A 223,560-nucleotide genomic window follows, 5' to 3' on the forward strand; every position below is an offset into this window, starting at 1 on the left:
GGTGCCCGCCGCAGCCCGAGCCCCCCCGCGGGAACGGCTCTGCCTCCCCACGGCATCACTAGCTCGGCCCTCCTCGGCGGCACGGCGAACCGGCGGGACGGTCAGGGCCGATTTATTCCCGGGGAGAGGGATAAGCAGCTAATTAATTAATGTCGCGGGACAAAAAGCAGCGCTGCAGGGGTTGGGGTGTGCTGGCTCCCGAGGGAGCCCCCTCGGCTCCCCGGCAGGGCGGCGGGGGGTCCGTGTCCGTGTCCGTGCCCGTGTCCGTGGGGGGATGCGGAGCCCCCGGCGCTCCCCCTGCGGGGTGCGGGCGGGCGCGCAGCCTTTCCCCGCGCCTTGCCCCAAGCGGTCCGGGGCGCGGGGCACACCTGAGGCTTTAGCAGAAAACAACAACAAGATAATGGCCCCTAATGCGCACCCTGGGCACGGATCACACGCCGGCCGCTCCCTTCCTGTGCGACCGGCGGGCAGCCTGCCGCGCCGCGGCAACCTCCGCGGGGAGGGACCGACGCGGCCGGCGGTGGGCAGGCGGGGAGGGAGCGGAGGGAGGGAATCGCCTTATTAAACGCATACGGCGGGGCGGGCGGCTGCCACCGCCGCTCCGTCCATGCCCGCGGAGAGCCCGAAAGCGCCGGGGTCCCCCCGCCGCCGCTCCTGCCCCGGCTGCCGGCGGGAGGGCACCGGCACCGCCGCCGCCGCCTCGCACAGCCCCGCCGCCCGCCGGCGCGGCGCGGAGCCCGGCATGGCGCGGCGCGGCCGCTTCCAGCGCCTCTTCGGCCGCAGCGAGTCGGAGGACTCGGAGCCCGAGGGGGCGGCCGCTCCCCCCCGCCACCGCTCCTCCGCCGCCGCCGCGCCGAAGCGGCGCCCCGCGTTCCCCCACTGGCGCCCGAAGAAGAAGGAGCAGCGCCCCCGGGGGGGCGGCGGGGCCGCTCCCCCCGCCTGGACCCCGCCGCCCGCTTCCCCCCTCGGCTCCACGGCCCCGCGGTAAGCGCGACCCCCGCGACCCGTCCCCGCCGGCGGGGGCGGCAGAGCGGGCGGGGGGAGCCGCGGTGCGGGGCAGGGCTGGAGGCCAGGGGGTTTGGTTTGGGTTTTTCTTCCTTCCCTGCCGAGGAGGGGAGCGGGTGTCCCGCCGCCGCCTTCACGTCCCGCATGTGCCCCAGCCGTCCGGCGGAGCGGCTGGCGGGCGTGGGTTGCTTCCACTCTTCGGCAGCAGCGGGCTTGCTCTGCGCTCGCTTTTCCTGGGCGTAGTAAAGGAGGGAGAGAAGAGAGCGAAGGGCTCCACGCCGCTTTTCGACGGTACTCCTTCCCCATAGCCGCTGCCTCCCGGTGCGGTTCGAAGTCTCCCGCGAGTAATGAGCATCTAATGGACGCTGGCTTCTCAGTTCTTGAGGACACGGGCATTCCCCGGGCGCTGGTTACAGCCTCCGGTTGCAGAGCGGTAGGGCCTTTCGACGTGAAGGTGTTTCGCAGCAGGGTACGGTGAACTGGGGGTTATGTCAGGCATCGGTTTGGTTAATGCTGCTCAGGTTTGAACAGCAAGGCTCGGGCAGCGAGAAGATGTCAGTGCTACCTGGATTTAAAAAAAAAAAAAAAAAGTTGTAGATTAGCGGCCTCTCAGGTGTTTGGTTCAGACTGAGAAATCTGTAAGTTACAGAAGGTGGTTCTGTGTGTTTATATATATTAGTTATACAGAAAATGCTAGTTCTTGCCTAAAAATAGACATCATGTGGATGTGTGGACTTGACTCAAGTGTAGTCTAATGATGTTTGTGTTTGGTATTGAAATGTATTATTGAAAACTTTAAACACCGATATCTTTTATAAAAGAAAAAAAAAAGCCTATGTTTACATATTTATGGGAAAAAAGAGAATGAAGCCTGCTCTTCCGAATTGCTAAACCCAGAAATGATGTATTTCACAATGCTGTTGAGCGGCCAAGCTCAGGGTGATGCTGCAGGTGACCTCAACCAGAACAGACCCCTACTTCTGCCTTCCAAAAGCCAGGTAAAACAGAAGGGGATCACAGTGTAGCTCAGGTTGGAAGGGAGCCCCAGGCATGGTCGGCTCTGAGTTCAGACCCTGGTTGCTCAGGACCCTGTCCAGTTGAGTTTTGAAATCTTCCCAGAACAGAGAGTGCACAACAACTCTGGGCAAGCCGCGTCACTGCCTACGCGTGAGAAAGTTTCTCCTGGTACAAGGTTGGAACATCTTGTCTTTCAGTTTATGGCCTCTGCTGCTCCTGCCGTGCACTACCGAAGAGCCTCTTGGCTCTTGGTGACCCTCGCATGCACATTGGCAGGCAGGTGATGGGTCCTCTCCGAGGTCACCTCTTCCCTGGGCTTCACTTCTTCACCCCAGCCCCGCTCCCCCAGCCTCTCTTCTTGGGGCAAGAGCAGCAGCCCCCGAGCATCTTGAGGCCCTATGCTCAACTTGTCCCCGTTTATCAACATCTGCTTTGTGTTGAGGGGGCCCAAAACTGAACAGAGTATCTAGATGTGGCCAGATGAATGGCAAGAAAAGTGGGATAAGTCTTTAATCTAGGTGTGAGTTCCTTTTTTCTTCCACGTGCCTTGCTAGGTGTACACTGCCAAACCAAAACAGAAGTGCTGCATGGGATTTGGCGTTCAGTTCTTCGACCTGAAAAAATTGGAGGATGTTTTTACTGCATAAATTTGTTACCAAGTTCTGTGCCTAAAATACAAATGAAGTCTAATAATTGCAAGGCTTCTAAAATAATAGGGTTGTAACTCCCGTTACAAAACACTGGGTTTTTGCTTTTTGGTCAGGGAACCAATCCTTCTACTGTTGATAACAGGTTGGTCTTGTGCTTCAGCACATGGAAATGCACATATATGTCACCATCATTAACTGCAGTCGGTCATCTTCAGAGAGCACAAACTTCTCTTCTTTGTGTAGCTTTCTACCACCCTCGGTTTTTAAAAAATGGAATAAACAAAGCCTTTAATACACAGCCAAAAATACTCAATGCCTTCTTTTAAATCTGTTGAAGATTATGGTAGCATTTCTCTAAAGACATTGTTTGAAGTATTTTATTTTTATTACATGAATGGTAGGCTGTAATGCATGGTTGCAAGAATACTGTATGGGCCAAATGAAAGTATACTTTTAACAGTGATGATTTTGAAAATTTGAGATTCTTAATAAATGGCCATGGCCTTTGCTATGGGAGAGACATGGTTTGGCACATAACTAGCATGACAGCTGGCAGTTTGAAGTCACTATTTATACAATACTCCAGTACAAAAATTATCTCATGAGCTGTTTTGCTGTTCTCATGTTATTTTTTCAGGTAGCTAATCCTTTTCCTTGCTGTTAGTTACTTATCTTGAAGAGCAGTAGCCAATATGGCATAAAAAAATCTTACCATAAAAACCAAACAAGCAGCCCAACTCCTTTAGACTTGAGGCTACAAGTGTGCATTCTCCTGCCTCAGTGAAGTTTGTGTTGTACTGCCTCTGTTCATGGGTGTCTGGGGTTAAATCAGGGAAGCCAGATGAACTCCTTTGGTCGCTTTTTCCAGGAAAAGCTTGTAGAATCTCTTTCCCAGAGATAATAGCTACAAATTGGAGCCTCTATGCAGAAGAAGGTGCAGTGAAAGAGAAGAATGAAAAAGAATGATAGTTGTCACCACGCTGTAGAAGACTGCACAATATTAAGAAACCAATTTTTACTTGATCCCTTGGAAGTCATGTCCCTACAAAGTTGTCATGTCTTGGACGTTGAATGATCTCTACCCAAGGGCAACTTTAAAAATGAAGATGATGACTTGGATTTGAACTTTGAAGCAGGAAGTTGACTACAGGAGGACAAAGAGAATTGTGTATCTTTGGGGTGTGATTCTTTAGCAGTCTTTCTGACAATGTGTGCTACTCTATGAATCTGGAGCTTTTGGAATTTGGTGGTCAAGTCCAGACAAGTTACTTCAGTCCAGTTCTGAGTTGGCTAATGCATAAATGACAGTAGCTGGATTCTTACCCAAAATGTGTCAATGTAATCACCATGAAAAAAAAAGACATTTTTGCTGCTTATTACTTCCTCAGTTTCAAGAAACACTGATAATTTGGTGTTGGCCTTGGTATTGAGCATGCTAGGACTGCTACCATCAGCAACACCCCTTGTTTTTACTACTTTCCTCTCTCCTGATTACATTCAGCTCAGCTTGTCTTCATCAACATACTAAAAAGGTGAAGGCAAAAAACCCCTATGTGACTCTTATTCTACCATTTGGCAGGGAAACAAAAATGAATTAGGGTTCAGTAATAGCATAAAAATAAGCAAAGGGAAACAGCATTAGGCTACATCCAAGGAAAGTTAGACTCTGGAATAATTATACCTTATCTCGGAGAGGAACACATGTTCAGGAGATATACTGAATGTGAAGAAGTGTTGGGTTGCGAGTGGAGAGAGTGGTGGTGAGGCCAAGATCTGATATCTCTTCCCTACTTTCATATTCTTTGAGTTACTCTTCTGTGACTTCTGTGTTAGAAGAGGTGAAGGAACTGTGCTTCACAGCCTGCATGTAACATCACATTTTGCAAAAAGATGAAGAACAAGCGTTTCGCCCTGTGAAAAACAAAGCTTATAATAATACAGGACATTAGTAGCTTGATTGGTTGACAAGAACAAAATGTAGAAAAGTGTCACACAGTCAGCTGTGTTAAATAGTAAAATACGAACCCTCAATTCAATGTACTTTATGTGTGTAACTTTACATTTTTGCAGCATCTAGTTGAGAGAAAAAATAGAATCATTCACCTGTGTTATTTGCAAGATTGAATGCAGATGTCTGCAAGTGTTCTGGTTGCACTCATTTTATAGGAGGTGGAAATGGAAAAGGGTAATTATGTTTGCAGTATAATTCTTCGTACTCTGTAATGTAAGCGTAATGCCTTAGGAATAAAGATTTATTAGTTTAATTTTTTTTTTATAGAGGAAAGAAGTTCTCTTAAACTATCATGATCAAATAATTAAATGCAGAACATTTTTTTCTCAAATTTTATCTATACTGTGACCTAATGAGGAAATCAGTGCTTATTAAAAAAATGTGTTTCTAGAAAGATACTAAGATAACAGGGATGGCATGCTAAAACATTCACTTACTTTGTTTGCGTTCTTAAGAGATAAAAAATACTGTCCTGTGAAAACCGCCATAATGACATCTGTGCCATTAAAGTAGTAGTCTGCTTCTCCTGCATGAGTTTAATGTCAGCTGCTGTTTCTGAGTTGCTGATTTTGCAGGTTTGGCAGCTGTGAAAATGCCAGTGTGAAGAGCGCTGTACTTTTCATTTTGTGCTTTTAAAAATCAAATGACAGTCTAAAAAAATCTAAACCAATAAGACTGCTGATGCCTTTGTGATCAGCCTGCTTGGATGTCAGTGGAAGGGTAAATCCTGGTAGAGATTCTGTGGTGCAGAAGAATTGCTGACTTTATTCATGTTTTTTCCCTTAAATTAGGAAAAATTATCTTAAAAAATGAAGTGAGTCAATGGACTCATGCCATTGACAGTCAAGGTTATTTTTTGGGGGTGCTTCTACCTTTGTTGCATGTTTATTTTGGAGAGATGGCATACCCTACTTTATTCAGGTGAATCTGATCCACAGTAGTGCTGAGTACCACTGAGGTGATAGGAGATCTGTGCTGAATAGTTAAATGTCTATTAAAACAAGGACTGTTGTGAAAAAGCAGGTTCTAGCCTACTCAAACTAGGTGCCAGTCTCGACACCTTTGGGTTTAGTGTGTCAGATACACACTTTGAATGGTGACAAGTAAAAATATAAAGGTGTTTTGAGAAATTATTATAAAACACCATTGTGGAAACCACCCAGGAAGGTGCACAAACAAAAAGTTCATGTTGAATGCAGGTACATAGAGTTGGCCCTTAATAATGCATGGAGTGCTAAAACCAGTATTAAATATTGAATGCCTACCAATTCAGTGAGTACCAATTGTCTAAAAGTGAAAACAGCAGTTTTCACTCTCTACTCTTTCTTAACACTGCTATCTCTTGTCTCTTCCTTTTCTCCTTGTCACGTTCCCTTGTTCCTACCACTCTCTGTCCCATCTTTCCCTCCCTTTTCATCCTCTGAAGATTTGCATCAAGCAGTTCACCCTTCATTCTCTAGTGGGTTCCTCCGTGCCTGGAGCAAACAGAAGAGCGATGTGTTATTGTACCTGTGATGGCCTCAGGGCATAGGCAGGACAACATTTATAGATAGAAATTAATATCTGTTATTGAAACAGTGAATATAATTAGTTTGACTTACTTCATATACAAGTACAAGATAGGTCCCGTATCCTCTAATTTCAGGTATCTACATCTGAACTAGCTATTCCCTTTATAATCAAGGAGGGCAAATAGGCACGTCTGGTGTGCAATTCATCTCACCCTCAGGTGAGTGTCTAAAACAGGCTAAATGAATTGCATCTCAGAAGTGCAAGTTTTTCCTCAATGACTTTAAAAGCTGCCTAAAGGTGATGCCTCCAACATTTGAATTTAGGCAGCTGAATTCCGTCTGTGTTACCTGATAAGGGGGAGTCCACAGGCTGATACTTCTATGCAGGAGATGCTACAGTGCAAAGTCAAACAGTCATGAGCTTCAAAAATTATGTTCTGATTTTTTGTGTGCAACTTTAAGGCACCTTCTTTGTTCACAAGCAATCTGCTTTTAAAGACTAATTTTCTGCAGAATTTCTGTGTTACTCAGTTGATTGTGGTTAGGAGTTTTCAAGTTTCTTTAGGGAACTGGGGTTGATCCCTACTTCTGCTGTGTTTCCTAGGGAAAGCTGGGCAAGTCACGGAAAAGTTGTGGAGAAAAAACTTTTCACAGATGATTACAGAGAGAGAACAGGGGAAGCAGGAGAAAGGGAAGAGGAGACTACTTGACCTAGGGTCTGATTTGCAGAATTTTGGCCAAAATGGCAATGCTTAGGAAAGCTAAAGGCTGCTGGAAATGGAATCTTGTAATGGGAAAGGTGGGGAACTCTTAACACTAGGCAGTTCTTCCTTTAGCAGCTTGCTTTTTAAAATAGAACAAAAACATGAGGACCTGTTTTATGATCAGAGGTTCCTGTGCAAGGGAAAAAATCCCTTCTTCGGCTTTCAAAACAGACAGAAAAAAGTCATCAATGATTTGCGTGCATGTAATGTATCTGATAGTGGTGTATCTTTGTATATACTATTCTTATATTAGTCACTTCTTAAATGTAGCAAACTTTCTGCTGTACAGTTTAACTTCTCATGCGTGTTTGTTCATCTGGCCATACTGTGAGCTAACACAATCTATCATCAAATATTTCATCATTCAGTGCTCCTTCAAGACAAGAAGGGAAAGATAGGCAAAGACTGATCAATATACGGGATTAATCATCTCCTTTGGTGACCTCTGCAAAAAAAAAAAAAGCATAGTATTAATTTAAAGAAAATGAATTATCATCTTCCATGTTATCAACCATATCCTTCATTCCCAAGTGTGCAAAAGTACTGTCATTTTTCATTAGCCTCATTGTGGAACTGTACTTGGAAATTCTGAAATGAAAATGAAAGAATATTAGTTGGATAAAATAGTACTTTTTGCTCCATGAATCTTTCATTCATCTAGAATTTACCGTTATGAAGTCAACCAAACCAAATTTTAAAAGAACATCCTGAGCTCTGAAAATCTGTAAAACAGACATGTTTGATGCATTCCCCAAGTCCCGTGTTTCACGTGGAGCCCGACACCAGAAGCACAACTGCTAGCTTGACAAAAAAAAATCTGTTTTTCCTCAGTAAGGACACCTTATGTTGATTACAGTGCTCCTTTTACTGTTAGGGTCACTCCATAAGTACTTTCAGAACTGTAGGCAGACAGAGCGGCCCCAGTACATCCTTCAACCAACTTCTTTATAGTTGCTATTTCATCTTTGTAAGCTATTGTTATATCGTCTCTAGAGTATTTTGAACTGTCATCATTGCCACAGCTGTGGTGCTGCTGTTGAGGCAAGGCTGTAGGTCAGGAATGCTGTCCGATGCCATTCAAGTCAGTGAGGATCAGCCCAAGCTCGCAGAGCTTGATCAGGCGACAAACAGCTGAGCAGAAAATATTTAAGTTGCATGGCCTGGTGGAAACCATCATTTTCCATTTGTCCCTTCTTCTGCGGCCAGGAGCAGGTGCCACAACACAGTCTCTCAGGGCTCATGTAGAGTCACAGATGACTTTTAATTAATGCTAAGAAAGCCAGAGAGAACCTTTCATATCGGTGGACTTCTGAGGAGAGGCTGCTTTTTAGGAAGTGGGGAGGTTGTGTGTTTTTTCCTGGCAGGAAACTAGCAGAATGCTCTCCTTATTACACCAGAGATACAAAATAGGTTGATTTAGGTTGGAAGAAACCTCTGGAGCTCATTTCAGCCAACTCCCCACTGAAAGCAGAGCCAACTGTGATGTTAGATACCGCTCCGAGGTTAGATTGGGTTGCTCAGGTCTTTGTCTAGTCAAGTGTTTCATATCTGCATGGACAGAGACTCCACAACTTCTCTGTGAAGGCTGTGAAAATTTGTCCTCAGGTCTAATCAGAATTTCTCACGCTGCAACTTGTATCCCTCTCCTCTTGGTCCGTCCCTGTGCACCTCCGAGGAGAGGTTGGCTCCTGGTAGGTAGCCAGTTTCTACTCTTCCAGGTGCTTCTTGTACCTCATACCCCAGCACCTAAGCATCTTGGTGGCCCTCCTCTGTATTCACACCATTTTGTTCACTTTTCTTGCACTGGAGATGTACAGGTAGCCTTCATTGTCACAAGGGCACACTGCTGATAATGTCTGATAGTAGAATAGTGTGAAAACTAAACTCTTTGATTTGGTTTCCATAGTTTTAATTCCTTGAAACCACCAGTTGGGATTTCACGGTGGACATTCCACAACAGCCGGGGAGGGAGGCACTCTGTGATTAGCAGTGCTGACACGTTTTCCTACCCTTGGCTAGCAGTCCTGTGCCATTTATGAATCATTTAGTGAGTAACCAGTAATTCTTGTGACAGAACATATATTTAGAATTTTGGGACAGTATAAGCACGTTTGGCATAAAACCAAGCCATATGATTACTAGTAAGAGTCTATAACATTGTAGTGCCATCTCTGTCTTCAAGGAGATGTTTTGATGATTCACCCATGATTACCAATTTGCAGATAAAGTACCAATTTGCAGATAAAGTACAAATAATTCATACTCCATGGTGAAGGGAGGACATCTGTAAATACATGCTGAAACTTACCTGTTGACCCCTGTTGAAGCATCTTTGTGACCTCCCTTAGCTATGTGCAAAAGCTGACACAGTAGGGGCGAAAATAGGAATGGAAATGAAAGGATATCTACCTTATGCTCTTTCTATTTGGAGAATATTTGTGTACTTGGTGAAGAGGAAGAAATTGTTGAGGTTTTTTTTTTCTAAATATGTTTGACAGTAACACTGTAGATTTAGTGGAACTGCTTAAATTGCAGCCTTCGTGTTACCTTTGGTGTTAGCTCTGTATTCTTACCTGTGCAGACTAGGTCACAAGAAGAGGTATAGATTTATGCATGTTCAGTCTCCCTGGGTTAGGAGTTGTCTAGGAGTAAGGTACCTTCTGTATGGAAGCAACATAGATGGGCTAGTATAGCTACCGTAGACACAGATAGTTTACACTTTCACAGCCTGTAGGGAGGGAGATTGATCAGCTGGGCTGATTGATTGGTTTTTTAGAGCACTGAGAGTAAGATCACATATTCAGCCTAAAAGGACAAACGTGTAGACGCAGCACTTAACTAACATAGTGACATGGCTTGTAAACTAGAACTGCTTTTTACCTGGCTGATTTAAACTTGGACACATTGAACACACATCTGCCTCACCCCGCTGTGTAGACATATTCTGAGTTAACCTTGTGGAATTCTTCTGATTTGAGGCTGGATTTCTTAACTTACTCAATGGGAGGCAACCTTGTCTGTCTTCAGTTTAGGCAATAAGAAATCTTTTTCTCACACCTTTTGTCTGTGTCATTAGTTTACTGAGTAATCTCTCCCAGGCTGTGGTGGCTTGGGTTGTGTGTTTATCAAATGTCTAGAATAATGGAGTCTGATTTTGACTGTGACTTCTATATGCAAATAGTAAGTAACAGCACAAAAGACCAAAAAAAAATTGGCACCTTTCAAAAGCTGTGAATGAATACATATAATTTGCAATTTCAGAGTGGAACTCATCAGGCTTTATAGTCCTTGTATAATTTGAAGGGCGTGTATGAGGTGAAGAATTAAAAAAGAGGCTGAGACCTATAAACATTCCACAGGGGCATATTTTAAATACAATATAGGTGACAGTCCTGCAGGTGATAAGTCTGTTTGTGTGAAATTGACTGCCTGGTTCCTGATGAACAGCTCTGTACCCCTTCCTGTCACATTTGTTGGCAATTGAGTGTAGCCAGGGCTTCAGGGAGGCTCTTCTGTATTTGGGATGAAACCTGCTGATGTTTTCAGGAAAATGCTCGTCTTTAGAGTTCTAACAAATCTGAATTATGGGGGTTTCTGTCCTCTCTATTGGTAGAGTAGAAACCCAAAGGCAGCCAGAGTTGTACTATTTATTCATGTGAGTCTGTCTCATTGTTAACACTATCTTAGGCCATGTATCTGTGGCTTGGAGCGACTGATAATTGAACTAACCAGTTCTTTAATAAGACCTAGATGATATCTTCCTTGCTTGGGACAAATAGAAATCTTCACTATATACAGCCTTTGGGGTAAAGTAGAGCTGATAGTTTTAACATGGGATTTTTAGTGTTTTATATGAGAGAAATTTATGAATAAGCTGAATTCTGTGGGAGAGATTTCATGTTTTCACTATAATTCACTATGAAAGGAAAAAAACAGGTAGAGATACAGCAGTAGTCTGCTGGCTTGTTACACTTAAATGAACAAAAAAAAATCTGAAGCTGTGCTGATTTTGGCTGGGATAGAGTTAATTTTTTCCACAGTAGCTGGTATGGGGCTGTGTTTTGGATTTGTGCTGAAAACAGCTTTGATAACACAGGGCTGTTTTCGTTGCTGCCAAGCAGTGCTTATCCAGAGCCAAGGGCTTTGCTGCTTCTCCCCCCACCCCACCAGCGAGGAGTCTGGGGGGGCACAAGGAGCTGGGAGGGGACACAGCCGGGACAGCTGACCCCGACTGACCCAAGGGATATCCCAGACCATAGGACGTCACGCTCAGCATATAGAGCTGGGCGAAGAAGAAGGAAGAGGGGGACGTTCGGAGTGATGGAGTTTGTCTTCCCAAGTCCCTGTTAGGTGTGATGGAGCCCTGCTGTCCTGGAGATGGCTGAACACCTGCCTGCCCAGGGGAAGTGGGGAATGGATTCCTTGTTTTGCTTTGCTTGTGCATGTGGCTTTTGCTTCATCTGTTAAGCGTCTTTATCTCAGTCCACGAGTTTTCTCACTTTCACTTTTCCAATTCTCTCCCCCATCCCACTGAACAGCGAGTGAGAGAGCAGCTGCGGGGGGCTGAGTTGCCGGCTGGGGTTAAACCACGACAGAAGCCTAAATGCAGTTTTTTCTGTCAAGATACCTGACTTCTCATCTTGACTTTCAAGAAGTATTTGTTAGTGCAAGCATACTATGTTTGGATCAAAGCATAGTTTAGAAAATGTTTCAATTTTATAAACTTAAGTTCAAAACAAGTAAAGGTCTTCTCTCAAAGCACTTTTACATGTGTGCCAATGTGCTAAGAATTTCTTATAAATAAAAAAAAAAGTAGAAAATCAGCACAGACTTCATAATGTAACTTTTTGGCAGAAGTAAATCTAGTCAGATGACAAACTCTAGTCTTTTTTGTTACGCGAAAAGTCCCTTTCTTTCTGTAATGACTAAATACAATGTGATAGTAAGACTTCTAATTTGAAAACATAAGCAAAAAGTGACCTCAATTATAAATGTTAGTATGTGGACCTGCATAGTAATTTAGACCTGAGTATTTTTACGAATGCTTTGCATCCTAAATGAACCTAGTTTTAATGGGCTATATCACTTTTCTTCCCGCTTCAGAGTACAGTGCTGAGGAGCTGTGCGTGAGCGGGTCAGGAGCCGGCAGGCTGCTGGCACTGGAAGAATGTCCCACTAGCTGCTAAACCAGTGGGGCAGCATTGGAGGGAATAATAATAGTTCAGGGCTTACACGGAGGTATTCGAGTGATGATTACACCTTACAGGGGTGCTCGCTGTGACTGCTGAGGAGGAACTGAACAGGAAGTATCCGGCAAAAACTTGGCAACTTTAAATTCTCAAATTCTGTGTCTAAATGAGCTCTAGCAAGTTCGAATACTAAGCAAAACAGTGTTTTTTATGACATTGTAGTTTTGCCTGATGTAATCAGATTTTCTTGATGGGTATTTATGTTTTAATATTCTGGCAAGTTTCGTTTAAAATGATGAAATACAATTAGTCCATGAGGGGTGTTTTATTACTGTTAAAAAGGTATCTGAATCGCTTCTCACTGCTGGCTACCTGTTTTCTTTGTCTAGTTTGTCTTACTAGGTTTATTTAGCAGTTGTTTTCTTTGGAATTGGGTTTTTTTTGTGTGATTTTACTAAATATGATCAGGGTGATTCCTTAATATCACTACAGTTGTGACTAACCTGCCGTACTCTACAGTTTAGTTTTGCTTGGTTTTGTTTGGTTTTAAAAGAAAAAGAAACCTCTGTATACCTGTTTGGACATGTCTAATCTCTTCTAAGTTAGATAAGAGTTATTTGCCAACCTTTGGCCTATTTCCTTTGTGTAGCTCTGTTAAACAGTGTTTTCCTACCCCATGTTGTTTTCTGCAGTAGTGCTTTTTCTGCATCCACCTTAAAGCAAGTCCTTTATGCTCTGAAGGCTCCACATTTTGATAATTCATTTCTTTGTGGTTCATAACATGTATCAAAGTTGAGAAATTCTCTGTTCCCACTGTTCTTTATTATGGTCCATAGACTTCCTTTTCTTCCAGTGATGGATTGGATATGCTTTTCCAGTTGAAGTTGAACCCTCCGGTCATTACCGTGGCACAGCTGCCAAAATAATGAGCTATTATCATGTATTCATTTCTTCCCACAGTGATGGATTTCTCTCTCATCAGTAATACTGCTTATTTTTTACCAACATACAATTCCTTCAATTCTTCTTCTGGACATAATATTCCCCAGGCCGTCGACCATTTGATCTGTTTCTCTCATAATTCTGAAATATATTTTTATCTACTCCCAGAGGTCTCACTGATTTACAGCCTGTATTGTACCATAGGTGTGTGGAGTAGATTTATTGCATATACATGAATAATATAAAAACTAATTTTATATACAACACATAATACTTGTTTTCATTCTAACATAAACATTTTGGTTTACTGACTGCATTTCCTTACTAGCAGGATGTCCATTACACTTGAAGATGATTATAAATAAATTTTGCTGCTGATGACAAACTAGCTGTTCATGTCATCTAATGAAGCAGGTGTGACCAGCCACGTGTTGGCAGTAGCAGGCCATGGTGTGTGTAAGATACATGTGCTTGCTTTTTACTTTCAAAAGCAATCGGGGTGCTTCTCCAAGGGTAGATTTTGTTATCTGGTGCTTTTTGGTGCTTTTTTTTTTTGGGGGGGGGGTAATATTCCATCTAGTAGTTGAGTCATTTCTACCTTTGAAAAGAGTTTTGAACCCTCTTCCAAGTAGCATCTTACTCAGTTTGTGGGAAGAGCACATGCAGTTGCCTTTACCTCTCCAATCATGTTTTCCATATTTCTGAGGCAGCACAACACCCAGCGCTCCTTTTGAACTCTCTGTGGGCATATTCATCTCTCTCAGTAAATTGTAGTATTTTTGGTAGTGTTAGTGTATCACTTTGCTTTAAAAAACCCCTCACTTTATATGATGGTCTGGATGCCACTCATAAAACTAAAAAATTCCCACACTGAATTACTCCTTAATACTAAACTCTATTTTATAATGTAAAGAGTGTCAGGGGAAACAGCTGTGAAATAAAGGATATTGACTGTCATGAAATTAAATACTATCTAAGTGGATGCTGAAATGTGGAGAGACTCACTTGATTTAGCGTTTCTTATATCTTCCCCGGGTTGCCCTCGCTTGCCTCTCCTTTCCTTGTAATTTTAGTCTGTGAGCACTGAAACTTTGGAGAGTCCTTTGATTATGCTGTTTTCTGAACTTTAGGGTCAGGTTTTTACAGGAGACGTTAGAAGTTGGTTGAAAAGAGAGAAACGATCTCCATGAACATCTCCTCAGAAATAGACTGTTCTGCTTTCGAGCGGTAGTCCTCATTTGTGTTCAGGTGTGGCTGTGTGTGTGTTTACTGTGCTCAAACATAAGGACTCTCTAATCTAGCAATATCTACAGGTATCCATAGACCTGCTGCTGCCACTTGCACTTCATATCAGAGGAACAAAGGGCGAAATGTCTTCATGTGTTTCAATCACTCCTCAGCCTTAGTGCAAGTTTCTTGTTCTTGGGGAGCTTTAACTTCAGTTTTCAATAGTTTTTATAAGCCTGGGTCCTTTAGTTTAGGGCCTTTGTCACAGATCTCACAGAGCTGAAGAAGGACACAGGAAGAAACAAGGCAGTGATCAGGGGCATCTGGAGGAGTAGTGAGCACCTCCTGAAATTGTAAGCGTGAATATTTTCCAGTGGTGCTCATGCAGCTTCTGATGCTGGTGACCTGCTCCCAAAGTGCCTGGGTGAGGAACAGGTGCTGTGGCACGGCCGGTGCCTTCTGCTTCTCTCCCAGGGCTGAATCACAAGCGAATGACAATAAAGAAACAGTTTGGGCACTGATCCTCCCTATGGCATCTTGTTAGCTGATCCTTGTGGCATTCAGTACCGGTGCTGGCACAACCCAGGGAGCCAGGTTATATTTGACAGAGAACCCAGGGTATGTCAGGGCGTCTGAGCAGCAGGTAACACTGACTCATGCTCCAGGACTTGAAACTGCGTTGCTGACGGCATTCAGTTCCCGTGATGGCCCTGCTGCCTTTGGCACAAGGGTACCGCGGTGGAGGAAGGGTGTTGCCTTTCTCTATGACTCCTTGCCGTTTGCGGGACTCTAGGAGGATGTGATGGATGTAAATGTTCTCTGTCTTTGCCAATTTGAGTGGGTCCTGGGAAGAAAAGATGGTTTCTGAGACTGCCTAGGGATGCAAGGCGTTTGTGGTGGACAGGGTGACCCAATGGGAGACGTCTTAAGGTCTAAGATGTGATGGAGTGGCAACATATCACCACATCAAAGAGCCAGCCAGTATTGTTGGAAGTTCAGCAAACAGCCTTGGGAACAGTGTCTGTGCATAAACACAAGTGACCTCTGGATAATGGATTTGCCGAACTGACCAAGGCTGCCAGGGCTCTGGAAGTAGCGCTTCCAGCATGATCAGAAACTGTGTTTATCTGATTTCCAAAGGACAGTTTTGCAGTTTCACGTTCATAAAATGCTACACGGTTTCCGAGGGCATCCAAATTTGATGGTATATTCTGCAAAACCGTCCTTGAAGTCTCCTTTCTACTTCCCACTTCTGAGTTGACTGATTATTCCTTTGTAATTATTCACGTGTGTGCCTGTGGACAACCACAAATGGAAGAAAGGAATTTTTTTAACGTGTTATTTAGCTTTCCTGAAGATACGCTGTCCATAGGCACCATCTGCAACTCCTCTCTCTACAGATAAGGCAACCTGGGATCACATGCTCATGAGGAAACTGAAATTTTGGCCATGCTTTGCCCTTTATGACATTGGTGCAAAGAACTTTAAGCTATGTACAAAGAACATCAAATGCATAGGTACTGCTACAAAAAGGTTATCTGAGTATTTATGGTGTGTGCACTTCTCTTGGAGCATACATATGCCCAGTACTGATGTAACTCTGGTAGCTTCTTTTTTTTCTGTTTGGAAGAGTCACACAGGATTGAATGAAAACAATCTTTTTGCTTTAAGTGAAAGAAATAGTGTAACATGATGGCATAGTAAAATGGATCAATGTACGTTTATGAATGATAACCAAAAAATAGTATGCATTTCACAAGTAGGCCTCTGAACATATGTAATCTCCTCAGGACAGGTTATTGGGAAGGAATCCTAATCCCAGTCCCACAACAAGGATTTCACTCTGTGATGGCTTGACCCTGGCCAGCAATTAAGCACCCACCTGCCCCTCGCTCACTCTCCCCGCTGCCAGTGAGATGGGGGAGAGAACTGGAAGAGCAAAAGCAAGAAAAAACTCAGGGGTCAAGGTAAGAGTAGTTAATAAGCAAAGAAGAAGAAATAAAATCCCAAGTGATGTGCAATCAATCACTCACCGACTCCCACCAGCAGACCAATGCCCACCCAGTCTCTGAGCGGCAGCTACTTTGGAAAGACACCCTCCATCACCAAACCAGAGTTTGTATTGCTGAGCATGACGTTACATGGTATGGAATATCCTTTTGATGACTTTGGATCAGCTGTTCCCTCCCAGCCTACTTGCTGGGGGGGCAGCATGAGGAATGGATAAAGCCTTGGCCTTGTGCAAGTGCTGTTCAGCAATAGCTGCAACGTACCATACAGGATGCTATGAAGAAAATTAACTCCATTCCAGCCAGATCCAGTACATGCTCTTAGGTGCTTATCCGTAGTGATTTGTTGTCTGCTGAAGTATTTATTGTATCAGTTTGTGGATTGTCTTACTAAAGGCATGACTGGACTGAAAGGTCAGTGGAAGAACGATGATAGATGTGTGGTGAGTTTTACGCACATACATACTCTGGAAGACTGAGAAAAATAAAATAGCTGTGACTTGAAGATCAGAAAGGTCACTATGAAATAACCCAAGTTACCAAAAAAAGTTGAAAACATATTATTCTCTTCTTTATAAATATGATAAACAATATTGTTTTATATATGTTTAAAACCCACACAGAATCTTTAATGAAGGAATCACCAAATTATTAAAGGAAATTTAAGGCTGACTTTTTTTTTTTAAAGGAAGAAAAAATGCCATTGCATTTTGAAAGCTCTTGAAATGAACTGCCTGAGGTGCACATGAGGTCAAATGCTGCAGCTTAGTTTTAGAAAAGTTCTGGATAATTTTTACAAATTAGAACATTTGTAATTAGTAAGCTTACAGTCAGAAAAAGTACGTCCTAGACTTCAGAGCTGAATAAGACTGCCTAGGCAGGACAGGAAAGACAATTTTTGCCCAGTATTTACTCTGTTACATCATTAGAGAAAAATTTTCCCCACTTTATTTACAAAATAAATTATATACGGTCTTTTTAACGCTTTAATGAAATGCAGGTTTGCACATCTAACATTATTTCACTCTCTAACTTTTTATTGTGTAATTTTTCTGTAGACTTTTTTTTTTGAAGACTTGTTGTTGACTTAACCTGTTTGTGTTTGTTAATGCATGTAAGCATGAATTTGAACACAATTCCATGTCCAAGCAAAGAATTGAACATACCTTACCATAATGTGACATTCCCTGCTGTCCTGCATCGTTACTTAGCTAGTAATGAAGTGCTATCATTGATACATCTGTTATCCTGGAGGTTACTAGAAATGCCATCAAGTTTGGGTGACTGTCACTATTGTCTCGTGATCTTGATTTGGAAGACCATAGAGGTACATATGTTGTGTGTATCTTGGATGACTCCCAGGAGCTTGCTCATATCCTATCAGTTGGCTTTGATGTTCACACCGGCTGTTACCTGGTGTTGATGCCTCCTGCCGCAAGTCTTCCCTGTCAGGTGATGAGTCTTGGTGGTGATAAGTCGGATGAAGCAGCTGCTGTTCTGAAACTGTTATGATAATTGCAGATGTTTCAGCATAATTGTGTCTCCTCCCTTCCCACTTACTGGACATACCCACTTTTGGGGACAGGACCTACCACAGTGAGACTCTGAAGACTATCAGCATAATTGCAGTGCAAATACTACTGGATTTTACCTCTTACACTCTCCTTTTAATACAGTTTTAAATGGTTTACCTGTTGATTGCATTGTATTGCTTAGTGTTTGGGTCTGAGTTTTTACATGGCACCTACATAGCACGTATGCAACAGAAAATAAATTGCAAAAGCTTGAATCAGTACAGACAATTTTTTAATGTTTATACAAATTTATTTTTCCTAAAATTACTTTCCATTTCCTCCAAGAGTAAGAAATACATCGTTAAAAAAATGGCTTGAGGAGACCTTCTTCTTAAGAAGTTCTCGCCCTCCTTTCTTTTTCCTTTCTTAAAGTACCTTTCTCATCTCTTGTACTTTCAGAAGTGTTTTACTTCTTCCACTGATTTCTGTATGTCTCATATGCCTGGAACAGTCTCATTATTTTAATCTGCCCAATAATCTTTAGTCTTGCTAAGTCCTTTTACAAATGTGCTTATTTTGGTTAGCTTTCCACCCTTCCTTTTATGCTGCTCCACTGTCCTTTAATCTAGCCCAAATTACAATTTAATAATGAAGGTGAAGGTTGAGGAGGAGAGGCAGTTCTGGTTTCAAAAGTTAGCTGTAAAACAAAACCCTTCAGTCATCTTGCATCTTCTGTTATTGCGGTTTAGGGTTCGGTCTGCTCAGGCTTTTCGAGGCGCTTGTTTGTTTTCTTGTGCTCGTGTACAGAGTGAGGTGCAGAAATACCGCTGCATACAGCTTACAAAAACAAAGGGAAACTGAAGCTTTTCTTTAATGAAAACTGTGTGCCTTTTTACTAGGAACGAGCGGAGACTTTTAACAGAAATAGTTTTCCAAGTGCCTGCCGAGGTTTCTATAGCAAAACTATTTTTTGAGCCAAGTCTTGAATATTTGCCTAGTAGAGCATTAAAAAAGAATGACTAAGGACATAGAATTAAGCTAAAACCAGCACAGCGTGTAACATAATCAGTTTGGTTTGCCCCTTCCTGTATTTATCTACTAGTTGAGGGCTTCCGCCTGTCTTCTGCATCACTGACACTGACAAACACATAGACAGGTGTTTGGCTATACTGGCTATACCTTGGCTGTACCTTTTATTTTAGGAGACTGACATTGCATTTTAACATATTTTGTGACTTTTGATCAAGCATCACTACTGGGAGGATAAAAAGGGATTTGGGGTAATAGTTAGATTATACAGACTTATGTGGTAGAAAATAAACTTCTAATGAACGAGCTGGTTTGATAGTGAGATAGGTATGTAAAATGGAAGTTGTTAATTCTAGATTTTTGTACTGAAATTTATAAAGCTTGATTAGTGTTTATTGCCTGCATTTTCATTGGTCTTGTGATGCATCTTTAAGGGAAGAGAGTATTCGGCATGCTTGTGTAAGTTATTTTGTACAGCTGGACTTACCCCAGAGATCATTGCCTGGGAATGATAGGGTCTTGTTTACAGGTCCAGCCGCTGTTGTTCTGAAGTTCCTAAAAATGTTATTGCATGTGTTAATGAGGGAGACCTGAGTTAACTAAAATGATGTTGAACTAGCTTTAATTAGGGAAACCAAGACCTCAGTGTCCTCTTGTTTCTGTAGCTCCTGTTTTTTTTCCCATTAATTAATGGAAACATTAATAGAAAATGATATGTTTCATTTATTTTTTTATGTGAAAGATTTGTAATTAACAGACTTACAGACCAGGTACAGTGCTGCCTTCTGATGGAAACATAGTTCAGATCAAGTCTTTTAGTAAGGTCATTCTTTATGATGCTTCAGCAAAATCATGCCATTGTATTTTTACATCTATAATTTAGCAATTTACAACATCTAAACTAATAAAATTATCTATCTTGAAAATAAACTTCAAAAATTTAGGAATTATTTGTCATCCTTAGTTGCCTCTTCCTGATCCTTGGCTTCTTTGAAGTGAATGTTATCTCATACGAAGACAGAAAAAAATACAGTTCTGCATTATTGATAATGAATATCTCTTGACAGAGATTTCAGAGTCTGTATCTTTGCAGGAAATAATTTGGCAGCCCTAAAGGTCTGCTGCCAGGTTAACTGTATTTTCAAATCTGCATTTACTGCACACAGCAGCCTAGAGGAGGCTTTTAGAATGCTTGAAGGTCTGGATTTGGAGACCAAGTCCAAAGATTTTGAAATTGTCACTTGTTTCACTGTGTATGTACTACAATGAAAACACGACCGCTTTATTTCTTTTCCTTTGCATAACTGATTCTAGTCACAGAGCATTGATTACTTTAGTTGTTTACACTTGCTCTTTTTTGGAGATTACTTAGAGTTTTGAAATGGAATCTGTGGCTCCTTTAGCTGGGAGAAGGTTTGTTAAGAAAGGAGGGGTTTATGTTATACTTTGAAAAATCATCCAAACAAAACGCTCTGCTGTCTAAAACCGAGTACCAAAAATGTTTTGCCCCCAAATCCTGAGAATTTATCTGTGGGAGATTCTGATTTCTTTGTCCCTTATGAAGGAGTTGTCCCATCTGGGTCACAAATGACAAGATAAATGTCTTGTTAAACTGGTTCTAGCCCTTAGAGGGTTGAAAGTAGGCAAATGCAGAAATTAAAATAGAAGGTTTTAGCAGGTAACTACAGAGTTGCTGGCAGATGACTCTGTAGTAAGCTATTGTAAGTAGGACATCCTAGATGACTTAAGTCAGTCTTTGAACTGGCTCCAGAATGACTTACATTTCATGTGTAAAGTTCAAGACTCATAATACATTTGTAGCAGATGATGCTTTAGGATAAAGTTTAATGTGTGAACTATTTTAAAATTAAAATGCGATTGAAATTGTGGTAGAATTATTTTGTGTGATTCGAGATATTTACTTAATTACTCTTTGTACTCACCTGTCAATTAGACGTCTTGCGTAAGACCCAGGTCCAACTGAGCTACCTAACCTACTGAGATAGTAGGATGGTATAAACTCCTTTGGCTCCAAAGGAACATCAGAAAACTTTGTATGTGGTGCTTTCGTGTCTTCATTTGTTTTTAAGTGGTCACGTGATCTTTTTAAGACTAGAAGCTTTCAGGAGCTTACACACTGAAAGTACACAAAGCATCAGAATCACTGAGATAGTATGCATGCACACTTGAACAATATCGTTTGTCACTTAGTGCCATACCAAAATAATTCATTTCTTGATGACAAGGAACTGAAGCATGACACTTAACTGAGACAAAAATTACTTCCTTCAGCAAATGCTGTGGAGGTTACTCCTGCTAGGTACAGACAGGTCAGGTAGATGTGATAAGAATATGTGATGCTATAGCTGTAGGCTAGTAAGAGCAAGTTCACTCCCTTAAGTTTTTCTTCTTAATTCAGCTTCAAACAGAACTGTAGTAATCTTACAATTTTACAGATGACTTCTTTAACCAAAGATAAGGACGACTATATCTAAATTTGCTTGTCACGTGAAGAGGGAGCTTTCATTAATAGTAGACTTGACCCAATCAGAAGAGTAGGTGTGGCTGAAAGTTAACGCTTATGGTGGAGAATTATTTTCACTCAGAAGTGCATGTGCATTGAGATTAGCCACCTCTGCTCTGGCTGTTTGTTAAATCTAAGAGGCAAGATAAATGTATTTCTTTTATAGAGGTGTGGCTGCAGATCAGCACAAGAGATAGAAACAAAGAGCTTGTCTTAACCAGCTTCCTCAAAGTTAAAAACTTACTTTGTTTTTTCTTAGGATTTTTCTTTTGCTATAATGATTACAGGAGCACATTGGTTTTACTTATTACAAAGACTCTCTGCCTGCTTTCCTGTGTTCAGAACCGCTTGGCAGGCTCCATCCCAGACATTTAATATAATTAACTTGAAGGTGTTTCCTGCTCAGGAGGTATTTAGGCATCCTAGGATGAACAAGCATTGAGACTGGAAGATGAGTTGTTCATAACCACCAGCTGAAGGCCTTGTAGTTTAGTAATCCAGAAGAGAGCTGTTAATGAGCAAAGTGGAAGCACATTAAGTAAGTGTACTGAATTGTAACAAAATGCTTATAATTTTAAATAACAAAGCCTTACACAAAATTAACTGGGCTGTCAGTGTCCCAGTTAAAAAAAAATTCTCTTTAGTTTGTCTGCACCTCCTTTCCCAGGAGCCTCTCATTTTCATTTTTCATTTCCCCCTCTCTTCTGTTTTCTACATCCTTACTTTTATCTTCTCTCACTGCCTGCAAGATCACTTTTGATAACTGGGGAAAAGAGAAGGAGGTGAAAGAGGGGAGTGATAAACGGGTTCAACAAGAGGCAAAAATACTGTCAGGAGACAACTTCTCATTCCTCAAAAGGTGAAGCGGAACAAACTCTGAAAGTGATTTTCTGGCTCTGTAGAGTTAAGATGCAGAGATGCAGGGGGGCTGCCTTGCAGTGAGCTCGTATCCAGGGGGAATCCTGAAGGCTGCTGGTACTTGCTCTGTAAGCTAGTCCTTCCTAAGAAGCCGGCATGACTTCAAAGCAGCACTTCGTAGTGTAAATCGATGTTATGATGTCTGTTTTGAGCTGGCAGAAAGCCTGACCTCTGTGGAGGTATGCAGAAAGCCCATCCACATCCATGTGTTTATTTTGATGTGTAACTTTTGACAATTTAAATATCTGTATTAATTGCTCTTAAAAGAATGTAAGAATGAAGAGTGCTGATGATAATCTGTAGGGCTACAGGATGTGCTGTGAAGTGGTATCTCATGTTGGTGCTGTGATGGAGTTTGTGACAAAAACACTTTTTATGCGGCAGCTGTGACTGCCATTGTTTTTGAGTCGCCTTTTCACCTTCTCCATTGATCTCCTGTTGAAAGGCTTAATAATTTCCAAGACTTCCTCAAACTACTTTTTCTGCTGGACTTGTGACTTGGAAAGCCATAGGAAGTATGAAAATAGATTTTTAAAAGTAGTATCTTTAAAATATGTCTGTGTTAAAGCATTTTTAAAGTGTTTACATAAATATAACTGTAAATACATATATAAGATGAAGATTGATTGTTCTAAGGCATGAGACTCATGGACCTGGCCTGTTGAACACATTCATAAATTGTGGTCGAGTATTGTCATCCTCTAAGACACAATTCAAACTTCACTCAGATGTTCCATATAGAAATATGCAGATAATTTGAATGAGAGTAATTAGTTGTTTCTTAAACCAAAATAGTAAAATGTTAGGATTTATGTTAAAATCTCTGCAGGTGCATGTTTTTAGGCAAATGAGAAAATCCATATTAATATTTTTGCAATAAAGTTATCATTATTTGAAACCTGAAATTATACAGTCCATTATTAAGTCTGGAAGCAACAAAACATCTCACATTACCTGAGCTGGCTTATCTAAGTATAACTTCATATTTTCCTGTTACTTATTACTGAATATATAATTTTAGTTCAATTTTCCATTCCTGGCATCATAAAACAGTTGCTCAATCATTGTAATAAATTGTTCTTCCTTTCTACTTAAAGCTCAGTAAAATTTTAATAGCCACTTTTCAAAGCTAAATTTCCAAGCCTACATTCTTAACTGGTGCCTCTATACTGCCACTTTAAAAAAAAATTATTTTCTTTTTTCTGCAGCATGTTTATAACTGCTTTATAGGTTTCCTAGGTATTTAGATTGTTGATACTCAGAAATGACATAATAAACTTATATTAATGCAATTTGTAATCACAAATCTCCATTGAATATAAGCTACTGTGTTATTTTCTGAGCAAAAGTTGGCTCAGTGCTTTGTTGCCAAAAGCCTCAAGTTTCAATTAGGCTCAGCGTAATTGATGCGAATGTAAAATGGCTGGTACCACACTCGATGGTTGTCTTTGTTCTAGACAGTGGGCTAATTTAGCTCATGAAATCAAGTCATTTTAGGCGAGTTCCTTTGCTGTAATTGCAGGGTGTGGTTTATGAAGATTTTGATGAATAGATAAATTGATGAGTTATGCACACCAGGTAAACCTCACAAGTCCTGCGTGCATCTCATTCATTTGGCCCTTTCCTCCCTCTCTCGGGCCGTGCTGCTGGGGGTTCACCCCACTGCCTGCCGCTGCCTCACGGGACCTGCGTGGGGGGCTCCTCACCCGCCCGCTGGGTGCAGGGGTGGGCTGGAGCAGGGGGAAGCTGGAGCATTAGGCTGCTGAAAGGCTGTGTAATCTTCAGGGATCTCATGCTGGAAGGGACCTTCCTGTAAACTGTGGTCCCCAGCCGCAGACTGGTGCTGGAGTCATTGATTTCTGTATGACAAGATGTGCCCCCCCCCCAAGACCTAGTGTTCGGGTGTGTTTAGCGAGTGCATCCTCCCTGCTGCCTCTGTACCCATCCCGGCACGGGCTTTCCCGCATTTGGCCAGTGGGAACTTTGCGAGGCCTGTTTTGGTGTACGCAAACCTGTTTCATCCCTTCTTGTGGGCAGAAGCTTTTTTCTAAGAATTAAAGACTTTCCTACTCGCAGCTGGAATTGCACTGCGTTTAGAGATGGCCAGATGAATTGGACATTTTCAAAATGGAATTTTATTCCAAGGCAGATTTCTAGACGCTCACAACAAACTTTAGAGAGCAAAGAGCACAGACTTTGCTAAATTTTTCCCAACTATCACTTTGAACCAAATGCCAATACTCACATAAAAGAGGAGGGGGGAAAATGTTGCAAGTGTGAGTCTGTATGTTCGGAAGTATTTTCATATCCCTGAATTTGTAAACACCTTTCTGTATCTCTCAATGCTACAGAAAGTAGCAAAATTATGCGGTAACATGATATTTCTGTTCATCAAGTCATGGTGAGTCAATATGAACAAAGGAAGAAAAGCATCATGTGTTTAAAGAAATGAGTGATGCTGGCTTTCCGTCTCCTCAGTCAAACAGCTTCGTCTGGTTCTTTGAGCTTCTTACTGTATAAAATGAGATACTACCTTTGTTAGGTTAAGTCAATGTGGTGATTACTGTTTATACAATGCTTTAAATAAAGCTAGGCCAGAATATAAATGTCAAGATTAGCTCTACACTCGGTGAGATACTCCAGTGCAGCGTAGTTACAAATGATCTGTGGGGGTGAGATTGTTAGCGGTGTGTATTTGTTCATTGTCCACCAAAACTGGAATTTGACTTTGCTTGGGCTTGCTGGGTGCTACTGCGATGTCAGATGTGATTTGTTTTATATTAATACAAAGCAACAAAGATTGTTGTTTATCTTGTCTGTCACATCTCTCAAAAGTTGTCAATACTTACACGTATTGAAAGAATCGGGTTTCCACTGACAGGTTATTTTATACAGCTTCATTTTTCCAAAAAATTAGGAACAGAAAAATTACAATGGAAAATTTCGGGAATATTTTGCAAAGTCAATTTTTAGTAATAAACTTTGGCTGTCTCCCAAATATGGCTGCAGACGCGGAGCTTATGTAATGTCAACACTTGGCTGTGGGAGGAATGGAGTGGTTATCACAGGCAACATGGGTTTGTTGGGGCACATCTGGCATCTATGTAGAAGTGCCACCCAGTGGCCGGATGGTGATAATGAGTTTTTCTGACTAATAAAAAAAAAAGAAAAAGAAGCACACTCAAAGCAGGACATCTTACAATAATATTTTAATAATATTTTTTTCTAGACTTCATGATCAGCACATGGGGTTCAGTTTCTCGAAAAGTAGTAACTGATAAAGTTTGTCAATGGTCTTCAAACCACACAATAAAAAAAGCTTCAGTTAATTCAAATAGTCTCCAGGTAATCAAATGACAAAATGTGTTCCTCCTTTGAAACTAGGTTTTAGAAGTGTATCAGTATATCCTCAAGTGGTTTTGTACCAAACCAAAGTGCTATTTTTTTTGGTTTTTTTAGACTGTGTTTTTTTCCTGTGCAAACAAGAGCTAGAAGTACAATTAAAGAGAAGTGATTGTGGTAGGTGTTAACTGAAATTTATGATGCATCTCCTCATAGCAGCATTAATATAGAATGATAATAATCTGGTTCATAGATATAAAAAGGAAAAAAGTGGAGTTGCTGCAAAGATATTCATGATGCCAGCAAGATACAAAATTAAATCTATTACAGTGATTAAATTCCTTAGCTGAGATCATCAGGAGGCAAGGAGTGAAATGGTGACAAACATCTGCTACAGGCCTGGTGTAGATCAAGCTCTATACTACTGTTCATGAAGAACAGTACAAGGTTGTCATGAGGTTATGCATGGAGAAAATCAGAAGGGCCAAAGTCCAAACAAAACATAATCTGGCTACTGCTGTAAAAGGCAATTTAAAAATGTATCTAAAAATACATTAGCAATGAAAGCAGGACTAAGGAGAATCTCCATCATTTATTGGATGTGGGGTGAAGCGTAGTGACACAGGATGAGGAGATGGGTGAAGTACTTAATGCCTTCTTTGCCTCAGTCTTTAATAGTAAGGCCAGTTGTTCTCTGGGTGCCCAGCCCCTTGAGCTGGAAGACAGGGACAGGGAGCAGAACGAAGCCTCCATAATCCAAGGGGAAATGGTTAGCAACCTGCTACACCACTTGGACACACACAGGTCTATGGGGCTGGATGAGACGCACACAAGGGTTCTGAGGGAGCTGGCAGAAGTGCTCACCAAGCCACCTTCCATCATTTATCAGCAGTCCTGGCTAACTGGGGAGGTCCCAGTTGACTGGAAGTTAGCAAATGTGACGCCCATCTGCAAGAAGGGCTGGAATGAGGATCCAGGGAACTACAGGCCTGTCAGTCTGACAGGGAAGGTCATGGAGTAGATCATCCTGAGTGCCATCATGGGGCACGTACAGGACAACCGGGTGATCAGGCCCAGTCGGCATGGGTTTATGAAAGGCAGGTCCTGCTTGACTAACCTGATCTCCTTCTGCGACAAGGTGATCCGCTTAGTGGGTGAGGGAAAGGCTGTGGATGTTGTCTACCTAGACTTTAGTAAAGCCTCTGACACCGTTTCCCACAGCATTCTCCTGGAGAAACTGGCTGCTCATGGCATGGGTGGGCTTAGTCTTCGCTGGGTAAAAAACTGTCTGGATGGGCGGGCCCAAAGAGTTGTGGTGAAGGGAGTTAAATCCAGTTGGTGGCTGGTCACAAGTGGTGTTCCCCAGGGCTCAGTACTGGGGCCAGTTCTGTTTAACACCTTTATCAATGACCTGGATGAGGGGATCGAGTGCACCCTCAGTAAGTTTGCAGGTGACACCAGGTTGAGCGGGAGTGTTGATCTGCTTGAGGGTAGGAAGGCTCTACAGAGGGATCTGGACAGGTTGGATCGATGGGCCAAGGCCAACTATATGAAGTTCAACAAGGCCAAGTGCCAGGTCCTGCACTTGGGTCACAACAACCCCATGCAGCGCTACAGGCTTGGGGAAGAGTGGCTGGAAAGCTGCCTGGCAGAAAAGGACCTGGGGGTGTTGGTTGACAGCCACCTGAATATGAGCCAGCAGTGTGCCCAGGTGGCCAAGAAGGCCAACGGCATCCTGGCCTGTATCAGAAATAGTGTGGCCAGCAGGAGCAGGGAAGGGATTGTCCCCCTGTACTTGGTACTGGTGAGGCCGCACCTGGAATGCTGTGTTCAGTTTTGGACCCCTCGCTACAAGAAAGACATGGAGGTGCTGGAGTGTGTCCAGAGAAGGGCAACCAAGCTGGTGAAGGGTCTAGGGAACAAGTCTTCTGAGGAGCGGCTGAGGGAACTGGGGTTGTTCAGCCTGGAGAAAAGGAGGCTGAGGGGAGACCTTACCGCTCTCTACAACTACCTGCAAGGAGGTTGTAGTGAGGTGGGGGTCGGTCTCTTCTCCCAAGTAACAAGCGGTAGGATGAGAGGAAATGGCCTCAAGTTGCACCAGGGGAGGTTTGGATTGGATATTAGGAAAAATTTCTTCACTGAAAGGGTTGTCAAACATTGGAACAGGCTGCCCAGGGAAGTGGTGGAGTCCCCACCCCTGGAGGTATTTAAAAGACGTGCAGATGTGGCACTTAGGGACAGGGTTTAGTGGTGGACTTTGTAGTGTTAGGTTAATGGTTGGACTCGATGATCTTAAAGGTCTTTTCCAACCTAAATGATTCTATGATTCTAAGATTTTAACTAGTTATATAATGGCTGGGTTTCTGGTGCAGCTAAAACCATTATTCACTACGGATCCTGATTATCTACGAGATAACCTCGTAATTCAAATACAGCTATTCTCAGTGTGAAGTGTCCGTATTGAGTTTATTTCCCAATTAATAGACGTGCTAAAGAAGTTAACTTTAAACATAATGAATAACTGCAATAATTTCTATGACAGCGGGGCTTTTTGATTTTGTAAAGCAGAAAAGGGTCACTTTGAATAAGAAACCAGAAGCTGCTTAGATTCACTTTATTAAAGATTTGGCTACAGAGCATCATTGTGTATCTGTGTTAAGACTCAGGAAAACATGTTTTGAAGGACTAATGACTGTAGTATTTTCAATTGCATGCTGTTTGAAGCACAAGACAGCCAGAAGCTTGAAACCATTTCATCTCATGAGCAGTTGCTCAGAGCTTCAACAAACTGCCAAATGCAAACAAATACATTTAATAACCTGAAATTAATAAATTGTACCGGGAAGGCAGTAGGGCTGAAAAAACAAATACATGTAGGTATGGCAGTGGACAACGAGTATGACAAGTTTGCGGTGTTAAGGTAGCTCAGAAAAAGCTCTGTGCAGTCTTTGTGTGTGCAAATGTATCGTGGAACAAAGCGATGAGGCAGCAGACCTGCTCTTCATGATTTTTGGTGTGACTAGAATGGGAACATTGTGTCCAGCTCTGGACGCGTCTTTGCTGGAGAGACGTTGTCAGTAGGAAACAGAGAGGAGAACATGGGAATTCATTTACAAAAGGGAATATTATGCTAAATAATGGCTGAGTGAGAGATACAGCTGAAGCCTGCAAATATTTAAATGGTGTGAATTTGCCAAACAAAGAAATTATTTAGGCTGACATAGTAAGGCAGAGTGGAGTTAACTATAACAAAGGGTACTTTTAGGTGAGGTATTAACCCTGTTATTAAGTTGTATGACAAAACACTTCGAAGTAATCCAGTAGGAATACATATGCCCTGACAAGATGTGACCTAAGGTAGTTTAAACAGACTTTTCTATCTCTACGATCTAGAAAGGTGGAGGCAGAAAGGTAAAACTTGATTCACCTGTGAATCTGAAGCCTGGCCATTAGAGGGCAGGGCGCTGGCATAAGAGGGTGCATGCTTCCCTGCCACTTCTTAATGCCATGCCCCGGGATGAGCTCAGAGCCACTCGTCAGTCCCAGGGCCTGGGAGAAGTTTGAGATGCTCAGTTTTCCTATAAAAATTACACGCACGCCCTGTATCACTTCCATGGCAGAAAGTCATACAGCAGCTGTGTCCCAAGCACATGCCCCTTCAAGGATGCATGCGTCTGCTCTGGTTTTTCACTTCTGGAAACCTTCTTTAGGTAGGTAGGTACAAGAGGTGTTTAGTTAACCCAGTGTAACAAGCCACTTTGTAGTCAGTTTGGGTCTGAACAATGCTGTAATGGAGGGAAGACAAGAAGCTCTTCTCTTCTATAACCGAGGATGCAGTAAAGGCACTGCTGAGGCAGTGGGAAGAGGTGGTGTAAATGTGGTACGTAGGTTGCTGCAGACTGTTCAGGAAGTCCACATGCTGGTTTTGTGGAAGAGATGACAGAAGGAATAACAAACAGTAGCTTTGTATGGAAGGAAAACTTCAGCCCAGAGCAGGCTGTTTGAAATGCTCAAAATATATTAAGACTGTAACTACAGCAACTCAAATAATGCACAATAAAAAAACCACCCTTGTTTAAAATAGAGGCTACACTGCTGAAGGATCTGCCCCAGGGAGCGATCCCCGTGTATGCATCCACACCTCTCAAGATTACACGCCTCTAGAGTGAACTGGCTGTGTTTGTGCTGCCTAACACTTGACCTGGGTCCGATGCCCCCATGGCTCCAAGACCATAATTATATTTTTGTGGCTTCAGTTCAAAGTGTCTGAGGTAACGTGAGGGCTGCTTTGCTGCCTGCAAGACTGGTGTTTTTATAGCATTATGCCAAAGGTATGCTGCATGCTGTGGGGTGTGGAGCATACAGGGGGTGTCTGAGGGCAGGAGGCTAGCTGGGATAGAGTAGGGCAGGAGGAGCCAAAGCTGGTAGAGTCCCATCCTTGCTTGGCCATCCGTAGGGCAGTCCATCCACAAAGCTGTGCCTCGGCTTTTCCTCGGAGGGAAGTACTTGGTTTCCTCCAGAGGAGAGTACAAGCACAAAGTGATGCATGTGCAGTATGGCTGACAAGGGGACCAGGACCAGGGAATGTACCAGGGAGGTAAATTATTTGACAGCGTAGGTGCACCCATCATAGTCATGAGCACCTAGGTGGTGGGTGAGCTGGGGAAAAGCCCTTTCCTGCTCTTAATGTTCTACGTTTCACAGTAAATCTTTAGCACAGACACTTTGCTGATCAAATTGTTATTTGCTGGTCCCAGGGAAAAATTTAAGTGCTGATATGGCATGGGAGAGAGGAGACCGGGCAGAGGATCTGAGTAAACAAACAAAATGTCTTTCCATTTTAATCAAGTTGCTCTTGCTCATACATGCTCTCTCTTTTTAAAAACATGATCTCATCCTATGTAAAAGTGTTGATTGAAAATGGGACTTAACATGCAAGAACCATCTACCTGGTACAGACTGAAGATTGTTCTAAAAATTAGCAGACTGTAGATGGATATCAGGGCTGAATATGATGGATTATGAGGGAAGCCGTGGCTGTAAAATTATAAGGATGCCAGTTTAGTAAGCATCATTAGTTTAAAATATATGGCAATCTCCTCTTTTCTTCTTTTTCTTTGTGAGTTGTTTGCTTAGTCATCCTATCTTAGTGTTTTCATATATTTTTGTCTTGAGATTAATTCCCTTCAAAATGATTTATAATTGTCATGATATTTTAAGATAATTAATATCTTAAGACATCTTAAGACAGTTAATAGGATAACATTGTGTCATTACTAAGTACTTAGGCACAGACAGGTACGAGTGATGGGGACAAGGTGTGTGGTCTGCAGCGTAAAGAGAGCACTCCCCAGTTTAATTTCTATCTCACGGTTTCCTTTTCCAGTCAGTAGTTCTGCTGTGAACCAGTATCCCTGTACTGGTAAAGAGAACGTGTAGGTACCTACAGAGCTTCTCCTTCCTCCTTTTAGTGCCTCATGCTCTCTTCAAAAGCTTGGTAATTTCTAAGTCTTCCTACCTGCTCTTCCTTTGCTTCACTGTAAAATTAGTTATTATTTTCATTAGCTGTATGAAAACATGCCAGACACACATTACTGTAGACCAGGTAAACATACTCTGAGCATTTTTGACATAATTAGTTGTACTATTTAGTAGCCAAACATGTAACAAACAATAAACTACTCAGTCTATCGTAAATATTCACACCAACATTTTTCCTGATTTAAAAATTCTTACCTCCACAGACAAGGCTCCTTTCCAAGTGCCTCCGACAATTGATGGGCCTTGCAAAACGTCTGGGAGGGTTTCATAACATGCCTAGCGTGTTGCAAGCACCCTTTTCCCCCCGGGCCCTCGGGGCTTTGAGCGAGTGGGTATGGTTACACAAACAAGCCTGGGTGAGGAAAGCAAGGGTGTGGGTTGACAATGCGTCAGCTCCTCTACGGTAACTGTCCACCCGCCTGCCCTTGCCCTACGGTGAGTTTCTCTGCAGTGAGTTGGGGCGAGCTGCTCCACATTTGGGCTGGAAGGAGAGAATTTGGCTGGGCAGTTAGGGCAGAGGAGGTGCAGCGCTGTGCCTTCACACCCCGGCTTGCCCCCGGGACGTTGCATGCGTGCCCGTGCCTTCAGGCGGGAAGCGTACCACAGCGTTTCCCTGGAAAACTGCCCGATGCCATAAAGTAAAGCTTTTGGGAGGCTCTGGTGAGCTCAGCACATCAGCAGATTGTTGGGAGGATAGACCTTAAACTGCGAAGAAATTCAAAGACTGCCTCTTCTCGCTCGTTTGGAAGTCTGGAGTTGGCCGTTTTTCAGCACGCCGTCTTCGGGTTGAAACTTTTCATGCTGCTTCTGTCAGCTCCAGCTATTGGCGTGAAATTGTGTCCTTTAAAAAAGGGTGTCTGAAAGGAACTGCTACTTCACCATGCTCTGAAAGCAATGGCTTCCTGGCTACCGCGCCATGGGCCTGCCAGCACACTGAAGTCCAACGGTGTCTCAGGGACTGGTGGCCCATCAGGAGTGGGCCTGTGGGGGCGAGGTGTGAGGGTGCCTGGGGAGGGTCCTGCCTCCATCGCTGGAGGGGAGCCAGCAGGTGCCTCCCAAGTGGACGTTGCTGGCTCACCTGGGGACCACCATAGCCCCCTTCTGCAGCAGGACACGGGGGATGCCGAGGAAACGTCATGACTTCCCACCTAGGAAGTGCTTGCTCCCAGAGCTTCCTCCTTTTGGCATTTTGATGTGTGGGACCGGTGGCATGTTGTTTTCTGACATACGTTCATTACATAGCACTTGGGGTGCAGACAGTTGGCACCAGCCCAGCAGCGCCATTGCAAATGGTGGCCTCTCGCAGAGTGTTGATGTCACCTCAACATTTGACAGCAATTCCATCCGCTTCCCAAGGTGTGCTGTTATTTTCCTCCTCCTTACCTAGACTTCTTACCCGGACTGCAGCCAAGCACCTTCCCGGTCTCCTGCCCATACTATGTCGCTTGTTCCACTGCTCTGAGTCACTGAGTTGATAGTCCTTGGTCTACTGTTTCTCCCTAGAGCAGTCTTACAGAGGCCTCTAATATATACATTAGGCAGGGTAGGGTGCAACAGGATCTCTCAGCGCTAGTTGAGCAGCTGGTTAACATGACTTTTGAATTCTCTCGTGTACAATGTGTGTGGAACCACCCCAAAAGCAGCCTCCATTGGTGGAGGCAGAAAATGAAAATGAAGATGGACAGCTCAAAGTCAGCTATGGCTTGGAGAAGGTAACCAGCTATTAAGAGCGATGCAGTTTCTTCCTTAGAAATAGGTAAATAAACAAAATAATTGCACATGTTTATTGGGATATGTGTTGAAATGTCAAAACATTTTCACCACAATTATGCAATAAACTGAACACCTCTATAAATATGCCTAAGGCTTTTCTGCCTCCTTATTTACTCTTTGGAAACTCTATATGGCAGTCAGTTATAAAACTAAATTTGCAACTAAAGCTGTACAAACGGAGCTAGATTTGGGACTTTGTGATGAGTCTGGAAAAGAAGCCTGTGGGAAAGGAAGTGTTGATCCAACTGAAATGGAAAATATGCATATTTTAAGGACAAAACAAAACCAAAACTTTTTGAGATTTTTTCTTTGCTGAAAGCAAAGTATTTGGTGAGGGTATTTTCTGCCTAAAGCTCTCTCAGTGTTTCAAACTGGGGTGAGTTCATCAGATGGCCACCAGCACAGTCAGGGGTCGCCTGTGAGGCTGCACTTGCCCTGTGAGGAGAGGATGGAGAATTGGAGCTTGTTCAGTCTGGGGGAAGAGGCAGCTTTGGGGGGTGATGAGGGGCCTGGAGGCCCCCCAGTACATTTGTGGTGGTCAGGACAACCAAGAAGACAGACCCAGACTCTTCACAGTGGTGCGTGGCAGGAGGACAAGAGACAACAGGCAAGAACTGAGAAGGAAGGGATTCAGACTGGATGTAAGGGAAGTCATTTTCACCATTGCCCAGAGAGGTTGTGATGTCTCCGTCCTTGCGCGTTTTCAAGAGTTGACTGGTTAAAGCCCCGAGCATCCTGATGTGGTTCCATAGCTGACCCTGCTTCGGGCAGGACATTGGACCAGAGATCTCCTGGGGTCCCTTCCAACCAGAATTGTCCTATGATCCTATGAAAAATACAGTCCAATTCTGAAATAAAAATATCAAAATACATATTTTTTTTTAAAAGCTGGATTTTAACTAATTGCTGAATCATCTAAAGGACTAAATATATAAAATGTCATTTTAATCAACCTTTTTAATGATACCATATCTTCAGAGAATTCTATATTCTTGCTACTTTGATTTTTCAGACAGTGAAATGAAAGAGATGGTATAAGTTGGTCAGTTTTTACTATTTTATTTCTGTCTTTGGAGGAGACTAGGTAAACTTTTCCATGTTCTTTGGATTCAGAATTTCAAAGTTGACCCTGCAGAATAAACATAAGCAAAATTAGGTCTGTTAAGCTTTAGGACTGACTTGCTAAAAATTAATGTGTCATTTTAAAGATTGTATACGCTTTCATTGTGGCAGCATCTTCCCAATAAACGTCCTTCTGTTTTGAGAATTCATCTGTTTCTTTACTGAGACAGCTTCCAGAAGGAAGGTGAACAGAACATGTGATGTAATGTGGAACTATAAACCCCAAGTGTTGTAATCTGCAGTGTCTGTAGTGGTAGAGTGCCGTAAGATAACTAATTTTTCTGCCTTGTGGCTCTGATATGGTTATCCTGCTGAATATTGTATTCAGTTTTCGGTTGTTCTGTTATCAGGAAAAAGCTGTCAAATTAGAGTTTCAGGTAGCTAAAGCAGGTGGGATGAATTAATGTCTAATAAGAGGAGCAAGTAGTTTGGCTAAAATAAAGCTGTAAACTTTAGAAGTACTGGAGGCCCGGAACCACTACAACAGGAGAAAACGGCTTAGTGTGTTTTGTCGAGAAATACAGCAGATAGTAGATTAGACTTTATTTCACTAGGATATAGTAATTGAACAATGTTTACTCTCCTTTCAGGTACTATGATATATCAGGCAGACGCTATACTGTTCAAGAAGACCAAATACCATCAGTAATCTGTCCACACTCCTATGTTCTTCCAGCAATATCAATGTCTACTGCCTCATTACCAGCAGCACTTAGAAAGGTAAGAGAAAACTAAGTATGTGTGTTTACATAAAATATATATATACATATATACACACACACTTACATATATCATACAGAAGATGACTATTCTGAAAACAGAATTTAATACTAGGTATAATTGTAATCTTCCTTTAAAAGACCTGTGTTTGAAGTACTGGAAAATTTTCAAATTAATATCTTATACGGAAATAAGGAAGGTACATAATGACTCTAGCTGGCATGAAGAGCCAACAAAGGAAATGGCTTGAGGAGATCTTCCACATGCTCTCACAAACCATATGTCTTTTTCCTTTTGTTCATAAAATATATATCAGCCAAAATAATAAAGGAACAGCACCTACTCTTTTACAGTTTCTCACTTAACCTGTACTGTTTTCTACGTTAAGTTTTATTCCAGAGAAGGAGAAATGTCTATGCATTTGTTTTCTAGTGTTCATTTAGCTCATGTAGTGTTACTCATTTGCTTGGCAGCAGTACTACTGCATGGAAGCAAGCTAGGGAAAATGCTAATTACTTCTGTTATAATGTGAGAACTTAATTTAAGATTGCAGACAAGGTTGTGCAATGCCAGTCTTGTCTCTACTGTAATCTTTCCATGGAGAGAGAAATACTTTTTTTTCCACATTAACAAAAGTACACAGCAGGCCAGTAATTGAAAAAGCTGCTTTTTTCTTCGTTGTGGAACTAATATTCATCTGAATATATTTGATGAGGGCTTAAAATATTCTGTCTTTAAAACAAATTTATTGTCTAGTCATCTCAAACCAGCAAATCTCATCTACTAATTTCTATATGGAACCTTTGGAAAAGACTCATTGGTCTTTAGTTGAATACACAAATAATATAAACCCCAAACATCCCTTCTGGTCTCACTCAGCATCTTAGTTCTGTTGATACTGTAGAAACATGCCTACAGAAAGAGCTCAGTTCTTCACAGCTATGAAACAGCAAAATGGTGCAGTACTGTGGTGGGGTGAGATTTCTGTTGCAGTAAAGCTAGCTGGGGAATTAGCTTTCCAAAAGAAAAAATTGCTGTTCGCCCTATTGCTCTCTTGGATGGACTTGTGTATTAACTCCTTGCAAGGACTTCTCCTAGAAAAGCAAGTAGATGTTTGATTTTTTTCAGTGGAAATTTAAGAATGGCAGAATTCAGCTGTTATTTAGTGAGCTCTCAGTTGGCATTTTGTTCTTCTTTTGGAATAAATTGTTCATACTTAAAGCTAAGTTAAACTGTTGGGGTGTTATTCCTCTAACTTGGAACCAATCAAACCATTTGTACTAAGAACATTTAAAAGCCTTTAAATGAAGCATCTAAAAGAGTATCAGAGCAGGCCACATCATTTTATACTTTGATGCATGACACAAAGGTCTGATTGTTAGATAAATCATAAAAATCACGGAAATTGTGTGGGGGGTGGGTATTGGGGGGTGTGGGTGTTAGGAGGTGTGGGTGTGAATTTGGCAGTTTCTTCTGTATTGGGATAATCTGCTATTGTGTGTAATAATATAGAGTCACCTGCTGATGATAGATGGTTTATGGGGATTGGGATTTAATGAAGCCCTGCCTTCCCTCAGCATTTCTTGCGGGAGAGCAGTAGAAAACGGTGCATGAAACAGAACATAAGATGTTTGCACCAGGCTCCGTTGCTGTTCTCGCTATGGAAATCTGTTCATAAGCCTTTCAAAGGTGAATGTACTAAGTAGAGTCTTGCAGACCAGTTTACACAGCCTAATTTGTATTATCCTCTGTTTTTGCCTAATTTAGGTTATTCCCTTTACTTTGGATAATTAAGAGCTGACTCCAACAATGACTAAAACAGACAAGCTCTTCTGCATTCTTTTATTAATTAAACAGTCTTCTAAGAAACCTTGCTTATCAGTCTCTGGAGCTTGTTAACATTTGGTTTTGTTTTCTGGAAAAAAAAAAAAGTAGTTTTATTTTGCTGCTTTCCCTTTCCTTTTTGTAGTAGTGATCATTAAATGATGGAGTTCACTTTCACCTAAATTCCCTTCCACTCTCAGCCAGTTTGTGCCTACTAGTCAGCAGAAGATCTAAAATAGCCACTCCCTTAATGGCTTTCTTCACCTTCTGAAGAAAAAGCTGTCCCCAGCATATTCCAAGAACTTGTTGGACTGTCTCTGTCTTGTATTTCTTTTCCAGCAGAAAAAAAAAATTAATTCCAAGAAGTAATTAAAGCCGTCAGGTTCTGTCCTTTTGGATGCTTCCCTTGCTTGATCAAAAAACAGTCTTCTCTCCACCCAATTAACTAGTGTATAATAAACTTGTATCATATTATACCCTGTTTTTCCCCTTTCATCTTCTTCCAGGATTGTTTAACAAATCTTCATCTTAACCCATTTCTGTACTTCACAGCAACTGTTCTTGATACACATTGCAACTTTGTTTCTCTTTCTTTTTGTTTGACTTTCATAAATAGTGGTGGTAAAACAGCAGGAAATTAAAAAATGTTTAAAATCATTTGTCTGAGAGTGTTGCTCAGTGAGTAAATGTTGCGTTGCCCAAATTATAAGGCAAAAATATTTCCTCTCACTACATCATTTTAGGAAAAAAGCAACATCCTTCTATATCAATATTGCTTTCTCACCAAATATCTCTGATGCTGATTCAGATGTACTTCTAGTTCTGTACAAAGATTTCCACTTTTTTCCCCTTTGCAAGGCCGTCTGGCATTTATCACTGTTTTATTGTAAGCTTCTGATTTGAACAAATGAAAATGTCAGGTACATAACAATGAAAGAGAGATTTTAAAGTGCTCTTATCAAGTATATAAATAGCATATGTTTATTAAACCACTGGAGATAACTAGATTTATGAGAAATTAATAAATCATACAAATTTAAATTTACATTTAATTTTCTTAACTCTTCTAGTCCTGTACTATTTAATGTGCAAAACATTGTTTTATGAAAATGAAGGTTAGCAGTTTCTCTTTTTGTATTTTGGCAAATAGAAGTTTGGTAACACACTATTAAATAATAAAAAAACCCAGAAGTAATTTCTAGATGTCAGTTCTGCAAAATGCTCTGTTTCTGGGTTTCTAAAACTCAGCTTATTCCTTTTCCTTTTCTCAAATAATGCATTGCATTCCTGATTACATTTACACAATCCAGTTTTGCTCAGTGGAGCTAAATAGGAGTAGTATTTGGTGTCTTTGAGTTTGTTTGCAAATGAAGGCGAAATAGCTTGATTAGATTCCTGTTTATATTTAGAATGTCTATGAAGATCCACATTGAAGATTATTTGACCTGTCATATAACCTGTACTACATAAAGTAGATAGCTGTGGTCATAATTTTATGACTGGTTTTTTAGTATCTTTAAGACTGTTTAATTAATAAAACAATGTGGCCAGTGTTCTCACTATGAATGAAGAAACAACTTCCTGAATGTTTGATTCATTCCATTCTCTTTGAATAAATAATAATTCCATTTGAGGACCAAATCACAGATTAATGTATATTTTGGAGTCACGCAGCTTGAATAGTGACAAAATACTAATACCAATTGAGAAGGAGTCCTCACTGTGATATGGTAAACTCAAATGACCTTAAATTATGTAGTTAAAGACAAATAGGCTTTAAGGTGATAGGTTTCCATGTAGTTAAGCTGAAAGGCATTTATTCCTGTAGAGAACAATTTCAAATTTAAATTGGCTTCTGCTAATATTAAAATGAGTGAATGAAAAGAAAGTTCTTAATCCTTCATTATTTATACATTTCCTGTGCACTAGGAATAATGATCAGAAAAAATCTAGACTTTAAAATTCCATGTGACATAGGTCTAAAGAGGTTTTTTTCTAAGTCACGTCTATGTGCTCTAATGCTGTCACTCCTCTTATATTCAGGTGTTGATTAGTCATATTTTCAGACCTATAACCAGGTACCTGTCTAAAGGTTTCTCAGGATTCTCCATCTAGATAAGAGTTCTCACACCTACTTGCTACCTGAACACAGCCACTGCCTTTCACACAAAGATTCAGTCCTATGACATGAATATTTAATGAAGGAAACTGGGTGGAGTACTTCTTACACCCAGGTGTGGCTGTGGAAGCCCATTTTGATTCTCTGTCAAATTACTGGATTAAATGATTTTATTCTATCACTGCCTTTGCCATATTCCTGAGACAGCAGATATGCAGATCCCTAATTCCTCCTGCTCTTTTAACTCATCTTTCAAGATGATAGCTCATCAAGGTCTAGGGTATTTTCAGCTTAGGATTCCTCATCTGCTTCTTTAATTTCATTTCTGCCTTGCTCAGAGAAGTGTTAGCAAGACATTCAGCCCAGGTCCTCATACTGCTTCTCCTTACAGTGCTGTATTTTCTCAAGAAATAACAAAATGTAAAGTCTATTAGGGATCCCATGGGCTTACAAAATCACCTCCCAGAATGATTTAAATGGTAGAAACAAAGCATTTTATACTGCCATTTGATAAAGTTGCAATACCAAATGAACGAGAAAGCAGGTGAGCCACTTTCCAAAGTAACAGACAACAAAAGTATCAGTTTGTGGATAGGTGAGAGGAGCCTGCCCTGGGGAGAACAAGTCTTTGCCTAAAGGTTCACCACAATTTTTAAGAGATAAGGCCTTCCAGTGGTTAACCAATCTCCTCCCAAAACTTGAGACCGAAAGAAGAGAAGGCATCATTCTCCAGCTTGGAATCAGAAAGCTAAACAAAACCTTGTAGCCAAAGCCCTGCGAAGTGAGTCATGCAGGGGCCGAGAACATTTGCTGGTGTAGGTTTTCTCAAAGGAGGAAAAAACCCAACCAATTTCAGGAGAGCACTAACCTGCCTTGTGCGAAGACTGAAGGAGAAAAAGGAAGGGGAAATTACATGATGCTATAAGATTTTTTTCTTTTGAGGTGAAGGGCAGGTGTAGCAAGGTAGTCATCTAAGAGGGGCCTAGGTAGGGCAGGGGGGTGGGCTTGTTCTTGGTTTTGTTTTGTTTTGTTTTGTTTTAAAATCTGGATGGGTCCTCAACTGTTTGGAAGAGGTTATACCTTTCCAGCTAATTAAATGTTGCAGTGGGACAAAGTTTTATTGTATTACCTGAAAAAAAACCCAGGAGAAAAGCTTGCACAGTGCTGTGCTGGACATCTGAATTCTTGCCAGAGTTTCCCTCTGCTTAACTACACTTACGCTCAACTTCTGTATAAAATAACGCCCTTTGATCTGTTGGGGGTTGGTTCTCTTCTTCAGTGTAACTATTGTGTTCTTTACGTGGTAAAATCACTGTCATTCCTCGTGTGGGAAATCCAGCAAGGTTCACTTGAGTTGGGTTTTGGCCTCACTGATGGCACGTGTTCAGCGCAAACAGATCATTGCTACTGTCACCCTCCTCCCCCAAGTGTGACTTGTTTCCCCTGAAGTAAAGGTCGCACTTTGTACCTCCCTCCCAGGCTTAGCAAGCTGAATCATTTTCCTTTCCTTTTTTCTTTCTTTTCTTCCTTTTTTTTTCCCACCAGGAATTCCTCCCTTGTTACTAGACAGAGAGATTCAAAATCTCTTGATAATCCCCACAAAAAGCTGCCATTCACTTCCTCCCTTTTCGGTTAGTCATGCTTGTGCTCAATCTGGTAGGGCTACTTTTTAATCACGTTGCTCCCCATTGTCATTCCTGCAGAGGACAGAGTAGCCTCCCATGTTTTAAATTTTAAAGCATAACTTTTAACCTCTTTAAATAGCCAGGTCTGCTTATGAGAGTCACCTACATGTCATATGCGTCTAGTGCACTAATTTATGGGAAATCTGGAGAAATAAATTTCTTCAGTTTAGATCAATCAAAAAATACAGCAATAGAGATTTTTATAGGGTGGAATATACATCTGAATTTTATTTACATTTATATAGATGTATACAGATATATTTGTGTAGATAATGTATGTATGGATAAAGTATGTATGAATGGAAGGAAGTTTGGGGGATGTTATCTGCAAGCCATGGATTTGGGATTGCTGTCCTGATGTATTTGTGTGAATTGAAGAGAACAATATATAGAGAGAATGGAAAAAGATAAACATGATGAAGCATGGAACACGAGAGCTCTTTGCCAACATTCAGAATAGCTACATTATTCATTGTCTATATGGCTTCTAATAAGGATTTTAATAAGAAATTATTGTGTTGGCCAACACAGTAATTCCTTCTTGCGGTTTAAAATGTCTAGGAAAATATGAGAATGTTGTAATAGTTTATCTAAGTTGCTTTTTTTCTTTTATCCTATCTACGCTATTTGTTCCTATTCTTGGGCTGCAACCATGCTGTGGTTTGGGCAAGAAAGTGATGTTAATAGGAAAAGAACACTGAAATCTTTACTTTGAAATTCATGGCGGGGGGTGGGGGTGGCAAGTAATCAAATTTTCAAACCAAACCAGTTGAGTAGGGTGGAGAGATGTGGGAAGGGAAAAAGAATGCCTCATTTTGTCCTGGCCATGCCAGCATTTCTTACATGGTTGACAAAGGATTTAGACACTCTGTCCTTGAAAGTTTTAAAGTTTTTATAGGTTGTTTAGCTCTGAGTCATGCTATGTTTTGCAATAGTTTGAGATGATTAATACTGAAATATTCTTTCAGAATTATTTAGTTGATAAATATGCAATTCATAATTAAAAACACAACACCACCACAACCAATTAGAAGCAAACAGAATTTAAATAGTACTGAAATCATCATGGAGGCCAGAAAATACAGAACTGGGACAGAATTTAAATGCTGACCACTTAAGTCACAGTGATGACTCCCACAAACACTTGTGCTCCAAGAAGCCACTGTATCTTAAATTACTTGTCTGCACATTTGGTGAGTAGTGTCATAAACCAGTAACATGAAATGATATGGTAAAATGTTAAAACCCACAAAGTACAGGGGGAATAACTGGAAGATAGCTTCAATTACAGTGCTTTCCATTGAGAGAATATTTAAGAGCATGGTCTACAGAGACATAATGACAGTGTAGACCACCATAAGTATGTTTGACAGAAAGGGATGCTCAGAATCACGGAAAGAAAGCAAAACTGGCCCCAGCATGTACAGATGGTCTTTGTGTAATACCACCTGCTATCAAGAACCCACATGTAGGCCAGCTCTTCCTACAGAACAGTACTAAATAACAGCGGAGGACTGAACTATGTTTTTGTTATTCTTTCAGTTTTAATAACTTAAGGTGCTATCTTTTAATATAAATATTTATCAACATTGACACTAAAAACTGTAGAAGTAGCAGAGCCCAATAGCGCATGGGTACTGTTGGACCTGTAGGAATGCTGAATGAGAACACTGGGACAGCCATCCATAGTTGTAAGTCACTATTGACGATGCTTCTCAGGCTGACAGAACTTAGATATCAAGTCTGCTTTAAAGAAAAAAAATATCTGATATGAATTTGTGTTACATCAAGCACTTTAGCTTTTGGGCTGTGATATTGCACGTCCATTGCTTTATCTGTATCTGTTCTTTGTCAAGGCCTCGATAGGAGGAGAGAGAGGGGACGAGGGATGCTGAAGAAGAGAGACTGAAAAGATTGCACCAAAGCAAGCCAAAACACCAAAGCAAGAACAATTAATTGTTTATAGATTAAATTCACAGCATGTAGGAAAGAAAGCAGACCCAAAAATGTAAGTAGGAGTATTCAGAAGACAGAATAAGCTGTTTCTGTCATTTAAGTTATTTCAGTTACCTGATACCAGGTTTATGCTTTTCTAGGATTCTACTGTAAGTCTGGTTTATTTTATGTCACTGGTTGAAGAACTACAATTCTGGTAACTGCATCCCCAGAAGAATGTGCCATTCATCATAGAATTTTCTTTCTAACATGATCGATCCGTCTACCTTTGGTTAAGCATCATTCTGCCCAGATTTCCCAGGACACAGCAAACATCTGTAGCATTGCAGTAGAGATACTCTGGATACAAAACTGTGATTCTTTCATAGAAGAAAATGCCAGGTGCCCTCAATTCAACCACATTTGTTAATAACAAAGACAGAAGAATCCAGCGGCTGGTTATACATGCACAGTTGTACTTACTGTGTAGGCAGAGACCAAAATTCTGAGAAGTCCCAATGTCAAAAAGCTTGGACATCAGGTCCGCTATAAAACTATTTGGTTATTATGATTTGGCTTTGTAATGCAGCTCACTGAAGACCTGCTCATCCTTTTATCTTCCAAAAAGTCTGCAAATTTATGGCTAATTACAGCACAAGAGAGGTTCTCAGCTATCCATGACAGAACCTCTCTGAGTATTGCTCAAGAAAATTACTTCTCTTAATAAAATACCATTCTGCTGACTAGACTGATGGCATCATTGCTATTTCCTTGTCAGTCTACTTTTTACCATAGTCCCAGCTCATTATTCTTCTTATCCCCATTTGAACCAGTTTCATTTCAGTATTAACTTAAAAAGGGTTTCATTTTGCTATCTCCAACCTGGCTTAAGACACCAACTCTCTTATTTCCTAAAAATAACATTTAGGTTATGTCCAGTTCTTATGGCTGATTCAGAGAGCCCTTGAAAGCATCTTTCTCTCTTGTATTTCTGCTGCTTTTTGGTGAGGGGTTTAGCACGACAGTGTTTAAGCTGTAGGTGTACAGGACTACAGCTGACAGCTAACATGGGCCTTGGAGAAGTACAAAAGACAGGAGGGAAGATGGCATGGAGTTACTTAGCATTTTCATAGAAGGAACATAGCTCCAGGAATATTGGTGCAAGAGATACCTGTCTTGTAGTCTTAACACATTGGCATTCAAGATGGCAATGGATGTACTGAGTCAAGAAGGTTCCCTCCACCCCTTTAGAATATAAATAATTTTGAGGCAGAGTGGGAATATGGGAATACCAGTAAATTCTTATTCTGATAGACATCTTTCAAGTACTCACAAAGCTTATTGAGGAGATCGTTGGGATTTTTTACATGCAGTTTAAAAAGAACCCAAACTGTAACATGTATCAGACAGCTTAACATTTATTTGCTCTTGGCTGGCAGCTCAAGACAGATGTCACTTGGAGAACTCTCCTTTCAAGCAGTTCAACACATCCACCTTGATGCAGGAGATTTATAAAAATGCTATATCCAACTTTACATTGGACTTGCATGCTGCATAGTCTTCATGTTGAGCTATGTTTGGAATTGAATTTCGTCTTAAGTTTTTGCATGCTCCATGTAACACTGTGAACAAATTTAGAGGATGCAATGGCTGAAAATATGTTTCTGTTTGACAGGGTTAGTGATGGCTTAAAGTACAGTCACAAGAGCAATGGTCCAGGAATGTGATAGTGCTGAGGTCTTCAGGGCTGGATTGCTGAATAATCTACAGTCCCCCAAGCAGTGACAAAATAAAAGGTCTATCAAACTGGCACAACACTGCACTTTGCACGAGTGAGATAATGTGGATAGCCATATACTCAGCGTGGCATTGCTCGGGGAAGGCAATGGACCATTCATGCATTGCAAAGCGTTAGGGAGGTCTGTCGTCAATGATCCAGCATGGACAGTATGTAGTGAGTCTGGTAATGGTGACATGGGAGTGTGCGCCAGGCAGTCCAATATTATCAGTGGCCATCCTTTATCTGCCCCACCTTTGTGTATCATCATGCCAAACACCTAGCTACATAGCATTTCAGCATTTCTCTGGTGTTGCTCATGCTAGTATGTCACTATTTCTTAGGATGACACCAGGCACTATGCTGCCTTCTTCCCAAAGGGCATACTCCTCCCTTCTCTTTCCCTTGGTGAGTACAGTCCTGTGAAGTTGCTCTTTGAATCACCAGGGGTTTGCTTCTGGCCTCCACGGTAGGCTACTGTGCAGTGATCTGTGTGGAGAGCTGTAGACTCTTTTGCATCATTCTTTTCTTGTACCACTTCCACACTTGTGCAATGCGTTGGAATGGTTTTCAGGACCTTGGCAGCTAGCTGTGCTTTCTCCTTGGGTGTGACCCTATTTCCATTTTGCCATGCTACGTGACCAGGTGGCTCAGCATATGCACAGTACACCTGTGCACCCTCAGATCTGAGAAGGTTGCGACACAAAGCTTTTAGTAATAGTTCATTCCTCCTGACCAGGCTTTTGCCACTTTATACGCTATATAATGCATATGACAATTAAGAATGTGTATATATATATATACATATGTGTGTAATTTATTGCTCTGTAGTTCCAGCTGCAGTGTAATAATGGGTTTGCAAAGCGTAGTCATGAAAAACTTCATCTTTCTAGTTTTGTTCTCTTGAGAACTGAATTACAGTGAATAAGCTGGAATGCTCCTTCACTCATCCCTTTAAAACAAGCACTCAATCTGCCATGGCTCAAGATCTACAAAAGCAAAGCATGATCCACTTTAATAAAGAATTGCCTAAACTACTGTTTGAGTAAGATTTAGAGATTCTAAAAGAAATCTGCCATTCCTACAAACTAGCATTGTTCATACAATTTTCAAAATCACAGTGGGTAACATTTCAACAGGTAAGTTTTGAGTTTGTTGTGGTTGCAAACAATAGCTAAAGATTTAAATAGAATATAATGTTTTGTTCTACAAACATTGCTTTTTTATAATGGGACTTGACATCGTAATTTCCTCTAAATTATACTTTATGACGTGCAAATAAAAATACAGCCTCTTTTCCTCTCCCATCTTTACAATTCCCCTCCTCTTTTTTTTTTTTTCTTTTCATTTTACCAATTTGATTTCTAGAGTATATTTGCTGGAAAAGCAAGTAATTGTCTAGAAGGAAAATAGGGACTGAAAAGTGTAGCTTTTGAAAAGTCTGAAAAATCTGAACAAACTACACTGTAAAAGTTTAGCAACCAGGATTTAGATAAAAAGAACATCAAGATCTGTTTACTTTTTTGTATTTCATCTAGAGAAACTTGTGATTTTAGAAGGCTTATCAGTGGTAATTCTGGATATTCCCCTTCCCTCTTCTCCAGGGGAGTTTTGATTGTTTTGCTTCTGGGAATGCTGAAGGTATATTTTTTCTTTGGCATGTAAGACTTAATTTTTATCAGATCAATTTCTGACTCTTGGACCTGAAAAAGAAAACCACTTTCCAAACATGCAAAAGGTATAGACAGTTTGTGAGGTTTTTTTTCTAAGCGGCCGCCCAGTGAAACAGAAGCTCACCCTGCTTCTTGCTGGCTGCTGTTCAGAGCCTTGTGCGCAGCTGGGAAACTGAAGAGACTTGTCAGGTTGATCATGCGGCTGGCTTGGAAAGCCTGAGTTGCAGCAGAGACAAAAGAAGAGTCACTTCTAGACGAAAGGGTTAGGTAGCTAGAGGAAAACCATAGAGTGGCAGAGATTTGTCTTCCCACCCCCTTCCCACCAGGTGCCAAGGCGGCGTGGGAGGGAAGTGGTAGAGTAGGAACGCGAGAGGAGACACACGCCTGCCTTCTATGTGCAGGAAGCAGCTGTCATCTACCAGGTTTTAATGGTAGACAACCAGCTCCGTCCTATATTCTGAAGCACTGACAAATAATGCAGTACACTTATGCAAAGTGAGTTGCTAATGGAGTGTTTTTAACATATTTTATTTAGAAAGGATTTCAAATAGTTTGAGCCCAACACTAGAACTGTTGTAGTTGAAACTGTGCTTGGTTAATCATGATGCTTTTAAGGGTTAGCTTTAAAAGTACCTTTGTAATGTCTCTTGTTCTAAGCCACAGACACCAAAGCCAATCCTAGAGTATGTTGGATTGGCCTTTGCCCAAAGTAAAGTCTTATTCAGAAATTCAAGTGCAGAATCAATAATCCTGTGTATTTCTTGACATTTCCTGGAAATGCTGATATTTCTGAACAGTATAGCTTCATCCAGTTTGATCCAATTCCCTGTTGCATTATTGTTAATCAACAAAATACGTGTTTAGAAGTAAGACCTGATTTTTTTTTTTAAGAATACCAGGTAGGAATTTGAACTTTCATCCAATTATCCACCAGTAACAGCAGTGAGATTTAAATGCTGTTGTAGTTATATCTCTTTAGCAGCTAACATTTGGTAGTTGGGGTGCACAGTAGGATAATGCAACATGTCTGTAATAATGTATCTGTAATAGCAGGAAAACCTACATCTCCCTTTTTCTTCAGAAGTAATAATGTATCTGTTCTCTAGACAGACATGTATTGTTTATTTTAATGTTTTATATGCTAACTAGCTCTGTTCCGAGCATAAAATAAACACACCTAAGAATATAAATGCATTTCATTAAAACATTTTCTCTTAGAAGTTTCTCTTGCTTAATGGTAAATATTAGGCGATACTGATGTAATCATGGGATTAAGAGCAAAGAGTTTGCAAGACTATTCCACTTGATTTAATTTTTGCCCACTGCACTGCAGGGAACCAATGGGTCTTGAGTCATTCCTATCTTCTCTGTTCTGGTTTTACAAAGTTTATTCTAATTAATAACAAGGCAATTCTCCGTAATAATTATTATAATAAGCCTTAGGTGAACACTGTTATTTAGAATAAATGCTAAATTATAACATTGTAATTCAAATGTAAAATGAGATGTCCAGCCATTTTTATAAAGTCAGGATAAGGTATTTTAGTAATAATAGTTCCTTGTGCTTAATACTCTTCATCTGTACATGATGAAAAATCCGTACATCAAAGAAGTTATCAAGGGGTATAAACACTTCATTATACATTTTACAGAAGGGCTCTTTGAAGCTCTTTGGACTATCAAGCCCAAATTTTCCAAAGCAGCTGATATGTTGGCTGCCTTCATGTTGGGGGGTTGACTTGAGACACATTTCAGTTGAAAGGTTCTGTTTGTTTAAAGGTACCAAATGGTACCTTGGCATAATGTGTAATAGAAGTTACATTGCGTGATTTTCATCTATTTAATGAGAATTTCTGTGGAGAAGAGAGATTCTATTAATTTCATATTTAAATACACTTTGATTAAATATTGTCATTTTTCATCCTACTAAGTGGTTTTCAGAGTCATAAACATACAGTAATTTTTTCCTGTTTCAGGACCATCACATCAACTTCCCAAAGCAAGCATGTCAAACATGCAGTTCACTTTGTTGTTTATGAAATTTGGCTTTGGTCAGATTAGCAGTCTAATTTGCAGCCTGCTTACTGTCTTTATTCTTTTGCAGTTTTACAGTCTCATATTAACAACACAGTGCTCACAAGGATGGCTTTCTGCCTCTTGCCCTGTATGCCTGTGACAGCCTATCTTCTACTGTGCCTGACCTGGGGAAAGTCCTCGTGTTGCCAGCAAAAGGCTTTTAGTTTTTCCATTTATAGTTTCAGACTATCTGCTTTACCCAATGGAAAGAATCCTAGTTTTCTAAATTTCAAATTACATTAAGAAGTTACTTTTAGGTATCTAGAACTAGAGCTGCTGAAGGACTAAAACACTTAGGTGCTTTAGTTAGTTAAACTAACTCCTAGGCATATTTTCCCTAGACTGAATTAAAACTGCAGGTAAGGACCGAGGTTTCCTACCTAGTGCAAGCAGAGAGTGAGGCAATCTACATCCTTCATCTGCTGAGCACTTACAGCTAGCTAACAAGAAAGACTGGGCACAGGAGCGTATTGAAAATCCTGCCTTGCTCTTGAGCTACATGCAGAATCATGTAGAGATGCCCAAGCTAGCCCAGGAGGAGCCAGCTCAGTTAGCCAGCACAGAGTAGCCACATCAGTGCCGTGTTTGGCAAAGACTAATAATATATGTGGCTCCTTAGGATTATTTCCTCTTTGTCCCATAATCGTTTAATGTAAAAATGTATAAATAGTCTTGAGGAGACGGATTACAGTATCTGGAATGAGATCCAAGCATTACAATGAGTCTGACAGTTTTAATACAATTTCCACAGTCTGATTTCAAAGGTGTTTTCAGTGTGCATAATTTCTCTTCTGGGAATATATATCAGTTTTACTGTATCTAAGTGCTTAGCAAAGAAGTAAATCCAGATTGCTACTTAAAATGTTTTTTTCTTAGATGAGAACAATGCAGAATGGAAAACACAATGAGTTGTCACTTGTGCATTTTTAGCTGACCCAACCAGCAGTTTGTGTTTGACTGTAAGCTCAGTAGTATTAGTGAAAACTATCAGTCTTTGTCATACTACCTGATTTTCGGTTGCTCTGGGAATTTACTGATGCTTTTATGAAATTCTTGTATGTGCTCTGAAATGCTGCAAGACTTTTTCAAATGTCATATATTTTGAAGACTGTGGAGCTCCTATTGACAGCAACAGTTTTGCATGAAAGCAAGGGGAAGAGATCACGATTGATGGTGCCTAAGAAAGAGCTGATTTCCAGAGATTCATAGCTTAGTCTGTCATACAGACACTTTTAGATGTGCAGCAAAAGAATCCTATTTCTTATCTCCAGTAATTATACATAAATACTTAAACTAAAAGGAATTGGGAAGTGTTACAGTGAGCTATAGACCTCAGTTAGACAACTTATGTTAAATCTATACTTCCAATATACACCGTTTAGAGTTAGTGACAGGACACTGTACACTCTCACAAAACAGAAGAGACCTACAAACCTAGAAGAAAGAGAACTAGTAAATGCAAACCCACTTATGTAACAGATTCTTTATCATTCTGAATTGTGTTCAGAATTGGAAAAAGGAAAGGTGTTATATTTATTAGTTGTGGCTTCTGGTTAGGTAGACCTAAAAGACTTCCAAGCCCCTCTATTTCCCTCCAAAATGGTTTTGTCATTTATCCTCTATTGCTCAACACAAACAGTACTTTCAAGTTCCTATCTCTTAGAACAAAACACAGATAATATATGTTTATTTTTGCTCTTTGCTTCAAAAGAGGTGATGTCTCTCTGAATCTTTACACGGAGTAGATTACCTAGTGATACAGCTCTGACCCAGCAAGACTCGAAATCCCAAAGGCAAAGATGTGAGGCTAACTCATATCAAACTTTCTCACTTTCTCTTACACTGAAACACAAAGAGTTACAAGTGCAATAATATATGTTAATGCTATTTTTTGCATACAATTTTATTTCTGGAAGTCTTCCAAGTTCAGGAGAGTTTAAATATTCTCTCAGTTCTTCAGTGTTGAACGATCCCTGTTCCTACTTTTGGTGCTGCTTGTGTTCTGCTTTTTCAAATTGCTTTTTAGTATCCTTTTTCCACAACTTGCTAGAAAAATACAGATTTAATATACCAACTCAGGAAGCCAAAGAACCAAGGATGCCTGCATAAATCAATCTCTTGCTGAATAAAGGCACGAGGATTTTTTTTTCTTTAGCCATCTTAAACGTGGATCAGAAAACAGTAATCAAGTTTGTGAGAACCAACGTGTGTGGTGTATTTTTTCCTACTGTTGCATATCTATGTTCTAGTATTGCATGTTAATTAATGCACGTAAGGCATTTGCCCAACGCTAACTTCAGAGTTCTTTGCAACAGGTTCTCTGCTTCTGTAGAGGTGCTTACTGAAGGACTTGCTGCCACCCTTCTGCAGCCCTTTCTCCTATCCTCTAATTGAGTCCCTTTCATAGTTATAATTTGTGTGCCAAATGACTTATCAGTTGGAAAGGCTCAAGTCAGATACTACTTCCTTTTTTGCTTGTTTTTAACTGAGTGCTGCCAGAAGAAAGAAGGGGTTAAAGCGTGGGAGGATTGCTAAGAAAAAGGGTTTGGTTAATGACACACAGGACTGCATCTCACACACCATAGTTTGTTTATTCTTCTGTAAACAGCAAAAAGAATTATCATCATCATGGTAAGGCAAACATTAGTATCTTTTTTTTTTCCCTCTTTAAACCCCACCAGAAATCTTTGGGTTAATACACGATTAATATTTTAAAATGATAAAATCAACAGATCTCCATTAGTTTTATAGAGCGTCTCTTTAACTGACAGGTGCTGCTGTTGACAGAAGGGGAGGGGGTAAAGATTTTAGTATATGGAAATAACTTGCTCTGGGGAAGCGGAGATGGGAGCAGGCATGCCTTTTCTGACATGCCTGTTCTTTTTTATCAACCTCCTTTCCTAAATACTCATGTAAGGATCTGTTCAATTTTTATTTATGCTTCTTTGTCTTTCCTAAGCTTTTTTGAAAGATTTCTATTTATTTGATTTTGCATGATTTGCTTCTTTCAGTTTTGCTGGGGTTTTTTGATACATCCAATATCTAAATCTCTGTGTTTGGCACCTAAGAAATAATGGGATTTACACTTATATCTGTGATTTACACTTATATCTGTGCTTCTTGAACTGATTATTTCTTTTCAAAAATTCAGTGAAACATGCAGGCTCAGTATTCTCATTAGTCTATATGCTGTTGCAAAATGGTCAATTTTCGGTGTACATTTGAACTAAAAATTTAGTTTTACAGTGAAAAAATAAATTGGAAGCAGATAGGTCCTGTTCTCTTGAAGACATGAACTGCTTTGCTAAAATATTCTTAGTAGAAAATAGAAAATACAGACAGTGTGTGGAAAAATATAAGTTTTCTTAACTTATGATTGTTTCACTTCACTCTGCTCAACAGTCTTACATTTATTGCTCCTTGGTTATTCAGGTAAATTCCCCAATCTAGAAAGCTACATTCCCTTTATACAGAGCTCAGGTAAAGCTGAGGTTTTTTTAAAATCCAGCCTTTGCTGTTTATATCCTCTGTAAGTGTAGCAGGCAAAGGGCTGGAAGAAGCAGGGAGTAAATTCCGTGCTCAAGTGGACCTGTTAAAGTGTATTTCTTTCTCTGCCTCTGAAGAGGACACTGTCAACCTGGAATCTGAGATATTTAAAAGAAATGCTAAAAAAGTTTAATGTGCATATGCCAAACCCTTGGTATTCCGAAGGCGGCAGTGTGTGGGTTAATGTAACATCAGTCATATTTTTCATAATAGTAACCCCTCTTTTGTGGCTTTGTGAAGGGTCAGCATAAACAAGGAAAAATTATTATAGTGAATTGAAGTAATTCAAATCTAGTTGACTGATGGCAAGGTAACTGGTTAAGTTTAGAAATTATTTAGGTTAACTTGAAATATAATTGGTTTTTTTTCCCCTCAGTGAATCACAAAATACCCTGTTTCAGGTCAAATGCTTTGTATAATTTTTCCCATGCTTTTTAAATAAAAACAGAAGCAAAAGCAGCAAGCCTTTATTTCTGTCTACAACTCCCCCCCTCTCTCTCTGCCAGTAGTTAGGGCACTCACCTGTAGGAGAAGCAGTATGAAATCTTCTCTCTCTAGGACTTGAAACAGGGTCTTGATTGGGTCTTGTGCTTCTCAGACTTTCCTCTCTTAGCTTTGATTTGTACATCCTTCCTTCTAGTTTTCCTACTAATAATTTTACAGCACATTGTGCCAGCAATACTCCAGATGAATTTTCAGCTTAACAAAGCCTGGCACTGCTAGTGCTGAATATTTGAGTCTCAGTTGCTGCAGAATGCTAGAGCCTGAAGAGTAGTAGTTTATTTATTTAAATGTTTTTGGCTAATGCACTTTTTGGGATATCACATGACTGCTAGAACTCCGAGGCTTTCTGTTTCTCATGGTTGTGAGAATTACAATACTGTGATTTAAAGATGCCCAAAGTTACTGGTGTTCCAGAGTGACCTTAGAAGGGTCCTACATTATAAGAATTGTTCAAGTTAGACGGGTCTCAGAGGTTTCCATGTTACTTGAAATCCCATTATTTATGACCTTCTAGTGAATGATAAAGCTCAATCTTACTCTTCACTAAATATTGTTTGTTGCTTTTTTCCCCTCTGAAGGTGAATATATGCTAGCAAATAAATGTTTAAATTACAGAACCGTCCACACTACATATTACCACCTATTAGTTACCACAAAGTTGCTAATGACTAGTAAAAATACTACTTTTTTCTATAATGTGCGCTCTAAGAAGTGTTTTCAGTCATGTTCAACTGACTCAGATGAACTGATCTAAGAAAATAACATCCAATTGATCCCTTGAGACACAGCCTGAAGTTCTGATTCAACAAATCACAGTTGCTTATGCTTTCTCTCCACTGGAGACCAGCAAAGCACATGTTTAATTACATTGTTAAATTAGGGGTTTGGCTGTGGCAGCTTACGTTACCTAATGAGAAAAAACCCCAGCCAAAAACAGAGGAAATATTTTAATGCTAACATAAACAGGTATGAATATAAATACAAACAAGATTTACATTTCTTGGTTAAGAAGGTGGCGTTTTGCTTTCAGATTAGACACCACTTTAAAGATTCATGCAGTGTACTTGAAACGGCTTCCTCCATGCTGTCCGAGGAATGGATAGGCAAGTCCTCTGGTTTTTTTTAGTTGCCAACGCCTTTGATCAGGGATTTCTGAAACGGCTAATGTCTCAAGGGTAAGAATGCTTGAGCAGAAGCACGTTGAAGAAGCCTGATCGGTAGAGCAAGGATACTTCTTGCCTTCTGAAAATCAAACATTTCAGTGCTGTGCTCTGGAAATCAAGCATTCCTGTGCTGTGCTCTGTCAGGCTGGGCCCCACTTTAGAGCCTCTTGAGAAGCTCCGTCTCTGTGCCCTCTTGCACTGGCAATACTGGCTCACCTACATTTATCTGAGTTAAAAATACAAGCTCTTCAGGGCAAGTACCTGGCCTTTTATGTGTTTTGAAAGAGCTGTATATAATTAAGGTACTTTGTATGAAGAAATTACTTCAAAACAGTTTACATAGGGCAGCTATTTCAAGATCAAGAAAAAATCTTTAGCCTCGTTCCCTGAGGAAACAAGGCTTATGTGACTGGACTGGCTGGCTGTCCCTCCTCCCTTCCATCCAACACCTTTTGAACTTGTTGGACAGTTTAAACTACATTTGAAAGGGGGAGACGTCTCAAAGATAATTAAGTTCCCATGGACTTTATGAAAATCAGCTGCTGGGAAGAGAGAAATCCAGATCCACAGTTCAAATAGCTAATTTTTTCCAAGTGTAATCTTGCAAACCCAAAGCTTGACTGCAAGTGTAATAATGACTGTCAGGTTGATAATGTAATCCCAACTAATTTAGAGGACTGACAGCTATTTTACATCCAAATGTTAATATGCAGATTGACATCATAATGAAGTTAAATTTCCCCTATTTTGGAGTTTCACCAGTTTTTAATATGAACAATATAGGCATCCTCCTCATACTTGTAGTTCTTAGGAATTTTCAGATAAATTAGTGTCACTCATTCCTTACTGGCTTGCTTTAAGTGTTCCTGAAAATTTTGTATTTTTGCTTTTTTTAGCTAGTAATGTTCATTACTGTCTCCTTATCCCTTCCCTATAATTAGCTAGTACTGGCAATACATACATAGAATCAAGAAATTAGATACTAATTGGGCTGCATTATTCATGATTTTTGCATCTGATAGGGAAACGTATAGTTGTTTTTGTTATCACTAAAGCACTTTAACTGTCTGAGCTGTATGAACTCAATGCAGCCCTAAATGTTGCTCTTTATTTAATTGATTGGGTTTTTTTCTACTGGTTGAAAGTCAGCGAAGGGAGGGAAAAACACATCAAATTTTCTCATTTGCAGATTATTTCTCTATCTGTAAAGAAAAAAAAAAAACCCAAACACAAACCCCCAACAACCCAAAAACTTAAGCTCAAGGTCATGATCATAGACTTGCCTATTTGAAAGCCGTGAGGGAGAATCACTGTGTGTGTGGACACAAGACGTCGTTGGTGGTACAGTTGCATAAGCAACACACGTAAGAAAAGTAGACAAAGACAAGGGTTCCCATGGATTTCTGTTTGGTTGCAGTATGATAAGCTAACTCTGCATATTCCCCAGTCTAGGTTTTCTGTATTTTTCATGTGTTTGGGCAAGCCCCGCTGCCGCACACCGTTTCACTGGCAGTAAGCGAGCGGGCTCTGGGGGGCTCTCCTGGAGCCGAGACCACCTTTCACAACTCCTCTTAGGGGCAGCTTTAGAACAGAAGCCAAAAGTTAGCCTGTTGATGAAGCAAAAAATAATGAACTTAACCCTTTTCCACCCGGAGGAGGAAGAGACCGCGTAAAAAAGGCACTGATTTTCTTCAGTAGCCAGAGGGCCAGACGCGCTCGGGGCCAGGCCGGGCCAGCCGCAGGCGGGTTGACCTGGTGTCTGTCCCGCCCCCGCGCCCGGCCCTCTGAAGCGCCGAAGTGAGACTTGCGTGGTCCTTCCTGTTGAAGCTGTTCCTCTTCATAGAAGTAATTAAGCGTTAATTAGAAGAGGCCTAGTTTAGCATTCATTAAACATTAAATACTAATTGAGCGCCGGAGGAGAGCGCCGGCACCATTAGGCCGCGGAGTCATTCTCACGCCGCCCCGGCCGGGGACGGGGCCATGAGGCCGCCTCGGCCCCCCGCAGCCAGGGGCAGGCAGCCGCGCCCGCCGGCCCCGCTGCTGCCAGGTGGAAAATGCGGGTTCACCGCCCCGCGGGGCTTGGAACCGAGCTCTCCCACCAGGGCCCCAGCCGCCCAGGCGACTGCCGGCCCCAGCACGCCTAACCCGGGCGGGTCCCGCCGCGGGGCTGCGGTGAGCGACGCCCGTGCTGGGGCCCGACACCCCCCGTGCGGCCGGGGTCGGGGGGAGGCCGCGCCGCCCCTTCCTCTGGCCCCGGCGACGGAGGCAGAGCGCTGGCTCCCTCCCGGGGCGGGCGGCGGTTCGCGGCGGGCAGCCCTCGCTGCAGCCAGCCGGCCGCCGCGGCGCGAGCCGCCTTCGTTCAACCCTTGGCGCTTTTCCCTCAACATCAAAAGTTCGCCGGTTTCGCCCGGGGCGGCGTTTTGCCCTCGATAACAAGGAAGCCGCCGCGGCGCGGGCTGCCGGGGCACGTACGGGATGCGGCGCCCGCTCGCCCTCCGCCGCCCCCTCCGAGGCCTCGCCCGCCGCCGAGGCCGCCCGCTTTCCCGCTGCCCCTCGGCCTTCGCCCTCGCCGCCGCCGCCCCTCCCTCCGCGGCCGAGGGAGGCGGCCCGGCCAGGTAGAGCCGCTGCCCGCGGCCGGGGCGGGGGCTCGGGGGCGGGCTGGGGCGAGCTGCGGGGGCGGGCCGAGGCGGAGCGCCCAGACAGCTGGCGCCGGGGCAGCTGCGCGGGTAGCGGCGCGGTGCGTGTGGGGCAGCTCCGCGCGGGGACCCGGGCCGAGCCGAGCCGAGGCGGGCGGTGAGTTGTCGGAGCCCCTCGCTCGGCGGGGCGGCGAGGCGAGGCGGCCGCACCTGCGGAGCCGTGTGAGGAATGCGGTGCGGACGGGCGTGGGCAGAGTCCGCCGGCGCGCCTTCCTCCCGCTCGTCCCGTTCTGGGGCGGGGGAGGACGGCGGCAGCTGCGGGGCGGGGAGGTGGGAGGGGGGGGCTTCTCCCTGCCGGTAACGCGCGGGCCGGGGGCGGCGGCGGCTCCGCGGGGCGGCGGGCGGTGAGGTGGTCGCGGCCCGGCAGCGCTCCGTAAGCCGTCCCCGCGGGGAAAGAAGCGGCGGCGGGGGGGACCGTGCCGACCCCGCGGTGGGGCGAGGGCGGCCGCGGGGCTGCGCGGAGGGCGCGGGTGCCTCAGCGCGGCCCGGCCCGCGATCGGCGGCGGAGGAGACGGCGGGAGGCTGGCAGGGGGTCGCCGCGTCTGCGGGAAAAAAACCAACCCGAGTTTAAAACGCGCCGGAGCAGCCTCCGGGCTGCCGAGAGCGACCCGGTCTCCTCGGGAGGTCTGGTCCGCCGAAGTAGGAAACACTCCCGGTGTTTTGAAACAGACATCTCAAAACAAGTATTCATCGTACCGGCATGTAAAAAGTGCTAATATATTAAAATGCAAATATGCATGTATACTCGGTAATGCTGTTGCGTGTTTCCTGTTTACCATGTTAATTAGAAGTTGTAAGGGAAAACTTCACCACGAGTAATCCGGGGCAGTATTTGACCCAGTAATGCTCACTGAATGATGCATTGGCTGTTATAGTTCTGGGGTTTCTACCCCAAAACACAAGCCAAGTATTTATTGGAGTTCGTTAATGAGAAATGTATGAATTGTAATACGGCTTAAGCCTTTGAAACTATTCTCTACCAGCACAAGTGTCAAAACTAACTCAGCCAGCATGGAAAGGAAGGTTGAACTCCCCACTCTTGTTTTCGCAAGGAAAATTTTGACCAAGCGGTTTGTCCCCAGTCTTGCAGACACAGGATGCTTTCCCGCATTATTTTGCGTGGTGTTAAATAATTGTGCAAAAGTTTGAGATTTGGGACATGTAATGCTGGTTTTATAAGGCAAGATGAGCATACTTGTAAACAAATAGAAGGATCTTGGGATTTTAATTGGTTTTTGAGGTTTTTGTTTTCCTTGTTCTTTTTTGAGAGCTAGTATTGTTCGGTAAGCTGTTTTGTTCCCATTCGCTGTATCCTTTTGATTTATAGGTGGTGCTAATACAAACAAATGTATTATAGAAACAATTTTGACATTAACCAAATGTTTGTTTGTTTTCATAGTCCACCTCACAATTTCCAGATTCTTCCAGAGAAGAGAATAAAAAGAAACCAGTTTTGGAAAGACTTGGAAATTTGTTTGGTACGGGGAGAAGGAAAAATGTCAAAAGTTCACTAGAACATACTTCACATCGGAAAGGGGAGAGGTCAGTTTCTCCTCACAGAGCGCAGCCGATATACTGTAGGCACATAAAGGAAGGACACGAAGCTCCTCAAGTACAGAAGCAAGTGAGAAATGTAAGTGATGTTTCTGAGACGCAGGAATATAATTTCAGTGGGGAAGTAGGACCGCTGTATCGTGATACCATTTCAGAATGGAGTAGTAGGGGAGTCTCTTCTGACAGTGAGTGGTCAGCAGATTGGAGCAGCAGCAGTGAAACCATTAAAAACTCGTTCTTTGAGAGTAGTCTGAATGTGGAAACCCTGGAACTGGAGAAAGAATCCATCACAGATATAAATAATTCCACAACTCCAGATTTCATAAAAAGCTTGAGAAATTTGTCTAGTGAAGACTTAGAAAAGAGTATCTTAAGCCACAAGCAGCTCGTGAACACGTGGGTATCTGAGGAGCCCGGGCATGCAAAATCAAAGGATTTGCCATACGCGTTGGAATCTGCGGGGAGTGAACACACACATTCTGCTAGAGTGTTAACAGTTGATATCTATCTAAGAAAAACAGACGAACTCCTTAATGAACCTGTGACTGTTACATCAGAAGAAAATTGTAGTGACTCGGACACAATGGATAAAAAATCTGCTAATAAAAGATCTGGAAAAAGGAGAAAATCTCAGTCATCTAGTGACATTCCAAATGGAGAGAGAAACCAGACTGAGACTACTGCAAGAGAAGAATCTGTTTTTGAGGATGATGTCCCTTCTGAGGTGTTTTCAGACAAGGTAATAAACTCGGAAAGAAAAGCGAAGTCTCCTCAACAGACTCCTGAAAGGAATTCGTCTTCCCCAGGTAATAATCAGGACCTAAAAGTTGGATCTGCTCACAAAGGGGCATCTAAAACTGAAGCTGACAAAGGCAAGCAGCAGATCTCAAACACAACCCCTGCAAGGAGAAGATCATATAAAAAGAGTCAGTCAGATGCTGTCCCCGTTTCCCCTACTGGTTTGAAGGGTCAGGTAAAAGATTATTCCTCAAAAAGGCAACCTTTAGCATCACCAGAGAGTAACCCAGTGACAAAAAGAACTTCAGTGGAAAAGGGAACTATACCTGTGGCTTTTGGGGAAGACGGCTTGGAGTCTCCCAAAGTTTCTTTGGGCGATAAGACAGAAGACACTGCCTTGGTGTTTGCTGAAAGCAGAAATGAGACCAAGGCAGTAAAGCATGGTAATGGTTCGGATGGAAGAGCTTTCTTGCGTACTGATGGGATTAAAAATGGAGACCTGTGTACGTCAGTTGAGAGACAGACAAATTCTGATTTAGACAGCTCGAAGCTGAAGAGTTTGGATGCTTCCAGAACAGTCATGACAAAGATTAGCCTGTAAGTAACAAACTAGTTTACCTTACCCTTGTAGCTGTAATTTTGCCTGTATCTGTGTTTAGGATTCTACGGGAACTCTATAGCTATGTATCAGTTATCTATCTAGATTATATTCAGTTAAGAACTGCCCTTTTAAAAAAAATATTATAATTACAGTTGCCACTTAACAAGCACTGTAGTTTACATGTGTTAGAAAAATGATTCTTTTTTCCATTTTTTTTATGCATAGGGAATTTCTTTGTATGTCAATTCCATTATATGGAATAATTTAACATACATAAAAGCTGCTCTGTCATCATCGTCAGTGCCCCCGTTGTTGCGCAGATTAGCTCGTCTGTCATTGACCTTAATGTAGTTTTGCCATCTGTAATGAACTGAGGATGTGGTTGAAGATTTTGTATGTGAAAAATCTTTGAATAAGGAATGTGTTCAAGTTGTTCTTTGAAGCAACATAAGTTGTGCTATTATTTTATGAAGAAATGTAGGATGCAGTGTAGAACATGATCCTTCAAATGACATGATAAATCACACTCCAGAAATTTGAATATGTATGGTTGCTTTCATAAGTATGTGCAGTATGAATCATGTAAATTTTTATGCATGTGAATAACATAAGGCATTTGCAGAATTATGCATATATTAGTTTGCAGGATTTGGTTGAAGAAATTGTCATCTTTCAAACAGAGGTGATCAGTGCTTTCCTTGGGATTCGAAAGAAGTGGATGTATTTATAACTTTCACTGTAATCACTAGTATGAGTCCAGGGATTGATTTCCTGGATTCTGTTGCATTCCCTTCTACAGTGAATCGTTCTATTACATTCGTAATTTCTGTTGTTTGATTGTCACGGCTATGTACTATGTGCTATTGCTTTCCTCATTCTGTTACATTCACTTATAGGTGTCAGACTACATGGAATCTTACAGGTCCACCTGAGGTACACCAAGTGTTCAGAATTGTCATTCAGTTGTGTTAGAGGGATATGAAGGTTTAACTTTATGGCTTAAGAAACACCTATGTTTCCAATTATGCTTCCCACATCTGAGAAGTGTAGGAGCATTAGGAACAATTGATTTGTAATACTCTACATCTGATTTGTTAATTCGTAACTGAATTAAAAACACCTAGTACTGAAAGTTAAATTGTGGTTTTGTACGTGGTGATGCTTTGCCATCTGGCAGTATAGATCACAAATCTTAAACTCTGAAGTTTTGTATCTTCACAACTTCAAAGGAAAGACAGCTTTCATATTTTTCTCTTTGTGTCACTGTCATTAGTGGTGATGAACTTATAAATGCTTGCATAGCTGGATTTCATTGTTCTGGGTATCTCCTTGGCTTGCTGTACAATGAATTATCTTCTGCTGTACTCACAAAGTAATAGACAAGTATCCTTTATGACAGATTAAATTTTAATGAATAAACAGCCTGTTCTATTTCACCTCATTCTGTGGGGTGTGTGGCACTCTGTGTCTTGGCCTTATCTGCCGCTATAAGAACTTTAGCCCTGGGTGGGGACCGCTGTGTTGCATGCAAGGTTCCTGATGCATCTGATAGGTGTCACTGTGCAGTACGAGACAGTTTCTTTAGCCAGACAAATTGATATGGTCAGATTACTGGGTATAATTTGTAGTCATTCATCAGAACACATGAACTATAAACCTGGATGTGGATTAAGCTGCTGTAAAATGGGAAAGGAAAAGCTGGTGCCATTACTAAAAGAAGGTGTGGTTTTGTTCTCTTGTTATTGCTTTGAACTAGAAAACAGATAACTGTTCCAATTTCAAAGATTAAAAAATTATTGTTAGATACTTCACATGAATCCCTTTCAGGTTGAAAAATACTCATTTACTCACACACTCCTTTGTCTCCTATAAGATGGATTTCATATAATCAAAGTAGTTTTCACTTAAAAATGCATAATGTCTCTTACTAATGACATTGTGCTAATTCTGGGAATCAAGTTTCTTTAGAAACAATTTTAAAAGAAGTTGATTTTGCTGGTTCCTTGCAAGTAATGATAACATTTTCTGTCTTTTCTCCTTTTATGTCGTGTATCGGGCATCTCAGAAGTCACAGAGTACTTAGGTTTCCTTTTCAAAAGCTAGAAGCAATCAGGTTTGAGACTAAACTGAGGCTGATGGTACATCTTAATCAGCAAATAAAACCTCAGGCAGTAGTTACTTTGGTGTGCTTAGCAGAAAACTTGGCTTCAGTTGTCATATTTGATGTTCAGACATGGGTTTGTAGTTGCCTTTGCATTTATGCCCACTTGTTGAATTATTCTGCTCTGTTAACATGCCATTTTTCTTTGCTCACCTCAATCTGATGTCTTGGCATCAATGTTTTTTGGCATCAGTTACGTGCTTGACATGGTCGTTTGGACAGTATGCTTCAACTATGTGACTCACCTTCCATTTATGACTATATTGGGAGAGGTTTAGCTGCTTACTTCCACAAGTTAGCTGCAAGGTGTAACCAAAGAGGAGGACATCAGTATTTCTCTTGTGCCTGCTTGTTCCTGACATTGCAGATCAGCAATGGGTAGTAGGAATCAGCCACACTGGGTAGTTTGTAAGAAAGCGTTTGCACTGTTAAGTGAATCCATCTTTCAATGCTTTTCCCCCATACTAGAGGGGAGGGTTAGAGGATACACAATCAACATCTCTTCCTTTTAAACAAGCTTAGAAACGCAGTTATTGCAATAAGGCACATCTTTTGGCTGTATTTAAAATCAGCATTTCTTGGTGTGGAAAAAGATGTAATGGAAAGATTAGTTAGAGGAGGCCAGCTGTAGTGGATGGAGCTTCAGGGCTGAGCTTTCTATTGCTCTTTGGTCTCAGCTGCTTTTCTGTTGCTGCTGCTGTGCAGAAATACTGCAGAATGTAAAATACAAAGTGCTGAAGTGGTTGTTTCTACGTAAATTTGCAAAGCTTGAAACTATACCTTTGAGGTGTTAGCTGCTGATTTAAAACAACAGGTTTTAGGCGTGGCTGATAACTGTCAGTATTAACCATTAAACTTTCTTGCATCCAGGCATACAGGGACAGTTGGATTTTATTAGGAAGATACGTGTTGTTACGTTGAAATGCATGTAGTAGTGCAAGTGACAGGCTGGCAGAAGGATGGTATGGAAATGAGTCTGTTAAGATAACTAGGCCGTTAGTGGTACCTCTTGAAAACACAGGTAGGAGAGGATAAGAACCTTTTTCTGATCAGAAAAGGACACGAAGGGTTCTGGTGAACAGCAAATGCAGCATGTATCAGTCATGCATCCTTGTAGCAGATGAAGGCTAAGCCTGTACCGGGATACAGGTAGGAGCAGGAGCATAGCCAGCAGGTCAAAGGAGAAGGTACTTGGTGCTCATGAGGCTGCATCTGGGGCTTTATATCGAGTTGTACCTCTCTGTCCTCTTCCAACTCTCTTTTCCTGGTACAAGAGAGATGCTTACAAATTGGAATGAGCCCAGTGGTGAGCCATTAAGAAGGTGATCCACTGGAGCATACCATGTATGAGGAGAAGCTGAAGCACCTTGACTTCAACTGAGAGAAGAGAAGGATATGGGTAGAACTCAATCATCTCTTGCTACGTATAGAGGTGTTATAGAGAAGGCAGAGCCAGATTCGTCCCTGAGGTGTGCAGTGAAAGGACAATGGCCATGGTAGCAAGTTGCAACAGTGAAGTTTCAATGGGATCCAAGGCAAAAATAATTCACAGTGACAGCGGCTGACCTGCTGCAATGCTTCCCTAGTAAGGTTGTGAAATCTTGACCCTTGGAGATACTCGGAACTTGATCAGCCAAAGCTTTCAACAGCTTGATCTAACTTTGAAGCTGTCCCTGTTTTGAGCAGGAAGATGGACTAGCTGACCTTTAGAGGTCCTTTGCAACTTATATTCATTTTCCAAAAAGAAAAATCATAGAATAATTTAACTTTGAAAAGTTTAGGAAAAACAGTCATACTGCAAATGAAAAGTAGTGTCTAAATAGATTTAATCTTATGCTGCGTGATAGTTCCCTCCCTGCCTTCCCCATTTCAGGAATAATTTTTATCTGTTTCTAGACTTAAATTTTCCAAGTGTGTTTTATTAGCACCTATCTGAAGTATGGCCAGTCATTTTTAAGTTTACTGCTTCCTTTTTTATTTGATGACATGTTCTTCATAAGAGCCTTCCAGTTGTGAACCAATGTGAGCAGGCTAGTAGTTACAGTGAGCACTGTTGGGAATTATTCTCCGAAAAGATACGTTGATTTTTAATGGTTGCTTTCTGTATAGATTCTTAGGCAGCTGATTTTGGGTTCCTTGTGTTACTTCAGTAAGTTTGCTCCTCATGCTTTTCCCAAGAAAAGAAGCTTGTACAATGGAGAGTCTTGCTTTAGTAGGGTTTACGTTCGTACTTGGGATGGATCTCTTGAGGAAGAGGAGAAAGGAGTGATACCAGGTTTTAGGTTGCTCATGTTAACTCAGTTGTACCTCATGCTTCTTTCTTGGGCTAAAGAGCTGTCTGAGAGCTCAGTGAACAGTTTGTGTGGGTAAAAAAGAAGAAAGCACTCAAATACCAGAATCATCCATTGATTCATAGAGCATTTGAGGCCCTGGAGATTGTTGCTGCAAGCTAGTTTCTTTTATTTCCCACCATCATCAGTTTGCATGTAGTGCAGTTTCTGCCTGTTCTCCCCCTGCTGAGTGTCTCCACATTCCTCTTTGGAGAACAGGTTTGCCTTTGAGGTGATGGTGGGCTCCTTGACACTCCTTATATCTTGCTGATAAATTTTGAAGATGTGCCCTGCATTGTCACAGCTGTTTGTACAGTTCCTGCAGTAGCAAGTGACATGGTCAGATAATTTTTTCCTGGATGTAGGTATTCGGAGGAAGGAGGCTTAAAACCCTCACTTGCATGTCATCAGCCTTCTGCCATAGTACATGAGTACTATGCGCTATGTACTTATATGTGCTTCTCTATCCACTCTGATGGAGAAGTTTCTGTAAGTGTTTCCTGATTCAATTCTTGTAAAATCAGCAGTGTTAGTTTACACAATTTGAATTGTTAGCTGACTTTACCTGAAGAAAATGGGAGAGTCCTCACATGTGGTATTTGCTTAGCCAAGTGGTGATGCAGTGACTGGGGGCAGTTAGCTTTTCCACCAGCACTAATGAGGCCAGAAGAGGTCTTTCACTGGATTTAAGGTTGCTTCTGCAGTTTAAGGGCTGCAAAGAATCTGGGCAGATGTCTTCAAAACTTGTTGGAGAGGTATATTCAAATGTTAACCAACTCATTATCACCTTAATGAATTGGGATTTGTTTCCTAAACTCTGTAGGGAATTGCATGTGTATAATTCATTCTGCCTATTCACTATGAAATTTTAATGTCTGTCAGTCATAAATAGTTAAGTTCTCTGCCTTGATTGCAGATGCTGTAGGCTGTTGTGTTTTTTGTTTTACAGAGCATTAGAGAACTGTGTACATGTTTGAAATGTATTCTCCTTACTTAGTGTCTGATTTTTTTTTGTCTTTCGTATAGTTACGCCTTTTTTAGTTAATTCCTTTTGAAATACCAAAATTTAAACTGAATATGACTATGGAAAATGTCATTATAATGCTACATATCATTGTTTTTAAAATTGTTACAAGTCTTTTTAAGGTTAATCAAAGATGTAACTCTGTATCACTTTGTCTCCTGTAGTCCAGCCAAACCGAAGAATGTAGAGCTGAATTTTAAAGCACCTACAAATCAAGACAGTTTAGAAAGTGAGCAGGATACTCTTGAAAAACCAGTTAATAAAACTAACAGCAACATCGCCAACAAAATTTCCTTGTTTGAAAATAAATGCGCTAACCAGAGCCAGAGGCCTGCTGACATCCCTGCTTCAAAAAATAGTACTGTACCAAGCACATTTGTTGGCAGAGCAAAGCTGAAATTTGGAAAACAACCTAAGGAAAGCGAACAGCCTGATAAAACGTTAAATAAGCAAAGCAGTCGCCAGAAGTTATTTGAGAATGGCACACCAGAGAAAGAAAGCACTGCAGAATTAAAAGGCAAAAATGAAGAAGGCTCTGCCTTTTATGAGGATATTGGGAAGACAACAGAACTTAAAGTAAAAGCTGCAATATCCCTTTTTAACCAAAGCAGCAAAATTGATGCTGGTAGTGTCTCTCTGAAGCAACCCGATCCAGAATTAACCACAGCTAAAAAAGAAAGTTCACCTTTTAAACTGTCTTTGCACTTGCCCAGTAAAAGTGAAAATGCTCAAGATACTTCCTACCAAAGAAATAACACAAGCTCAGAATTCCACAAAAATGAAGAAAATACACTGCCAAACACAGAGGTTTTATCACCTTGCAATGATGAAAAATATCCTCTACCATCTCATCAGGTTTCTAGATCAGAATTTAAGAAGATGGAAAATGGAGATAAAAAGGAAAAGCCCGGAGATTTGAGCTTTGCAGCACTGCAGTATGACGATAGCAGTCAAGATAGTATATTGATATCAGAGCACAACATCAATACACAAGAGAGCCCAGGCAAAACCTGTAATGGATCTGCTGAAGATGATAGCATTTTTGATTCCCCATCCGACATGAAGAAGTTTGCTGAAACAATAAAAAACTTGGACAGCTCAGTTTGTTTACCCCAGAAAAAGAAGAGGTCAAAACTTCCCAAGTCCCCAGCGCCCCACTTTGCAATGCCTCCTATTCATGAAGACAATTTAGAGAAAGTATTTGATCCTAGTGTATTTACTTTTGGTTTGGGACTGAGGAGGGAAAAAACACAGGATCTGTTACCAGCCCAACAAATTAAAATGCAAAGCCTGGAAACGATAGCCAGGGTCAGGCCCAAGCGTGCATCAACAGAGCAAAGTATCATATTCAAAGCGCTGCAATCATGTAATAGAGAGGAACCTGCCTTTACTCAGGAAATAAATGGAAAAGAGAACATTGATGGTACAGATGGTGAAATTAAGAGATCCCGGCTTGAAAAAAGCTCCCTCTTCTCAAGCTTGCTGTCTTCTGCATCTAAAGAGAAGTTTTTTAATCCTTCTGTCACCTCAGTAAATAACACCACAACAGCTTTTACAACGGACTCCTCAGGGATGCCTCCTTTACAACAGGATGCTTCTGGGCCATTTGGCATGCCTCAAAAATCTGAGGTAATAAAGATCATTCATGAAATGCAACCATGTAAAATTTTGTCTACCTGCTGAATGACTGTTAATTTTGGTTTTGCAATTCAGTCTCTTTCAGATATGAAGTTTCCAAGTTTTGTGGAGAAGTACATGCAAGCAGATAGTGCAAAAAAAGAACTGAGTTTACAAATGCCCAGCTATGGGAACCCTGAGAAAAGTTTTTCCAGCTGGTTAGGGCCAAGCAGATATGAATCAAATGTTCCTGCTGGTTTATTAGATGTGGATGTAAGTATTGTGTTGTCTAAAATCTGCCTGGAAAGTTACCCAGCTTTTCTGTTTTCTATAGATGATGTGCATATATTGTTTTGTTTTGTTTCCCCTCTTAGGGACATACATAGATTACAAATACATAGAGGTGAATGTAGGTATGGCACCAGTTTCATCTGATGTTGGCTACACATAAAAATGAGATGGCATCTATTAACATGATTATGTTTCTTCCTGGTGCCCTTATTTTGAGACTCTTCACAAATATGAATTGAAAGCATATGTTTGTATACGTCTTCATACTTGATTTTGTATTATTTTGAAACAAATCTGATGCTAACTTCATTTTTTCTTGTAAATTAGTAGAATGCTTTCTGTGAACTTTAGAAAACTTGTGCCTGCTTCTTCTGTTGACAGTAATCTCTCTCCTCTTCCAGCAAGACATTCAGCCATTGTCCTATTAAATGAGTAACAGGGCAAACTTTTTGTTAGCCCTCTGTTTTTGTTCCCAGTATTCCCATGCATTTGATAGAAAATGCATATTCTTTAAGAATACTTTAAGAACTGGATAGTAGTGATTATTGGAAGTGCTGCTACAGTGGAGGGCTGTCCCTTTGCCTGATTATGAGCTTCTTCTCATCCTGAGTGAAGGTAGACCTACGTTTTCACTTTGAGGCAACTTTACCCTAATGTGGGAGAACTTTGTAATTTCTATTTTCAGAACGGTGAACCAATGTCCTATATTATCTGCTGTTTCTGTTGATGTGGGCCCTTACTGTTACCAGAGGGGAAAACTAGAATCAGGAGATCTAAGAACCGTGGGAAGAAATATGTTCTCCAGAGTTTAATAGCTGCATTAATGTGACCTGTGGAATTGAAGCAGCATATGAGAAGTATGAGAAATACTTTTCTAAAGCTAATGGTTATCTGCTGTTACAGTTCTACTAAAAGGAGTGGGAGAGTAGTAGAAATTACTCCTTTCTTCTTCACCTTGCAGAAGGAAGTCATCCACAGTACTTGGCAATTTTGAGGTTGTAGATTTTTCTCTCATGGGAAGTTTTTTAATTAGTGTGGGGATGAAAATTAGGGGGGTTATTTGCAGTGGTGTAGACATACGCTGCCAGTTAAAAAGGCTTTTTTACTCTGGATGGTCCTGCTTGGATTTCAAAACCTGAGTTTAAAGCTAAATGACTAGTACTGATTCTTTTTGCTAGTTAAACTGTTGCTCCGGAGTGGATTTCAGTAGAGTATGGAGGCCTGACAGAGCAAGGGGGTATGTGCACATGTAAGACTGCTCTTGAGAGAAACCCATTGGGCTCCAAAGGGTTCCAGGACTTCTGCAGCGCTGTTGCTGACTCTGAATCATCTTGCTTAAGTTAGACAGGAACCAAAAATGTTTTGTCGTGGTTTAACGTATGATGTGTACCTACTGTGCATCTTCCACTGACTAAGAAAATGATGATGCAATGGCTAATGGGTAATGTGAAGGAAAAGAGTAAGGGCAGCCCAAAACAATGACTTTGGCATTCCTTAAAACACAGAGCAAGTTCTAACTGGAATTGAAGCACAGGCTAAAAAAACCAGTCATGCTTCAACGTGTCTTGATGATGCCTACAAAAAACTGATGGTGGTTAGGAACTCTGTCCTGAGACCATTGCCTGCCCTGCGTGCCGACTAACATGTTTTCGTTAGTTCCTTGCACATGTTGCTGGTTATCTTAGGCTGCAACCTGTTTAGGGGCAGGATCTGTTTGGGTTTTTTTGTTTGTATGAATAGTTCCTAGAAGAGTGGGACCCTGTCCCAGAATGAGCACTCCTGTCCTTGCCAGGAAACCAAACACATAATTGCAACGCTTTCTTTATTTGTTTTAAGATGACGTGGTGCAACCACAACTTTCCCATATGTTCTGTATCATATAATTTACCACTGACTTCAACATTGTTTTAGATTTTGTATACCTCAATGTGTTTTATTTGTTCTTGGCATTTTTAGTCCATCACTTATTTCAGAGTCTCACGCTTTTTGAAGGAACATATCTTGTCACAAGGTGTTCAGCACAAAATTGATTATGCTCGTTAGTTCATACATGTATATGCCATCCTGCCTCCTCAGTCTTTTCATATATTCCTTCAAAATTATTTCATGCTTTGTGGTTACTAGACGTTTAAATTTTAATTAATATCTTTATCACTGTAGAGCATGTATTTTATTAATACCAGTTTTTTAAGTAGTGTCTTGGTATGAAACTCCTGGAATATATAGGAAGCTGATCAGTAGGATTTTAAAGCATTTCAAGTCTGAGGTTAGTTGGCTTTGGTGAGATGTTTGAAAAAAAAAAAAGTGTAAATTTGTACATTTTTGGCAAGATATTGCTCTTCAGGAGGAAGAAGGAATTGAAGCAGTAAGTAGGTGTAGTTGAAGTGTTATCAGCTTTTCGCTATTCAGACTAATTTTTGTTTTGTTTTACTAGCTCTTTTTTTATAGCTGAGCATCTTTATTGAACACGTTTTTGGTTTGGGTTTTTTTTCTTTTGTGACTTTTCTCTCCCTGCTCTCTATTAGGCACTTTCAAGAAATGGGCAAAGTAAAATCAATCCCAGACCTGGCAAGGTAAGAATAAATTTTATTATCTTTACTGTTCCTCTCTATATTTAAAGCATAGCAAGATAGAATTACATGTTGTTGGTGTTTGTTTTTTTGTTTTTGTTTTTGTTTTTTAACACAGCTGGTGATATACTGTGAATCAGACTATCAAAAAAAGGGTATTGAAGTTTTCCATGATGTTCTGGATTGCAGTTCTTGGGTTCTGTCACCAACAATTTTAATTAAAGTCATCAGAGGATGGTAAGAGATTAATTTTTACCCTTTATCATTGGTCTATCCAAAAATCTTTTGAAGTGGAACCAGCATGTAATTCACAGTAGGTCTGCCTTGCAAATGGCAATGTATTGTAGACAGCTATGAGCAAGAAGTGTGGCATTTTACCTCTGCAACAGGAAGTTCTGGGTTGGGAAACTTATTTTGCTGACAAACTGAGTGCATGTTACCATCTGGAGGGGTGCAACATTTCACCAGGCATAGAAATGACAGATTCTGTCCAGCTATGCTGCCCCTTGACTCCTCTCCTCTTTATGTTTTTTTGCACAGTATTTGGATTGGGCTAAAAGGCTAGCAAAGCATTTTTAAAGCCAGGTCTGACGTGGGTTTGGATGCAGAAGATTAATTCTATGTCCAAAAGTATAAGGTGGTACTGTAGATATAATTGACTGTTTCTCTGATAAGTCCAGAGGGAATTTTTCTCTAAAAGCTAGATTGCTTAAGAGTAATTCACAAGAAGTTCATCTCCTACATTCTTCATAGCATTAACAGAACAGCCATTATTAGTGTGGATAGCATGGCAAGTTAAATTGTGGCCAGGCTGTAATACAGTCAAATAGCAGGTTCTCAAAAGTAATGATCTGATAGTAAGCTGCAGAAACAAGGGCTAGCTGCAGTAGGAGGTACTGGGAAGCACACTGATTGCTGTTTACTTTCAGAAAACTGGAATGAAAATCTTTTGATCTGTGAACCAGGTTGTCTTTTCCAGCATGGACTGGAGGACTGTTTCCCCCCACCCCTTCAACTGAGAGCTCCAGAGGAGGGTTTTGTGTTTGCAGATGGATATAGTTTTTATCTAGTTATATTTTTAAACCTGCCATTAAAAATAAAGTTGTGCTTGTCTTCTGAGCAGTCTTACTATCCTTTGGCACATCTATACCAGCCCCTGTGGAACTCCAGGCTGCTCTTCACAAGATCCAAGTAGCTTGTCTGTTTATACATGACACAGCAGTCTGCAGTGTCAACATTTTCTGACCTACAAATTGGTTCTGATTGGTATCTCATGCAAAAATCTGGTATTCACGGATAGTAGTCTTGCTGCCCCAAATCATCAATTTAAAAAGGTGGAGGAGTTTTTGATGAAATTATGAAGTCAGCAGTAGGCATCTTTGGTTTTATCGTTGCTTTTAAAAGTATCACAGAGACCAGAAATGGCTTGCATCAGCAGTGTTGAGTGTATAAGCTGTATTGGGGTGGCGGGAAGGGTCTCGAAATAATTATGAAAGGATTTGTTAAATGGGAGCATGATTTTTGCAAGTCACACTTGCTAAAGCACCATTAAAAATCAGAATTTTTTATTTTAAGCTGGATACTCTATGAGAAACCAAATTTTGAAGGTCCCTCTATTCCTCTGGAAGAAGGAGAGCTGGAACTCCCAGATGTTTGGGGTGCAGGTACTTCTGAAGAGCAAAATGAATGCAAATCTCTAAAGCCTGCAGTGATTGGTTCAATAAGACATGTTGTTAAGGCAAGTAATCTAAGTAAGGAAAATTTGTCTGGTTCTTAATGTTTGGTGATGTTTGTACTGATACAAAGTGTGATTGTTGTATTAGGACACAAGTGTAACCTAAGTTGTAAATGCAGGAAACAATCTTCCATGTTGAATTTCTTGTTTAATCACAAAATAAATGTGGGGGCTTTTGCACAATGGGCATTATGGTAACAACCGCTGGAAGGATAGGGCAGGAAGAAAACTTAATGTTTTGTATTAGAATAGCCTCCAAAATGCTATGTACCGCATATGCTTTTTAGCCTGGTCAATCTCTCAGGAAAAACATCCCATAAAAGCATCAGTAATTCCACAGACTCGTATTTTCAAAAGATGTGTGTGGCTTTTTCTGCTTTCTTTTTTCTTAATATAAACCAAATTTACACTCAGCAGAAACTTTAGTGTCAAACACCAAACCTTGTTTGCTACTTAAAAAATAGCCCTGTATGCACAAACTTCAGGGAGTTTCACACATGGTGGAACAGTGTTCCTACATGCACTTTTAACCTACCATTAAGTAGTTAGTTTTGCAGGTTACCAAAGCAAGCATAAGCTATAAAGTTATTTGACTAGGAAAAGAAAAAGGAGGAATATATATTGCTTGTAACTACAATTCTTGTCTAAATTGCAGTTCTCTTCAAGAATGGCTTGCTTGGTGTAATCTTAGGATTTAATTTGCTACAGGAGATGTTAACTGATGAAAGAAGATGCATTCCTGCCTAGATGGCAGAAAGTAAACAATGTAAATGCTGATTAGAGATTGACTGACTTGGTCCCAACAGACAGCCAAACTGGCCTACTTATACTTTTATTATAGGCATCTAATAACAGTAGTAATTGACAAGGGGGGAAACAATTTAAAATAAACAGGTGTTTCAAAACTGATTTAGTTATCCACATTAATTACAGAACTTGCAGCACAGATTAAGTGATTATGGCAATCTTAATTTTTCAGGATTACAGGGTTTGCCGAATTGATTTGTATACAGAACCTGAAGGGTTAGGAATCGTGACTTCCTTTTTTGATGACACTGAAGAAACAGGGGTGTTTGGCACCACTCAGAAGACTTGTTCTATCAAAGTACACTGGGGCACGTAAGTGCATAGTTCTATATGAATGTGTACTTCTTTGAAAGGAATTTGTTTTATACCATTGTTTATACCTATCAGACATGCAAGCAGGCTATATTTATTCTAGTCCTATATTTTGGTAGTATTTGTTGACAGTAGCATTAGTACATTATTGTAATGTTTCACCCTTGGAGAGGCTGACCTCTTAAATTATTTTGTGAGAGCCAGTTTTTCTTCTGCTTGTGTGTAGTAAAGACAGAGTAACCCTTGTATATTTGTAGCAAAGGAATGAGTTTGCCTCTCCTGCTCTTTCTCATTCAGGCAAACTTAGCGTAAGTGAGAGTGGAGGGATGAACTGTTACGATAAGACCACATTTCCTACTTGCTTTCTTCTAAACTTGAAATTATTGTACTAAAAGAAGAAAATTTTCAAGCCCTTATGTTACAAAGTAAGAGTTAGTGTCATGTGTGGACTCTGGAAAGCATTAATGTATTTCACAGTGCATTTTAATCAGTGTTTTTATGGTGATGTTTAGGACATGTATGTTATGTCACCTGAAAATATCTGGCCATCTGAGTTAGGAGTGTAATGTATGTCATGAACTAAGCAAGCTTCTGTGAGAAAGGAGACCTCTAAGGGACAATCCAGACACTGTACCAATGGTAGTTTTGATAACTTCAATAAACAATTTGTAAATCAGTACAGAAAACATGCCTCAAAATGGTATTGGGAAAAGTATGCAGAAGAGGGAGGCCGTTTTCAGAAAAAGTGATAGAGTGGAACCACTTCCAGTGATGTTGGGTCCTGCAGAACATTTTACAGGGTGTGCAGACCTTGGTCATTACCTGTTGGTCATGTTTTGTTTGGGCACTGATAGCATTTGCCTTGCTGCAAATGGTCTATTTAACTATCAGAAACTGCCCAACTAAAGACAAGTGATACATGCCACTGCAAAGATGTATTCAAATATGCTACATGATAGATGGGGCATTTTAGTTGTTAGGTAAAGGGTATTTTATCTGATTAAATCTTTATATGCTGATTTGTGGAAAAAATTAAGCACTCTGGTATACAGGGAAATTTTAAGAAGTCCAAGTAGTTGGTTCTCTGACAGGAGGTTATTTCTGTTAAACTGCAAGCTTAATCCAAATTACATATCTGCCAAGAGTAATGAAATCAGATACGTTATTTGGAGGTTGATTATTAAATGACTTAATCTACTGCTCCACTTTATTTCTGTCTCTCATTTAAAGGGATTCTGTGAATAGTGAAATTACAAAATTTTTGGAAAGGAAGCAGAGGAAGGGAAGTGCATATCTCTCAGACTTCAGACTGGTCCTTATTTTCCATCACTGTGACAGTAGTTTTTGCACTAAATCCATGTAAACTCTTACAGTCTTAATTTCTCTATGTTGCATTTGGATCCCTTGAGGGAAGGCAGACTAATATTTGTACCAGGAAGCAAAATAGACAGTTGAAAAATAATCTTTCTCAGATGTCAGTTTATTAGTCCAGTGTAGAAAGAAGTCGCTTCTGCCAAGTGCTTGCATGAGAAATGCAGTAAATTGTTGCTGCTTTTTTGCATGTTGCAGGGTTTTTTCTTTCCTTTAGTTTACAGGCATGGCGTAGTTCACTATATTGGCAGTTGAGGGAGGTTCTGATTCTGAGTCACCTTGCCATGTGGGTGTGGTCGTATCTTATTGAAGTTTCCCAGTGTTCATGCTTAATTGTTGTTTACTAAAAGCTGCCAACAAAAATGAGTCAATGCACCTTTATCTTCTGATTGTACTCTCTCTCTTTGGTCTTCCATGTGTTTAAATTCTTGCAGTGACATTAGAATCATAGAATTGTTTAGGCTGGAAAAGACCTTTTAAGATCATCGAGTCCAACCATTAACCTAACACTGCAAAGTCCACCACTAAACCCTGTCCCTAAGTGCCACATCTGCACATCTTTTTAATACCTCCAGGGGTGGGGACTCCACCACTTCCCTGGGCAGCCTGTTCCAATGCTTGACAACCCTTTCAGTGAAGAAATTTTTCCTAATATCCAATCCAAACCTCCCCTGGTGCAACTTGAGGCCATTTCCTCTCATCCTACCGCTTGTTACTTGGGAGAAGAGACCGACCCCCACCTCACTACAACCTCCTTGCAGGTAGTTGTAGAGAGCGATAAGGTCTCCCCTCAGCCTCCTTTTCTCCAGGCTGAACAACCCCAGTTCCCTCAGCCGCTCCTCAGAAGACTTGTGCCCAGGCCCCTCACCAACTTGGTTGCCCTTCTTTGGACACACTCCAGCACCTCCATGTCTTTCTTGTAGCGAGGGGTCCAAAACTGAACACAGCATTCGAGGTGCGGCCTCACCAGTACCAAGGACAGGGGGACAATCACCTCCCTGCTCCTGCTGGCCACACTGTTTCTGATACAGGCCAGGATGCCGTTGGCCTTCTTGGCCACCTGGGCACACTGCTGGCTCATATTCAGGTGGCTGTCAACCAACACCCCCAGGTCCTTTTCTGCCAGGCAGCTTTCCAGCCACTCTTCCCCAAGCCTGTAGCGCTGCATGGGCTTGTTGTGACCCAAGTGCAGGACCCGGCACTTGGCCTTGTTGAACTTCATATAGTTGGCCTTGGCCCATCGATCCAACCTGTCCAGATCCCTCTGTCGAGCCTTCCTACCCTCGAGCAGATCAACACTCCCGCTCAACCTGGTGTCACCTGCAAACTTACTGAGGGTGCACTCGATCCCCTCATCCAGGTCATTGATAAAGGTGTTAAACAGAACTGGCCCCAGTACTGAGCCCTGGGGAACACCACTTGTGACCAGCCACCAACTGGATTTAACTCCCTTCACCACAACTCTTTGGGCCCGCCCATCCAGACAGTTTTTTACCCAGCGAAGACTAAGCCCACCCATGCCATGAGCAGCCAGTTTCTCCAGGAGAATGCTGTGGGAAACGGTGTCAGAGGCTTTACTAAAGTCTAGGTAGACAACATCCACAGCCTTTCCCTCACCCACTAAGCGGATCACCTTGTCGCAGAAGGAGATCAGGTTAATCAAGCAGGACCTGCCTTTCATAAACCCATAAGTTGAGGGCTTACTGAGCGGTGCGACTACAGGATACACAACATATCAAACATTCAGCTATAGACAGCGATAAAACTAAAGCTCCTTGTTTGTTTCTTGGAACCGTATGTCTGCAATGAATTTATACAACTTGTGCCAGTTTACGTCAGCTTGGAGACTGCCTTTTAAGCATGACAGAGTGATAGATTATTTTAACATTTTTCTGGTGTCACCAGATTTATACATTGTGATCCTTACATGATTAAAAGGTTGGCTGCATAAAGTGTTCCAGTTTAGTATGTGTTATATACTGCTCCATTCTGCACTTCTGAGAGTTCACTAAATTTAAACTGGAAGAAATACATTGCCATCCTTATGCAGAGATCAGCAGTATGTTTCTTTGTTTTCAGTAAGTGATTACTGGCTAAGATTTTCTTGAAAAAGCTTTGAAAACTACTGTTACTGTCCCAATCAGGAATTTTGAAAGTTATGTCTTTCAAAGCAGATTTATTAGCAGATAACAAACCACGAGGAAGCAGATTTCTAAGGAGTTGTCAGGTTTTTTCTACCTGTTAGTAAATAACACAAGTTTAGAATTTTCTATTGAACAGATTTTGCAACAAGTCCAAGTCTAGGTTAGTAGACATCTTTCAACTTCTTGAAAATTGGTTCTTCATATTTTAAAACTATTCTAAGAGTAACCCAGAGTAACCTTAAGTCTTGAAACTTCAGTCTAAAACTTGGGTTGCCTTCAGATAAGACAGTCAAATTCTTAATTGTCTGTTCATTGTACTGATTTTTTTTTTTAGCCTGTTCAAACAAAACACATGCATTATGGGTGGTTCCTGCACAGGCACAGAAGTTTGCTAGTATGCCAGCTTGTAGTTGGCAATTTTGATGGTAAAGAAACAAAGTTTTATTAAGGGTACCCTGAGGTCTTTTCTAAAGTAAGCATATTGTCTTGTTCTTTACTGTTCAGAAATGTTCCAGGGTGTTTAACTTTAGCTTTCCTTCCCCCCGCCCCCCTTTAGATGGCTAATTTATGAAGAGCCTGGTTTCCAGGGAGTCCCTTTAATGTTGGAGCCTGGTGAATATCCTAATTTAGCATTCTGGGAGAAGAAGGAAGCCTACATTAGGTCCATGAGGCCCTTGAAAATGGTAAAATACTGTTGTTACTTGCAAGTTCTGTGACCTATGTTTATGTGTTAGAAATAACGTGCTAAGGTGGGTAGATTTTTTTCAAGACTGATAAAAATGTAACTCTTAAAAAAAAAAAAAAAACAAACAACTTTATAGACTAAAAAGTTCTTGAGCTTTCAATGTCTGATAGCATCCGTTTCTACCTTTAATCTGCCTTCTAATTTTCACTTGTGTTCTTCAAGGAAGGCTTCATCTTTATTCTGTCTTTTTGTGAAGAGTTGATGACTCTGAGTACAGACAAGTGGTTTTTTTGTTTGTTTTTGTTTTTAACAGGGTGGTCGCAAAGTTGAATTCGGTGGAGAGCCAAAGGTAAAAGTCAGTATTTATTTGATGCTCCAAAGGTATTTTATAACACATGAACTACACGTGGGTAGGTAAATATATCTTGATCACGTACCAACTACTTATGGTTAGTGGCTGGTCCTACCATATGTGACCACACCATGAAACTGCAATTTCGGTCATGTTTATGCATCCATCACATACATATATGACAGTATTAACAGCTGTCTGGGTAATGAACATGCAAGCCCTCATGTTCCACCTCTAAGGTAAAGACTTCTTGAGGAGAATAGAGAGATCCCACTAATTAGTTTCATAATTGTCTTCTCCCTCCATATGCCCATGCAAAAGAAACTGTCTGTTTTCAGAATTTATCATGCTCTCTGCAACTTTTCTTTTACTTCATTTCTGCTACAGGTAATCATTTATGAGAAGCCTTTCTTTGAAGGGAGACATGTGGAAATAGAATCGGAGATCTTTATGCTTGATGACAAGGAATCAGAAGAAAAGACAAGACTTCCACTTACATCAGTGGGATCCATGAAAGTACTGGGAGGAGTGTAAGTGTGGGAAAACACCAATATTGCCCCTTCAGCTGCAGTCGTAGCTCCATAGGCTGGAAATTGCACTGGACAAATTCAGTACCTGTTTCTTTTATCTGTTTTCCTAGTTTCTGGGTTTAGATAGATGCGTGGGTTAAATTTGCAAATATTCACAGCAAAAGAACAAATTTCACACATGTGTATCTGCTCCATAACAACACGGAGTGGCGGGTGTCCATTTTCACATGCAGACTCTGTTGTTGTTGTTGTTTAGTTGGGTTGCTTATGAGAAGCCCGGGTTTGAAGGCCATCAGTACTTGCTGGAAGAAGGAGCATATCGAGATTGGACAGACTGGGGTGGCTATGATGAAGAGTTGCAGTCGCTGCGACCTATTGTTGGTGTAAGTTCCAAGAACATGTAGTAGGCATCTCCTGAGTGCACTGAGACATCATGTTGTATTTTCCTTATGATGCTTCTCTTTGTTTTAACAGGACTTCACAAGCTCCCATATGATAATGTACAGTGAAAAAGACTTTGGATCAAAGGGTTCCAATATTAATGTGTTAGGAATTATTTCCAATTTGAAAGACACCGGATACGGGCTGAGGACACAGTCTATAAATGTGCTAAGTGGCGTGTAAGTGATATTTTTAATCGCTGTTTAATTTAAATGTGCTATTCTTTTTAGAAATCCATAGTATTTGCAGATGTTTTTCAGCACTGACTTCTAATGTCTGTGTGAAGTCTTCAGGTAAAATTTTCTGCCCTCGACTGCAGAATGTGAAAAGTAAAGTTTTTGTGAATATGTACAGTAAATCGGTTTTCTTCTCATTATAAGATCAGATGGTCCCAGGAAATGTTGACTTACTGATACACAGAGTATGAGATTATATTTAATCAGAGAAGTAGAAAGAAATAGCTTGTTCTTGTGGCTGTATTTTCTTAAAGTGTTTCAACAGCAAAAATTGTTATGGAATCAATTTCCAGTTTTGAAACTAATTTCCAGGCTTCTTGTGTTTGACCAGAGGCAAATTCTTTGCTCTTTCTTTCAGTTGTGTGTATAGTGGAGATGACTCTTACAATGCTCACTAGTACATTCTGGTATTGAGACTTCAACTGTTCTGAAAAGTAACATTGGTTTTGCAGCGAATCCTATAGGCTAATAGTGTTTTAGTACTGTGGCGTTGTTTTCATTGGTTTTTTTTGTTTGGTTGTTTGGTTTTTTTGTTTTGTTTTTTTTTAATGCAGTGGTTCCCAAAACTTTGCATTGATACGGCCATTAACAACTCTTATTCTTTGTGCCATGTGCGTTGTCACATGAAGTTGATAAGTTCATAGACTTCGCTGTTTGATTAATTTAGTACATCGATCACAGATTGAGTTTCACAGCCTTGCAGACTGTGTCAAAGTATTTTGGAAATACAAATGACTGTTAGCAATCATGTCTCCAAATATACAAAATTACTTACAGTAGTAGAATCAAAAGAGTATGAGACATATGGTCTCTCCCTGGCTGGTATGCAGGTGACATGCTGAAAGCTCTGCCTTACCCAGCCACACCCTAAATCTTTCTCTGTGTTATCTGTGAGATATCTCTGCAAGTTTTGTCTGGATAAAGATTGCAGAATCAAGCTCAGTGCATTCCAGAGGAATGCTTTTAATTTGTATATGAATATGGTGTGACAGCACGTTTTTTTCTGCCTCGTGACGTTTGAAGCCACTGTGCCCTTTTGTCTTCTGTAATATGCAAGGGAGATTAATGGGAAATTCACCTCTAAAGGCTGGGAAACAAGTTGTGGGTTGCCTATCATGCCCTTTGTAGTGTCCTAGTAAATGTGTCTGTTGCAGCTGAGATAGAAGTCATACCTGAGTTTGAGTATTCTAGTAATTAAGAATCTAATACTCTGATGGTAAAGGCAGCTAGAAGTCATTACAAACGAAACTCTTGTCCCACAGATTCTGCTACTGCTCCTGTAATCTCACCTTGTAGTCTCTTAAAGATGTAATTTGTAGCAATAAGCTTTTTAAAAATTTAGGTGCATTATTCATAAGGGGTGACTAGCACCCAGTTCTTAACAGTCTTGTACGACCCTTTTGTTTCCAAAGAGGTTGTGAGTGTTTCGGGGATTTTGTGGTGGTGTTCTTACTAAATGCTAATGTGTCAGAAAGCTTGAATGAGTCACGTTAGGTCATGCTTGGTAATAAAATGCTTTATTTTAAGTGTTAAGTAACTGTTCAGGTAGAAAATTTTCTTATCATTCCTTCCAAGAAATCAGTCATAGAGCAATGAATAATCCATTGAGCAATTTCCTGAGTAGTTTAGACTGTAATGTAGGTGATGTCATTGTGGACTGTGACAGATTCAGTAAAAGCTTGTCATAATATTTTGAAGTAATCTTCCAGGTATCATATCGAAAATATTTCATTTAAAAAAAAAAAAAAGTAAAAAATGTAAGCCACCCTGAACCTTTCGTAGCAATTTTTTAACTACAGGTATCTGGGGTAAGCAGTTACACTAGTAACAGGTGACAGATGATCTGTATTTCTCACACAATTAATTTGATTGCTCTGTAATTTAAAGGGTATATCAAAGAAAAGAAAGCCTGACACTGCAGTGCACAGATACTACTGAGCAAGTTCTAAGCTAAACTGTGTCTCTAAATTGTATGCTGAAGGCAGTCCAGCTCTGCATTTGGGGAGTGAATATTCCATTTTGGGGTAATTGAGTGCTAGCTGCATTAAAGTTTTCAGCTACTGTGTTTCTGAAGAATGTGTCCAAGCAATATTTTAACGTCTTTGCTAAATCCACTGTAAAGACATCCTGAAAAAAAATATCCTAAGGTGATGAGGATTGACTTCTTTAAAAATGAAAATGTTTTGCTCTTGAGCATTCTTCAGAGACTGGCCAAGCATAAAATCCAGGATATTTTATTATTCTGCCATTGGGGCAGAAGAAAGCAATCCAGACTGCCTGAAAATAGGAGAGGCCTTTCTTCTTTTAAGTAGGGTTTGATCTTTACTTCCAAATTGGCAGAATGTTAAGTGGCAGAAAATGGAAGTATTTACTAGCAGCAGGTAACACCCTTTACAAGTTTAAGCAAGTACTAAAGTCAACTGTTGTACAATTTTGATTTCCTCTCTGCTTAAGAACTCTTGAAGCTTATATTTAATAGTGATCAAAATCACAGGAATTGCATGTTTGAAATGTGTCTTTTCTTTATCCATAAACACACCAAAATTTTGCCAAAAATACTGAAAAAGCCCCTGTCTTTTAGATGATCCTTTTTGAACTTGGTGGAAGAAATTTTCCAGATTTGTTTTTTTTACGTAGGCGTTTGTTTTACTGTGGTCCTGTAATCAGCCTGGTTTTCCCCTAATTTTCAAGTAATTAGTCTACAGTGCAGATTTGGCTGCTTCTAGTGTACATATGGATACTGATATTAAGGAAATCATTAGGCGATGAGTAGTTCATATACAGGAGCCAGAATGTAGTAAATTTAATCTGGATGCACTGGGGAAGGTAACATGAGTGAAACTGAAGAGACAAGCAGTACAAGAACAAACCTCCACTGGGAGCTGAAATGGGCAAGAGCCCTTGGGTACCCCATGGGAGAACATTTCAGACAGCTGCCATTTCCCTCCATCTCTGAACTGAGCTGAACTGATATTCCAAAAAACCTTTCAAGGAGTCATGAAATTAAAATTCACAGGTCCCTGGGATACTAGGAATCACAGGCATGAAGGGGTATGATAAAGAACCTGATTTCTCTCTTCCCTATAAACAAGATTTTATTACCTCATCCTCTCTGTTAATCATGCTATAAAACTGCAAGTGCCAGTTAACTTCCTGGCCCCTCCTGGTCTATCCGATTAGCATGTATAGGCCAATTTAAACCCATTGTCTCCATGTAGTATTTAAGCTTTAAAGATTGTGGGTTCTTATTTCAGACCCGAAGGAGTGCTTCTGTGCCTGAAAGCTTACTTTTTACAATGCTGGCATTTAGTTTAATGAAGGTGTTGCCATTTCTTCTGTAGCTGAGAGAGAAGGTCCTTCCAGGACTCAGGTAATCTGTCCTATCCTAAATGAGTCTGAGCAATGCAAAAAGGGGGATTACCCCTCTCAGCTAACATTAGAAAGAGCATATGTGATGAGAAATGGCCAATGCTTTAAAAGATAAAGTTAGGTAAGATGAATCCTGGGCTAACCATGGGCAAAGCTGATTTTTGGCAAGTTATCTGTGTCTGAGTTCTTTTCTTGGCTGTTCTTCCAGACCCTGTTTGGAGCTGTGCTTCCTAGATATCATATATAGAAGGCTTTGGGGAAATGTACTGTGTGTGTAATAGTACTAACAATATATAAACAAAGCTTTTCCCTACATCTCTGGTTCCAGGGGCATGGATGGTGCAGTGGAGTGAAGGTCTCCAGGACCACACTGCCAGCAACCTTGGATGAGGCTGTTGCTCAGCCTAACTTAGGCAATTTGTAAGGCTGGGGGTTACAAAAACTGTTGTGTTAGAAGAATGCGCTCCCTGTGGGGTGGGGTTGTGGCCATGCTGCAGAGGAGTACTTAGTTTTTTGTGGTGCCTGGCAGCTGGGATGTGACTCTCTTGCTCAGATATGGAGGTGATATCTTGCTCTCCAGGCCTTTCTGTTAAGTCAGAAGTTGGATTAAGGCAGTGTTCCTTCCTAGGGATAGTCTTAAGGTCTGGCAGGTTTACCTGGTACTGAATTCAGCTGCCTGTCATTAATGTTGTTATTACTACTCTCAGCAGCTTGTATGGGCTTCTGAATAAAGTGGAAAAGCATAAGTATTTCACCAATAAGCCCTGACTCTCGAAACTCTCGAACTGCATGGGCTGACTTGGATGGGAGAGTGGTACTTATTTAAATCCCATTGATTTCAACATAAACATGTGCAAGTGAGATACATTGATTACTTCTGTATTCAGGCTTACTTCGTTTCCCCCATCTACAAACTGCTATGGAGAGATTCTTAGGAGGCATCTGGCATGTTTTATCATTCACTTAATATCAGAAACACTTGTTTGCATAGATGTCAAGTTAAACTGTCATGCACTGTAGTTGTACCCTGGCATTTGTGCATTGAAAAATCTAATGAACATCTGCTGAAGCAATTGGTTAAGGAGACATCATTTTCACAGCTTTTGGTATATGTGGCATACAGGTATAGACACACCTGAGACATTTGAACTGTCTGCTGAATTTATTGTACATACCGATGTCTCTTTGATGAATTACTGTGAGATGATTTTGAAATATGCCTTGAAATATGCCTTAAGTAATTAGTGCATAACAAGTTAGAATAATTGATTATATGCGAGACAAACGAAGAGATGTGAATAGTGATAAATGTGAATCACTATATGAATGTTTGCCATGGAGAAGTAATACAAAGTTCATACTATCAGCACATACATGTTGATGCAGCTTTATTTCAGTTTGAAGTTATCCCGCTTCTTATATCTGCAGAGACTCTGGTATTTGTTCTTGGAATAAAACTGCAGCTTAATAGCATCCAGTTGCTGAACACACATAGATCACTTTATGGTGAATTTACATGGTGAGACTTAGCCTCCACTGCAAATTATAAGTTCCATATCATTTTACTGCTTTATGATGTGAAATTTTTTGTTGGTGTTGAAACTCTGTGAGAAGACTGCACTGAAAGTGGGTTTTGGCATAACCTAGTGTACACTTGTTATGCAACGCATTGGCTAAAATTAAAAGCCCGTTGACTATGAGTAGAAGATTATCTTTTAGAACCAGGAACCAGCAAGGTGTCCTGATCCTTGCATAAATATAATGAATGAAACTCAGCTGTTACTGTGGCCAGTTCTAATATCAGCACTCAAACAAACAAAAAACAAGAATGAGTTTAAAAAAGAGCCAGAATATAATTATGGGAAAGTTTGGGAAGTCTAGCAGTGAAAGGCAACAGACATTACGCAGGTTATCACAAAACCAAAGGTAGTGCCAATGTGGGAATGCACTGTCTGGGCTTTCAGTACGGAGCCAGGGTTAGAAGAACACTGTAATAGAAGGTTTATTGAATGTAGTAGACTATGCATAGCAAGACTAGCTGATAGCGGATACTTCAGACTAGAAATAAAGCACTGCAGGGGTAATCAAACACTGGAGAGATACATGTAGTGATTGGGTTGCTTTTCTAATACTTCAAATGTGTATCTCAAAAGTTCAATGTCTTTCAAAAAGGCATAATCTGACTGAGACAGAAGTTATGGGCTTGATGCACAAATCTGAGTTTGTGGCCTGTGTCAGGCATGAGATCTGACTGAGTAGTTATAATAACGGCTTTGAATTAAAATACATTAATCTGGTCAAATTTGTGATGGTTTTAATGCTTAACTTTCAAGGATGTTCTTCCTGCTGATGTCTGTGATTCCTAGCAGGGAACAGCCTGCTCTCATTAGCATATATGCCTGTTGCTGCAGCTCAACTTTCTGTTGGGGTGTGTGTTTGCTTAAACACAACTGAACTGTAGGTACAGGCAACATTAAAAATCAGTATTCCTATCTTTACTGCCCAGATGACTCTGAAAGTTAGTTTTATCCAAAAAAATTTATGCTGGTATCTGTCTGTTCTTCTAGAGAAGAACTTGATCTAGATAAAATAATAGAATTGTGAAACATCTCAAAATATTCTTACTGGAGATAGCTTTTAGGATATCTAGCAGATGATGTATTTGAACTTGTGGTCTGCTTTAGCTAATTCACTCTGATTCATTTTGACATAGTAGAGTGAATGGAAGCAAAATTTGCATGGGTTTTGGAATATCAGATGTATGGGTTTGTTTAGGGTTTTAATAGCATCACAGTTCGGCACTTGAGAGGAGAAATTTTTTATTTGTTCTTACATTAAGACAGTAATGAGTATGTACATCTGTATTTTGGAAAAGTAGTGTGACTTTTACCCATTGCCCTCTTTTTCTGTCTCTCTTAGGTGGGTGGCTTATGAGAATCCTGAGTTTACAGGGGAGCAGTATGTACTGGCTAAAGGGCTATATCCCAGCTTTGAGGCATGGGGGGGAAAGAATTGCAAAATATCTTCAGTTCAACCCATCATTATGGTAAGGAGTTAATTTTCTACTTGTTTTCCAAGTGTCTCTGAAGTATTTGGGGCTATACTTTTTCTATTAAATTCAGTTTATTTATGTTCTTTAAACAACGATTAATAGTAAACTTTTGTTATGTTTGTTATTCTATCACTGTTTAAAATTTTTTTTTCCTTTTTTTTTTCCCTAAAAACTTTTGCAGGATATTGTTGGAAGCGAAAGGGGTAAAGTCAAGGTAAGATGCTCCTCTAATTTCATGAAACATACTGTGTAGTGTCTGTAATGTATAAATAAAGAAATGGCTTTTTGTCTAGCGTAACACCCAGGTATTTGCATAGATGGTTGAGCAGTCAGACAAAGAGTGAGAACTGCAGATGAAGGAAGGCTGCTTTCTAGACCTCTTAAGTAAGGCACATTAAGGCCCAAGGAAGGTGGGATTTAATACACAGCTGCCGTCAGAACTTTCTCAGGGCACAAGCAATGTTTTGGTTCAGCAAGTGAGCTGTTTTGGGGTATCAGTGATTGTTTTGAGGAGCTGGAGCCCACAGCCCTCTATGCAGAGGTGCAGGTACCTAGATTCTGTCACTGAGGCAAGGGCTCTACAAGTTAGATGATTTTGTTCATGGTACAGTTGTGACTTAATTCCTTTTGAACCTAGGTTTTTGGTTAACAGTTCTGCTAATCGTGGTTGCACTTTAAGGGAATCTTGTTCACTCACAAATACTGCTGAGTTGTGCTTAAAAGCTAATGCCATCTTTGTCAGTAACTAAGAGAAGGAAATGGCAGGGAGAACTTGTCTGTTCAGTGAGTTAACATTTTTACGTTGGACTGTCTCCTATGTGCAAGTACTAATACGCAGTTTTGACAGCGAGGCAAATGGGCGGCTTTTTTCATCCTTTCATAATTCTGAATCTTTTTGTGTTTGTCCCTGTACAAAGTTACTTTTATTTTCATTTCAGTCAAAATGGTGAGTATGTCATGGAACTAAAAACTAGGGAGAAAAGTCTTAGCTGTCTCATTTTGCATTCTTGATTAGTAGCATGCTTCACTAGAATCTCCTGCAATAGGGATAATGTATAAACTATGGAATAAAAATCTCGAGGCTGCTTATTTTCAGCTATGTACATGAAAAATTATTTGCATCTATGTATTATGCATCTATTAAGACCTTATCCTAAGGAAACAAAGAAGTAATGGCTTGTAGTCAACTGCATCCCTCGTCAGCACGTTCCTGTTTGGAGAACGCTGTACATGCCCATACTCGTATCTCTGTTAAGAGTGAATAAAGCTGGTAGGCATGTGATAATGTGAATGACTTCTGTGTGATCAGGATTAATTATCCTTTAGCCAAATTAGCAGGTTTGTTGCTTCAAAACTTCTTTCTTTTTAACAAGGACAAAAGACTCTGGGTGACGTATCTTCTCTTATCCTCTGAGCAGAGAAAGAACAACTGACATGACTGTAACTGTAGCTTAACAGGCACATAAAGCATATCTACCCTGGGAATATATACTATGCCTGTTGGCATGTTGAGTAGTTTGCCAAGATTATGCGCCATTCATGCTCTGAGAGACAGTTTTCATTTAGTGGGAAGAGTATGTATTTTGGAGATTAAACGGATGAGTAATCTAAAACAGAACATTTATGGCCCTTTACTAAAGATGTGCCTATTCTGGTCATTCTGTGGGAATTTAAAAATCTTCTCCAGCAGATAGTCCAAGGAGCTATCTTTGTTAGTGAATTATTTTGTATGTGTCGTGGTTTAACCCCAGCTGGTAACTAAGCACCATGCAGCTGCTCATTCACGTGCCCCCCACCCAGTAGGATGGGGGAGAGAATCGGAAAAAAAATAGTAAAACTTGTGCGTTGAGATAAGAACAGTTTAATAGAAAGGAAGAAACTAATAATGATAATAATAACAATAATAAAATGACAATAATAATAAAGGAATTGGAATATACAAAACAAGTGATGCACAATGCAGTTGCTCACCACCCACTGACTGATGCCCAGGTAGTTCCTGAGCAGCGATCCCTCCCAGGCCCACTCCCCCCCCAGTTCATATACTGGGCATGACATCACACGGTATGGAATACCCCTTTGGCCAGTTTGGGTCAGCTGCCCTGGCTGTGTCCCCTCCCAACTTCTTGTGCCCCTCCAGCTTTCTTGCTGGCTGGGCATGAGAAGCTGAAAAATCCTTGACTTAGTATAAACACTAGCAACAACTGAAAACATGAGTGTGTTATCAACATTCTTCTCATACTGAGCCCAAAACACGGCACTGTACCAGCTACTAGAAAGAAAATTAACTCTTATCCCATCTGAAACCAGGACGGTGTGTTACTGAGTGATTACAGCCAGAAGTCATTTTTGGTATTGTTACTTTGCTGTCTTGAACAAAGATTGCAACACTGAAGAGGTAACAAAAAAAATATGTAACTGAGGAAGCCTGGGTGGTTTAAGTATATTTTAATCTAATTATAGAAGTAATGGTAGAGACATGAATTGTTTTTAAATGTTTGTAACTTTTTAAAGGTCCAGTTATTTTCAGAGCCTGAATTCAAGGGTAACTGCCAAATATTTGAAAAAAACACAAGATGTATTGATTCATTTGCTGTGAAGTCTTCAAAAATTTTAGATGGCAGGTAAGTTATATTGAATAAATATTGCAAAATCGCTAAAATGGTAAAAGTTTTAAAAAAGCAACCAGCTTTCTAGCACCTGAAGTGGTTTCATATATGGGGACTTACAGAGAAAAATGCTTCGCAGTTTGCACATCAATCTTTAGCTTGTCAGGACAAAACATTGTAAATAATGTTTCTGTTGGTAGGTCTTGCTAAAGACTGAGAAACACTAGCATCATTTTACTTGCACAGAATTCTTAAGAGGCAATTTCTTCTCCTTTGTGCAGCTGCATAGTGTATGACCAGGAGGAATTCTCCGGTAACCAGTACGTGTTAGAAGAAGGAATCTATCCTGACCTGATGGCAATGGGTTGTTCACCCGAAGTAGTCCTAAAATCTTTACGGATTATAAATATTGTAAGTAAAGCTATTAGAAATATTGTAAAGTACAGTACACTGATGACTCTGACCTCCCCATTTTTTGCAACAATAAAAATGCTAGGGATGCACAGACAACAGAGGAGGGGGTTTTTGTCGTTGTTGGTTTTTTATGCAGTAGCAGTTAAATGTCCTAGCTACAGTCAGGTTTTTTTGCCTCTGTGCTGTTTTTGCAAAGGAGAGGACATGTCAGAAACAGCTGCCTGGGATCACTGTTCTTAATAACAGCTTATAAAAGGACATCTGTAAAACGAGTCAAGGATGTGTCAGCTAGACTCTTTATTTCCCAGTAAGAGAGACCACTTAGAGTGGGTTGAGAAATGTCAGTAGGACAGCATGAAGAAATATCTGTACTGTGGCCCTTGTTTTTTATGCATATTAAAAAAGCAGACTTAACTAAGCAACTTTGCATGAAATACATGTAATTATAAACCACTATTGCTATCATCAGGGAAATGTAATTTGAGTTAATCACAAAATAATGCACCCTTCTAGATAAAGTAAAGCAACACCCAGTACCATTTGGCAAAATCAGACAGTGGTGGTGTTATGTGTGGTGGATACAAACTAACCAACGTTTACGTATTTTGTAACTCATCAGTGGCCAGGAACCAGTTTCCTCAAGCCTACAACCAATCATTATGATGGATCACTTAGGGAATCTGCAAGTATCTTTTAAGATCAAAGTAATTACTAGCAAAATGTGGTCAAGAATCCAGGAACTTATGGCAATATGAAGAGATGGTACTCATTTTAAAAAAGGAGGGGTACACTATTGACTCTCTTCTTTGAATTTGGCAACTTCATTGCACTCCACTGTAATTTTGCTAACCTGTCAGTGATGTAGCAGTTGACGAAGGAGAACTAAAATGTGTCATCCTCTTTCATGTCTCTGGAGCATTTTAATGTACAGTGTAAACAAACATCTGCAGTTAAGTATGTCTGCCTTCTGAACTCTTTGGCTGTCCAGTAGACACGTCCTATTAAAAACAATAGAAGTGTTTCTAGCCAAGCTTGGTGGGTGATCATGAATTAAAATAGGTTCTTTTGTACATGTGAGTATCAAGTTCTTGGGTTTAAAATGCTTGTTTCAGTGTGGAAGGATCAGCTTGCTTTTGGAAGATTTATTATTGGTGACAGAGACTGTTGTGTTAAAACAGCCAAATGCCAGTTCTTGTGGCTCTTTAAGTTCTTGTAACTTCTGAAACTTGTTCTAGCCCTACAACTTATCACACTTCAGACAGAAGCACAGAGCTGCACCTGTGTGCAAGTCATGCGCTGCTGCTTCCTTCTTCGGAGTCTTCCTACCTGCAGAGAAGAGGAGAATGGGTTGCTTCGCTCAGCAGTGTATTAGCAAACCAGAATACAGAGAGTAAGAAGTTAGGTGGAAATGATCATATTATATTGATAATTTTTCATATCTTTACAAAAGCTTGAACCTTATTATTCTAGATACTGGTTTCACCCCTCAGTTTTATGTGGGGACTTTTTTTTTGGCAGTGCCAATCTTAATTCCTCCCTACCATCTGCTGGTCTCATAACTTTCCCTGTGATTTTTCTGTGACATTTCTATGCAAGAAGGACCTTTGCTATTTTAATATGTAACATTACTGCACTTATCTAGTTTAACTCCCCTTTGCAGGGTTCCATTTCTAAGGGACCATAAAAAAAAGGAAATGAAAGGGATATTTGATAAACTTGGGAGTGAAAGTTAGAAGGGCTTTTGTTCATAAGCTCAAGGAGTTTGTTTTTTTTATACCACTGTATCTTTCCTTGATTGTGCTTGCTTTACATGCTCCACGTGGTTGTGCTGCAGACAGAAAACAGCATTTTTCCTTCCTGAATTTGCTACATGTTCTTTTTTCTGAACATACTGTAAAAACAACTGTGAATGTGGCTAATGCTTGAACAGTCATGCTGAAAATACTTCTTTTTAATGAGCAACTCTGTGAAATAACTAAATGTAGACACGCAGGAGCACCAGTTCCATACTGTGCAGTACATGGGAAATACTGAAAGAAAACTCAGGAGCTGAGCTTGCACTTCTCTGTGTGGGGAACATTCTATGTAATGGTGTTGCTGCTGAATCTAAAAAATGCCCATAGTGGAAGGTGTGGCAGAAAATTGGAGGATTTCCTTTTCTGTCTGTGTTTTCTTTGTAAGTAGATTATTTCTGAAGCATTGCATGTGGCTCAAGGGCTGCTGCCTAACCAGTCGCGTGTCTCAGAGCACAGGTGCAGGTCTGTAAAAGGGCTGAGGGGTCAGAGACACCACGACATCATCACGGTGCGACTGTTCCTGTTGGGCTCTTTACCTGTCATGACGCATGACAGTCCAACTGGTGTTAACCTTTCATACTGGGAATGAGCATACTATGATTTTGGAGTAAGCTGAAAGGCATCTCCTAGCATTTTCTGCAGCCTAGCAGCGTGAATGTGATCAGGAAGCATAGCTTAGCTGCTGTGCGATAACCTGGACTGCTGCAGAGCTAATGGTGACACTCGTGCAACTTTGTCATCTGGGCCCTTAAACATCTAAAGGAAGATTAAAGAGGAATTTAAGCACTGTCTAGAAGTTGGTTGAAATGTCTTACCTAACAGAGTCACACGGAAGCATGGATATCTGCTGCCATGTGTATACAGAGCCACCTCTGCCTTGGAGGACCTGTTTCCGTGCTTGAGGCCAGACCGGAGTCTGTTGAGACATCCTGATCCAGTCGATGTGTTTCAGCCATGCCAAACACATGCCAGCAGGAAGGAGCTCTTCTGGCTATGGCATTGGTTTTATGCAGTCATTGCTGGAAGACTTGTGAGAAAGGGAGTGGCAGGGTCATTTCTGTCTATGAGCATAAACTGTAACATCAGGACACTTGGGCTTAATTTACTTTATCCTGAGGGATTTCAAACCCTTACCTACCAGCTTGCAGGGGAAGGCCTTAATTGTGAGAGGTTATTTCCAGTCCACTACAGGTACTTTGCCATACAGAAAAGAGTCCAGGGTTCATTATCTAGAAGACGCTTTAAATGGATTCAGTGATGCAGGGAGCTTCGTGTGGGCAGAATCCATTTGACTCCAGAAGTCTTTTGACAGAAAGGGAGAAGAAACATCTCCCCACAGCAGTTTGGAGGATCTGGATGTTACAGTTTTTGCTTGAGTCATGAACTTCATCTCAGAAGTATGAATCTTGAAGCTTTTGTCTAGTCAGAGATTGATATTGCCATAATCTACTATAAGAGTTAAAAATCGGAGCAGTAAGTGATAAGCAGTGCTGACAAGGCTGTCATCATTTGAAGTTGTAGAAATCAATATTACCTTACGTGTGTTCAGGTCTGAAGATGAAAATTCCTACCATGAGTGGGGTTTAGTGCAATGGTAGAGGGATATGGCATTAATTAAAATTTATTTGAAAACAAGATATTATGCAAGAATCAACCACAGACACATTTGTGTGTGCCTTAAGGAAGTTTTATGTTCCATGCAAGAAGATCCCTTGCATGTTTTGTATAAGGGCTTTTTATTACTTTAAGTAACCTGTTGCAGAACAAAAACATTATTTAGGGTCTTTGATCTTAAAGAATCAAGAAGAAACCTCTGAAATAAAAGGGCTGTGTGGAGTAATGATGTTCACAGTCACCATCTGGAGTTCTAACATGCTATAAAAGTGCTCATCTTCCTTTTGCAGGAGCTGTCTGAGCCGTGCATAGCTCTTTTTGAAAAGGTGGGTTTCCAAGGAAAGAAAATCGAATTCAGTACAGAAATCTTAAATCTCCAGTTCCTGGGATACAATCCTCGAATAGCTTCAGTTCAAGTACTTGGTGGCGTGTAAGTTTAAAATTACTTTTTGATTCTTTAGAATGATCTACTTATCCAACAGAAAAATTACAGGTGTTAGAAACAAAGGACTATAAAATTAGAATATCATAATGTGTGCAGTGCATTAATGTGGTTTCTTCTTATAGAATCTTTTCACGTCCTGTTTCAACAACATGTTATCACTGACTGGTGCCCTGTGCTAGAAGTTGAAATGAATTTGAATAAAGCTCACAAGGAAACTGGTGTCTTCTCTCATGCCATATTATAAAAGCCAGCTTGCATAGCATTCTTAAAACCAAATTCTGTGCTCTTGGTTTAGGTCTCAGTCATAAAAAAATCATTCAGTTTGTGATCTGTATCGTAAGTTCAAAACGTTTTACTAAGTCTTCACGTTCATCCTTTTACCTAGATGTTATAGACACAGTGGTACACTCAGATCACGATATGGCCCCTTCTGGCATTACTAATAATCCCTTTTACTTCAGGAAATGGATCAGACTCTTGGTTGTAAACCTAGTGGTTAAATCCGTTAGCTTTTTTTTAAGAGTTGTGTTCTCTAAATTTCCTTTTGAAGATCATGTAAAAAAAAGTCTGTGATGAAGTTTAAAACTGTCTGGAAGCATTTTGCAAGCTACTGTGCTATCTTCTTCCAGTGTTTCAGCAGATGTGTTAAATTTCTCTTTTTGTGTTGTTTGTTGTTAACCTCTACCTCCAAGATACTTGCCCCACGTATATGTTCAGGTTTTTTCTAACTTGAAGAATGTGACTTATTTTGTTAATGATAGATTCAGGTTACTGTTGCTTTGCATTTAAATATGTTCTTTCGAAGAGATAAATTTCCAAGCTGTGTGCTAGAGAGATGCAGTTGGATAGCTTAAGACTGCCCTCAAGTGGATAGCTAATACCAGATCTATAGAGCAAACCATTTTCCCCGTCTGGATAAGCTGGTCAAAGGGTTTCCTTAGCACACTGAACTGAAGTTTGAAACCTAAAAGTCATAAGAAAAGGTACATGCTCTGTATTCTTAAGTGTCCTGAGATTTCAGTATCTTTCACCATAACCACAGTATAGTTGGTTCTCACTTTCCATAACATGAAGTCAAACATCAAGTTACTTCTTTGCCAAAAACATGGTTACCATGATTCAAGGTAATGGAGTCGTGAATTGTGCGTGTTTCCAGTGAATATATATGTTTTTTCTGGTTGATCACTGGAAACGTATAGAGTATGATATGAAAATTCTAGTTTCATATAGCAGTGTCAGCTGCTGAAATGTGTCAAAATACAGGTTTCAGAGTGTCCTTGCCCCTACTGCCTCCCTTATTGAAGGGGTTTTTGTCTTCTCTTCCTTTGCTAAGAGACATCCATTTATAATTCTCTTAATTTCATACCTGGGGGTAGATGTGTATTAGACTGTGAAAAAGGACCAAAATTAAGGTGAGTATGCTTCTTCTGGATGTAGATGTCTACTGACAAATCAGTCAGAGGAAAGGAGGTAACAGGAAAATGTGCATATTGAGTGTTCATGTAGTCAAAAACCTATGGCTATTGGACAGTCCCAGCAAATCAGTGTCAGAAAACTCAACAAATTGTATTGTATTGCAGCCTATTTCAAAGTCTAGTTGTAATTCACTGCTTGTGCCAATAGTAGAGAAGCAGAAGTCAGGTTCTGACAGGTTGCTCTCAATGTGGTTATAAGCACAGTTGGATGTGTGCTAAGGAATGCTAAAATTTTTCTACATGCTTTTTTTTTTCTCTCTCTCTTTCTGTCTTTCTCCCCCCCCCCCCCCCCCCCCCCCCCCCCCCCCCCCGTATTTGGAAAGAAGAAAGGTGTTCTGAAATAAAACTTCTATCAAAATACCCTAGAGAACTTCACCCTGTTGCAATTCCAGTATTTGCTTGTTGCAATCTGCATCCCTAGTAGTTCTTTTCTGTGTGGGTCAGGCCTGTCCAAATTAAGATACACAGAACTACTGGTTCTGGAAACGCAGCAATCTAGCATATACAGCATATGTAGCATATACATATATGCTCCTTGAGGAGTCACAGTACCTGCTGAAACAGATGATATTTAAATGTTGGATTCTCCCTTTAAGGCAAGAAAATGCTTTGTTTCATTCAGCTTGTAATTTTTAAATGACAGGACTTTAAAATGTGAACTCCAGTGTACTCATCTTACTGTGGTTGATCTAAATCAGGACGTGATTTTATTATTTTTGAAGACCTGTTAAAAAGGAGGTCATTTGCTTTCGAAAGCGAAACACTACTACTTCGTGGGACAGATTTCTATTAAAACCATTTATTGATTCCAAAGCAGGATTTGGCAGTAAAAGCATTATTTATTTTTTTTCTTTTTTCTTATAGATGGATAATTTATGAGCATAGTAATTACAGGGGGCGTCAGATGTTGTTATCACCAAATGAAATTCCAGATTGGTATAAAGTGAGTGGCTATTGTCAGATAGGTTCTCTGAGACCTTTACTGCAGGTGAGTAGGCTCTGACATGAGATTGTCAAGTACTAATTTATATTTTGTAATGGGGCTGGGGGGATATTATACAGCTGAAACCAATGTTACAGTCTTGATGCATGTCACAAGTTTCAGCAATGGCAATTGTGTAAAGAAATCGCTCTACAGTTTTGCTTGTAATAAAAGCTATTTGATTATGCTACAAGGCTTTGCAATTCTACTGCTTAAACTGTTCATTAAGCATATACTTTAAACCAAAGTACAGAAGACAGCATATAAGGATTGGCTAAATTATTTTAACAAATAATGGCTATAACTACTATATATAAATTATTTTAAGCTGTTTTATAATTAGTGCCCAAACTGGTCACTGGCCTATGTCTGTACTATCTGCATTATTTTTGGAACAACAAGAAAATTGGTCAACAAATTTGGATACTTCAGTTAGTAGTGATATTGTGTTGATTTAGGGGGGGAAGGTCCTTCCCTGCTTACTACTTGGCAGAATAATTTGCAAATCTAATGCAAAACTTATTCTCGTGGTGTCCTTTTAATTTTGTTCTCGAAATAAGGACCATGTGATTTGGTCCAATGCTGCAGCAGTCCTGTGAGCTTTAACATTTGAGGTTCTTGCTGAGCCATATTTTATTAAGGAAACAACTTTTTCTAATTCACAGATTACTTGTACCTGTAACCAAATGCATTTGCTTGCTGTCATAACGTTGTCTTTGTATAGCCTTAAGCAGAGTTGGAAATAATGCATTTTGGCTGCCCTGGCTGAGAGCTTGTCTAAACAGAAATGTTAACGTGTAACAAGCCACAGCATGAATGTGCAGTGTAATACTTGCTGCCAGTGAAATAAGCAGCGCTGCACAAGTGCTCCCTTAATGAAAGCTAAGAGTATCTATACAAGAAGTTAGCAGAGAGAAGTTAGTGCTGCTCTGGATTAGAAATTCTTAGCTTTCCACTGTGTGCTGATCTCACTGCATAGGAAAGCCTAAAACTCTCCATGCAGAATGGCAAGTTCTCAAAGCTTGGCTTGTCCTAGACATTTATGGACTTTAGAATTAAGTTCTAAAATAGAAAAGTTAAGCTTTCTGAAAGAAACAGGGAGGCACAGGGTTCAGGACTGAGCAGTAATTGCTCTGAAGTTAACAAGAGCAGGATGTGTTTCTGCACTGAGACTGTGGTTGAAGAGTTCTGTTGTTTTCTGCAGAAACGTGTGTACTTCAGGCTTCGAAACAAGGAAACAGGAAAATTCATGTCAGCTGATGGAAACTTAGACAATCTGAATCTTCTCAGAATACAGGTTGCAGAAGATACAGACTCAGATGATCAAATCTGGGTTTATCAGGATGGATTCATAAGATGCTGGGTGAGGTTCAAGTTCAATGTGAATTTTCTCTTTTCCTTTCCAATAGCAGGGTTTTCTGAATTCAATTCCTACTGTATCATCTCAATTTATTTTATAGGCTTAGTCTGTTCCAGATGTAATATGATCTTTTTGTAGGGGTTTGTTTTGTTTTATTTTATTGAACTCTGGATTTTTCAGGTGATATGAACTAGTTGTATGATACCTTTTTTGATGTAATTGAAATTTTGAGAGATCTTAGTTATGATTTACTTTTCCCCTAAATAATAGTAGCCTCCTAAGTACAATCAACACCAGAAGATCATTGTCTTGCTCTTCATGAGCTCCTTCTGCTTTCATGCCCTATTTCTCCACAGTAGAAATAATCACAAAAGTGTCAAAGCTGGGGAGACTTTCTAAAATGCAGACCATTCTTGATAATAATTTGAACTATGCATACTTTGTGGTAGGTCGATTAGTGTAATGTAGGTTATATCCTCTTCTGCATTCAGGGAAGCTTAAAGGTAAAATCCTACTCTTGGGGTTTTTTTTCATTTTTTTCTGGTTATCCCTGTATTTGTCGAATTCATCCCTTTTCCATTCTTTTGTACAAGTTTCCAAATTAAGTCCTATTTTTCTCACAGTCCATAAAACTAACCATGTGCGAATTGTCATTGAGGTGAGCAGAGGTATGCGCAGTTCATAATGTTTAAGCACGAACAGTCTTAGGTAGGGATGCTGGCCAAAGAAAATTAACTTACTTTAATACTATTAAACAGCTTGACTGCAAAGAATCATGTGAACTTTTTCTATAGGATTGTACAACTTCAAAGGAGCCATTTATAACTATGTCATCTATGCTGGAGGGAAGAATCTTACTGTTAATAAGCTAAGGCATTGTTTGGACATGTTTACAGGACACATGCTGTAGTAAAAGGGATTTATGCAGACAGCAAAATGATGCAAAGTAAGCTAAAAGCTTTAATATCGCATACAAAAGACTTCTCTCTTGACAGTGCCTCTTAAGCATTTCACTGAAAGTATTCATATCGAGACAGTGTGGTATTATATGGCTTTGGATAAATGCTCTTGGGTTTTGTCCCTGTTCTATCTCATAAAGCAGTTTTTCTGTGCACAGAAAATACACAGTTCGTGCTGTATAGCAATCAAGTAGCTTAGTGCGGAGTGCAAGCTGGCAACATTGATCTCAAATGACTGAACTCTTACCGAGCTCTGCCATCTTTCTTTTGAATGGCAGTAAATGTATTTTGCACAAAAAATTTTCACCACATTTTAAAGAGAAAAATTAAGCTCGTGGGTGGGTAGGTACGTGCACATAGGCAGACATAGGTCATTGGAAGAACTTGTGCCTTTCTTCCTGTAAGCTTAGGTCATGTCACTGAGTCACAGTGCCTTGAGGTATGCCTCAGGTTTTCAAGGAAGGGCTGTTTTAGGTAGGTGGGATAACCAGTAAGCAGGATATGAAAGTCATTCTGCTCATTTTCTCAGAAACAGATATAAACAGCAGATACGAATTCAGGTCTTCTTATTCTTCATGAGTTCCTTGGAGCTGGGTGAAGTAGTGGCCTAGTGACCTAACGTGTAAGCTTTGAGTCTTCCAAGTCCCACTCGAGAACATTTTTAGATACAGATGAGAAGTTCAGAACTGCAGAACTAAATCGACTTACTTCAATTCTAGGTTATGATAGTAAGAGTACTACTTCTTCAGAACTGTATATTTAAAAATTTAGAGCCATATCAACAATGGCAGATGGATGTTTGTTTAATCTGCCACTGAAGTCCATTCAGAAGTTACAAGGTGGCTTATGGTGATCTATTGAAAATCACTGTTCACGCAGGATAATTAACTGTAACGTACTACTAATACAGCCTTAATATTCTTTTCACGTGAGCTTGATTTTTGCCAGTTCTTTTTTTAACCGTAAAAAAATTTGCAGAGTTTTGAAATCAAGTAATACAAGTGACTAGGAAAAGAATATAGAACAAAGAAGAAAATATTATTGTGGTAAACTGTGAAATTCATACACTCGACACTGTGCGGTTATGTGCTTTATCTTAAAAGGTTATTGCAGAACTAGAAATGATTAAAGAACAAAAAAAGGATGCACAGTGGAGACAGAGGGCATCTATACAAGGAAGAGACAAAATAGCCAGGACTTTTTAGCCTGCAGTGGGGGCAGTTTGAGGGGTGATATGATTGAAGTCTCCGCAAATATAGTGTGGACAGGACATCACTTAAAATAAGGGAGGGGAAGGGGCGGGGAGGAGAACATCTAATAAAACTAGTAGTTGGCTATCAGATTTTTTTTAATTTTTTTTTTTTTTTTATAGTAGTAGTTAAGATTTGGAACTGCTTGCCACAGAAGGGTTATGATACAGAAGGGTAGTCATGTAAAAGTATTACATTGATCTCAGTGGGTACTGACTAACAAATTCACATACGGGACAGAAACCATCTGAGTATTAAAGGTACCTGCTCTGCATGGAAAAGTCTCTGGGCTGGAAATAGCTGTAAACTGGGAGAGATTACCAGGAACATACTGCATACAAGAGCAGAGTAAATGTAATCTTCCGTGGCACCTGTTATTCACCACTGCTAGAAGCAGGTGCTAATCTTGCCTTTTGATCTGATACAGCGTGGTTATTTTAATGTTCCTATGTAGTGGACAGTGTCAGCAGAAACCAGAACAAAAATAAGTAGTCTCGAGTTTGGGGCAAAAATGCATTCCTTTAGGCAAAGTAGTTCCTAGATCCTATTCTCATCTGCTGACATCTCTCCTATCTGATTAAAAAACAGTGGATACTAGAAGTAAGGCCGTTTGAATAATTGCTGTTGCCTTTCTGATGATACAGATGGCAGAGGATTGCTGCTTGACAATTGTTGGAAATCTTATAACTCCTGGCTCTAAACTTGGTCTGTCATTTGAGCGGAATGAGGACAAACAATATTGGCGTATTAGTCCTGATGGCAGGATTTATAGCAAGATGAAACCCAAGCTGGTTTTAGATATCAAAGGTAAGCAAATGTGTTATCTCATTACATTGTGTCTTAATTACATGGTATTTACAGTAGGATAGGCACTAAACGTGCCTATAAATTAAGGATGGTGTTATAGTTACTTTAATCTAGAATCAAAAAAGACATGATTAGCTAGTCTGACCTCCTGAATTATACAGGCCCTAGGACTTAATTTCATTTTTCCTACATAGAGTTTAGTAACTCACAGTACTTGCTTATCTTGTATTCCCAGTGTCCACTCACTGTAGATATCCTCAGTTAATTTTACGTGGCACTGCGTGACATGAATATAATTTAAAATGCTGAAGCAAGAAAAACCTAGCTTCTCATTATCTTTAATTTGTATAGAGCAAATTTTCTTATATAGTAGTTGTAGATGCAATAGCCAAAGGATATTAGGAAAGCAAAGGCAGGCTTCTACACTGATGTGATTAGATGCAAAAAGTTTTTTCATTTGTTTATTAATGGCTATACCTTTATTGCGAACATGAGATTCTGCCATAGCAGCCTAAGGTCTGTGCACACTTGATCTGTGTTTTACAGTCGCTTTTGTCACAGCAATTTGATTCATGTAGATACTGTTTCTGAACTTTGTTTTCATAGATTCATAGAAAGTCTGAAAAAGCAGCAAATGGAAGGATTAGCAAAATTAGCATAATCAGATGTTCTTACATAACTCTGCATTTTCAGGTGAGGGGGGAGTAATCGTTTTCTATAGCTGTTGGGGTTTTTTAGCCATTTTAAAATCAATTTTGCATTGATGCTGTGACATTAATTACAGCAATTACCAGCAAAACAAAAAAAACAGAGTCAGTCAGCACTTTAGAACTAAAAAGGACAGGACTATCAGAACTGTGAGGAAATGGTTACCTAATGCCTGACCATAATACAACACTGGCACAAATAATTCTCTTTACTGCCACAGAAAGCTAGTGATGATTAATTATAAACTTATCAAAAAGACTCCAGTTCAAGGGAGAGTCTTTAGTCACAATGACTCTGCATACCTTTTTCTAAAGTCAGTTCTGAGTTGCACCAAACAAGCAGAAATACTATTACACTGCCTTGTCTTCAGTTAATCATGTTAAAAGCAATTATGTATCCTGCATTTCTAATTGAAGAACTTAACAATGGATAGGTCTGGTGATGAAAGTATAGATGCACTCTTAGTTTAAAAAGAAGTAAATCTGTATGGTAAATATGAAAGAGTACGTACATTTAGCTTTTATTTGAGAAGGCCTAGTAGGAACTTTACCTGTTTCCGCCAATTCTGTTGATCCATTCTTGACACAAGTTGAGTGTTAATGAATTCTTCTGCAAATGAATGCAGTTGTTCAACTGTGCAGTTACCAATGCCACCTTGTGGATATACTGGCATAGCACAAATCTTTGTCCAGAGCACTGCTCTGCCAAAGTAAATAGTCTCTTTTTCCACTGAAAAATATCCCATCTGTTCCTATTATAACATGTTTACATTCTATCAGACACGGCTTACAAAATAGTTTTTGCGCTTGCAGTGATAACTGAGCTATGTAGCTAATGTTATTTTTTTTGTAGCTGCTGCTTAGGTTTTTTTTTTCCTGTGGGAGTATTTGATCTGGTATTCCCTTCTTTTCCCCCTCTTTCTGAAGAAATTTGCAAGTGTTTCTGCTGTGTATCTCTACTGCTTTTTAGTAATTGCGTGGCGATGGCAAGGAAAGAAATCATGTTGGTGTTAAACTGCTCAGAGACCTTTCTGATTTGGGACAGTGGCACCACAAAGCCTCCCCCAGATTCCTGAAACAGGGAACAGCTAAGGTGCTTGAGATGGCATTTGCTTAGTACAAAAGAGCTGCTCTTGAATGTGCCTGCCCATGCAGGACTCCAGGTGCCCAGCATATTTCTTCCTGAGATCTGCTAGAATCCATATTTGTTAACACTCATCAAGCTTTCAGCTGCCAGGCTTGCCTTTTGCTCATTCGGGGAGGGTGAAGCTATAGGGCTGCAGAATAAAAGACAGTGTCTGTAGGAGTGTCCTGGTGCTCTGTATAAACGGTTGACTCAGATGGCTGCTTCCACTGGGAGTACTACCTGCTATTGCAGGTGTGTTGTACTACATGAGATGCACGTGTCCTACACTGCTGCAGTATGTACTAGATCTGAGAAAAAAGTCAGTCCTGACTTTCAGCTGTAGTCAAATGTTTCTTTGCTTCCAAGTTTCATAAATCAGAATACTAATGGTGCTCTTCTATGGGAACATGTTTGGAATTGCATCATGTGAGTAAATTAAGCCCCTCCAAGAAGGGGTTGTATTCTGCATTCAGGTATGTTCAGCTGCCAGTGGAAACAGCTGAACATTGGGTGATATTCTGTGTATGGTGACTTGTGATGCAGCTGGTCAAAATACAGGATTATAATAGCGAAGAGTAAATGAGTACCAGACCTTGTCCCTGGTGTGGTCATGCTCGTATTGTCTGTTAGCAGCAGGACTTATTTCATCATGTAAACATCATCTTTAGAGCGAAGTGACAACTGACAACTGTTGAGGGGAAACTAAACAGCCAAGTTTGACTTTTGGGAAGTGACAGTCTTAAAGGAGCTACACTCGACTGTATTGCAGTGTTTACTTCCTTTCCCATCCAGGCTGAAAGAGCTGAGGTACTGAATTACTGAAGGGGTGGAGAGGAGCAGGCAGACTCCCTTGTTTCAAAATTAATTCCAAAAGCAGGCAGTGATGAAAATGAGTTTGTCTTTTCAATGCCTTGGGGAGAAGAGAAACTGTCTACACCAGCACTTACTGGATTCGCCCTGAAACCTAGAGTACATGTCTCTTATTTCAAAGATAATCTACACTCTTTGAAATTTTTCTTTACAGGGGGCGCACAATATGATCGTGACCATGTTGTTGTCAACACAGTCAACGAAGAAAAGTTAACGCAGTGTTGGGAACCACTAGTTGTATAAAGCCAAACAAGCAAAGATGACGTTTGAATTAGCCACTATTCCCGACACTAGAATTGGTACTGCCATCTCTGAAGGATACAGGATCAACAATGACAGCTTTGTCTTTTCTTTGCAATTTTAAAAAGAACAAGCAACAGAATGATTTTACCTCTCTAAGATTGTTATCCCTATAAAAGCTTGAGTATCTCTCAACCTTTTTTTTTTTTTTTTTTTTTTAAATCATCACAACTTAATGTGATATAGAGAGTGGTAGTATACCTCGGGCTAGAGTGGAAGAACTAAAGGTGAGAGACACCCCGTGGAGTTACTGTTGTGTCAGTGAATAGTTAATCCAGAATAATCAATAAGCGTAATTTAAAATTATTTTTTAAAGGTTTTTTTTTTAACTGAGAGAAGGGCTAAAAAAATAACTAAAGCGTATTTTATAAAGGACAGGAGTATAGTGTGTATGTGAGTATAGCAACTTGGACCTATGGGCTGTAGTATAGAGAAATATTCACTACTGGAAATTAATATATTTGTTTCACTGGAACAAACTTATGTTTACTGAAAGTTTAAAGACTGCTAGCACACAGCACATCCAAAGAGTTTTTTAACATGTGGCTGCAAATATAGTTAGTATGCTAATACAGTAAGTCCTAAATTAAGAAAAAATTCTAGATTTTTTCTCATGTAGAGACGATGTAAATTAGTAGAAGTTTGTTAAGAAAAAGAGGGATGGCAAAAGGATGCATCGGAATGTGAAGAACTTGCCCATTTTCTAGGCTGCCTAACTTTTTGAGTTATGGGTATTTTACTTATTTGCCAAGTCAGATTTTTATCTTATAAAACAGTTCCAGTAAGTATAGTCTTCCTGAACTGCAAAATCACATAGGAAACAAGAATTCTTAGGGAAAGCATCACTAAAGATGACTGCAACAGCACCTAAGCATTGTGGTTACTAAGTTTTTCAGCCACTCCCTGTTGGGCTTACCGTGGAGAATGCCAGACTCCCAAGTATTTCTGGTGATGTTGGAGAGCAACGTCCACGGTGGGCTGCTGGCTCTTGGTTGCTGCTGGGCAGAAGCGTCACGCTGCTCTAGTAAGGGGCATAGCCAAGCCTGGATACATGCCCAGTCACAAGGGCTGTGCCCATTCAAAGTAAGTGTTACTGGTTTAGTGAAGAGCTCGTGACAAGTAAGACATACTAATGACGGCAGAAGGTTCTTCTGTTGCCCTGCTCTTAACCTGGTTTTGTTAGTTTTCCTTAATAACGTTGGCAAAAAGGTAAAATACAAACAAAGTCTTGTACTATGCTGCTGTGTTTTGTTCTGGCTTAGACCAGTGTTATTACAAGCTGCTCCTAGGAGCATCCAGGCCTTTGTCTTGCATAGTAAGTCTGTTTAACATTTTCATTACTATTGTATTGCCTCAAAGGATACTGGTGCTTTTATTGTTACCACCCTAGAGGAAGTGCCTTACTAATTTTCCTCCTTTTGTACAGACGTACTTAAGTTTTGTTGCTCTGAAATGTGCTGCTTATAGTTCTTCATAGAAAATGTGTTGTTATTGGTTCCAAACAGTGGTACTTTGTCATAGTGATGTGCTCTTGCTATATATAATATAGCATTTTACAAATAAATTTAAGTTAGGTAACTTTTTATTGAAATTATTTTTAAAGGTAGAAAGCTGACATTTTACGGTTAGTTTTGCCTTCTGTCTTGTGCCCTTCTCTGTCCATAATTCTCTGCAACAGCTAGCTAATGAGGAATGAATACGTGGTGTGGAATAGCTGCAGGCTCTGAGGAATGGATGCTTCTCCTGTACAAGCATGTGTTCAGTGCATTTGTACATGCGGCCACAGTTCACAAGGCTGCTGCTTCTGTCCCCTGGTGGAAGCACTGCATGACATGGTTTTTCCATCACTGTAGCTGCACCACAGTAAATGTGCAGCTCTCAATTAAGAGGTTACCACTTTCCTTCAATCCATCTGTGTAATTGCAGGGGAATTCACACCATAGCCCATCTCCAGCAAAATGGTAAGTTTAAAAACAGACACATACCCCCTCAAGCACTTCATCCCCACTAGCAGTGACAGGGGGCATGGCACGAACATGGTCTCTTGATTACTGACAAAAACTGTGTCTAGCCTACCTGCATAAACACTGTAGTCAGCTGAATCTGTGCCAGGAGTTAGGCAATTAGAATAATTATTAGTTACAGATTGATTTTGTTCCATGGTTCTACTTGGATTAGTTATGCTATGAGAGATTTGCCATATCAAGATTAAAGTACCAGTCTTGAGACAGCAATGTGACCACTTAGTACAGGAAAAGTTTACAGGTTCTGAGAACGAACTAGATTGAGTAATAACATATATTAATAAAGGTGAACAGAACTAGGAAAGGCCAAGGAAAAAAAGGACAGCACAAGTTTCATATGGACAATTAGATAAAAGCGTGCCTCACCATTTCAGGACTTGGCTAAAACATCTGGAAAATAAAAGCTCCAAGATCTACAAACTGAAAATGCTGCCGGCTGTTCCTCTTATCCCGAGAGTGAAGGGTGTTCTGCGAAAGTCACAACTACATTCTTAACATGGTTTTCATGTAGAAATACCTAAGGGGCATTAGTATTTCTTGTCTGCATATTAACAGTTATTAACAGGCAGAGTATGAAGGAATCAAAGAGGCTTTTCTAAAACAAGACTTTTTTTTTTTTTTTAAATTGCACATCCTCTGTGAGTTTTTAAAGAAGAAACAGTTGCTACATACCAATTCATGTTCAAGTGTAATTTACCAGTAAAGGACTGACTGCAGGCAGAATAATGATTAGAGATACTTTATTTTTTACCAATTACATCGATCACTGTTTTTCCACGTGCATGTCCTCCTTCCAATTTCAGAAAGGCCTTTGGAACTTCAGAAAAAGAGAAGACTTGATCAATAACTGGTTGAATCTACAGAATAAAGAAAAAGTGTCACTATATTAGAAATAAAATAATGTATCACCTTCACACTTCAAAACTGTATGAAGAAAGGGGGGAGGTTTCTTTACAGTATTGAGGGCAGAAGTTGCCAAATAACGTAGTCACTAGCTTTTAACTTTTTCACAGACCCCTATGCATGCAAGAAGGTTTTCTGCTGCTCTTTGCCGAAGTTTTGAAACATATTCACTAGCACAGTTTGGAGCCCTCACCTGGGACTCTTAACAATAAAGTCACGTTTAAAAGCTGACACTGTGGTTCAACTTCTTGTTGTCCACGATGATACACTGAGGAAATGGAAGAACATTTTTTTTTTCTTGTATTTCTCTACTGGTTTTCTTATTAAACCCAAGAATTTTCAAAAGGTCAGATATTTTAAAGATACCTATTAATCTAGTGCCTATCTGTATCAGTACATGCCTCAGTACCCTTAAAAGACTTGGCCACAAATGAAGTACAAAAAAAAAAGTCCACAAACATTTGTTGCTGAATCATTTAGATACACTTGAAAACTCAGCCACTGTGTATTCCAACAGGCATACATCATTAAGCCCAGCTTACATTGGCTGCTATTTTTGGCATTAATTTTGTAGAGTACCCTTCTGGATTGTTTCAGACTCATTTCTAATAATGAAGGTGAAACTACTCTATTCGCTGTCCCCATTATTAACTAAGGAGCCTGAAAACCCTATGAGCATTTTCTTTAGACAGCACAGTGTACTGACAGAGGCAGAAGAAGTCCCAGCTGGTTCTGGAAATTGCTTGTCACTGCTGGTCCAAGGGAAGAGACTTTTTCTATAATCGAGTTCTGAGTCAGCCTTCCAAAGGCCAAAATAAGATCTGTGTACAAAAGTACCTCCCACACCTCTTCCCAAAGATCCTCCCTACCTTGAGGTTGGTCTCTTACCTTGGATCCCCTAACACCAGCCCAATGTTCTTGCATTGATGAACTGATCCTAATCCTTTTATCAGAGGAAAACTAACCGTAGAGGAATCTGCAGGTAGCTCTTGCAGTAATGAAGATTTGAAGTAACAAAGATCCAAACGCCCTATTTACTGTGCTAGACAAAGATATTTGTTATTTGTGTCAATGAAAAAAATATCTTCAGGCTTTCTCCTCACAGCTACTACTAGCGCACACAATATCTTGTTGAGTACTCCAGAACTGGTAACTGCCCTCTCCTGGTAGCACATGCATCTCACTAAATAGAAAAAGGAGTACAACAGCTAAGGACACAAACAATTTGCCAGCCAAAGGCTTGCTTACTTTTACCAGAAAGCAAAGGATATGTATTCAGACATATTGGTTAGGAGGTGAACGTGCAGCACTACCAAAGAAAGGTTTTCATATGCACACATTTTCCAAGCAGAACTGACCACTCAGCACCCTACCCAACAGCACAACAAATGCAATCTGGTAGTTGTCCGTGCTCATGTAGGTCCTCTTCTCAACTTCTTAATTTTCTCTTTATTCATACCCAGTACCTTACATTTAAGTCCATTCCTTGCACTAAAATAACTACTGGTTTTGCTTCTATGATAACAGTAATCCAAGACCTCAATCTAACTATTACACGACTATCTCCTAATCTTGTCACTAGATTATCCTTTTTATTTTGTCAAGGCAAACTTAGCATTAGAGTGAAACTTTACATGACAAAAAAGTAGGAACGAGTGAACCCCCTCCAAAGAAAACGTCAGGATTAGCAGCCAAATCACGATGAATGCAACTGTGCAAATATATTCACAAAGTCCCTCAAACTTGCCATGCTGCAGGTCTTCCCCTTGTTCTGCCAGGACGATCTCTGTAAACAAACCTCTAGCAAAGAGAGTAGTAACACACAGAGGGGTGCCACAAAGATAGCATGTAGCACTTTCTGCTGCTCAACTGGGGAAGAAACATGGGGTGTGACCCATCAAGTTCAAGACAAAGTCATGTTTGGTCAGCATCTAGCACGGAACAGAAATGTCATCTCAGGCATCAGCAAAGTCAGGGACATGGACCCAGGGCAGCAAAAACACTGAATGAGACAATGGCTTTCGGTAAACTGAGCATCCGAGTAAACTGCAGCTGCTGTAACTATCAGTAGGAGGAACACGCTGCTGATCACTAGTGACTGTTTTGAGGAAGACCAACCCTTGCTTTCATAGCAGAAGCTTGGGAAAAACCAACTCGGTAACCTTGTTAAACCAAGCACAAGTGCCGCACTTGGTACAAGTACTTATTATTAATGGCAGTTACATACAAAGCTGTGCTTCCATTACGAAAAAAATAATACAGAAACTCAGCCTGCTGGAGCATGCACACAGATGACCATAGCAGCGCAAGAGGCTGTGAGGAGGCGAAAGGTATTCAGGGAATGAAGTAGTGCAGCAGCACAAGGGATTCCAGGGAAAGGCAGAAGTTAATTTCAGACACTTCAATGTTGTGCTACCTGCAGTCGTTTATTGTAGACTGCAGCTTATAACCCTGACAGAATTGGGTATGTTAGGTCCTCAGCCTATTAGGTAAAGTTAAAAGCATCGCGTTTGAAAACTGGTGACACAGGGATTCAGAGGAACCCTGAATTCAACCTCACAGTTCAAAACACAGTGTGTGTTGCAGCCACCACACACTCAAAGCCCATCTACTACATTGATGTAACCTCTAGCTCCATTTAAACACCGGCTTTAGGCAGTGCTATAGAGAGACATGAATACTAAATTGATGATCTTGACAATCTAGAGCATTAAACATTTTATCTGGCTGGCTGGTCAGCCCCATTGTTTGAATAACCCTGAAAGGGCTGACCGTGTTGCAGCACAGTGATTCACTCAGCCTTTACCATAATCCACTGACTAAGATAAAATTTCTTCCTGTGAACAGACAAACAAGTAGGGGAGCGTCTGCTGTTTGTTGAATGTGTAATAATAAATGGAGATTAACTGGATAATAAAAACACTGCCTATTTACAGCCACACATCAGTTCCTTGCCAGAGGACACCTATTTGTTCAGGGAAAAGGGATTAAACTAAAGTCTGGGAGAGAAAGGATTACACACACACGCATTGAAATGTTTATCTGAAAACAGATTGGGCCTGAAAAGTATTTTCTTCCTCTTCATTCTCTCCAATGCAGTACATACTATAGAAATGAATCTCAGGTCTCTTGAAATGAACTCATGTGTTTGGAAAAATAGAAAGAGTAATTGCTGATGCTGATTAAGGCTATCCTACACAGAGCAGAGAAGTGGTATCCCAGCCAATCCGGCTCTGAGCGCAGCAGGCAGTGAACAGGCACTGGCAGGAGTTGACTGGTCAGCAGGAACATGCTCCCGCTAATGGCAAATTCAAGCCCACCCTCGGAGGTCCCCATTTCTGTGGTAGCAAGGACACAGCCTGAATTTATCAGGAGAGGACAAGTGAGAACATGAAGGGAAGGAAGATGGTTTTGACCCTCATATTAGCAACAAGTCACTCCAGAGAGTGTGGAGCTGCTTCCTGCCGCTGGAGGGAGAGCTAGAGCCTTGAAATTCTCCAGACAGAGAGGAATTGAACCTCTGAGGAGCTCAGAGCAAGCCTAGTTCAAAGCGGAAAAGAAAAAAAGTCGCCTCACTCCAAGGGCAATGACAGTGCATTGGCTCTCCCCCAGGTTTGTAAAGGATGGCGGTGTCAGAACTGCAGGGCAACCTTGCTTTGCTGAGTGCCCGCCTCCCAGCGCACAGACATACCCGACTGACGCCTCCGTCAGCAGCCATGAGTCTCATGACTTGGGTACACGCTTTGGAAAAGACACGTGGGTGTGCACGGAGCAGGAGCTGTGATGTGCTCCACCAGGCATCAAAATCCTCACATGGGCTTGCTGTAATGGAAAAGACCTGCTCGCCATTTTGGCTAGCTGAGTTAGAAGATAAAGGCTGTCTTCCTCGAGAAATTACCACCATGCCCAAATGCAGTATAGGGGCACAAATGCACAAATGCAAGGCTTGATGCTCCCCTTTGGCCTTCAGTGAGTCTCCCTTCAATGTCAACAAGAATCATTACAAAGAACGGTCCCTGTCCTGTAACTAAACACTTAGTTATCCATTCAGTACTTTATTGTCATCTCATGGAAAAAATGCTGGTTTGGGACACTGCTGTTTCTGTCACTTCTTCCCTTTAGCTGAACACCTCCTCTCTGCTGTACTCAAGTTCCATGTTCTTTAGGTCTTAATCCCACCCCTTTCTTCATCCTCCCTTCCCCTTAAAATGGCATGCAACAATGTATGCTGAGCTTCATACTGCTTGCTAACATCGGGTTCAAGGGTCAACCCTCACTGAAGACAAAGATTGAAGTTCTTACTTTCTGGAACAGCTGGCTCTGGTCACACATTGTATGGGTAGCTTTGCAGCTATGCAGTACTATGTTTTTGGTTAACTTGTATCTCAGAGAATATGCACTTTCATCCAAGAGCACACTGAAGGACATCAGGTGCATGATATTTCTGTCCCAAATGCCTAACAGAAGTAAAAATGATCCAACGATCCAGTCTCATACACCCTTAAAAAGAATGGTGGTTGCAGTGGTTAAGACATGGCAATGGAAGGCATGTGTCCTGGGGTCTACTCCCACAGTCACCTTACCAACAACTGTATTCCCAGGTTTTGTTTGTTTTTCAAGCCAAGGTACATTCTTTCATATCAAGCCTCTAACACCAGCCCACAGGAACTCAAGTATCATCTACAATTACTAAAATGCTAGAAGATAAATCCCAGTTAAGCAGGCTATTAGGGTATGGTTCCGAGTGTAGAAGAGGCTTAAAAAACCTCTAGTTCATTAATTGGCCCTGGCAGAACAGCTTCTACAGAACACAATGAAGAGCAGAAAGAAACTGGAACAAGCCCAGAATTGTAGTGTATGCCAGCCTAGCCCAAGCTTAAATCAGTAGAAACGAGGACGATCCTGGGTTTAGTTACCTACTGAACCATGCCAAAAAACTATTAACTAAAGGAAACAGCAACTCTCTTTTCTAGAATCCCCTAGCAGTAACGTTCATGGTAGCTGTCCTGATATTTATGCTGGTAATTAAAGCAACCTGGGGCAACACTACCATATAATTAAGACAGGACAAACTTTAGTACAGAGATATATATATATATGTGTATATATATATTTATATATGAAAGCATATTATACATATTTTATATATATTAGAAGAATAGTCCTGTGTGACCTGCATCTCCCCAGGTCTCAGTAAATTAAACTCACAACAGACAAGAGCTGTCTTGTTGACCCCACATTTCACTGCTGTGCTGGACATAATTCCCTCCTACACTAGGGGACTAGAGTGCAGAACACCAGGACTGCCTTTCTACAGAATATGCAATTACATCAGGCTGATGCAACACATTTGATTAAATACCTGGTATATGATGAAATTTTTCCAGACCTTATTGTGGTTCATGTGAATTTACATATTCAAACCCTATCTCTCCACAGTATACAAAATTTCCATTAGTCTTCTTCACAGACACTTTATGATGTAATTACACAGCACTTTCATAAAGAGCATAAGCAAGCTACCATGTCCTGGAAGAGGAAGAGCAGATGTGTTTTAATAAAAATCACAGTGGTTTTTTTGGTGGCCATGACAAAATGCAGATAGAGGTTCATTTTGGAACAGGAAGGACTGAACAGAGCTTTTGGCAACCTCTCCTTGATCAACGCCTCTGGGCTCTAGCAAACCAACCTGGCAAGCACAAGCACTGCAACAAGAAAACACAACATTTAAAAAAAAAAAAAAGTGCAAGCTTTGCAATTTAGCATGGAGAAAGATGGTCATCGGAACGAGTGTGAGTGACTAAAGAAAGTGGGGAGAAGAACTGATCTCTAGTCAATTTAGACATTTAAGTAGAGAATTGCTACCCTGGTGTCCTTTTTCAGATGGAGACCGTCAAGCAGGCATCACCCAAGGGCAAGTCACCTCAGGTACCTTAAGATACCTTAGCACAGCCATTAAAAACAAAGACTGGAATTACTGCAGAGAAGGCCACATCTAGAGATGCCAGATTTGGAGAACGTTCAAGAACTCCATATGTTACATTAGCTGTTTGGTATTCATATAGATGAGAGAAGTCTGCAACAATCGTGCAATAAGGGCCAGGGGAAAAAGTTACTTGCAGAACTGTAACAAGATGAATTGGAAGCAGATCAATACACACCGTTACAATAGAGAGTCAAGAAGCTGCGATAACCTATGTAATGCTAGCAGGAGGAATGTAAGCCATCTTCATGGCCATCCAAACAACTCAAAACCCAAGTAACATCAAAGTGGATGACCACATCCATTTGTGTCATTTACTTCCTGGATAGCAAAGACTAGCAATACAAAACAAGTGAATTCCACTTATTAACAGGGTATCTCAGAGCAAATCACCAAAGGTGGATAAAGGGCATTAGCCCCCATTAGTAGTTAGAGAAATTATGGTAGCAAAAGGCTAGGTGATTTGTACAGCATTTCTCAGGAAGACAGCAGCAGGGCCAAAGAACAGTCACCATCCTGTCCTCTAAACCACAACAGCCAGTGCTAAGTCCAAAGCATCCAGTGTCTTCAGCAAAATGTATAACCAACACTACACACAAATTACATTAATATAGGCATGCAGTTGCTTTTTCTTATGTGTGCCTGTGCTGTAACATTTATCTAGAAAGCAAACAACACAGAGAATGATCTATTCATTTCATGATTGGAGACTCTACTTGTCCTTTAGCCTTCCTTCTGCAAAATCAACTTTCACCCATCAGCCCATCTGATGCAACTCTGCTCTGAAGGAATATTAAGTCACCAGAAATACTGCACACACACCCCTGCACTGCATTTAAATGGCACTGCATTAAAATGAAAATGAAAATTTCAAATTTCTGTAGGGCTCCACGTTAACCCACGTCCTATCATGGTCCAGCAGGAACATACAACATACTTAGTGCTCCCCCATACAACACTAAGGAGTCTTTTGAGCCTGCCTTCCTCCATCAGGCTTTATAAAAGGCAAAGTGCTCAATTATAAGTTAGAGGCTTTCTATAAGCTTATGTAGTTATATATTTTCACCAAGGACTAAATGGCACATCCATAGAAAAGAGGGAAAACTTAAGCAAGCAGCAAGACCCAAGACTGTCAATGTTAAATGCGCAACACCGACCACAAATACATCAAACTAATTCCTAACAAGCTTTTCGGTGACGATGCTGGCAGCAGAGACCAGTGACAATGCTTCAGCGAACCGTGTGCCAGCAGATCTGTGTCCTGAACTAAAGGCTCTATTGAGTTCAGTTCTCTTTAGATGAGAACCTTGTAATTCACCAGAAACATTCTGCCATGGAAAAAGATCCCCAGCTTCTGACATACGCGTCATCAACTCATTTGGTGGAGCCTGCGTTAAGCCAGTCCATACTGGCTCATAATTAACTAGCAGAGTTCAACCCACAACAGGGACTTCTAAGCAGTTTAGAAAGTAGCCAGTATCTCTAAAGTTTGGCAAGGAAATAATTGTTTTTCCTCCATGCCCACTACTGTTGCAGCAGACTCCCAGCCCCTAAGTCTCACAATAGCCTCTTTGCAAGATATGCGGCTGCAAGTCAGGGAAAGCAGCTCATAAACTGAAACTGGTTTTACAATCCCCAGAAGTGAGCTGCCATGCAGGTAAATTACAAAAGGAAAATTATTCTCCTTCCTTGCACTACCAGCTCATCAAATCCTCTCCTTCTCCTCCCCATTATAAAAGGCTGTTGAAAGAACCCCTCCTCATAGCTGACGTTCTGCAAATCTCTATTCCTTGCAGCAAAGATCATCCGTGTGAAAAACAAGTATCTTTAAACAAAATACCTTTTTTGCTTATTCTTCACTCACTAAAGGATTGAGAATCCTTTTGCTTTCACAAAGGAAGATGATGAACTCATCAGAACTAAAAATCTGTGTTGGTGCAAAAGGACTAAAGGAAAAAACACTGACAAATCAATGTGATCTGTAACTGCTTCAGGGGTATGCTCTTCAAAGCTTCACTTACTGTAACATCATCCCTTTAAACCATCAGCTCTTTTTAATTTCCTTCATTTAAATCCTGCCTCATGATATATACTTTCCTGAAAAAAGCCTCTCATTTTCAGGAGCTCTCCAATTGCTCTCCTATTCACACTTCATACAATCTCAAAATTAAGATGTATGTAACAGAAAAGAGGATTCACTGAAATTTCAAAATAACTAAATCTGCATTACTCAAAACTGTATTCACTCAGAACTAAGAAGTTCAACTACATGAGCTCACTTTGCTGGCTTCCCCAAGTCTTCTTGCTATTGCTTCTTTTATTGCTTTGTGGTGTTTTTTTTAATTCTCATTTATTCTCTCCTATTCAAACATAAACATTTCTTTTCACTTAGTTATAGGAAATTATGGTAGACTTCCTCTAGTAATTCTTAACTGCCTTTTTTTAAAATACCTACTCTTCTGAATGGATGATCTGCCCATTTAAGAGAACTCTTGTGTCTAGACAATAAAGGTCATAGTCTTATTAACATGTCTAAATGGAATACATCTGGGTCTTATAAAATACTGATGATAGCACAGGTGTTTACAACATTTTACAAAATAGAGTAAAATGCTGCTAGAATAATGACTATGCAGATAAACAGTCTGACATTATGACCTGTTTTTGCACAGAGAATAAAAGACCAAGCAAACATCTTTGTCCTCATGATCATCTTACAACAAAAAGTACATCAAGACATTCATATATGTACGACGTACATTTTAAATGGCATTACAATTCACCTGTCCAGATTATTAGGCAGAGAACACCGATTAAGCCTCATCTCTGTTGCATAAACAGGTGTTTCCCAAGAGGCTTTCATGGGCATATTCTGCATTTGTTTTGCATACAAGGTAGGAGCAGAGCACAAAACAAGTTGTGACTGGCCAAGAATCAGGACAAATGGTAAGAACAAAGACAAGGGCATTTCTGTTTCTTAGACGATTATAATTTAGTAGTGTGATTGGATGCAATCACAGGATGAGAAGCATCTTCTAGGGTTTCTTTCTTGACCATGGGATAATGCCTACAGCACTGGACATAATGCAAAGCAGGGCGGTGCAAAGCTGTAGCCAGGAACACACTTCACCACAGCTTATTTGCTGCTGCAGCCTCTGTTTATGAGTAGGTAACTTTCTAGGAAACACAGACTTTCCACTGGCTGTGTCAGCAGCACACTGGTCATAACACAGGAATAGGAGTGGCTGAATTCAGGAAGATTTTTATTCTGATCAGCAGCACTGAAGTGGTGAATAAAAGTAATCAGGCCTTAAGTACAACAGCAATTTATTTACTCTTCGCCAAACTCCAGAACATAATGCATAGCAAAAAAGGAGATCAACACTCAAAGTTTGAGATCTAAACTTTACTCATATGCACAAATTTTGACCACAAGATGGTCTGACAGTTCACATACTGGAATTACCAGCAGTCATGGCAGACTCTAATTCCTCTTCTGCTTAGGTACCACATTAACAGCACGTTGTCCATATTCTATACTGTGGGAATTTTGGCAACATGAAATTATCCAAAAGAGGACATTGCCAGAACCTACAGCACCACACAATCCAATAAACAGGCAATCAACTGCTCACTCTCAACACACATTTTGTAACAAGCTCATAAACCTGAAAAGATCAGAAAAGCAGTAGTCTATCTGCCACTTCATGCCTTTCCTCCAAGTCCACTAAGAGATTCCCCGAAAGCTTATGAAGCTCATGATATTCCAAGTCACTGAGCTGAATTAGCACAAACATTACACTCTGAAGCACTGAAACAATGAAACACAAGATTCTTGTCACCAGTCTGCCAATGCAGATCATCTATGACCTGCAATAACCTGAATATTCTAGTTCTGTGCACATTATGGGCAGGACTCCTGATCATCCAGGCTAAGCAATTTTGCATATGCAGATACACACAGTCACGTTCATTCTGACCAAATGAACCAAATGAGGCCTCTTAAAATATGTAATTTTCAATACCAGAGTTCATGCTAAATGATTCCCGCTGGCAAAAATAAACAATCACTGGACATTCTTTCCTCATAACTTAGTAAGCTTTGTGTTTTTAAAAACACAAAGAGGTGGAGAGGGAGAAGGCAGAACAGTCTTAAGGATTATGAACTCCTAAATTCCATGCAAAAGGCAGAAGTTAGAAACTGGAGCAAGTCAATTCTTAACTAGGTTTCCTCACTGTTACTCTCATAACATTTTATTCCCTAATTGTAAAATACAGCATTTTTGAGTCAAAGCAGCACCTTTTTCAACACAAATACCCAAATAACCATTACTGACATACCTTTCCAGAATCAACTAGTTCTGCTATTTCATCCAAACTTCGGCCACTTGGCATAAAAAATGCCCACCGATAATGGACTCCTTTAAAGAGATGCTGCAAGAAAGATCACAAATATATTAAAAAGTCATGAGAGGAAACTGAAAACGGGAACTAAAATTAATGACAGAAGCACTAAAGAAGTAACTTAAGGAAAAGACATGGAAATTATATGCTAGTGTCTGAAAAAAAGTCACCTAAGCATGTGGATTAAATGTACAGACGAGGATGTTGTATTACCACAATAGGATCAGGGTGAATTTTGTGTCCAATTGCACAAGTCAGCTAGTTGAGAAAAACCACCACCTTGTCTCTGCAGCTAGAAACAGCATTATTTGTTACATAAGAGAGAAATGGTGCTGTATGGGGGTGAAATAAACTCAGCAATGTGACATTTAGAAACTTCCACCTTAGTGTCAGTGATTAAATTTTCCACCATCACATCTGCCAAAGCCATCACCGTCCAATGACGGATGGCAGCTCACACAAAAACCATTTTTGGAAGATCTCACAAGCACAAGTCAAGAGCATCTCCTCTGAGTAAGTCATTACAGGAGTAAGAGCCATCATCTGCCAGAGAGAGGCAATTTTTAATACATGGCATACAATGTTCCTCATCACGGAAGCATGGACACTGAGAAATAACATTACGTTATTTCTTCCCAGCCTTTTCATTTTGTTTTTGAGCTTTCCTTTGAAAGTATTGATGCAGGACTTAGAATCTCATTCAACCGTGCCATCACAGGAATACCATAGCAACTGCTTAAAAAGCATTCATTTGGAGAGCAAGTACACATGTCGAGAGAAGAAAGAGAAAAGTTCTAAAAAGCCTCACTGATGGGGCCACTGGCAGAATGTTTTAAGATCCACTTAAGAAAACTAGAAAAATCAGTATCACCATCCAGACACATGAACATGAAAGACATGAAAGACTTTCTAGCCACCCTCAACCACTTTTATTACTCTCTGGTGCTGGAATAGGATGAAGAGAATCAGTCATGGAACAATGTTTTGAGAGAAAGCCTGACCAGCCTAAAGCAAGTAGCAAAATTACCCTCACTTCAATGAGGCAGGGATTTGCTCTGTTTACTATGAAACACTAGCTGTCAGCAGGACTCACTAGGGAGGCCACATGGAAAAGGCCACAATGAAAAGCACAATAAGGAATCAAAACTTCAAAGCACCCCAAACTACCACATACACCAATCAGCACCACCCCAACATATTTTTTTTCCAGTGCAAGAAAGAAGGAAAGAATAAAAATGCATGTGAAGTATACTTAATGATCTAAGAGGAAAATACAACAGATGCCTCTAGATGAGCCACATGACTAGCATCCAAGCCACAAAGGAAGCCACTAGAGTCCTACATAATATTAAAGTATATAGGATTTTGTCAAATACCTTTACAGTTTTGGAACCAACGGTGACTCCTGTTTGTAACATGCCATCAGCCACTCCAAGTTTGTCCATATTGATCAGGAAAGGTGTCACTAAGGTAACATACGTTGCTCCTGACCATTTCTTCAGGAGATCTAGAGCCCACTTCTCAGTGGATCCACCAACATTATCTAGGATGAAATCAAATCTGCAGACATGCAAAGAACAGGTTTAAAATCACAACATGGGAAAAATACTTTCATCATAATTAAGCTAATTCATATCAGAAATTGGCTATAGTTTACATTTTTACATGTCACTACAATGCAATAAAATAATCTGCCTGCAAGACAGTGGCAAGAAAGTCCCCAAGACTTCAGCTAAATCCCAGCTTTACTGTACAATGGGAGTTAAGTTTACAGGTTCTTGCCCATTCACTGCACAGCAGACACAGGCTATTTAGATAACTTAAACTGCACTTAAAACTCCAAAAAGCAGACTCTTAGATGCACAACTACATTCTCTACTTGCTTAAAGCCTTCTAGAGCTCTATCTCTTCAGCCTTCCCACCGAGACTACTGGTGTTCCAGTAGGTCTGGTCCTAGCATTGAAAAATATGGTATGTGCATGTAAAAACTAGTCTAGACTCACACCCTGAGTAGGAACATCTCCTGTACATGCTGTACTCACGTGAAAGTCAGTTCCAGTGGCCAAAGTTACATAAACAAATTATACATAAACAAATTATTCTGCTAACCCTTATCTCTTCACATCTTTTCCGTGAGCCAATTCTCAGCTTTACTTCTAAAAGTCTTTTTTGACCTCCTTATTTGTTTTGGGGCCATTTTACCTCTACTGACAGCTCTTTTCTTCACATCTACCTATTCGACGTAGAACCTAACAATGCAAAGGGTCTAAAACCTTCCCCCCATGGAATATGCAGCCTCTGGCAACAAGCCACAGTTTCAGCGTTCCTTCTCATTATCCCAGCATGTCAGCCTGTAAAGGCTGAACAGGCAACAGGGAGCTATCCACCTATTCTGTTAGATGCACAGCTCATTCTCATTTTCATCTGTAAATTTCCAGCATTCTCCAGATTGCAACAGATATGTATATACACATACATCTAATCTAAATAACCTACAAATAAGAGGAAAAATACTTTATGCAACTTAAATAGAAAAGTTCTTATCTCTGGAAAGACAGTTTTCCTGCCTGTCTTCCAAGGATGTGATTTCATGTTAAAGCTCAGTTGACCTAACAGTTAGCTGCCAACAAGAGAAATTAAAATTATGAAAACTAATGCTCCAGGAAAAACTAGCTCACTATGGGGTCTAAGTGAGTACAACTGAAAAGGAAAGGGAAGTAGGAACATCCCTCTCAGTATACCTGACTGATCAGCTTAGCTGTACCGTAAAACTGCACCCTAGGACAGTGCTGGTGGTATCTCCTAAAAAGGGTCACTTGCTAGAATGGGTGTTTAGCATTTAAGATGCTGAATTGCACAAAGGCAAATTTAGCACTGCTTGCAAACTGTGAAGTTAGCTGCTGCATGTCCTGCCCATACAGACAGTGCCGGTACCCTCACAGTTGACCTCAGGCCTGCTAACAATTACACCATAGTTAAAGGGAACATGCCTTCTTAGCACAGTTATCAGTAAGATTCTTTCATAGACTGAACGGCTTCTATTTTCCTTCCCATAAAGTTAACTCAATCTAGTTAAAAAGAGCAGTGTAAATATCATGTTCAAATACAAGTCACAGCAGACTAAGTTTAAACAGTTGGAAAGACTACAAAAGCAAAAAGGACTTCATTTCTAGAGAAAACCCCCATGCTAGTTTAAACATAACTGCTGTGACAAGATAAGTGTGATTGTTTATCAGAGGAAGCTGTACCCAACATTACAGAAGAGAAATTTACTCCCAGTTGAGTTGCACAGTGGCTAAAGACCTTCAGGCAAGTCACTTAACTGCTTCATGACATAGTCCTCCCCTCTAGAAGATCAATTTTACTATTTACTAACCTCACAAAGGATTTCTGAGACTTATTTTAATTTATTCATGCTTTGTAAATGCTCCAAGATCCTTGGATGGAAGCTGACAAAACTGTTCAAATCACAGTCATTGAAGAGAAGCATGTGAAAGCAAGCTTGCCTCCACAAGCCCAATTAACTGGCTTAGTCTTACAATGAAATCTGTGCTTGGGATACTCACTTGGCAAACTGCATTCAAAAATAAATTTGCTTTACAAAGTAACGCTTTAGAAATGGGGGGGGGGGGGGGGACACGAAAAGAGAGAGTTCTGATAGACTGGAGTCAAGCAATCAAAAGGCAGAAGGTCTGACCATCAACTCCTTCATCTCAGTATTAAGCAACACAAAAACGTACAAGGGTAATGTTTTAAGTTGCTCTTCCAGATTTCCAGATCTGTAATCAATCACATTATCCGCTCCAAGCTTTTTCATCAGTGTGCTGGCATCATGAGAACAAACTGCTGTCACGTCAGCACCCCAGGCCTTCAGTAGCTAAAAACAAGTATAAAAAAAAAAGAAGTCCAAAGTTTAAAATTTAACAAAGTCTCATTATATTTATATAATAAATGAGCACCTTTAGTAGGGAGTGGGGACACTGTGTTCCAACCCAGAATACCTTGTCACACATCCCACAGACAAACAGTGGTTAGAATTTATCAATATTTAAGGAGGTTTTGAGGAGGGAAGAGTTGGTGTGGAGGAAGGAGGATGTTTTTTTAATGCCACTTACAGATGCCAGGTCTCAGGATAAATAAGGCTTCAAATAAAATACTCAGTTTGCCATCTGCATCTGCCAGCTAAATGTATACCAAGAGGTATTGTCCAAGTTACCAATCTACAAAACTGTCACCAGATCAAGCATTAAATATTTTTAAATTTTTAAAATTAAAATATTTTATATTCCTACCTGCTCATTAAATATTTCATACATCTATCTCACTGTAAATAGCTTAAATATGAATAACAAGAAAAAAGAAGGAAGTCATCTCTGATTTACCACAGAGAGAATGGCAGGTTGTCTTCTACTCCAAAAGTTATAGCAAAGTAAAGGATTTTTGCTAGTTATTTATCTCTCTTGTAATCTCATTTTTCATTCACAGTAATCTTTTTTACATTTATTCTGGATTAATTAATGTAGTTTACTCAGGATTAATCAGGTAGAAATCACAACTAGTCAGTGGCTAGTCAGCCTTTTGTACTGATCTAATTTAGCCACCTGCTTTATAATGGATCAGGCAAATAGCATACCACTAAACATTCTCCTGTAAGCCTCTTTAAAACCACTGTGCTTGTGGTCTAGTAACATGGAACGCAGTGATGCAATCACCCAACTTCTATATTTTTTTCCTATTCTCAAGAGAAAGATGTTTCAGCATGAGATGACACCAGTTAGAATCAAAACCCCCCAATTAAGTGAAAGCATGAAAAGAGGATGTTCCACAATTAACGGATCAATAACAGAGTACGATGACTCTCCAAAGTTTAGAGCTACTGGAATGAAGACAGACAAAAGGGCAGCAGGGCAAAGACAGTGAGGGAAAGTTAATCTAAGCCACTGTGCTTTACATATACTGCACATAAAAGCCTGGTGCCTCTCATATCATTTGACCACCTACAACACTTAGAGTAGACGATACATTCTCCATCAGTTTTTCTACTCATACACCAAGTTCTTTTCGTATTTACGGAGTGGAGCTGACTGAAAGATAATGAAAACAGGCTACATATTTCAAGTTACACCAATTAGAGATTTCCTGCACCTAAACTGTGAAATGCCATCTTTCACTACCTACACTCATAACTCCTTTCTTTGAAAGTCCCTGCTTCCTACTTTAAACTAATATGATGTAACAAATGGAAAGCAATAAATCTGAATATACTTCACTTCTGGAAATATCAATCAGATCAATCAGACAGATTGATCAGTAGCTTGCTAGTTCACTATTCCTTCCCTCAATTCCCTTAATTTATTTTTTTTTCATATTGAATAGTTTGAAGATGCATCCTGGGCATGCTGGTTTATATTACCTGTACAGCAAATGTACCAACTCCTCCTGAAGCTCCTAATATTAATACTCTGTAAGAGAAAATTAAAATATATTAAATAGTTCTTTAAATAAACTCTATAGTAACTATGTGTTCTGATGCTTCTTATACATCTCTAACACCAAATTATTTTAAGCAAAAGATTGTATTTGTCATTCAATGTTACTTAGTGGTTAACTCTTCGGATAGCCAATAATGTGACTTAACATTGGTGATCATGCTTCCTGTGCCAAGAGCATTATCTCAGCACAGCCAAAGAGACCTCCTCATATGTGCTTTCCACTAAATCCAGGCAGTGGAGCTGCCAGGCAGTAACATTTATCACCCAAACCCCCTGTCCCTGTCCTCACTTTCCCAAACATAATTGCTTAGTTTGGGACAAAATCAGTTAAGTCTTTCTGTCTCCCAGACTCCACTGTTCTATCTCCTAAAGAAAAAAATATCTGATTCATCAACATCTTACACAAATTGGTGTTATCCAAGATAAAAAGTACTTTAGTATCACATTATTTAGGGAGACTGGGAACTTCAGAATATATGGAACATAATGTTCCCATATTGCATCTATTTATTTATCTATCTAAATATTTATGTAAATATTTATCTAAAAGACAAAAATAGAATTAAGTAGCCTCACCATAAACTAGTTCAAGTTCTATTAAATTAAGATAACTGCCTTTTTCTTTAGAAAAAAAGACAGTAGAATTTTTCTACTTCAGTACATCTCAATAAGACCCTGTAAATGCCAGGTTGTGGAAACTGGCACAGAAGCAAGAAAATGAATGAGTATATTACCAAATTATTAACAAATGAGAGTTCATTTTAACTGAACACGGTACGCTAAATTTCATAAAATGAATGCAAGTGTAGTTGTGTGAGAATCTTACTGCTAGCAGCCTAATCACTGTTCAAAAATTTAATCTGGATATTTTATTAAATAACTGAACTTCAGAAAGTGAATTAGTAAGAAAGCCTTGCTGCTGAAGTTACAAACACTGCTTGGACTTTGGACCCATTTGCTAATTCTATGACAAAAGTAAGATCCAAGATGAAGCCTTGGCATAGGATTGGGGAACATCATGTTTCTCAGAACTTCTGTTTGCCAGAAAAATTTCAGTACCTTCAGAAGCTGGTGATGTTCCTGTTTTAAATCTCACTGTGCTGGATGTTGAAGGAAATTGCTTTTTACAGTGCAAAATTGTACTATGCAATTTGGAGTCTCAGTTTACAAAAATTCTTTGAAGTAACCTAAGAGACTTGGCTTTGGTCACAGTATCCATTTTAAAATGCTTCCTCTTTTGTAACTGATCAGATTCTGTTCCCTCTTATTTCACTGATCCAAGCTGCATAATTCAGATTAAGAATTTGAAACCACAATGCCTGCAGCTTTTAAATTTGCCAAAAAGTACTTATCCTCAGAACCATGCTTCTAACGACAGATGCCTGAAGCAACATTCATATTTAGATTTTATTATACTTGAAAAGGCTCAGGGATGCTACACTCAAGATACTGGGTTAAGCCCATCTTCATCCTTACAAAGGACAGTCACAATTAAATCCTTTCAAAAAAACCTTGTCTAACTGCCTTTCCAATCTTACTCCTTGCTTAAAGGGCATTTCTTCCACTACAAATTTTGGAGAAAGATGTCGTTTTGAAACATACATTTTGCTCAAGGATTTAAGTAACATTTTCGGTTTTGAGGAGGTGCTTGGCTAGGACTTTTATTTTCCCCTTCAGTAAAAGCCCTTGAGATTCTTCAGTAGAAATACTTCCCAGATTTGATTTTCTTCCTATGTTACGTGGGCTATTTTCTACCAAACCTTCTAATTATTAAAACTCTCTCCACACACTGTGACTTCAAGAAAGCTCTTTGCTTCAGAGACAAACTGTCTGCACAGGAGATCCATGTGCCACAGCTCAACAGATGAGCATTTTTACAGCACTGAGGACAGCAAGACACGTTGTTTTGCACAACACAAGGAAGCATGGAAGCATTTGAAGGCACAGGACCTGTTAGGATGGTACTGAAGGACCACAGATCGTGGAAAGTGCTAAAGCGGGCAAAGTTTTGTTTGCATTGTCTCATGAAAACACAGCTTGGAGAAAACGTATCAGAGAAACTAACTGTTTCACTGCAAAGGTGAGCTCAGGAGTAAACTAACATACAAGCATGTGCACGAGGGAACAAACTAACAAATTATTCGACCTGAACAGAGATGCAAGAGAACCCAATTCTCTCAAAAGAACAAAACAAACATTCATACCCCATGCTTTGCTCCCTTCTGACAAAGGCACATAATTCAAGCCAGCATTCACCAAGCCCCACATGAGGCTCTAGCGGTTCAAATGATCAGAGAGTCAGCAGATCTCTCCAGATGAGCATACCGTGGGATTTGAGAGTTTACCCTTCTCCCTGGGCCCTGCTTGGAACTATGGTGTGGTCAGAAACTAGCATCAGGGAGCCAGGACCTGTTTCAGCTGTGTCCCCCCCTGCAAAAGACACAGGGGGTGGGGAGCAGGTGTACAGATCAAGGACTAACATTTTCTCCAGATTATAAACAACTAGCAATTTTCAGTGACTCAGCTGCATGCCAAATAAAAAATATTATAGTTACTGAATAAATATATCAATTGTATATATATATATAATTAAATTCCATTTGATTATGCCAAGAAGATATCCCTAATAGATCTATTCCTGTATCAAGAAGCATTTACCCTATCAAGAAGTTTTACAACCTACACTCACTTTGTACTTAGCAGATAAAATGATGAAGTAACACACAGACTTTGAAAAAAAAAATTTTCTTGGGATATTATATTATTCAAATTTTCATTGTAACAATATAAACCAGGAGTGTATGTTTAATAGCTTACAGTAACAGAATCCGGCATCTCTCCCCAGCATACTGAAACATATAAAATATTGACTGTATTTACATAAAAGACCTTTACTTAATATTAACATAAACGTTTTCAAGAACTTCTCAATTTGTCAGGTTTGTTTTTATCATGCTTTTTGTGAATACAGCAAGCAAGATATTTAACAGCTATTGTTGAACAAGCATATCCCCTTTCTACTAAAACTGGACACTGGCACACATAAGCAGCTCTCCAGGTTTTATCCACAGAGAACTCCAAAACAACAGAGTCATTCTGAACATTCTGGATAACAAGAATGTTCACTTTTAGCTTGTGCAAGAATATTGACATAAATTATGGTGGTATAGGATAAAAATTATGGAGAAATGACTGGAGTTATAGTGAAGCAGGAGACATCGTGAACAACGTAAGCACACTTCAGGTAACTTGTAAAAACAAAATCTGTGAAAGTGTGTGCAGATGCAGTAGATACTCCTGTCAGATCAACATATGGTCAGATGTTGGACTGTTAGCGAGTATTTCTGGTTAGCCCACCCTTCCACCTTAAAGAGGCAAAGAAAACAATACACACCAATAGAAAAATCTCGCTGTTTCTAAGATCTCTTAACACTGCAATTAAGTGTCAGTGAAGTAGGTTTCATGAAGCAATACAGCTGCTCTTTCAAAATAAGACACACTCTTGGGTATATATACACCCTTCTACATAGCTATTTACATACACCTACAGGAGAAAAAAACACCAACATAAAATCACATATGTAGGCAACTTCTTACCAAACATATTAAATTATTTCAAGAAATTAAGAAACATTATGTAAATTCTTGTTTTTGAAATTATTGCCTTGAGAGAGTAACGTAAAGTTCATGGAATATACTTTCACACAGCCCCTTCAATGCCATTTATATATTTTCCTACAAGAAGTTTCTCAGGGAAAAAAATCTACCATCACGTAAGTCATTCTCTGCTGTTTTTACAGTTCAAAACTTCTAGCTGGGAAACATAATGACTTTATAAGTACATTAAAATGTTTTTTGCTGACAGAGTAATTAAACATTTGGAACATAAAAGTAAATGTTAAATATAAAGACATGATATAAATACAGTTTGAATTTCACTTTTAACAATCTAAACGCTTACCTGAAGATTGGAAAGATACTTTAAACAAGGCTAGCCTATCAACATATCTTTAGGTTAATTCTATTTACATGTGAAAGTTAAGATAATAAAAAAGTCTAAATACTGAAAAATAAAAAGGAAGGCAACATATCTAGAATTTTATCGCTAGCTAGAAGTTAATTTCAATGACATCTCTTTGAAATTGCTTTAAATTTTGCAATTTCATTTTCTCAAAACATTATATTTAGAACAAGCAATTACTTTATATTTTCATGATGAAATTTACCATGACATATGAACAACCACTCACTCAATTATCTTCTAAAGATGTGGGTGAAGAATTTCAATACATCTAGTGTCTTTTGCAATGTGTTGCATTACAACAGTAACACCCAAGATAAGAGGAGGTCAGGCATCTAGACTCCTACTGCCCAATAATTACTTTATGACCTAAATTTTTGGTGCAGCATAGTAATTTTAATGATTATTTTTCAATTCCAGTATTTTTACTTTTGTCCTTCTTTCCATTCTGAACATTTTGCTATCTATTTACACAAACATCCAAAGGCCAAAGTAACAGCAAATTTCAATTATCAGGAGAAAAATGGTATCTGCTCCAATCTTTCAATGCATTTTTTCTCTTCTGTCCTCCATCTGCCATTGTCAGATTAACAGGTTGATAAACAAAGCCAATTTTTCTCTTTGATTTGGCTGCTCGTCTTGCACGTTTTCCTCTTCTCTTCTGCATTCCTGACCTCATCAAAGTTCTGGCCTACAGTCAAATGACACCCAGTCACCTGCTCATTTTTTTCTAAAAAGCTGGAAAACCAGTCTGTTCCAAATGGCCCATGCATGCAGGAACCGCATGAACCACACCTCTGTGGCTGAGAAGGCCTTTTGTGAGTTGCCAAAGTAACTCAGAAAGAGGATGTTACATTTGGATAGCTGTCCTAGCAGGCAGAAAGGCAAAGTCCCTATAAATTCCTAGAGATACCATCCTTAAATTCTCTATGTAGTCCTATACATTAGATATACATTGGACTACCTCTATATAGTCACTATATAGAGGAAGCGAGCAGCAAGTGACTAGGTATACTTCAGTTAGGGTCCTCATCTGAGCCTCCCTCTAAAGAAGCCTCTCTCAGCAGCTGTGTTGATCAAACCTAGCACCTTCAAGCCAGCTGGTCTTTGTGAATGTCATGGTGTAACAGTCTTCATCACTGTTGGACATGTCTTAGAAGCAGCTCATCAGTATAAAAATGGAACACTAAGTTTTAGCACCAGAACTATTTACTTACCTTTTCCCACTGCAATTACTTTGGTTCAGTCCTCCAACTTGGTTAACTGCAGACCAGGCTGTGAGACCAACATATGGTAATGAGGCAGCTTCTGTGTGACTGAGACACTTTGGCTTAAAAGACACCTGAAATAAAAGTAATCATATCTAAGTCACACAGCAGATCCTATGTGACACTGAAATATTTAAACAAGCTTTACTGAATTGCAGATCGTGTATTCCACATTTTCAACTGTCTTCGTAACTAGCTGGAGTCTAAATCAATCCAAGAACCAAGAAACAGTTACTTAGACACCAAAGGAAAAAAAAAAGCCAGTCTTTACGATTTTGGGTTTTTGCCTGTTAGCCACGTTTTTGAAAGTTTACCTCGTTTCCACTAGCCACCACAAATTCTGACAGAGTGCCCTGTTTCCATGGAGGAATTGCTGCCCACACCTAAAACCAAACAGAAAGCAACTATCAATTTTTGTGACTTTGCACATGACTGTACCTACACAGAAAAGTTTTCTTCATTGAAGAAATCTTTTTTCCAATTTGCAGAATGTCTTCACTATTGCTTATCAGAAACCAGATTAGCTTACTCTTTACACAAAAAAAAAAATCGCAAGACTGACTAAATGAAGGACTGCAGAGCTTTGTAAGTAAATTGTACCATACTGTGTGTGTATAAGACATAATTTTTCAAAAACCCCGAACTACTTCCATGCCAGGAAAGCCCAGATTGGAGGGGATGGGGCTGGGAGAAATCAGAATTTGCTATACTAAAACTGGTGAAATGTGAAAGCAACTAGTGAAGGTGAAAGCAAACAATACCAGTATTTATGTGGGGAATCACAAAGAGGTTCTTGGGTTGTGCAAGAGCTCCTATCCTAAGTTATTGAAGAAAAAAGACCAACTAATCCCTTTCTGTTAGAATTCTATCTTCAGTCAAAAATGAAGCAGCATCTTGAGAGTGCACTTATAGATAAATAAATCCCTCTCTTGCTACCACTGAAATGGATCAAAAGTTAAAAAACAGAAGGGAAACTTGCAGAAGCAAGTCTGGGAAAGACCATGTTTTTCAGAGAAAAAAAGTAGGGAAGAAAGCATTCTAGGAATTTACTGCCAGATAGTTCTCATTCAGAGTGCAACAACATAAAAACAAAAAACTTCTTAAGAGGGAAACAAAAGCTGAACATCTCACAGTATATTTTAACTATATATTTTAGAACAAAAGAGATTGGTGGTATCACCTCATCTCCAGGTTTGAAATAAGACACACTCAGTCCGCATTCCATAACAACACCAGAGACATCTCGACCAAGTGTTAGTGGAAATTCAGTCTCCGTGGTTTTGAGTTTCAGGGGATCCCGCTTCATATTTAATGCAGTTGCACCATAACCACCTGCAAAACATGAAAATAACCATGATATACCATAATGAGTTTTCATTTATAAACTGGACAATTCCAATCAGAAAGCATTGTCTGTACCTAATGTGCCTCATTTCTGTTATAACTTAAGCATGCAAAAAATCTTCAATATCTTATACTTTCACAGATTTTAGAAAGAAAGAGTAAATCTCATTCTGGCTTATTTGTCCATGAAATGGCTCTCCATTATAAAAACATTTAGTATGTGATAACAATATCAGAAATTCTAAGAAGTCCGCTGGAAACGCTCCATTTTCCAACAGCATCATGTAGCTACAAATCCAAAAGAACTCCAAGCTTTCCATTTGTCTTTTCAAATAAAGTACTGTAACAAGCAACATGAACATCACAGTAAAAAATATTAAGGCACACCTCCTAAGATGAGTAACCTGAGCTTCTATTCAGTAAGCAACAGCTAAATGCTGTGAACTCTCAGAATTACCCATCTAATAACTCTGCTCAGCCTAAAAAGTTTGCATTTGGGTGTGTATGCCCTTTTGAGTGTTTGGACAAGTCTGCCTAGGTGCCCTGTTATGCTAGAAAGTGTTTTGATACTGAAAAGAAACGAAACAGACACAAAAGCAGGCACCTCAAAAGTAGGATGAAAACATATTTTCTTCCAAATACTTTTACACTGACTCAAAATACTAGTTGCAGCCCAGCAGTTCAAGCGGGTCATTCAACAGCAATCCTCAGACAGCAAGTGTCCCATAATCAAACCCACAACCATATACAATGATTTTTTTTTTAATTAATTTATTAGAGACCCAAAACACAAATTACAGCTCTGTAGGCAGGCTTCCTACAGATATCTCTGCATGTGCTACTGAATCTGATTTGATAGGCAAGATCACTTCTCAACATGAAATATAAGGTCTTCTACTACCACAACTTTCTCCATGTGTTCTGAACCTTGAAACCGAGGAAAAAATCTGATTAAAATGTGTCAGATACAAAGAGTTGGTCAGTGAAAGAAAGATACAGACTTCCCGGGCAAGATGACAGCAGGTACCCAGAAGCCAGTTCAGGAAGAAGGAACAACATGGTTTGGATGAGGTCGCACGTGCCGACTTTGCGGCAACTTTGACCTTCAGCCCCATTCACCTCAAAGAGGCAGGAGAATCCAGCACCTCTCGGGGGAACGCTGCTCCTTGGAAGGGCGAGAGTACCACCACCCAGACGGCGGGGACGGGGGAGAAGGCCACGAAATAAACCCCACCTCGGTTATGTTACTAACGAAAGTAAGCTGACTGGGGAGCCGCAAGCCGGCGGAGGACAGCAATCGGTCACTGGGATTAAAAGCTTCCCCCCGCAACACACACACACGCATTCTCGCCTTCAGAAAGGCAATGGCTTTTTGTACCGTTCTTCCCCAAGAACGTGAAAAAAAATAAGTTTCGGAGAGGCGGTTTCCCACAAGGCTCAGGCCAACCCCTGCCTCGGGAAGGGGGGACCCTCTCGACACTGCCGAGACCGGCGCCTGCCGGGCCGGGGCGGGCCGCTGCCGAGGTCTGGACGGCGGGGGTCGCCGGGGGACATGCGGCAGCCGCAGCCCGAGCACACCGTGCCCTGCCGTCACACCGTGCCCTGCCGTCACACCGTGCCCTGCCGTCACCATCACGCCGGCCCGGCCCCGGTCGCTCGGGCTCGGCACTTACTTCTCATGCTAAGGTCGATGGGGTTCAGGCTTGCGGCGTGAACCTTAATGATGACCTCGTTCGGGAAGTGTATGGTGGGGAACACCATGTCCCTGGTGAAGCGCAGCACGTCGTTGCGGCCGTACCGGTCTATGACCCAGGAGGGCATAGCGCACCGCGCCCGCGGAGAGGCGCGGAGGCCGCGGACCGGCGCCTGCCCGCCCGCCCGCACCGCCCCGCGCAGCGCCCGACCGCTCGCCGCCCCCCGCGACAGCATGGCCGGGGGAACCGGGCCGGGCCGCGCAGCCGGCGCCCCGCGGGATCGGGCTGGGACGCGGCGCTCGCCGCTCGCCTACCGCGTTGAGGCCCGGCCCGGGCCGGCCCGCCTGCCTGCCTACCCTCCTCCCTCGCCCCGGCGGCACCCGCGGCCAATGGGCGGCCGCCTTCTTGGCGGCCCTGCCAATGGTGCCGCTCGGTGTTACGGCAAGATGGCGGCGCCCAGTCGCGGCGTCGGGAGAAGGGTGGCGGTGGCGGGCCGGCGGGCGTGAGGCGGTGGCGGTGAGCGGTCCGCTATGCTGCGCGCCTCCCTCCGTGAGGTGAGTGGCGCCGAGTCCCCAAGGAGCGGGGTGGCGGCGGCGGCGGGGCGGGCTCGCAAGGTGACCGGGCCGAGCGGTCCCGCCGCGGTGATCCCCTCGCGTTCCCCCTCCCCGGGGCGGCGGGGGATGAGGCGCGGCGGGGCCCGGGGGAGCCCTTCCCGTGGGCTCTTTCCCGACCTGGCCGCGGGGACCGGGCTTTACCCCCTTCACGGCCCGAAGCGGGCTCTGTCACCTGGCCGCCTGGAAAGGGGGATTGCGCTTTCAGGTGTCGGCAGCCTTGAAGGAGGGACATGTCACTCCGACGGAGCTCTGCCAGAGGTGCCTTTCCCTCATCAAAAGCACCAAGTTTCTTAACGCTTACATTACCGTAGCGGAAGAAACCGCTCTGAAGCAGGCGGAAGAATCGGAGAAAAGATACCGAAGAGGTATGTTTGCTCCCACTTGATATTAGTCCTTAAAAAGCTGTTGGGGAGGAGCTCTTTGTGTTAGGTGAGGCAACTTTTGTTTTTAAAGCAGGTGTATGCTCTGCGGGTTTGACTACGAGGGGATGAGGGCTGCGGTTGAGGCTTCAGTGGGTGTGTGCTCTCGGGTACATCCTTGGCACTCGGTAGCGTGTTCAGTTCAAAAATCAAAAGCAAAACCTGGACCAAACCAGGCAGGCGCTGCAGATTAAATAGGCTCTGTGCTTCTTGAACAGCACCGCTACTGGTTGCTTCTTCTTTCCCTCAGCAGCTTATTTTAATTGGGTAGCTAACAGTTACTGTGCACAGGGAGATGCAGTGGTCTTCTGCAGGCCTGTTGACTGAGGTGGACAAACATCCAGCTGTGTTTAAAACTATCAAATTTTAAACTAAGAAAGCAAGTGAAAATAAAGCAACTCTGTTAATTGCAGTTATGAGTTGGTGAACAGAACAGCATTAAATCCTGTCATTGGCAGCATTTAGAAACTGACTATCCTCATTTTCCTTTCCATTTCCTGAAAGACAGAAAAGGGAAATTTTCACTTAGTAGGGTACTTTTTTTCCTTCCTGGGTGACACTTGATGTCCTCTTGACAGCTTAAGAAAATAGCTAGCCAGAGTGTTTTGCTTTCTGACATAAGCATTTTAAATTTTTTTTTTTGCTGGATGGTGGATAATCAATCACATAGGGAAGACTTTCTCTGCTTCAGTAGTTTTTTTAGGTCATATCTGTTGTGTATGTGAGGTAGGCAGAATTTATAGCTCCCAGCCTAGGGATGGAGTGGATTTAGGCAGCACCTATGCCTGAAATAAGCATTACATGGTCACATTGGAAGAGGTAAGCACTCCTTTGGTATTGCTAACCTATATGAAGGCAGCTGCCTGTCTCATGGGCTTAGACACATTTGCAGAGCTCTGCTCTGCAGGGTCAAGTCTGGTCTGGGCAGAATGCTCAATGCTGGAGTTAGAATGGCAGATCGTTCTTGAAAATGTAACTGGCAATCATCAAATGCTAAGTGGATAGCATTTTTGCTTCCAATGAATACCTGAAGGGACATGTAAAATAAATTGTAATTGATGAAGAAAACGCTATATGTAGCACACTTTGCTTTAATCGCTGTTGTCTTCGCAATAATTCCTAATGCAGGTCAGCCACTGGGTGTTTTAGATGGAATTCCTATTGCAGTAAAAGACAACTTTAGTACAGCTGGCATTGAGACAACATGTGCATCAAACATGCTAAAAGGTACAGTAGAGCTTTTAAAGTAAAATCAGATCTCATTTCAGAGCTCTTGCTTTTCTCTTTAGAGGGTTTATGGAGTAGAGTCTTACAGAAATCTAAACGTTTTCAGAAAATGAGCTGAACTCATTTGAGAAAATATGTTTATCTAATTTCTTCTGCCAAGGTCATCTGGTATTACAAATGCATCTTTTTCTTGTGTAAGCACATTATCTCCCTTATTCGTATAGATACATGCTTTTAACAACACAATGTTTATTATAGCCCATACACTAAAAAAGAATTGTTCTATAGTTCACAGATTGCTTCACATTACTTTTAGGTCTACAGGAGAGCAGTCAGTACTGTTTGCTGCTGTTCGCTAGCAAAATCCAAAGTCAGTCTTTTTTTCTTTTTTTTTTTTTTTATGTCCTGTTGACAATTGTTGACTTAAGTAGTTTTTTCATACAGCTGTAGGAAGAGTAAACATTAACAATTCTTTTCCCTATATTCCTGATATACAGACATGTTCTATAAGGCTTTTTTAATTTTTTGAGTTTTCCTAAGCTCATTGTTTCTATTAACATGCCATGAACATTTTCAAGGCATTAGAATGTTTTCATAGTAAAAGCAAAAGTAGAAAACATTTCTTTTAGCTGTTTTATTCTGCACAAAGTAAAACTGAAAAGTTTTCTGGAAGATAGCTCAAGTAAATTAGCAGAACCATAATCTGATTATGGTTTTTTTTAATAGCAGAAGAAACAAAATATGATTTTGCCATTTTGAAAAATCTGGTACTACCTGAAATGCTTTTCCTTAAAGCACATTCTCAGATCCATTGTGATTCAGGGTGGAGGTAGAGAAACCCCTGTCAATATTCACAAAAGGAATTGGTTGCTACCTAGGATTTCATGCAAGTGTCATGGGTCTCATCCTAGTTTATCTAAGGTCTAAGTGGTGAAGAGTGCACACATTTGATCACAGGATAGCCAGTTAGTATTTCAGCATGTGGTTAACCATATGCTCCTTTATCTTGTGGCCATGGGAGATAATTCAAGATAGCTTAGCACTTTTCTGTAAAGAGCTGTTTCTTATTTCTTCTAATTTTAGACAGTTCCTGCAAATTGGCTGAATGCAGTAATTTGCTACCCTTGTGGTAACTTGTTTGTGTGAAGTCCACACTCTAGAAATGTATAATTCATAATTACTGGGTGGTAAGTTGTAGAGGAAAAAAAAAGACATTGCAAACAGTACAGCGTTTGGTTTACTTTCGCTGAATTTTGGAAATTACTCATGTTATCTTGAAGCAAAACTTTGGCACTGTGAACTGACAATTCTTATGCACAAATAATGACGACTTTGAAGTGTTCAGAGTAGCTACTTAGAAAAATCAGCTGTATCCCACCAATCACTCTCTTAATTGTTCTGATTGTTTTCAGGTTATGTTTCTCCTTACAATGCTACAGTAGTTCAGAAATTACTGGATCAGGGAGCTGTGCTTCTAGGAAAAACAAACCTAGATGAATTTGCAATGGGGTGAGTGATGTTTATTATTTTTAATGTGTGATTGCACATTAAATCGAATACACACCATCTGTTCCAATCTACCTGTAATCCTTAACTCCTCTTTCTGTGAGGTTAGAAAATAATGAATACTTGTCCATGAAGAGTATATTGAGTTGCGTGGATTTCTCACTGAGCATTTATATTATTGTGTAAATTATATAAATGCTGAGTTTTACGAACATAGTGTTTGACTATAGTTGTGTTTGAGGGGGAGGAAACCTTTGCAGAAGGACAAGGACAAGCAGACTTCTTCCAGGTCCAGTAGTGTATTAGTAGAATTGGTTATACCACCAGTTAATTGCTGCCTTTTTCTTTCTCCTTACTGGTGGTTTTTGGCCTTAGCTCATTATTATCAGGCCCCCAATGGCAGTTGCTGCCTCTGTCAGTCAGTCACTGGAGTAATTTGTATGAGTATTCCCTGATTTGCTGCAAACAGGCTAATCTAGAGCAACACTTTAAATTGCTTAAGCTAATGTTAGTGACTTTTTGTCAGGAGCACGTTGGAAAATGCTCTCACAAATTGATTCTCCAGCAAATAAGTGAAGGCAGCCAAGCTATAGCAGGGAACAACACTTGGCTGTTATGGATGGGAGTCTCTGTCTCCACAGCTGCTGGGTCTGGAAAGGAATGTCTGGGACTTTAGTTACCTATAAGAAACAATAAGTGTTGTGATTTCGTTTTGTTTTTGTTTTACCTAAACCAAAGACAGAGGTTTGATTGGGAATTCACATGGACAGAGTGGAAATACCTTGACTATATTGTTTTGGATAAAGTAATTTCTGTGTCAAAGAGACACTCTTCAAAGGAAGAGCAGGGAAAAAGCACAGAAAAAACTGATTATGCAGTGTTACAAGTGGTTTAAGCTCATTAAAGCACAGGATTCTCTTAAAAAGTCTTGTCCCACCCCTGGCCTCTCATCTCTGGTCTGTGTATTTGCATGGTCTCAGTGCTAGCACCAACACGGCTGCACTGTGGGCTTGATCAGGGAGCTGATCCAGCTCAAAAGTAACGATGTCTCAATAAGGTTAGTTTTCAACTGCTGTGTCAAATGCCCGCTCTGTCTGATGATTTGGCTAATAACACTGGCACCCTGGAGTCAGGGGGAACGTGGGGTGGAGGTTGTGAGGAAGGAGGAAAGTACCCCCATCCCCTGCTTCTGGTGGCAGTTCAGCTTAGCTGACCACAAGCTGACTGAAAACAGTTTCCTGAGAAGGCAGTCTAGTGCTCTGAACCAGCAAACTGTGGCTTCAGGAGAGGGCTACAGAGTGAGTAATAGCGTGTTATTTACAGAGAAGTGCTTGTTCCTGCTATTGCAGGGCTTTTTCTGCACCAGCCTCAGCAGCATGGGTTTCCGCAAGGCTGCAGTCTTCTTCTTTTGCCTTTTCCAAATGCAGGGTTAGGAGACCAGAAGACCTTTGTTTTGAAGCAGTTGTGCAGCTTTACTGTTACGTAGCGTAAATCAGTTTTATGTTTTTGTGATTACATTCTTTTCAGTGGCATTAGCGGAAGTTAGATAGAGGTACAGGTTCAGATTCTGTGTCAGAAAGAGATGAAGGCCTATAAACTTTACAATTCTGTATAACATTGTTGAAGTTGACTGCACAAGGATTTACGTACACCAGTCTTTTTGTGTTGAAATTGATTTTGCTAGTATGAAGGATGAGGAATTGGATAAAGATAAAGAACTTGGTAAATGCAGTGTGTCATCTGTCACTTCTGTCTGTATTTGTTCTGTCTGATTATCTTAGATCTGGGAGTACAGATGGGGTATTTGGACCAGTCAGAAATCCCTGGAGTTATTCAAGACAGTACAAGGAAAAATCTGTCCCAAAATCCCATTCTGAGGACAAAGATGCTAACTGGGTAATAACGGGAGGGAGCTCAGGAGGCAGTGCGGCTGCTGTGTCATCTTTCACATGTTTTGCGTAAGAGGCTTTTTAAAATTGTTTTTTATTAAATGTCTCAAAATATGTTGCAAGGTTTTAATTTTATAATTTTCTCATAATCTAATTTGAAATGGGAGGATTACTTGCACCAGCATGTAAGAATTTATTTCAGCATCCCTAGTTTATCTGTGGCATATCATGAAGGCAGAATGAATCCACGTAGGCAAATTTAGGCTTATTCATTTTGACTGTACTGGTATGACCACTTTGCACTGCATGAAATGAAATGATAATGGCAGTAAAGGAACTACAGTTTTATTGTTATTCCCACGTACTCTCTTAAAATTAACATGGGGTTTGTGACAGACACATCCTTTTGCTCAGTAAAGGCATTACACAAATATATGCTGAAAATGTAAGTCAGCAGATGAGGAGATCCCTTAATTTGTAACAGTATAGTGATCTTTCCTCCCCTCCTTTGTTTTCATAGTAGGGTTATGTAATAATACATGAGATTTGGGATCTAAAAGCTTTCAAATCCCTGACTTAACGAAAGGATACACAGATACTTAGAATCTTGTCTGGTTTAAAAAGATTAGAAGACAGTTTTAGGTTTTTGGGTTTTGTTTTGCTTTGTTTTTTAAAAAGGAATTTAAACAAGCCAGAATTTTTTTTTATGACAATTATTATCTGCATGTAATAGCAACACACTAACAAATCAGTTGTCTAAACTATCTTCCTCATCCAACTGTTAAAAGAAATCTGATTCTTAAAACTTTACAACTTTCATTTTATGCAGGTTTTAGAGCTACATAGTGCAGCACATTTTATAGAAGATGATTTCAGTTGTGCTCTTAACTGGAAGATGTTTAAGAATCCTTTTTAGTTACTCTGGCCTTGTTTACCCATAGACTATATTATAAGTGTCGATTTTACTGTTAAAATATTTTTGCTATTGTTGATTACAGCTTCTTTTAAAAAACATTATGTTTTTATATACAAAACCCAATTTATTTTATGATTATTTTTTGTTTAATGATACCTCTCTTCATCTCGTTGCCCTTTGCTAGGATGTAGTATACTCAACATTTTAATACTGTTGAAACTGAGCTCAGTGCAGCCATTCCCAAGGACTGCTGGTATTGTCCTGAGCCACAATGGCCTGATACTGATGTGGTCTGGCACCTTCTCTTATGTTGCTGGGTGTGCTGAACTCCCATTTTGCACTGCTCAGCGCTTTATCAGATTGGGCATACTTTTCGTCCAGCTATTTTATTGCCTACAACCTATTGTATATCCACTCTATTAGTTTCTTTCAAGCATCAGGAATGCTGCCAGTCTTTGTCTTTTCAATTTGAGATTTGGATGTACAGAAATGCTACAAAATTGAAGATGTTTTATATCAACACAAAAGCTTTGAAAAAATTCCACTTCAGCACAGTCAATTTAATTGGTTCAGCCATCTCAGAAACAGATGCCCATGGGAAAAGTCACATACCCACTTCAATAAAAATTATACCTCTTTCTGAAGTTTAATTTATTTTTGGCAAAGATTTGGATGAAAGCTGTCTTATTTTTTAAATGGTGCTTGACTTAAAATTATTAAAAACAAGAGGAGAGCAGGTTTCATTTCAATATGCATTTCCAATTCCATTACAATTTTTGAAGTAAAAAGTTTAGTTTAGAAAGAAAAGGTTTCACCTGTGAAAGAACAAAAAAAAGAAGTCAACTTAAAAAAAAATACTGTGTTCTAAAAATGCACCTAAGCTACTCTAAACTGGGAGTTCTGATGCTATGCTTTGTAGGTTTGGAAACAGCAAAAACATCCTAGACTTTGGAAAGTATGCCCTATTGTTAGGGGCAAAATGTATGCTGTGTTGCTATTTATTTGTATACTGGAAAATGCTGCTTCATAGTGTATTGGCTACTGAATAAGATACCAATGTCTGAAAATCATACTGTAAATCACATGAGACATATCTTTCAGAGTCCACAGAATTGGAACAGACCAACAGAGAAGGCGGAAGTAGATATTCAGGGCTGTATTTGGAGGGCCTAAATTCTACCTATGTACTTCTGCTTTGTGGAGAGAACTGGGTTCTCCGGATGGCTAATTCAGAGGACCTAAGAAAAAGAAAAGAACATATAAAAAATAGCAGTCAGAGGGAGCAGACTGAAATTTAGGCTGTGCCATTATGACTTCTAATCTGGAAGAATTCACACATTTTTAAATCCTTGCATCTTAAAACCATACATTTTTATTATTTGAAATGTTCTTAATTATTTTACTAATGATAATCCTTTTGAAACCATAGAGCTTTAGGGTCAGACACAGGAGGATCTACCCGAAACCCTGCTGCTCACTGTGGTGTAGTAGGTTTAAAGCCAACGTATGGACTGATCTCTCGCCATGGTCTCATTCCTCTAGTGAACTCCATGGATGTGCCTGGAATCCTAACCAGATGCGTGGATGACGCAGCAGTTGTGTTAGGTATTACTACTTCGTATGTCTTTGTATACAACATATCTCTGTTTACAACATTGTCTCAAAACAAATTGAATTCTGGCTACCCAGTGTACATTTTCCTGTTCTTCATATGTCATGTCATATTTCAGGTTCACTTGCTGGACATGATCCTAAAGACTCTACCACAATTCAGGACAACTTTAAGCCATTTGAACTACCCAATTTGACTGATGTCAGCAAGTTCTGGATAGGAATTCCGAAGGTAACATTTAAATCCTGTCAACAGTTCTGGACAGGAACAGCAAATACGACACCTAACAAAAAAATATTTGTGTTTTGCCCATCACCTCCCAGTCTCTCATGATTTAAAACAGTGAAAATAGTACAAGCTGCTCCTGGAAAAGAGCAGTATGTGCTCTGTTGCCTGTGCAGGTGATTGGGAGTGAGCATATGCTAATGTTTCATCTAAAATATTTTGTTGTCATTGTGGGAAGCACTGTTGGGAAGTTCCAGGGGAAACAGGGAACTTCAATTCTTGGTTCTCTCTGTTGCTTTTTCATCAGTCACCTGAATAGCCTCAAACAAGTTGCTTTTAGTGCCTTCTCATATGATGAGGTTAGTACTGGTTTGTGCAGTGCTTTGAGATACTTGTCTAAATGGCACTGTGTTAATACGAAGCAGAATTTTAAAGGCAATTGAGGGGCACAAGGAGCTGTGATTTGCAGAACTCTTAATAGGTATTAAAGACAACTGTAATCTGGCTTCTGATGCATGCAATTCAATCGTGTTTGTAACTGTAAGGATACTTGTCATTTAGGCACAACATTTGGGACTTCAGCCTATTTTTAATTGCCTATTATAATTTAGCAAAGGCTCTTCCTTCAAAGAGACAATGTGTATAACATTTATTGGTTTGATTATCAGTATTTGAACCTGTGCTAGAACAGGTATACCAAAAGATTTAATTTGGTAAACAGATGTCCACTGACCAATTAATTATTCAAGATCTGTGAAATGCAAAAAATGTGTGCCTAGAAAATTAATTAGCTGCCTACTGTTTAGATTTTGATAAATCTAAAATAGTGGTATTTGTTAATTATTCATATCCTTTGGGCAATTGTTTTCTACTGCTACAGATTATCCTAAACAGATACATGCATATATTAAACATGGGTCATAGCTACTCAGAAATCAGACAGTATTATGACCCTGATATTGTGGGTTAGAACTAAAGCAAGTATCTTCAAAAACAGAGAGTTTTAACAGAATATCTTTAACGTAGCTCTTAAACAGGAACGTAGCTTTTCTAAGTCTCCTCCCAACCCCTTGATCGTAATTCTTCTTTGACACGTTGTTTTGTTTGTTTCATGCCAATTGCCACTGATATACTGTGGCCATAATTTCTTTTTATCTTTCCTACTCACAGTAGCCCCAGTATTAGGATTTAGACCTGAAGAGTTTCTACCCACGAACTGCAGAGCAGTGCAGTATAGTTTCCATGAATAGACAAATAAGTGGATAACTGGGCAATTTCTCTATAAGAATTTGCTGAAATTCCATGGTCTGTGGTATGTGGGTTTATCCTACTGATATGAACATAATATTCTTAAGAAGACTGAGTCCTGTTAATTTAATACTGCTTGATTGTATAGTATTTAGTAGATGCAAGAAGCTTTAATAAGTATTTTAAGTCATATGATGGTGAGGTAATAGTTTCAATGTATTTTTAGCCAGGAGTATTTGCACTGTGGTTGTCACTAGCAGTAAACCAGTATGTAAAATCACTCCCCTTCTTGTTTTTCTCTAAGGAATATCATGCACCAGGGCTTTCTAATGAAATTCTGGCGCTCTGGTCAAAGGCTGCTGACCTGTTTAAGAATGCAGGTGCTAAAGTAATTGAAGTGAGTCTACCACACACTCGTTACTCAATTGTCTGCTATCATGTGCTGTGCACAGCAGAAGTGGCATCAAATATGGCCAGGTTTGATGGACTGGAATATGGTAAGGCCTTTGAAAAAACCTTTTTGTCAGACAACAGAAACATTGCTGGATGCGATTAAAAAGTATTAGTTTTAATAGATATGGTTGAATACTCAGGGTTATTTCTCCAAGATGGAATAGAGTAAAAACCCTGACCAAATAAAAATGTCTAAATAAGTACATATTTTAGTATATTTCACTTCTAGACATGTGAGTGTCTGGGCTTAAAATCTGTTTAATATTCTATAATAAAACAGGTATATGCTGTGTTGTTTTTCCCAGAACAGTAAAATGTCAGACTCCAGCAATTGGTGGCCTATTTGTATTACTATGTATAACATTAACTTATGTTGTTAAATCTTAGGGATTACAAAAAATATTAATTTCCAAATTGCTTTTTCTTTTCAGGACACCGTTCCGACATGAACAAGTCCACAGAAAGTATGTATGCTGCAACACGACGAGAAGGCTTTAATGATGTCGTAAGAGGAAGAATTCTATCAGGAAACTATTTCTTGTTGAAACAGTAAGCAGAACATCTTGAAACTCAAATTTGCCAAGTTAACAATTCCTTAAGCAAATGGTGATTAACTGTTCATCATGGCATGAAAAAAAATTTGTCCTTACCCTGGTAGCTACTTGTATTCTTATTATTGCTTTAGCTATATAATACCGAGTGAACTGTTAATAATGGATGAAAGTGTTTTCCCTTAGTCTTACCAGTGAGCCTCCTGAATTAAATAAGTAAAACAACTTAGTGATTTTTTTTTCCCCCCCTCTACCAGAGTATTATTGGCACCCATTAGTTAAATTAAGCAAAACAACTATCCTATGGTATGACATTGAAATCATACTGAAGCCATTACTGTTGTAGTGTTAAAAGTTCTGTAGCTGTTAATCTCATTAAAACTGCATAGAAAAGCTGCTGGTACATTCTAGTGAGGTCTTCTACAGAAAACCAGAAGATAGGGCAATTAAATTAACTATAGCTCTTTGCCTCAGTATACAGGGAGAGGAAGGCATTGGCAAAGGTACTGAATTGGTATCTTTACAGAAGACAAGTTTTTATCCGGCTCATGTAGAGAAGCTGGTGGATGGATCAATTTGACTTTTTTTCTTAGTTTTCAATCCTAATGCAACAGTCCTAATTTATGTTAGTAAAAGTGCTGTTTTTCTTTATCTTGATTTGTTCAGATACTAACAGAAATATTAGTCGTGTAATCAGTCTTGAAGCAAGTGCACTACAGAAAGAGCTCTGTCAGCAAGAGTATTCATCAGATGTGACTTCTAGTTGCTCTCAAAGACAGGAATGTTGTCAGTCAGTATGTAACAACCAGCTTTTGTGGAATGCCGATATTACTGCCAAGTGTGCTCCTTCTGGTTACAATTCTCCAGATCAGCTTTCCTAATGCTGCCTTAAAATTCATGTAGTTCAGCCTTCTGTGAAGGAATATGCAATTGGCTTCCATTAAGATTAAACAGAGAGTCCTGTTCCTGTCCACAGTAAATTACTTTTGAAGAACAAAACCCAGGGCTCAGAAAGCATTCTTAGAATAAATAGTGGAGAAAAACCATCTGTGTCTCCTGCAAATTTTTCATTTTGCAGATTATTTTTAACTTGCTTTCAGAATCTGTAAAATAACTAGGTGATTTTTCAGAAGTTCTGTTTAATATCTTTATCAATGACCTGGATGAGGGGATCGAGTGCACCCTCAGTAAGTTTGCAGGTGACACCAGGTTGAGCAGGAGTGTTGATCTTCTCGAGGGTAGGAAGGCTCTACAGAGGGATCTGGACAGGTTGGATCAATGGGCCAAGGCCAATTGTATGAAGTTCAACAAGGCCAAGTGCCGGGTCCTGCACTTCAGTCACAACAACCCCATGCAGTGCTACAGGCTTGGGGAAGAGTGGCTGGAAAGCTGCCTGGCAGAAAAGGAGCTGGGGGTGTTGGTCAACAGCCGGCTGAATATGAGCCAGCAGTATGCCCAGGTGGCCAAGAAGGCCAACGGCATCCTGGCCTGTATCAGAAATAGTGTGGCCAGCAGGAGCAGGGAAGGGATTGTCCCCCTGTCCTTGGTACTGGTGAGGCCGCACCTGGAATGCTGTGTTCAGTTTTGGACCCCTCGCTACAAGAAAGACATGGAGGTGCTGGAGTGTGTCCAAAGAAGGGCAACCAAGCTGGTGAAGGGTCTAGGGAACAAGTCTTCTGAGGAGCGGCTGAGGGAACTGGGGTTGTTCAGCCTGGAGAAAAGGAGGCTGAGGGGAGACCTTATCGCTCTCTACAACTACCTGAAAGGAGGTTGTAGTGAGGTGAGGGTCGGTCTCTTCTCCCAAGTAACTAGTGATAGGACAAGAGGAAATGGCCTCAAGTTGCACCAGGGGAGGTTTGGATTGGATATTAGGAAAAATTTCTTCACTGAAAGGGTTGTCAAGCATTGGAACAGGCTGCCCAGGGAAGTGGTTGAGTCACCACCCGTGGAGGTATTTAAAAGACGTGCAGATGTGGTGCTTAGGGACTTTCTGAAATTAACACTTCGGATGATTTCAGAAATGATTGTAGAAAAAGGGGTAGTTCCCATGACATAACTTCTTAACTTGAATCTGCAGTCTATTATTGATTATAACCATTTTCACTGCAGTTTTTCAGAAACTTAAATCTTTAGATTACTCTAACAAAGTGACTTTGGGGCAGTTTCAGTTGGTTTATCTACAAACATTTTGGCAAGTAGCAGTTTTTAATACCTCCATCCCCCCCTTTTTTTTAATAACTGTGGTTTTAGATGGCAATTACTTTTGAAACTGAACTTCTCTGAATTTAAGGATTCCACATTTACCAGTTCTGCATATGAAGTTAAATGGAACAGTAGACATAAAGCTGACTAATTTGTTTCTGCTTCAGGGTTGTGTTAAAACTGTTTACAAATCCAGAGACCACATGTTTACATGAGGAAGAAAAGGTTACGGAAAGATAAGGTCTTTATAGTATTCTACACAGAAACATACTACAAACACATACATAGTTTTAAGTCCATTTTGAGTCCTCCATAGATGATGAGACTTTTTTCGCATGCTTTAAGTATCTTGCTGGGTTGAATCCTAAATGATTAATGCCTATTTTCCAGGCCTGCTTAGTTCTGTATTGTTTCTAGGCTTTGCTGTGCTGCCCTGCAGTGAAATTTAATACACTGGTTAGTTTCAGAACAGTCATAAAAGTGTTGTTTTGATTTTTAGTTAATTATTGTAAACTAGGGTTTTGTTTTCCCTTCAGCTTTCTTCAGCAGTATGCCCTCACCTCTTCCTTCTCTGACAGCTTCGTTGCTATGAGAGCATAAACACCATGTTTGATGACTAAGCTTCCGGTGTATCAAAAACTCAAGTACCAGTGTTAGTCTTTTAACCAGAAGAAATACTGGCCTTGTCTTTTTTACAGTAACTAAGAAATAAAGTTCTGTATTTTTGAAATTAAAGTGTCAGGCCCTCATGTCCATATTTCTTTTTAGGAACTATGAGAATTACTTTATCAAGGCACAGAAAGTCAGACGTCTCATTGCCAATGACTTTGTGAAGGTTTTCAGGAGTGGTGTTGATATTTTACTCACTCCTACCACTCTGAATGATGCAGTACCATATATGGAATTCATCAAAGAAGACAACAGAACCCGCAGCACGCAAGATGACATCCTGACACAGGCTGCAAATATGGCTGGTGAGTGAGGACAGGAGTTCAACTATGTTTTCCCCTGCCTAGTCATTTTTAATGTCCATTCTCTTCAGGAATCAAAATATTTCACCCCTGTGTTGTAAGTCTTACAATGATAAGCAGGTATAAGGATACTTTATTTATTAAATGCTTTAAAATGTAAGACTAGATTTTAAAGTGGGGTGCCTTGGAGCTGAGTGTGGGCTGCAGATAAGATGAATCCATTCAAGTTCCAGAGACTGAAGTCTCTTTTTAAGGAGAGTTGTTTAACTTTTCAGAGGATGCTGACTCCTTAAATCACTGTAATTAAATAGGTGATCACCTAGCAGTATCCTTAGTTCATTGACTCAAATTATTTTAACTAGTCTTTTTCCTCTGTGTAATTTTTTTTCTGTTTCTCTTAGAATTGTTACAAAAATCACTCCAACTGGATTTGTTTAATAGTAATTCTTTGCATGTGTATCTTTTTTTCTTTCAGGACTGCCAGCCATAAATGTTCCTACAGCTCTTTCAGAGAGAGGCTTGCCAGTTGGGCTTCAGTTCATTGGACGTTCATTCCAGGAGAAGCAGCTTCTCACTGTAGCCAAATGGTTTGAAAAACAAGTAAAATTCCCAATGATCCAGCTAGAAGAAGTGAAGAGGCACGACCATGGTGTCTTTCAGCATCAGAAATCTGCTTCTTTCTCATAACACAGGACTTGCTAGTCAGTTAAAGCAAGAAGGCTGTGGGGATGGTCTAAAAATGTATTCCTGCAGTTAATTCTATTTTGCAAAAATAATAATCCATTTTAAGAAGACCATATGCAGTTATGCAGGATGGAATCACGACAGCTTGTTGCTGTGTAATTAAGGCGAAGTGAATGATTAAGTAAACATGTCTGTGTTATTAAGAACCATTTCTAACTGATATTAAAAACACCAAGTTGAAATTATGTATCTTATGCCTGTGGAGCTGCTTTCTTCCATCCCCAGAGGGTGTAGAAGGTATCTGGCCCATTAAAGAACTAACCTGAACTTCCATGTGAAAATTGCATGACTGCTGAAGGGCTTGGTTTCCTTCTGGAGTGTAGACTTTTGTAATGGCAACAACCAGACAAGCTGTAATGGAACAAAGGTATCAAGGATCTGTTTACCAAGAGGGAAATACAAAAGGAAACAAGGGAGTAACATATAGATAGTTCATTAAAAAAAAAAAAAAAAAAAAATCCCTACTTCTAGTAAACTGATGCAGGAGGTGAAATACCCTCCAGATCTACAAATCATGGAGATTACTCTGGTTACATCCATTTTAAGAATAATGAATTCCAGATTTCTTCTGGGGAAAGGTGTCTAGTAGTCCTTGAGTAGTTATTTTCTTCTTCCTTCATCACTGTCTTTATAATCAGCACTTAAAATGAATATGTACTAAGTAAGAAATTATCTTCTTCAATGTAACTCTCATAAGAGTAATACCACCCATTCCTTCGTGGACAGTCATGCAACACAATAATAATTTGAAACAAATTTCCAAACCATAATGTTGGTAGACTGGAAGACCTACTAAACAACTAATGACCTGTTTTGAATGTTGTGTTTTCCATCTTTCGAAAGTTGAAAAAGTATGAAGGATTAAGTTTGTAGATTTGTTTTTGCATCAGGTTCGCTTTCAGTCATAGTCTACAGCGTACACAGATGTAAAAAGTGTAGAGTGGGGAAAGTGAGTGAGATGTAGTCTGATATGGTAACATACAGAATCTTCCTGAATTACATCTTGTCTTAGACTGTATCGTCACCTATATAAAAAAAATCACCTTATTACTAAAAATTGCAAATGAATTGGTGAATTTTCTACACCTGGAGGTGAACTATTCCAATACCTTTCCCACACAATTAAAATGGTACACAATTAAAAATGGCACAACTAAAATTTTAAAAGTAAAATTATTTTTTTAATTTAAATATTGAAAATCAAGGCACAGCTTGTTTCTAGTCTGATGCTATCTGGGTTTTTTTCATAGAACAGTCTTCAAGAAAGTTGCTTTTTCTGTTAGTGGGTGATGATGAAGTGGGGATCCTAACAGGCTATTTTCACTGTTGTCTCATTCAATAATTTAGGTGTGCTCTAATCATACTGTCACTATGCACATCTTGTCTTACAGCAGCTTGCTGACCAGAGCTCTCAGTGAGGTTATCCATTATCCAAGTTGGAATACCTGGATATATATACTTGGAATACCTGCTCTTTGATTTGCAGTCACATCCCAAACCCAGACCTACCACTTGCTGTTTCTAAAAGTAAAGGTCGGTGTATTTTGCCCAGAGTTTGAGATAAAATCCTGACTATGGAGAGCATTCCTGGAGGGACAGGAAGAGCTTTGGAGTGTTACTCACAGAAGAGAAGGAGCAGAGAATTTTGCTCTCCCTTGGAGATTAATCTGGACTGACTTCTGGCCCACAGAAAAATCCCTGCTGATGCTTGGCAATCTTTCTCTTAAAATTTCCCCTGACGTTAAGAGAAATCTGATGGAAAAGCTGGATCAAAGCAAAGGTACCCACTCTATGTTTCCTAAGCAGCTAGAGGAGGGGTAGGTTAAGGGGAATTGTCCTTACACCTGCACTATTTTTTAAAGCAGGGCTCTGATTCCAGTCTCCAGCATCCTTTAAACGAGCATTCAGATGATCAGAGCAACTGACTGTTCTGACGCAGGTCCTTCGGAGTTTCTTCTGTTGGTGGATTCCTGAGCGTAGAATAACTATGCAGTAAAATAAACAATAGAGGAGGTACAAACCAGACAAGTGGACATCCATTCTGCATGGCATTTATAACTTTATGTTAGTAGTTGAGACCCATCTTTGAAAAGGTTGTAAAGACTTGAAAACAAAACTCCTGGGCAGATACTTAAATTTCTGGCCTATTAGATTCAAGACAGGCCCAACAAGGCTTCTGCCCTGCTCCTACTCCCAGCTGTTTTGCATTTTGGGGGACCATATACCTGATGCTCTTTCTGCGCTCCTCTAACTAAGGCTGGAATTTCGCCAAGCTAGAGGTGAGAGCTTGGGAACCAGCGTGGTCAGGCAACTTCAGGATGTAAGCAAGAGTGCCTCAAGCTTTGCAAGAGGATATCTAAGAGACTTTTGCTGTCTTCTTATTAGAAAACCACTTTGAAATAGCTGACTCTGGGCCCCTCAGCAATTCCTGAAGTAGCTTAACACCCCAGCTTACCTGTAGATACAGCAGTTGTGAGGGGTATCTCTTAGCAGAGCTTTCTGCAGCTGCTACCAGTGCCAAGTCATGGCTCCAGAGCTATAAAGTTTCTATGACGGATAATTAGATCCTCAAAACCCCTTGTTACAGAAGTAGAGGAATTCCAGGGAGCTGGAAGGTCTAGAGATTAAAAAAAAAAACAAAAAAAACAAAAAAACCCACCCTGCCTATACAAACATTTTGTACAGCTGCCTTGAAAAACAATTTGCTGAAATGATAGAGTTGAAAGTTTTATGGCATTGCAGCATAGCCACAGCAGGGGGTAGGTGTAACCTTAGCACACAGTGAGTCCAGATAACTTCAGTGTTTCCTGAATGAAACAAAAGCTGGAGCTTTAGCATATGAGCTTAAATCTGCTGAAATGTTTGGTGGTGCGAAATTTTTTCTTCAGGTAAAGAGAAACTGAAGAACACTGTATAGTGGAAAAGTTACTTTTGAGAAGAAAATTTTTAAGAGCTTTTGCTGTAAGATTTTTTTTAATACAACTGCAATCCGATGTTGCCATTTGTGCAGTTTGCATATATGTGTTTTTCCCTCCCCCTCCTTAACAGACTCATAGTAAGGAGAAATTCAAAGCTAATTTAACCTGACTGCTGCTACTTCTCTATTCCTGCATTTCTCAGTTTTCAGGCATCAGGCACTTAATAGTTACTATGACTTCATTGTAGCTTTTCCTTACATAGTGCTAGTCACTTTGTCATCACTTTCATGATTCATGTAGGAACTAATCTGTCTGGAAAGCTGCTATGGGGAATGGGCTTTGTAGCCTACTTGGGGTGTCCCAGGGCCCCCCCTTCAGCTCTGCCCCACAGAATACTGAGAGCAATACCACTGGACTCATACAGGAGATTAGCAACTGGAAAAGGAAGAAGAGGTGTGCACAGCGTGTCTAAAAATCATTGCTAGGGTTATACGGCAGTCATGCTTCATGTTAAACTGGTGCCCACAATGCCACCAGAGAGAGCAGGAAACAAGCAAAAAAGTCGGAGGAGCAAAAAAGGCTTATTTAAATTTATTATTTTTCACTATGTTTCTCTCAAATAAAGCAGAAGATATCCAATTACAGGAATGTTAGAAAGAGGCAGGGAATCAAAAACACTCACCATCATCTTAATTAGCTCACCACACCTTTGCTTGACTAGTGTCCAGATGTAATTAAAGGATTCCAAGCTAACCTTTTTTTTGTAAACAGGAGAAAGATTTTTCCCACCCAGCATGGGCATCCTCCCATGCTCGCTGTTGAACAGCAATAAAAGCTGTCTTTAGCTCAGCAGTGCAGGGCATTCAGAGGAAGCAGCAGGAACCCAGCCAGGCGGCTTTGCCTGGTCCTGCGTCCAGTTTTATAGCCTGGGCTGTGGTCCGGTACCCGTACAATAAGGGTGTAAGTGCTGTCGAGAGTTGCAAACAAATGTTGCAGCACAATATGCCATGAAATGGACTTCAGAGCGCTGGGAACTGAATTTTTTTTAGCTAGAGGTACTGTTCTTATATGTCACTGTTGGTTGGTGAATGGATTTGTGTGGCCTGCCTTGCCGCACGGATCGTGACGTATGGTGGACGGGTTGCTGTCATGGGTGCCAGCTCAGATACCTGGGGGCAGCAATGGAGACTCCTGGGTTAGATGCCCCTCTTCAGGGGAGGGTACATAGTAATGGGAGAGGAAAAGGGTTTAGAGCTACGGGGGAGGAGAGACTGGCTGAAAGGCTGCTGCAGGCAGGTGTAAAAGCTGCAGCGATAAGGGAGCACGAGCAGAGGTGGTAGGTGGTCAGTACTGGCTGGCAGCAACTGGGCACCCACCTGCACTGTACTGTGAATTGGGACAGCTGCTGGGTTGCAACTGCTGTTTGGCAACACTAATCCCAACGGGGAGACAAGCTCCCGCACTGCAGTGAATGGACTAAAAGGACTAGGCACTTCATTGGGCCATCCTAGAGGGGACATTTCAGCTTGGGAAAAGACACAGGGAAGCACAGAAAGGTTGTCTAAGCAGGCTGTGAAACACCAGGAGGTAGAAAACACATGTAAGAGGGGAAGGATTAAGTGTTATGGATGCTGGTAACTCATTCAAGAAGCCAGAGACTTAGGAGAGGAAAATTGAAGAGATAAAGGTCACGGGGATGAGGAAGAAGAAGTATTCTGGTGAAGGAGGGGCCCCAACTTCATGTTCCTAAGTTGAAATCTTTGAAGGGGGATAACTTTGTGAATTGTACCTCTCTGAACTAGAGAGTCTGCTTGATTTAGCCCAAGACCAGATGGTTTAAGACTTGCATTTGCAAGCTTTTAGTCCCCAAATGAGTGCTATTCAGGCACACATAATGCCTGGCACTAATATGTTCTTAACAAAGATCAAAAGGAAAACATGTTATTAACAATATACTTCAGGAAGCCTAGGAACACACTGCAAAAGGGACCTTGTGGGCTTGATTTCTCTTGATAGGTAACTATTTCAAACAGTCATCTCCATAAATTTATTAAAATCTATCTAAAGAGTGTTTTGGTTTCTTTCTTCTATTAATATTCCAGAACATTTTGTTAGAAACTTTAATCACAGCCAAGCCACACACACCTATTTGCTCAAGGCAATATTGTTCTTTTGTTTAAATATGCCTTCTCACTCCTTGTGTTTAATTCACACTTGTATTTATAGAGCACAGTTGCATTCTTCCTTAGCCTTTATTCTGCTAGGATGAATAAGTCAAGCTCTTCCAGTTTACTCCCGTATATTAGAGTGCCCTGTGCTAATCCCTGTAGCCATTTGCTGCACCTGCTCCAGCTGAATACATCTGTCTTCCAACAGGGATGATGAGTATTGTAAAGACAATTCCAGGTGCAGTTTTACAAGCGCAACAGCATTAATATTTCCCCACCACTCCTGAAAAACTCCTCCGCAGAACACTCTGGAATCACGCTTGTCTTTTACTCAGCCACATTACACCACAACGGTAGCTCAAAGCCAATTTGTGATTAACCAATGCACTCGGGGCTTTCTCTGTCTCCATTGCTTTCAAAGGATAAGCATTTCTGGTATGAGCTGAGAGCTCATTATTAAGCCTCTAGGTTCATGACCCTGCACCACTTCTTGTTACTGCTATTCAAATTATCAGTGCTCTCCAGTTTTTCCTGTAGAGCTCCATTCTGCTGTTTTGACAGTAACTCACAGCTTCATGTCATCAGAAACAAAAAATGTGTCCTTCGAATAACTACTTATTGCCATAACTTTACCCTCACTGCAATAATTTTCCAAACTGTTGTTGCCAATGGACTTAGAGGACAATAAAATCCAGCTTCTCCTGTGTGGCCTCTGTAAGTCTCACCTCTGCCGTGATGAATGGCGTATTGACAACAGCTAGATACAGGCTGAGGAGCTGCAGCCAGCCTTAGATACAGGATGAGGAGCTGCAGCCAACCTTAACAAAAACGTGGGGTTTGGGTCCTTACTCTATTCCACAGCTGGCTTGCTTTGAAGGCTACAAGCAAACAGAGCCCTGTTGGGATAAACGCTGTGCAAGGGTATCAAGAAAAGAACCTGCTCCTCAAAAGAGCTTGCATCTATTGTGCATCTATCCAAAACCCCCCATAAAAACAACAACAAAAAAACCCGCCCCAGGATAATAAGCTATTGTGAGCAAGAGCTGCCTTTTTGCTTTGTATCCACAGCACTGGAAACGTAAGAGCCTGAATGATCTCTCAATTGTGAACAATGGAAACACGCTGAATCACTAAAACCAAACCTTCAATAGGCAAAATGCAGCCTTGTCACTGAGACAAACTGCTAATAGCAACAATGACACTTGGAACAGCTTGTATGGAGCCAAACTGGCTCTCGTGCTTCAGCTGAAGTTCATCCAAAGTTGAACAGGGAAGGCTCCAGATGGTCACTGCAACTGAGGCTGGAAGGAGGGGCCATTATGTTACTTTCTTGTTCATATACAGAATGTAAAATATTGTTTAATGCTTAAAATTAAGGCGTACCCCCAGAGGAGTGGACAGGATAAACCATGAAGGAAAATGGCATCACTTAAACAGGGAAGATGTTACTACTTTAAAAAGATACTGTAGTGATAGCACTTTGGCAGTTACTAACTCAAAAAACAGGGGGGCAAGCACAAGTGTGTTGCAAAGTTTGTGCTATGCTTTTTTCATATAGCATATAAACAATGTCATTTCTTTTATAGAAGAAAACATCTAACTTCACAGTATTTAAACACACAAGCAACGAAATTGCAGCCCTGGTCAGGAATACAACAGGCGGAGGGTTGTCCACGTTGTTGAACTGAGCTGTAAGCTACACTTTCACTCTGGGTCTTCCGTTTCAGGTAGTATTTGTGACTGTGCCCCTGTGCTACACAACCACACTGACAGTTTGCCAATACAGCCTGGCTGAGGGAGAGAATGGAACACCTCAAAAAGACTTTCAGAGAGAGGCATCGGCTCTGAGTCATTCTGCCCGCTCCCAGGGACAGCAGCTTGCCTGCTGTGCAGACGAGTGGTGGTGGGAAGGTGCTGCCTTCCATCCGCTTGGTTACACAGCAAGTCAGAGAACATGTTTAGGAGGAAAAGCTGCCCCTGAGATGTCTGCCCACTACACCAGGGCAAAGGCTGTCTTTGGGGAGACAAGAGGGCAGACCTGGTGCCCCTCCACAAGCGTTGGCTTATAGGAAAGCTAATAAGTTTAGGAGAGGGGCATTTTTTTTTAATACATCTGTACTTACAATTTTCAAGCATAGTAATGACAATAATTGTTAGACTTCTTGGCTTCCAAGGACTTGATAACTTTGCGTTTCTTCATTTCCCATCCCAGACTTGAATCTTGCATCAATCACAAGGTTCCAAGCACTCACAGTAGCACGCACACAGTGAGTGTGAGGAACATATAAAAAAGGGCCATGTGAAACACTGACTATGCAGTCGAGGCAGTAACACATCCCAAGGCATGAGGTCTGCCCTGGGGAATGTGCCTAAACATCCTCAGAGGGTAACAAGGACCCAGCTCTGCTCGTGCTTGTTTGATCTGGTACTGAAAGCATCCAGCTGACAGAATCACCCTCAAAGCCAAAAAACATTCAGTCGGTGTTGTAGCCAACACTGCTGCACACCTTTGCCACGAGACCTTCTCACTTGAGGGCAGCCCAGCCGGAGTGCAGCACATCCTGGCAGGAGGGACGCCCTCACACAGCAAGCAAGCAGGCCATGCTGATCTTCAGCCAAAGGGAGAGGAGACTATACCTCCTAGTATCCCTCCCCAGGGAGGAACTCAGTGAAACACACTATTCTTAGACAAAAATACTCTTTGTTTTGTTTTGTCCCCAGGATATATACCGAGACATTGCAGGTGCCAAGTGTATTTCTCCCACCTGGCATGTTTTTCTTGAAAATCAAATTCTCCTTTTCTTAGCACATGCTACAAGAGGAAAGGATGGTGGTGGGGAACTTGTAGTGTGCCTTAAAATATATAGAGAGTTGAAACGGAATACCAAAGGAAAAAATTATTTTTGCAAGCAAGTCAGCAAAACATTCTAACGCATTTGCTCTTCAAGCACAGTTACTTTTGCAAACAGCCTGATGAAAGGGAGGTGCGTTGCCCCAGTTCCATCATCTCAGCAAGACCGAATTGGAGCGCTGAAGGATTAGGACTTGATCTAACATGCTTTGAACCTGGTAAAAAACAGACTTCAGCTGAACCTGCACTGAACTAGCACCCTAACTGAAAATAAAGAAGATAATTATTTCCCTTTCTTCTTTAAGAGTGAGACCCTAAGACAAGTTACAGCATAGAGGAACTTCAGGGAACTATTGCTCTGCTCTGTGCTACCTTTGCGCTCTTCATGTAGAGCACCTCTGACTCCTGCTCTTCCAGTTTGACACTTCATTGTCACTAAATTTATTCCATTTAAAAACAAGTTTTCCTGAAGAACTTGGCTAATAAGCATGGAATTCATTGATAGACGGGAGATGGTGGAGGAAACCTTTCAAAAGTGAGAAGAAAACTGGTTCTACTTGCTGTAAATGGAACGATGTGCTGTTGTCAAGAAGAAACATCAGTAAACATAGTAATGTGCATGCTTGCCTAACAAAGGTGTCCAAAACTTCCTTCTCTTGCCATTCTTCACTCTGAAAGCACAGACATTCCCTAAACCATTGCCTGTGGCTTTCGTGAGCAAACTCACTAAACAAATGTCACATTTCCATGCAGTCTAGTATTACCAGAGTGAATGTGCTATTGAAGTAACAACACCTTGAAGACATTTTAGAGCATATTTCAATCTTATTTAAGATATGAGGATTTAACTCATCTCAAACTCCAGTTCTTACAGTCTGAAATTTCTGTCATTGCCTTACCTATCAGTTAGCACAGTGGATGGGTGGGGGACAGGAAGTCTAAACACCACTTAATTATTCTGTTGATCTATTCCATCTTTAAGTCTTTTTTCTAGGACCTGCTGCAAGCGCTAACCTAATGTAATTACCATTAAAGAACATTGGCAAGAAACAGTCCTGAAAAATTACGAACTCTCTGAACATGAAATCTGAAAATGAGTTTCATTATTTATGAATAGCCTTTGGAGATATCCAACTGTTTCTATAATGCTGACATTGTCAGGTCCCTACCCATATACCAGTCTCATAACACCTGTAATATTTTTCTATTTTTCAATATATTAACCTTTACCAATAGGTAGGAGGCACTGGTTTCCTCTGCTTTACCAAGGGAGAGCAGCTGCACAGAGAAACTGAAGATATAATTTTCAAACTGATCTTTTTCAGAAGTTACTTAGGTCTGTACTCATTTCACCCCTTCTGAAAGCTTGATCAGCCATCAGACTTGAGGTTGCCTTCCAGGAGCCTGATGAAATGTTACAAGGACAAGGCCAATACCCAGAGACTGCACTTGTATCGCTTTGCGATAAATAATTTTTCTTACTATTCTGCTGGCCATATTTACTTTAGTGTTCTATGCTGATTTTGTATCACCCCCACTTTCTACACAAGTGTCAAGCACCATCCAAGAAAAAAAATCACTCTACAACTCTAAATATATGATAACATTATTTTTATCAGCCACCTCTTATAATGACGTTACAAAGCTCCCAAGTTAGTTTGATGGGAAGCATTTTTCTATCAGTCTGTTGAGATTCATTGTATTGTTTTCAAAGCATTACCAGTCCGGTCCCCCCATCACAGTTTCTATTATTTTTCCTGTCACTAAGACCCAACAGACTTATGATTGGTTGTGTCCATTGAAACGCCAGCAGGTCTAACACGTTATTGTCCTCCCCTCCTTCCTTGGGGCTTCCCCAGTGGCCACGCCAACGCTCACAACAGCCTCTCAGCCTCCCTCAGTTTCCTGGAGGGAAGTTAAGCATTTTCAAACCTTTAGCTGCAATTTAGCATTCTCCCAAATTATTACCAGAGGGGAAGATATCATATAGTTGTATGACACAGCTATAAGATCCCTGTTTTGTACCTGTAAATATCTTTAAGTCCTTTCTCTGCTGTTAGTGACAAAGCTTTTGTTTCACCAATGGCACCGGTAGGTGACCAGGAACACAGCTGGGCTGAGAAGGGAAGGTCGATTTTTATTCTTAAGAAAGCTTAGGGCTCAAGTGTTTAATATCTTACCTTATCTCAAGTGTTCAGTATCTTACCCTATGGAAAGAGCTGTATCAGCTTTTCCAGTTAGAAGTTTCTGTCTTGTATTTGTCACTCTCAGCTTCCTCATTCTTCTATTTATTATGTATTCATTCAGAGGAGGATTATTGTTTTAACAGCTCCCTCTCAGACAGGATGTTGTTTTTCTTGAAACTAATGTACCCTTATTTTTTCCCAGTTATGGCTTATTAGGCAACCTGTAAAATATTCTTAGACGTTTTCCAATTATCATTTACATTTTCCCCCCAACTGGCTTAGTGCAGAATTGTTTTCCACTTTGTGAAATTGTATCAGCTAAAGCTACTGATTTGCATTTTGTTTGCCTCCAACAAATGTAATCAAGTTATGAACTTTTTTATTTATTTATTGTACTGCTAATTTTTAGTACTGTGGTTACTCCCCCCTGCTGAGGCAAAAGTCTACTCTAGTTTCCCTGGTATCTGGTGCAATCCTTTTTAAACAGGAAAATTAAGGATGTTATTACTGATTCTGAAGATGCTTCAGTGCTGGCAACGTGATACTCCCAGCATATGTCATTTGGATTAACGTCTCCCACAAAAAATGCAACTTTCTTTTTCCTCCTATACATTATAGATAGTAACTGAAGGAGCCACTCATCTGTTCCTCCATAAAAACGGCTGCTCTCACAGACAGCAACTCATACTCCATTTTGCACTTTTCGCAGTGGGAAATCAATCCATGAGATCATTTCTTTGCCATTTGTCACTAGTAAATAAATCATGCCCTTTTTTTTTTTTGGTCATAGTGTGCCATTTCTCATCCCCTTCTGTCCACTAAACCTTTCTTAAGAAATTATAACCAGTGATTTAAAGACTTCAGTCACCAGAAATTTCCCATCAAGTTCCAGCAATGCCATCTCTATTGAATTTACGCTCATAAATGAGCAATTCCAGTTCCTCTGTTTATTATCTAGGACCCTCGCATTGGTTTAAGCAGCTAAATAATTTCTCCTTATCATGTCCTTGGGCTTTGGGGTTGGTTTTATTCACCATAGCATGGCTTGGGGTTAAACAGGTGCTCATTTGTTTCCCTTTTTCACTTTTTCCTAATGCCAGGGCTGCCAGAGGTCCCACGCTCTCCACTTTCTCACAAAGGGGCAGAAGCAGTGGAGTTTCCCCCCACCCGGCTCAGGGGCTGCCCACTCACCAGAAACCCTCCAAGAAGAGGAGCCTTCCTTCTCCCCTGCGCACAACTGGTTTCTGTTACTCCAGTTAATATTTGACCGTGTGTTGCTCTGCCTTTCTCTCCCCCCTTAAAAAAAAAACCAAAACGTTGCCCAGTGAGTAGTTTTGCACCTCAGAGGAGGTAGACAGGAATGAACCTTTAAAGCGAAAGTAATTCTTTTTGTATATCCATATCCTTGCTCTTAGCTTTCATTGTTTTATAGGAAATGTGGCATTAAAACTGTCAGAGGTCAGGTAAAGGTTGAAATTGTTTTATTGTGCGTAACTTCAGGCATTAATGATGCAGTCCTGTCCTTTGATTTTTAATATGGGACAAAATTTCATCAGGATTGTTATCCTGCACAAATAATCAAAACCTCAGAAGCCCGTTCTTGAAATCAGTGCTGCATCTTACCAGAGATGTATTGGACACCAAATGAGAACGGCTTTAGCAATCTCCTGTCAACGCCTTGTAAAATGGTCCCTTTACAGGATGTGCTTTAAAACAGGACCAATTATTCTTACAGATTGTAATACAAATTGTAGTGTAATTAGTACTTAACAGCAATAATGAAAGAAAGTGAGAAAAATAGTGAAAGAAAAACAGAGAAAAAGCAATTTATTCGAAGTAATTGCACTTCCACCTATTTATTTAGTGTTTGCCACTTTCAATTCTTGTCATCTTGCCAGTACAGTAGCACAATGTTCTGCTGCTAGCCCTTTATATGTCTTTGTAGAATAAAAATCTCAGCTGCAGTATTCCCTTACTCTCAGAACAGAAATTATTCTTTCCTAATCCAAATCTCCTAATGGCTCAGCATTTTGTGCTGAGAGATCTTACATCTTCTTGGGAGATCAAATAAGCAACTTTTCAGTTGAGTGTCCTAAAGGAACTATTGTCTATATAACCACTTTAAAAGCCAGGACTTTTTTCCTCCCACATTTGAAGTGTGTTCTTACTTAGGAGATGTTTGTTGCATTCTCTGTAACCAATTCTTACTCAAGTTTGCTTAGCCCAATACAAAACTCACATTTAATGACCTCCGTATTATTTCAAATGCCTAGAGAAACTTGATTCAATTCAAAGCCAATACCACTGCAAGGCTATTGTAGGTCTAAAAGATTTCCTTGCAAGTCTGTTGGAAGAAAGAAAAAGAAATAAATAAAAAAACCAGACTAGAAAATAGCCACCCAGAACAAAGGTACAGGCTGCGTTAACAAGCATGGCTGAATGACATCCAGGATTTTATACTCTTTCATCAATACTCTATGGAGCTCAGGATCCCCTAGTCCTCCAAAATTTAAGGGCTTGGTTTTGGTTTTGGATCCACGTCTCTAGATCTATGGCTATGAAAACTTGAAATAAGTGCAAACCGCTACAGCGTTTATTCCCAAAGTTGGCAGCCAGACGAAATCAATGCTGTTTGGAAAGTGTGAATTGCCTCAAGCATTTCAATGGGTTGCTTGGTCACCAAACTGTGGACAACCATTTGGATAATGAGTTTTTCAGCTGTTTCATCACTGACTGTGCTACCAAAACCATTGAGAAAACATATTCCTCTCTCTATGCCAGTCGCTTTCTAGCCAGTGGTCAAAACCCTTCAGGTTCATCCTTTGCAATTCCTATGGCGTATCGATGAACTGGCAATATGGACCTTTTAGATAGCATGAAGCCCAGACATGGCATAAAACATTGAATATACAAGAAGCATCAGGAAAGCAAATGTACGAACATATTGCTCACAACTGTGCAGAAACTCATTAGTTTTCAGAGTGGCTGCTTGGACTTTCCAGCCTGCCTTGACCTCATGTCACGGCAGCTGGGAGCCTTGAAGCAACCTTCAGATCTTGCTTGTCACCAAGCATCCAGGTGTACCCGCCTTGTGTAAATTGGTGTGTCAGCAAAAGAAATGATCAGCTTTACATTTTAATGAAAAAGCTTACGCTCTTGTCTGCTGCGCAGGAGTGGAGACAGGGAACCTGGACTTGTTTGCAGTGTCACGTGTTAGTAATATGTGGCAGGATGAACTTAAAGGTTTTAAAGCCTGATTTAAATCCAAACTGACTTGGGAAGGGTTCAGTTGTTTTAGTTAGTGTGATTTATTGTGTGTGTGTGGGGTAAATACAACAACCCACTGCAGGGCTTGTTACCTGTTTTACATAAGTTTGTGTGTATTTCCTTTTCCACACGGGAACAGCTACGTATTACAGAGCAGCTATACAGTGTTGTAGTAACCACGTCTGTATCTGTGGTTGTGTAAGGAGCCGACAATGGGGAAAAAGGCCCAAGTACCTGAAATCTTCTCTGTTTTTTCCAGTGCACTGGTTGCTCTGGGCTATTAGTTGCTGGCCCTAACAAGGCCTTGTTGGCCCTTGTTGGGCCTAACAAGGGCTATTACTTTTCTTTGCAAACCTTGCTTGCTTTATACTGTACGCACATTAATGAGCTTGTACCACTTTATCTTCCCTGACAGGCCATAGCAGAATAAGCCATGCCCTGTAGGCATGTCATAAGGAGCATGAAAAGTGAACCTAGAACAGGTTCCTGCATTTTGGAGCTGTATTTTAAGCAACAGTTACTCCCTGCCTCCTCCGTGGCCAGCTCATAGTCAGGGCAATTCCTTTCCTAAAGGTTTTAATGGTTTCCAGTGAGCTGCTCTGATCAGCCTGTCTTGCCCACATCCTTTACCAAAACTACCAGGGACTACTCACATGAGGAAACCTGCTGGCATAGGTAGTGAGGATGCAGCCAGTTCCCAGCAGCCTCCACGGACTCTGTTCCTGGTTATTTGGAATGAATTACTCCGCTTAGCAAGCAAAGAGCTCATCGCTTAGCACGTACCACACGTGCTGTAAGGAGATTTTTACTCCGAATGTGACACCGAATTCCCCCAGGCCCGCTCAGCTCCTTGTTCAGGGATCGGACCTGCCTGACGGCTGCAGCTCTGCACTCCTCTTCCCGCACCGCCGGTACCCTCGGCAGCAGCGCTGCGTCTCAGCCTCTCTGTGCCCCACTGCGGCATCGCTCATCACTGAGCCCCAGGTCCTTCCCCGGGGCTGCAGGGGTGCAGACAAACCAGCCCACGCATCCTTGTGCCCGGGCAGTCCTCATCGCATTCTCCTGCACACGATCGGTTGTGCAAGCGTTTTGCCCTTCCAGATCAAGTAACCTGACCTAAGGTGTCTCACATGATGGGACGCAGGGAAACCGAGAAGCCTGAATTGCTGTGGTTTCACCTTTCTCGAGTGAAGCACCTGAACCAACAACATTTTTATGCTTCTGAAGCCTGGGGACCTGCGCTTTTTGATGACCCCTCCGAAAAAATGCAGTAGAACCGTTCTTCACAGAAACAAACCAAGAACAAAAAAGACCGACACCGAAACAGAAATATTAGTATTGAGAGCATACACATATGATAAGGCTGAAGGAGCAGAAGGAGGTGGTCTAACTGAAAATACCATGCAGATATCTTCTGATTATCTCCAGATTAACGTCCCAAAGCCACGCTGCCATGCAAAACAACCCATTCCACCGGCGAATGGAAAAGCATCCCTAAGCACCCACTGCACGCTGCAAGCTAAGCAAAACTGAGCTGCTGACTTTGTGAACGTGCACTTGGTGTAATGTAATTATCATATCATTTTGCAGTGCACCATCAAGAATTTGAGCAGGAAGAGCTTCATCTTCTCTGCTCTGCAACTGAAAAGCCGACAAAATACATTGTTCACCTTCTCCGAATAGCACTGCCACTGTGAGTTTTAAAGTGACAATGACTAAAGGCATTAATGCTTATTTAGTCTTAAATCAATGCTTCACATTTACTTGGATTCAGGGAAGACATAAAGCATTTAATCTTCCACCAGTTCACGCAACGAAAAGATATAAATATAATGGAAATATTTTTGAGAGTGTAAAACTGAAATATGCTTCCTTGCCACCTCTGATTCTGTTTCTAGCTACAAACCGAAGAATCAGAATATTATGACCATGATTACGGTATTTTTATCCAGGGTAGGAGGCAAAGTCCCTTGCTCCCATCACCTTACTGTATTGTTGACATTCTTGATCCTGAGCAGCTGTGACATATTGCCAATTTTAAAACAGCAGCTGGCTGTTTATATCTCATAAACACACACAGTTTTCTCTCTGAAAATGCATCTTCTCAAAGTCCAGGATGGCCAATAAAGTCAATCCTGGTCCAGCAATGGTCTTTAAAGAAGATGTTCTGCAGTTGCCAGTACTGCCTTCCTATTCCAGTCTCAAGGATAAGAGATGCAATGAGAACAGGCTGCTTTTAGGGAACACCAGCTTTAAGGTGACAGCATAGATATAGAAAAGTGAGTAATTAAATAAATTCATTAGGAGCTACTTGCTACTCTACCTAAAAATTCAGTCAGGTCCCTTTTCACATGGCAAAGCTTGGATTTTAGACCTCAGGTTTAGGCTCCTGAGTTTGAAAGTTTTGACATTTGTTTTGGGCAAGAGAGATGCTGTCTTGAACCCCTGATACCACACTGTAAGGATTCCCTCTTGCACCCCAATTCCAGATTTGAGTTTCACTGCAAGACCCAGCATGCTTCTGACAGCTCTTCCTGCAGGTGCTGAAGCAGCTTTGACTCTCCACGAAATGGATAGCAACTTCACCAAGCAACTACGTCAAGCATATCTGAATTTCATTTGAATTAGCACTTCATTGGTAATTACTAGCTGCTGCAGCAAGTTCAACAGTCACCATTTGCTGCTTTCTTGAGGTCCTCAACACACCCATTGCCACACTTGCCGCTGCACCGCTGGCAGAAAAAGGCCATTTTCACAGGAAAGCTGCGTCTGCCTGTGTCCTGCATGAGGGCTGCTCTCTCCATCACCAGCCTCTACTGTTTCAGCCTTCAAAATCTGTTGTCTGCCTGTCTCGCGCCTCGAGCCCAGGCCAGCGTGTGCAGACGTGCTGTTTGTGGGAAGCCAGACCTCCATAGTGAACAATGGGGCTGCTCTGTGAGGAGAGACATGCTAAAGCTCACACGGCAAAGGCTGGAAACGTGCAGACGCACCTACCCTTTTTGGGCTGGAGCTTCCTCCTGGGGGGCTCCAGGACGAGCCCCACACTCAAGAGCCCTGCTGAAGGGCAAACACCCCCACGGGGCCCTGGGGCACCAGCCCCTTCCTTGCAACATGATGATGCCCCCACACACACGTACACAGACAATGCGTCACGCACGCGTGTGTATTTGTCAGGAAACAACCATTAGCTTTTGCTGTCCCTACCATGAGCTCCCACCATGCTTAGAATGATGAGAACATTTTGACTTCCATTTAAACCAGTTGCTATGGCAAAAAGGGCATTTGTGACCTCCAGGAAAGGGGGAGCATATATACACTGGTGTCGTGACCACTGCCACTAAATGGGCTGGCAGGCCGGGCTGTGTCAAACACGCGCAGTGCTGCCAACGAGACGATACCTTCCTGGTTGGAGTGTTTTCAGTCCCTGCTCAGACAGCAGCCATGGTATCTTATTAGCCTTTGTCTTTTCTGAGCATGCAATGCAGGCTTATGAAAGCTCCTAACAGTGCACTGTGGTTTTACCAGCCCATTACTGCAACAGGACACATTCCTGGAAGAAAAGTTTGGCCACAACTAATACAAAGGTGTTGACCTTGGTTTGGGGCCACCTGAGGCAATGCTGACCTCTCAGTGTGGCTACTCTTACAGGCTTACCTTTACAACATGCATAATTCAAATTCCCTTTGCATCTCCCCCCACATTTGCCACCACCTGAACTCTGTTCCCAATTTGCTACCCACTCGTAGAGGTCCCTCTGCTGTCTTCTCTGGCTGCAGCCCCTTCTGCCCAGGATGTCCAGCCTGTGCCCTGCCAGTTGGGTTGTGCCAGCACCCCACCATCCCTGAGGTGTTCCAGGGTGCTGTGGGGCCAGCGCAGACCTTGGGTTAGGTGGCCCTAGGGAGAGATGTGCCTCCCCGGCACACACACCATGTGGCACCACTGGCCGCCGACATTCAGACAGGGCATGAGCTCCCAGAGAGCGCCCGTCTCTCCCGGGAGCTGCGGCACTGCCAATGTCACCTTACCCCCTGTTTCTTTTTCCAGATCATTAACTGTTAAACAGGGAGAGAAAGCAGAGGCGAGTCCTGCTGCCCTGAGAACAGCATAACGTCAAAAAGGGATTGCTACATATCGTCAATCCTCTGCTAAAGCAAGCGCAGGGGGTATCTCTGCCAAAATTAAGTGACAAGAAGGGCGAGAGTACTGCTACAGAAAAAACCCTCCCTAGGCCTTTTGGGCTTTCTTCTGCTAGTGTGTGCCTGCGTGAATCGGGCTTCGGCAGCAAGTCCCCACTGATTTTGCCTGTCCGGGACCCGCTGTGACTGTCCCCTGCATGCGGGCGGCTGGCCGGAGGCGGCGGAGCAGCGGGCACAGCCGGCAGGACTGGGGGGCCTGAGTGGGAGAGCGGCTGCTGCCGGGGGAAGCCTGGAGGCAGGCGCGGCAGGGCGGCACGGTCAAGAGCTGGCTCCAACTCAAGGCTTTCAGTGGACTGCAGTGAAGTCCCGAGGTACCTTTGCTGCTTCACCTTCATCCTGAAATCTGATTTTCCGGCTTCTTGAAACTGTCTCGAGAGCACAGGAGTTTCCCTGCTGTAGTGGATGGCCGTCTCCCCCACGCCCCCGCTGTTTTCAGCACAAAACAGTTTCCAATTTAATGTCCTCAGTGGGAATTTCCAGCCGTAACTTGGCTGCACCTTTAGTGCGGCGAGCGAGCAGGCTGACTTGCAGCCACATGATTTGCTCTTGACATTGAACTGTTTGTTCTTTTCACATCCTGGCCACTTCTACCGTGCCTAAGCATCACTCATAAAACATAAGGGCTTGAAAACATAACCTCCAAAAAGCTGCAGAGCTGTTTGGCTTGCACTTCTCAACAATGAGATCCTTTTCAACACCGTTAGTCTTTGTTTCTAAGGGTTTGTGTATCCCAAACACACCGTGCTGCTGTATTCTGGTCACACAGCTCATTCAGATGCATGAGTGTGTGCTGTACTGCACCCAGCTCCCCTCCTCCGGGCACCAGCAGCCTCGGATGCAATTGTATTGATCAAAAAAAGATGAAACCAGGGGCATACCCAGCTATCAATCTTACCTGTCCTGCAAGGACTGCTGATGAGGATTTCAGAAAGCCCTAGGCAGACTTTTCAGCAGCTCCCTTTGATTTTAAGGATATCAAAGAATGCAGGTACACCTGCAGGAGGTGTAGAGGTGTGGAGCAGGAGAAGCTGGGCTTTGCCATCTGCTCCAGTCATGCCTTACGCCCTCCCTTGCAGGCAGCCAACACCCTGGGTTAATGCTGCGGGACCCAGTGCCACCCCCCTCCGCCCCCCCTGCCCGCACCTTTGGGATGGTGTGTCCTCCCGGAGGCACCACGCTCTCCAGTGGGAGAGGGCTGCAGTCACAAGGAACTATCCAGTCATTGCGAGTAAATGTTTCTGGAAGATTTCCTTTTGCACCGGGCAAGAGTCAGGCATCGCCTCCCGAAATGACCGAGGCGCAATTCTTCTGGCGCCATGCCAGGCTTAAATAAAGATGAGTTATAACACCAGGCTTTGCAAAAAGCATCAAGAAAAACGCTGATCAGGAAGTTTTGTGTAACATCTTGGCAAAAGTCTAGAAGGGAAGGATAGTTTAATCTGTATAGATTTACAGTTGCCTATAAGAAGGGGAAAGGCTTGATGTGGCTGTGGTTCAAGTAGCTAATTTTCCGTGAATTGTTTCTGCATCCTATATTTTATCTGATTGATCCCTATACGTATCTTCAGTCCTTCGGACAGAGTCTGTCCTCTCAGGCGCAGTGCCAGATGCCAGTATGAATGCTCAGGAGGGAGAGAAAATACAATATAAACCCAAACTGAATTGAATTTCTGCTTCAGCGTAGCCTCCCATTAAGACCGCACTGGCAGCAGTTGCTGAAGTCCTTGTGTTACCCACACTACAGCCTGCAGCCAGTTTGAAGGAAAAAGCAACTTTTTCCTTCATCTCTTTAAGCACTCCCCCGCCAGCATTAAAAGTCCTACAGCTGTAACATCGTATAACATCCTTATTTTGTTACTGGTTTTGAGCCACTGGTTAAAAAGGCCAGATTGGTCAACCAACAAATATCTAAACATCTATACTGCATTTTTTAACTTTTATATTAATATGCATATTTGTTCTCATTAGAAATTTACTGCCTGCAGTTAGAGATTAAATAAACCATTATAAATTAACTTTAATTTCCCCATTTATAAATCAATCAGTAAACTTTCATTCATTCTCACTTATTCTGGTGTTTTCAAAGAGATTGTTCTTTTTCTGTCTTTGCAAGCTAGTTATTATTATAAGTAGTGTTATTGGGAATTAACTTACATTGTAAAGGAACAAAGACAATCTTGCAGTTGTCACTGGTTGAATGCAGCATAAATTGCACCAAGCACTAAAACAAAGTCTGAGGAACATCAAGATATCATTGTTTAAAAAAGTTCAAAGGAATCTCAAAACCTTTAGCAAACACATAGAAACCAAGTGAGTTACCTGATTGCCAAAGGCGGCTACTAGGTATGACCTGAGAAAATTATAGGCCACTCAAAATTAATGTGCTTGCCCCGGTTACCCCATCTTTTTTTGCATGCTCTCTGAAAAAGAGAAACAAATGGACTAAAGCCTCGTCCTGAGGTGGAAGGCCGTGACTGTAAGAATGACATCTTGCCAAAGATGGTGAACATCTCAATACGAGACATTGACTGTCAGCCGTGAGCACTTCTCTGCTTGAAATGAAAATCACACGAAGACAAGTTGCTTTAAGAAGGGCATGTCAGACTCCATGTAACTCTGTGGCATATGTATTTATGTTGATATTTAAGAGGTAGCTGAATTCATCTTGGTTAGTCTGGCCCATCCCTAATCCAGACGGCCATTAGAGGCTGGCTTTATGAATCTACTTTCCCTGGGAGTAAGCCAGCAGTGATTGTCCAATTTGCCTCCAGAGGGTTGCTCTGGAGTTAGAGTTGCTTTGACTCCACAGTCGGGCCACAGAGGAAAGCCCACATTTGGGGATTGCCACGCTCAGTCTGAGAGTGAGAGGAAAGCACGTCCACAAACAAAGGCCTTGACAAGCACCGGCTCCCTGAGGTGCCTCAGCGCATGGTTTAATGGTTGACTCATTACTAGTGATACAGAAACCTCAGGGCTGTAACCCAAGTGGCACAGACTTTTCAGTGATGTCTATGAAGGCTCACTCTTTTTTTGAAAAGGAATAAAGACCAACCTATTGGGGGCGGGCGGAGGACAAAAAAGAAAACAAAGCTAAAAGGATCCCAGGAAATAATTTACCTGTTCTCCTCCAGTGTTAAACCCAGTACATGCATTTAGTTCCTGATACTTGTCTAAGCTGCACTACACAGATGGAATTCTAGCAACTTTGATGGACTTCTCAGGTAAACTGCTCCACTACTTCACTAGATTTACCATTGGAAAGCTTTTCCCATTGCGTAACCTTGCTGTGAGGTGAGATGGCTTTCTTGTCTTATCCACCTCCAGACAGAATAAACTATTCAATCCTCTTTGCAAAAGTCTTTTTCATTGACAAAGTTTAACTGAAGAGGGATTTTAGAAAAATGTTTCTCAACAGGTCAGGTACTTTTCTGGCAAGTGCACATTTTATGCACTCAAATACAATTATCTCTTACTCGAAGTAACATTTATACATTTTAGATTTTTAAAAAATCCATTCCTTAGACATGCAATATAACTTAGTTCAAAGTTAGCCTCAGTACAATCATTATTTGTCAGTTTTCCACAGTATTTCCAAGTCAGTTTACCCAAGGGAAATAGTCTTTCAGCTGTTAAATCAGGAGTAGATATGAATGTAGTATTTATAGACTTTATTGAGTAACCAAGAAAATGAGCTTTTACAGATAGAAGATTATACCATTTCCAAAATCAATACTCCCACAGCATGTAAACACATGCTCATTGGTCTCTCAGTACATAATATCCCTCACACAAACACAGTGTCCAACCTTCTGTCAAGTCAGTAAGCGCTAGTAAACAGTAAAATTGCCTGAACTCTACACTAGTTTTCCAGAGAAAGTGGTTGAATTAAACTAAAAGACAATTGTTTTCTGAAATCAGAAGGAGGTCAGGTATTTCAGAGCTGCTACAGACTATCACACAAAATGTGTTTGTATCTTACTGGGCAATGGTGTGTTTTTGCATGGGTACACTTATAACCAAAATATTTATCATCTGTTTTTTAATGGTCTAATGTATTTATAGCAGTTCTTCCAACATATTGCAGTCAAGATGTGACTATTTTTATTTTAAGGCTATCAGAAAACATTTGGTATGCTGTTAAAGAGAAGCATTATGCAATTACTGAAAGAGTCTCTTCATCATCCTTAATAAACAAAGTTTAATTATTGTAGCCTTACCTAATGTGCAGAAATAAATTATAGGAGCTGTAAAATATTTTAAGATCCTGTTCACTGCAGGTTAGAGAGATAAACATCTTACTAGGGTGTACTTCAACATTTTCATGCTTGGAGAGCGGACAGAATTATTCCCAAATTTTTTCTTAGGATCTGCAGAAAAGCAATCAAAAGGTTTTGCCATATCAATTGCAGGAGTACATTTGTCCCCTGATTTAAGCTACCTATGATCTAGAAAAGCGGCTGGAAGCAAGTATTGCTTCTTATTGTCTACTACTGTGCAGACAAAATGGCATTTTCTAAATAATAACATTACCTGTAGCAACTGCAAGCAGAGGTATATCAGTAAAGCCCAAATCATCTGTTTGTAGTGCATTTGTTAATGTTTTTAGATATTCATAATGCTGTTTCACTGAGGTCTTGAAAATATTCATTTAGAGAGCACGCTATTCTTTTCTACCTACCCAACATTAAACTTTGGAAACATTTGGATACTTCCAGGGTTTTAAGGCATCAGTAGCCATGATCTGTAATTGTTTTCTAAATTGAAAGAGGATCCTGTCATTCACAGTGAATGAAGCTCTCACTCTAAATAGCTAGGCTGCTTCAGAAATGGGTAGAAAATGTTATTGAATTTGCTGTCATAGTCAAGAGATTTATGTGAATGACTGCAGAGAGAACAATTGCTGTTTGCCACTTTTACAATGCTAATTTTTGTTGTTCTCTCTAAAAACCTATTCAGTTTTTATTGTAGAAGCTATATTATAATTATTTTTTCTAATCTATTCTGTGTTCCTCCTCTCTTACATCTGACAGTACCCCATCAGCCATAAAGAAATATTTTCTGCATGTGCTGATAAGTCTTGTGTCCATGCCCCTAAACTGATCCATGCAAAGTCATTCCTCTGCTCAGGAAGGTAATGCAGAGCATTTCTTCCAACACAAGCAGGAGCAGACATGTTGGGGGGAGTGCCACCATCGTACTCATGGTCATGATCCATGGAGACCAATGACACATCACTAGCATTTCAAATTGGTCTTGTTTCACAATCAGCCTGCAGGCCAGGAATATACTCTGTTTAGTCAATATTTAAGTCATGAAAAATGGGATTAAAGTCACCCCTAGATCCCAGAAGCTCCAGCATTTAAGCATAACCACAAGTTATTTACATAGTCCTTTACATAGGCTATAGTTATTTTAGAGATGAAAGTAAATTTAAAGCTCATTTCTGTGTGGAATTAATGATGTTTCAGATATTTTGCAATGTAAACTCTTGTTTGATCATTTCAAAAGACTTGGTATCTTAACAAGTAGTGGGCACCTGGCCTTCTGGTGCTGTCTGTGAGAGAAAGTCAGAGAACCTTTCTAGAGAAGTAAAACCCTTCTCTGTCTTTCACCCAGCCAGGCTCTTCAGCCTTCAAGCACAAGCCTTCGGACAATGTCCATGGAGCCTCCACTCCAGGTCTTCTGAAGGAGTCCTCCTCCTCACGTCTTTTCTGAACACTTGCTCAGTTCTTTGCCCCAGCTCTGAAAACAATGTTTTTCTCTTTCCCGTTCCATGACCAAGTCATGAAACCCTCATTTTACCACTTCCCTCCCTGCTCAGAAAGTGCCAGTAATGTAGTAACTTGTTATGGGCTGGGAGCCTCACCTATTTATAGGCTGTGAGATGAACATTTCCAGAGGGCCTTGTTATGTCTTTTGCGCAGAAGTTTCCATGCCATGTCCGAGTGAATTGGCATACCGTCACACTCTAGCGCAACACACTTCATGAAGTGCTGAACTGGCTTTTGCAATAAAGTATATTTTATTTACATAGTCACTAACATTAACTTTTCAGAAGTTCTCCTCTTCACAGAAGATTTCTTTACCTGGGGTACAGGTACACAACTTGATGCATAGTGTAATATAATAATTTCATGGGTAAAGTCTGTCATCCGCGGCTATGGCTTAATAGCTTTTTCTTTAGAAGACAGATTTTCTTGTTTTTATCCAAGACTGGGGCTCCTCACACTAAAGACAGACATGTGCCTTCAGAGAAGACAGATCACACTGAAGACAGATCTTTAACCCATAACTACCACTCTCACACCACAAAAAAGTGGAGCAAGGGATGCTCCTGAAAATAAGCAGTGGCTGATCACACACCCTCAGCATGGAAGTACCTTCTCCCAGTGAGCTCAGATCGGCCCAAACAGGCTCTGCAAGCTGTCCTGTCGTGCAGCTCTGTCGTTTGTTCAGCTGTGTATACAGTCAGTCAACTCACCTATGAGGTGCAAATATAGCCTCTTTGTTGATCTGTCACCTGCCATCTACGTGTGAAGGACCTTCCCCATGCTCGCTGCGCCGAGGGCCTCTGTGTAATGCTGTGTTCCTCATGCAGGACAATCACGCTGGCAGTTAGCACTACAATCTTTTTCTGTGAGGTTTGTCTTTCATTTTCCCTCTCTGTGTTACAGAGGAAGAGCCACATACTCATGAAGCCTGGTTGGTAGTGGCAGCCCTCCATCCCAGGGTATGTCTGAGCCCCTGCAGCCAGTTCTCCTGCTCTGCTCCCTCCATGCACCGCAACAGCTGCTGCCCATGTTCTGAGCTAAAGACACACAAATACCCCGCACCCATCTTTGCACAGCAACGTTGATTCTGTGAGCAAAGAAGGAATGATGCTACAAGAAGAAAGGAAGAGCCAAAAGAAGACAAGCAAATCCATTTTTCAGAGGTCATGAAAAAGTGAGACTCCAAATTATTTCTGTCTTCCAAAATGCATCATTCATTTTCAACATTTTTTATTTATTTCTTCAGTGCTTTTCTGGAAGAAAACAGCTGACCTCTTGTTCTAAGAGTTATGCAGATTCTAAATGTGTATTGGATTATCTTAATCCAACAAAGTCTTAATCTAAGACTTTATTTCTCAGGATATTACGGACATTTGAAAGTAGAGGAATCTGGATTTTAAGACCTGTTATTAGGAACATTAAGCGTTATGAGTTCAGGTCAGTAATATTTACTGCAAGTAATTATTCACAAGTCTTTTTAATAGATTTTTAAATCCCAAAGAAACCTTTATATGAATTCCAGCCTTTCCTAAACAGCAGATATTTTACTAAATTAAAGGCTTTTTATAACTGAATAACCACTCATGCTTATGTAAGCATTTTCAATGGCCTTATGCATTTTGTTTCTGGTATAATTCTTCTAGTTTCAGCACTAAACTTTCTTATGACCACCTAGTAGGCTGAAGAACTCTCTATTATAACAACACTTGTGTCCACCAGATAATGAAAGTTTCTGGACAGCACACTTGTTAAAACCAGTGTGCCAGGTGCCATGCCACTAATATTGTAGATAGTAGTAATGAATAACTGAGTTTTGATCAACTTCTAGTTTCATTCAATTTTTGTTTTACTTGCCCCATTCTCCCAAGAGCACTGATCAGTTGATGTACATCTTGGCCCTTCTCTTAAAGCAGATACAAAGGTGTCCTCATGCAGTATCTCCTGCTGGAAGGGAGCTACTGCAGAGCTCATGGAGATCCCTTGCTGTTGCCTGGAGGACAACATCCTCTTCCAAGAAGGATGAGGAGATACCGCTCAGCTTCCAGCACAACACCCAGATGACATTCTCCAGAGCTTCCTTGCCCTGGTTTAGTGGCAAATGTCTTTTGGTGACAGAATTCTGCCTGCACGGAACAGTGATAGCTCTTGGAGGTCATCACAAGGGAGTCATAGAAACTCACCCTGGGCTTTTTGTTTCTGTGTCATGCCTAGTAAGAGACCTACATGTCAGTCTCTGCTCTCTTTCAAGCCTATATATTCATTTTAACTTGTGTGAAGCTGCAGCCAAAGAAAGAATTTTTTTTCTGGCATCCAAAATTTAATGATTCGCCCCATAAATATACCACTTCATGAACCCAGTATATCTATCCAGAGATCTTCAGATTCTAGTAAATAAAAATAAAATACACACACACATGCAGACATATCTTCATTCCTACTTGTATTTGGAGGCAAAACTTTTGACCAAGAAATCCTGGATTTCAGTGACACCAAGCAGTCAATTCAGTGGTTCTCCTGTTACATTCTGGAGGCTGTGACTATTACTGTCTTTTGAGAAACAAGGTGCTGAATATACACAAAAAGCAGCTCCACAGATAAGTAGAACGGTCTAATACTTGCAATCTTCAAAATGTTTGTGCATATGAACTACTGAACACCTACTCCTGTACTAGAGACACATAGCAAGGTTAAAAGTATAACACACCAATGTACCCTGGAGGTATGAAAAGATCTAACCTTGTATGGAAGTCCTCAGTAACTGAGAAAGTATATAAAAAGTTAAGACAGATTTTGTATTACTTACTCATCTCCTTTTCTAGGCTTAAAATAAGATTTATAACTACTACACAAACATCTTCCTGACATCTTGGCACATAAGACAAACTATGCTAAGAGAAAAATACATTCTAAACAAAGAGAAAAAAATACAGATATAATCAATCATACTCAGTTATAATTTAATTCTTTAGCACTCCAACTTCTTCTCCCTCTCTCGCCCAATGTAGGGATGATTATAAAAATCTCTAGCAAATTCAAAATCAACAGGAGATACTTTGGGTCTTATCTGACCAATGTAAGATTTGCCAGGAAGCAAAACCAATGCACAAGAACATTGTTGTTGATATTCTAACTACAAAGCAAAGTCCCCTGCTTTCTTGGGCAATTTTGGTTCTCCAATTAAAAAAAACAGCAGACAAATTTCTTCTCCATCAAAACCCCCTTACTATTCCTGTGATTCCTTACTCTCTCCTGGCCAACTGATTCGAAATCAAAAAACATTGTTTTAGAAAGTATACAAAAACCTATTTCATAGGAACATAAATCAAGAATTGGAAAGAGAATTTAATGAAAGCAAAACATATTTAATAAGACCACTATTTTACTGAAAATACACAATTATGAGACTAACGTGTTTTCTTAGGTGACAGCATTTAATGGTTTTAAACAGACTGAAAACAGTCTTAAGTAAACACTCAGTTACATAGTTCTTTCTGCAACTCTTTACAAGATACAAGTAATTTTACCCCAAAACTCTTAAATTTTGCAGTCAGTTAAATCTGAATTTCAAAATTTTAATATCTAATCTTCTGAATTAGTGCCACCAGTAAAAGACTTGAGGATAAAATAATCTTCTGTTGGCCTTATTGTTTTCTGACAAAAGTTTAAGATCTGCAAAATACCTTATTTGTGACATACCGCTGTCTTCATATAGAATCCGTATGCTTCACAGACACACAAGAAACTGGGCAGCTTTCCTGAGCAGCATCTCGACCCTATAGGACCACAATGTGGGAGACCCATTGCCTTGCTGTTGTAACACAGGAAGGCTCCATATTTCAAACAGACTCTTCAGTAAGAAAGCAATACAGAGAAGTACCATGACTATATTTCCAGCGATTTTGTGGCAAATTAGTTTTCTATTGCTTCCATTGAATTCTTTGCCCCAAAGTACAGTCTTCATGCAGGTTTTGTGAAGATTACTGCATACCGAATCTTCTTCTACTATTTCTACTTTGGAGACATAACAAGGGAAGAAGGAAGGTGATAGAGGCTACTCTAAATGTCCATAAGATTTCCAAAAGCCTGCTGAAACTATTTCTCCCTGAAGAGAGTTTCCAAACTCATTTTACCATCCTTTCAGTTTCTTGCAACCCCACGTCAGCTAGTAGAATTGCCCATTTTGCACAAGAAACACCTTTATATCTCAGTCTGCAGCACTTTTTGAGCCTGCCTTTTCACATACTTTCAGTCAAAACATCATTTTAATTTTGAAGCAGTCAGAGGCATCTTAAGAGATGAAACTCCTCTGTGCAGACAGCTTCAGCATTTCAAAACAGTTTTATCCCCAGCAGAATTCAAAACTCTGTCAGTATAAAAATACTTAATAGCTCCATGAAACACCACCAAAGAGCCTCTGCTTGGCCCCATGCCCCAGAGCTGCCAGGCTTGGAAACCCCCAAGCCCTACCACTGGGTACCTGCCAGAGGAACCAGGAAAACTAGGTGTCTGGAGTCAAAAGAAGGACAAGAAGATACCCGATTCATGGGGACCCAAGTGTCACAGGCACTCAGGCTTCTGGGTGTCCTCTCCAGACCCAGCCATACAGGTGGAAGAGGTTATTGTTGCCCAGGATTTTCCTACCTGAGCGCTCCCTCATTCATTTAAACCAAATTTAAACAATCAAGCCCGTTGTTCCCCATCCACCCCTTTGATTTGCCAGGATTGATGTTGCAGGACGGGCGTTAGGAAGCATTTGGCCAGGAGCTCGCCCAGGGAGGCTGAGGAGCAGCAACAACCCCTGTCATCAAGCACAGAGGTCCTGGGAGAAAAAAATCTGTTTGTGGCTTCCACTGAATCAGAACCATCTCCACATAACATTTTAATTTTGACAAAAATCAATAAATTCTGCTGAGTAGGTGTTCTATTGATTATTTTTTTTTCCTAACCAGCTGTACAATTGCTAAGAAACTGATGCACTGTCAGACATTTCGGTGACTAAGTAATGAATAATTGGCACTTAATCCAGCCAACTGCCACATTAGACAGTCTCTGAAAGCCTGTTCACAGTAAATACTGGTTTTGAGTGGGGAGTTGCAGGTACAAATATTCCCAGTGTGAGTTCCTTGATTCTTTCTTCCGCAACTATTGCCTCCAAATAAGCTCATCTCTCCTTTACGTACATTGCAACATTTTAGTTCTGTGACATTTTCATCCTGTGAGATTTTCAGCTTAAAATATTAAATCCCACAACACTTGCCTGCAGAGGTCTTTATAATAATTCGTCATTCACAGGTCTTTATAATCATACTAAAGTGTTTGATTCTGCCCAGAGAAGTGCCTAGGAATAAAGTTATTGTGTGATAAATGACTACCTGTCAACTTTCCTCAAATCAATTCACATATGCTATAGCCAGTGACATATTCCACAGCTAGTGTCCACAACCATACTTGTGGCATCATTTGAAACTTCCCAAGAAGAGCAAATAGACACAGAATTTGAGATTTGGATATCTGGAACCATCAAATTCACTTTCTCAGGAATATATTGTTTTTAAAATTCCATTCCTTAGGTGCACTCAAAAAACTGTTTAATGATGAAAAATTTAGTACTACATTGGAATGAGTCCAAATGATTATGTGAAGTGAATTACCTCTCTGCTTATGTCTTGCATAGAAGAGGATATTGAATGGTATTAAAAAAAAAAAAAAAAGACTATATATCTGTTGCCTTGAATAATCAATAGTTCATATTTGTGTTAAATATTTAGGAGAGTGAAATCTTCCCTGTATGGAACAGAGCAGCCTTGGCAAGGAAGAAGACTCTCTCTCCAAGTATCTTACCTTAAGCCATTTGTCTGCCACATATATCTAATGTATCTGTTTAGGTTAGGGTGTAGAACTTTCCTCCCTCCAGTTGCTGTAAGAGTGAACAAACCCTGCTACTTAGACCAAAACACAAATCTCGCTCCATGCACACCTCCTCATCTCCATTATTTTTAGTGCAAATGTTTGAAGCAGTTCATTGAAGAAAAAGCTATTAAGGAACAACAAGCCTTCATTTCCTTTCAGCTTGCAAGGTAATTAGGCTGGCAAAGCAGTTACACTGTTAATTTATTCCTGGCAGATAAATTAACTGCTTCTTTGCAGACACTGGAGGAATGACTCATGTCATTAACACAAGTTTATTAACTACAGTCTTTCCCCCTTCCCCGCCTCCCACCTCCTTCTCCTTTGGCCATAGGACTAAGACTGGAAGAGCAGCTTCACTGCGTTTCCCAGTGTTTTCAGGCATCGACTCTGTCTTCTATCCCCAGACCCAGAGTTCAGCCTCACCAACATTTGGTAGCGGCTTCGGCTCCCGGTGCAACCGATCAGCTCCGCTGGGAGCCTGGCCAGGGCCTTAATCCGTTCATCGTTTTTCATGGTCATAGCAGTCAGCTAAATATCAGCAATACCTTCCACACCACAGCAGCACGTCTGCCAGGAATGTTATTAGGATCTGATTTTTAGGTGTTTTTACACAAAACACAGCTAGGAAAGTTTCCTACAGACTGAAATTAAAGGGCTGCGTCCTTCAAGCAGTCATTCACACAAGCAGCCCTTACCTGCAATCTTCATCAATGGCACTATTCACATGAGATTTTATGGTTTACGGGATTAGACACTGTATGTAATGTCTCAGGCTGAGACGCAGCCACACACCCGCACATGGCTGAAACACAGCCACACAGCACAGCCCTTCTACCCTCTCTCCATCAGCCGCTGAGAGATTCGGAAATACAAATATTAAAATTTTTTAAAAAAGTGAACAAACGGAAGTTGCCTTTTAAATCCTCTATTTCGTCACCGCTCAGAAAAAGCCAACTGCTCGTGAGATGTATGCAGTCTCCCTTTAAGCCCACCATCATGAATTCAGCCTTCACACAGGCCTGTGTTGTAAATTGTGGTAAATAAATTGCTGCTAGCTGTACATAACCAGTTAATTCATTTTCTAGGCTTGCCAATATGACATGTTTCAACAAGACTTACATTCAGTTTTTGAAGGTATCATGTTAATATATTTGTATAATTTTTTTCTTATACAAATCCCAGCAGAGACGGGGACCATTTTTAAGGACCTCCATCATTGCAAATGCCACTTTATCTTTGTCATGGGACCCCTGCTTATCCGCAGGCCCTTTGGTTCAGCAAAATTAGCCTCTTGCCACATCAAGAAAATCTCAGGTTCTGTTGTTTTTTAGGTTAAACAAGATGCTATGGAAACTAAGTAGAACCTGTTATGCTGGCTCAGGTCTGCTGGCATGGTATGCGAGTTTCAGGTGCTCACTTAAATTAACAGGGATGACGAAGGAGGCACTTGTACCTTAACTCCCTCCAGCCCTTCTGGGAGTAAGACTATTAGAGCCTGCATTTCTCTGGTGACACCACCACGGCATAAACATTAATTCTCTCTGAGTTAAAATCTTGGTTACCCTGTCTCTCGAAGGAGGTGTTCACCTTGTCTGCTCTCAGACAAGCTTCTGCAATAAAACCACTGCAGTGGGATTTGTAGCGGGTTCTCAATCCATACGCTGCTCGCCGCCACCAGTCCCAACGGTCCACCCCAGTGCCCTGGGGTATGCCAGGCACAGCACATCTCTGACCAAACTGCCCCCCAAGCTAGACCAAAGGAAGGAAACAGGAGATCCCTTTGTTACTCACAGGAGAGCGCTGGGTGCTGGTGTGGGCAGTGTCTTTGCAGGGAGAGCCCTTTCTGCACCACCCCTGCAGGTTCTGTGGGATCCAGCAGCAAACCAATCTCTTCAGCACATAACAGCCTAACTCCAAATCTGAACGTCCCGATACCCTCAGCACTGCCCAGAGACACCTGTACAACCAGTGTTAAAACCAAACCTTTCTGCCCTCCTTTGATACCTAATTCTACCCCCAAATTCTAGTTCTGTTGACCTTGAATGATAAACGCCCCAACACTTAGTCCCTGCCATGATCATACCTGAGCGCTAGCCCAGACTACATGTGCTTTTTATTTACTCATTAGCATCAATAAGAGAATTGGAAACAAAATGAAAGAAATTATGCTGAATACAATAACCTACAGTGCACTTTTAAAAAAAATTAAGCACCAGGCTCCAAAAAGATTCACAGTCATTTGGCATAAAGCCAGCACCAGATCATGCCAGGGTAACAGGATTACTGCTTGCACTGGGATTAGGGCTAGGCTGAGATTTAGTATTAAGGAAAGCAGCGAGTGAAGAGTTTGATTTATGGTAAGGAGAAGGCAATATGAATAGCCTATGGGGTGGAAGGTTTAACTTTAGCTTTTAGGTTGAGCAGGGTTTAGGGTTACTGACAGTAGGGTCCAAAGTTTGCAGCCAGATCTGAAAATTGCAAGGACTATGGTAAGACCTGTGTGTGAGGACTAAAGCTTAGGTTAGGTGTGAGCAGGGCTCATTTGCCTATGGGTTGGCGTGAGGTAACAGGGGCTGGACAGCATGGACATGGACAGTCAGGACGAGAAGCAGAGAAAACTGCTGCTGTTCACAGGAGGGATGAGAGGGCTGCTGCTCCCCTCTTGTGAATGAATCAGGGAAGGTTCAAAATGTAAAGTGTGGAAGATGGAGGAGGTAGGTGTATTGCCTGCTGTCCTAAAGTAGCAGCATTATCAGGATGGAGAATGGCTTATATGTGTATTGGTCTGGGTAGGACTTACTGGAGCAGGTCTAAGGATATTACCGTGTGAGTCTACAATAGCTTTTTAAATCAGACCTACAATGTGCTTTTAAATTTAATCATCTAATCATTCCCACTTACTATGCACTGGGCTGTACTGCATGCAGCTTTGGTGCATGTAAATAGACTCCTTGCACAAAAAACAAACCCAAAAGGCCCCCTCCAAGTGTACTCCCAGGCCTGAAGCAGACATGTGGGTCTGTAATTCTGCCTTGCTAATGCACCAAGGTCTGCAGGACAGTCTGTTCTTGGAGATTCCTAAACAAGTTTTAGCAGGACATCACAAGCTGCAAAGGGAGGCATTGTTATTCAGATAGTATTGTGGGTCCCAAAACAACCTCGCCAGATAAACTGCTATGCAAGGACCTGAGAAAAAGCTGACCTTGTAACAGAAAAGGTCTTGCTTGTATTTAACGTAGCTCAGTAAGAACATAAACTGGATAGAGGCAGTTTGGAGACTGTAGAAAGTTTAAAGAAATGCCGAGTCAATGTGAGATATCCATAACAGATGTGATAAAACCTCTGGATGTAAAAAAGCAGTTTTGCATAGCACATAGGAGCTTGTAAAGAGTGATTGCTGAGGAGAGACAAGTGGAGACGAAAACTAAAGAGAGAAGATCAGGATCCAACATCAAGGAGCATTGCCAGGACCTGAGAAACTACACAAGAACCGGGGATGCTCTATGGTGATGTGTAAAATCTGATCAGCAATCATTTAACTACAGTTTTGCTTATTTGTAACAGATACAAAGTTAATCTAACATGTCCTATAGCTGCTGATAATGAAGTTACACCCTGGCTGACTGGTGACTGTGTGTCACTGTATTTGCACTTTGAAGACTGATGGCAGAGCGCAACAGCTATTCTTCCACTGTAGGGATTCTCTTGCCCCCTCCCCGAAATGCTGGCAGCTCTCTCCTCATCTGGCTGGCCCAGCTAGTGAGCCATGGAGGCTGCAGCACATCTGGAGGCTGATGCAGCTCTGCCTGCCCCCAGCCTGGCGCTGGCTGGACTGGATCCCATGAAAAGCAACAGTATTTTCCAAGAACTTGAGGAAAGCAAATGCCTGGATGCGTTCGTACTCATTTCCCACTCTCATTACCCAGAAGTAGAGAGTTTGGACAATAGCTTCAGGTATCTTTCACACAACTTTAACACAAAGACTCCCAGGAACCCATTGTTCATGTCTTCTTCCTGAAACAAAAGGATGTCCAGGAGGCCTGGAAGCAGTTCATCTGGGGTGTTTTCCTGGAACAGCTGCTGTATTTGGAGGATTAAACCCACCATTCTCCCACACAGTGTCTTTGGCCAAACACCAAACTCAAAGGTGGGGCAGCAACCATGGTGTCACTTGTAGGGCAGGAAAATAAGGAGCCAGAACAGAGATAAGGCAAGAACATATGCAGCAGTGGAGGCAAGGCTCATTTCTGCATGGTCCGCTGATATGGAAAGCAAATGTGATCAAGAGAAGGGCAGAATAGCTTACACTTTTTTTTTCTTGTCCAGGTAGATATTTCCGGGCTATTGTTATCTTTACAGCTAGAATTGGTGCTGGAGTCAGGGTTGCAGAGAGCAGGCAACTGAAGGTCAAAGTAAAATACAAGGCGCTCTTAGTGGGAATAAGGACCAATGCTGAAATTAAATTCTTCTTGCTGTAACAGGCATCTCCCCAGCCCTAGGCAAGTCTAAGTTGAGGATGGGCTTAGATGTAAGGCCCTGGACTGGAAGGGTCAAATTGCTAGGACATTTGCTGGATCCTGCTTGTTTTTCCTTTAGTTTCGGACTTCTGAACACTTGTGAAGAAAGGCTAGGGTAATCCATAGGGTTACAATTACTGAAAGCAGGACCAGCTTTGTCATGAATCTGTCATGTCCAGAGTGGGATGGAGATTCATGCTGAAAAGAGAAACTGCCTTAAGGCTAGTCATGGCAAGTCCATTTCAGTAGCTAAACTGATTTTTATGTCTCTTGAACAATTATTTACACCCAAGATTAAGACTGGAGAGGGGATGAGAGTTATGGAAAATGGGCTGAAGATCTCAATTTAGTGGTGCAAGGTTCAGTTACAGAGGATCAGATGTGGGGCCATGTGCGAGAATGGTTTCTTTGTTACTCTAAGTTCAAGGGAGAACTAAAAAGGAGAGGAAGCTCTGGGCTATGTAATTAAGCCAAGATTCAACTGAAGAGCTAGTTTGATTTACAGATACTGAAATGCCTGTGGACTGGACTACTACCAATAGGAAAGTATGATTTTTCTTCTTGTTTGGATAAGTTGTTTATTATTATTAAGCCTGTGGCTAGGGTTGTGGTTATGTTTGTAGTTAATGTTGGATTATAGAGAGCAGAGACTGCAAGACTTGGATCTTGTCAGGCCTAGCAGATTAGGATGAGGAGACAAACTCCTTATGAATACATCTGCTACTGGGATGTGTCTCTTGGTAAAACTTGCACTAGGAATGTGGTTAACATGTGGCTAGTGGACAACAGTGGTGCGGAAACAGTTCCTCTCTACTGTTCACTCTAAATTTGAGTGTTTTACAAGACTCATTGACAAGACTTTGGCTAAGGTTAGTCCTATATACTAAATGTATATAGTTCTACATACTAAAATTTTAACTTTACTCCAACCCATAAAGTTAGGCTTTAATCTTAACACAGAGAGGCCTAGCTGGAAAAATATAAACTGTAAGCTATTCTTCCCTTCTAGCAATGGTCCTCATTGTATGAGATCAAGCCTTGAAGACCATAGCCACGAATTAATGTCTTCAGGTCCTGCTGTTAATAATTCTACCAGCCCTAGCACAAGGCAGATTATTAACCCTTTACTCAAACACAGAAAATAAATAAATAAACTACACACACACATGCATCATTTATATATCTGTGTATAGCCTTCTGGAGGAGGCTGAAATAATGTGAAGACCATTCACCACCTCTTGCACATCCTAGACAGAGTCTGCATGTTCTTGGATTAAGCCAAACTCGTAAGGGCCTGGTACTCAAAAATCCAGATTCCAGTTATAGAATTAATTATGAGTCTACAAAATCTACACCTGCCTGATTCCTAGACATGGCACCTTTAAAGATCCAAATAGTCAAACTAGTATTTCAGGCTCTGCTGTTTCCAGCCTTAAAATCGATTGTATCTTTAAAAGCCTTATGCAGGCTGTAGAGAAGCACAAAATATTCTTGCCTCCTGGCACAAGCCCGTATCTTAGTCCACAGTGCTTTCTGTATTGCACCTTTAAACATCATTCTTCTGGTCCTGCTGTCTATTACACTAACCCAATGTCTAGACATAGTTAGGGTCCCAAGATACTTATCACAGCTTGAAAAAAGAATGAGGTCTTCCCCTCTGGCTACCAGTCCTGACCCTAAATTGCCACATAGATACCTGCTTTTCATCAGGCCCTGCTAACCATAACCTCCACCTTAGCTGCAGGCTACAGAAAGACACAAAATAGTCTTCTCTTATGAAACCAGACCATAACCTAGACCAGAGCAATATTCCTTTTGCAGCCAAAAGCCTAGTTGTCCAACCCAGCTGTCCATCACCTTAAGGAGAGGCCAAGCACTGACCCCAAACTTAACTATAACCCCTGAAGTTGCCATTGGAACCCTGCCCCAGCCTCCCTCCAAAAGTCATTTTCATCATCTAGAAATAACTAGCATTTGTAGCTCTGACTGATCTGAACAGCAAATGAAGCCAAAGTATAGCCTTAACTACACCCCAAGTGAACCCTACCGCACAGAGCACTCTACATTATTAATCTGTCTTTTCAGGCACCATTCCTCAGTTCTAAACATGAGTATCTGGCCAGACCCTGTGATAAAATTACCTCTTCGGCACTCATCTTCCAAATGCAGATCCTGCTCTCAGTTCCAACCCTGGTACCAAATAAAAGTCAGTGACTGCTAACATCTTCAGAAGAGTTTTTAGTATTTGCTGCCTCCTAGAACCAACCCTAGGTGCATCACTGTAAGCCTTGCAAAGTCTGCTAGTAGAAACAAACTATTCCGTCCCAGACATCCAGAGCCATAGACTGATGGTATTTTTGGATCATGAAGGTGCTATAAACTAGATGATGGAAGCCAGCAGATTCCAACCTGCACCAAAACAAAGCATAAATCTGTGATTCTGTCTCAGCATCACCTTCACCAATAGCCCAATGAGATTTTCAGGGTAAGCAATAAAGCTGAGTATTCTGTACTCCATATTTAAAAAACTCAAACCCAGTACTAACATTAATGTAGTCAGAGACCTGTCACAAAAGGCATGCTCAAAATGAGTCTTCCTGGAAAATAACTTAGATTTCTTGTAGGCGATGGTGAGGAAATGGGAGTCATGTCCAAGCAAACAAAACTCAACACTGCTGCCTACTTAGAGGGGTCTTTTGCACTGACATATGGCAAATGACATTGGCATTTGAGGGAAAAGGGGTGTTGCGGGGTTTCACAAACTGGTTTTGCTTCTCTTGAGTTTGCAATGCAAATATGTACAGTATCACAGGGGATCTCAGCAGTATCACAGTTTAGGTAGCTTTGGTATTTGCACCCATATGGATTCCAAATCACTTTTGTTACTGTGATTGCAGGCAAAACTTGAAGTCGCTGATGATGGGGGCTATTTCACTTTAGGTCACATGTAGATAATTATACTGCAGATGTCTAGACACTCTGGAACTCTTTTATATCTGATGGAGGGAAATAGGTACTTTGAAGGAGCAATTCTTCTGAGTTAAATTTAGAAATCTACTCTCAGATGACATGAATCTTATTCATGATGTATCTTTTTTGTCTTCAACTATCTCTGTCACTATGAAGACAGCTGAAGGTGAGTAGCTCAGATGTAGACATCTATGTTTAGTCAGATAAATCTTTTAAATTTGCTTACTAATGTGCAAGATCGGGATCTTGAATAATCAGCAAATTTCCATACATGCTGCCTTTATGGCATTATGATTTATAGCTTCATGAAAAGGACTTTCAAGGGTATAACATAACATGGCACTTCTTGTATCTGTTCTAAGGAATATTTTTTTTTATTATCTCCACTTCAGAATTAAATCCATCTATGAAACAGGAGAATCCATTCTAATTAAAAGTTTATAATAATTACAAAATTCATTTAGGTCTGCTAGTCAGATGGCAAAGACTGGCCTAGCAAGGCTGAGACTCAGCAGAGCAGTGGCAATTTATAGCATATGAGCATCTGGCCTGGGATCTCTTTCTTCCCACCTCATGAGAACCAGAGGAAGGAAACTAGAAGATCACCAGTACCAGGAGTGGCTACATTTCATAAAGTCACCTTTAGAGAATGCTTCAAAGCAAATAGTCCAGCTTCTGGGAATTGTAAAAATGTTCCTCTACTCTTTACTAGGGTTTAGTCAACTGTTGTATATAATACTTCTTACATAGTATACTTAATTACTTAGCTGAAAAGAGCCATCTGCAACACTAAGATCAGGGCTTCTCAGCTGATACTTAGAAAGTAATTCTTTTAATGGTCATCCTTTCCCAGCCGTGGTTGATTAAACAATGAGATTCAATATAATGTATGGGGGGAGGACTGACTGTCCCTCCTTCCACAGTGTGTGATTATGGAATATGCAGCTGTGAGAGTGAATGGTTTCCAAGTATAAACTTGGTGCCTTTTCATTTGCCATGGACCAGTCAGGAGGCTGATTCACAGTAATAAGTACATGTAATATAGTGATATTTCAATTCTATCATACTACCAAGGGCATGTAGTTTCTCTGTGAACGACAATTAAGCTAGCCAACTGTATTTTTACTTAGTCTTCAGTGCCCTACCACAGCTTTTTGCTTACTTTGCTACCAATTAAAAATCCACACCCCCTCCAAATATCATGGAGGGGTGTGGTGATTGCCTGTCATTGGAGCCAAGAGTCACACTCCATTTATTTTCCAGGAAGCAGAATTAGCTCCATATGAATATTCAAAACTCTACCCATTAAATGAGTGTTACGACTATGTGAGTTGCTACGGTGCAGATTGAGTCAATGTGCCTAAGCTGGCTGGCTCAGGTGCTACATATAAAGTACCTGAAGTAATACTGAGCACAGGCTGCAAACCTTCCTTAGACCAGGAGTAAATGCTCTTCAATGCCATGCTGCCACAGTCGTGCTATCAGCTATGCCCAATTAGCTAGCCTAAAGCTGTATTTATCTCCTTTCTGCCTTCCTACCACAGCCTTCTCATCTCCTTTTTTTCCTAATTTAAATGGATTAAATGAAGAAAAGATAAACTAAAAGAATGGAACTGTTCATGCACTTTTAAATCACAGCCAATACTTACTGAGGAACTGTTGTCCTATATTCAAAATACACATGGTGTTCCTTTCAGAAGAGAAATCAATCTATTAAGGAGAAATTTAAAGTGCCCTTGGAGATGAGGTGTGCTTCTCCTTGTTTGCTACATGCAGGAGATCTTTCCTGGCTGATAATGGTAAGTGGGAAACATTTCTTCTTCCCAACCCCTTTTTAACCAACTCTCAAACTATCCTCTATAGTCATGTAGAGACATAGTCTGTTTGAATTTAGATAACCTGTGGAATATAGTACAGAGCTTGTGAACCTAAAAAGCAGCCAGTATCTTATTTTTTAAGATTGCCAGAGGGATTACAAGAGTTCAGATAATTAATTTAAAATCACTCTAAGGCGAGCAAAGTTAAACTAAAAGCAAATAAATGCATCTGTTTACAAAATCCAGACAAACAATACAGGTGAACAGTTTGTAGGAGTAAATATACAGGAACAAAAAAAATTATATTTCCATCTAGAGTTTGTGTGATGCTTAAGAATGCCAGGCCCTCCCAGAGCTGTATGGCAGCAAGCAATGATGGGTGAGGAGAAGGACCGGGGTGCTTCTTTTATGGGTCAATAAATGGTGAATTGGAAGTGAGGAGAGAAAAAAGCCTTGAACACAAGTGACTGACAGAGGTCTGGGCTGTGGAGGGAAATCCTGCTTCCCTTCTGTAAATGGAGACTGAACACTGTATGGGAAGTCATCCTCAGACAGAGCTGCTGTGAAGCATCCTCCAGATCATCTACCATATTATATAGGCTGTGAGATATCTTTAGAGTTAGGACAAGTACACTGAGGTATTACACTAGTTATTTAGACTGGGTTTTTCTTTGTGCCCAGGACCCATTAGCAAATTACTTGTCTGTTTTATTCTGTGTATGATGGAAATTAAATTACCGTCATCAGGTCATGATAACAAACATTTTGATTTAAAGCAAGTACTGAGGTGGCAGGTTATTACTTTCTCTAACACAGTTTCCCAAACATTTATTTACAACATATTGATTATAGTTTTCAAGGCAAGTCCTGATTACAGATTTGTCTGGGGTTCAGCAGGTTCTCTTTGTTTAAAATTGCCATCTGAAGACACAACTACTTAAAACTCCATGCAACCAACTTTCAAACAGACTTGGCAACATCATCAGTGAATGTACCCCATTTCAGTTTCCCTGCTTTGGGGAAAAGCACTGAAGTGCCAGGGTCCTTGTGTGATTCAGACATTATCATGATAACCATGGAATAACTTGATGTTAACTAATATCCCAAAATCACTCTTAGCACATGCCAGGATAAATACTTTCATTTGTTTTTATGTTTATTTGCAGAAGCCAAAAGCAATAAGGCAGTTCAAAGGCTTTTTAAAGACAGAAATGAAAGAAACACACATTTAACCTACTTAACTAATCTCTACATATCTATCAGACCAGCTGTACCTGAGTATTTGTCATTTTCTTGCATCCCTCAGGTTACTAGCTTAGGAGAGAGTCTCAGCTTCTCAAGCCTGTTATTTCTTTTCAATTTCCAGGTCCCTTCTTGGGGTTTCCCTGAAATTCTATTTGCAAATCTTCCCCTTGCCCTTGAATCACACTAATCTGCAGTTTATTATTATTTATTATTATTATAATGCATCTCCCAAATTCTTGCCTGGACGATAATCAGAGAAACAGCCATCTACAGCCTTTTTTAAGACATATTGTGGCAGTCATATTGTGGGACATTATTACTGGATAGTTAACCTGCAATGTCTCTATTGACAGATGTTTGGATAAGGACAACAGCTGGTGTCCTTGCGTCTGTGGGGACCATTTCTGCAGGGCCCTGCTTCAGGTCCCTTATTCATATTTTTCTTTGGCCTATGCAGTCATGTTAGGATCTTCTTTCATGTAAAAGTATTTCCCCAACTTTACTATGAGCTTTGTCATAATTATTCATCTAGGTCTTTTTTAGGTTTCATTTTAATAAAAAAACAACTTAGTAAGTAGTGTCATTTTCAAATTCAAGAAAGTCTTATCAACTTTTATCCATGGACCCAGGCGCAATTTATGATTAGAAAGCAGAGCTCTGATTGCAGAGACAGTTTCTCCATTTCTCTTTTCTTACCAAAGTCTTGGATGTTGATAGAGAAAAAGCAGTGCTTAAAGGCAAAGTGGCAAGACACCATTAAAAGTTACAATTTACATTTGCTTTCAAGAGAATATAATTTTTAAACTTTATAGTTTTAGATCCTACTTTAAAATTCCTTCAAAATTTCTTGGTTTTGTTTTAATTAGCTCTATGTGCCATTCTCGTACTTGAAGTATAAAACCTAAAACTATTCAAATTTGTGGAAATGCTAACAATATACATTACTTTCCTTTTTTTCCCCATGTACTACTACATTCATATTTAAATATGAGCTTTAAACAAAAATGCATTGGAAGTGAAACACAGCTGAGCATTCACCATTGAAAACTGAACAAGACTGCTTATAGGTAATTTAAAAGTGCATGCATGTTATCTTTGGCTTCCTCAGGAGTTATCAGAGAGATGCCAGCTAGTTTGTACCAACTATTTCAAAGTAATTTAGTACATAATGCATTCTAAACATACGACAGTGTGTGGGAAAACTGGCATTTCTATCGTCAGTTACTATCTAAAGGAGGAGGAAAAAAAGTTATGACAACTGCTTGTCAAGACATTTATTCCAGTGACATCTGCCAATGCTGAAGTGAAAAAAGAGCAGCATCAACAGTGTGTTCTTAAGATGTGATTTAGAATGTAGGCAGTGATGGTAAGTGGTAGAAGCAATTTCCTTCCATTAATATTACTAATTATTTTTTTTAAGACCCATGATGTATTGACTTTTAGTTTTAGCTTGAGCATATTTTATGGAGAAAAGCTTTCTGCAGCCATGGGAGAGCACAGAGGGAGGCGTATAGCGTAGCACTGCTATGAACAGAGGGGAGTCAAATAGTAGGAAAAAATTTCTGTGCTCAGTTTGTGACTTATTTATTACTAAAATGGGTAGGGGAATAAGGGGGGGGGGGGCGTCAGAAGAGATTTTCAGTCATGCACACTGCATATCAAGCCATCCTTCTGACCAACGTCCTAAGTGAGCATTTACTGTTACTCCAAAGAGATTGCTTGATAGGAATTTTCCAGCCTGGAGCAAAAAAAAATATCGTGTTTCTGCACCATTAAGGAAAAAGAAAAAGATACACTCCCACAGTATCTCCTGCCCTGTCCCCACCTGGTGTCTTTGCTGTTCCTGATGATGGCGATGAAACGAAGATGACTCCTTGACTCTACCTGAACAGGTATCCAGAAAGTGACTGGAATAACTTGTCAAAACAATAAATACCAAACTGTGAAAGTAAATAACAAAGGGAATATGTCAGCCTTTGTATGGCAAACACAAGAACTGACCTCTAGGAAAATACAGATGGGTAAGAGCTTTGAATGAAGTGGCTAGTGGATATGAAGAGCACAGCAGTCCACAGTAAGCCTTGATGCACAGAGCTAAGTTTGGCATTAGCTATGCTGTTTATTGTATGAGACCGAGTGCAAGTCAGCAGGTAAGATGCCAAGGTAGGGGGAAATGAGCAAAACTGGACCTGTTCCTATTTCTTATGATGTGCAAGTTCATCAACCTTTGTGCCACAGCTTCTTTTTATATAAAGATGGGGGGGAGGTACCCACCCAACCAAAAAATCTTTCCTTATGCTCCTTTATAAAAGAATGAGATCTATATAGGAACTTAGCAGGCATCTTAGGGTAACAATGATCTTACATAAAACACTGAAAAAGAAGAAAGCAGCACAGGAAAAAAAGGCAAAAAAATGTCACAAGTGGATCTGTAACACAAGCTGTTCCGGCGTGGTCTGTGACTATCATTTGCAGATGACAGCTCTGTATTGAGCTTCAAAACCCCCATTCTCAGTTGTTTTCTGCAATCTTCTGGGATTGCTGGAAGTTAGGCAAACGTTCGTAGTGAAAACCTTTTTGCTTTTGCAAGGAAAACTGCACTTAATGCCTAGCCAGGGCTGCCTGCCTTTTGTCACTCCAATAGGAGGATGAGCACCTTCTCAATCTCCAGTCCTGCCATACAGCACGGAGCATCCTCCTCTTTCCCTCTGCTGCAATGGTCTACATAACACATCTGATCCATCTGCCACAGCCACTGAAAACTGTGGCCCTACCCACGAACCAAGATTTTAATCCCAGGGTGCTATTCCCGCAGCAAAGCTTGGCTGTATATGAGGACACTAGAAGAGAAAGCCTGCAGTTTTCCCCAGGACACGGCTTTCATTTCCAGTTATATTTTTTTTCAGTTGACATTACACCTATGTTTAAGGCTTCCAAGAAACAGAGATGCCCAAGGAAGCTTTAAATGAGCTGGTTTATGTATCAGAAGTAGTATGGGTGTAGATTTCAACTTGGTGTAGCTTGTGTGTACAGGGAGTCACCGGCAAGCACAGGCTGCAGTCAGTGCAGGCTGAACTTCACGCTGCTGCACTCAGATAGCATCTATTGAAAAGGAAATGCACATTTTGGACTGAAAGTTGGAAACAATTACCTCGGCTGTAGCAGGCTGCTCTGCAGGAAGCACTCAGACATGTAATACAGTGGCACGTAAATAAGTCTAGCTTGCCTACTGGTTGCTGTAGTTCAAAATTTGTTCAGTGTAAAACACAGGTCTGAGGTTATCTTTTTAAAGGACCACTGAATTTTTTGTTCTTCTACACCAGAAGGTATAAAAAGGCAACTCCCTACAGATTTGTAAGAGGAAAAACAAAAGCCGCTTAAAACGCTGTTTTCTTACTCAGCTTCACATCTTACCACCTTGTACACTTTCCCAGAAGCTACTTATCACCTGAATTTATACGCCAATGTCAACAACAAAATTAGGGCCCTTTCATTTCTCCCCAGAAAATAGAAAACAAACATTGTAACTTGCCCATCAATTACTCAAATGCAAATGCTTGAAGTTCTTTTCCCCTCTGCAATTATAGAAGTTGTTCCATGCAATAAAAGGTTATTAAGGCAATACTTAATGGCCTTATTCATAATTCTAAGCCAGCTTCATTTAAAATTTAAACGTACCAGGCTGTTTGAATGTAAATCGTGATGCTCTAGAGTATAAAAAAAAAAGTGAGAAGACCATAAATTTCAAGTATTTTCAGACATGTCTATTCCCATCATTTCTGTTACATCAGCTTTACCGCTCACTCTCTCTCTCTCCCAATTAGATCATTCTTCTAGCAATGCTCTCAGTGTGTTTTTCCCATTCTTGTTTGAATAACTCCAAATACTACCGTGGCGGGGGAGGAGGGGTTGCCTTTCCTGGAATCTGCTTACTTATCAGTGTGGACATCTAAATGGTCTCAAAGCAAAAATGGATGCTATCATCAGGCTATTACAAGAGAGCCTTCTGAGATCATTAGGCAAAAACTGACCACAGCCTTTCTCAGTACAAGCACCTTTAATCCTTTCCTGTTGAACCTTTGGTCTGAATTACAAAAGAGGTTGGGGGTTTTGTTGGTTTTGGTTGTTGTTCTTTTTTTCAATGGTGTTGTGAAAGGCAGAAATCAACCTAGTAGAACCCAGTTTATGATTAACTTAAACCAGACTATGTAGACCTTATCTCAGCCCATAATTAGCGTGGTTATTTTTTTGAATACCGCCTGGTAGCAAACCTGCACACACAAGTAAATAATTTCTCCCACTCTGAAGCCTTTGCCAACTTCACTTGAGAAGCATCTAAATTATTTGAGCTAAGAGATATCAGCATATGAAAAGGACAGGAAAATAATAAAACACTTTAATTTTTCTTTTGATCTCAAGAGCAGAAAGGTTTCCAGGAACAGGGTATGATACGGTTCACCAGTTTCAGTCTCACAGACAGCACATCTACAGTTGAAAAAGGTTTTTTGATAGGTTCCATTACAAATCAATAAGAATTGCTCCACAGGGGGTTCAGCAAGTACTGCAATAAATCCAGTCAGTTGCTAGGTAAATGCATTTATTTTTGTCTTCTAGATCAGTTTTTCTTTTCTGGATGATCTTTCTGTGCAAGGAGCAACATGAATGAACAAATGAATGTTATTACAGCCAGGGCAATCTTTTTATTCAGATTAAGTGTGGACTTCTCATCTCTGCTGCTACAGACTGATGAGGTGAACTATGGTTTAAATTTCAGTGCATACTTTATCTCTTCTGTCCATCTCATATGAAATACAGAAATTAAAGACTGACAGTGGAGTACCTCTAGTGTGTAAGTGAAGAGAATGACAATTAAGGTCCTTTTCTGAGGGATACTGGGACCCCATGTTCAGGGCTGAGCCTTTAAGAGAAAGGCCTCAAAGATGAGAGCTTGATTCTTCCTTCCTTATTTATTAACCAGCAGGAATAGCCAGATAGACAGAGGACAAAGCTACATCCCACAAAGAAAAAGAGAAGTAGTAAGAAGAGGGACTGCATTATTTTTACTACTTAGAATAGTTATTATGCTGTAACACAGAAAAATACTATTTTTACAAGACAGCTGAGAAGTACTATGTAGGACCTAAAGTCACTTACTTAATTTATCTCTGGACCCAGAGCAGTATCCTAAAGAATACTTTAAGAAAGTTTTTCTAATTCCCAAAGAAAGTACCATAGGGTCAGGTTTAGGTGCAGTGGTAAATATCTGCTCCTCTGCTCCTAATCATTCTTCACTGAACAATGAAAGGGATATGGATTGCAGGTTTCCTTTTGCCTGCCATAGTACTGCTGCTGCAATCCTGTTATTCCTTTTGAAAAACCAAAAACTTAGTTCAGTCTACATGAGGAAGGTACGACTGGAAGCAAACACTGTATGAAGAAGAGCTCACATTGCTCAGGATTTTATTTTTTTCCTTAATGATCCCCGAGATCCATACCCAAGTCCAAATCATTTTGAAATCTAACTGAAATGAATGAACACCTTCAGAAAATGCCCTGAGGAAATGCCCTATGGAAGAGGGACAGAACCCACAGGATGCTACAGTTGATGTGCTACAAACCATAAGCACATCTTATCTTTAAGGTTTTCAAAAGCCATTTTTCAGAAGCAAAATGAATGTATATTGAATTCTATAGGGGGATTAGGAACATTACAAAGAGAGCTTTTTTATTAAGTAACCTGACTACATTTCACAAAGGAAGAGCTCTAAGCTCTCTGGTCAATTTGCTGGTGGAAATGCAACCCCAGAGATGTGTGAGGCATCATTCAGCACATCACCAGTGTAGCCTCACTTGTCCCAGTTATTCCAAAGATCCAGCCAAATTTCAGGGCTCTGTGACACACTGTCCTCAGAGCGCCATGGTTATGTCATCTCACTCCCTGACTCCTTCAAAGGATGTTGGCATATGGGCGTTTGTTTCAAAGCTTTCATTTTCAAACACTTCTATATCCATGAGATGATGGCATTATGAAAAGCAGAGCTGGGAGAGAGAAAATGGTGTGACCCTCTTCCTTCCCACGACACTCTCTTTTCTAACCGCTACGTATTGTAGGCAAACCCGAGAGACCTGCATGGTGCAAGCGTGTGGATGACAAACATTTCCAGGAAGGCAATGTTCCTCTAAGGTACCAGAACTGTTTTTTTACTTTATTACATACAGCTGGAAGATGTTACAAACGAGACACCCTAGACGTGACTTTTAAAACATGCTTTATATGGGACATGGCAGCAAAGCTGAAGGTTAAGGCATCTTTCACACCTGACATGTTAGGTGACCTGTGACAGTGAGAGAGGAGGAAGAGAGCTCCAGTACACAATAGGAAACCTATCTCATACCAGGCTGTTTTGGTATGGATTTTCTTCTTGGTTGTAATCAAAATCCTCCCATTAACTTGTCAGGGATACATGATATCTATGTGGGGGTGGTCAGAGCAGAGTTTTCCTCCTCTGCTTGCACCAGAAGCAGCTTCAATATTTAGCAATAACGGTATTCTTGCTGCTGTTTATTCCAATTATGGGACTAGCAGCCCAACAGGTAGCATGTCTGGCAAGCTAGACAATGATCTCGCTACTATCATCGCCATGGGCTGCACCTCGGAAAAAGTACTGTACTGCATTATGCATGACTATTTGGAGGTGCAGTTACTGGTGGGCTTACTACACAGCCCAAGACAGAGGAAAGCAATACAAGTGGCTCCTCCACCTCTATGTCCCTGGACATGGGTGGGTAAGTCCTGGAAGTTCCCTTGTTTGCAGAAGAAATCTTACCAGAACTTGCCTCCAACTATTACTTACGCCACAGTTTTAATTACTCAGTTTTGCCATTAAGCCATGGGCCATCAAGTTTTAATGCAATCTTACGCTGTTGATTAAAACATTGTGTTATTTCCTGAATGTCAAACAACATATGACAATAAAGTAGGCATAAAAGATTAGGAAAACAAATGTTCGGCTACTTCTGTGCTGAATGCAAAGCATAAATGGCTGATCTTTGAATGTTTTTGCATTTGCTTGAAGCTTTGCAACATGAAAATTGACGATTGTAATTAGTTTGCCTTTCAGAAGAATGAAATTTGAATATTCCTGAATCCTCCTGGGCTCCACAGCCTCCAGCTAAAGCGTATTAAGTTGCTTTCTATGGCTCTCATATTAGTTCTGGTACTGTATTTTTTTAAATCAAAGACTGAAATAACCCAAAACCTCTTAGTATTTCTTAAAACATGTTCAGGCATGCTTGATGAATGGTTTTCTTATCTAACATGGACATCTTGAAGTTATCCACGTCATCCTGGGCTCCACTTATACTCAATAGCGAGCTACGGGTACCTCAAGAGAATGACTCATAAAGAGATGTAAATAAAGTGGGTCTGATGAATTACCTTCTAGAGGGGCCTATTTCTCTCCAATGCTGTAACTAAAGCTTAGGGTGATTAGCTTAGACTTAGCAAGGTGATATTCAGATACAGACAGTAGGGGACATGTATTTTCCATTTTTCTGAAAATATGTAGGATATATATATTAGAGCACTTCAGACTAAGAAAAGATCTTCAGAAGCATAGGAGAGCTAGCTAGCTTCAAATTTGTTTATTACCTCAGTCTCTTTAAATATTCTAAGTATATTATTATCTTCCCCCCAATACTCTTGCAGTCATGTCTGCCCCCAGCTGATTCAGGGCCCAGAGGAAACACAAATGCCATCAATTTCCCTGACTTTGAGGAATTTCTGGACATCATCCGTAACCAGGACTGACAAAATAACCCCCTGAAGAACAGAGAGATTCAGGATCCTCCAAAATGAAAAATTTCTGGAAAGGAAGGTTTAAATCATACTTTTCCTTTTGTGCCTGAAAACAGCAGTTAGCAAAAAGAAAGACTACCAGAAAGACCCACCTTCTCACAAGAGCAGTTTTTTTAAATAGTTTTCCTATATACCATGCTATTGTCACCTTGTCAAAAACACTGCTGTCATTAAGAGGCCTAATTCTCCACTCCCCATTTCTCACATCCATCTGCCTGAGGTTATTTCTCATCTACAACTGGATTATTTCCTCTGAGCAACTGCTGACCTCCCCAGAGCTGGGGAAGATCTGGCAGTTGTTGAAACCTTCACGAGATTCTGGCTGAGACATCACCCAGCCCTTCCCCAGGTGTCTGGGTGTGCATGAGTGTATTTTGTTACAATATACCGTGCCAACAAAACATTCAAATCACTACCAATTATTTTCAATACTATGTGGAAGAGAGGAGAGGTCTACAGATGGCAAACCTGATATGAAGGAGGACATGGTAATTGCAGGACAGACTGACCAGTGTCCCAGGAGAACAAGGGAACAATCAGTCCACGTGCACCCAGAAGATGACAAAGGGATTAAGCAAACAGCCTAAGTAGTTTGGTTTTGGCAAAAACTTACGCCAGACAAATCTAGTGTCCTTTTCTGACAAGGTAACCAGCCTTGCGGACTAAGGAGGAAGCTATATACAGGACTTAGAATCATTGCACATGACATTCTCATACACAAGCTTTAGCAACACCGTCTAGCTGTAACCAGCCTTAGGTATGGGCACCAGGAGTTGAAAACCTGCTTTTAGTAGGGGGGTTATTGATGAGTCACTGTCAGATGGGGAGAGAGACTGTCAGGTGGAGAGCTGGCAGTATCTGCTCTCCTTCGCTCAATATTTTCATTAACAGCTAAATGATGGTACACAGAGTGGATGACACCAAACTGCTAGTTGTAAATGCTTTGGAGGACAGGGTTAGAGCTAAAAGTGATCTATAATAACTTGGAGGGAGGGTATGAAATCACTATGAAGAAATTCAGCAAAGATGACTGCTAATGCTACACTGCAGAAGGAGAAGAAAATCAAGTACAAAACAAGGAGCACCGGACTGGCAAGAGATCTGGGGTTAAAATGGGTCCAAACTTCCACATGTATCAGTAGCATGAAGATGTCTAAGCCTGGGGAACACTAAAAGGGATACCATTTGTGGGAGACAGGAGGCACAATTTCACTCTTTTCAGCCCAAAGGTACTATATTAAGTCCCTTTTGGAGTGTTTCACTTATAAGACAAAAGGGAAGCCAATCTGGAGAGCTATAAGAGCGGAATAACTAGCACTCAGAAAATTTGGCCCGTGAGGAAGATGCATGGCGAGGCTCCTTCGCCCTGGGTGAGCACTGACCCGGGCTGCTGTGGCTGCTGGCCCCTTCAGGTATTGTCTGCCTGCACCAGCCTCAGGCTCTTTCTTTACATTTCACCTTCCCACACCGTTCCTGACTTTTCAGTTGTTCCTTTTTCTCATTTGGTGAGGAAGGACACACTCTGTCTCCCTCCTAATGAAGGGTTTCTAGTCTCGTTTGATGGTCTCTCCTCTGGGCTTCCCACTGGCCTTTCCTCGCTCTTCTCGCCCTTCTCTGGAGCACCCCACTGCCCAGAGTGAGCTCAGGTCACCTTTCGTCACGCTCTTGCACTTCTAGGTCACCCATCACCTCTCATGTTTCACTGCCCCCCTTCTTCCATCTGAGGCATCGGGCTAAACCTGGTATATGAAAAAAGGGTCAGCACGAAAACCGGGTGAGAAAAAGCATCACCTTCAAAGACTGGTGACTTCGACAGAATTTTAAAAATGCTTCAATATTTATGTGGGCATGGCTTCAACAGCAGCTGTGAAGAAAAGGGATGAATTTCCCACTCTAGAGGCTGGACAGAGGGCTTTTGCCTCTCAGGCGACCTATATGCTTTTGGATATTACATTTTGCTGGTCAACTTCATAAACCCTTGCATGTTTCTAAATTGTGCAGCATGGATTTTGCTCACGTATGGTGCTGTGGATCCACAGCTCATTGACACTGCTTCCCACACCGCATCCCTCCGCACCTCAGGGGGGACCACCCCGGGCGCTGCCTGGCTCACGGCCACGTTCCTGCCTCGGCTGGCTCCAACGGAGACCCAAACGGCAGCCACGCACGCAGCCCTGGCAAGCCTTGTGCCAAGGACACGGTGTGGGGACGGGAACTCAGCCCGCCTGTGCAGGGCACTGCCTAAGGGCCGCGTCTTGCTCCCATGCCACCGATGGTTTGGTGTCCCTCGGTAGAGAGACCCTGGCACTAGATGGCCAACAGTGGCCACGCTGTTGTTTGTAATCCCCAGCCCAAAACACCTCTGGTGCCGGACTCCACGCAGGCTGGATGTGGGGCATGTTCCCACGCCCTCCCCAGGAGCCGACGGCTCTGTGTCCCAGCCCTGGCACTGCCCGTAGTGGGGTCCTGCCCACGATGGCTGTGCCAGAGCAGAGCTGCCGGGTCCACGGGGGGGGCATGGCACAGAGCGGTGGCAGCGAGGGGGTGACATGTAGGAGTCAGTTTTCCTTATAGACACAGCTGTTTTCTTTGGGCCAGCTCGTACTTTGAGAAATTCACAGGGCTTCCTCATTCTCAAGGCCAGTTCAGCTTGGGGCCGGGACAGAAACGAAAACAGATTCACGTGTTTATCACTAAAAGGCACCTTTACACAATGTTCCTCGTACTTAGTGCATGCGTCAAGGGTTTATTCCTTGGTTCGAGCCTAAACGTATTGTTCACGCAGCCGAGCAGGATAATGGCGTTTGAGTCGGGAAGGAAAGAATGAATCATTATTCACTACAGAAGTCCTGACCCCACCATCTCCCTGGCAAATGAATGTGACGCTTTCCAGGGCTCTTACACTGATATGTTTGTGAGCTATCAATTATTTACATACCTGGTCAATAATTTAAATGTCCTGGAATGTGCATATTATAAAATAACTGCCTTTGTTCTTTAAATTAGCAAGGATACCCTGCTGGCACTAGCACAATTAATGACTTAATAAAGCCTTAACAGGAAAACTGAAATACTGGATTTTACTGCTTTGATGGTAACTAAGCTGACTTCTACACTTTGAAAAAGTTATCCTTGAAAGAATATGTTAGGCATATGCAGAAGTTTTAGTAAATTGGGAGCAATGTACCCGAGGGTTTAAGCAAACTTGTTACATCAAAATAAAAAGAAATGTCACTTTCCCTTAAATGAGTTGTACAGAGAGTAAGAAAATACTTTTAATGGGGCTCTTGCTTAACTCACTTAGCCATTAGCATGGGAACTTCAGTAATGCTCAAGATGCAATGAAAGCAGTGTGACCGAAGACGATGCTATTCCATGGACACGGCAGCGTCCATGGCAGGCGTAGGGTCGCAGCGGGCTGAGGCTTAGCCCTGAGAAGGGCACAGCCCATGTGGAGCCCCCCTCCAGCCCCCTCTTTTTTCCTCTCATCTCCACAGCTGGAAAGAGAAGGTATGCATGCAATACTGGTAATTCACACCAATTCCCTGCCTCTAAAACATGTATCCAAGTGACCCTGCTGTCTTTTTAACAATGCGCTGGATGAAGGGTGGCTTGTGTTTGTTCACAGGACTTCTGTAACTGCTCCGTTGAGATGTGTTACAAATCAGAGTTTCAATGTAATTGAAGAAATAAACCTAGATAAACATTTTTCCTGGAAAACAAACTGAATCAGCTTGTCTTCATGAGGATGGTTGGGACTGCGATTCATGTGATCTGAACTCCTTTTCATCTTTTTGGGGATGCAAATGGGTCCTAAAAAAGAGACTGTAACAGATATGTAATATCACAGAATGGTATTTTTTCTGAAATCTTGCAGATGGCAGATTAGCTTTTGATCAGTAAAACCAACCCCCCCCCCCTTCATCCCAGAAAGGGTTATTGGTGGCACAGACGAGTGACCGACCCACCTCACCAAGAGCATTTCAGGGTAGAGTGCGACAGCATAAACATCAACTAGCACCAAAAATGTTTACAGACAAACTGAGCTACACACTTCCAGGAATCTTTATCAATAAAAAGTTCTGCTTTACTGAAAAAGGGCCAGTGCAGGTTTATTTTCAGGACCAGATAATTATATAAATAAAGGTACAAACAGGAAATCATTCTGTCATTAATGTTTTTAATTAAGAACTACAGGGATGTGGAATGAACAACCAAAGCAACTGGCAGCTGTTCTGTGAACTACATGGAAACCTGATGTCCTGTGATTTGCATCCTGAAGGTAAGCAACAGTGTGGACTCTCTGATGGCTAACAAGGGTTCAGCACGTGCTGCAGCTTCCATCAAACCTGGGGTGGTTCCTCACCACCACGCAGCATCTCTTTTGACAAAGTTAGTAGGAGCCTAATACCTCATATCTTTCTGTCAGGCAAGGGTGGAATTGGTCAATATGTTCAAAAGTTATTTGAGGCAAGAGGAGGAAAGGGCTGATTGACAGGAAGGGTCTAATTTCCTGATTTCTGAATTTCACTGTAAAATCATTTTTATTACAAAAGCAAATTTACCTTAGGCAGCAGAAGTTTTATTCCACTAGTGTGCTGTTAACAACTAGAAAACAAAACTGCTCTGGAAAACAAGGCTTTTAGTAAGTTTCTCTCCTTTGTTGCCTGGTCTGGGTGAGGAAGGTGAGGAAATGCCATAAGGAGAAGAGAGCAAGCCACGATGGATGGTCTATCTCTCTGCCTCACCACCTATTTATCCCTCTACACTATACACCTGACCTGCAAGAAGCACATCTGAGGCCTTGGGAAAGAGAAACTCAGAGCAACATATTTCCCCTCCAAGTGCTGCATGATTTCTTTTTTAGATACGCTCGTTTACCACTATGGCTACGTGGTAGTAGCACAGTTCCCACTCTGCTGATCCAAAGAATTGCAGGCTGCAATGCACCCTGAGGGCTTCTTGGTGCTCACAAAACCGTCATTCACCTTTCCTTGCAAGCCTGGTTGTTCATGGCACCTGCTTCTCAGTGAGAAGTCAGCCTCGAGGTTGGAGTATTTCCTAAGCTTGTCTCATGCCTGCCCATCGTTGCTGGATAGGGACCTCGGGAGTCCTCTCCCTCCCAGGCAGGCAACACTGCAGCTTCTAAAATCACGTGCAACCTATTCCACCCTTCCCTCCTGCCGGCACTTCTCCCTCTCTCTCATTGGAAATGCTGTCTCAGAGCAAAGATTCTCTCTGCCTTAATCCACGTCTGTCATTAAGCAAGTTGGGTATTTTGTATTTCCACTAACCTGATGAAGACATTTCCGAAATATAAGGCTACGTTTAAGTCTTTTCAAGGATATACAAGGAGATTTCAACCAGATGACTTCGAAAGTACAGGGATTCTGGAGACTCATTATCCCTCTGTGGGATTATCCAAATATTCTGTTAATATCTTCTAATTAGATAACTTTATTTGACTTACGGCTCCATTTTCTGACTTTGTTTTAAAAGTTTTGCTTTTTTTATGTAGGAAGTTGTAGTTCAAAAGTTCCTTTCTGAGTTTCAATTTGCAAAAAAAGCCAGATAGTATCATTAAATCGGAGGCTGGTAAGAAGCTTTTTATTTGATCTGTAACTGAGAAGGACGATGAATAGTTAAATCTAAACAAAATAGAAGTATTTTTTTAAAATTCTAGTCCTGAAAAATTGTATCTAAATATCAAAAAGAGTTGGTCAAGAAGTTACACAAATCAGACAATATGTCAATTTTCAATAACTCATTGAATATTAGAGAAGTTCTAAAGGTTGGAAAGAGATCTAATATTGTGCCAAGACTTTCTGAAGGAAGTTAAAATAAATAAATATTGGATCATCAGTTGGGCAACAATCCTAGTCAATATAACTGAATACCTGAAAGGAGAAACAATTAATAGGATATAAAAGCAGATGAGACAACTAATGCCAGTAATACAGATTTACAGAAAATCAATTTTGCCCAGTAAATTTGATTACTTTTTTGTGATACTACAAGTTTGGTTGTTAAAGTAATTATATCACTGATATAAAGTTATTATATCACTGATATAATAACTTCAGGTATACATAAGATATTACAATATAGTAAAAAAATTAGAGGAAAGAAGAATCAACACTGAACGCCAGATTCAAAATTACAAGCACAGGTCCTATAAGCAAGAAATCATAACTGAAAAGGTGGGTTTCTAACAGGTTCACACGGGTATTCATTCTGCAACACTTTTACCGGTGAAATGGAGGTATGAAAACTGATACTGACCCAAGTATGCAAGTAATCTGAAGAAAAGAGAAGGGGAGTAATTGGGAAGACAAGGCACAATGCTAGACATATTTGGAAAACTGAACATAAAGATAAAAAAAAAGTGAAGTTAAACACCTAGAAACAAAGCCTGCAGGCTAGACTCACAGCCTGAGAGCCTCTCTTCCAGGAAAGAGCGTCTTTGATAAGAAATTGGGTATCGGCCAGGGACCATCGGCTGAGCCAGATCTCCGATGCAACCAGCTGAAAGAGACAGCATGATCCCATGCTGAGCAAAGAGGAGTACAGGGCAGCATCAAAGATGCTGTTTTGCCTCTGTATTTTTAATGGGATGTGAGTGCTATTAGAGAACTATGACTAATTCTAGTGCCCGCGATTGTGGAAAGAGGTTAATAGAGGTTAATAGACAAGACAAGATTTAGAGGAAAGCCATAAGAACAACTGAAGGACTCAAAAATATACTTTAAACACAGATATGCAGAGTTCTGTGTCTTGATCAAGTCCCAGCTCACTATATATCTAGATAATGTGTATTTGCTATAAACACCAGCCATACAGAACAAGACTGGAGGTACAGAGCCATTCAGTGTAACAGGCGGGAACCCAGGGGCAGACAAAGTAAGAAGGTGCAAGGTTTTAAGTGTACATGCTGTTAGATACTGGAGTAGGCTCTCAGGTTTTCTGGTAGCTTCTCTATCACTCAAAGTTTTTTAAAAATATCAACCTATAATTATTTCCCTCTAAGAATGTGCTTGACTCCAAATGGGAATTAAGGAAAGTCCAGGGCTGACGTTAGCTGGAAGATCAGAGTAGGTGAATGCAAAAGCTTTTTGGAGTTTGATAAATATTTCACTTTCTAAGGAAGATTCCACCTCTTTTTAAGCCATTGCCTCTCAAAGTGCCTCCAGCTGTAATCCTGAAAAACCCTTTCTTCTCCCTCCTTCCCTGTGAGCCTGCCAGCCTGCTTTTGAGGTGGGTGCCAGCAGAGGAGCCCATTAACACTGCGCTCCAGCCTGGCTGGATGTGTCAAAGGAACCACAAGAAGAGAGTGACGCGTTTTGACATTTAATTGTACAGCTCTTCTATTTCATAATGCTAATTTTTTTTTTTCCAAAGAGTTGACCGAACAGTTTGGAAAGCATTCTTGCTGTGGGCTCTCGGTGTGAATTGCCCATCGCTGGTGCTGGGCTCGCAGCACCCATCATATGTACCCCACCCCATTAAAAAGACCATAAGGGCAGATGTTGGACTTGACATCCTAGATGCAGCCCATTTACCATGTACATAGCAAGAAGCATTTCACAGACATTTTGGCAGAAAATGTTTTCTTTCTCTCCTCGCGCACACACATACAAAAGAGAGCAAACTCTCCAGAACTATGTTTGCAGTCTCATTAAAATGTTAAATTGGGTTTTTAAAAACTAACTACGCCCATCTCCAAATTTTGTGATTAGTAACGTATATAAATCCTCTTAGGAACTTTGTAAATCTATTAATCTTCCTAAGAAAGTATATCAAGCTGATTAAATGGCAGTTGAAGTGTTCCAAGCAAAACATTGCAATAAGAGAAAAAACCCTCTGAAAAAACATTATATGAATATATTCACATACTCAGCCTTCTAGAGAAGAGCGCTAATTCCAGTACACTGAGTATCTTAAGAGATTATTTCTCTCTAAAATTCCTTTTTCGTCACAGCATTTTTGTTTAACTAGTTAAGATAAAACCTATCAGTCATGGAGGAGCAGAATGGAAACAGCTTCATTAAGACGAACCCTCTGATAGTTCCCCTATTTCTGAAAGTTAAATTCTCTTGAAAAATTAATCACAGTGAATCTGGCAGAACTAATTTTAAAATGTGAGACCATGTGAGATGCTCTGCTTCTAGCCTGGAGTGAGATGAGATCAATATGTTAAATTAAGTCTACATAAAACCATACAGAAGAATTTGGGTAGACAACATTTACTCCCGTTCAGGAGAGTAATTGCAATTTAGAGAGCAGTGAAGAGACGTCTTGGTAAAAAAATTACCAGTTAAAATTAATGACAGAAGACAACTGCACTGAAATTATTTATTGCCATGCAGAAATCTGTTATCAGTTGTATTCATTTTAAATCTTCTGGAAAAAAAACCATCACAAAACAACCCAGAGCTGTGAAACATGAGCCAGCAAGCATATTAAAAAAAATTCCCCAGGCTGTGATGCTGAATCTAATCCCTAAAAAAATCTTCCTATATTCAAAAAGAAAATAATCAAAGCTATGGATGTTTTGGAAAAAACAATAAAATTAGTCATGAATCCTTAAAATACGATTTCATAAACATCCACCTAATAGAAATTTCATAATTCAATACCCACAAACACACACAGAGTGTACAAATGCAGTATTTGGGCTTTCAAATCATCAAGGAGAAACTAATGGCTTGCATTATTTCTTTGTTGGGAGTGGAGAGAGCAAGCAGACTCATTATTATGTTCTTGCCTACTGCAATTTTACTTACATTATGCACACAGGCACTATTAATTGAGTGCAAGTGGCATTAAGCAGCAAAAGTGCCAGCAAAAGTAATTTGCATTGTTGCAGAAAGCAGCGGTGTTCAGGCCTCCAGGAATTTCTCTTATATCAGCTGTCCAGATATTTTGACACTTTAACTTCTTCCCAGCTTTGATGTCTGGGCAAAATTTCCAAGCTCCCCATTTAGCTTACTTTTCCTCCTTGCACCCAAGTTCTTCCAGCAAATCAGAGACTATACAGTGATCCGTGCCCCGCTGGTATTGAACAAATCAGTTGCACAGAATAAAATTCTTTGGGCTGTGGATCCATGTTTGCACCCAGTGCAACTTTGTGAAGCTGAGGGAATTGCACCATTATAGCTCAGACCAGATTTGGATCAGTACCGACAGGGCCAAAAATTCAATTGACATAAGGCGGCAGAACACCATAGCATTACGCAGAACTGTATGTACGCTGCACTGGTTAGCAACCCTGATACATAGGAGACACTAAAAGGATGCCAGCCGAAGTCAAAGACTTGAAAAGAGTTTTTAAGCACTGCCAATAGATCTCCTTTTGCTCAGATAGTCATTCTGTTAGTCAGCTTTGTTTGCTATTTTCAGATCGTTGTAACTTAAATTGGTCATTACACTGGTGGAATTCTGCTTTCCTGTATTGACTTCCATTTAAACTTTTCATATCAGAGTCCTCTGCTGCTGGTGATCTGGTATTAAACAGCAGCAACAGCAAAAGAATAAGGCTACAGCTATTTTCCCTTAACTTACTCAGTGGAAGAAGTTAATTAGATTTCAAAACCTACCTTTTCTGTAAAGGTCTGATATTTCTAGTAATAACATTCTTTAAAAACCAGTCCCTCTCTGGTTTCTAGCACGGAAGCCAACACGCGGCTGCTTCACTGAGGACGATGCCCAAGTGGCTGTCACTGCCTGTGCTGCGAGCGCAGCGCACAGCCTGGAGCCAGCTGCACCAGGGGCCCTCAGCCTGCAACATCCCTACCAGTGGTTTCATGGCAGTGACTTAAGAGTAAGTCCACGTTTGCCATGTAGTAGCCCATGCACATGATATTTCTAGAGGATTTTGCACCCCAGAAGGCTTTAGAGGAGCTAAGCAAATCAAAACATGGGTGGGGAAAGTGAGCTACCGGACATCAGCCACTTACTTTGCAAGAGATTTTTCTTAGGAAAATTTTCTTTAAAGGGAAAGGCAGATCTGTTTGGAGAGAAAGCTGGAATGTAAATACTATCTTTAGAAGTAGCATCTGCTCTTTTTTTTTTTTTAGCATATGCTCTTTCATTTACCATTGCAAATCATAAAACTTTTCCAAGCTTGTAAAATTCAAACATTCAAAATTTTTAAGACAACCATCAAAATCAGAAGTTTCATTTTTGTTTCCCATTGATTGCTTTCAGGTTTTTTTTTTCCACAGAAAAAAGGACTGGTTTTTTTTACTCTAGTTGATTTTGTAACAAAGAAGATTTGAGAACCTATGGAATTTCTCAGAAGAGGAATAGTCCAGCTCCTGCCTAGATCTAGTCATTACCAAACAGTACGGTGCTTGAGCATAGGCATAGGGGAGATGAAAGATTGAAAAAGATGTTAGATGTTTCTGGTCTCAGCCTCCCTTTTGGGTTAACTGATGACAGCTGTACTTTCATGACACAAACCTTCATTTGGATCCAACTGGATGTATAGACAACACAGACAACACAATATATCCAATCATCTATTTCCTATTTAAAAAAAAAAAAATAGCAGCCCTAAAATAACATGAATTTCTCTGCCCAGTGAAGTCAGTGAGAGCTTTGGCTTTTGTTTTGGTGATGAATAACAACATAGAACATTGCTCGGATCCGCAGCCTTTCTTTTGAGGGAGAGGGGTGAAATGGGAAGGAGACAGGCAGCGCCCGGGCTGAGAGCCAAGGCAGGCAGGACAGCAGGAGGCTGGGGTTATCGCTCCCAGGTGAACAACGCTTTCCTACCCCACGTGAAGAAAATCAATACAGGAGGAGGGGTAGTGTGAAGCAGAGTGCGCCGAGTAAGATTCAGTCGATCCAACAGTTACAAAGAGCTAAACAAGGCACTGTATTTATCCAGGACCTGTCTTTCAGCCTATAAACCCTTGAAACCAGTGCGTGGTTCCACTGGGAAGCTGTGCAGTAGCAGGCAGTCCATCTGCACTACATTTATAACAGGTTTTCCAAAAACCTCCATGCCATCCGGGAAAAAACTTGGGGCCCTTTTCCGCTAGTAATGCCTATAGATGTTCACAGTTCCCTAGCACTGCATCTAGCTGCATCTTCATGGATAAAACTTACACATCGCCGATGCCACGGGAAGAGCTTTCTTGTGGAGTAGCTCAGCCCTTTGGTTTTTGCAGGCTGCTTGAATTGGCTTGAAGGGGAAAAAAGATCTTTTTGCTTTATAAAATGCAGCTGTGAGATCGCTCTTCAGATAGCACAGTGAGACCTGGTAACTTATTGCCAAAAAGGTATTGATAAAATACAGGTAGTTCAGTGAAAAGCAACAAAAAATGCGTAATGCCTTAGAGGGGCTGATTTGACAGAAAAAGAAAAACCCTTAAGAGCATACGAGCAAGGACTGGTAGCACTTTACAAATATCTGAGAAAGGAAAGAAATGTAATATGGTATAATCAAGAAAACATGAAGGCAGGAAAATGGTGGTCAGTGAGTCCATACTAATGCCTAGCACAAAAGCTTGGATAGCTTGTGAAATAATTCCCTTGTTTCCTCATGATGGGTCAAACAAGTTTTCCCCAAAGCCTAGGAGTGCCTTCTCTTTGTCTCTCAAGATTTTCCAATGGACACGACGGGCTTACAACCATCCTAAGGTGGGAGGCTGTCCCTTTACATACTTTTTTTTTATCTAAATCCCCATAAACATAGCTGACCTTTATCTCAAAGCCTAAGGGCACCTCTTATAATGTCATGCTTATCAGATATCCACTCTTCATACCAACTTCAGCCTTGTGAAGAGTCTGAAAAGTCTGTCACAGTTCTATCCAGCCTAATACCACTTTGATTGCCACGCTAATATAAAGGCATATTATTGTATCTGGAGATTTTGGGCCTGCCTTGCTATTAAAGTTATATTGGCTCTCTGCTATCTTTTAATCTCGTTAAGCTAATTATCACACAAATGGGGAAGTGGAAAGGAACAAAATAACCTTTCCCAACACTTAGGTCCTAGAAAGGGAAGGAAGATTATTTACATGCACACAAACACACAGGCATGCAGCTCTGACTTACTGCTGTTGGCATTTTCATAACATTTGATCGTCTGGTTGCTAAGCACACTGCCACATTACCACTTGACATTTACATTTTATTTTCAGTTTATTGCTAAAGGTAGGAAATGAAGCACTCTCCTACTCTCTTAAATTATATTCATCTTGCTAATAATACTGCTAAAAGCCTCATTTCATTTCATTTAATGAACTTAGAATACCTGATAAACATTCAGACGCTGCCAAGCAAACCTATTGTCTTTCCTGCCTGAAGAAGGCAGGATCTATTGACAGCCTTTCTTCATCAGAGAGGAGGGCTTGCTGAGGAAATCCTGGCTCTTGTAGTCTGGGTGGCAACTCACTAGAGCCTTCCAGAAGAGTTAAAAACCTAGAGCAAACCAAACCCACAAGAGCCTCAAAAACCTCAGCTCCTGTGATCTAAAAGAAGTGGTAGGGTGTTGTGCAACGGGGGAAGCCAAAGCGGAGGTGACCACGTGTCTTCTCTGCCATCAGTCAACAGTGCAGCAAATCGCAGAAGCAATTTAGTGCGACATACTCCTGAGCATCTGACTGCAAGGCTGGCCTTCCTTGCAAAAGTAGTTTATCAGAGCAATGACAGAGCAGAAGTAAATTTTGCCAAACTCATCATCTCTGAAAGATTTTTGACTCACTGGCGGCTGCAGTTTAAATCACTTAATAGCTGAAACATGCTGGCCTTCTGTGCCACAGGAAAACAGGTGAAGTGAGAGCTTTATCTAATGTATAAATAAGCAGCTAGGGGGACTAGCCCAGGCTCAGATGTCTAACTTCCAGACTCCCAAGTTAGGTGTCCCACCCCGCAGGGTTGATCCAGAGAAGTGCTGAGTATCTCCAACTCCTGCTGATTACAGTGGCAACTACGATTTCCCAGCCACTACCAGAAGTAGGAAAAACATTATACTCTGATAAAGACCTCAGAAATAAAGTTGGGACCTTATTTCCCCTAGCAGACTGGGGTGGGGGGGTGGGCATATGTCTCCTGTCCTGGGAAACTCCCACTGTAATGGACAGCCACAGACAGGGTATAAACACATCTCCGTCCCTAGGAGAACGTGAAGGCTCTAGCTCTTCCCCACGTTTGAATGAGAAACGGGCAGCCCAAGGGTGGCGGAGACTTCTGTAGCTCACCGCTTGCCTCGTGGAGGTGACCGGGCACTGCGGGGATGGGTGCAAGAGGGTGGGAGACAGTCGCGGTGTGGTTCGTGCCTTCTTCCAAACCCAGAGCAGGAGCTGTAGGAGCAGGGTCAGCCCAAGGCAGGGCTAGAAACTAGTCTGAAGAATAATGAGTTTGCCTGTCCTCTGTTCCCCTTCAGTCCCTCTACACCGGTTTACCCAAACCAACACACACCATTTCAAACCCCCACTTTTTATCTCTTCCACAAATCCTGCACGTCCCAAGTGCCCAACCACAGCCCGGACCCATCCTTGCCCACTCTACCTCTCTCCCCTGACAGCCTCCCGTTCCCAAACCTCTGACTCCTGCCCTGTTTCCGCAGGCAAGCCCCAGCCTCGGTGCAGCTGGGTAGGCAGGGAAGGCTGAGGAGCAGCTCTCTTTCTTGTGGAGAAACAAGTTACCACCTGCCAGCTGCTCTGCCGTGACACAGGCAGCAGCCCACTCACAGGCTCTTCTCTTTAGCACAGGGAAAAAAATAGCTTACCCCTCCACACGAGAATAAATCTTTGGGAAAAAAAACCTGCTCCCAGTGCAGCTGGGGCACGGCGCGGCGGCTGTGCCATGGGAGCTGGAGAACGAGGAGCCGCCGGGTCACAAGCGGTCCTGTGAATGGCGAGGAGTGACCAGTGTGGAGGAGAGACGGTTAGCAGAGGAGAACTGGGAGCACTACATGATGCCGACGGCACAGAGAAGAGGATTTCTCTGGGTGGGTGGAAGATTCTGGAAGAAAATATTCACTTATTTTCCAACATAATTAGTGTTCTCCTGAAGAACGATTTCTTTTTCTGAAAAAAATTGTCACTTCTATTTGGCGTTAGCATGCCTTGCTGAGAGTCTGCCTGGGATGGCTCTTCCAGCTTTACAATTTAGAAACAGCTTAAGTTGTGAAGAGGCCTTGGAAAGTAGAGCAACAGGTCTGTGTTCAGAATGAGCCACTGCCATCAGCACGGCGAGCCAGGGAGGTCACTCTGATATCATTTGGATATACACATCACCCTCTGGGTTTGGCCAGTAGCACCTAGAGGGACGTGGCATTTGCAGGGTTCAGCAGGTAGAGTTGCAGACCACTCAAAGTTAAGCATTGCAGTGGTCTGAAAATTGCCACATCATTTCTCCTGCCTGTGTTGTGCAATGTACAAGCAGAGCGTGAAGCACTCGTGTGAGCTGCGTGCCGTGCAGAGCAGGGGGCACAACTAAAAGCCCTGGTACTGAAAAGGTGCTGCAGCCGTTCTGATTTTCCCTGTAGTTCATGCGAATTACAACTATGACTTAACAACCAATTTAAAATAGTTTATTGAAAGAATAAACATTGCATCACTTACTAAACTGCCAGAAACATCTGTATGTTCATAAATGAGGCGATGTCTGGATCTCTTAATTTTCTGTCTTGTACTTTAAAGAAAAAAAACGTTTTGCTAGACGGAAGATTTAATTTTCCTTCTTTATTATATGAAGCCGTTCCATTGTTTGGGAAGGCACAGCAGTCAGTCAGCTGCAGTTTCTGTCTGTATGCAGATGCTTGGTAATACTTGAATGTACAATTCTGATTATTTATGAGCTAATTGTCCAATATGTGTTGCAGTTAATCCTCATAAATACTAGGCTTTAAGAAAAAAAGAAATCACATAAATAAAGTTCCAGTCTCAGTGTGCATCAATAATGTTGCCATTATCTACGTGAAAGGCTGATACCTGCAAATTTTCTATCAAAAGAAACTAAATGTGCACAGTCCAGATTTTTTCCCCAAATTTCTCTTTCACGTGATCTGAAATACAGATTGTAAACATGACAGCCATTCAGCTAGCTTCTCCTCTCCTTCTAAGGCTTTCTAAGTATCACCTGATTATATGGCACTCACTGGACTGTTGGGTTTCAGGGAAAACAGGATCTTTTCCTGATTTTTCTATGTTTCTGCCTAATTAGATCTGTATGCTAGAGGAATCCCTGCACTTTAACACTGCAGTAAAGCAAACAGCAAAAAATCAAATTAAATCCCCGAAGAACTGTGAAGAAGCTGTGCTCGGGTCACAGATATCCAAGAGCTTGAGCACAGTTGTGCGGCTCCCGGTTCTCATGAAGAGGTGACGCTTGCCAGCCCCATCCAGACTGCAGCTTGCTAAGCGACGCAGGTGTACTGATCCATACAACAGTAACCCGACTTTTCTGCAGTAAATGTTTAATCTGAGAAGAATGTACTGTATCATACAAAAGCAGGTACAGAAAACCTCCCCTGCACTCCCACAAATTTCACCAGTCCAATTACCGCTTTGAAAAGGCAGTGCAGCACTGCACTGTGCCTTACAGGCAACTAGCTCACCCACGCTGATGAAACACAATTTAGGAGCATGAAAAGGGAGTGTATCTCGCACCTGTTTGAAGAAAGAAAATAACAAATAATTAGGGAAGAAAGTGAAACTTCACTGAAGCCAGGAAGAAAGTTTAGCTCCACATATACTCACTCCTGAGGCAAAAGGTTTCTAATTAAAAATTTTATTGTGGGAGTGCATTGCCAGCCACCAGCTGGAGGGAGGAGAGAGACCCTGTGTGTTCAGTGGGCTCTCCCCAGTCTCCAGCCTTCCCTCACCACATCCCAAAATAATCGAGCATGGTGGGTGTGGGGCCTCCTGGGAGCAGAGCTCCAGCACACACAGAAGATCCACAGTCAAATGGAAAGTGGTACCACCTTCGCAACCACTTTCGCCCAGTGGTTGCCCATGGGCGACTTGGAAACTAATGTTTTTCTAAATTAAGGTCTCATTTCAATTGCAAGGCTACATTTTCCAAATCGAAATATTTTACATTCACACCAGAGGAATACCAGGGCGCCTTATGGGAAGGGATAGTTTCCTTCATTTCCACATTCTCTGTCTCAAGGACGGAAACGTGCTGTGTGAGTATCACACCCCAGCAGCCAGGTCTATCACGTACCATCTAGAGGCTTTAACCAGACCATGACTGAGTTGTGGCCAGGTGTGGTACAAATATAAATGAGATCCAGCATTCTTGGGATGCCCCAAGCTGTGGCTCCAGAGCAGAAGCAGGTTTTAACCCTTATTTCACCTAATTCAGATAGGCAGAATTAGGTCTGAAGAGCAGGAACATAGTCAGTAGAACCCAAGTAAATATTTTCTCAATATACAAAGGTTTTGCATTATCCTTGGTTTTGCTTTACCCAAGTTATCCCACTTCTCCCTCACCCTCCTGTTCCCTGGGATAACAGAGAGGGACAGGCTGAGATAAATTGAGAAGAGTCAGCAGTGTCTCCCATGTAATCTAGCATAATCGAACTTGACATCAGTGTTGTCATGAACACACTGAAGACTTCAGGCTCATGTTTCAAGTGACAGAAGGAAGAAATTACACTTACAAACCTGTTATTTATGAGTGAGCAAACCTTGCAGTCATTCTAGATGGTTTCAAGCAGTGGATTAGTGTTTCTGGCCAGCACCAAAAGACCACCCTAGGCAGGCAGTAGGAGTGGGATAAAGGAGACAGTTACTTCTCTTATAAAAGGGTTAGAGCTTAGGGTTTTAAGAGAGATGATAACATCTGTGGAACAGTCTTTAGAGAAGAACCAAAATGAGCGTGATCCCATAACTACAGTAACAGGTGGACTTTTCATTTACAAAAGTAAAAGCCAGAGTGCTCGCTGACTTCTCATGATAGAGAATTACAGGGAGCAGAGGCAACAGATAGCCTCAAGATCACCGCTGTGTATAGCACAGGGATCTTACTCGGCATGCAGCAAAATACAGACCCCTTGAACTCCACCAGCTCTTCATTGTCAGCACATCTCCTGGTCAGCATGGATCACCCCACCACCCACACCTGAAACCTGCACGTCATGTCACAAGCTTTATCAAACCATGGTGCCTCTCCTAGTGTCTCCAGGATACAGCCCCCTTTTCTAGGCACCGAAACTCTCACCTAGGGGGAGTTTCTATGCACGAAAACTCTTCTACACAAACACACACACACACACACTCATTCTCCCCGCTTCTCAATAGGGTCCCCTTTCCTCTTTCAGGTCAACCATGAACACCTGAGCCATTGGAGCAGCCTGGGTGAAGTAGCCCATGAAGATGCTCATGTTCCATTTACTGAGATTTTGTCTTACATTTCCAATGCCACCCTTATTGACCTCTAATATTTCAAAGACTATCTTAGATTTTGCTACCCTGATGGCTTCCATGTGGGGGGCAGAAGCTCCTTATAAACCCCCAGAAATCTCCTTCCTTCTCTGTCAAGCTGTCCTTTGTCACAGAGACTGCTGAGCTCTCACACTGACTGTTGATGTGCTGACACTATCATCTACGAGGCTGTCTGCTGGTGTCCTTCCACTCCCCATCGCAGTGCTGGGTCAGGATCAAGCCACACTGTCTCAGCAGTGGTAATGACAAAAGCAGCAGGTGACAAACTTTTCTCTAAAGTACACATGAAAATAAAGTGTGAGGTTCATGAAGACAAACCTGGAAAATCCAAGATAACACCTCAAGCCCCATTGCATCATCTCTCAAACTCAATCTGCTTCCAAAGGCAAATATAATAAAACAGGAGGGCAGCAACAGCACTTTTGCTTTCCTCATACCACACACCAGAGCGTCTCAAAGCAGCTGTTTCAGAAACACAGGATGCTTTCTGTGTATTGCCAAAGCGAAGGTTATCATCCCCAGTTTGCTTCTGACATAAACCCCATCCAGACCAACTTGGATGTGCTCAGCTTGGTGAGGTGGTAGATAGGCTGAATAACCACAAGCAGAAAGGCAAATGTCATAGCTGTCTTAACCAATTCACTACAAATTGTGTGTCTGATGGGCTTAGATTTTTTGCCTGAGTAAACCAACACACATTGGAGGGTATTGATACTGTAGATTCTCGTAAAGTGTTCAAGTGCCCCCAGCTCATTCCACCATCTACTTTATATAACCCGTCACTTAAAATCACATGCTCTTGCTTGTTTCTCTGGGCTAAGTAAAACAAGTTACAAATTTAGTTTGCAGATGAATATTGGTATGCAAGTGAAGAACAGTCATTCCTCACACACTGCTGTGAATAAAACAACTGGCTAATAAGTAAGCAGGGTCAAATCTGAAACTGTTTGGAACTCAAGTTAATTACCATTTGGGGTCATTAGCCTAATTCTTGCAGAGGCTGCTCTAAGATGCAACATTTGCTGTTCTCTAGAGATAAGAAGCTACCGAAATGTGGTATAGTTATGAAGCTGAAAGCCTTTCTGTAGTCAAGTGGCAATAAAAAGGGAAAAGCAGGTAAAAAGGGAAATCCTCTGTCATCCCACTCATTACTGGTTCCCAAGCAGACATTTATCTGCATGCTGTAGACATGCATTCAGTCTGGACTCCAGACATGACCCTCACTTTAAGAAACCACCAGGATTCCCAGTTCCTGAATAGTTCTCTGTTGTGCTTCGACCTCGGCATTTTGCTTCCCTCTGTCCCTTTTTTATCTTCTTTCCTAGAAACAGGAAATTATAAGGGCTATTAAATCCAGTTCCCAGTTCCTGCAGAGCATGATAACATGTAATACTCTTCTGTAAGATGTTCAAGCTCCATCACAGAACAAGTTACAATTTCTGTCCTCACTGCTCCTGTTGGAGAGTCATCCCAGAATCTCCCTCCTCAAACAGTTAGAAATTTATAATCCTATCCTTAGCTTGTTCACTGCATAAGTGTTAAAAATATTATTGCTACTTATAAACAACTATGACTCCTTGATTAAAATAATCAAAGTTACTTATGTTTAGTTTACTCTTCTGATTCCTGTTTCAGCCTTGCCCTGGTTCTCCTTTCCACTAAAGATTATAATGCGTAGTGTGCATGTGCACTGTGCAAGTTTACAGTGGATAGTGTGCACCAATAGGCATCTCCACTGCTATTTCATTGGGATCTTGTGATCTTCTTACATGTTACAGACTCTGTAGTTGTTCTCTTAGCCCTCTTTGGTGACTGTTCCACTTGAATTCACGCTTGAATTTTTGGATGCCCTTCCTCTTTCTCTCATGTTCTTCCTTTCATTTTGTGCAGCCCTATCCTATAGCATAAACTGCTATTAGCAGTCACTGTTCATGAATTTGACCTCATTCTATTAAATTTCATTGCATTTCTATTTCTTTGGTTTTTACTGTCACCTGATGTTTTCTGCATGACATTCTCATTCTCCTTCACGCTACCAGTACTTCTAACTTCACATCATAAACAGGTTTCATTAGCACATTCTTAATTTTATGCCAGGGTAAAAGCTTAAATTCTTTTGTACCCCCTCTACTGGTATGGCTGTAGGATCCTTTGTGGTTTATTTTTAATATCCTTTGCAAGCCTTGGCTTGATTTTCACCAAGTCTTGATTCATCACTACACTTTTCAACTTGCAAAATGGAACTTCTGTTTGTGAATAGCCACTGCTTCACTCCTCAAAAGCTCTCCACCTTCTGCTTGGGGGTTTGGATTTTTTTTTAAGAGGTGCTCAGTTTAGTCTGGCAATCTTCATGGTTGGCCTTTTTCTCTTCACAAACTCTCCGTAACTTTGGACCTGTGATGGAAATTCCATGTCTTCTTCACATGCATCATATCTTCCCTCCTCCGCCATCACCTCCTTCTGTTTTGTTTTTGTGATTGTCTATATTTCAAGATCAATCTACTCCACCAGATGTTATCTTCCTCTTTCTTGGATGGTCACCCTCCTTATTAAGCAGTTCATGCTCTAGGTGTTCTTGCTGCGCAAATTTTGTGCAGCCTATGCAGCTGCTCTTCCCTTTCCTTCAGAATATCTACACATCTCCATCTGAACCCCACCCTCGCCTCCAGTATCATCTCCCTAATCCTCTGATCTTCCTTTTCAAGACATGCAGAAGGCTGAATTTTATCAGTAAGTACCTCTTGTCAGAGACTCTCTCTCAGGTAGTACACATGGCAGAACTGCTGCTTCCAGAAGTACCTTTGCTCTTGGTCACTGCCTCCCTGTAGCCATTACAGTCTTCTCTTCTTAGCCTCTAACCTTAAAAAGGGAGAGGACAGAACCCCCACCAGACTCACCTAGATCCCCCTTCCTTTCTCACAACAGATGCAGACAAAAGAGTGGCTTACTTATCTGAGTGTGCATCATATTACAGAAACCTAATAAGAAACACTGTCCTAGGCTTCCCTGATCGCTGACATATGAGCCAGGTGCAAGGAAGGTGTAAGCATTACCTTCGCTCCCTGCTGCCTAAAGGACACTGCCACCTTTGGAGTCATTTTTGTAACCATCTTCCGTGTGAAGTCTTGCTCAGGCTGGGCTTTCAGGTAATAAGAACATTGCCAATGCAAATAGGGATAGTTTTAAGAAGTAGAACAAAAAGCAATTAACTTTTGTAGTCGCTTTCTTGTTTAATACTGGCAAACAAACAAACAAAGAAGCAACAACAACAAAACACAAAACAAATAATCCCTCAAAATTTTAACAATAGTGGTTTATTCCCACCTTTCAGCATGTGCTTTTTTGGCCATTTTCACAGGCAGCAGCTTCATTTGGTTTAGTTTTAAATTGACAGCTGAGATGGCTTGTAAATTCCCAGTTCAGAAGTCTTGATCCTAAGCTGTGCTGCACGTGATGTTTGGTACTCTGACAGCTAGCAGGATGCCCATGAACATACTGCCTTACTTCAGGCTATCACCCCCTCTTTTTTGGAGAAGTCACTAACATCCTCAGTAATCATGGGATGTCTGCTGGCCACAGCAATGCATTAGGATTCTTTCCTTCCTACCTGAAAGACCCTTTAAAATACCATTTACAGCAGGTTGAACTAGGACTGCAGTGCTTTTGACAGCATTTGAGATGCAGCATGCAAGTCCCAGCTGCAATTTCACTTGCCACCAAAACAGCAGACTGACTGGTGCGTCCACCTGCCCCAGGCACCTGGATCTCTTCTTCCCCCTTACAGCCGGCTTAGAATTATTTTCACCCCCGCACAACTACAGAGAGCTACCAGCCACCTTTTTGGTGCCTTCAGTTCTTAATTATGAAAAAATAGATCTCTTTGAAATTTGAAGGCTGGGAAGGAATGACACAATCACGTTATTCAACTCCCAAAGTGTTCTCACACTAAATACTTCCACCCTGCACCTTCCCTATTGAGCACATTAACTTGTATTTAATACCCTGCATAATACCTTTCAGTAAGGCCTCAAAATTTGTGTTCAAAGACACTTCCCTTGGTGCTCTGCTAATAACTTTCTCCTAACTACTCAGATCTAACTACTCATTATTTCTGATGTAAATAACATAATATGCCATACTTCCATAATTTGTCTCCCCTCCCATTTTTCTGCCCTGAAAATTTAATTCAATTAGAAAATGGGTACTGACAGTGGAATTAAATTCTAAGTATGAGCTGTATTCCCTTCCCTCTTATTTTTTCCATTTACTTTTCTGAATAGTGCTTTGCAGAAAATATGGAGACCTATTTCTGTTTGGGACTGATGGCCTGCTCATTCTAGGCACAATTACTCTTACTCCCTTTGCAGCACTCAAGCCATCATATTCCCCGGCTGCCTTATCAGTTCTCCAGCCTGGAAGATGGACAGTACACATCTGACAAAACTTGCTCCAAGTAGCTATCACCCCTCAGAGGACCCTCCTCATCCAGACATGAGAACGAAATAACCAACAAGCAAACCCCCGGATTTTTGCATATCAAAATAAATCTTCAGTTCCACTCTTCCTTTTCAAATTGCATTTTCATTCCTTAATTAAATCAGTGGAGGAAATGAGCTCTTCTCCTCTGGATAGATGGATGAGAGGGAGGGGAAATGGAAGAGGTGAACGTCTGCTCTCTTTCAGTAGTACTTGAAGAGATTCCAGTAAAAGCCATTGCACAATAGCAAAAGGCATTTTGTTCTTCAGATGCTGACTGTTTTCCAGACATTTTGATTAAATTAGGTAAACATAGCAGGTCTGTACCATAGCAGTGGAATAGCAAGTTTACTCTTGTTTTGCAGCAGGCTGTTAACTAAGGTCGTGAGAGAAGCAGCAATAATATTTCAATTATATAGCTGGAAATATATTTATTACGCAGACATTACAAAATAGTAGTGACAGAGGTCTGGTTTACGAAAACCATTTGGGATAATACATTCTGAAGTGATGCTGTCAACATCTTGCTCCTTGCGGAGAAGCTGAGTAAAAGGTTTTAGCCATTTCTATGGGGCAGTAAAAGGATTTTCTTTCCAATGAAGAAAGTCCCATTAGCTCTTTGCAATACTGTGGTGTCTCAATCTTTCACAGTGCCTCCCTTAATCTACTGCTGCATGCTGCGGGTACACTGGCAACCAGGATAACAGCAAGTTGTTTGGAGCCTAATTCAGTGACAAAGGAAATGCTGTGTAAGGATGGCAAACAGAAAATTCATGCCATGGTTACTGGTAGCTACAACAAGCTGTTTCTACACATACCTATGTGTTCAAATTATCCACAGACCCCCCCAGGTGCCATTCCCTCCTTTGTCAACTTGAAATGCTGGCATGAAAAATGAAGTTTGCTCAGTCAAGCCCTTGCAGGCATCTCCATGGAGCATAAACAGACACTGTTGAATGGAGGCATGAAGTCTGGTACTGAACCAGGCCTTTGCTCAGAGTCCTGCAGGGAGCAGAGCTGGAGCTAGCTCTATTTCACCCCCTGAAATCTTCCAGTTCCTTCAAAGACTCTGCAGGTGGATTTCAGGGTCTTTGATTCCCCCTGAGATGTTCAGCAATTCATGGAGCATGCTCCACTGTCCCTTTGAGGACGACACTGGATGAGGACCAATGTGCCACGCTGCCTCCCAAGAAAAACGAGTCTGTGTCCTGAGCCCTGGCAGGACCCTGGAGGAGACCCCCAGGGCTGGAAGTCGCTGTGGTGGGAATAGCCCAGGCAGCCAAATGTCCCACCACAATTCTCTCAGCAGTTGCACACCGGCATCAGTTACACGTGTGCAGCACTTTGAACACACAAAGCATTTTTTGCAGTATCCATAGGCTTTAATTAAAAAAAAAAACAAAACAACAAACAAACAAACACACCCCCCCCCCAAACCAAAACCAACCAAACAAAACCAACAAAAAACTAGGAACACTTAGAGAAAGACTTCTGCAGACAGTCAACAACTGTGTTAAAATGAGGGCTGAGCAAACCCAGCCAAGGCTCATTCTTGGAAAAAGTTTGAGCAGAATCTTTGGAGCTGAACTCTTTGCTCCTCTCTGCTCCCAGCTTGGACGGACTGGTCTCTCCTCCCTTTATCGAAGTGCAGCTTTCTTTTTGCTTAGACTGGCTTGGAAAATGCTCTTTTCAATGAGCAGCTACCCAGTGTGTTTTCCTAGTCATAGAAAACCCTGTTCTAGTCATTCAGGACTGTGTAGGCTTACATTTTCTTGACATTCAGATTTCATCCACTCTCTCTCTTGTTTTTTTAGTTCACATCACCCTTTCCAGTTTTACTTCTTTTCTTCCTCTCGCCATCCTCAATGAGACAGCAATTCAAACTTTTGAATCTACCTTCTTAAGGCAAAGTGCTTAGAAACAGGCACACTGGACGTTCTTTCCTTACTTTAAATGAGTAATTATTTGCTAGGGCAGACACTGAACTTTCAGACAGAAAGAGATAAGTCAGCAACATGCAGGAGAGCTTGTTTCCCTTCTTGCAGCAGAGCACTCCCAGGCAGGTAGATGAAATATTTGCATTACCATCCCGCCCTGAAGTACTTTCATCTGCCTGTTCCCAAGGCACCATTTGCATAAAGACCAATCTACAGGAGAGCTGCCCAAACAATCTTGCCTCTGCCTCAGAAATACAATTTAATTTTTTCTCAAATGAGCAAAGCACCTTTATGTGTTAAACCATTTTCAAGTGGGAGGTATCCCAATAAAACATTAAAGGTATTTTAATAGGAGGGCAGCCCACTAAAATTTTAACTACTATCCACAGAGCAAAGTGTGTGCAGAGAAGCAAAATATACAGAAGCACCAGGCAGAATATTCAGTCATCTTTTTAAGCAGCGCCTATATCAGAGGGACCTGAAAACCTTACACAACCTGTTTTTATGATAATAAACTAAAAAATAAGAACCAAAGAAAGCACCCACAAAACATCATCAAGAGACTTAAATAAAACATTATGCATAAAAAGAAATATTGCTATACATTTTCTTCTTGCTTTTTTTTTTTTTGAGCTGTCCCTCCCCATTAGCTGTTTCTTTGGCTGCCTCTGCCCATCAGCCTCCCACTCCTCCTTTTGCTTGTGCAGGAGCAAGCCCTGGGCAGTGCAGTAAATCCTTCATGCATTTCCTTCATTGCAACAGAGATCAGAAGCTGGCTGCAGAGCACCAACCAGGTTTAAAGACACTCGCTGTGGTAAAGGGGGGAGGAATTTGTAGCACCCTGATATGGCCAGTGCTCTTTGGGACTAACAGCATGCAGAAACACAATAAAGGGCAGAATGAAACTTGCAGGGGAAATACCCCTTTGGACTTTTTCTAACAGTCAAACACCTGTCTCAGCAACCTGGCTACAGCCTTGGTAATGTTTATATAGGGTGAACTGGGGCATTCTTCTCTCTATCATCTGCCCTGTGCCTAGGATACAATTTTTGAAATGACTGCAGTGATCAAACAAAACATTAGTGAGGCCAAACTAAGTCCAACACCAAATACTACCTCAAAATCCCCGCAATTTATTCTCTTTGCAGCCAAAGAAACTTTTAAATTCATTCTTACTCCTGCTTTTGGATGGCTACACTGCATCACCAGTGGCAATTTGAAAATTTGATGTTATTTCCTGCAGTTCAGACCTCGACCTGCATGAACAATCCATAGTTGTGATATTATTTTTCTTATATCAAACTTAGGAAGTGTGTGAACAAGATGCTTTTTCTTCGGCGCGTGCAAATGTCAAGACTGGTGTCTACTGTGTGTGAAGTACTTAAACCCATTTCAGCTGAATAACTGTGCAACAAAGATTACCTTTCTGCATATTCCCAGATAATACTTTAGCTGACTGAACTTTATTTTGCCCTGAGCTGCAAAACTGGGGGCATGTAAGAATTATGTAGTGGCACACGAGTAACATCTGCCTTTATTAGCAGGAGTACTACATTTCTCCTAACTGCACTTCTACGACACCTCATAATTTCTCTTGGCACAGTAACCTATATAAACTTGCACAGAGCACAGCTCTACCTCCCCCATAGCCGAACCACCCCCAGCGTATGAACGAAAAATTAACACTTTCTGCTTTCTCCTCCTACTATAGTGATCAGGTGAAACATTGCCCTGGATTTCAAAACAGCGCCAGTGCCTGGTTTTGCACACTTTCCTGAAGAATTTCTTTCAAAAGAGCTTTTCAGTTCTGATTTTTTCTCTCTTTCCTACGCTCGGCCATAGCCACAGCTCTGTGCCGGGCAGGGCATCGCAGCAGCCCTGCCTGCCACCTGGCAGCCCTCCCCACGGCATCCTCCGCACCCAGCTACCCTCCTTCCCTCCCCAGCGAACAAAGGCGCGATTGTGCCCGCACTGGGCAGCAGGGCTTGGTTTGGGGCTCTCTGTCCCCTGGGGAATGCACCCAGTCCCTCCCTGCTCCCGACACACCGGCACCCAAGGCACGCACGGATGATTTCCCTCCCTGCATCCCCAGGGCCTCCCACCGTGCCATAACTGCGACTTTTCTGTAAACCGGCGGCTGCCCAGTGCGGCGTAGGCTGCGCTGGATCCAGGTGATTCGCCTGCACGCCTGGAAACACAGGCTATGATTTTGTGCCTGTAAGCGCATCAGGTTTCTCTGGCAAGCTGTAACACCCGTGCCCAAGACAAGCAGGGAAAATACAGGAAAAGAAGCAATGGTCGGCTCTCCCCTTGAGTAACGATATTCCTCTCTTCTAAATATTAGCACCCCTGGATATGTCTAGGAATGAGGGGGTTTTCATTTTTAAAAAATGTTTCCTTACCAGATATTGTTTCTCACTGATTATAAACTTACTTGCAAGCAGTTTGACAGGCAGACTGTCAGTGCAGCTTCAGTTTCCCATTTGCGCCACAGGGAAGATACACAGCAGTGTGCTCAAGCAAGAACACTTTTCCTGATGAAATATAACTGTGGGAGCACTTTAACTGAGGACACTCTTTGATGCAACCCTATATATTCATACAGGCTGGCCAAAACCCAGTAAGTCTGGGCACAGCAGGTGCTTCTTTGCTCCTTGGTCTCAGTCTCTAGCATCGCTGCTTAAATGCTTTCTCTCTTGCATGCATTTTCTTAGACCATATTTCCAATTTTGCTGTTTTCTGTGCCTCTCTCTCACCTGCTGTTTGCTCACTGAAGAGACCTGTGTGCACATGGTTAAACAATACCCTGGGAAATCCCACCAAAGCTCCATGCTTTCAGCTCCTCTGTGAGCAGTTCAAATCCACAGCTCACGTACTGAACAAGTCTTTTTTACTCCCTGTTTTTTTAATCTGCCTAGCTCTGTTTGTTGCATTTATTCATAACAGAAGGGCAGCCATTTCACTCACCAGTTCTAGTCAGTTTAACCCAACCCATAATACCATCATTGTAGTCAGCTTGCTGAGAGCTGGAAAAATTAGACATACCTGTTTGTAATGAATGCTGATAATTACACAACACACAAACAACAAAGCAGCCTGCTAGATCCAATCACTCCCTCAATTTGAAGACATTAACATTGATAATTGCATACTGTGGAAGCTCAGAGGCACTAAACAAGATTGTCTCCTCCATACTCATTATAAAAGACAGTACTAGAGCAAAGAAACTTACATTCTAGGAGGAAGAAGATATACGACATCTCTTCTACAGATGAGGAATGGGATACAGAAATAAGTATTCAGCCAAAGACATAATAAAGAGTGTGTAGGGTAGAGCTGGAACCAAGTTACCATAAATACTTGCCAGTAGCTTTGGCACTAAGCCATCTTTTTAAGACAAACTCTGGGACAAAACTGAAAGATTTTGTGAGGATCACATCCATCTCTATGTGTAATTCATTCTGAAGAGCAGTTTCTAATTTCCTAGTTTACTACATATGAATCTCCAAGAGTAATTGAGCTTTTGTATCTGTCCATGTGATGAAAGTTAAATATTTTTAGCCGCTATGGGGGAGGATGCACCATAGACAGTGGCATTCACATCCAGATGTTCCATTTGTGTGTGTGCGTGTGGTGCAACACCTTAAATAAGCTTATTTCTGGGTTCCTGATTTTCTGTTATTATCGGTGCCTGAAAATGTGATTCACAGAGAGATGCTTTTTGATCTAGTTTACTATACCTGAGAGATCAAAGCCATGACTTTCCAAACCTTACCAGCTTTGCCAGTTTTTTTTTCTTTTCCCTAATACTGAGCAGGTATTGTAATTGCACTAGACCAGAACACGAAAATTCTCCTGTCCAGGATTTAATTTGAGTTTTACTTCCATTTCCACAAGACTGTATTTTCTTAATTCCAGTTACCTGTATAACATAAAACTAATACAATCTACGCAAATGCAGATGTCTTTTAAAAGAACGACTGTTTTCCACACCCACCACTTGCAGCAGGATGATGTGTCACTTGCACTGCGCATCACATCACCTACAATTACGAACACACATCAATATATTTGCAAGGCAGCATCATCATACAAAAAGCCTGATCTTACCACTACTGATGCTGGAGGCTGGAGAATACAGAAACAGAGCTGTGATACAGACCTGACTTCAGCACTCATTTTACACACTGCCTTGCAAAAATCCCACATGCTTTATGTCCCTCGCAGGGTACCACTCAGTCCGCCTGCCCTAACTGCATAAATTCCCAGCATGGTCTCTGGAGATGTGCGGGGAGGTTTTCTTTGTATGGAGCTGCTCCTTCTGCCGTGAGTGGAGAGAACCGATGCGAAGTGCTAGGTGTCTCCATCCCCTCATGATAAGAGTATTTGGTAAGGCAAAAGACATGATTTCTAAACCCTGCTTAGCCCAAGAAAGACTGAATTTAGACTTTCTACACTGAAGTCAGCCCTCTGACCGCTGGGCCTTGGAGAATTTCACCCTTCCCTCTGTGGGTTGCTGCGCACAGGCACAGAGCATGAGGACGTGGGCACCACAGCCAAGCCTAACACCTTATTAAGTGTTCAAGTTCCTTTTCCAGGCCTTTCATAACTCCTTGTCTATCAGCTCTCCTCGCTTAAGTTCCTCTCCTCCTGGCACCAAAAACTTACACCTGGTCAGAACATTTACAAAGTGGTATTTAGTCAAATATGCCACTACATCAAAGATGAAACATCTCTGAGGAACATGAACATTTTACTTTTTACAAGGGCATGTAGTGATAGGACAAGGGGTAATGGCTTTAAACTGGAAGAGGGTAGATTTAGATGAGATGTAAGGAAGAAGTTCTTCCCTGTGCGGGTGGTGAGGCACTCGAACAGGTTGCCCAGAGGTTGTGGATGCCCCATCCCTGGCAGTGTTCAAGGCCAGGTTGGATGGGGCTTTGGGCAACCTGGTCTAGTGGAAGGTGTCCCTGCCCATGGCAGGGGGGTTGGAACTAAATGACCTTTAAAGTCCCCTTCCATCCCAAACCATTCTATGATTCTATGATTTCAACAGAGTTTCACTTGTGACCAAAATGAAAACCCCCAGTTGGATACCTGAGGTCTTTGATCTCAGACTTAGCATTTCAACGCAGCTCTCCTTCACAAAGGCATTTGAAAGGGGCTGCTTTGTATTTTGTTCCCACAAAAGATAGAGAGAGACTTCAAAAACCTCAAGAACTTTCCATGGGATGGAATGGCTGTTATTCATTCAGTTCTGCTCTAACACTTCACAGGAGAGGGGGTCAAGTAGGTGTGTTCATGTCAACCACATTGATCGTTCAAGAAAGAGTGACTGAAAGCATGAGGCAGATTCTCCTCCTTGTTTTCCTTCAAAAAATTGCAATAAAATAAGGTAAGAATTCACTGAATGTTTTGCCTAATTCTCCTAAAAAGCCAAAAGAAAAAAATAATAATCACTGTATTAAAACATATTTCATGATTACAAAGTGTCTGGGAACTTCTTGTATCAATTTCTCTTCCTACACATGTCCAATTGGTCTTAAATAGTTTACTTCAAGCTTTTATATACAGAATAGTCTTTTTAAAAGACACTTAGTAGGCATTATTGAAGTTGCAGTAGAAGAAAAAAAAAGCTATCTTCTAACTCCATTAATGTACCTTAATACATCTTTCCTGACATTTACTGTCAGGACTCACTTTTCCTTACGGTCAATCTAGTTCACACAATTTAGTCTCTTATTGGATGGGAACTTTTCAGTCTAAGAGTATCCCACAGTCCTTCTGTTGCATGATGATTCCCACCACTTTAGGTGTCTGTTTTATCAATCATAAGAACTATAGACTATCCTGAAAAATAAATTATTTGCCTCAGAAACTGATACATTTAGAGTGAAAAGTGTCAATAAGATTCAGAAAATGTTGCCTTTGCATGATGTGCACTCTCAGGAACAAAGAAAGAATTTCCATTGTCTATCTACCTTTTGGCCTTTCATATTTTTTGAGCGTAATTTGCATCTGAAATCAGGACAGAGTGTAGATTGATGCTGCAAGTTTTTCCTTTTAAACAGATCTCATGTTATTTTTCTGCCAGGTGGACTCTTGTGTTACTGTCCCAATTCCTCACCACATTGCAGCCAGTTCATATGGTCATATGAAATTACTGTCAGTATAATGAAAGTGTTTCATTTCAAATCTCCTGAACTTATTCATCTATTGAGTCATCAATAGCTTTGTGCTTGCTTGTATCCAAGTGACCCTCTAATGGGAATGAATGACAAGTTGGATTATTTCAGCCCAAAAGGGTGAAGCTAGATTCCAAGAGAAAATTATTTATAGTTTCAAGGCAAAGATGATGCACAAATAGATTATTTTGTATGTCATATATTGTTGATTTATTGTAAAAAGATTTCCCACTTGAAGCAGTGGGTTAGTTGTATTTTGGATTGAGGTTAGGGAAACAAATTGAGAGGAAAGAATTTGTAAGAAATTACTCTATCAAAACAATTAAAGCCAAATAAGTTTCCTTGAGAAAAAAGGAAGGTCAGTCTTAAATGGACCGGTACAGTTTGATGGCCTTTTTCTTTCTCTTTAGCTTTTGTGTGTGTGAAGTCCTCTTTGGGCTCAGGCAGGAAACAGGTAGGAGAGCATTTCTGGAAAAATGAAACTTTCCCTTTGTTCTGCCACTGTTCAGATGTACTGGCCTCGCAGTTCCCGTTATCAGATGCGTGCACGTACTCTAACACGTGTGCGGGGAGAGGGACCTCTCGTAGTTCAGTAACACCATAGCCAAGCTGAGAGCATCCCCCTACAGAAGGGAGTCGTGCAGCTCAGGCACCGCTACAACGGGCCAGAGAAGCCTCTGACCCTGCGCGGCAGACTCGGATCAAGCTGCAGCAATGGCTCTCACACTCGTAGGTGTTCCAGCCCCACACTTGGAGCTGCCCTAGGTGGGAGCACTGCAGAAGAATGATTTCTGCATCCCCCTTCAGTTCAGATAGCACCGCGTGTTTATGTATGTGCACACAACCAAAAGGGATTACTGCGAATGATGGTCAGCAAATGTCTGAGAAGATCTGTCAGATAAAGGCTTCATCATTTTTAGTATCCTCAAACGATTAGCATTAAAACAAAGAAATGGATGGATGTCACTGATTGAAGGACTCGCTTCCAGCAGTGAAATACAAGAAGGCAGCAACTGAAAAGGTGCTGAAAGTTTTTGAGGTTTTTCATGGTGCCCAGAGCTGAGATGGATATCTGAACGTGTCGTGGTTTTCAAAGCAAAGGGATAATTCCTATTCACAATACCAGCTTTTTGGTAGAATATGGTCAGCCTAAAGGGGGAAAAAAGTCAAGAATACCCATTTGATAATTCTGACAGAAATATTTGTCAGATATGAGGGACTGAGATTAAAATTAAAAAGTGAAAATTAACAATGAGGTACAAAAAGACAGGTATCTGCCCCAAAACAGCAACAACAAATGGTAGCTTCTTCAAGTGTAAGGTCTTTGCAGCAGGGGCATTTTCCTTGATGTTTATGCGACTGTTAGCAGGGTTATAATCCACGTGCAGTGCTCCTAGGGCCACCTCAACTAGTAGCAGAACTGGTTAGACTGCAGTCTAACATTGGCAAGTCTGGAAAGTCAAAGAAATTGTTAGGTTCAGTAGAAGATAGTCCAGTTCCTATAGAATACTACTTCCAAGTACATGAGAAATACTGCTATTATTTCACCTGATAAAGGACCCTGCTTTCAGGAGGAAATAGCAGGTGAATAATTCTACCCCCACCTGAAGCAGAGTGACTCCATTAGCAACAGTGAAATTTCTCCTCCTCCCTGAACAGATGCAAAGTGAGATTCCTGGGAGGAAACCAGCTCAAAGGCTGTGTTATTTCCTTTGCTTAAGCTCCAACATCGGAGGCAAGCTGCTCTAACATGATGAACTGAAAAAAGAAACAGAAGCTTCCAGTCTAGAAGGTGCAAAAAGCAACTACGCACCAAAGGAAGTCTTTTATATCCCTGATTCAGGTGTCAGTACCTGACTTCTTGCTGTCATCCAAGATATTACTCACCCCCAAAAAGAGTCTCTGCACTGCAAGGAAGTACTGTGGCCAGAAGTTTAATCTGTCCATCAGTGAGGTGCAGTATGTAATATGTAACTTGTCCTTCCCTCTTTCTCCCTGGATCAATGCAAACTTCTGGTTATTTGTAAGATTAAAGATCATGCCATTAGCAGAAGCCATTCATGACAAACAGGCATTTGACTTCCCCAGAACAGTAGATGTTGATTTTTGCTCTAGCTCCAGCAAATTAGTGATTAACTGGAAGCTATTCAGCATTCCAGTGCCAAGGTGGGTAGAAAGCACAAAACAAGGTCTTGTGAACATCTTTTCTCTCTGTTATTAAAAGAAAAAAATTGCACATCCAGGATAGCTGATGCAATTCACGCTGGTGACTTCATTTCTGGCTCTTTTTCCTAGTCACAGGTTAGTGGCATTTGATGTTAGCACCACAGTGCCTGTTTCTCCATTCAAAGGGGTCAGAGAATGCTGCCAAAGCAGAGCTGTATCACGGGCTTAAACTCAGAAGGAAATTCAGGTGCATATTCAAGTAACACAGCCCCCAGCTTCTGGCAATCAGGTCTACCAGGAGCTGAGCAAAAGGAGGTGCCCACCACCACACCATGTTAAGCACAAGCCTCTGTGACCCCAGGATCAGTTGTTCAGGGTCCAACCAGAGAAATCCCCAGTTTCCTCATTCTCCAGCTGTCTCATTCTCTCCTGGGCAGAAGGAGGCTGCTCCCTCTGCAACAATGCTAGCGACGTTGCGAGATGTAGATACAGCTCTTTCAAAATTGCACACAAAAAAATCAGGTTGTTGAAACATAAGGGGAGAAGTCAGGCCTCATGAGAATTATTCTTCCCTCTGCCACTGGCTCACCACTCCTGTCTTGTAAGCTGTCTTTGCTTCAGTTCCTCTCTCACATCTCTAGACAAGTCTGAGGACTCATCTGTCCTCCAGGGATCTTTTAAGATGTAACGGATGTTTTATTATATAGTACCATAAGCCTTTTGGATGAAAGGACCAATGTAAACTCAAAGAATTTACTAATGAAAACCATTAATAATAAATGTAATTACAGAGCTTTTGTAATGATTCAACAACTTCAGAATATTTCAATGTCTGCATTATCCATTTATGATTTTAAAACAGAGGAAGATAACAATTTTTACAGAAATCTGTAAAAGGCATCAATTCTACACAATTATTAAAAAAGTAAGAATTTCTTCTGGGGAAAAAAAACATATTTCCTGATAAATTAGAGCTCTTTAGAGACTAAGCAACCCCCCCAACACGGTTTTCTCACAACAAACCTCTAAGATATAAGGTTTTCATGGTATATTCCCTGCCTTTCTTGTCAGGCCCCAGCATATATTCTAGGTAGATTTTTCACCTCTGTTGATGCATCCTGAAAGTGGTAGTAAAATGTAAGCAAGAACAGGAAGAACAAGAGGAGTCACAAAAGCTTTAATCAACCCCTACACACTGCAAATAATGAAACAATTCCTTCAATCAGAATTCAGTGCTGCAGTCTTTGACTTCAACAAAAACCTGAGTTAAAATTACAAAACCAGGCCTCAGTAATACTAAACCTTCAGCAGACAATGTTACTAAAAATTAGAAATCCAACAGGTCTTAGTTTGCTTTGCCAAAAAAGTCTAATTTTGCCCTACTTAATATTCAGAAGGCTTTCAAATTAACACTAGTATATAATGACTCCCACAAGAGTTACAAAAAGACATGATCCGTTGCTTATATTCAACACAAGTATTCACTAGAGAAACATAATTTGATATGCTTGCTTGATGTTCACAAAGCATTTTGAAGATGAAAAGTATCATGTGCTAAACATCAAG

At 41.0% G+C, this 223,560-nt stretch overlaps 3 protein-coding genes and 1 long non-coding RNA gene across 7 annotated transcripts; 2 read left to right on the plus strand and 2 right to left on the minus strand.

Moving 5' to 3' along the window:
* Window positions 1-33,960: 33,960 nt before the first annotated feature.
* LOC142039779 (uncharacterized) lies at window positions 33,961-52,236 on the minus strand. Its single transcript, XR_012653055.1, has 3 exons — window positions 51,966-52,236; window positions 45,946-46,037; window positions 33,961-34,095 (listed from the first exon to the last, which is right to left on the minus strand). It is a non-coding gene; the product is annotated as an uncharacterized LOC142039779 (long non-coding RNA).
* On the plus strand, window positions 34,744-103,643 carry CRYBG1 (crystallin beta-gamma domain containing 1). 4 transcript variants are annotated; one of them, XM_075046703.1, is made up of 22 exons: window positions 34,744-34,808; window positions 57,206-58,695; window positions 64,379-65,843; window positions 65,928-66,104; window positions 68,648-68,695; window positions 68,811-68,929; window positions 70,268-70,430; window positions 71,407-71,546; window positions 75,618-75,744; window positions 76,060-76,095; window positions 76,486-76,628; window positions 76,885-77,011; window positions 77,103-77,248; window positions 83,594-83,720; window positions 83,908-83,940; window positions 86,241-86,350; window positions 86,617-86,746; window positions 90,450-90,589; window positions 92,944-93,067; window positions 94,266-94,424; window positions 97,275-97,437; window positions 100,295-103,643. In XM_075046703.1, the coding sequence occupies exons 1-22, from the start codon at window positions 34,773-34,775 to the stop codon at window positions 100,381-100,383; spliced, it is 5,292 nt and encodes a 1,763-aa protein (XP_074902804.1). In that variant the 5' UTR covers window positions 34,744-34,772; the 3' UTR covers window positions 100,384-103,643. The 4 variants fall into 4 exon arrangements, with proteins under 4 accessions (XP_074902804.1, XP_074902806.1, XP_074902805.1 ...); XM_075046705.1 differs by lacking the exon at window positions 100,295-103,643 and adding an exon at window positions 98,044-98,130; XM_075046704.1 differs by lacking the exon at window positions 34,744-34,808 and adding an exon at window positions 50,333-50,528.
* RTN4IP1 (reticulon 4 interacting protein 1) lies at window positions 103,188-127,935 on the minus strand. The gene is made up of 9 exons (XM_075046708.1): window positions 127,553-127,935; window positions 125,716-125,867; window positions 124,850-124,918; window positions 124,485-124,609; window positions 119,168-119,216; window positions 117,495-117,631; window positions 115,131-115,314; window positions 113,692-113,784; window positions 103,188-103,321 (listed from the first exon to the last, which is right to left on the minus strand). Exons 1-9 carry the CDS (start codon window positions 127,806-127,808, stop codon window positions 103,205-103,207), a joined length of 1,182 nt encoding a protein of 393 aa, XP_074902809.1. The 5' UTR covers window positions 127,809-127,935; the 3' UTR covers window positions 103,188-103,204.
* A 60-nt stretch (window positions 127,936-127,995) lies between these two features.
* Window positions 127,996-142,335, plus strand: QRSL1 (glutaminyl-tRNA amidotransferase subunit QRSL1). Its single transcript, XM_075046707.1, has 11 exons — window positions 127,996-128,127; window positions 128,393-128,552; window positions 129,735-129,833; window positions 131,246-131,342; window positions 133,121-133,297; window positions 135,574-135,749; window positions 135,875-135,987; window positions 137,534-137,726; window positions 138,114-138,231; window positions 141,204-141,409; window positions 141,882-142,335. The coding sequence occupies exons 1-11, from the start codon at window positions 128,104-128,106 to the stop codon at window positions 142,091-142,093; spliced, it is 1,575 nt and encodes a 524-aa protein (XP_074902808.1). The 5' UTR covers window positions 127,996-128,103; the 3' UTR covers window positions 142,094-142,335.
* The last annotated feature ends 81,225 nt before the right edge of the window (window positions 142,336-223,560 follow it).

This window comes from Buteo buteo, chromosome 15, assembly GCF_964188355.1.
Source record: "Buteo buteo chromosome 15, bButBut1.hap1.1, whole genome shotgun sequence".
Taxonomy (NCBI): domain Eukaryota; kingdom Metazoa; phylum Chordata; class Aves; order Accipitriformes; family Accipitridae; genus Buteo; species Buteo buteo.

Coding starts and splice junctions, on each gene's coding strand:
- CRYBG1 (XM_075046703.1), top strand. CDS start 34,773: ATGTCTACTGCCTCATTACCAGCAGCACTTAGAAAG. Junction 77,012..77,102: donor CGCTGCGACCTATTGTTGGT/GTAAGTTCCAAG, acceptor TTGTTTTAACAG/GACTTCACAAGCTCCCATAT. Junction 77,249..83,593: donor ATAAATGTGCTAAGTGGCGT/GTAAGTGATATT, acceptor TGTCTCTCTTAG/GTGGGTGGCTTATGAGAATC.
- QRSL1 (XM_075046707.1), top strand. CDS start 128,104: ATGCTGCGCGCCTCCCTCCGTGAG. Junction 128,553..129,734: donor GGAGAAAAGATACCGAAGAG/GTATGTTTGCTC, acceptor TTCCTAATGCAG/GTCAGCCACTGGGTGTTTTA. Junction 133,298..135,573: donor TCATCTTTCACATGTTTTGC/GTAAGAGGCTTT, acceptor TTGAAACCATAG/AGCTTTAGGGTCAGACACAG.
- RTN4IP1 (XM_075046708.1), bottom strand. CDS start 127,808: ATGCTGTCGCGGGGGGCGGCGAGCGGTCGGGCGCTGCGCGGGGCGGTG. Junction 115,315..117,494: donor CAACTTAAAACATTACCCTT/GTACGTTTTTGT, acceptor GCATGTCTGCAG/ATTTGATTTCATCCTAGATA. Junction 103,322..113,691: donor AACTAGTTGATTCTGGAAAG/GTATGTCAGTAA, acceptor TTTATTCTGTAG/ATTCAACCAGTTATTGATCA.